Source organism: Aethalodelphis obliquidens, unplaced genomic scaffold (assembly GCF_003676395.1).
Source record: "Aethalodelphis obliquidens isolate GAN/ISIS:26980383/991018 unplaced genomic scaffold, ASM367639v1 scaffold42, whole genome shotgun sequence".
Classification (NCBI taxonomy): Eukaryota; Metazoa; Chordata; class Mammalia; order Artiodactyla; family Delphinidae; genus Aethalodelphis; species Aethalodelphis obliquidens.
The window spans coordinates 789200-1070370 of record NW_020837986.1 but is presented as its reverse complement, the minus strand read 5'-3'; the positions used below and the strand labels follow the sequence as shown (position 1 = coordinate 1070370).

Below are 281171 nucleotides of genomic sequence, written 5' to 3'. Positions count from 1 at the left end.
TATATATATAAATAAATATATATAAAATATAAAATAAGGTAAGATCCAACTAAGAAAGACCTGGTTAAACCCAGATAGCAATAGCAAGCATGCCATGCTGTGCTTTTGGTTATTATTAAACCTGTTACATTTCTGAAGTTTTTGATGTCTGGAATTTACATTAAAATAATCCAGTAGAGGGCTTCCCTGGTGGCATACTGGTTAAGAATCCACCTGCCAAGACAGGGGACATGGGTTCGCGCCCTGGTCCGGGAAGATCCCACCTGCTGCGGAGCAGCTAAGCCTGTGCACCACAACTACCGAGCCTGCACTCTAGAGCCTGCGAGCCACAACTACTGAGCCCGTGCGCCTAGAGCCTGTGCTCCGCAACGAGAGAAGCCACCACAAAGAGAAGCCCACGCACTGCAACGAAGAGTAGCCCCCGCTCACTGCAACTAGAGAAAGCCAGTGCGCAGGGATGAAGATCCAACGCAGCTAAAAAAATTAAATTAATTAATTAATTAAAAAATAATAATAATCCAGTAGAAGAAGGTGGAGGGGGAAAGTGTATGCACGTGTGCGTACGTGCGTGCATGTTAGTGGCAGGGAGGATATATATGTTGATAATTGCTGAAGCTGTGACAAGTATATACAGTCATATTATTTTCTTTACTGTTGTATGTTTTGAATATTTCCATTTTAAAAAGTGTATAAAATGATGCAACAACCAAAACCTGACAGAAATTCTACTGATATTTTTAACTCCGTGAAGTTAAAGAATTAATAGGAACTTCTGACAACAGGGATAGGGGTGCTTTAACAAGTCTATTTTTTTAAAAAGGGATTTATTCTCCTTTGGTTCCAGTGTCTTCAAAGGATGTTTTACTAAGACACTTGTTTTGACTTAACTGAGATGCGGTGGGCAGAACAGTGGCTGGGGAGGCAGAGGCCCTGGACGCGCGTTTTGGTTCCACCACTTAGGAATAATACAAAGCTAGATTATAAGAATGTGGGTATAATAATATTAGTGATACCAACAATACTTGCATAGTGCTTACTATGTAACAGACATTGTTCTAAGTCCTTTACATATATTAACCTCATTTATTCCTTAAATGGAGCAAGATGAGGAATCTGGGAATAACATCTACACACCAGTGTATATAAAACAGATAAACAATAAGGACTTACTGTATAGCACAGGGAACTATACTCAATATTTTATAATAACCTATAATGGGAAAAGAATTTGAAAAAGAATATATATATGTATAACTGAATCACTCTGTTGTACACCTGAAACTAACACAACACTGTAAATCAACTATACTTCAATAAAAAAAAATATAATAGAAAAAAACAAAGCAGAAATTAAAAATTTAACACACACCTACAAAATTGCAAGTCCATTTGTGTAAGCAATTTTCCCCAAACCTTCAAGAAAAACAATAATCTACAGAATACATGCCAGAAACAGAAAAATAAACTTCCCCAATTCAATCTGTATGGCTCCTGTACTCTTGAGGCCAATGTCAGTTTAGGATAAGTGGAGAAAAAATTAGCCACTTGTTTCCCCGTATAAACTTAGATACAAAAATCCTAACAAGGATTAACAAACTAAATAAAGCAATTCAATTAAAAAAATTTTTTAAAGAGCAAGCTGTAGGTACTATTATTATCCCATTTTATAGATGAGGAAATTGAGAAGTTAAAGTAATGCTGTAGAGCTGGGCTTTGACCCCTGGCGGTGTGGCTCCAGAAACCCTGTATTTAACCCCACGCTAATTACTTCCTCAGGCCCCCAATTGAACTCCTGAAAACTCTTCCTGTACCTGGATAAAGTCAGGGATGGGGGGCGGGGCATATCTCTAAATTCATGTGATGGTGGGCGTGGCTTGAGGGCTGTGCAAAATCCCGGAAGAGGGGCTGGAGAATTAAGGGCATCTGGGAGGAGTAGAGAGAGTGCCTCCCTAGCCCTCCTCCCAGACATGTCCTCATCAACCGTCCTCAGAATTTCCTCTTCCTGAGAAGCCTGCCTCCTGCCCATCACCCTCAGCCCAATTCCCCCTCCCTTTGAAAAGTTGGCCCACACCTCACGGACCAATGGTTCTCCACAACCTCTGGTGTGGTAGTGTTACTCAGGGCAGAAGGATCAGGAATTGCTTCCAAGCAAGCAAATAGAGAACCTGCTTGTTTCTGGGATCTCTGCCCTGCAGCTGTGGTGAGCGTGTCCGGATAGCATGAGGATCTCCCAGGTAAGAGTCCTACTCCTGGTACCCCCTCCTTCTTTCCTCACAAGAGCTGTGTGATCCAGGGAAAACTTGTACCTGGCTGGGGCGGGGGGAGGGTAAATTCTAACAACTGGAATCTTCAGCCCCAGTCCCAACTCTCTCTTGCAATGAATTCACCATCCTCTACAACAGAAGTTCTCACAGAGTGGTCCCCAACCAGCTGCATCAGTGTCACCTGGGAACTTGATAGAAATGCAAATTCTTGGGCCCCTCCCCAAACCTCCTGAACCAGAAACTCTGGGGGTGAGGCCCAACAGAGCTATTGGGTTTTAACAAGCCCTTCAGCTGTTTCTGATACATACTTTTTTGAGAACCACTCCCAGAAAATCTCCAGAGCTTCTGGAAAAGACTCAGTCCCTGTACACTCCAGGTCCTTCCCTGTGGCTCTTAGGGACGGGCCACTCTGCTTAGTCCTGTGAAGGATGTGTTGCTAGACAAAACCCAGCATGGGATTTGGAAATAAAACTGTTTGAGGTTTGTAATCCCAGCTCCTTCAATTACTGGCCTGGAGACTTCCCCACCAGAGTCTTGGTTTTCTTGTCAGTTAAAATGGGATGGGTAATACTGACTTTCCAGGGGGTCTTTGAGAACCAATAACGATCTTAATGAAAACAACAGTGATAAAGGCAATTAACATTTCCCGGGTGCTTAGTGAATGCCAGGACCGCTGCTGAGTGTTTACAGGTTCTCTTAATTCAATCCTCTAAACGACTTTGAGACAGGTTTTTGGAATAACTTCCTTTGGCAGATGGGGAAACTGAGACTTAGAGGCTCATCATTTTGTCCATGGAGACTCAGTGGCCAGGCTAGAATTTGAACTTGTCTTAGTTCAAATTCAGGCTCTTAAATCAGCCTGCACATAATAAATGTTATCAGAATTTATTCTCACCCCCGCCGGTGTCCTGGATTTGACTCGATAATGAATGGTTGGCCAGGGCACATGCAAATTCGAGGAGCTTCTGGAAACAGCTCGTTACCATTAGGATGCTTTTTCTCAGCGCACTTCGTTCTGACCTAGTAACCCGCGCTTCTCCCTTAGCCTCTTCGTGGAACCTGTAGGTCCGTAGCCAAGCTGCTCTGTCACTTGGCTTTCTTTAGCGGCAAATGCAGACCAGACTCAGGAACAAGTGCTATATAGGGTCTCAGCCTGCGTGGGATTCGCGCAAGTTTTTGCTTCCACCAGGTGTGGGCACAAAACCTACCCCAAGCTCAGCAAAAAAACCCCTCCAAACTAGGTTCTCACCTGTAGCGCACATCCTTCGTGCAGGACCCCTCACTGAGCAACGCGTAGACCCGAAGGCTCCGGAATTATCTGCCGCGCGAAGCTGGAGACCAGGGAGCGGGCGAACAATGAGGAGAAATACACATGCGCAGAAGGAGCCGTGAGGGGCCAGTTCCCTGCGCTCTCCTCCCGGTAATCCATCAAATTCGGGACTCCGTTTCCCATAAGTCTCAGCGTCCCCTTCCTTAGAGAATGTCAGAAGAGTTCCTGCTTTACTTGGTGAGTTGGATAATTTGTCCACCTCCACTCAAAACTGGATTTCAAAAGTAATACACCGAAACTGTGGCTAAAACGGCAGATACACATAAATCTAACGAAGATTTGATCAAAGGAGAGTACTCATAATCTCCTCTCCCAGAAATGACCATGTTAGGTGATACCTTTATTAAAATAGGACCCTAAAAGTGGTGTGTTATTTTGACCTTGTCATTAAACAAGTGGTTAATAATTTTCTTATTCTTTTTGCATTTTTATTTTGAAAATTTTCAAACTTAACAGAAAAGTTGCAGGAATGATTCATTACGAATGAACACCTGTAAAATGTTTACTTAGCATCAATTGTTATTATTTTGCCACATTTGCATTCTCTCAATTCCTCTCTCTCATCTTCCTCAGCATTTGAGAGTAAGTTCAAACACGAACTGTCACCCCTAAAATTAGCATATATTTTCTAAGAGTAGAACATCCTTTTACCTAACCACCACAAATCAAATTCAAGAAAGTGAACACTGATATACTATTATTATCTAATATGTAGACCATATTCAAATTTCACCCGTTGTACCAATAATGTCCTTTATAACTATTTTTTTTTTCTGATCTAGCAACTGATTCAGAGTCCTTACAGTCCTTGTCATGTCATTTAGACCTCTTTCATCTAGTTCCTCAGCCTTTTTTGTCTTTTATGACATTGGTAACTTTGAAGAGGACAGACTTGTTTTGAAGTGTTCCTTCATTTGGATTTGTCTGACTGTTTCCCCACAATTAAATTCAGGTTATACATTTCTTGGCATAACATAATGGATGTTATGTTCTTCTCAGTAAATTACACCAGATGAGTTTCACATGATGAGTTTCACATGATGTCAGTTTGTCCCACTTTTGGTAATATTAACTTTGATTCCGTGATTAAGATGATGTGCAGGTCAACGTACTTTTATATCAATTGTTTCTCTTATGCCAATAGTAGTAATAGGAAATAAGTTCCAGTCACAGTAGCAGTCAGTATCTAGGACTAGGTTAACAAGAATTGGGCAGAACTTACACAAAAGAAACTATTACACTCTAACTGTGTGACATTAAAATGTGAACGGAGATATGTACTGTCTTCCTAGATAGGGAGACAACAATCTTTAACAAAATTCCAATCAAAATCTCAATAAGTTGAGTGATGTGGTTTCTTCCTTTAATTTTAATTTTATTTTACTTTACAGAACACATCTAAATTTCATCTGGAAGAACAGAAAAAAAAAACCCTAGGAAAAAAGCCAGGACTTTAAAAAAAATCAGAATACCTGTATTTCCTATTAGATATGAATATGAATAATATTAACATAATACTCAAAAAGCTGCCTCTGGGCTTCCCTGGTGGCGCAGTGGTTGAGAGTCCGCCTGCCAATGCAGGGGACACGGGTTTGTGCCCCGGTCCGGGAAGATCCCACATGCCGCGGAGCGGCTGGGCCCGTGAGCCATGGCCACTGAGCCTGCGCCTCCGGAGCCTGTGCTCCGCAACAGGAGAGGCCACAGCAGTGAGAGGCCCGCGTACCGCAAAAAAAAAGATTTTAAGGTGGAAGCTGATTGATAGTTGTGTTCAACTATATTTGATATTGTGCTTACCTCTTGAATCAATTATTGAGAGTGGGGTATTGAAATTTCCAACTATAATTGTGAATTTATTTCTCTTTGACGTTCTTTTTGCATCATGTATTTTGAAGCTCTGTAGGTGCATAAACAATGCTCCTGATTAATTGACCTCTTTATCATTATTAAACAAACTTACATATTTAGCATGTAGTTATGATTGTGTTTTTTATTCCTTTGGTTAAATCCAAATTTTGTATGTCTGATTTTTTTCGCTTTCATTTAAAAAAATTATTTCTTTAAATTTATTTTTATTATTAATTAATTAATTAATTAATTTTTGGCTGCATTGGGTCTTCGTTGCTGTGCATGGGCTTCTCATGGTGGTGGCTTCTCTTGTTGTGGAACACGGGCTCTAGGCTCACGGGTTTCAGTAGCTGTGGCACATGGGCTCAGTAGTTGTGGCTTGTGGACTCTATAGCACAGGCTCAGTAGTTGTGGCACATGGGCTTAGTTGCTCCGTGGCATGTGGGATCTTCCTGGACCAGGGATCAAACCCATGTCCCCTGCATTGGCAGGCAGATTCTTTTTTTTTTTTTTTTTTTTTGCGGTACGCGGGCCTCTCACTGTTCTGGCCTCTCCCGTTGCGGAGTACAGGCTCTGGATGCGCAGGCTCAGCGGCCATGGCTCACGGGCCCAGCCGCTCTGCGGCATGTGGGATCTTCCCGGACCGGGGCACGAATCCATGTCCCCTGCATCGGCAGGCGGACTCTCAAGCACTGCGCTACCAGGGAAGCCCGGCAGGCAGATTCTTAACCACTGTGCCACCAGGGAAGCTCCTTTGCTTTCATTTTTGAAAGGGTTTAGCTGGGCATAGAATTCTGGTTGATAGGTTTTTGTTTTCTTTTTCTTTTAAACATTAAAGATCTTCCTTTTTTTTTTTTTTGCTTGCAGTATTCCAGTGAGAAATCTAATGTCATCCTTATCTTCATGCACAGCATTTTTTCCCCCTCTGGTTGATTTTACAGTTTTCTCTTTATTACTGACTTTGAGCAATTTGATTATGATATGCCTTGCTGTGATTCTCTTCAAGTTTCCTAGGCTTGACTTTGCTGGGCCTCTTAGATCTGTGAGTTTATAGTGTTCATTGTGTTTGGAAATTTTGGGGCTATTATTTCTTTAATAGTTTTCTTTCTGGTCCTTCCATCTCCCTTTCTCATCTCTTTCAGAGATTCCAGTTGCCCATATATTAAGCCATTTGAAGTTGGCAAATCTTCTCACATTTTTTTCCCTTATGGGACTTATATTAATGGATGGTGATACTTCTCTTTTAATCCTGACTGTTCTTACTTTTGAGTTACATATTCCATTTCTTCAGTCCTTTTTCCTCTGGGTTCTCCAACCAGGTTTCCCAGGTTACTGTGTTGTCTCTGTATAACTTGGTCTTTGGCCATACGATTTTTCTATACATGTGAACTATTAGGTTTATCTAAATATTATATCTTCAAATCAATTTTCACTTTGTTCTTTTTTATTACCACCTGATTTCATCTTATGTTGCAATGTCTTTTAGACAGTATTAGTCATGTATATCTTTTTTTTTTTTAGTCATGTATATCTTTAAACTATTCCTCTGTAGCCATACATTTTCTAATTACTTCCATAGCATTTTAAGATCTAGAATGATGAGGGTAAAAGAAACACATGCTAGTTTTCCATTGTTAATTAACCTTTTTAATTAGAAAATTTTCCTAGCAATTAACCCATTTTCATTTAGATTTCTTTATTACCCAAAAAAATAAATGCTAGAAATTATCTTTTTGTCAAACTGTGGGGTCATAAGTTTGATAGAGTCTAGGGTTATCAAGATACTAGAAAGTAAAGATGTGCTCATGCAATATAAGAATTTACTTGAGTGTGGTGTGTGTATACACAAAAAAATAGGACTCCTTTTCATTTCTAAGAATCTATGCCTAGAATACATTTCAACAAATTAAAAAAGATGTGTATATATGATTGTTCTTAGTGTTCTCGGCAACAACAAAAATAAACAGAACTCAAATATCCAAGTAGAGCACTGGCCCAATCAATAATAACCCTGTCATAAAGTAAAATATTAAATATTAGTAAAATTGATAAACCAGGTTAATATTTACTCATAGAGAAATCCCCACTTTTGTTCAAAGTATTTAAAGTATAATCACTTTCACAAATTGCTGTATCTATAGAGAGAGATTTTAAAGGACCTTAGTGAAAATAAAACTTTAATCCTTGCTTAGAATTTCATGTGGCTCTTTTTAGAGTCTTTAAATTGTTCTGTTTTGGTGATTACAATTTCAACGAGTCATTTTTCAGTTACAAATATTAAGTATTTCAAGTTGAAAGAAATTTTTCACTGGATACACGTTGCTCACTTAAATTATCCTTGTACTTGGAGAACACTCCTCTCTCATTCTTCCCCTGACAAACTCCAACTTCTCCTCCTACCCCTCCAAAGTCCTCAGTCACTGAACCCTTCTCTCCCTGCTACCCCACTAACTAGTGATCTCATTTGTTGTGATGCCTGGATTTAATTTTCTTTTTCTCATACTGTCTTCCCATTAGCATGTCAACCATCACTGGTGAATTATCATGCCCTTTATGAATCTATGAATACCTTCAGGCAAAGCTCTCACCATGCAAAGTATCAAAAACCTTCCACTTTTGTTCAGCATTATGAATGTGGTGACTGCAGCATGGCTTTTAGCTATAGGTCACAACTTACTGAACACCAGCGAATTCACAAGGTAGAGAAAGCCCACAGATACGATGAAAATACAAAGGACTTTAGGCATCCCGCATCATTTACAGTGGTCCAAAGAATTTACATTCTGGATAAACACCTTGAATGTAACCAATGTGGCAAAACCTTTAACAGGGCTTCAATGTTTATTCAACAACAGAGCACACACGGCGGACTGAAACCACACAAGTGTGATGTGTGTCCGAGGGCCTTCAGGTTTCTTTCATCCCTTATTACACATCAGAGATTTCATGCTGGCAAGAGATCACATCTGACTCAGCATCAAAGAATTCCTCCACAAAAGAAACTCTTTGTCCGTACATTTTGTGGAAGGACCTTTCACAGTTTCTCAGAAAAAATTCAACACCAAAAAACTCGTACTAGAAAGAAATATTACACATGTAATCACTGCAGAAAGGACTTCAATCCATATTCAGTTTCTCTTACATCAAAGAGTTCATACTGGAGAGAGACCCTACAAATGTAATGATTGTGAAAAATCCTTTAAAAGCCAATCGAATCTTAACAAACATCAGAAAATTCATACTGGAGAGAAGCCCTTTTCATGTAATGAATGTGAGAAGATCTTTACCCAGCTCATAGATCTTAATCGTCATCAACAAATCCACACTGGGGAGAAACTTTACATCTGTGATAACTGTAAAAAGACCTTTGTCCGTTTCTCAGATCTAACGCGACACCGAAGAACTCATACTGGAGAGAGACCCTACAAATGTAATGTTTGTGAAAAAACCTTTAAACATCAGTCAAATGTTATTAAACACCAGAAAATTCATTCTGAAGACAGGCCCTTTACATGCGACAGATGTGAAAATACCTTTCGCTATTACTCTGATCTTAACCGACATAAAAAAATTCATACTAAAGAGAAGCCCTATAAATGTAGTGAGTGTCAAAAGCTTTTTAACCACAGTTCAAACCTTAGTAAGCATATGAAAATCCATACTGGAGAGAAACCCTTCATATGTAATCAATGTGGAAAAGCTTTCCATCTAAACTCTGTATCTTGACATCTGAAAACTCATAATAAAAAGAAACCCTAAGACTATAGAAGATGCAGGAAGGCACTTAGAAATCACTTACCTTTTACTAGAAATCAAAAATCTAAACCAAAGAGATGAATGTGGAAAGGGTTTTAACCAAAGCCCATTCTTCTGCATGAATTCATCCTGTATGGAATATTTTAGAAATTTAAATACATGTTGAAGAAACGGGAAGATGTGATCAGAGATGTACTTTCTATATCATAATTGACTCAAATCTTTGAGCAAAAATAGTTAAACATGCTCAAGCAAAACGTGAAGCTGAATAAGGCAGTTCCTATGATGGGAAGTAGGCTAAAAGGCAGCTCCAAGGGTGTAGTAAAAAGAACAGATTCGTTTTGCTGTTTGTTCATAATCTATTTTCACTGGGTGAATAAAGTCATATTTTTAATAGAGGTAGCTCTCTAAAAGTGTAAACTTTTGCATGGAGAGGATGCAACCCTAACCTAAGTGTAAGTAAGGGAAAAAAAAGCCATCTCTTTGGAATTAAAACTTCAGAGAAGAAGAAACTTTGCCAGTGAACAATGAAAAACAAAAAGTGGGTCACTATTTAAAAAACTAAAGGATAAAGAGTTAAGAGGGTAGACATGAGAAATCCAAAGTTTGTGGGTCAGTGGTGAGAAGACAGTTTCTGCTCCTGTTCTAAATGAAAACAACTCAGAGACACCCAGCCTCCCCAAATTCTTGGATGTATCTGGAGAACAAAGAGGAGATGGAGAGACTGCAACAATTCTAGGACTTAGATTCAGGACTTGGAGAATTTATGACTCATAGTGTTATCTGTAATAAGTTGATTTCCTGTATTCCCTGATGACTAACTCATAAGTTTTCTAGTGCATGCTAATACTGGTGTGTAATGCTGGATACAATCAGGTCTTGTGTCAGAAATCTACACTTTCCTGAATTGGTTCCCATAATCATTGGTGGCAGCTTAACCCTGTTCGGCCAAGTGGGATGGGCGTAGTCTAACAAGTCTCTTTAGGACTGGCCTCAATCCATAGAAAGTGATGGAAAGACAACACTGTTTCTTCGAGGGTCATCTTCTCATCTTTCTGACCTCTGCTTTCCCAGATATTAGAGTATAATAGTGGCTACCACAGAGCTAAATTGTTGTAATCCCCAGATGTGGCCCCTCGTCTCAAGATCGTTCCTTGTGTGCTTTTTATCTCTAAGAAAAGGTGTGTACATAAGTTCACTTTTTGCAAATAACCTATAAAACTATAATGTGTCTGTTAAGTTACATATGAGCTGAAAATGCAACTGAAATAAGTTTTAAAATGAGTGCAAAATAAATGTTATAAATACAATTATAAAAATGTAAAATGGTTATTGGAATAAGGAGGGGAAATTTTGGCAATTACTCCTAATTTTGGTCCTTAAAATTCTGGTTTAGAGTCAAATTTAACAGGAATTATTTTATGTGCTTAAAAACATTAAGAATTTCCAACATGGCCCCTAACTGTAAAGTCTGTATTATAAGGAGAAAAGAAAGAAGCTTAATAGAACAGAACAGCTTGTACTGAAAAGTCTAGTATTCCAAATTTGCTAACACCAGACTCAATAGAAGCCTAGATTCCAATAAGCAATGTCTAACATATTCTTTTTATATCTGTTGCTATGTTTCCTGGGAACTATCACTAATTATAAGCCAAAAGTCTCTAATTATATGAAAATAAAAAGGATAAAAGGATAGTCATTATGCAAAAGTTAGGCCATTCAAGACATTCTCATTGGCAAGTTTCAGCTGAAAAATCTTAATTTCCTATCGGATTTTAATATTAAAACACATAAGATATTTCTACTGTTTAAGCAAATAATAGAGTTGTCGGTATAAGTGGAGAGAGAAGATAGAAATGCTTATATAGAGGCTTAAAATGTCATCTAAACACTAACATAGTGTGCACAACTTCCTTTTTTTGCTTTTAATAATTAATTCCTTATTTAAATCCACTGTCACATGTTTGAGGACAGAATCCAACAGGGTGTTGTAGGTTGATGTGAGTCGCTCCAAAAGATACACTGAAGTCTTAACCCCTGTGTGCAGGAAAAACTCAGTTCTCCTGTGTTTCTCCTTTATCCCACACTACCACCACATTCACACTTGTGACACCAGATGTGTGGGTTTTCTCCCACACCAAGCAATTCTGTGATACTGGTTGAGTGTCTTATAATTTAACTCATTTCTGACTATACCCACCTGGGGATAGTGTCAGATCCCACAGGGTAAGGGTACAAGTCCCGCAAGACTGCCCCTCAACCCCAACTTCAAATCCCAAGTCCAGGTTGTCACCTGTGCTTCTGACAGGTTGGCTATAAATCAGAGGTTCCCGTGACCCTCTCCTAGAGTTTGATTAACTTGCTAGAGCAACTCACAGAACTCAGGTGAACAGTTTACTTGCTGTTTACCAGTTTATTATAAAAGGATATGATAAAGGATACAGGTGAACATTTAGATGGAAGACATGCGTAGGGCAAGGTATGTGGGAAGGGGCATGCAGCTCCTGGGGAAGCCACTCTCCCAGCACCTCCATGTGGAAGCTCCAAACCCCATACTGTTGGGGTTTTTATGGAGGTTCCATCATGCAGGCAGGATGTGGAACCAGGAGGATGGAATACCACGGTTAGTCCCCTTATTACCACCTCTGCAGATGAAGGGATTTGGGTCCATTACTAGAAGGCTATGGAGACAGAGTTAGAAGACAAAACCCAACCTGTTCAATCTGAGAATTTAAAGCACCATAAATTAGGAAATTATAAGCTACTAAATTATCATAGGAACAGTTGGTTTTGATGTAGAATGAAATAAGGTTAGCTCCTCAAACATACTGTCACACAACAATGTGGAAAGGAACAGATTAACTTAAACATCATCTCTTTCATTATTTTAAAAGGGAGGCACACGTGGCATAATGTTTGAATTGTTGAACGTTTTCATGGTGCCTAGTGAATGTTACAACACACTTATTAAACACACTCTATTTTATTCTCCTGTGTGAGTTTTCTGATGTGATAATGAGGTTTGATTTATGGCTGAAAGTTTTCTCACATTAATTGTGTTTATACAATTCACTCCTCTATGCCTATCCACAGAGTTTTAGCATTGTGTAAATTACTTGATTTGTTCCTTTGTTGATCACCGCCTTCTCGGAGCTCATTCCTTTTGAGTTTTCTGATGTAGCAGGAAGTTTGATTTGTGGCAAAATGTTTTCTCACATCCGTGACACTCATAGGGTTTCTCCCTGTGTGTATTTTCTGATGTTCAGTGAGAGTCCACAGCCGATGGTAGGCTTCCCCACACTTGTTACATTCCTAGGGTTTCTCTCCCATATGAATTCTCCGATGTACTCTGAAGGCTGACTTATGGCAGGATTTCCCACGTTCAGCACATTCATACGGCTTCTACCCAGTGTGAGTTCGCTGGTGTTGAACAAGGGAGAACTTCTGGTGGAAGGTTTTCCCACATTCATTACACTCATAGGGTCTCTCTCCTGTGTGTGTCCTCTGATGGCGAGTGAGGGCCGACTTCCGGCAGTAGCCTCTCCCATACTCGCTACATTCATATGGTCTCTCCCATATAGTTCTCTGATGCTTGATGTGTGAGTTTTTGTTGATGGCGTGTCCACGTCCGTTGCACTCATAAAGATTCCCCTTTGTGTGCACTCTCTTATATTCACTGTGGTTTGACGTCACAGTGAATGTTCTACCACATTTATTAAACACACTGCGTTTCTCTCTAGTGTGAGTTCTGTGATGTATAGTGAGTGTTGACTTATGGCAGAAAAATTTCCCACATTTGTTACATAGGTAAGATTTCTCTCCTCTATGAGTTATCTAATGTGCCGTGAGGGCTGCTTTAGTACACAAATTTTTTCCACACTGACTGCATTCATAGGGTTTCTCTCCTGTGTGAGATCTCTGATGCACATTGAGGGCTGAATGACAGAAGGTTTTCCCACATTCATTTGGTTTCTCTCCTCTGTGAGTTTGCTGATGAACAGCGAGGTAAGATTCTTGTTGAAGGTGTTCCCACATTCTTTGCATTCGTAAAGTTTCTCCCGCGTGTGACCTGAAATGTTCAGTGAGGACTGACTTCCCAAAAAAGGTCTTCCCACATTCATGACACTCATAGGATTTCTCCCCTCTGAATCTTCTGATGCACAACGAGGGCCAATTTGTCAGTGAAGGTTTTTCCACATTCGCTTCATTCATAGGGTCGACCTCCAGTATGAATTCTTTGGTGTCGAGTAAGGTTCGTCTTTACACGGAAAGTTTTCCTACAGTCATTACGAACATAGGGTTTCTCCCCTGTATGAAATCTCTGTGTACAATGAGGGTGGACTTCTTAGAAAAGGTTTTCCTACATTCATTACATTAACTTGGTTTCCTTTCAGAATGTATCCTCTTCTATGTGAAGAGGACTGCCCTCTTGAAGTGGTTTTCCCACATTTTCCATAGCCAAAAGGTCGCTTCAAAGCCTGAATGTTCTGGTGCAGAATCAAATCTTCATTTTGACTTCTGGCTTTCCTAACTGGATTATATTTGTATTGTTTCATTCCAGAACGACTTTTCTCTTGCTTAGAAACGAGTTGCGTTTTCCCACATCTACTGTATTCATCAGGAACCTTTTTAAAGTAGCTTTTCTTTGCAACGATTACTTCTGAATTAGTTTTTAAATTGTTTCCACATGGATATCTGTAGGGTGTTTTTCTTGAGGGAACAATATTCATGCCCAGATTAAATGTTTTCCCAAATACAGTAGCTCTCTCTGTAATCAGTGTTTTATTGCAGAAGAATACAATTTGCCTCAAATGTTTGCCTTGGATTTCCTTGTCCTCCTTTAAGGCATCATCAGCTTCTAGGAGGGAGTACCATTAATAATAACTTGTGATCCGTGACACACTTGCTATGAAATGAGAGTTCCTTACAAATGCCTTGTTGGACTGGCCCAGCTCTTCAGGATTAAGGAAATGTCAAATACAAACATCTCCGACTGATTTGGGGGAAAGAAAAAAACAAACAATAGAAAAGAAGCCAGCCCACCCACACCAGTCTGTTTAACAGGATGAAAGGAAGAGGAAAGTAGCAAAGAATACGAGTACCTCTGCCATGGAAAAAGGAAAACAGTCACAAGGAACAGTAAGCACAAAGTATACTGCAAGTGTGTCTGACACAGTATTGAATAAGACAGATGAGACTCAAGGAAGCACTCAGAGACAGTGAGACCAGCACAACAGACTTCAGAGAGATGGTCAGAGCTACAAAGAGACACAGAGGAAGGGGTGAGTCTCAAATTTTGCCAGCGACATGGGAACTTCAGAATTTGTACAAATACAAAGAATAGAAAGAAAGATTGTGGGCTGAGCAGGGCTGGAAGTAGGGTGAGGTAGGTGTGACCTCTAGGGCACCTGCACCACCCCAAGAGTGAGTGTCTTCTTAAGTTTTGTATCTGAGGCACCTTGGTTGTCTCACCCTAGTCCCCCCGTAGTGGGGCTGAGCGTGGAGAGTGAAACTGATCTCTCAGTTAAAGGATGGAGAGAAACGTGGAATGCAACTAGATTTGCAAATAGATTGTGTAAATCAAGCAAGATTTATTTTTTTAAGACTGACCTATGAATGTCTGAATATACAGCAAGTCTATGTTAAAGGAAGGTGGGGTCAGGTAGGCAAAAGAGAATGCCACAGAACTAAATTTAAGAGTACGCTAAAAGAAGGTCTGTATACCAGGGATGGATAACTTAGCAGCAAAAATCTTTATAAATTTCGATTAAAGAAGTACATTTAGGACTTCCCTTGGTGGTGCAGTGGTTAAGAATCCGTCTGCCAATGCAGGGGACATGGGTTCGGGCCCTACTCCGGGAAGATCCCACATGCCACGGAGCAACTAAGCCCGTGTGCCACAGCTACTGAGCCTGTGCTCTAGAGCCTGCGAGCCACAACTACTGAGCCCGTGCACCACAACTACTGAAGCCCACGTGCCTAGAGCCTGTGCTCCACAACAAGAGAAGCCACCGCAATGAGAAGCCCGTGCGTGGTAACCAAGAGTAGCCCCCGCTCGCCGCAACTAGAGAAAGCCTGCACGCAGCAACAAAGACCCAACACAGCCAACAATAAATAAACAAGCAAACAAATAAATAAAAATTAAAAAAAAAAGAAGTACATTTATTTGGGGACAATGTTTTTAAGTATCTATAGCATGACAGTCATTTGCCCTCAGTTACTTCCCAAGGTCTGGGGCCTATAAAAAGAGATTCCTGAGGAACATTGCAAAGATGCCAACTACACTCACTAACCACCATAGAACTCTCATTTCCACTGGTTTCCACCTGCTTAGTTATCACTCATCTGAGTAGTTCTGACTTGAGAATTCCTCTACTGTCCATGGTTCTTCTCCTTGCTCCAGTCTGAAGATCACATCTGGTTTGCTAACGTTGATACTCTGTTAAAATGATATAGAACTTGGACCAAGCCCTTTGGACTTTGGGGACTTGAAGGATGAAGAAAGACAGCTTCAAAAGCTGTGTGATGAAGATGTCCAGCAACAGGTCATTAGAGCTAGAACATTCAGGGGAAGGGTGGAGGGAGGGCAGTGAGCCCAAGCACAAGGCTAACATTGCCTCAAAGGGTTTAATCATCTCTCTCCCCTGACACTCAAGGCTAAATAATGAAATTCAACATGTTTTTGCAACACAGAGCAAACACATCTCTTGGTAGTTACACAGGGAAGCTGTACTTACCCACCGAGATGCGGTTGTTCTCCAGCATCACATCCCTCTACAGGAGCCTCTGAGCATGGTCCAGGTGCCGCCACTCCTCCTGGGTGAAGTCCGCAGTCAGGTCCTTGAATGAAACCAATCTCTGAAAGAATACGTTTAGTCTGAGGTGAACAGAAGCCCAGTGGATCCCTGGGGTGCCCCCATCCTCCACTTTGGAGACCACTGTTGTGATCATGGAAATCCATAGAGATGTTTGTCAGCAAGGACTATTAAGATTTGTGATCAAATTTGCATTTGGGAAGCAATGCTCCAGAGCATAGGGGTCTGCACACGACAGCCTGTGAGCCTAATCCAACCCACTAAGACCCAAATCCGGCCATGCCCATTTGTTTGCACGTTATCTATACTGCTGTCACACTACAGCAGCTATGCTGAGTTGATTTGACAGAGACCATAGGGCCGGCAAAGCCAAAAGTAGTTATTATCTGGTCCTTTACAGAAAATGTCTGCTGTCCCCAACTCTAGAAAAATGGGAAATGGATTAAAGATCAGATTAGAGGGGAAGAGAACTAGGACGCCACGGTGAGACATGACCACAGGCAGCTCTGGTAGGGGTGGGAAGGAGGGAATCAATCCTCCATGATGAGGAGCCAGAGGAGTTGGCCACTAATCGGTTGTGCATGGGAGATATAATGTGCAGATTATTTTGTTCCAGATCATTTTGGTAGCATCATATGCTGAGATTAGGAATACAAAACAAAACCAAAACAAAAGAATTGAGCATAGGAAACTGACGCATTGCTGTTTCAGATGCCATGCTCGAGTCTGTGAAGGATACAAGTAGAGATGTCCAGTGGGCAGCTGGATATTTGGTTCTGAAGCTCAGAAGAGAGAGTGGTGACCAAAAGCAATATTAGAAGGCATAAATAACGGGGAAGATCTCTATGGACCAATATGGAGTGATTCCCAGGCTATATTGGTAAGTGAGAAGGAGTATCTATAGTATGCTACCTTTTATGTAAGAAAGGGGATGTAAGAAAATACACATGTATCTGCTTATGTGTACAAAAGGAAATACAGAAAGGGTAGACCAGAAACCAAAGAAACTGGTTACCTTCAGGGGACAGGTGGGAATAGTTGGAAAGAATGGGGGCGACAGGAATGGGGTAGAATGGGATGAGGGGAAAGTGACAACTCTCTAAGTGTATCTTTATCTGTGGCTTCAGAGACGTTCTCACTGATGCATTTCAAGGAAGGTGTGGTCAAACTGTCAAATGCAACAAAGAGTTTAGTAAAGGATGAACTGGAAAATACCCACTGGATTTGAAAATATTTACTAGAACAGATTCATGAGTGTGGTGGCGGCAGACACAAGACTGCATCAAGTGAGTTGAAATGACATGAGCAGGTGAGAACCGTGGTTCCAGCAACTCAGAATCAGAGAGTGGAGGGCACTTCCCTGGTGGGCCAGTGGAAGACTCCATGCTCCCAATGCAGGGGGGTCCAGGTTCAATTCCTAGCCGGGGAACTAGATCCTGCATGCATGCCGTAACTAAGACCTGGTGCAGCCAAAAATAAATAAATAAATGAAAATAAAATCTTAAAAAAAAAAAAAAAAGACAGAGTGGAGATTGCAGGGAATGACAAGTATGTGTTTAGGAAGTAATCTCCTTAGCTATGCCTGGTACCCCTTGCCTCCAACTCACAGCCTCACCAATCCTCCAATGAAGTGTCTTTTCCTGACAAATCTGTACCCTGCCCTTCCCCTTCCATTGCAACTCACATCTTTCTTCTGAAAGTTGAACTGAGGCTTTGCTGAGTCACAATAATCAATGGTCTTTGAATATAGTATGATCACCCAGATTCTGCTCACCCTGGACAGGAAAATTCTGGTCCAGTAACTCTTTTTTTTTTTTTTTGCGGTACGCGGGCCTCTCACTGTTGTGGCCTCTCCTGTTGCGGAGCACAGGCTCCAGACGCGCAGGCTCAGCGGCCATGGCTCACGGGCCCAGCCGCTCCGCGGCATGAGGGATCTTCCCGGACCGGGGCACGAACCCGTGTCCCCTGCATCGGCAGGCGGACTCCCAACCACTGCGCCAGCAGGGAAGCCCCTGGTCCAGTAACTCTTGAATATGCTCCTTTCAGGAATTCTGTCTTGGCCTTAAAATCCTAGGGAGAGATTTCACTTCAGAAACATGTTCTTCCAGGTGTGATTTCTGTCCTTGGCGCCTTCTGCTTTTTCCTTCACTGGGATGGTTTTGTTTCCACCTGGGCGTAGCGGCCACTTTTCCATTAGCTGGAATCTGCACTTGGGGTCCCAAGGTTCAAGTGCCTGGTGAGCTGGACCTTTCCTAAAATCCAATCAAGGCTGCTGAGAAGTGAGACAATACCGCAGGAGGCAGAAAGAGCCTAGAAGCCTCGATTACGCCTTGTGACCTAAGAAAAATAGGCCCAATGGTTTATCAAAATACATAGTATAACTGCTTTCTAGGGCACACAGAAGGCAAGTCATCATGCCAGAAAAAACCCAATGTGTAGGCAGAGGCGAATGCATATTACAAAGATCATGAGACTGGGAGTAAAATAGACTTCATTTTAAAATCAACTCAGTCACCAGAGAATAAATCACTTTAGCTCTCTGTAAATGAGGTTTTAAAATGTGCTCCAACAGGGGGCAGTAATGCCGACTTCACAGCCTGGTTGGGAGGACTGAGGGAGATATCTAAAAATCTTTGTAACACTGATTGCAAGGGATACGTGTCGAGGGTGTATTATATTCTGGGCTTACTTTTTACTTCAGAACAAGCCTATGGGGCAAATATTATTCCTAGGCTCATTTTAGAGATGAGAAAACAGGATGAAATAACATGCCCTGGGATGCAGTGCTGTTCTGTGGCAGCACCTGGTCTGAACACAAACATCAGGCTCTTAAAACCTCATGCAGCGCTGCAGACAACACCCCCCAGCGCCAGCCCCCTGAAAGCTTTTCCAGTCATATCTACACCCTGGCCATTCTCTTCAACTGAAGCTCACATCTTTCTTTTAATAAATGCTTAGTATAAAATAACTAATATAATGATCACCATATTTGTTTCTATAAATATTCCTTCCCTTCCCTAACGTCCTCCAGTATTCTTCAACCCAGCCCAGCAGGCTGCAGATCCAAGCGCCTCAGCGGAACTTTGGGGATCAGATTTTAGCCATTTGGATGTACAAACCTTGCACCTCCACAGAGCACCTTCTTCAGGCAATGAAGGGCTGCAGGGAGCGCCCGCCATGAGGCCTGCAGGTCAGGAGCCCGGCCCTCGCTCCCCTTCTCCGGGACCATGGGAAACCCGGCTCCGGGCCTCCCTGGAGAGGGATGCGGGGAGAGCGCGCATCCACTCTCCGAGGACCGAGGCCAGCTCCGCCCAGCCACTTCCCCTCCAGCCCCCGAGGGCTCGGAGCTCCCCGCCAGTCATTTAACTTGTGGGTGCACCCGCTTCGCTCCCAGTTCACCAGGCCCAGGTGACCACGGAACGCCGCGCCCCGTAGGCTGCAGGACCCGCCGCGGGAAAAGCCTAGAGAACAAGTAGACGCGCCCACGTAGAAAGCCGAGGCCCCACATGCGCAGAAGAGGCCGCCGGGCCGTCCTTCCCAGGTTTTCCAAAGGGCGGTCGACGCTTTTCCGGACTACATTCCCCATAAGGCACCGCGGCCACCGCCCACAACGGAGGGCTCCTTAGAGGAGCCTCTGTTGTCCTTACTCAGCTTGGTTGATTGCTAGGAACCGTTAATACAAAAAGAAAAGGTGCATATGAATTTCACCGAAGACTATAGATGAGAAGCGAAGATTACAGACTATGAGGTGTCCACCAAAATGCTAATGATTCCCAAATCCTTATCTTTCTCCTAAACTTCTCTTAGGAACACCAGAGGTGTATAGTCCCTTATTCTCCCTACTGTTTTTCCTGCTCAGCATCAGAACACACACCGGGGAGTATACCCAATGAGCATTTTAAATGTGAGAAAGCCTTCTATAGTATATATCCAGGAAGGCTGGGGGTGGAAGGCTGAAGATAAAGGCCAGTTGGGCCCAGAGAGCGCTCCTCCCACCTGCATTCTTAGAAAACCCTTGGGAGGCTGCACTGCTGGAATGAGGGGGTGGGGTGGGGGAACGAGGAGCCTGGACACATGCGTTCCTGCACGCAGTTCCCTTACAGTGTCGCCTCTGTCGCTCCCTTGTCCCCTCTAAGCCTGTATACTTGTCCATAAAAATAAGTATGAAACCTCCCAAATAGGGATACTATCAGGAACCATCAGAGAATCAGGCACACAGTAAGTGCTTAATAAATGCTGAATTTCTCTCGATCTCCCCAGAACCCATCCTCTTGGGCTTTCAGACTGTCCCGGTCCATTGGGGCAGTTTTAGCGCCAGATGGCGTAGTATAGTCTTGGGAAAGTCACTTCACCTCTCTGAGCCTCACTTTCCCCATCAGTAGAAGAAACAGAATAACAGCTACGGTGTAGGGACTCACTGAGGAAGTTTAATAACAAACCAAGATGAATTTAGCGTTTAGTTTGTGACATTGACTCTAAATGAATCATGCCATTTCTGTGCCATTACCTCATACAACAGGAGAGGCAACGGAGGCTCAGAAACGCTCAGAAGTGATGTCGCCAAAAACAAGCCGAGTAAGTGGCACCACCTGGACTTGAACTTGAGCTTGACTCTAGGAGGGCCCAAGGTTCCATCCACCAATCTGCTGCTGGCTCAGTACAGGGGTCCGAATGAGGAGGGACGTCCCTACCTGCTTTCGGGAGGAGAAGCGCCCTTGGCCAGCGGGGCCGCCCTGGTGCACAGAGCCCGATCGTCCCCAGTCACCAGGAGGCAGCGGCCCCGCGAAGAGGACGCGTGCTATGAGTGCATAGGACACGGTGGCCAGGCCCAGGGACAGCGCGTAGAAGAGCGCAAAGTCCAGGAAGTAGACGGGCGACTACAGAGCGTGACACGCGGTAGCGGCACTGCTCCTGTACGCCGTCGGCTTACGCGGTCTCGCGCGTGTCCACCAGGAAGAGCCAAAGCGCGTAGGCGCCGGTGCCCAGCCACACCAGCGCTGCAGTGCGCTTGGTTCATGCCGCGGTGGACAGAGCCTGGGCGCTCAGAGGACGGCAGATGGCGAGGTAGCGCTCCACCTTGGATGCGTTGATGCCCACGTACTGCACGTAGGTGATGCCCAGGCAGCCTGCGTGGCCGAAGACCCAAACCCGCGCGGATGCCGCCTCGGCCACGGTGGGCACTTCAGCAGCCAGGAGCACCAGCAGGTCCGCGGTGGCCAGACTCACCAGGTAACAGTTGGTGGGTGTGACCATGTGGCGGCTCCGGACCACCACCAGGACCACCGTGGCGTTGCCCGCCACACGCACGGCGCACACGAGGGGCACCAGGGTCAAGGTACAGGGCCCGTACAGCCAATGGAGGGTGGTGAATGGGGCCCAGGCCTCGCGCGCTCAGGGTGCTTGGTGGGTTTCTCCATGCGCCCCTGTCCGTGCTGTACCCCTAAGGCAGCAGCGAGTTAGGGAATTACTCCCGGGTGCGAAGGTGTCCTCGGCGAATCTCCGTGCAGGAAGCTGCAGGTCCCGCAGTTGGTCTCCAGCTGAACTGGTTTCTTCAGCTCCCTGCAGGGTCTCAATTTCACTACAGGGACGCTGGGGACTCCGAGGAATCAGGAATTAGGCTCGTGCTGCTCAGTTTCCAAGACGACTTGTAGCCGGCGTTGGCGCGATCATTGCCGGGGTGGGGTTTACTGCAGGGGCTCGTTCTGCATTGTGGGGTCGCGCTCTAGCAGTGGACCGGGCACCCGACTGCCGCTCCCTACAGGAGCGACTGCTGGAGCGCTCTCAGCTCTTACCTCCCCTCCCCAGGTTCGCGAAGCTCAGGACTCTAAATCCGGGTATCCAATGAAGCGCAGTGCGTACTGACCGATCTTCGCCTCCCTAGCGTTTTTCTTCTCTCTGCTTTTCACGACCACCCCAGACAGGCTCCTCTGCTGGAGTTGGCTTGTCCTCTCCATTGATGCCACTTGTCTGATTCTGCTTGCACACGGGGTCAGGTAGAGGATGCAGGGTGCGCTGGGGAACGGATGCCTAAAAGGGGCAGTGGGATCTGGCGCCCTGCCTGCGCGCCTTTGCCCTGGGCTTTCGTTCCCTCCCTTCCTTCTCTACAGGAGCGGCTCCACTGGGCAAGGGCGGAGGAGTCCGCGACTCGCTGGCTTCCCAACACAATCCTGGGCTCCTGTCGTGTTTTCCCTGGCAGAGACTTCAGCCCTACTGTTGACAAATGGGGAACCAAGGCCCAGAGCTGTGGGGAAGGAAAAGTATTTGCCCATCTAGACTTGAGTTGGTCCTGTGTCCTCCTTGTCACCTTTTCACTTTCTCCTGGTTACTTTTCCCAGTTGTTTTTTTTTTTTTCCTCCTGAAGAAAACCTGTAAATTCTTGGAGGGTGTGCCCCACCTTCCCACAAGAGTTTCTCCCATCTCTAAGACTGTGCCACTCACAGGGCACAAACCTGTTAGGAATCTTTAGCTCTGTTCCTGCTACAGAAAAGGTGCTTAATGGTAGTCGAAAGAAGGAAAAAACTTGTTTCTTCACTAGAGGAAGCGTCCTGAAGGTGGGACCGCACTAAGCCTCATAAAAGGCATAAAGGCTGCTTTCCAGGGAGCCTAGCTTCCTGCCTGCACATAGCAGATGCTGAGGAATTATTCACTGCTGACGAGCCATCAATTATGCTCTCTAAAAATTATTTCTTCATCTGTGAAATGGAATAATAATGATAGAACCCACCTCAGAGTGTCCTCGGGAGGCTCACATGATTGATGTGGGGAAAATCCATGTAATGCTTAGCTGTGCTTGGCTGTAGTAAGGGGTGAATATATTGGTAATTACAGTTATACACACTTCTCTGTGTGTCTGAGCAGTTTGCTCTGCCTACAGATCTGATAAATGGACAAAAAAATTAATGAGAGGGAACTTGGCAGGGGAGTATTTGGGGGGCACCAGCCAAGGTCCTATTGCCCCCCATTGTCAGTCTTTGTAACAAATCATGACTAATGTATATGAAACACCTAGTATTGCCTGGTGATACTCTGTGTGCTTCACAAGTATTATTTAATCCTATACTTACAACATCCTATAGGGAAACTATTATTAGATGCCCATTTTACAGACAAAGAAACTGAGTCCCAGAGCAGTTAAATAACATGCTCAAGGTTACATAGGTTAGTAAGGGGGCGGAGTACTAGAATTTGAGCCCAGTAGCTTGACTGTGGAGTCCATGCTCTTACCCACCATGCTATACTACCTCTCAGCAATGTTCTCTGCGATCTTCATCAGTAGCAATAGCAAAGCATCCTACTTGGAGCCGAACACCACGGCAGGTGCCTTACATTCATTATGTCTATTTCTCACAGCCCTATCTAGGCAGGTATTATTATTCCCATTTTATAGATGAGGAAATTAGGTCCAGAGAGGAATAATTTCCAATGTCATGCAGACAGTAGGGACCAAACAGAAGCAGAACCCCAACACTACCAACTTTATGCTCCCTGCCCCCACTCCAATCCCAGCTGTCCCTTGCTCAGCTCTTTCTAAGGTAGCAAAGGCCAGTTAAGTCCAGGATGCCTCCTCCCCGCTCCAGGTGTGGCAGTCCTCCCTGAATGTGGTCCAGAGCAATCCTTTTAGCCATATTAATTGCAAGTGGCTCCCGGACTTCTCTAAGCCTGCCAGCTCTCTCTCTCCTGCCTAATCGAGCTGTTCAGTTGCCAGCAGCAAGGCGTAGTACTTGGCAATGAACTAAATATGTCTAAAGTGGAATTCTTTGATTTCCCATATCCTACCTCATCCATTTCTAGTCTTCCTTATCTTAGCAAAGCCACCAGTTGCTAAAACATCCACCCAGTTGCTAAAACCAAATATTTGGGAGTTATTATCTCTCTCTCTCCCCCACCACTGACATCCAATACTTTGGCAAGTTCTTCAATTCTACCCCCAAAATGTACCTCAAATTAATCCAAATTTCACCACCATGTTCTCTACCAACACTTTCATTTATCCATAATCTTTTGTTTGGGCAACTGTAATTGTTTCCTAGCGGGTCTCTCAGCTACATTCTTGCTCCTCTCTCTACAGACAGCATCAAGGGATCCCTTAAAAAATAGAAACCATTCCCCTGCTTATACCCTTCAACAGCATCCTTTTTCACTTAAAACAAATCCAAACACTTTATACAAGCCCTAGAATTCCCTCTGTGATGTGGCCCTTTTCTACCTCTCCCTCTTACTCATGATGCTTCAACCATAGCTTCCATCTTTCTGTTTGGCTTACGTGGTATACTAGGTTGAATAGTATCCTCCCCAAATTCATGTCCACCAGAACCTCAGAATGTCACCTTATTTGGAAATTGGGTCTTTGCAGATGTAATTAAGATGAGGTCATAATGGATTAAGGTGGCCCTAAATCCAATGGATGACATTTTTATAAGAAAAAAGGAGAGGGAGATTCAGACACGGAGACACAGAGGAGACATTCACAGGGAAGAAGGCATGAAAAGACGGAGGCAGAGATTGAAGTGATGCAACTACAAGCCAAGGAAGAAGCTAAGAAGAGGCAAGGAAAGATTCCTCCCGTGAGCCTTCAGAGGGAGCGGGCTCTGCTGATACCTTGATTTCAGACGTATAGCCTCCCAAAATGAAGACAATAAACTTTTGTTTTAGACCACTCAGTGTGTGGGAATTTGTTACAGCAGTCCTGGAAAGCTAATAGATGTGGCAAGCTCCTTCCTGCCTTGGAAACTTTGTACCTGCTGTTCCCTTTACGTGGAAACCTCTTCTACTGGGTCATCACATGGCTGGTTTCATATCATCCTTTCTGGTCTCCACTGGGATCTGTCTCCTCAGAGATGCCTTCCTCAACCACCCTAAAGTCACTTCCCTTGAGTTACTGTGAACCACAACTCCTTTACTTTTCTTCATAGCACTTACCACTCTGAAATTACTTTATAGATTTCTTTGAATATTTATTTGTTATCTTTCTTATCCTAACAGATGCAGGCTACATAAGAATCACAGCTACATGCCCAACACCCAGACAAGTACCTTGTATATGAGAGGAACTCAATAAATATTTGTTAAATGAACTTATTAAATAAAGGCTCAGAACAGTCAAAGAAGAAAACTTTCCCAGTGTCACACCACCAGGAAGTGGCAAAGCTGTGACTTAAACGCAGGTGCTCTGATGCTAGAGCCCAAGCTTATAACCATTATGCAATAACATTATAGTTAACTTTGATGCAGAGGAGGAATAAATAAAATTTGGGATGGGGTCCAATAAGAAAATAAGACACAAAAGAGATTAATTTTACTCTAGTTATTGGAGTTAGAGTATGACAGCATCAGCTGGAAAAATAAGACTGGGTTTGCAGTGCAAGTCTGACCTAGAAGATTAATTTAAGGCCAGGAAGAAACCTTCTCTTAACATAAGGTTGGGGAGCTGTCCAAGGCCCCTGGTGCTGAATTCCAGGTTTGAGTTGGATGGTGTCATAGAGGCATCTTTCTCATCCATGGACACAGCTAAGACAGTGCATCCTGAGAGCCAGCTATCTGAATGGTGCTTCCGGTTTCTCACCTTCCTGATTATCCCAGAGCTGAGCTCCCCGGTTAAGGCAGTTCTGGGCTCTCATTCCTGGAGGTCCCCTCCTCCAGCGCTTCCAAATGTTTGTAGGGACTCATTCCCTGTATTAAATATCTCCTGGCTTAAAATATCTGAAGAAATTTCTTTTATCTGTAATAAAACCCTGACTGATAGGACACCCAATTCAGCCCACATTAGTTCTTTCTAAATTAGATCAACTTAGAGTTTCATATTTCTTTTTGCTTCCTTATCTACCCCTTACTCAGATTGCATGTGAAGAAAGCCCTAGAAGCTGACCCAGTGAGCAAGAAAGCTTACTTTTTGAGAAGTATAGGGGCAATGATGAAAAGATTGTAAACTCCTATTTTGTTTTTTACATCCCTATTGTTGAAAGCAACAACAAAAAAAACAACTCAGGGTTTTACAATAATTAATCAGGATTCATGGTCCCCCAGTCCACTCTAGCCAGAATTTGGAGGGGAGCAGAGGAGGGAGGTGAGTTTGGCCCCGGAGAATCCACAGACCATCTTTCTGCTACATTGCCAGCTCAGGACAGGCTGCCCACATTCCTTGGTTCAGGGCCCCTTCCTCACAATGACGTCACTCCAACCTCTGTTCTGGTCATCACATTCCCTCCTTTTGACTCTGACCTTCCTTCCTCCCTCTTATAAAGACCATTGTGATTATACTGCCTCCCCACATGCCCCAGAAAATCCAGGATAATCTCCCCATCTCAAGACCCTGGACTTAATCACATCCACAAAACCCCTTTGGTCATGTCAGGTGGCATATTCACAGGTTCTGGGGATTAGGGTATGGACAGCTTTGGGGGGCATTATTCTGTCTACCACATGCGTGGTACGAGGGAGCTGGCCTTAGGAGGCAAAGCTGATGCACTTCCTGGGGCCTGATGTGATTCTCTCAAATGTACTGGCTGTTTAAGTTGAAACTCTTTTCTTTCCTTTTTTTTTTTCTCAACATCTTTACTGGAGTATGATTGCTCTACAATGGTGCATTAGCTTCTGCTGTATAATAAAGTGAATCAACCATACATATACACATATCTCCATATCCCCTCCCTCTTGCATCTCCCTCCCACCCTCCCTAGGGGATGTATTTCTTAGTGCTTTGTATCTTTCCCTTTGGCCACAAACTTGGCCTGATGCAGGCTGCTTCCAGTGCCTGACTATTCCCTTCTGCAAGCCCAGAATCTTCAGCAAGGAGCCCAGACCAGAGAGAGCGCAATTCTACCTCCAGATATCTGGCCGTTCAACTAATTGTTCCTGAGCCCTTGCTCAGGTTCTGCTTTAGATGCTAGGAAAACTGTGGAGGACCAGACAGATAGCATGGGATTTACATGTTTGTGGGGATGACATGAAACACACCAGCAAATAAACCAAAAATAAGAATCAGCTAAACATACAAATGCATAGGGAATGAAGGATATTGATAAGGGTGCGTATAAAGATGGAAAAACAACTTAACATGATAGATCAGCAGTCAGCAAGCATTTTATTTAAAGAGCCAGATAGTAAATATTTCAGATTTTCTAGGCCACGTCTCAACTACTCAAATTTCCCATCAGAGCAAAAGAAGTCAGAGACAATACTTAAACTAATGGGTGTGGCATTGGTCCAATAAAACTCTATTCATGGAAACAGGTCCGATTTGGCCCACAGATTGGAGCTTGTTGACTCCTGTAATAGAGCAGAACTAGGTGGGATGGGACAGTTTTAGGTAGAATAGTCAGGGAAGGCTTCTCTGAGGAGGTGACATTTGAGCTAATGCCCAAGTGATGCAAAGAAGTCGGCCATGCCGAGACTTGAAGGAAGAGTGTTCCAGGATGTGGGAATAGCAAAGGCATTGCCCCGAGCTGCAAACCAGCCTCTGAGGAGCTTAAGTCCATGCGGCCAGGGCATAGGGAGGGAGGAAGAGGCTGGCTCAGTCAAGGTTTTGTGACCCAGGAAAGAGCTCTCAAAGGGATAACTACAGAGAGTTGTTGTTTTTTTTTTTCCTTTTGGCCTCACAGCATGCAGGATCTTAGTTCCCTGACCAGGGATTGAACCTGTGACCCCTGCAGTGCAAGCACGGAGTCGTAACCACTGGACCGCCAGGGAATTCCCTAAAGAGAATTTAATGAAGGCATAGAGGTGGGGACTTGGTTAAGGGAATGATAACGACACCCCCAGAGACCTGTACCTGGTAGATGGAAGCTGTGCCTCTCTGGAACGCAGGGGGAACCGTAGCAGTGGGAGCGAGGTCACCCAGAGCGTGGAACGTGGCCTTTGCCAAATAAACGCCCAGAAGGCCGCAGGGATCAACAGCCTGACCTCGTTCTCTCTTCCCACTTTAAATCACCTGCCGGTGCCTCCCATTGGCTGAGCCCAACCAGGAGTCAGAGGTCAAGGGAACCAGGGTGATAGAACCACAAATGTCAGACTCCTGGGAAAGAGAGCAGGTGAGAGAAAGGCAGAGAACGACCTGGAGGGAAAAACAGGGAATACCAAGCCCACAGGGTATGGAGTTGCGATTTTATTGTAACTTCGATAGGGATGGAGTTGCCATAAAATACGGATTACTGAACAATTTGAATTTCAGATAAACAACAAATACGGGTTTCGTATAAGTAGCCTCAGGACATACTTATACCAAACCCGTATTCATTGTTCATCTGAAATTCAAGTTGAACCAGGTGGCCTGTATTTTTATTTGCTAAACCTGGCAACCCTAGATGGGGAAACCCTGAAGGAATTTGAAGCAAAGGAATAACAATCTAATTTAGAATTTAATAAATACATTTATTTATAAAATCAGGAAAATTTTAATGACTATAAATAAGTTCAGAAGATTCAGAGACATAGAAATAAGCTCCAGGGGCGTTTAGACACCGTCAGGGTGCAAAGTCTCCACCTACGAGGTACAGCAGCCTATGCAGACGGAAGCCTGGACAGACACCTGGCACCGGCCGGAGGAACCCTGTCTTCACTTTGCGTCGTCCTTTTCTGTTTATCCAGGCCTTTCCTGCCCAGTATCTCATTCCGCCCTTAACACATTCCCGTGTGCAAAGTAGGTCACACTGATTGTTGTTACGCAGTCCTTATGCAGATATAGAAACCAAGGCTCAGAGAGGTGAAGCGACCTACCCAAGGTCACACAGGGGAGGCAGCAGAAGGGCCAAGGTCACCACTCAGGTCTGGGCAACTCCAAAGTGCTTTCCTCTCGGCACCATTGCTCTCTGTCCTTCCAGGTATCCAGCAGGTCTGTCTAGCCGTTCTAGGTGCTTGCTGCCGGCCCGGGTTTCAGGAGCAGTATGGAGTGCCCGGGGCCAGCTGCTGGCCTCGGTGCCTGTCATATCTTCGCTGGAGCCGGGCATGAAGGTGGTGGACCCTCCTTGCCTCCTGGGTCTTGAAGAAGGAGGCAGCGATGCTGTGCCTCAGGCGCCGGGCGTAGGTCTCCAGGAGGACCGTGGAGCAAGCGACGAGCTGCAGGGCGCCTGCAGCCAGGTGGGCGGCTGTGTGCGGGCGCCGGGGGGGCAGCAGCGGGCAGCCAGGGGCGATGAAGCGCAGCTCCCACTGGAAGGAGTTGTGGGCAGAGAGGAAGGGGCTCTCCAGAGGCGGCTGGTTGAAGAGGAAAGGGATGAAGCCCAGGATGGTGTATGCAGCCTTCAGAAAGGAGAAAAAGGCAAAGTCAGCAGAGAGACACCCCAGCCGTTCCCTGCCCCCCACCACATCTGGATGCTCTTGGGTCTGGACGGGTCCAGCTTTCCCTGTCCTCATCTGCAAAATGGGCGCAAAATCTGACCGTTTTGAGGAGGGTCAACTGAGATCAGGAATCTGAAACAGGCTTTTTACGGAATGAAAAGCACCATACAAATGCTATTTATATTGTTATTACTCTTTGCAGGGAACACTTTAGAGAAAACCAATTCATGCTTAAGGGCATTTACTCTTTTCTGAGCCCTTAGTGAAACTTCAGATGTTCTAGTCCATCAAGTAAGCACAATTTTATGAGGATGAGACCATGGGCAGCCTCATTTAAAAGACGGGAACCTGGGCTTCCCTGGTGGCACAGTGGTTGAGAGTCCGCCTGCCGATGCAGGGGACATGGGTTCGTGCCCCGGTCCGGGAGGATCCCACATGCCGCGGAGCGGCTGGGCCCGTGAGCCATGGCCGCTGAGCCTGTGCGTCCGGAGCCTGTGCTCCGCAACGGGAGAGGCCACAGCAGTGAGAGGCCCGCGTACCGCAAAAAAAATACAAAACAGGAAGCTGGCAGGATTGGCCCGTGGGCTGCTCCTAAGGCTTCCTCCAGTCTGTTATCCACAGATGTGAGCTATTAATAATAGTCACTATTTATTAAACATCTCCCATGCGGTATGGAGCTGCCTAGGCACTTCTAGAGACTACCACGTGTTAAGACTCCCAGTAACCTTGTAGGGTAAGGAGGATTGATCCAGTTTGTACAGGTGAGAAAAATGAGGCTGGGATATGCTGCGACGTGTGAAGAGTGGCCTTGGGGGGCAAATTATTTTAATATCTCTGGGTATCAGTATCTTCACCTGCGATAAGGGGTGAAAATAGAACCCACTGCCTCAGGCTGTCGTGAGAATTACATGGTTCTTCTGCCAAAGCCCCTGGATCCCACAGCGTATCCAAGCACCACGACTCGAAGGCAAGTAAAATTCAATTTTGAGTCAAGGGTTTAACAAACCCTATCCTCTCCCTCAAGGAAATGACTCTGTGCCCACCATCCTGTCACGACACTTACATCATATTTGATGGTGAGCGTGACGGGCACAGCGGGAAGCTGCTGAGCCCAGCCCACGGCTGCCTGCGCCAGGAGAAAGGCCACGTGGTCCACGGCCACTGTCACAGCTGTGGCCATCAGGAGCAGGGTAAGCAGCCCCAGCCTTAGGAGACAACTCAGCAGCTCCCCCTGGGACAGCCTTGGCCGGGCCGCCCACAGCAGCCAGGCTGGTGGGGAGGCCACCAGGTGCGTGGCCCCGACCTCTGTCAGCTGCTGTGCCAGCTGCCAGGTTGCATAGATGTTATCAAACTGCAGGTCAGTCAGGTATCGATGGAGGTACCAGGCTGAATCCACCAGGAGGCCCAGCATAAAGAGCCCTGTGACTGCCCGCTGGGTCCTCAGGGCCACCACCTGGGCCAAGGACTCCAGGCCGGAGAAGTCCTCCAGGACCTGCTGAGTGACCCTGAACACGTGGAGCCGGAAGGCGGAGCCATCGCCCTGGGCCTGGAGCGTCAGGCCCTGGCTGCCTGCTTGGCCGTCAGGGCCCAGAGCCCGGGAGGCTCTGTGCAGCTGGTGAGTGGTGTTGAGCAGACTCTCCAGGGAGCCCTCCGTGACACACCTCAGCACCTGCCCAGCTGCGTGCATGTTGGCCAAGATGTTGGGCACCACGACAATGGCCAGGGTGGCGGTACTCCAGGATAGGAGCAGGCGGCGGCCCTGCTCCGTGCCCAGGGTGGGCACGCTGAGTGCAAACAGACAGCGGGCGGGGGGCACCAGTCCCAGGCCCAGGAAGGCCAGGAAGCCACAGACAGTGGCCACCATGGCCGAGGGCCCTAGAGGATAAAGTAGCAGGGACACCAGCCCATAGTAGGTCAGACCCGCGGCAGCAATGGCCAGGGAACCGCACAGGAGGAGCTGGGTCAGCAGCTGGCCACAGCTGGCTGGGACAGGCTGGGAGAAGACAACCCAGGCGGCCTGCAGCAGGGCAAGGGCCTTGTGGAGCCCCAGGTACCAGAATCTCCACCTGCACACAAGGAAATAGGGGGAGCCTCTATCAGGAGGGTTGGGGCATTGTGTGTCTGCCCAATGCCCCTGCCCTACAAACTCATCAACTGCCAACAGGCTCCACCCCTTTAGCCACAGTGGCGGACACTCCTCCCAGGTGGGCCAATCAGAGTAACCCACCCCAAACCCACATGACCTAAGCTGAGCCAATCAGAGCCTTCCCCAGGATTATTCTCACTGAGTTGTCAGGGAAGAACTAGTTTCCATGCAGTTCCTGAGGATGAGAGGATGAATACCTGGGCTGCTTGTGTCTTGTGAGGGCAACTGGTGCAAGGGAATGAAAGAGTCATGGAGAGAGAAGCACAAATGAAAGAGAGAGGATGAGAGAGAGAGAAATGGGGAGAGATGCTTTTTCGCTTGAATTCATAGTCTTGGTCAGCTCAGTGTGACCCTGGACGCTCCTTCTTTATGGATCTCAGTATCTCCTCTATAATTTAGAGGATGGGAAGAGTGGACCAGTTGATCTCTGAGGAACTTTTCTCCTCTATTGTACTCTTATTTATTCATTCAACAAATATTTATTAAGCAACTACTCTGTGCTAGCCATTGGAGAAACAGGAATGGATAAAACAGAGGAGAATTCCTGGCCTCATAGAGCTTCCATGGAAGAGTGATAGCAGAGGAATAGTAAGAAGAGGTTGGGCTCTGGATACGTTTTGCTGGAAGAGCCAACACGATTGGCAGACTGATTGGTTGTGAGTGTGAGAGAAAGAGGGGGGTTCAGGATGACAATGAGGTTTTGTGTCTGAGCAGCTGAAAGCACTGAGGTGTTGTTTCCTGAGATGGGAAATCTGTGGTTGAAACAGGTTTGGGTGGAGGGGGGAGAGGAAGAATTCAGCTGGCAGTCAGAAATTTGAGCTGCGAGTTGCTGAATGTGTGATTGGAAACAATCTGGAACTCAGAGGAGAGAGCAGGCTGGAGATATAAAGCTGGGAGTTGTGGATTGATAGACGGTATTTAAAGTCATGGGGTAGATGAGATTCCTTAAGACCGTGTGCTGACGGAAAGGAAAGAGCTCCGAAGACAGAGCTTAGTGGCACTCCAGGGTTCATGGGTTGGGAGATGAGGAGGAACCAGCCCAGGAGACCAAGAAGCCAGGCACTGTGGAGCTTGGGAAGCCAAGTCAATGAAATGTTTCAAGAAGGGAGTGAGCAAACGTGTCAAGTGCTGCTGGTGGGTCAAGAAGGATGAGAGCTGAGCAATGACCATTGGATTCAGCCACGTGGAAGTCACTGGTGACCTGGACCAGGGCAGCTGGGTGGCTTGTTCACTAGAGTGGACCCAAGGGAGGCTGGATGGAGAAGAAATTGAGGCACGAGTGCAGACAACGGTTTCAGGTCATTTTTGCAGTAAAGGTGTAGAGAAATGTTGTAGTAGTTGACATGGGAAATGGAACCAAGTTCCTTTAGGATGGAGGAACTTGAGCATGTTTGCAGATGGGGGATCCAATCAAGAGGGGAGACATTGATGAAAGGGAGGCTTGCTGGTGTGACATTCTTCAGTGAGTGGCATGGGTGAGATTGAGAGCATGGAAACTGGGGCTGGTCTTAGAAAGGAGCAGGGGCTGTTCATCCTTAGTAGCAGGTGGGAAGGCACAGGAAATGGTTACAGGTGATGGTGAATGGACAGGTAAGGTGTGCGTACTAAGGTATCGGTATCAACCAGTATACACAGAACAGAGCAATAGTTAAGGGCGTGACCTCCAGACTGCTTGGGTTCAAATCCCTGCTTCATCACTCACCATCTGTGTGACCTTGGTCAAGTTTCTTAACCTCTTCGTGCCTCAGTTTTCTCATCTGTAAAATGGTGCATAAAAGTGATACCTCATAGGGTCATGGCACATAGGAAGTACCATGTCAGCTATTACCTGTCACGAGAGCCTCAATTCCACCAGGGCAGGGACTTGGTCTCTTTTGATCACTGATAAATACCAAGGACCTGGAATAGTGTCTGATGTATAGGGGGTGCTCCATAAATATTTGTGGACTATAGCATGTTTACTTCTGTTTGTTCAGGGTAGCAGGAAGGCAGATCAGCACTGACGGTGAGGATGCTAGAGGAGATGATGGAAATTTGAAGGCGAAGAAGAAGGTATAACATAGGTGGCCAGGAAAGTGGGAGAGTAAATGAACTCGGGAAGTTAGATACATGCCGGGCGGCGCTGAGGACCCACTTGAGGTTAGAGGTGATGAATTAGGGTCTTCCCAGTCCCGCTGACATTTTAATTTGGGACTAAACTCCCTTCTACTGTATAATTCATATTTGAAACATGGTAGCTGTTAAAATGATAGCTAATAATTTGAATGACATTGGAATGGAAAAGCAATTCTAAGTCATATTGGGTGCCAAGGTCTGTGCTGAATGTTGTAAATGCTAAGGAACCTGCTGCCATTCGTTGGGAGCTTTCTCTGAGCTGAGCATGACGACAAGCGCTAAGCATGCGTTTTCTCATTCAATTCTCACAACAGTCTCGTAGACATTATTATTACTCCCATTTCGCAGATGGGGAAACTGAGGCTCAAAGAGGTGAGGATTTACCCAAGGTCACACAGCCAGGGAATGGCAGAGACTGAGACCTAGCTCATACCCATCAGGCCTGACCACTGACTGTTTTCTTGCCTGTGGCCCCCAGTGTCCAGGTCCCCAGACCTACCCGGTCCTGACGAGATGCTCAGCTATCTCCTGGGGGGCCCTCATGCTCCCTGAACAGCAGTGGATCTGGGCAGGCGGGCTCAGGCAGCGAAGGTAAGTGGAGAGGAAGTGGGGGGAATTCCGTCCTCCAAAAGTGACCAGAACTGTCACTTCTGCTTTTCTGCCCTGATTTAAGTGCCTCTGGTGGCCTTGTTCCGCCCTGCCTGGGCCCACCTCCCAGGGGGGTGGGCAAGCTGACTCATCCTCTTCCGGCAGGCAGGAGCCAGTGGAAGGTGTGGGAGGAGAGAAGAGGCCTTTTCCAAGCAAAGACTCTAATCCTGATAGCAGGAAGGTAGAATTAGTCCCATTTTACAGAGGAGGAAACTGAGGCTCAGAGAAGCCATACAGCTCATTAGCGGTAGTGCTGGGGCTAGAACTCAGCTCGGCTTCATGTTCCTTCCCCCTGCGTAGTTATGTGCCCCCAGAAGAGCGTGATCTCTAACTCTTAGGGGGTGGAAACCCACAGGAGACAATTGGACCTCTGCTATGACTTTCCAATCGTCAGGGACTCTGGTCTCCCTCTCAGCTCCCTTTCTGTCTTTATCCCAACATGAACCTGGCTTCCAATCACAGTTCCGTCCCTCCCTAGCTGTGTGACCTTGGGCAGGTGACCTTGCCTCTCTGTCTCAGTTTTCTCCTCTTAAAAGAGCGTAAGGATAAGAACAGTTAACATTTATCGAGCCCTTGTTAAGTATCAGGCATGCTGCTACATAGCTTCTCTTGGCGTTCACTGAATCTTTTTTTTCCAACAACCCTTTGTGGCAGGGACTGTTATTTCCATTCTTTAGTTCAGAAAACTGAGATCCAGAGACTTAAGTCCCTTAACCCAGCCGCTCAGGTAGTAACAGGTAGAGCCACGATTTATAGTCAGCATCCTTGCTCCAGAGTTTACTGGTCAGCCACTGGGCCCTACTGGTGGGGAGGGAAGAATTCACAAGATTCACATTGACCTTGGGATGCATCTGGCACTGCCAAGAGCAGGCACTCAGTGAACGTGAATTCTCTGTTTGTGGGCTCTGCCGCAGTCACTGCCCTGCAGGTACGCTTCTGGGCTGTTCTGAAAGCCAATCCCTTCCTGGAAAGCAGACCCTCCTCCCCCCCACACTCCAGTGTCTCTGTGCCCCATCACTGCCAGCAGGACCACCTCCGCCAGGAGGCCTCTCCTGAGCCCCCAGCCCCCCACCCTACAGGATGGACTGGGGCGGGGGGCACAGTTAGGCAGTATTCCAGACTCCCTGTCGTTTCCTTTCTAAGGACATTGCCTGGGTCACTTGCTCAGGCCTGAAGGAGCGTGTTCCATGGCCCAGATAAGGGAAGTGGCATTCTCATAGTCACACCATTGGATGAGACACCTGTAGTCCTCAGAGGGCTTAACACCCTCCCTGGATCACAAGCCGCTCTAGGAAGCCAGGCCACTGTCAAGTCTGCAAAGAACTGGGCACACAGAGTAGACGAAGAGCAGGAAATGCAGGCACCTGCAGGGGCCACCTAAGGTAAGGAGCAGAGGGCCAGGTGGAAACAGCGGTGAACTGCCATGTGGAGGCCCTTCGAAAAGGGTGGCTTCCACTCCGCTCCAGCTAGGGGTTGAAGCCCCTCCAAAATGAGGCCCGACATTACCAGGGTGGCCAGTTTTTCCAAAGATGCCAGTCATTCCCAATTTTATGTAGAAGCCTCCAAGTTTCAAAAGCCAGTATTTTTAAAAAGTGAAAGACCCTTGTGCAGGCCAGTCTTGGTAGGTCTGTGGGCCAAAGCCAGCATAAAGGCCACCAGTTTACAAGTTCTGACAGAGGCCTCAGTAGGACTGATGCAGGGAGCAGTCTAGCTGTTCCTCTGATCTGCAGGGTCCCTGGGGTGGAGGTGGCAGACTTCACTCAAAGGCCAGCTATGCCACTTACTGTGCTGTGTGACCTTGGGAAAGACACTGTCCCTCTCTGAACTTGGATGTACTCTGCTATAATGAGGAGAATACTAGTACGTGCTTCTTAGGGTTGAGAATTCAATGTGATAATGTATGTTCAGTGCCCAGTAAACAATATATAAATGCTCCAGGCCAGCTCTTTCCAACCTGGACTGATAGTTTGGCCTGAGTGAGCCCCAGGCTTCTCAGATCAGATCTTACAGGCCTCTATGATGCCCACTGGACCAGATCCCGTGGCCTGGGTCCCATCACACAGGAAACTTCAGGGCATTGTGCTGGTTGGAGGGAAAAGTCCTGGAAAACACCGGCATTTGCTTAGTTACTGCACTGGCACGAGGGAGCTGATTGGTTAAGGAACATGTTGGTCATTTCCCCAGGGCCTCTAGTGGATGCATAAGATCTGGGAGGATGTGAGCATAGGGAGGGAAAGGGCAGAAGATATTTTTGGCTTTTCTCAGCACATACAGGCAGTCACTTCTGCCTATATAAGGCTGGCCTGAGCCTAAGCCCACAGCATCCGGAAGGAGTGTCTGAATCATCAAAACTAGAATGAGCTTTGTTGAGCGGAATTCTGGGTGGAGGATTCAGAGCCATAAGACAGAACATGAAGAGGAAGTGGTAAGTCTTCAGTTCTAGAATCACAATCAGAGGTCCATAGAATATTAGAGTCATTGAAGTTTACAGCTTGTGGGGGTAGAATGTTGCCACCGTCCAGTTGGCTTCAGAATGTGGAGAGGTGGCTAGAGTCTTATCGGATAGGCAGTGCTCTCTTAGAGAAATGATGTGAGTCACATAGAAAGTTTTTAAATTTCTAGTGGTCACATTTAAAAAGTGAAAATAATTTTAATAAAATATTTTATTCAACCTAATGCATCCAAAATATTATCCTTTTAACATGTAATTAATACAAAAAAATGATAAAGGAGGACCTGGATTGGCTGCATCAAAGGACTCCCTTACATTCTGGCTTCTGTTGGTATGACGGTTAATTTCATGTGTCAACTTGGTTGGGCCATGGTATCCAGATATTTGATCAAACATTATTCTGGATCTTTCTGTGAGGGTGTTTCCACATGAGATTTACATTTAAATCAATGGAGTTTTAATAAAGCAGATTGCTCTCCATAATGTGGTGGGCCTCATTTAATCAGTTGATGGCCTGAAAAGAACAAAAGGCCAACTTCACCTGAGCAAGAGGGAATTCTGCTAGCAGGCTGCCTTTGGGCTCGAACTGCAACTCTTTCCACACGTACACATCTTGTTGGTTCGGTTTCTCTGGAGAACCCTCATCAATACAGCTGTGTTTGCCCATTGGGGAGCCCCAGCAGGAGAGCTGAGAGAGAGAGAGGGAAGGAAGACCCAGGGCAGCTACTTCCCTGTGAAGTCATCAAGGGCTGGATGTGTCCCTGGACTAAAGTTGCCAGCTCCAGGTTAGCAGCTGTCCTGCAGACCCCGGGCTGAGAGGTGCTTCTCCATGACTAAGCCCTTCCTCTCACCACCAGGGTCTATGCTTTCTCTTGTGGTTTCCATAAGTGACCACCTGCCCACACCTTGTAACTAGACCCTCATCTCTCAGATGGGGAAACCAAAGTCCAAACAGTAAAGGGCCTGCTTAAGGTCATACAGATGTTATGGGTGGAGCCGGCTGTCCAATGCAGCTTACTGAACTCCTCGCTCAACGAGGAGTGAGTTTTATTCACCTTTTTCCCCCATTTACCCTCACAGCTTCCATTCCTCTGCCCACATGATCCTGCGCTTCTCTTTGACGTTCGTGCCAGAGTCTGTCCGTGTCCATGCTATCACTCCACATTTCATCGCGTCTGCTTGTGGCCATGTTTCCACGGTGTGCTTCCTCCATGTTTTATTTAAATGCCCCTCTTCCCCAGTGATGGTCACCTTGGTGGCCTCCAGCTCCTTGGTACCTCAGACAACTGTGGCATGAATATCCTCCTACATTGTCTCCTTAGGGACCCATGGGATAGTTTTGCTGGGATATAAGCCCAAGAACAGGATGGGCCATAGGAACGCAGACAATGAATCCCCAATTACTACCAAGTTGCTTGCCAGGCTGACGGTAATAGTTGTCTCGCCAACAGAAAACAAGGGTTTCTGTGTCCTCGCATTTCACCATCACTCACTGTCCACTTTTCTAGTTTTCGTCAGTCTGGTTGGCATGTTGTTGAACCGTGGCTTAACTTGCACCTACCTGATTACAAGTGGTCTGAGCATCTCTTTCTAAACCCGCTGGCCACTCACATATCCCTTTTCAGAACGGCATATTCGTAACTTTCACCCAATTTTCTCTTGGGTGTTACGGTGGAAGGCTTCCGAAGTTGGTGGCTAGCCATCTTCTGCCCTGTATGTGGATGGCACTCCTCCCATTAAGGAGCGGAGTTATTTCCCTCCCCTTGAACCAGGCTAACCCTGTGACCTGATGTGACCAATACAATGTGGCAGAATTGACGTTCGTTCTTGGACTCCCAAGCCCACGCCTTAAGGGGACTTGTAGCTTCTGCTTTTGCCTTCTGAGAAGCCCACTGCCACGTACAGAGGTCCAGGCTGGACTCCTGGAGAAGCCACGTGACCCTGGAGGGTCCACAGCCACCATGGACTTTCCAGTGCCAGCTAAACCCCCAGCTGAGTGGCCCCAGCCACACCATGTACAGCAGAGACAAAACCAGGCCTGCAGAACTCTGACCAAGTGCAGAAATGTGTTGTGTTTTAAGGCCCTGAACTTTGGGATGATTTGTTATGCAGCCTCAGGTAAGTGTTTTGTTTTTGTCTCTTCTGGCTTCTGGGTATTCCTTGTGTATTCCAGATGAGTCCTTGGTAAATTTCTAACAACTCTGTACCACCCCTGCCATCTCCTTTCCTCCCACCACCTTGAGCACATGGCTGACTCCTACTGGTCTCAGCCCAGGGCCGCCTCCTCAGAGAAGTCCTCCCTGACCACCCTGGCTAACATAGCCTTTGTAGCTAACATAGCCATAGATTTCTCACATTGGCCAGTTTCATTTTCTTCTTAGCCCACATTATGACCCAGAGTCACTTTACCTATTTGTTTACCTGCTTACTGCCTGTCTCCAGGGCTAATTTCCATGTGGCTGGGGACAGTGGACTAGCACGTAACAGATTCTACATAAATACTGTTGAATGAATAAATGGAAGAATGAGTGAATAAAGAAATGAGCCAAACAGACCCCAGATTGAAGAGTGAGTTTGCTTTCTCATAAATTCTAGTATAGATTTACTTATCAAATGTTTACTAAGCATCTACTATGTGCCAGAAACTGTTCTAGGAACTGGAGTTACAACACTGAACAAAATAAAGTTTGTATTCTCATAGGTTTATTTTCTAGAGGGAGAGAAAGTTAATAAACAAGAAAGTAAATAATACAGTGTCCTGACTAAATATTAAGGAGAAAAATATAGCAGGATAAGGGGATAAAAAGTAATGAGGGTGATATTTTAGACTTGATGGTCAGGGAGGCTTCTCTGGGGAGGTGACATTTGAGCAGAGACCTGAATAAAGTGAGGAACAAGCATAGATTTGGGAGCAAAGTGTTCTAGGTAACGGAAACAGCGTGTGCAAAGGCCCAGAGGCAGGAGAGTTTGAGTATGTGGCTGGAGTAGAGTGGAGAGGGGAGAGCAGTAAGGAAGTGAGGTCAGGGAGGTCAATTCTGTGAAGCCCCCAGTTCCAGAACTTAGGGCTTTGAAGCTCTTTTATGGCCACAAAGGCAAATAATCTCCAGGCCCAGGGTTGATTAACATTCTTTATTTTATAGAATTTTCAATCAGAAGTATCTGAAATCACGATTCATCCGGTTATAAGCCCCTTGGGTTTCTCTGTGAATGAATTTCTCCACTGCCCCATCCAATAGAAGTGCACGCCCCACCCCAAAGGGCTGTAACTGACTAAATGTTGAAGTAACCCCACGGGAAGGACAGGGAGCCCATTCTCCCTCCTCCCCACTGCTCCCAGGGGAACATCCATGACTCACTTGTGCTGTTTCAAGAACAAGTTCAGTCCCTGGGTGCTGCTTCCCAGCCCGAGCTGCTTGGGGAACCTCATCCCTCAGAGGCGTAGGAAGTCGGGGAGGTGAGCTTTCTGGGCCCCTCAGCCGGTGCCTTTTCGAGATGTTCCTACTTGAAGCAAGGAGGGATCAGATCCTCTAGGACAGGCCCCACCAGCCACTGGCTCAGGGGAAGTCTTAAGTTGTCCTCGTCTGTAGAAGAGGATTATGGTGTTTCCCTGCCTGAGACATCTGACCGCTTACAAGGCCCCAATTTATCTTTTGACTTTTCTCTCACCCCTGAAAAATGTGGCCTTTGCTAATCAAACATGCTTACCGCTTCGGGTCGGGGCAGGGAGGTAAAGACCAGCTCCTGGAAGAAGAAGCCTGCAGTCACGAAGGCCCTTGTGGGCCACGTGCGGAAGGGGCCTGGCTGGAGGGGCCATGGGTCACCTGTGAGAGGGCATGGCCCAGACTTGGCCTGACCCTGGAACTGTGGCCACACTGAATCAGACTGAACAGGAAAATCCTAATAAGCTTGGGTAGAAAGGTCTAGAACTCCTCTTGTGCGCTCGGGAGCCCGGAGAAGCAGCAAGGAGGCTTTGCACGATCTCCATGTCCTCAGGATGTCATCTGTCCCTCCCCCTGTCTCCAGGGATTGAAAATACCCCTGGCTGCTGGGTATCAGCAGGGGTGATATTTGAATAACTGGCAGAGAATTGGCCCCCACCAAGCAGAGCGCACACCAGCTGTGAACAGCTGGAACAGCTGGACTGGGACACAGCAGCCCCAGAGTCTCTTGAAGGAAGGTGATCTCTAAAGGCAAGATGGTCTCTCCAGATGGTAACCCGTGTAGTCAGCGAGGGATGCTAGCTGTGCTTCCCACCCTACCTATTCAAGACAAACGCCATTCCAGATTTGCTTCTTGTTGCTGAAATTGGGCTTTCTTGCATCCTAACCACAGAACAGCTCAGAGATAAAGGAGCTTGTTGCTCAGGCAGCAGATCTGGGAGGTAGCTGCACCCTGAACTGCATGACAGAGGAGAAGGTATCCTAGATAACGAGACTGTGGACCCAAGTGGACCCCTGGAAGTCACCCTCGCTTGCTGCGTGCTGGATCACAGAGAAGAATTGCTTGATCATCCTGTGGGGTCCTGGCAGCAGATGAGGGCCCAGCCCGAAGAGAGTACCTGAGGGGGACTCAGAGGGTCTGAAATGTGTCATTGGCCAAGGTGGATGGCAGTGCTGTGACATTGCTTAGGTGGATGTTGGCCCAGTCCGGGAAGGTGCCCAGCTGGAAGATGGTCTGTGCCCAAGTATTCATGGCCAGGCTGAGCAGCAGGACGCCCATCACGTTCATCAGGAGTCCCGTCCGCGCCTGCAATGGAGCCCAGGGTGAGGGGGGTCTGCTCGAGGCCCATTATACAGCTGGAAAAGCCCAGGCTCAGAGTCAGAAAGCCCTTCACCCAAGACTGCACAGCTGGGAAGTGATGGGGCCAGACACAAACCCAGGCTGGCCGATACCCAAGACCCTTCCGTCTTTACACGCCTTAGGCTGACCCTCAAGGAGCTGAGAATGTCCCCATTCACTGAGTGGTTTCTAGGTGCCAGGCACTGTGCCATGCAGTTGTCACAGAGCTATGTAATTTACCCTGAAAGCAACCCTGTGAGGGCTATTATCATCATCATCATTATTCCCATTTTACAGAAGAGGAAAATGAGGCTCAGAGAATTGGGCTCACCCAGGATCACACAACCTAAAAATAATCTGCTTTGATCAGTAAACATACCCTCTGCTTTTCATTTACTGTCTCCCTCATAGAAGGCAACCTCCTTAGAGGCAGGCCTGTGTCTCCCCTACACTGCTCAACCCCCTGCCCAGAACATGGAATGTGCTCAGCAAATAGCTGTGCAGTGAATGAACCCACAGTGGATGAAAGTCTGTCTGCCTGGGTCCCTGCTGTCTCTTTGCTCTGTGATCTCTTTCTGCCTCTCACTGTCTCCATCTGTCCTGGGGGAACTCTGTGCCTGGAGAGCCTGCGTGGGTTGAGGACTGGTTAAGCAGATTCCCCCATCTCAGTTGTACCAGCTTAGGACCCCGAAGCTTAGGTCCCTGAGCACCCATGGTGCAGACACCCCAGGCAGCCAGTGGAGGGGGAAGGGCAGCAGGAAGCAGGCAGAAGAGGGGACAGGAGCCGGTTTAGCAGGGGAGCCTTGGGGGGGGGGGGGCCCTGCCGAAAGCTGGAGGTCCCCCGCCACTGCCACGACCCTCGGCCTCTGTCTCCTCTCCAGCAGGCTGGGCACCGAGGCCCGGCCCTAAGTCCCAGGTGTGGTCCGCTGCTCCTCTCCTAGAGACGCTGCCACCGGGCACAGAGCGCTTGGCCAAACAAGTCAGAAGACAGGGCGCTGCCCAGAGAGAGGGGAAGCCCCTCGTCTCTGAAGCAAACTTTGGAAAGTAGTCGCCGAGGCAGTGCTTCCTGAAGTTGACTAAGAATAAGAATCATCTCAGAGTGTTTGCTAAAAGGTATATTTCTGGTCCCACTCGGAAGGACCTATTCAGAAATTGCGGGATGTTGGGGGAAGCACAGGTCCTGCCTTGCTGCCTTGCCCACCCCTGGCGTCCACCCACCTCCCTGGACCTCTGCTAGAAAATGCCCAGACTCACCATGTCTTTGACCAGCAAGTGTCCAGAGGCGAAGGCGATTGAGTTGGGGGGTGTCGAGACTGGAAGCATGAAGGCATAGGAGCAGCCGACTGTGCCGGGGATCATCAGATACAGGGGGTGCACCCTCAGACGGATGGCCTGGGCCAGCAGGGGCGGGACAGACCGAGACCGAGAAACACAGAGAAACCACACGGGAGATGGAGACAGGTGGAGACACAGAGATGCATGGAGAGAGATTGGCGAGGGAGAGAGAACGAGAGAAACAAATGGGAAGATGGATTTAAAGACACACAGAGAGAAATGAGGCCAGAACGGACACACAGGCAGACATAGAGACAGACAGACAAGAAGAGAACCAGACCGAGGGAGATATGGAGAGAACATTCCTAGGTTAGCGACATTCCAAGCACATGCAGGTTCATCAGGGAGGATGGGCTGGGGAGATTATTCTAGAACACTCCCTCTTCCAACTGGAGTGCGTATCAGAATCACCTGGAGGGCTTGTTAAACCCCAGAGCGCTCGCGCCACCTCTTGCAGAGTTGCTGGGTCAGCAGGTCTAGGGCAGAGGGGGCCCCAAGAATTTGCATTTCTAACAAGCCCCCAGGTGATGCTGATGCTTCTGGTCCAGAGACCACATCTTGAGAATCACGGCTCTAAAAAGCCTCAAGTCCCCTGCCTGGGCCTTCTCTCAGCCTAACGATCCAAACAGCTGGCCTCTGGGTACCTTTTGTTGGGGCCTCACTGGATTTCAGAGATAAAGAGAGCTCACGGTAGCACCGTCGGCACTCATTTCCAGATTTCTAAGACCGTGTGGATCAAAGGTGTCTGTGGGTTGGCTTCAGTTAGCAGACCACCGGTTCATCACCTCCCCCAAATGACACGTCCACCTGTAACTCATGTTGATCACTTCGCCAGCATTTTATTTTAAGGTAAGGATTTTTGGCCCCTCTAGGGAATTTTTGTAAACCAAAGCATATACATTTTCTCAAAAAGCACTAAGATCACCCCCTTGCATGTAAAATGTTTTGATTTTGATGATAAGCAACGTTTAGAAGAATAAATCATTTGCTAGTATCTTCTTCAGCAAAAGCTGCCCCTGCAGACATGACTGGGTCTGCTCTCCCTCCTCCCCCGCAGAGCACCCCCATCTCTCAGATCCTGGGGAAGGGTGTGATTAAATCCAATCACATTTAGCAGGGCTACGGGGACCCCTACCCCACACTGCTGGTGGGGGTGGAAATGGCACGCCCACACTTGGGAGGGCAATTTGTCCATCTCTTACAAAATTGTAAATGCACGTGCTCTTTCACCCAGGGATCTCAGTTCTGGAGATCTAGATGTATCTACGTATAAAAAGGTGCTCAGACAAGGAGAGGCCAAGGCAGCATTGCTGGGAAATAGCAGAGGCTGGAAACAACCTCTGTGTTCATCAGTAGAAGATTGCTTAAATAAAATCAGCAACTATGGATTCATAATGGAATATTCTCTAGTCATTGAGAAAGAGTAAAGTGTATCTGTGTGTGCTAATACAGTGTGATATCCATTATAAATTGATGCATAAATAAATAAAAAGCAAAAAGTGATTCAGAGAGTGTGCCTGGCATATCACTGTTTGCATACAAAGCATATACTTGCAACATCGATTTAATCTGATCACTTTGGTCTATATTGAGATAATCATATGGTTTGGTCTTCTTTAGTCTATTTAAATATAAAACTATACTGGTGGTGTCTGTTAATCAGTTTTGAAATTTCTAGTAGAATTCATATGACCTTGGATCCATTTTGTTACTCGCATCCTTGTTTACATGCGACATTGAGTTATAACTTTCTTTTCCTTTGCTCTCCTTCTGTTTTTGGTGTCAGGGTTTTGCTAACCTTGTACCTTGATTGCACAGCTTTCTCGATCTTTCTGTGCTCTGGAACACTGCGGGTAAGTGGGGACTATCTGTTCCTTGAAGGTTTGCTAGCTCTCACCTCAGACATCCCTCTGGGGCTAGTGATCTGTAGAGCAGTGATTCTCAACCGGGGATAATTTTGTCTCCCCAGGAGACATGTGGCAATGTCTAGAGACATTCTGGATTGTCACAATTTAGGGGGGATGCCTTTGGTATCCAGTACGTAGAGAACAGGGATGCTGCTAAACGTCCTACAATTCACAGGATGGCTTCACATAACAGAATTCTCTGGCCCAAAATGTCAATAGTGCTGAGAAACCCTGCTTTAGAGGGAGGCTAGAGCTTTGCCTACCGTTAGAATTTCTCCTAAGGTTATCTGTCCACTCAGATTTTCTACTTCTTCTTAATCCATATTTGGCAATTCCTATTTTCCTAGAAAACTCTCCATGTCACCATGGGTGACTTTTCCCACAGGAGGGAATTTGGTGCATTTGGAAAATATTTACTCTGTTTATGCAGTTCTTAAAGAAAAAAACAGTATTCTTTTAAAATATATATATCATGGTTCTGACGCTATCATGCATTTTGGACGAGAGCAATGACCAGCTGTGGCTCCTGGTGGAGTTCCCAGGAGCGAGAAAGAGATTTCTGAACGTGTGTTGGGGAGAGGTGTTTCCCTCCCGCCCCAGGACCCTATATGGACCCTCACCAGCTCCGCCAGGACAGGCAGGAAGATGATGATAGTGGCCGTGTTGCTGGCAAACTCCGTGAAGAAGGCGACAACCACAGTGATGAGCAGCACGGCCAGCGCCGGTGGCACCTTCTCCAGGGGGTGCAGCTGCCCACCAATCCACGCGGATAGCCCCGACTCCTGCAGAGGGGAGGAAGCAAGGACACCTCTTCACCCCTCCGCCCTCCAACAGCTGCCCCCCCCCCCCCCACCGCCGAGTCTGGGCCAAGGCGGGAGGGTTAGGGTTGGCCACAGCGATGGCAACTACACTCTTTCACATACGGGTTGACTGAGGTTCAGAGAGGGTAAGTCACCTGCTCAAGGTCACATATTCCAGCCTGGACTTCAGCCAGCTTCTCTGCTTCCTGAGCTGCTCTGTACTCCATACTCTACAGGCCCAGGGCCCAAACCCCTGGATCCTCAAATAATCCATCTGGTTCTCCAAATAATCCATTTGGTTGTGGGACCCCCTAAGCTTGAGTGGGAGAGGGGAACTGGACCCTGCATGCTAAATCTTCTCATTCCTCCAGTGATGGTTGCTAATTACAAAAATATTAACACATTTATACAAAATATTCAATATTAATTTTATAATTATTATGTATTAATACATACCAAATATATAATATATACAAGATATTATATATATCATATATAATAGGAAACGTGTCAGATATATATCAAATACAACACAATGAATGGGATTATCAATAATAAAGATATTTATAATGAGTATTACAATGGTGGTACCACAAACACTAACATTATTAACATATTATTCCTTATCATAAGAATCACCATCATTGAGGCTTTACAGGGTGCCAGGCGCCTGCCTGCATTACCTCCCTGACTCTTCCCAACCATCCAGCAAGGTAAGCATTCCTCCCTGTGTTACAGAGAAGGAACCCTAACTTGGCAAAGTTTTTGTGATTTGCTCTAGGTCCCCAAAATAGTGACTAAGATGTATTTTGCACTCAGGGCCACGTACGTCAGTAAACTAACATTCTCCTGCAAAGTTCCTTGTCACTGGGCACCCTCCACTGGATACACCAGACTGTCACTGCACCTCTTAATGAAGGGCATTGCCCAGAGCGGACCACTGCCCTCCAGGACAGAAAAAAGACAAGGTCGATTGTCTCCTCCCTGGCTCCAGACTACACCTGCCACCAACGCTACAGAATTACCTCCGAGCTCTCTCTCTGCTGAGTTCTCCAGGCATTACTGTACTTACGAGTATTTAATAATGATACTCTCCCCCACCTCTGTCCTCACCACTTCAAATGTATCCTTAACAACCCGGAATCCAATGCACCTTCATTAAAACCCCAAAGAGGAAAAACTGATGTAAAATTGTGCTCGATGCTGCCCCCTGGTGGTGCCATGCAGTAATATCTCATTAAAGCTGCAAGGGCGCTGCCTGTAGGTCGTTTTCTTAACAAAGATAACAAAGCTGTAGGCTTAGGAGCTGATCAAGGGCAGAGTTGGATTAGACCCCTAACATTTAGAATCAAGTGTATGTCTACCATAGCCCTTTTATGGTAGACATACACTTGTATGTCTACGCAGTATCTTTTGGTACCAACAAACTCCGGTTTATCGGAGACAATTTATGCTCTTTTGTATTTAATAGAAAATTTGCTGCTTATTCCAGAAATTAAGCTTTCATAGTGGATTCTAGAATGCAGTATTCTGTTTTTACATAAATAAAATAATACATCTGTCGCTACGATATGACTTAAAAGTTACCTTCAAGGAATGAATAATACATGCTAGTTTTCCCTAGAAGAGACCTTATAAAATTAAGGTGTTCTTTCATATCTGCACTGTTTGATAGCTTAGAAATTATAGTATATGGCAGAGTCGAGCCCCAGCCCCTCCTCTGGCCCAGGGAACACTGCAGGGAAAAATGGGTCCACTAGTTCTTCCCAGAGGCCACAGCTCTGGCAAAGAGACCGACAGTGTGTGTGCAATTAAATGGAGAGCGGCTGGAGAGAGGGAATATTAATGAATTGGATGAATGAGAAGCCAAGAGCTTCCCTGTAGCCGGGCCTCTGGGTGCCAGGCTTCCAGCCAGCATCCCAGCAGCCACTCAGGGCCCTGGCTCAGCTTCCGTAGCCGGAGGGAGGCCTGGCAGCTTCCAGAGAGAGGAGACCCCCCAGCTGCTCTCAAGGGGACTCGAACGGGCTTCACCTGCCCTTTCCCATTCCCTTCGAATCAGAAGCTCTGTTTCCTTGGAAACACACAGCCACATGGTTTTCCCAGGGACTCCAGGACCAACAACAGGCAAGGTCAGAGGCAGCATGCCCAGGGGGTGAGGACAAGGGCTCTGGAATCAGATTAAGTTTGTCCCCCAACCTTAATCCATTCTAGCTGTGTCATCCTGGGCAAGTAACTTAACCTCTCTGTGCCTCACTTCCTTTTCTGTAAACTGAGATGTACCAGTCCCTGTCCCAGAGGCTTATTGTTGGGATAAAAGGAGCTAATCTGTAAAGCACTTAGAAAAGTGCTTGGGCACCGGGCAAGTGCCCAAAACATGCCAGCTGCCATTGGTGGCATCAAGTCACGAGATGTCAGAGGTGGCGGAACACTCAGAAATTGCCCCAGGCTGTGGTTGTCAAACTGTGCTCCTTATAGCCCCCACAGTTGCCAAGAGGTACCTGAGGCCACATCGCAGGATGGGAGGGAGAGGCTGAGCTGCCCCCTCTTCCTCCTCCTTTCCCATTTCCAGGAGGTCCTCTCTCCCTGATCTCTCTGACATATAGTAGGGTCAGATCTTAAAGGAGGGTGTTATGGTACAAGTGGAATGTTTAAAGTTAAAATCTCTGGGATTTCCCTGGTGGCGCAGTGGATAAGAATCCGCCCGCCAATGCAGGGGCCACGGGTTCGATCACTGGTCCGGGAAGATCCCACATGCCGCGGAGCAACTTAAGTCCGTGTGCCACAGCTACTGAGCATGCGCTCTAGAGCCGCCAGCCACAACTACTGAGCCTGCGATCTAGAGCCTGTGAGCCACGACTACTGAGCCCGTGCGCCTAGAGCCCGGCTCCGCAACAAGGGAAGCCACCGCAATGAGAAGCCCGCGCACCGCAACGAAGAGTAGTAGCCCCCGCTCGCTGCGACTAGAGAAAGCCCGCACGCAGCAATGAAGACCCAACGCAGCCATGAAGACCCAACGCAGCCATAAATAAATAATAAATAATTCTTTTTTAAAAAGTTGAAATCTCAATAGAAAACCCTTGAAAATCTCTTTAAAATCCTCATAAAACACAATAGGCTCAGCTGTGTGTGTACAACTCTGTATAAGAATTCTTAGGTAGAGAGAGCCAGTCAATTTGATTAAAGGAAAGGAGGAAGACTTTATGCACATGTGTGAACATTCAAACCACTGTAATACTTACAAGCTGTGTGGCATTGGGCAAATTAATGAACGTCTCTGTTCCTTGATTTCTTCAAGGGATTGTGGTGAGGCTTAAATGAGTACAGGTAGAAATGATTCCTCTATACAGTAAGTACTGAATAGGGCTTATTATTATTTATTTAACTTAACAAACACTTAATATAGTGCTCACTCTGTGCTGGGCACTCTTCTAAGTATTTTGTTAATGTTAACTTATTAATCTTCGAAACAACTCCATGAAGTAAGTAGTATAATTATCTGTATTTTATGGTTGAAGAAACTGAGGCACAAAGAGGTTGTGATTTGCCCAGATAAGTCAATTAAGTTTGGAATTTTGAGCCCAGGATCTGGCTCTTACTTCATCAGTCTACCTTGTCAATAAAATAACAACAACAGCAACAACAATAATAATAAGATAACTCTCCAGCAGGAAATGAGGGATTCAGGAGAATACACACGTTTCTACTTGCCTATAGGGTCTGTTCCACCCTGATTTAATACCAAGCTTGTATCACTGAATATATTTGTAGATAAGTTTATTGTGGGTAGAGATTAAAAGAGATATAAGTGAAGGTGTCAGAATAAGACCTTTTTTTATGAGACAGTAAAATTATAATAACAAGGAAAGTGGTGAGGTTGACATAGGCTGCTGGTTTTAACACCTGGTCTGTATCAGCCCTCTGCTAGGTACTTGCCATCCATCATGTCATCAGTCCTCAAAACAGCCCATATTGTAGGTCTTGTCCAACAAATATTTATTACACGATCATGTTATGTACTAGGACTTTTCTAGATGCTTAGAACAGCAAGGGATAAGACAGGTATGGTCCCTGCCCTTGTGGAGCTTACATTCTAGTAACAGAGATACCAATAAACAAACAAATGAACAGGATAACTTGGGGGTAGGTATGGTGTAAAGGAAATAAGTGGGGTGATAAGAGGGAGAGTGACTGTGAAGGGCAGATGCTACTTTAGACAGGGTGGTCAGGGATGGTCTCTCTGAGGACGTGACCTTGGAGCCGAGACCTGAGGGTCAGGACACAGAGATCTCAGGCAAGAGCATTTGGCAGAGAGAAAGCAGATGCAAAGGTCCTGGGGTGCAAATGAGTCGTGTGGTTGAGGAACTTTAAGGGGCCAATGGGACTGGAGGGGAGCCCACGAGGGGATGGAGGTAAGAGCTGACATCAGGAAGGTAGGCAGGGGCTGTCGTGTGTAGGCCAAGTCAAGCCATCAGACTAGAGTCTAATTATATGGGCAGTTTTGCAGCAGGAGAAACCGGCAGTGAGGACATCAAGTGGTCAAGCTCAGAGCAAGCACTGGGATCTGCTTCCAGCCCTTCAGAACCAGCAGGTGGGAGTCCAGTCCCAGTGCAAAGGCCTCTAAGCCCCAGGAGGCCTGGCTGTGACCTGGCGAGGGCACTGGGCAGGGCTAGGAAGCAGGACATGCCCTGAGCACTCTGGTCCCTCCTGCAGCAGGCCGCCTGTGGGGGGGATGGTACGAGCAGGGGTTGGGGGAGGGAGCAGCTGTCACACAAAGTCCTTTTTGAACAGAAACCGCGGCCAGCTGCCCAAGGCTGGGCCAGGAGCCAGACTGGCCTCCCGGCATGCTCAGTGGTCCTGCAGCCAGGCCCACTGAGAGCCAGTCTTTGTCCACCACTCCCTGAGCTTGGAGAAGCCTTTGGGGTGCAGGTCAGGCTCAGCATGAGGCGAGGTTCATATCATCTCGATAAATGGCATCATTTCCACCGAGTTGCTCAGGGCAAGAACCTCCCCTTTTCCGTAATATCTAATCATAATAAACAATTATGTCTGGCTATGTTCTAAGTTCTCCACATGTATTAATTCACTTAATAAGTGTAACAACTCTATGAGATGGGCACCATTATTATGCCCATTTTACAGATTAGGAAATGGAGGCACACAGCTCAGAGGTGAAAGATTGACTCCAACCCAGATGGTCTGGGTCCACCACCCATGCTTTCTACCATTGCATTGCATGGCCTCCTCAAGGCCATGGCTAACATGCCACTTCCTCCCAGAAGCCTTCCCTGATACATCCCCAGTAGGAGGCAATAGTGAGAATAGTGAGAAGAGTCAGACAGATGCAAGTTCAAAGCCCAGCTCTGTTACCTATGAGCTGTGTTCCCTAGCATGAGTCACTTAACCTCTCTGGTCCTCAGGATTCCTAAAATGGAGACAAAAACAGTACTTTTGTTCATCCACCTTTTTGTTCCTTTTGAAGTCTGTACCTTTGTATGTGTCATTTATTGAAAAAAATGAACAAAATAAAAACACATTTCACATAAAAAGAGTAGCTATGTAGAGAAGCTGGATGTGCCCCCCGGTCCCCCTTCAGTGTGGCCTTGGTGTGGGGTCCATAGCGTGATGGTTCCGCTCTCGGGGCTCTGAAGGCCTTTTGCCCTAGCGCAGGGAGTGCGGGCAGCAGACGGACTTCACTGTCAGCCCCTGAGGGACCGGCTCAGACCGGAAGTTGTCCTGCCCGAGGTTATACCACTCCTGGGGCGGAGTCTCCCCACCTCTCCTGCTTCCTTCCCTCCCTTTCACAGGGCACAGCCTAATGCCTGCTCACTAATCCCCGCCTCAGAGTCAGCCTCCTGGAAGCTGAACCCGCAATCACCATGGAGTGAATGTTTCAAGAGAACACACAGGGAGCTCTTGGCTCCTATTAGCGGTGTATCCCTTCATTTACTCTCTTCTTTAATTACTCCCAACAACCCCATAGAGTAAGAACTTCAAGCCCATTCATAGCTGAGAAAACTGGTGCCCAGAGGAGTTAAGGAACTTGCCTAAAGGGCCCCAGCAAGGAGTAGGATAGCTCGGATTTGAATCCAGGTACTCAGATCCCAAGCCTGGGTTTCCGTAACACTATTTGAAACTGATAATTAAAACTGAATTTTATAATGCCATTTGCAGCAACATGGATGGACCTAGAGATTATCATGCTAAGTGAAGGAAGTCAGAAAGAGAAAGACAAATATCATACGATATCACTTATATTTGGAATCTAAAATATGACACACAAGGAACTTATTTACAAAACAGAAACAGACTCACAGACATAGAGAACAGACTTGTTGCCAAGGGGGAGAGGGGTGGTGGAAGGATGGATTGGGAGGTTAGGATTAGAAGATGCAAATTATTATATAGAGAATGGATAAACAACAAGGTCCTACTGTGTAGCATAGGGAACTATATTCAATATCCAGTAATAAACCATAATGGAAAGAATTTGAAAATGAATGTGTATATATATATAAAACAATCAATTTGCTGTACAGCAGAAACTAACACAGCATTGTAAATCAACTTTATTTCAATAAAATAAATTTTTTAAAAAACTGAATTTTCCTTTCTTTTTTTTTGAACTTTATTTATTTTTATACAGCAGGTTCTTATTAGTTATCTATTTTATACATATTAGTGTATATATGCCAATCCCAATCTCCCAGTTCATCCCACCACTCCCACCCTCCCACCCCACTTTACCCCCTTGGTGTCCATACGTTTGTTCTCTACATCTGTGTCTCTATTTCTGCCGTGCAAACACAAAACCGAATTTTAAAAAGTAAGCAATTTGAGAAGTAATTTCAGGTTTCCTTTACCTTAATTTCCCATTTGACCCTTAACTGGCTGTGGCCTCTCATACCTCGGCTTACATGGAGAAATTTAGGGGGGTGGGGTGGGGCCCAGCTTCATAAGCTGTGGGTTCAAATCCCAGCTCTGCCTTCTAGCTGCACAAAAGTAGGCAACTTGTTTAGCCTCGAGTTGCCTCCATTTCCTCATCTTGGAAATGAGGACAGCAACAGTATCTACTTCAACTGTGTCTTTGAAGATTAACAGAGTCAGTATTTGCAAAGTGCTTCCTGAGGTGCCTGGCACTTGGGAAGTTCTCAAGATTGAGCCGTTAGGAGGCTGGACTCTGAAATCAGACGGACTGGAGTTCGAACCCCACCCCTTAAGCAGAGGGCAACTGTATGACCTTAAGAGAATTGCTTCATTTTTCCAGGCCTCGGTTTTTCTACCTGGAAAATGGGTATAAAAATATTCCCGGGACTTCCCTGGTGGTGCAGTGGTTAAGAATCCGCCTGCCAGTGCAGGGGACATGGGTTCGAGCCCTGGTCCGGGAAGATCCCACATGCTGCAGAGCAACTAAGCCTGTGCGCCACAACTACTGAGCCTGCGCTCTAGAACCCATGAGCCACAACTACTGAGCCCACGCACCTAGATCCCGTGCTCTGCAACAAGAGAAGCTACCGCGATGAGAAGCCTGCTCACCGCAACAAAGAGTAGCCCCCGCTCGCTGCAACTAGAGAAAGCCTGCGTGCAGCAACAAAGACCCAACATGGCCAAAAATAAAAAAAAATAAAAAAATAAATATTCCCCAACCCTGAGAGCCAGTGTGAGGATTCAATGAGATAATATGTTATGACACATGTTGGACACTGAAGCTGCACTTCCTCTGAGCAGGGCTGGCTGTGCTGAGACTGTGTGCCTTCGGAAATTCTGCTCTGTCAGTGCCTCACTCGCCTCAGTCTAGTCCCAGCTCTGCCCCTGTGCTCACAGAGCCCTCTAGAATAACATTAATAGTAACACCAAGTAATTAATATTCACAACACCTAACATAGCGGTCAAGAGCATAGGCTCTAGAGCCAAACTACCTGGATTCTTATCCTGAGTACATAGCTGTGTGGCTTCAGGCAAGTTACTTTACCTCCCTGTGCCTCAGTTTCCTAATCTATAGAATGGGGATAACGATGGCATCTATCTCATAGGCTTGCTGGGAAGTTTAAATGAGATATGTGTAAAGCACGTTGAACAGTGCCTGGTACAGGGTGAGCCTGCTAGGGTGTTACTCCTCTGTGCCCACAGGACCCTCTAGTCATATTAGTAGTAGTACTAGTGTAATGCTCATTGCAAGCTCCTTGAGATTCTACATCGTACCTTTTTTCTCTCTTTCTGGGCAGCGCCAGGCACAGCAGGGAGCTGTGAGGTGTCAACCACGATGACCCTCATGTGGCAGATGGGGAATCTGTGGTGCCCACGGCGCCCGTGTAGTCTGCTGCCTCTGCTCTCGCACCTGCGGCTGCCCCGGGACCGGCACTCACCTCCCCAGGCTGCAGCCTGCCTGCTGCTCTTACCTCACAGCCTTTGGCCATGGCGAAGCCCCCTCCCAGGAGAAGGATGATGTTCCAGGGCACCGTGTCCTGAGCCTTCTTCCATGTCAACAAGGGCTCTGTCTCTGTGTTGGGAGCTGGGCAGAGAGAAGACACTTAGCCTGGGAGGGGACACCCTTCCCCTCCGGGCAGGGAGGGGACCCAACACACATTCAGGACAGTCAGCCGGAGGAGGAGATACCGGCCCCAGCAGCCCCATCTTGGTGGGGACACTCAGGGGTCTCCAGGAAGCCACAATCTGGCTCCAGCGTCTGATTTGGGGTGTCTGCTCTACTCAGAATGCAGCTTGAGAATCTTCTGGAACTGGGCAGTCCACACGCAGAACATCCTTTAAATCTCGTGACAAGCCCCTCTGGGTAAGTACTATTTTCACTCTCATTTACAAGAGAAAAGGCCCTCTTTGTAACTGAAGGTGTACAGGGAGGGAAAAAAGAGGAAGGAAATGCAGGAGAATAGAAACCAAGGGAATGTTTGGTCCACGGGAGTACAGGATGATTTGTATTTCTTCAGAAGCAGCCACGTCTGCAGGAGTTAGAACAAGGGGTCGGCAAATGTCTTCTGTAGCGAGTTGGAGGGTGACTAATTTAGGCTTTGCAGGCCTCTGTTGCAGCAAGGCTGCCACGGTAGCATGAAAGCGCCACAGACAAAACGGACACACGTGGGTGTGGCAGTGTTTCCATGAAATTCTATTGACAGAGTGGGTGGCAGCCCGATTTGGCCCACGGGCTATAGTTTGTCATCCCTGCATTGAGAGCATCCTCCTGGACCCTGGCTCCCTGTGTGCCCTTGAAACGTGACCTTGCCTCTAAGCCCCCATATCCTCAGCCAATACCCGACACAATAATCGTACCTGGGGGTTCTCGTGGGCACTGATGAAGCAACGAGGGAGCTGTGAGTGGAGGGACGTTTCTGTTGAGTTTGCAGCCGTATCCCAGCGTCCCTGACTGACACCTGGAAGTCACTCCATAAGTACTTGTCGAATAATATATTCAACTCACACAGCCCAGTGCCTGGTGCCGAATAAGCACTCCTGAACTGGCACTCTTCACCGCGGGCTGCCAGCGGCCTCTCTGGAGGAGGATGGGTCTGGCCCATTCACAGCAGTTCGCCCTCTGTCAGGACAGTTCCTGGTTTAGTACCCATTGATATTTTGTTTCCCCTTTTCAGTGTTTTTCAAAATTGTACACCGTGGTTTTCTAAAACAAAAGTTAATAATTGGATAATAAAGACAATCAAAGCTACTTAATAAAGGCCCTCCCCTAGATAATTTGCAGCCCTTGGGTGTACCCAGGCGGTTCTGATGTCACAAACCGCCAGGGGATTCTTGGGCCAAACACAATGTATGATTTAAGCCCAGAACTCGAAGAGGCAGCTGGAGATGTCAGGAGGCCCAGCCCTCTGCCTTCAGGCAATAAAATAGCATTTAATTAAAGAGACAGCCAAGGTCTGAAAAAGTAAAGTGACTCACTTTTCAGGGCCGGACAGGGGAGGCAGAAGGCCCTGAGATGAGTTTAATATAATGCAGGTGAAGTGAGTTAAGTGGTGAGTGCTTATAAGACTGCTCACCATATGGTAATGGCAATTAACGTTAGCTGCTATTGCCTTTATTATTTTCCCATCCAACCATGCCCTTGCCACTATTTCTCATACGTGCAGCCTCTAACTGTCTAAATTTCTCACTTCCACGTTATGCCAGCTGCCTTCTAGAGCAGGAGCTGAAAGCACAGGCTTTGAGGTTGAACTAGAAAGAATTCAATCCTGGCTCTGCCGTTCGGCTATGTGACTTGGGCTAGTGGCTCTGCCTCTCTGAGGCTCAGTGTCCTTATCTGCGAAAGGGAGCAGCAGTACCTTCTCAGAGACCAGCTGGGAAGATGACACGGGCCCATGTATGCAAAGGGCTCAGCCCAGGATGTGGCCCAGAGCACGTCCTCGGTCATTTATTTAACAAGTGTATATTGGGGACCTACCATGTGTCAAGCACTCTTCTAGACACTGCGGATATGGGAGTGGTGAAAACAGAGAAAACCCCGCCCACTGGAAAACTTATATTCCAATAAGTGAGGCAGGTGATAAATCAATAAATGTATAATGTTGGGACACTGTATGTGCTATGAAGAAAAAGAAAATACAGGAAAGGGACAGAGTGACAAAGGAGGGGTGCTTTTAATAGATGGTGTAGTCAGAGAAGGCTTCTCTGGAGATATCTGGAGGAAGAGCTTTTTGGGCAAAGAGGAAATGGAAGCTGTCATCATCCACATGGTGGCCATCTTCCTCCTCCTCCTCAACGACACCCTCCACCTCCTCTTCCTCCTCCTCACCGTCCACATCACCATCCACATCATTGTCATCATCATCAACAACATCGTCATCATCATCATCAACAACATCGTCATCATCATCAACATTGTCGTCATCATCAACAACATCGTCATCATCATCAACATCGTCATCATCAACAACATCGTCATCATCATCATCAACAACATCGTCATCATCATCAACATCGTTGTCATCATCAACAACATCGTCATCATCATCAACATCGTCATCATCATCATCAACATCGTCGTCATCATCATCATCGTCAACCACAAGCACAGTGCCTGGCACATAGTAGGCAGGGCATCAATACTTGCTGAGTGACCATAAAGGGAGTTGCAAGTGCAACTCAGATCCATAGAAGAATGGAAGACAGTGGGTAAGATAAGAAAATCAAGGTTGGCTTGGATGTCTGGGTTCCACCTCCTGTCTCTTTTTAACTAGCTGTGTGACCTTGATCAAGTCACTTTCTCTCCATGGAAACTGACTGACCACTCTCTAAGGCTGCCTGTAAGACATGGGTGTTGAGTACTAGAAAGCATCATTTCGGCCAAGTCTGCACGGGCCCACTGGTTGCCGAAGGATGGGCAGTGTGGGTGGAATTCCCTCTCCCCACCCACTGGGCAACACTGAAAACTCCAGTTTAAAGAACCCTCAGCTGAGGCAGGATGCTACACTCCATGGGCCAGATCCAACCTAGAGATGTGTTTTAACACTACTGGATGGGCCCACATAGTATTCGTTTTCCAGTGTTAGCTGCCAAAGTTTAAAATCAGGGAGATTTCATAAATTCCAGATTCTCTTAAAAAATCAGCAAATCTGGCAAAACTAGTCGTGCTTTCCTACACGGGGACAGTCAGGGAGACTGAGTAACAGCTGCTCCCTTTATTTGGACGTTGGCTTGGCTGTTTTCCACAGATCCCACCAGGCTCTGACACTGAAGGTCTTGCCAATTACCATCATCCTCTGCTGCTGTTTTCCTTGTAATACAGAAACTGTCCTCTGTTTCAAAAATGTGAAAGGAGAGATGGACAGGGAGGGCCAAGTTTCACCAAACACATTCTCCTGCATCCAATCAGCGGCACACAAAAATGTTATGTGGCGTTTGCGTTTGGACATGTCCTAGAGAACTGCTAAAGCCAGGGGTGAAAAGTGACTAAGGGCCCCACTCACTTCCTAACTGGGAAAGCAAGGCCCAGAGGGTACAGGAACTTTCTCAAGGTCACCCAGCAAATTCGTAACAGAGCTGGGATTCCGCACATGTATGCCATAGTGCCCTCCCCACAGTCCCAGCTGAGAGGAAGCTCTGGGCCTTATGAGCCCACCCACAGGTGACAGAACCATGGCTGGGCACCTGATCTAGAGCAGCCAGGCCACAGGCTGGCCAGGAAACTATGAGGCCACGAGGTGACACAGTAGGAAGAGATCTGCTTTTATAAGAACAAGCTGGACCAAGCAGTTTCTGACTCAGAAGCATCAGTAGGAAGTAGAGAGACAACTCGGTGAAGAGAAGTGATAACTGAAGATGCGAGAGCGGACAGAGAGAGAGGGCCGGGTGATATGGAGGCCGTGAGCGGGCTGAGTTCTGAGGAAGCAGAACGTGTGAGGAAAAAGGTACTGTGAGGGGGCAGTGGCTGGAGGGAGCAGACACACCCGGAGACGGAGCAAAGCCTTTAAGAGAGTAGCTGCTACGAGGAAGCAGAAGGTGTGTGGGACTCCATGCTTCGAGAGACAGAAACAGGAGGCAGGAAGTAGCCGGAGCAGTGGGATTAGGTACTGTGAGGGAAAGGGCACTACCCCACAAGGGAACAGCAGTTACAATGAAGCGGGAACTCGGATGAAGAAAAAGCCACCGAGATGCCACAACTCAGAAGCAGTAGAAACTCTGAACGGACCAAGAAATGATACCGAGAGTGGATGGTGAGGAAAGCTGGCTGGCCACAGACAGAGAAGCAGAGAGGAAGAGAAAAACTGAATCCCGTTCAGTGGCAGAGCCTCAGGGGCCACAGCCTAAGCCTCCTCGAGGTCCAGCTCTGCTACAGTCTGTGCGCCCCTGGGAAATCGGCTCCCTACTGGTCTGTACGCCGCACTGCACACACACAAAACCCCACTCCTCCTGGAAACCGGAGCTGTCCTGTGTAATACGCTATTGTTTTCCAACAATAGAAGATAGTTGGATTATGACCTCCTAGTTCCTGACTCCTGGTCCAGAGCTCATCCCACTACCCCAGATGGAGATGGGCCAGTCACAGCCTCTGTCACAGGTGGCAGGCGTTGGCACCTTCTTCTGCAGACACCGGCTGGAATTCCGGTGGGGTCACAGATTGGTGATCTGAAGGCCAGCCTACAGGCAGGTTGGTGTGGAGGGCTCAGTGATTCCCCGAGGCTGAATTTGAATGCCTATAGCCAGTTTTGCCTCAGTTCCCCCACCACTTGCTATCCATTTAAACCCAGCTTGAGGTTTTCATCTCCGGGCCCTTAGGCAACTGACTTGCAACTCCTGCTTTGGGCCCAGAGTTTTTCTGGGCAAAGTCGAGGCTACTGTATAGGTACTTATATGACTAAAGAAAATATTAATAGATGTCCGCAAACCTCTTATTGAAGAAATTAAAAACATTTTGTTTGTGGACACAAATTTGAATTGCATGCCACGTTCACGAGTCATGAAATATTTTTCTTTTGATTCTTTTCAACCATTTTAAGAATGTGAAAGCCATTATTCTTAGCTCACAGGCGGTATAAGCACAGCCAGCCAGCTGGATTTGGCCCATGGACTATAATTGCTAATCCCTGCCCTGGACTGTCACCTCTGGCAGCACTGAGTACCCAGACATGGTAAATGCTCAGACAGGGCAAGGGAAGAAGCAGCACCACGTGATTAGTACAATAGGGCTGTCAGTCCACCTTCAGGCCACTGATTACCACGCTCCAGGCCACCGACACCGCAGCCTTGCCCACCTTACCTTTAAAGTCAAACCACCACTTGAGAGATGGCTTTTGGGACGGGAAGAAGAACAAGACGGTGACAACGGACACGCCAGTGACAGCATCAGAAATAAACCTACAATGACAAGGCCCCAAAGCATGTGACCCTGGGCATCTCAGCAGGTCAAGGTTTGGCAGATTTGCAAATGAGGATTTGTCGAAGGGAATTAGGCCCACCGTGAAGGGAACACTGTCGGAGGCCACCGGATTCTGTTCTGCACTGCAATCAGCAGGGATGCAACCACCCATGGATGCAGAAGCTCTTTATCCACTGCTGCCTGGGGCATTTAGACTCTGCTTGGGCCAAACAAATGTTTATCCTCCCATTTCAAGGATCCTAGGAAGAGGGACTTGATCAAAGAGGGGAGAATCTGAGAGCCACAGAAGGTTGGGGTCTATGGTACCCCCATGCGTCACCATAACCGGGGCTCCTGTAACAGTCCTGTATGTATTTGTTCAGCTCCTGCTTGCATCCCTCCTGGGATGGGCAGCTTAGTACATGGAGAGGCAGCCCATTCACACCAGCAGAGCTCAGATGGAGCCCACCTCATAGCCCCTCAAAACCTCACTACCACCTTCCAAGGATCCATAACATGTCCTATGGAGACGTTAAGCCCACAGAAGTCTCAGAAACAGCCCTTGAGGGCAGGCATCTTCCATTTCAGATGAGGAATCTGAGGCTCAAAGAGCAATAGCAACTTGCTCAGGGCCAGACCATAGGCTGTAGAGGAGATGGCCTTGAACTCAGATATATCTGGCTTCAAGTTCAATGAGGCACAGAGCCAAGTGCCAACAAAAGGGCCTTCAGCCCACATATTGGGACTAAGAGTATTCAAACAGCCAGGAAACTGGAAAAGATGGTTAATATCACTGTAATAGAGAAATACAGATCAAAACACATGCTAACAGACAGGCAAAACGTGAAGAGGGCGATAATATCTAATGAGGATGTTGAGAAACACATGCTGGCAATACATTTCAAAACTTTACATGTGAATACCCCTTAATCCAGCTGTTGTACCTCTAGGAATTTATCCTCAGGAAATAATTGGGCTCTTGTACACAGATTATGTACCGGGATGTTCATTATTGATAAGATTAGAAAAAAATGGAGGATTTTTAGTAGGGACATGTTTAAATACACTGTGTATTACAATATATATAATGAAATACCCCTCAGCTGTTCAAAAAAAGGATAAAAGATATTATCAATTGTTACATTTGACATGGAAATACAACCAAGTTACCTTGTAAATTAAAAAAAAAAAGCAAGTTTTTATCTGCAGTATTGGACACGATCCAAAAAGGATTTAATTGGTTAAATTAAGATGCGCCCATTCTATAGACTACAATGCACTGTTTAAAAAGAATGACGTGGGTCAGAAATAGCAGGTTGTCTATGATCGTATTATTGTATTTTCCAATTTTTTGTTATATGTAAACATATATGTATGTGTGTATATATTAATATGGGTTGTGTGTGTGTATCTGAAATGTTATACACCAAACTGTTAATTGTGATAATCTCAGGGGAATGAAGGAAAACTAACTTTTACTTTTTCAATTTAGCATTGTTTGAGTTTTTTATAATGAGCATAATTTTGTAACTAAACAACAAAGAAAAAAGCGGATCACAAATACTATGTTTCATGTATATGTATAACTGAATCACTTTGCTGTACACCTGAAACTATCACAACATTGTTAATCAACTCTACTCCAATATACAATAAAAAGTTAAAAAAAACAACAAATACTATGTTTACTGTAATCACATTTCTGTTTAAAAAATTCTTGTGTTTGCTAGGCTTCTTTTTAGTGAGTTTGCATGTGTTTTAAAATTAGTTGTACTGAGGTATAATTAACATGCCATAAAATGCACCCATTTTAAGGATATAGTTCAATGAGTTTTGACTAATGTATACGGTCCTATAACCACCAATGCGATCACGATGTAGAACAGTTCCCAGACAGGCATTTTTTAAGTCAGAAAAAAGACATACATCAGAACTGCAGACTGAGGTTCTAAGTGATTTTCACTATTGTTGGAATGTTTATAACACCAGATTTCATTTGAAAAAAAACCCAAAGTACCTACATTTTGGAAAAATAAAAGAATGGTAATAAGAGCCACTTCTTTTGGCTCCATGATATTATATTGTTTCTTCCTCTTAAGAACCCTCATGAAATTGGAACGTGTATCCCCCATTTTACCAGGGGTCGGGGGAGTGTGAGGCTCAGAGGGTGAAGTGTGTAGGGCTGCTCTATCCAGTATGGTCACCATGAGCCACATGTGTCTATTGGACACTTGAAATGTAACAAGACTAAATGTGGCAAGTGTAAAACACACATCAGATTTTGAAGATTTAGTGTGGAAATAATGATGTAAAATAGCTCAACAATAATTTATTATATGGATTACATATTGAAATGATATAGTGTTAAATAAAATACATTATTCAAATTAATTTCATCTGTTTGGGTTTTTTTTACTTTTTTATGTGACTACTAAAAAATATAAAATCACATTTGTGGTTCACATAACATCTCTATTGGATGGTGCCAATCAAAATCATCAGAGCTCACCAAATCCAGAGGACGTATCTTCCATCTAATCGTGTTCTAACTCACACCAGAATTTGACACATTTGTCCACTCACTCTTTCCTTAAACACTCCCCTCTCTTGACCTGCGCTAGTCCGTTGCTCCAGTGTTTTCCCCCTACCTCGCGGACTGCTTCTTCTCCATTTTCTCTAATGGGATCATTCTCTACCCAGCTCCTAAACGCTGGGGTTCCTCAGAGTCTTCTCTACGCTCCTATATGCTTTCCCTGGCTGAGCCCATCAATTCCTAGGGATTTAAATTGGAAATTTATATGGTGACCCCCGGATTTATATCTTCAACCTGACTCCTCTGAGCTTCAGGTTTGCGCGTCCAACTACCCTTTGCAGTATTTGAAAGGCATTCTAGACTTGACATGTCTAAAACAACTGCAAAATGGAATTGTTGATAAGCCACCCCCAACCCCCTAAAGAAATGTTATTCTCCAACTACCCACCTGTGCAGGTACTCCTTTCCCTCATGCCCCCAAATCCCACCCAGTAGCAAGTCCTATCATTTCCAACTTTGAAATATATCTTGTCTGCTCCATCTCCATTGCCTCCACTTTCATTCAAGCCATCGAAGCTTTCATCCTCAACCAGGGTTCAGTAAACATCTCCTATAAAGGGCACGCAATACGAAAACAGCCACAGACAATACGTAAATGAATAGGTGTGGCTGTGTTCCAATAAAACTTTATTTGTAGATACTGAAATTTGAATTTCATATAATGTTCACGTGCCACAAAATGTTTCCCCTAGCCACTTAAAAACATTAAAAAAAATTCAAAAACAAGCGGTGGACCAGATTTGGTCCATGAGCCTTGGTTTGACGACCGCTGGGGTCATCTAGGTGGTGCTATAGCTCCTAACTGTTCTCCCCACCTATATTTTGCCCCCACTATCCATTCCCTAATAAATACAGCTAACATGTGATTGAGCTCTTTCTAGGTGCCAGTCTAATCACTTGACATGTATTAGCTCACTGCTCCTTAGAACAATTCAATGAGAATTGGACTATTTACAATACCATTTTACAGATGAGAACGCTGAGGCACAGAGAGATTAAGTACCTTAAAACCCTCCAATAGCTTGCTACTGATCTCCCATTAAAAAAAAAAAAAAAAACAAGACCAAAACTCTTAGCATATCCAACAAGACCCTTCATGGTCTGGTCCTCACCTGCCCTTCCAGTCACATGTCTGCCAATTTGCCTCCCTCCCACCAGGCTCTGGTTACACTGGGCTTCTTTCAGTTCTTCAAATGTTGATTTCCACCTCAGGCTTTTAGTAGATATTCCCAGTGTGTCTCTAATTTTTACTCTTCCTAAACTTTGGTTCTTTCCAGAACCTATCCAAAGTCAATGCCCCCCAGTCCATTCTTTGAGAGTATAACCCTCTCACTCCTTCTTTCACAGCACTCATTACAATTTGCAGTTATTTTGTTGTCTATTTGTTTTTATCTCTGTCCCCAGCTGCTGGCATAATGTTTAACAAAAAATAGGTGCTCGATAAAAGTTGTTTGAGTGAATGAATGAATGAATGACGTGTTCAGGGTTGCACAGTTTGTAAGTGGCGGAGCTGGCATTCGAACCCAGTTCTGTCTGATTCCAAAGGCAAAGCTCTTAACACAGGAGACGCTAAATGTTTTATCATCCAAACCTAAACACTTTTGAGGGCAAAAGAAGGAACTGTTAATAATTACATGGGATGAGAGGTGGAAACCTAGCCCAGTTCTCCCCAGCTACACTGCCTCCTCAGCTCCGGCGGCCCAGCCCCGAGTCTTCCCTGTTGGACTCCATCCCATGGGTCCCCAGAGTCTCACCCAGGGGTGAAGAGGCTGGCCCAGCCAGGGATGAACTTCGGGTCCCGGGAGAAGAGGAGGATGGCGAATATGCAGAAAAGGATGAACACGGCCTGTTCGGCAAACCTGTGGCACAGAGATGCAGACACCATTGTGACGGTGGGCTGTGGCTGGACCACAGCACAGGAAGCCCTCAGGCAGGGGCCCACTGGGTGTGACTGGGCCAGGCCCTACCTCTGAAAGCTGGAAGTAGTTCACTCCCCAGGTGGTCCCGAGAGTGAGGGGAGTGGTGTCCCAGGTGTAAGTGATTCCTTTCCTGGGGCTCCCATGCTGCCCTAGGATCCTTCCTGAGCATCAGGCACCCCTCCCCACAAACCATTCATATCACTCCCGCTGGGAATTTCCCATAGTCCTAGGGACAATCCAGAGAGAGAAAGAAGTGAAACAGAGACAGAGTCAGAAAAGCAGAGAGAAAGGAAACTGACAGAAACAGAGAGGTAGGCAAAGAGAGAGGAACAGTCATACATACAGAGGGGGACAGACACAGAGAGGGACAGACATGGAGAGAGCGGTAGACAGAGGCAGAAAGAGAGAATCCCTAAATGTTGCAGCAAATATCTACCCAATGTGCCCATTTCACAGATCAGGGAGCAGGGCCCAGAGAGGGTTAGTGCCTTGCCCAAGGCTACACAAAAAATTAGTGGCAGAGTCAGACCTTGTGTGAAGGCCTGCTAACTCTTAGTTATTTTCACTACATGAGAAATATGCGCGAAACAAGCTTCTGGAAGCCACCCAAGGCAGCATCCGGTATTCCATGAACCAGGAAGGAAAGTGTGCATTAGGCAGGAAGGTGACAGGTTCCCCCTCCAAGTTCAACCTGAGAGGCTTACTGGTCCTCAGGGTATCTACCCCAGCGACAGGGCAAGAGCTGACTGTGTAAGTCATCTCCCTACCCTCCATCTCTAGGCTCCCAGGCCGTTGGTCCTGAAATCCCCTTGGGACTCAGTCTCCAAGGGGGTCAGGGATTAAGTCAAGAGGTAGCTGTCTTGAAAGTCTAGTACCTGGCTCTCTCCCCGCCCTGAGAACCCCTGTGCCACGTACTTGATGGGCCCCAGGTTCTGGAATTCCTCCTGAATCATGGCTCGAGCCCTACTTTCTGCATCACTTCTGATCTCAGATTTCTTCTTCCTCCAGCCCCTGAAACAGAAAGTGGGGAGGTTAGGAGCGGCCACTGCAGTCTAACTGGCGTCTCATCTACCCCACCACCATCTGGCCAGGTCTCACTATCTCTGCTTTGGAGACTCTGCAACAGCCTGCTGAGTGGTCGGCCTGCCTCTATGTTCCCTTTCTAAAATCTGTTCTGCCCACCTATAGCCTGGATAGTCTTCTAAAAATGTGAAACTGATCATATGGCTCCCAGGCTTAAAATCCTTTAGGGGGTCAAACAGACTCATGAATAAACAGATAAACCAAGGAAATAAAATAGAAAGTCCAGAAATAGACAAAACCATAAATGGGGATTCAATCTATGATAAAGTTGGTATCCCAGCTTGGTGTAGAAAAGATGACCTATTCAGTCATTGATGTTAGACATACAGATCAATGGAATCGAACTGAGAGTCCAGAAATAAACCCACATTTCTACGGTCAATTGATTTTTGATAAGGGTACCAACACCATTCAATGGGGAAAGAATAGTCTTTCAACAAATGGTGTTAAGACCACTGGATAGCCACATGCAAAAAGATGAGCATGGACCCTTACCTCATACCACATACAAAATTTAACTCAAAATGGATCAAAGACCTAAATAGGAGAAGAGCTAGACCTGTAACATTTTTTCGAAGAAAACATAGGGTAAATTTTCATGGCTTCAGATTAGGCAAATATTTCTTAGACGTGATACGAAAAGCACAAGCAACCAAAAATAGATAAATTGACTTCATTAAAATTAAAAACGTTTGTGTGTCAGTAAATGGTATCAGGACAACTGGATGGCCATCTGGAACAACAAAAAAAAGTTGGATCCAAACCTGTACCCCAAGGTTGGATCCTTACACTGCACCCTAAGGATAAGCTCCAAATAGATAAAAAATTTAAACATAAAAAATATTAAAACACTAGAAGAAAACATGGGATTATTCTTTTATAACTCCTATAATGGAAAGACCTTTCTAACTATAATTGAAAATTCAGAAGACACATAAGAAAAGATTGATAAATTCATCTACATAAAATGTTTCTAAAAAATCCTGCATGGAAGAAAGCACTATAATCAAAGTAAAAAATCAGGAAAAAATATTTGCAACTCATACTCAAAATAAGCACTAACCTTTCAATATAGAAAGAGTACTCGAAATCAATAAAACCAAGACCAACAATCAATTTTTTAAATGTACAAAAGATATAAACACACAGTTTAACAATTCACAAAAAAGGAAATACCAGGGTCTCCCATGAATATATGAAAAGTTTTCATATTGCTCCTCAATATGAAAAGTTTCTCAAAATTACTTCTAAAATAAACGCAAATTATTTTTCTCTTATCAGATTGGCAAAAATCCACTTTGCTGCATGGAAACAGACACTCTCATACATTGTAAATGGGGGAACAAATTAGTGCAATTCCTATGGAGAACGACTGGACAATATCTATTCAGATAAAGTGTTTATTCTCTGAGCCAGAAATCCCTCCTATGGGGCTTCCCTGGTGGCGCAGTGGTTGAGAATCTGCCTGCCAATGCAGGGGACACGGGTTTGAGCCCTGGTCCGGGAAGATCCCACGAGCCGCGGAGCAGCTAAGCCTGTGCGCCACAACTACTGAGCCTGCGCTCTAGAGCCCGTGAGCCACAACTACTGAACCCGCGTGCCACAACTACTGAAGCTCACACACCTAGAGCCCGTGCTCCGCAACAAGAGAAGCCACCCCAATGGGAAGCCCGCACACCGCAACGAAGAGTAGCCCCTGGTCGACGCAACTAGAGGAAAGCCCGCGCTCAGCAACAAAGACCCAATGCAGCCAAAAATAAATTAATTAATTAATTAAAAAAAAAAAGAAATCCCTCCTATGGAAATCTACCTTACAAAAATACCTGTTACTATACAAAATGGTATCTGTCAGGGAGACCAGTCACCAGAAAATATATAGTATCTGCTTGTATTTGCTTATGGAAACTCTGGAAGATTACCCGAGAAACCAATAAAAGTGGATACCTGTTTGGGAGGGATGTATTGGGTGACTGGGTAATCGAAGGCATGGCTGGGAAGAATTCTCACTGCGTACCTCTTTGTATTGTTTTTGATTTTTGAACCATGTGTATGTGTTGCTTATCCAAATTAAACAAATAAATGCTTTTTAAAAAACTCACAACGGTTCTTTTTTGTGAAGATCCATGTCCCACAAGGCCCTCAGTGATCTAACCCAGGGTTTGTCAGTCTTGGAGCTCTTGACAATATTGGGGCAGGATCATTCTTTGTTGTGAGGTGGGATAATTCTTTGGTGTAGGGGGCTGACTTGTATGTTGTAGAATGTTTCGCAGCACCTCTGGCCTCTACCCCATGGACCCCAGGAGTACTTCCTTGGCTGTGACAAGCAAAATGTCTCCAGACGTTGCCAAAAGTCCCTGGGTCGGGGTGAGGTTGGGGGGAGGTAAAATCATGCCCAGTTGATCATTTTGCCTCATGGCCCACAAATCTCCCTCACACCCTGAACTCAGTCCCTTTAACCTTTTTTCATTTGCAGAAGACCCCTTGCTACCTCTGGCCTGGGGGCCTTTGCACTCATTGCTCTATCTGCCCGGAATGCTCTTCATCACCCCTATCTCCTTCTCCCCTTTACTGGGTTAATCTATTCACTCTTCCTATTCCTGTTCCAAACGCACTTTCCCAAGGAAGCTCTCCTGCCCTCCCAGTAAGGTGAGAGCCCTCTAGCGTGCACCATCAGATCTCACCATCCATTTCCCTCCCAGCACTAATCATGACTGGTATTTCTGCTTTGATTAGTTGTTCACTGTCTGTCTCCCCCAACCTAGACTGCAAGCTCCCCAAGGGCAGGAGCGCCTCAGCCTTGCCCAGGGGCTGCATCCTCAGCACCTGTGTGACAGCATCAGGCACGTAGCAGATGCTCGGTGGATACTTGCTGAAGGAAGGTGGTGTCATGGGATTAGCCGGAACCTTTCCTGCTACCCACCCAGCAACACCTCTCTCACTGGGCTTCCCTCCACCTACATTTCCTTCATCACAGCCTCCTCCGAGACCAAGTATTGCAGATGTCCAAGGAACAGGCAGACAGGAGAAAGGGGCTCTGTTTCAGGCTCAGCACTGGGCAGTTTTCGCACTCTCCCTCATTTAGACTTTATTTTAGGTGTAGCTCATTATTATCCCCCATCTACAAGTGAAGAAATTAAAGAACTAAAGGCTCAGGGAGGTGACAGAGTTGCTCAAGGTCATGCAGAACCATGATGTGAACTCTGGTTTATCTGAGTCCAATGTCTGGGCTTGCTTCTCTCGGCTAAGCTGGGCTTTGAACCCTGAGTTTCTGCTCTGAGGGATCAAGGAACACCACGATCAGAGCCTTTCTAGTCTCAAGGTGTTTTCACATCTCTTTGATCCAGAGTAGCTCTTACTGGTCCCATTTTACAGATGAGAAAAATTAAGGCCCAGAGAGGTGAGGGGACTGAATCAGAGAATGACTTTATGACATGCCTGCTACCCCAGCCCTGAGCTGCAGCTCCTATTTTAGTATTCCCCAAACTCCAGGCATTCATAACCTACTTTCACAAACGTTCGTATAGCCACATACCACGGGGCTCGTGTTTCCTTAACATTTTCCTCCAACTAGACTCAGCATTTTAATTAAAGAAATGTATTTAAATGGAAAAATTTCTATCGCTCCCATACGTAGAAAACAAGAATCACTTGTCATACATAGAAAGTACCCACAGGGCTTCCCTGGTGGCGCAGCGGTTGAGAGTCCGACTGCCGATGCAGGGGACACGGGTTCGTGCCCCAGTCCAGGAAGATCCCTCATGCCGCAGAGCAGCTGGGCCCATGAGCCATGGCCGCTGAGCCTACGCGTCCGGAGCCTGTGCTCCACAACGGGAGAGGCCACAACAGTGAGAGGCCCGCGTACCGCAAAAAAAAAAAGAGTACCCACAAAAATAAAGACATGAAAGCAAAGCAAAATGGCTAGATACCACTGCTGGCTTTAGTCTCTGGGCCTGAGGCTTGCTCTTTCTTTTTTAAAAGGCTAATTTGGAAAGGTTAGAGAGTTAAAGTTTTTCCTCACCCTACTGAGACTTTCTCCCCAGCATAAGCAGATCGATTCTACATGAGTCGATAAAGGAATATTTTTCTCACTGTCTGAGTCAATGTTATTTGATACCTTGTCCTCATGACCCCCCAGACTCTCTCCTGTACTGAGGTCCTGTGAAATGGGAAACGCTACACACCTGCTTCTCTGATACGAGTGTGTACCTTACTTAAGTAACAACACTGTTAGTAATTATTGATGGTGAGCGACATTCACTGAGGGCCTGGGCTTAGCAGGCGAGTTCCCACAGCACCTGTAATCCCCACATCCCTGGGAGGCGAGGAGGACTACAGGCGCCACATCTGACATGAAACTGTAACGACTTAGGACGGCCACTCGCTACTGAGCACGGTTCATCCCGCCGCAAAGCTCAGGTGAAACACCAGGGTACCTCAGGGTTATCCCTCCATACAGGAAGGAGATCCAGAGCCAGCCCACCAACAGGAACATCAGCATAAGAGGGAAGGCGAAGACGAACCAGGAGCCGAAATTCACCACGTCGCACTGTGGGAAGAAACTGGAGAAAAGAGGGAGGTGAGAGCCCGCCGAGGTCAGCCACGCCGACGGATGCACATCTACTTTCAGACGAAAACTAAAGGAAGTATGCTAAATATTAACAGTGGGATTGAACGTCGTCCAAATTTTTCCTGTATTTTCTGAGTGTTCTATAATGTGTCTATATCGTGCATGATCAGAATAAACTCATAAAATGTATTTGGGGAGCAAAGGCCAAGGAGAACATTCAGGGCAGCCATCTCCCTGTCTCCCCAGGTTCCCCGATGGGGATTCAGAACCCCATATTAACCCCATATTCCTTTCAAATACCCTCCTTCCTGACCACAAGGTCCTAGCTCGTGCAATTAAATGTTGTATATGGTTTGCATGTAGTTTGCGTGCACTTTACTCAAAATCCTTCATGTTTGATACTTTTACTTACAGCTCCAGCATTTTCCCCCTAATTTCTTTTCAAGTCGGAACAAAGGCTTGCTCACATCAGAGCAGACAGGCAGCCTAAAAACCCTCTGATAGCAAATGCCCTCCCATTCTCCCCAATCCCCAACTCAGGACCAGCCCCTGAGGCCCCCGGAGTCCACGTCTTTCCTGTCCAGCCCTGGGGATGTGCTCCAGCAAGAACTAATACCCAAGACTCTGCTTTGTCCTCCCAGTCAACTGCCCCTTTGCCGGCACTTCCTGCTAAGGGAGGAGACTAAAGGGTCAGCCCGGATCGTCCTTACATCTGAAGCAGGGCCATCTCGGCTTCTGGTTTTCCAGTCTCACAGCCAAGTCTTGCTCAAAGAATGGAGACGAAAAGACACCGAAGGTTTGCAGTGGGCTGAAATCAATTGGGGAAATACTGCTACCTCCTGAATCAGAATCTCTGCAACTGAGATCCAAGGATATTTTTTTCACCCATGGCTGAGAATCACTGTTTTTCATCATACTCTTAAAATCAAAGGATTTGAGAACCTGAGAATATGGTGCAGGGTTAAGGTTTTAAAATTGGTTCATGAGGTAAGACATGGGCGTACTTAAGTTTTCTCATGAAAATAACTTTGACTACCCGCAAGTATAGTACTGATTTATGTACACCAAGCCCGCTCTCAGGAAGACCAACCGAACCAGCTTTCCCTCCATCATCCCAGTAAGTCCTTGATTCTTTGGTTGAATACCAGATAAAGAAGCTGGCCAGCACATGTGGCCATGTTGAATATCAAATAGTTTTGTTGCTGTTTGTTTGTCAAATACTTACAATCATAGATTAAATGCATCTCCACTGCAATGAAATCTTAGAAACCCCGCCTCTCAGAATCCTGGAATCTGAAAATACTTAGAATCTTGAAGGATTCTAAGGATTTTTTAAATCTTCAGACTAAGAGGTTTGGAATAATGGAATCAACGACAAGCCACCTTGTCGAATCCTTCTCTGATTCTCATGCCCTGACAGATGGCCACCCAGCCTCTGCTTGAACAGTTTCAGCGATGGGGAGATTTCACTTCTTGGCAGAATCCGCTCCACTGCTGGCCCGTGTGGCTGGTTGCAAAGCTTCTCACGGCACATCACAGCCACACGCCAACACCTCCCACTGGGGTTGGTTTTAGAAGGAGATGTCATATCGTGTCACCCCTCGGCTCTCAGCTCTCCTCTGACTCCCCATCTCACTTTTAGGAAGAGCCGCGTCCTTACAGTTGTTGCCTTAGTCTGGCCTCTTCTTACCTTATCCCCTTCTGAACCCCAGCCTGGCTGGGCTTTGTGCTGTTCCCCAGGACAGTCCCACCTTTGTACAAGCTATTCCCTCTGTCTGGGTTGCTGTTCCCTCCTGTGTCCACAGAGTTCATCCCCTCACTTCTAGGTCTCTGCTCAAATGTCACCATATCAGAGAGATCACACAACCATGACCAACCTACATAAAACAGCATCACTCCTGTCACCTCTACTCCATTATCCTGCTTTATTTCATAACTTGTCACACCAACATATTATATATTCCTTTGCTTTTTCCTGTATTGCTTGTCTCTCCCACCAGAATGGAAGTGCCCCAGAGTAAGGACTTTGCTGGGGTTTGTGCATCGCTGGGTCCCCAGAGCCTGGCCAATAGAAGACATTCAACAGACACCCCTGAATGTTGGATGAAGGAGGAGGAGAAGAATAGAAGGAACAGAAACCCCCGTGCTGGGGAGTGGGTGGGGCGCTGGCTTTTACCTCTTGAGCTGGCCAAGCAGGATGAGGTTGGGGGCCGTGCCCGTGAGGGTGGCGGTGCCCCCGATGCTGGCCGAGTAGGGGATGGAGATGAGGAAGCCCTTCCAGATGTTCCTGCGATATTCCTCCTCCTTCTTAGAGTTAGCCTGGAGATCCGTTGGAGCCTCCGCCTCCTCAGGACAGTCTTTGCTTTAAACAAATCCAAAGAGAAGCCATTCAGAAGACACTCAGAATTCCTGGCCTTATGGGGAAACACACTGCCCAGGATGGGAGAGCTAAGTGAACTTTCCAGAAGGCAATTGGCACAGGCTCCAAAAACCTCTAAAAATGTGCAACCCTTCAGCTTAAGTGTTCTAAGAAGTTGTCGTAAAGTAATAATTGGTATTAAATATAATTTAAATGGAAAACAACCTAAACATCCATCAAAAAGGGATTAGCTAAAAAAGATGATCCTCTTTCTGGATGGAATACCAACGCAGCTATTAAAAATGGTGATGTAGCAAGAGGGAAGAGATATGGGAACATATGTATATGTATAACTGATTCACTTTGTTATAAAGCAGAAACTAACACACCATTGTAAAGCAATTATACCCCAATAAAAATATTAAAAAAAAAAAAAAGGTGATGTAGATGGGCGTTTATTAAAATGGAAGATGTCCATTATATAAAGTGAAAAGGTAGGAAACAGCACTACTTAGTTTTTTATTTTAAAAATATGCACATATTTCATGAATATATGAATATTAATAAAAGTCTACAATGGTATACACAAAGTTGTTTTGGTGCCTTTCTTGGGGACGGAATTATGGATTTTTTCCCTCGTTTAGTTTTTATTTGTACTATCTGGGTTATTTTCCTGGTATAGTTGAGGAGTTTGGGGAAAAAATAAAATTAAGAATTGTTAATTATATGGTTAAAAGATAATGATGTTGACACAAATTTATTGAGGTGAAAAGATGTCCACTGCACTCCATTAAGTGAGATGATGCGTTATAAAGTGGCATATGTAGTGTGATCAATTTTTTTAAATACAGAAATGCACTTATGTATATAGAGAGATATCAAGAAACAGTCTAGAATCGTATTTACTTAACTGTTCTAATCTATCTTTGGGAGTGAGATACTGAGCACATTTTTCTTTTTGTTTAAGAGTTTTTTTTCTTTTTACTTGTGCAATTATAAAATGTTTATAAGCGAATAAAACTAAGAATTGTCCCTGCGTAACAAATCAATTTCTTATAAAGAATGAGATAGTTCAAATATCTTCAGGCCTTAATTACTAACATGAGGGGCCCCTTCTCCAGAGGGCAGTGGGGATGTGATCTGGGTCTGAAAGGAAGACAACGGCTGGAAGCAGCTGGAGACGGATGCCTTGGCCTGACTTTTCAGGGTGAGAGGCCTGGTCAGGAATCTGTGGCCTCCCTCAGACCTGGGGCCCCAACCAGACTGAGCCTCACAGGAGAATGAGAGAGGGAAAGGGCCCTCACGCTCGTCTCGTTCACTCCCTCCCTCGTTTGGATGGGAAACGGAGGCCCGGAGTGGGGCTGGGGACTGCATCCAGTGGACACGGAGTTCCAGAGAGTGGGGATCAGCTCTTTTCCAAAAGACTCAGTACAAGCTCTGCATGGGGAGGTGGTTCCCAGGTTGCATGGTAGTGAGTAGCTGGGCCAACTATAGAACCCATATCTCAAAGCTGGACTCAAAGCCCCCAAACAAGGTGCCAGGAAGGAGCGCAGGCCATGGGATAAGATAAACTCAGGTAAAATCAGGTCCCTCCTCTGCTAGAACCCTCCACCAGCTCCCATCTCATTCAAAGTCAAAGCTACCTCAATGGCCGATGAGGTCCCACATGCTCTGTCCCTCTACCATTATCTTCCTGCCACACAAGCAATCTCTCTGACCCCCAGGTCCAGCCACACTGGCTTCCTGGCTGCTTTGAACTCTAAGGACTTTTGCACCTGCTGGTCCTTCTGCTGAGAACCCTGTTCCCACAGATCCTTCACCTCCCACAGCCGTTTGCTCAAGAATGACTTCCTTAGTGAGGCCTTCCCTGACCACACATTTAAAAACTGCCCTTTACCCCAACCCCATCCCTAGCCTGCTTTCCTGCTTTGTTCTCCTGCATAGCACTCACCAACCTTCTGACACACTATGGATTTTACTGTGTACTTGTTTCTCCGCAAGGGCAGGTTTTTTTTTCTGTTTGTTGCTGTATCCCTGACAGTACCTGGCTCATCGTAAGCTCTCTATAAATATTTGTTGAATGAATGAAACAGACCTGACCGATGCCCAGCAATGCCTTGAGCAAGTCACTTTACTTCCTGCTGTTTGTTTCATCACCATTAAATCGAGATAACAATGCCATTAACAACAAGCATTACCATCCGTACATGGAAGGCCCAGAAACCTGCTTTAGCTACATGTTCTCATTTAATATCAAAACAGCCCTATACGGTGGGTTCTGATATCATGTCCAGTTGGTAAGTGAAACTAACTGAGGTTCAGAGAGGTTAAGTGACTTGTCCAAATCACAGAGCCGGTAAGCGGCAAAGCCAGGCTTCAAAGCCAGGTCTGCGTGGTTCTAAGCACCCAGATCTTATCCACACTGCCATATACAAAAGACACCAAAGACTAAATGTGCTGTCAGTGTCAAGATACTTCTCAAGTCACACAAGTGCGAAGGGTGTCTCAGGATATTTTTGTCTTTGGAGCCGCTTGGCCTGGTACACCCTCTCCTCCACGACTGTCGTGTGGCTTGTGCCTCCTGTTCTTCTGGTCCCTCCTTCTAGACCCTGCACCTCAGCAGACCTTTAGGGATTTAATGTGCTCCCCTGCCCTTCCCACATTTGCTTTTTTCAAGGAGCCTGGAGCCAAAGCTATAAATGGTGGAAACTTGGGCATTAGGTCATTTGGAGAAAAACTGGGGGGTAGGCGGAGGACTGCTTGGAGCGTTGAATTCTTGTTCATCATCTCCTTGGATCAAGCACTGGCTCCTCTGTGAATTTCACCAGGAACTCACTCTTCTGTGCCGGCAATAAATTGCATCTCCGTGGGCACAGTATGCAGGCCGTTTTTCCGCACAGCAGCTAGGAGGAAAGAACACGATGTCTTTAGTGTGATGTAGTAAATGGGACAGGAGTGTCCCATTCTTGTGCAGTCAATCAGAGTGCTTCCTCAGGTCCTGACCTATACTAGTCATTGGATCCAAAAAAAAAAAAAAAAAAGATACTCAAAATTCCAAGCTCCTGTCCCACCCATCCCTTTTTGGAGAGGTCTTCAGGCCCGTGGGCAGGGAGTTCACTGCAAGGCTGCTTGACAACCCATAACTCAAGCCTAGGCTAACCTGAGCTGTCATTGTCAAAGGGATGTTTGGGAAAGACTAGCTCTGAGTGGTAATGGGTCAGCAATGGGATGGGTGACCCCAGTCTGCCATACATTCAAAAAGCATTTATTGAGCACCTACTGTGTACTATTGACTATGAGCTTGGGGTACACAGTGAATAATACAGGACAGTGTCCTTGCTCCCATGAAAGTTATATTCTAGAAAGGGAGACAGACAATAACCAAATAAAACTTCCAGTTGTGATGAAAGTGACAGAGGAAATGAAACTGGGCCATGTGATGGAAAGTGACTGCAGCGTGGGGAGGAGGAGCAGGGGGACTACTGTGATCAGGTCAACAGAGCAGACATATGAGCTGATGGCACTTGAGCTGAGACCTCAGCATAAAAAGGAGCCAATCATCTGAAGAGTTGTGGGAAGAAGGGTGGGGGCAACAGGAACAGCAAGTGCAAAGGCCTGAAGTGAGAGTGCGTCTGGTGTGTTGGGAAGCAGGAAGGAGATCAGTGGGGCTGGAGGGGCATGAAGGAGGAGGAGAGGTGGGAGAAGTGGCAGGAGTGAGGCGGCAGGAAGTGGTGTGGATCACACAGAGGTCTTGGGGCTCACAGTCAGGACTTTAGCTTCTCCTCTGAGCCAGATGGGAGTGGAGCCAGGGGAGTGTCTGAGCAGAGGAGAGTCAGGACGGGATCTGACTTCATTTTTAAAGAAGCCCTTGCTTGATAGGCCAGTCTCCCCGCAGGAGCCTTGGAGTGTCGTGGAGACAACTGAAGGGATTAAAAGTTTCGGCAGCTGAAACCATCACCAAGAGCAAAAGAATCCATCCCAGGGCATTGGAAGTGTGACTGGTAGCTGAACACCTGGGTTCAGGGTTCAAGTCCTAGCTCCATCACTTGCTCTGCGACCTTAGGTCAGTGTGGTTCCCACCTGGGGTCGATTCTGCCTCCAGGGGATATTGGACAATGTCGAGAGACATTTTTGGTTGTTGCAACTGGGATGGGGGAGTTGGGGTGCTACTGGTATCTAGTGGTCAGAGATCAGGGATGCTGCTAAACATCTTACAGGACGTAAGTCAGCCCCCACAAGAAAGAATTATCCTACCTAAAATGTCAAATAGTGCCAAAGTTAAGAAACTCTGGCTTAGATGAATCCCTTGATCCCCTTGAACATCTTTAATTCATAAAATGGAAGTAATAATTCCCCTAGGGTTATCAAGAGGATTAAAGAGTTGACTTATTTGCTACAGACAGAATGTTTTCATCACCCCCAAAATTCATATGTTGAAACCTAATCCCTAATGTGATGGTATTAACAGGTGGAGTTTTGGGGAGGTGATTAGGTCATAAGGGAGGAGCCCTCATGAATGGGATTAGTGCCCTTATAAAAGAGACCCCACAGATCTCCCTTGCCTTTTCCACCATGTGAGGACACAGTGAGAAGATGGCTGTCTACAAACCAGAAAAAGGCCCTCAACAGACACCGGATCTGCTGACGCCTTGATCTTGTACTTTGCAGACTCCAGAACTGGGAGAAATAAATACCAGTCTCTGGTATTTTTGTCATAGCAACCTGAACAACTAAAACGTCATTTAAAGCAGGGATTAGCAAACTTATTCTGTAAAAGGCCAGTAGTAAATATGAAAAGCCATATGATCTCTGTTGTAACCACTCAAATCTGCCATGATATCATGAAAGCAGCCGTAGACAATACAGAAATGACTAGTGTGACTAAACATTTATTTTTGGATACTGAAACCGAATTTCATATAATCTTCACATGTCACAAAATCTTCTTCTTCTTTTGATTTATCCAACCATTTAAAAACATTAAAACTATGCTTAGCTCACAGGCTGCATGAAAAACAGGCAGCAGGCTAGATTTAGTGGGCCCAAGTTTGCCAGCCCCTGATTTTAAAAATTTAACAGGAATCTGAGCACTAGTGGGGATTTAGAAAATGTGGGTTACTACCAAGAAAGAATAAAAGAGTGGTCCCTGAAGTCTGGAACTTGTCTGACCCAGATACGACAGACACATCGTTCTCTTGTTGGACCTAAACAATCTCACACATCACCGACTTCAGACAAAGTCACTCTGAGACTGATAAAATGAGCCAGAGCAAGGACACCTCCTAATCTCGTTTAAGTGCAAAGCCACTTGCCACCCACAAAATATCAAGCTTCCAATTCTCTTGCTAAATAAATGGTTACTTCTTGCCTAATCACAGAATCGTCACCAGTCTCTGACAGCACCCAATCTAGAGCAAACCCTACTTTCTTAGCCCCCATCCCCATCCAAAATGACCCAACCAAAGCCCAAATCCTATGAGAGGTGCTTTCTAGCACCCTCTGAGTTGACTGTAGTTGCCCGTGGTGTGTGTTCTCCCTCACTGCAGCAACGATAACAAACTCAACCTGTTTAACTACAGATGTATTCCTGGGGGGCTTTGGCCACGTGGACTGGGTGGAAGGGTCTAGACTCCAGCCTCAGTTCTTTCTCTGTCTCACCAGGGGGCTTGGGGAAGTCCCTTCCCTTCTCCACTCTGGGCTGTTCTTTTCCTGCTGGTCCCACGAGGGAGCAGCATTCCATGGTGGCTGACTGGGCCATTTTTACTGTGCCTGAGGCTGGCCCACCAGCAGGGGTCGGAAGGCTAAATTCAGATCAGCTCACCCTGGGCCGTGGGGACAAGGGCTTCAGGGCTCCCGTGATGGGAACACACGTCCACATGCAACACACGGGGCCGGAGGCCGGGGCACTGAAGCAGGAAGTGAAGGACTGTTAATAGGACACTGATGCTGGTGGGCAAAGTCGCTCCCCAGGGGATGGCCAGACAGGAAGAACCCTAACCCAGTGACTCCCTACCCCCCCGCCATCTCTAGCTCTCTCTGTATCCTTCTCACCCGGGTTGGGAATGGCTGTCACGCAGCATCAGATGTCCGCAGAGCTCACCAGCATCTCGGGTATAACAATAGGCCACCTTCCTCAGCCCCGGATGAACATTAGAATTTGCTGAGAATGCCCAGGTCCCACCCTGGAGGTTCTGGTTTAGAGGCTCTGGGGACTCAGTATTTTTAAAAGCTCTGTAGGTCATTCTTTTGGGCAGTCAGGGTTGAGAAGGCTCCCCTGAAGTTAGAGATGGGGAACTGAAGCCTTCAGTGGCTGCCCATGACCTTAGAGGGGGTGAGTGCTCCCCAGTTTGCCACAGTCCTCAGCCATGGAAGCTGGTTGCTGCCAGCATCGGAGTTGGAGAGCCCTGATACAAAACTGTACATGCTATAGACGAGGCAGAGGAAGCTATTCATACACACATGGCTATGAACAGTAATTATCTGTAGCAATTAAAATTAGGAAGGAGGGAGTTTCACTTTTTCTTTATGCAAATTAGTAATGTGAAAAAATTTGATACCAAGCATTATTTTTTCTAATGATGATGATAAAACCAATGAAGATGAAGTTGAAAAAAACTTGGAAAACCAAGGTGCTACTCAGCCCCTAGCAGCTCAGCTACTCTTAACCATTTATCCCGGGTCATCCCTGTACTTCCTGTGACCACACTGACCCAAGTGACCACACGAAAACAGGCCAAAGTCTCCAAAGGTTCTGACTTCCCTGGGTCCAGAAATCGCAGGCTGGTTAGGAGCTCGGTGTTTACGTAAGATCTTATTCAAATAAGAACAGTCCCTGAGTTTATATTGGGTGGGGGAGCTGAGAACTTTCACATTTGTAATCTTACGGCAGCCTCAGAACAGACTGGGAGAGCTGGGCAGGGGTTATTACCTTCCTCTTTACACCTCGGGAAACTGAGGCCCAGAGACACGGGGGAAGCGTGGGATAAAGATGACCCACTGGGTAAATGGCAGAGTCGGCTTGTTCCCAGGACTACTGATTCCCCACCCCTTGAATCTCACCCCACCTCCAAAGGCACCCACCTGGCTCTGACCTGGAACAGCTAACTCTAATTGAACCTCCCTGGTATGACTGAAATGTTCTTGAAGTTTGGCACACAGAAGGCTCTCAGGAAAGAGTTCTTGTATCAGATTAGGTAAATAGCACCCCAGGAGAAGTCAAAGGTCCCCAGGATAGGCAGTTTTACATCCATTAATTTACTTAGTGCCCACAACTACCTGGGTGGTAAGGATTAATATCCCCATTTTATGTATGAGGAAACAGGCATAGAACAGTTCAGTAACTGGTTTGTTTATTTATTTATTTATTTCACACACTTATTGATTATCTACTACGTGCCAAACAGTGTTCTAGGTGAACAATACTATAGTTCACAGCAATGAGAAAGACCGACACAAGCTCCCATGGAACCTGGAGTCCACGGAGGAGACGGGTAATAAATCCTTCTCAACTAGCAGTCATAGGAAACTTCAACCTGAATCAAGGTGTAGGGTCTTATTACCCACTCTTTCCAATTCCTGGAACTCTTATACTGGTTTTTATATAATAGCAATAGTATCACTGCCACGTATTAACCATGTCTATGTGCCAGGCTCTCATTTCTCATGTAAGCCTGACAACGATATGTACGAAATGGGTGGTTTTGTCCTCATTTTATAGATGAGAGAAGAGCCTCAGGAAGAGGCCCCCTCTCGCAGCCTCATGAATGAAGAGGCAAGAGGAGGACAATGCTTAACTCAGCTGACAAGACTGCTTCTGGAATGAGAGCGTCTTGGGCATTCCTAAAGGAAAGGCACGGGTGGCAGCCTAGCCTTCTCTGGGCAGAAAAAAGGAGGGGGGAGAGTGGAAGAGTTTAGATTCAAAAGCCAAATGGGCCCCTTACTGGCTGAGGGACTTTGGGCAAATACTTCACCACTCTGTGCATCAGTTTCCTCCTCTGTAAAATAGGCATGATGCCAGGGCCACCCTTGAAGGGCTGAAGTGGAGGATCTAATGAGAACATGCATGTAGAAGGAGAAGCCACCACCCATGTGGCCCTGGTCCCCCAGGCAGTGCAAGGAGCAGAGTGTGTAAAAGAACTGAAGAGAAGCAGCAGGGCTGCCCTCCAAGGCTGAGGATCCCTAGGGTGTTGTCCAGCGAGCCCCGTCCTGCCCCAGGCTCTATCTTGTTCTGGCTTGTAAGCACAGATTCCAGATTCAGACAAAGCTCAGCAACTAACTCACCATGTTGCTTTGGGCAAAGCATTTTGCCTCTCTGACCCTCAGTCTCTTCGTCTGTAATATGGGTGTCATCTACTTCATAGTACTGTTATGAAGATTAAATCAGCTAATGGGTATGAAAAGTTTAGCACAGTGTCTGGCATAGGGTGGGTCTTCAGGAAATGGTAGCTCACATCATCCTTATAGTTGTTGCTCTGGGTGTCCCTCAGGGACTTAAAGCCTCCAGGAAAGCCTCCAGGAGCCTCCTCGCCCCTATCCTGGCCCATAAACAGAGTCTCCACTCCCTCCACTCCTGTCCTTACCTCCTGCCACCAGGGCAGAGCACAGAAACTGGATGAAAGAGAACATCTCTCTTTGCACTGGAATTACCCGTTTTAGGTCTTGGGGCTGATCATTAACTAATCCCCGATCTCTGATCCTGCCACCTATGAAAGCAGAGGTCTGCCCCAGCCTCCCAGGGTCTCCTGCCTCCTGACATCCTGCAGCATAAGGGGAAAGACTCTGGATTTCGCATGACGCTGTGTGTGACCTTGGGCAAGTCCCTTCCCCTTCTCGAGTCTCAGGTTTTTCATCTTATTCATATAATGAGGGAACTGGCTTTCATACCTTTTTTTCTTTTTTTTTTTGCCACTAAACTCTTAGAAAAAACATCTTCTATGGGAGGCAGAACAACAGAGGTTAAGAGTACAGGCGCTAAAGTCAACCAACCTGGATTCAAAATACCAGAGCTGCTGTTTTGGAATTATGTGACCTTGGGGACTACTTTAACCACTTTTTAAATTTCTTCCTCCATTTCCATTGCTCTAAATGAGGTCAAAGCTAGCTCCATGTCATTCAGATGTAAGGCCCTTAGATGAGACCTTGCATAAAAGTAAGTACTCAGTACTAACATCGGTGATTGTTACTTGGAAGCTCAGGGTATAAAGTAGGTAAAGTGGGGGCAGCTGGCAGCCCCAAGACTCAGGATGCGGCAGCCATTTTGCAACCACGAGGGAAAGACCAAGGGAATCACAGAGATACCAGTGAACAGCCCTGACATCCTTGTGCCTCTGAAATGACCCTGGAACTGCCCTTCTCTGACTTTTTGACATTTGAGGAAAATAAACCCTTGTTCTTTAAGTCACTGGCAGACAGGCATCCTTTTACCTGCAGCCAAAAGAATTCTCACTGATGCAGCTGATTTCATGCGGAAGAGAGTGGGCTCTGCAGCCAGGCTGCCTGGGTGCAAAGTTGGGCTCTACCATTTGCTCGCTGTGTGACCTGGAGAAGTCAGTTCCCCTCTCTGAGCTCTCATTTAGTCACTTAAAAACATGGCAGCTACTTGTGTTTTGTTTTCTTTAGAACACAGTTTCAGAGATTTAAGTGAATCCAATCCCTCATTTCATGGCACATTCTCACTATCTGTTGCACAAGGCCACTCTTTTTGTTTTATTTATTAATTTGGTCCCTTTTATCCCCATTTCCCAATCCCATCCTTCCCAGAGCAACCACTGGGATGCGTTTAATGTGTAGCTTTTCCTTTGTTTATGTTCTTGCAAACGTTTTGTCTTTTGTGAGTGTTTTTAATTTACATAACGATATTGTGTTCTATATCTCCTTCTGGCTTTTCCAATCACAACTAGGTTTTATGAGATTTATTTCTATAACTATATGTCCCTCTAATTCTTTGTTCCTAAAAGCAGCATAGTGCTCGGTGACGTGCACCCACCACACTCAATCTCCTCCTTTACTGGCGATGGTGGTCATACCACAACCCTAAACCTAACCCGAACCTGAACCCTAACCAGCATACCACAGGGAATGCTGCACTAAACATGGTCACATGTGTCTCCTCATGAACCCGTGTCAGAATGCCTTTAGCACTTGCATTCAGGGCCAAACTTCTGGGTTCCAGGGTATACGCACTCTTAATTTGATCAAATATTTGTAGAATGCCCTTAAGAAAGGCTGACTGTCCACACTGTCTAGCAGCGCACAGAGTTCCAATGGCTCCCATTCCTGCCAACACTGGGCACTATCCAGCTTTCTTATTTTTGCCAATCTCATTGAAATAAATCTCATCATTGTTTCAAGTTGCATAGTACCTACTTCATGAGGCTGTTTTGAGAGGTCAAGGAGTTAATGTATGTAAAGTGTTTAACTCATTGCTTAGTACACAGTAAATGCTCAATAAATGTAAATTTTTTAAAAAGGTACCATGGTTTGACTTAGTGAATTCTCAGTTACTATTATTAAACTTGGCACGTAGTAGGTGCTCAATAAGTGCATTCCCTTGGCCTTCCCCAACACCCTCTGGATTTCCCCACTCCCACTCTTCCACCTTGGTGGAGTTCCTCCCAGTCCCTTCCCACAGACTCACCTGCTTTCTCTTCACTCTCCCAGCTGAGGTCTTTACGAACCTCCTGGCCAAAGAGACTCTTCAGGATGGCGCTGGCGATGGGCAGCATCATGGCAGTGGAGGCCGTGTTGCTCAGCCACATGGACAGAAAGGACGTGGTCACCATCATCCCTAGGATGAGCCTGGGAACAGAGGGAGTCAGAGGCCGATCTAGAACTGGGGCCTCTGCTTTGTATCCCACTTGTTTACACATGGAAAGTTAAGGCCCAGAGAGGACAAGCTAGTGACCAAGTGGGAACCAAATCCATTCACCACGCTTATTCTAGATCTAAGGAAACTGACTCAGTGTATGTAAGTGAACTGACCTCAGGTGCCCAAGGTAAATTAGTTCTAAAGACACACCAACCCTGACATTTTCTCTCCTTTGCCCACAAATTCTGGATAGCTCCCGTTGCAGAATAAAGGTGTCTTGGTTTGGCACCAAGACTCTCCACTGTTTCACCCTAAGTGGCCTTCCCAGCCTCCTCTCTCCCCCTTCCCTTCCCACTCCTCCCAGGCACCCCTGCTCCGGCTCTGCTGAGTTTCTCGCCAGCTCCCAAACACGCCTTGATGTCCTGCCTGCCTGCCATTGCTTGGTCCCTCCCACCAACAGGAATCTAAGTTTAGTGATTTGCTTTTCTTTACATTGAACTCTTAATCCACCTGGAATTTATTTAGTTGTATAGAGCAAAGTCGGATCTAAGTAGAATTTTTTCCTAAAGAATACACAAATTATTCCAACACCCACCACTTCTTGAATCCTTCCCTTTCCCACGGATTTCAATTTCTTCCAGATTATTTATTCTGTGTTTTAAAAATCTATTTCTGAGCTAGTGTCATACCGTTTTCATTGTTGTAACTTTAAAACATGTTTGACAGCAGCCTCATCCATTCTTCAAGGCCAAATGTAACCTCCTCCAAGAAGTCACCCTATATCTCTCATGTGGGCTCATATTGCACCATGTGTCCCTTAGGTATTAAATTCTGTTCTGTGTTGGGATCAGTTCTATAGATGGAATCTCTCCCATAGGACTGACAGTTCCTCCATGAGGAAACAGCTACAGAGCCTAGCAGAATGCCTGGCCCAGAGCAAACGCTAGAAAACCATGAGTTATTCAGAACCTCCTTCTCCCTCATCGCCACCCCCATCCCCACCACAAAAAGAGCTCTCAAACCTATCCATTCAGCCCATCTCCACTGCCACCACCCTAGTCCAAGGTGGCACCATCTCTCGTCTGGATCCCCAGAACAGTCTCTTACCTGGGCCGCATCCGTCTTCTCACCTTCATCTGATCCCCTCATGGCAGCCAAGAGGAATTTTTAAAAAAATGCAAATCTGGTCATGTCACTCCCCAGCTTAGAATTCTTTAAAGCAGAGATTGATAACCAGGGGGGCCATAGATATAATTCAGAACGAACATGATAGGGGAAAATATACCTCTATTTTACTAACATCTAATAGAAATTAAATATTTCCTTCAGTGATAAACATAGGCAAAAAAGTTCAGTATTATTAGAAGGGGAGGACTTCCCTGGTGGTGCAGTGGTTAAGAATCCACCTGCCAATGCAGGGGACACGGGTTCGAGCCCTGGTCCAGGAAGATCCCACATGTTGAGGAGCAACTAAGCCCGTGAGCCACAACTACTGAGCCTGTACTCTAGAGCCCATGAGCCACAACTACTGAGCCTGCATGCCACAACTACTGAAGCCCGTGCACCTAGAGCCTGTGCTCCACAACAAGAGAAGCCACCACAGTGAGAAGCCCGCACACCACAATGAAGAGTAGCCCCTGCTCGCCACAACTAGAGAAAGCCCGCGTGCAGCAACGAAGACCCAATGCAGCCAAAATTAATAAATAAATTAATTAATTAAAAACTTTTTTTCTCTGTTAGAAGGGTTGTTGGTTACCAGTAAAGATCACAGACATTTCCATATCACATTATAATAGTTGAGACATCTTGCAATATCATTGACACTCAGAACTGCCTCAAAACTACAGTTATGAGGCTGTTGCTAGATCTCATCATTTATTGTGTTAATAAAGAAGTACATATAGTATTCTATCACAAATTTGTGTGGTTTTAAAAAATTGTTTGGATAAGTGCATTTTGCTGTAATTGTTGTGGTTGTTGTTTTAAATCCTATGTGTTGTGCTTTATGAATTTAAAAACATTACTGGGAAGGAATCCTTAAGATTCAACAAATTGCAAAAAAAAAGATTAAAAGAACAACAATGACCTTATTTTAAAGGCCATTCAATCATCTTAAAATAAAAGTTGGAATCCTAGCTAGGGGGCCCAAGGCCCTTAGGAATGGACCCTACCTACCTGCCTCTCCAAGGCCATCTTTCCATCCACTCCACACCCACCATGTCACCTTGGCTGGTAAATAGAAAACCAGGATGATAACAGCCAGCATTTACTGTGCAGGTCCAAGCTACTGTATCATAATTTTACAGGCAAAGAGAGCCTAAGTCACCTCCCAGAGCAGGAAAGGTGGGATTCAGCCCCAAGTAGTCTGAGTCAAACTGCTAATATGGCCCCCTCTAGAACTACTGGACAGGAATCCCTGGGGGTGAGGTCTGGGAATCAGCATTTCAACTGATTCCCATGTGATTCTTACATACTTTCGAGGACTGCCCAAGGGCCTAGCACTGTGTCTGGCACACAGAGCGGCTCACTAAATATTTGAGAAATGAATAGACAAGTGGATGGTGGGACATGATGAGTTTGTTGCCCTGGATGACCAGAGCAGGAAGAGTGGGTTTAGGCTCCAAGAGATGTGGTCCCTCTGCCTCGCCACCTCTGGGCTGGACCCATTACCTGGCCTTACCTGGCCGGCTGGACCCCAGTGAGCATCAGGACCTTGAGGGCAATTCTCCGGTGCAGGTTCCACTCCTCGATGGCGCTGGCCATGATCAGACCGCTGAGGAAGAGGAAGTTGGTGTCCAGGAAGTACTGGGCGCAGACCTTGTTGGAGGGCAGGATGCCCAAGAAGGGGAAGAGGATGATGGGCAGCAAGGCTGTCACCGAGAGGGGCAGGGCCTCTGTGCACCAGTACACCGCCATGAGCAGGATGACGAACAGGCAGCGACCTTCCTGCAGGGGGGAGATGCAGGCCCAGAGGGTCAGCAGAGCTTTGGGTGGCAGAGGGAGAAGAGGTCCTGGAGCAGGGCCCATCAGGGCCCATTCCTTGGGGAGGCAGTGGAGAGGGTAAGTGCCCAAGGCTCAGACTTTGAGCCGGTGGTGTCACCTATCTGAGCCTCATTTTGCTCAACTATAAAATGGGGAAGCTATATCTGTCCATTTTATAGGATTGTTTGACGATAAAATGAAATACCCCATTGTCTAAGAAGTAGACCCTGAGATGAGCATGAGAGGGAAAAGTAGTTTGCTCGACAGGGAATCTCAGAAAGTTCTGGAAGGGCAGTGAGGAAGTGAAACAGAGAAGGACGCCAAGACAGTGTATTAACAAGAAGGTTACTACGGAGGGCAGTTGGGGCTCAATCATGATGGGGACCCTCGAAGACAGTGGAGATCGTGCCTCAGAGCAGTCCCCCTGGGAGGCAAGGGAGCTGCTATCTATCTGCCAGCTCTTGCTCCTCACTGGTGGAGGGCTGCTCACGGGAGCGTTAACTCTCCAGCACTTCGGCCTGCCCTATGCAGCAGCCAAATTAACGAGTTCACGCAGAGCGTCCAGGGTTCTGCGAGAAGCTATTGGCACGTGCAGAACGGTAACCGCCCACAGGGGTGTGGGCAGAGCACCAGCAGCAACTGCCGCATCCATACGTGGCATTTAGCACAACGTCCAACACTTGGTACCCACGCTATAAATAGCAATAATAATTACTGATATTTATTGGGCTAGTAGGTACCTGCTATTGTTTATTCATCACAGAATCCCAGTGAAGTACGTATAATTATTATGACCATTTGGTGGATTGGGAAACTGAGATTCCAGGAGGTCAGTAGCGAGGCAATGGCTGTGCAAACAAGACAGTCTACCTCCAGAGCCAGCTCTCTTAACCAAGTACCCCACAGCTGCTATCAGCTGAATGCTAGAATCTATGCATTCAGGTTGACAATGCAATTCCAAAGATTCAAAACAAAACGGATCTGTGGTTGCCAAGGCTGGGGTTAGGATGTTTGTGTTTTGCGGGGGCGGGGGGAGCTGCAAAGAAGCACAAAGGAAACTACTGAGGTGACAGAAATGTTCTAGACCTCGATTGGGGTGGTGGTTGCATGGGTTTGTACAATTGTCAAAACTTGTGAAACTATTCACCTGCTGATGAAACAAGAGCGCAGTAATGGTAACATCTTCTGATACATCAGTGTCCCACAGGATCCATAACAAAGTGTCTTATTATTCCCATAGTCACTATTTAAATAAAACTGCCTACTGCCCTGACCTTGCTTTCTTATATTCTCTCAAGGCAATGATCTTGCATGGACAGACTATTTCTTGGATTTGGTGCTGTCTGGTGCCATTTATTCTTCTTACTTCTTACTCATAGTAGGTTTTGTTGACTTTATTCAGTGTCCACAGCACACTGAACTGAATTCCATCCTAACAAGCACCATCCTAATAGAACATATCCTCAGCTACACAGGACAGGCATCAAACTATGTGCAGACACTACAATTAGTTAATCCATCTAAAGGGGCAAGGTCCAATGGTCCAGGGAGACCAATGAGATGGCTTTGGCAATAATCCAAGCAACAGATACTGGCAGCTAGGGTCTGATGGGAGCAGTGGAGGTAATGAGAAGTCGTCAAATTCTGGATCTATTTCTAAGATAGCTTTGCCAAGGATCTGCTATGATGTGTAAGGCAAAGAGAGAAGCCCAGGGTAATTCTAGTTGTTGGCCTCAATGGAAGAATGAGGTTGTCCCTTACTGAGAGAGGGAAGACTGTAAGACACACCTACATCCATTTCCAAACCTTGAAAACACATCCTGAGACTCTGCTTAACACGACCAACATAGGAGAATTTCCATTTCCCAAGTGCCTTAGCTTTTGTACCAGTGTTTACATTCTCTCATGCAATTTACAGACCTACAAAAAGTCTCTTGCAGAGGGAATTTTTGTAAAACAAATCCTCTTTTCCCATTTGTCTATTTTTTCTTTTGTTGCCTGTGCCTTTGGTGTCATATCCAAGAAATCATTGCCAAATCCAATGTCCTGAAGTTTTTGTCTTATGTTTTCTTCTTAGATTTTTATAGTTTTAGGTCTTATGTTTGGATCATGAGCACATTTTGAGTTCATTTTTGTATGCGATGTTAGATAAAGGTCTAACTTCATTCTTTTGCGTATGAATATCCAGTTTTCCCAGCACAATTTGGTGAAAAGATTGTCCTTTCCCCATTGAATGGTCTTGGGACCCTCTCCAAAAATCATTTGACCATACACGTGAGGGTTTATTTCTGGGCTTTCTATTCTGTTCCATTGGTTTATATCTGTCTTTTTGCCAGTACCACACTGTTCTGGTTACTGCAGCTTTGTAGTAAGTTTTGAAATCAGGAAAACTTCTGAGTCTTCCAGCTTTGTTCTTTTTCAAGATTGTTTTGGCTATTTGGGGTCCCTTGAGATTCCACATGAATTGTAGGATGGGTTTTCTATTTCCACACAAAAAACCACTGGGGTTTTGATAGGGATTGCACTGACTCTTTAGATCACTTTGGGTAGTATTGATATCTTAACAATATTAAGTTGTCCAACCCATGAACACAAGATATGTTTCCACTTACAGTCAGTCCCCTATTTCTGATGGTTCAACTTAACAATTTTTTAAACTTTATGATGGTGCAAAAGTGATATGCATTCAGTAGAATTTTGAAGTTTGATCTTTTTCCAGGCTAGCAATATGCAGTCTGATCCTCTCTCCTGATGCTGGGCAGTGGCAGCGAGCCCCAGCTCCCAGCCAACCACACCATCGTGAGGGTAAACAACCGATATACTTATAAGCATTCTGCACCCAGGCAACCATTCCGCTCTTCACTTTCAGTACAGCATTCAATAAATTACATGAGATATTCAACACTTTATTATAAAATAGGCTTTGTGTTAGATGATTTTTGCCCAACTGTAGGCTAATGTAAGTGAGCACATTTAAGGTAGGCTAGGCTAAACTATGATGTTGAGTAGGTTAGGTGTATCAAATGCATTTTTGACTTATGATATTTTTAATTTACAATGTGTTTATTGGGATGTAACCCCATTGCAAGTTGAGGAAGATCTGTATTTATGTCTTTCATTTCTTTCAGCCATGTTTTGTAGTTTTCATTGTACATGTCTTTCACCTCCTTGGTTAATTCCTAAGTATCTTATCCTTTTTGATGCTATTGTAAATGAATTATTTTCTTAATTTCCTTTTTAGATTGTATAGAAATGCAACTGATTTTTGTGTGTTGACTTTGTAGCCTGCTACTTTGCTGACTTCATTTATTAGTTCTCACAGTTTTGAGTTGTTGGGGTCAGGGAAGAATAATTGTAAAACAAATCAAAACCGCTTGAAACGAATATTTTAAGAGGTCAGACTATTGGACACACATTTTAAAGATCAAAAGCAAAAGCAATAATATGGAATCAAATACCACGACTAAAAATTGCCTAAGTTTTGATTTCCTAACATCTTTTTGGTTCCTATACCAGGCAGATTCCTACATATCAGGGATGAGAGATCTTAGATAATCACAGATTTATAAGTATTTATAACTTCCAGCCCTTTGTCCAAGCAAAATTGTATATTGAATCACAATATGAAACAGACAAACCTTGAGAGTAAAATTTAGTTAAAAGGAGTTTTTCTGGGAGAAGTGGGATGAGGAGCTCCCTACTGGGCCCCCTGTTCACTCCCTCCCTCCCACCTACCCTGGCAAACCTAATACCTCCCTGATCCAGGAATTCAATGGAGGACAGTCAGACCATCGCCAAGCCCCCTGCTTTATGGATATGAACACTGAGACCAGAGAGGCAACAGATAGGTGTCAGGCATGTTTCTAGAACCTCAAACTGGGGTTTCCCAGGCAGCTGAGATCCTGCGCTGCATCTGTTATAGAAAAGGACCTCTTTGTCTCAATGGGTGCTTGGAGCCAAAAGGCATCGTTCCAGGGTTCCACAGAGGCAAACAAAGGGGCAGACCCAACCCAGGTACTCCTAGTACAGCAAACAAAGATGCAGGAAAGTGGCAGCACAATAAACAGCACCCCATTTACAGAAGCTTCTGGAATGCCCACATTCTGCCAGGGGAGTTTCAGGGACCACCCTGGAAGCCAATGGATCCAAAGGTTCAGGCCACAAAAAAGCAAATGTGGCCAACAAGGTCTTCTTAGGTCTTGGAACCTGTGAGTCCACAAATGGACCCGAATATCAGCTAGAGACAGTTTTCATAGCTCAGAGAGGTCAAGTGACTACTCTGAAGACACACAGCTTCCTAGAGATGGAGCCAGGTTTTAAGTAGAAGGCCATGTCCTGGCTCCTTGTGTGGCAGAAGCGTGATACCACTTGTCTCCATCCCCTTATCCTGCTTCATTTCTCTTCATATAACCAATTGCTGCCACCTGTATTAGTCAGTGTCCCCCAGAGAAAGAGAATGGATAGGACATATCTAGATACATGTAAGAGGAGATTTGTGATAGGATTTGGCTCCCACAGTTATGGAGGCCAGGAAGTCTCATGATTTTCCATCTGCGAGCAGGAGAACCAGGAGAGCTGGTGGTGTAATTCAGTCCAGGGTCAAAGCCCTGAGAAGCAGGGGACTGCTGGTGTAGGTTCCAATCTGAGTCCAAAAGCCCAAGAACCGGAAGCACCGATGTCCGAGGGCAGGAGAAGATGGATGGCTCAGATAGACCAGAAGGGAATTTGCCCTCCCTCCACCCTTCTGTTCTATTCAAGTCCTCAGCTGATTGGATGATGCCCAACACATTGGTGAGGGCAGGTCTCAGTCTACTGATTTAAATTCAATCTCTTCCAGAGACATCCTCACAGATACACTAAGAAATAATGTTTCACCAACTAACTAGGCATCTCTTAGCCTAGTCAAGGTGACATAAAATTAACCTGAAAGCAGAGTTTGTACTTTACTGGTTTTCTCTTCCACTAGAATGTAAGCTCTAGGAGGGCAGGGATTGTGTCCCTGAAGCCAAGAACAGTGCCTGGCACATAGTAGGAACCCAAAATATTTATTGAATAACTAATACGTGCTTCTGCAACTCAGACAGTGCTCACAACATGTTCACTATCATCCATTCAGCAAACATTATTCCTGACCACGTGCTGAGCACCAGACTGGGAGTTGAGACTACGAAAATGACTGAGACATAGTCATGGCACTTTTACCAGGAGATCTGACAGTGCCAATCATAGGACCATTCTCCATGGCTAGTTCTCCTCAAACTCAAATGACCTTATCAGACTCTACCCACCAAATATCCCTCAAGTGGTGTGCTGGTAAATGTTTAACAACTGGCTCTCTGAAAAAACTGTGGGTGTATATGTTTGTGTGTGTGTGTAAAAGTTCTTGATTATTATTCAGTTCAGCTAAGAAGCCACTCATGTCATTGACCACTGAGTTTAGTTCCACTATGAATGTCGGTTATGTTTTAATTTACATTAATTAAGACAAAACAGACACAATGAAGGAACATGTCAGGACGCCACTTGCTTACCAATGGTGTGTCTTCTTTACTGAATCAAATAATGGTTTTCAAATACCAGAAGAATAGTTCCCCATTTTTTGTGCTAGTCACAATATTACAGCTATAGACAACACATTTTAAGTGTGATCTGTATTACTAACTTTTCCCATTACCTTCTTAAGTCTAGACAAGCAACCAAACAATGAGCTAAGCCCTGATTTGTAGTGTTTACTGATTTCTATGGTGTAAATATGCCCACATGGCTGATTTCAAGCCACCAAGTTACATCACTGAGCACAGTGTTGGAAAGAGATGGACTGTATCACAACACTCCACAGTACTTCCTCCGCACATATAGATGTAAATAACAGTAGATGTAAATAACCTCAAGACCATAGATAATAGTAAAACAATTAGGAAGTGATGAGTTTTGACTATCTATTACCTTTGTTTTGATATAATTTTTAAACCCCAATTAATAAAATTTCATTTTAAATAGTATCTATGTTTAACAACTAGCTAGCAAAATTCATGAAAATGTAACCATTAGGTCTCGTGAGCCAGTACATGGGCTACAAGCAAATACCAGAGACTGGGTGGCTTAAACAGCAGACATTTATTTCTCACAGTTCTGGAGACTGGAGGATCTAAGATCCAGGTGTCAGCAGATTTGGGTTGTGCAGAGAGCTCTCTTCCTGGCTTACAGACGGCTGTCTTTTCCTTATGTCCCCACGTGGTCCTTCCTTGGTGCCAGGCATGCAGAGACAAGCTCTCTTCTTATAAGGGCTATAATTCCATCATGGGCCCCCCCACCCCGCCCTCATGAACCAATCTAATCTTACAGCTTTGAAAGGATACTAAATGGGTAGTATGAACTACTTTATACCAATAAATTTGATAACTCAAGGAAACAGAAAAACTTCTTGAAAAACATAACTTATTCAACTATCAGAAAAAGAAAAACTGAATATTTCATTGTCTATTAAAGAGAATCAATCATTTAAAAACTCCCCTCAAAAAAACAACAACAAAAAAACCCCTCTAAGCCCTGCTGACCTCCATGGTAATTCTACTAAACATTTAAGGACTAAGTAATACCCATCTTACACAAACCCTTCCAGAGAACAGAGAAAAGAGGAGCATTTCCCAATTCATTTTGTGAGGCCACGGTAACCCTGCTACCTGAGTTATCCTTACAAGGGCATGAAAAGAAAAGAAAAGAAAAGAAAAGAGAATATTATAATGGTCGAGGTCAGTGGCATGAAAAGCCACCTGGTAAATCTGAACCCTAAGAAGCTCTGTTCAGAGCTGCCTTTTCTATCCTGCCTCACATCACCATGTAGGAGAATAATTATGATAATAATGACAACCAAAACCACCAACATGTTTTGAGTACTTATTAAGTTCCAGGTATTTTACATGTATTAATTCATTTAATGAGAGGTCCTATTATTTTTCAGAGGAGATTATAAATGACATCGATTTAGTCATGCATGTAAAGCTATGACCCAGGTAATTCGGTCCCAGGGTAGTGTTGCTGCTCATGAACTGCATATCTAAACAGAAATTCTAATCTTTAAACTCTCTTCCCCTAAACATTTAAAGGGCTCCGAGTATAATGAGAGTTAATGAACAAGTGCTTACAACCGGCCAGGTTCTTTTCCTAGTAATTTACATGCATTAACTCATTCCGTTCCACAGCCACGCTTGGAGGCAGATATTATTGTCTCCATTTTAGCGAGGGGACAACTGAGGCAAAGAGGGTAAGTCAGGTAACCTGCCCGAGGATGCGGAGGCAGAGCCAGGATTTGAACCCAAGGCGATCTGACTACAGAGTTTGCACTCCGTACCACTCTGCATCTCTGCATGATCCATGGGTGCCCTTGCCACATTCCTGCAGCCTCTAACTCTCTAGCATCCCTGGAACCTCTCGCATTCCTAGACCAAAAGAAACCCTCTCAAGCCTGGCCTTGCCATCTACGTCCCTCCATCACCTCTCGTCTGGGCCCCCACTGCCTCCAAAGGGCATGCTTTTAATAATCACCATGTCCCCTCCCAATTCTCCCATCCAGGAGCCTCATCCTTCTTTCCATTTTGGCTCCTTTTCTCTAGAAAATAATCTAACTGGAAGCTATAGTCCTCGCTCTCTTCATAGGATAGCAACCACAACCACAATAAGACTACTAAGACCCAACATTTACTGAGAATGTACTATGTGCCGGACACCATTCCAACTACTGTCCCTGCGTTATCTCAGTTTAGTTGTGATTGTCACAACAGCCTTATGAAGTAGGTCCCGTGATTATCTCCATTTAACAGATAAGGAAACTAATACACAGAGTGATTAAGTAACCTGGCCAAGGTCACAAGGGCAGCCTACTGGATAAAACAGGCAGGTTCCCGGGCCTCCACTTAGCATTACGTCAGTACAGAAGTAGGAGGTGGGGAGAAGCTAAGCAGGTTACTTCCAAATGTCCAATCAGCATCTGGATGAATAGCAATGAATGAATTTTTTAGCATAAATATAACCCATGTAACATTTGGGACATACTTATACTAAAAAAATTATTCACTGTTCATCTGAAACTGAAAGTGAACTGGGCACCCTGTATTTTATCTGGCTGGACAAATACTCCAAAGATGTGAGGAGGAAAATCCCGAGTGTTCCTTGAGGACCAGAGGTGGGTCACCAGGGCCACTTTAAATCCTAAGAAGTCTGCTTCTATCTAGGACCCCCCCAAAAGTTCATACACAGCAAACCAATGGAAAACCAGGCACTGGAAGGGCGCAGCCTATCAGATAAAATGTATCCCACAAGGAAAGTGTTCCTGGAGTGGGGACGCTCTACTCCCCCACCTCCTGCGATGCTCGCAAGACAATGTGTCAGAGGACGGACGTACCAGGCCCCCAGTGGGGGAAGCCAGCTGAACAGAGGAGCCAGCAAGCACTCACTTGCTCCCCAGGCGCCTCCTGCCCTTCTGGCTTCTCTCACACTGGGTGTCAGAGACCTCTCTCTAGAACACGAGGAAGAGGAAAAACTTAAGGGGGAGTCCGGGAGAGAAGGATCTCTCTCTCAGTGGCTCCCAGCCCGTGGAGCACCCAGGTAGGGGAGGGAAAAAGACTTCTTCGAACCAAGTTCCACATTTCGATCCTTGCCTGGAACTGAACATTGACTTTCTGAATAGAGATCATGTTTGTATATTCAAGTAACTGGAGGATTTTAATTACTTCTCAAGAGTGATGGGGAAAGTCATGGTCTGCAGGAGTTTTAGTCCAGGTTATAGGGGAAGAACGTCCCCTACTGAATACATTTTAGAGCAATAGCTGGAGAGAAAAATAAACGTGACCTAAAAAAAAATTAGCTTTATGAGCTATAGTTTACGTACAATAAACTGTGTCCATTGTAAGTGTACAGTTTGCATTTCAACAAATGTATGTACCCACACAACCACCATCCCAATCAAGACATAGAACATTTCCAATAAAGAAATATACATGCAAAGGAACATTACTCAGCCACAAAAAAAGAATGAAATAATGCCATATGCAGCAACATGAATGGATGTACAGATTATTATACTATATGAAGTAAGTCAGAGAAAGACAAATATATGATATCACTTGTATGTGGAATCTAAAAAAATGATACAAATGAACTTAGTTACAAAACAGAAACAGACTCACAGACATAGAAAACAAACTTATCAAAGGGGAAAGGTTGGGGGGATAAATTAGCAGTTTGGGATTAGCAGATACAAACTACCATATATAAAATAGAGGACCTACTGCATAGCCCAGGGAACTATATTCAATATCTTATAATAAACTATAATGGAAAAGAACCTGAGAAAGAATATTTATATGTATATACGTATAACTGAATCACTTTGCTGTACACCAGAAACTAACAGAACATTGTAAATCAACTATAGTTTAAAAAAAAGGTATAGAATATTTCCATCCCCCAGAAAGTTCCCCTTAGCCCCTTTCAGGTCAATCCTCACACCTCCTCCAAAACACTGCTGTGCTTTCCATTGCTAGAGATTGGTTTCTCCTGTTCTTGGACTTTACTTAAATGAAATGATGTACTTTTGTATTTTCTGCTCAGTATAATGCCTGTGGATTCATCCATGAAGTTGCATGTATCAGCAGTTAATTCTTTTTTACTACTGCATAGTATTTCATCCTGTAAATATACCACTCTTTCTTTGTACATCTTCTTGCTGGTGGAAAGTGGAGTGTTTCCATTTTGGCATTATTATGAATAAAGCTGTTGTAAATATTCAAGGACTTCTGCTTCAGGGGTGACATCCTGCCAGTTCTTTAGTGCAATGTATTAATTCTGCACATTATAGAATGGGGGGGAGGGGGAGAAGTGCTGGTAAATTCTGGGTGCAAGTGTTGCCTTTCAAAGGCCTTGAGTCCCAGGCATGCAGTCTCCCTTTCCCTCTTTCCCCTCTTTTCTCTCTCTCTCTGTTTCTCTCGCTCCCTCCTGTTCCCTCCTCGCTCTCTGGGTGCTCTTGCCGGGATGTCAACATCAATCCTTTGTGGAGGAATGATTCCAGATACAGCATGTGTCAGCCAGGGAGGTGATGTGAGGGAATTGGCAAGAGTTGGGAAGTCGATCCTTGGCCCACACGGGGCTTGGGCAGTGAGTGGGTCAAGAGTGTTTCATTACCTTGCTGGTTAGGGATTGCAGCAGGGCCGAGGTGACCCCAAATAGCTTCCCTGCCCCAGCTGAGCTTCCTGTGGGTAAACTGGATTCAGAACTGCCATCTGGATGCCAGACATCTGATGAGGAATTAATAAGTACTACTGCCCCTCACCCCCACCCCTCCACCCCGGCGGGCCTCAAGGACAAAAACTGGCTTCCGGAGAGCAAAAGTCTCCCGGGAGGCATGGAGGCAGGGACCAGAGAGCTGGCCTGTGGACAGTAAGCGGTGGGCTCTCAGAGATCCAGCGGGCCAAGCCCGTTCCCACCTCCAGGTCTTTGCACCTGCTGTCTCCTCTGCCTGGCCCGCCTGGCCCTCACTCCTTGATCTCTGGCCCCTGATCTCTGCCCAGCTCACTCCTTCTTGTTGTTTGGCCTCATCTCAAAGGTCTCCTCTTCACAGACCACGCTATTGTCTGTGGTCTGATCTCCACCATCCAGCCTTCTTGTCAAGCACTTACCAATGGCCGAAGTATTTCTTGTTTGTTCACTTATCATTGGCTCTCTTCCCACCAGACTGTAAGCTCCACACAAACAGGGCCCTTGTCTGTGTTTGTTCACCTCTATCTTCAGGGCCTTGATGGACGTTTGTTAAATGAATGATTAAGTACTCTAAATCAGGCATCACAAACTCAAATGCAAGGGACAATTTCATGAACGAAGTGGGCTGGCATAAGAAATATCACCTTGTTTTCTCAAGTCTGATTTGCAATTCTGACAGTGTTGTGGGTACAGAAAACCATCCTTTTAGCAGGGAAAAAAATGCCCAAGTTTAATGATAAATTACAGCTGGCATTGGGCTTTAGTGTCATGGGTGCAACAGGGAGGAGTGGGGACTGTGGTGAAGTGGGGAACATAGGCCCCTTGGAAACAGCAACTGCTGCTCAGCTCCTGACTGTTGCCATGGGGAAACGTGGGGCCCATGATGCCAGAGCTCCTGTTTTTTCAAGAGAAGCTTGAAATTGTGCTCTTATGTGAAATCTCACCATTTTAAATGATTTGCCTATTAAAAGGAAAGTGTGGGCCAAAAAACACATCTGCAAAATGCATCAGACCCATGGTCACCACTTTATGACCTCTCGTCTAAGTGGTTTTAATTAGTGGAAAATCCCAGAAAAGGGCTCACACATACACAACTTAGAATCTAATGTCAAGTTGTTCACAGATTACTAGGAATCAGGATGCTCTGTGAAAAATCCCTGCTCCGTCTTAAAATCCCCATTTTACAGGTACAGAAACTGAGGTCACAGGAGGAGTGATCTCTTCAGGACCACACAGAGCACAAGAGAAGACCTCATGGCTCCCGGTCCAAATAGTGGATCAGGGAGTGGGGTCCAGTGAATCCATGATTTTACTCCAGTGCACAGCACGTCTGACCCACCTCTACCTCTGGGCCCCCTGTTTGGTGAACTCAGAGCAGCCACATGGACACAGGGAGAGTCAGTCTGCGTGTCTGCAGAATGGAATCTTCCTTTGATCCTTCAAGGGCAGATTAGGGTAGAAGGAGGGTAGAAGGCTAGAGTCACATGATCCCGAGACCCTGTTCCTTTGAATTTTAACTTCTGGAGTCCAGAGGTGGGGGAAAGTGTCTGATCTTGCAGGCTCACTTTCTGGGTCATCTCAAGAGTCAGCAGTCTGCCACTTTGTTCTGTCCAGAGGCTCAGCTTCAGGAAGGGGAATCTTGCTGAGGTGGCCCAGGGTAGACGGAGTCGTGGCTCCAGGTGAAATATCTCTCACATCCCCAGCCTGTCCCCTCTGCCGGCAGAAGCTGGAGTGACTCAGCTAAAACCTCCAGGGGTGGACAAGCCTGAAGGAGACTGCAGCCCGAGAAGACAGGGGCCAGAAGCCAGAAGGCTGGTCCTCCCTATGAAGGCTGATTGATCCCAGAGGCCAGGATTTGGAAGAACTTGATGTGGATGTGCTTGGGAGATGGCTGAAATGGAAAGTGGTCAGCTTTCTTTTTCAGAAGGGAAAAGAATGCCAAGGAAATCTCTAGAGCTGGGCCGTCCAAATATAGTAGCTTCGGGCCACGTGTGGCTATGTAAGTTTGAATTAATTCAAGTTAAATGATATTTAGAATTCCAGTTTCTCGGTCACACGAGTCACATTTCAAGTGTCCCACAGCTATGTGAGACTAGTGTCTACCTTTCTCAATGGAGCAGATCTAGAACATCCCCATCACCACAGAAAGTTCTGTTGGACAGAGTTACTCTAGAGAATTTGGGACTGAGGGCCAGGACGTCTGGGTGTAGTGGTTTGGCCACTGAATTCTTGTGTCAAGTCACTGAGTTCATTCATCTGCAAATTGGAAATAATAATTTTGCGATGTCTACGTCACAGAGGATCCCATTAGAATGAATGCACGTGAAAGCATTTTGAAATATGTACTTGAAAGGCAGACTATTTTAGGAGTGAGATTATGAATAAATGTGTTCATTATATGCTCCGCTTTTCCAAATTTCAACAATAAATATGTATTTTTTTAAAGTAGACGTTCCCTGAATACACAGTTAATATATCTGTAAAATTCTGGGGTTTTGCTTTCTTTTTCTGAGAATTAGGAGATATTTCACTGTGCAGAAATTTGAGGCCAGCCTGATTTCTTCCCTCTTACAGCTCATCATATTTTTTGCCTGGATAGCCATAAGATTTTTTGGTTGAATCCTCAAGTTCATTCATGTTACCATGATATAGCTCAGTGTCGATGAGTATAAGTTTTTTTCTAGGAGACAGAAAATTTGCATAAGTTTTAAGTTTGTTTGGTTTCAGAGACGTTTTCTACTATTAAAGATTCCAATATTGTTTTCTGTTTTACTTGTTTGATTTCTTTTTCTTTCTTCTTCAGCAATACCAATTATGCAGAAGTTGGATTTCCTTTGTCCCCCCATTGATCATTTTTCTTTCATCCTTTCTTACTCTTTCTTTCCCACTTCATTTTATTCAATCTTCTTTAGCCTGTGTAACATGTCCTTGATTATGTTTTTAATATTTTCCATTTTGCTGTTTCTAAAAGAGCTTTTATAATAGAGTGGCTTCACTTTTCTCCTCCCTCCACTTCCAGAAGACTGCTGTTTTCATCTCCGTCTACTTTTTATTATGTCTTCTTTGACCCTTTTTTTTTTTTTTTTTGTGGTATGAGGGCCTCTCACTGTTGTGACCTCTCCCGTCGTGGAGCACAGGCTCCGGACACTCAGGCTCAGCGGCCATGGCTCACGGGCCCAGCCGCTCCACGGCATGTGGGATCTTCCTGGACCGGGGCACGAACCCGTGTCCCCTGCATCGGCAGGCGGACTCTCAACCACTGTGCCACCGGGGAAGCCCTTCTTTGACCCTTTTATTTCTCGTCTTGAGATTTATTTTAGGAAAGCCATCATTTCTTTAATTTTTTGTGTATTTCACAGAGAAATGTCTGTTCAGTAGTTTCTCTTCATTACACAACTCTTCCAGTATTTATTCTTTGTCTACTATTCATTTGATGTTCCCTTTCTTCTTATTTCTCACACAGTCTTTTTGTAGGTCCCATGCTGGCTACTTATCACAGTTCTTTGTTAAAAGAAAGTGTGGGGAGAGGGGCTAGGAGGAAGCTGGGGCAGCAGGTGTCTATGCAGTAGCCCTGTGGATTATCTCAGAACCCTTTCTCACCACCACTGCCCTGAAATATATCTCTACTCTAAGCAATAGACTTAGTGTGGAGATTAAGTGTAAAGACCCAAGAATGTCACAGTTCTTCAGTATCTCCTTGAGTAAGTCTCTTCGACTTACTTAGAGAGAAAATTAGAACCCTCACAACCATATGGTTGATCGTTATCCATCCTTCTCTCACCTGCCACTTTAACATCCTGCTTCTTACCAATGGTCTTCAAGCCTCTTCATCCAGTTCATCTGAACTCTGAACTGTCACATGCATTTCAGCGACTCTCCATTCCCGTGTGCATGCTTCAGGCTTTGCTGGGATTAGGAAGGGCTCATAGAGTTGAAAAATACTTCTGGAGAATTCTGCCTCCTGCCCAGGGGCTGCAGAAGCTCTTGGTTCCCTCCTGCAATTTGGTCCAAATCCCACCACCATTGTCAGCTCGTCTTCACAAACCAAGGGTGGGATTGTGGTCTGCCCTTCTTTCATCAGAGATGGCATTTTCTTCTCCATTTGTTGCTTTTTGTTGCTGTTTTCAGACTGCTTCAGAAAGGTGAATGGAATAGAAAAGTCTGGACTCCAGCAACTTAAACCAGAAGTGCCTTCCACCTAATGATTTTGTCATCAGAATGTACTATATTTCCTTTTATTTATCTGTATTTTCTAATCTTCCTTCAATAAACATGCACTGTAGAAGCAGTATGGGCTTTGGAATCAGACAATCCCGAGCTGTAAACTCAATCCTTCCGCACTCTAGCTGTGCGGCCTAGTTATTTAACTGCCCTCCCCCTCCGTCTCCCTGTGTGCTGTAGGCACATAGTAATAGTACTTACCTCGTAGAGTGATTTATTTCATATAACATAACCACTGACCCAGTGATGGACACGTGGGAATGCTCAACAAACATGACCTATTGTTACGTTGTAATAATTATTAAAAATCATATATTAATGTTACTTTATTCTTAATAATACAAGTTTAATTCCTTAAATGCTGAGCTTCAAATACATTGTTCTTAAATCTTTAAATAAATCCTAAAATATCAGAGCCAGAATGAACCTGAGATTACTTAATCTAGTGGTTCTCAATAGGGATGATTTTGACCTCCAGGGGACAAAGGGACATTTTTGGGTGATTGGAGGGGATGATGCTAGTGGCATCTAGTGGGTAGAGGCAAGGGATGCTACTAAACATCCTACAGTGCCCCACAACAGAAAATCATTTGTTCCCAGTAGGATCAATGTCACCAGTGCTGAGGCTGAGAAACCCTGGTCTAATTTAACCCCTAATACAATGACTGCCCAGAGAAGGAAAGTGGCTTGCCTGAGGTCACACAGCAAGTCGGAAGTAAGGACTTGTTTTATCTTGTTTCATGGAAAGACCATTGCGCCCTGAGGTTTATCAGACAGCAGGAGCTGGGAGCTGGGCTGGGACCAGGGTGAGGCAGGTGCATGACCCTGACAGTGAGTCCCTCCTTAAACTTTGTTCCCAGGGTGCCTCGCCTGGCCCTCCCTAGTCCTGACCCTGGTTGGGAGCAAGAATTGGGCCAGGGGTCCCCTTAGTCCCTGACCAGCCTGATTCATGCCAACCCAATCCAGACATTTCTTACAGGAAGCTTTATAATCCCCCCACCAAAGAAATCCCAGCTTCTCAGGCTCAGCCAATCCATAACCACGGGGATTAAAGTCTGCAGGCAAAACACGCAGAGGTGGCAGGGGAGAAAGAAGAAAGTGCCGTGTCAGGCGGTTAACTTTTGAGCTGGGGAATGATTTCCAGGCAGACACACGGCAACCTTCCCCCATTGCCCCTAAGTCTGCCCCCCTCACTCAGGAAAAGAAAGAAAGAGAAATGGTGTGTTCTCTGAGCCCAGGGCAGGAGCTGTCCGGAAACTGCATCCACCACCACCTTCCCTCCTGTGCCCCATCTCCCTGCTGGGTTGAGGTTTTGTCAAGGCACTGGGCTGTGACCAGGCTCTCAGCAGGCACTGGAGGCTCCATGCCAGGCCCTTCGGGGAGCAGGAGCAGGGCCAGCTGCCCACAGTGGTGCCCTCCTGCTGCCCACTAGAGGCCCATTCCCCAGGAGTGTCCAGGGCCAGGGCTGTGGGAAGCCCTGAACATTGAACTCTAGAAAGGCCAAAGCCATGCCTTAACCCTCTCAGTATCCCCTCATCACCCCCAGCCCAAGGCTGGGCCTACACAGTGGTCAAAACCCCTGGGGCCACTCAGGGCTTGAAACACGGTGGCTCAGGCATCCATGACTGGTGTGAGTGGCCTTGGGCAGGCTCGGAGCTGTTTGCTCACAGATAACCCAGGAACGACGGCATCTCAGAGTCACAGTGGTACAGCACCTGGAAAATGACCAGTTCCCGAGAAGCTGGAGCTGTTGGGATCAGCAGAAAGAGCAGTGGACAGGGAGCTAGGAGACGGGGGCTGAAATCAGGACCTGATGCCAAGAAGCAGAGGAGCCTGAGTCACGAGCTTGGCTTTCAGTGCCAGGGCGCCTGGGCTTGAATCCTGCCTCTACCGCTTCCTAGAAAAGTGACTTAACTCTGTGCCTCAGTTTTCTCATCTGTAAAATGGGGATGATGATAATGATGATAAGAATTTCAACCTCATAGAGTTATTGCTATGGGGATTAAATAAAGTGAATGTAGGTTGAGTGCTGCGAGCAGAGTGCTGGTAGAGTAAGGAATATATATAAAATGTTACCTCCTACTGATGGAATCTGTTACTTTTGCACATTTCTTGCCCTCTTTATATCAGAAGTTTCATCTCAGTGATCCCTAAAGCACTTCCAGTCTGCCATGTGGGGATGAAGGCAATGATGCTAGGTAGATATTGACCCCAAAAGGAAAGGAGTTTGGAGCACACACAGCAGGCCCAGGTAAAGGACCCAGCAAGACGAGACAACCCAGGAGAAACCCTCTCCGCTGAGGCCAAGAGGCATGAGCCTCCACTTGCAAAAAGGGAGTTAAGTAAGGCCAGCTGAGGCTCTGGGTGCACGGCCACTAGGAGTCACAGAGTTGCCGGTGCAAATCCTGGTCTACCACCTACAAGCTTCAAGCTTTGGAAGGACCGGTGGCCTTTTTGAGCCTCTGCGTCCTCATCCGTAAATCAGGGTGCTTATTACGCCATCCTGAGAGAGCTGGGAAGGAGATCAAAGAGAGCATGGATGGATGTGGCCGTTCTTTGGAAGCCCTGCAACGCTGGCAGCAGCTCTCTCCGTGGTCTTCCGAGCAGCTGTCCCTCATGGGCTCAGAACAGCAGCACTGTTATTCAGGACGGCTGCCCACACTGAGCACTTACTATGTGCCAGGCACGGTGCGTGGATTCCCTCATTCAACTCTACCCACAGCCCCACGAGGCAGCCACGACCGCTGTTCCGTTTGGCTCAGAGAGCTTGAGTGACTGGCCCAAGTTCACACTGCCTCAGTGTGAATGACAGGTGAGAATAGTAAAGCTACCGTTCATTGAGGGCTTACTATGACCAGGCGCCAAGCCTTGCCTGCGTTAGCTCACCTGCTCGTCTCACAACCCTGTTTAGAAATGAGAAACTGGAGGCACACACAGGTCCAGCAAATTCTTCATCCATGTGTGCATCTCTAGCAAAGGATGAAGCCGTGATTTCCGCATAGTGGTCCGAGCTCAGGGCCGTGGTCCTGATCCCCTGGGCCCTGGTCCTGGGCTCAGTGAGGAGAGTAACAGTAGTGATGGTAACAGCCAGCATTTACTGAGACTCACCAGGTACAGGTGCTGAGCTAAGCCTTTTACACTTATTGTGACTTTTGCTCCTCCCACACTCTGGTAGTTTCTGGAAATGGAAGGACAGATATTCCACAGCAAAGCACTTTACAGGCCCTTTCCCATCCTCTCTGGATCTGTTCAGTCTTGAGGATAAGCCCGGCTGATCTTAGTGCCCACCTTCTGGAGGAGGAGACAGGCATGGAGGGTTAAGACTGAAACTAGCCCAGGGTGACCCAGAGGGAAATAGTTGAGACAGCACAGATGTCTAGTCTCTGATTTCCAGGCAGGGCTCCCTCCTACCCTCTCTTCTGAGAAAGCAGTTAGGAGCCACCTGTGTCTATCTGGGCTCAAGACTCAATGGGGGAAAGAGGAGAAAGTGGAGGGGGTGACTTGTCCCCGGAGACCTCTGAGGCAGCCACTCTATCCTCCTACCCTTTCCTCTGGAACGGACTGTGTTAGACCCCTGGACTTACTAGCAGGTGTTGTCACAAGGTAAAGTTCTTCGAGCCATTCATTAAAAGCGTTCCTGGAGCAGCTCACACCCCACTGCTGCCCAGGCCTCGCTAATCATTCATGAGCCAGACAGGCAGCTGGGGGCAGGGTGGCAGCTGCATGGGACCCTGGAGTCCCCAGCGGCCTGGCTCTGCCAGAGGAGGACAGAACATGTTCTTCTGAAAAAGAGGCCAACTGACTGTGTGACCTTGGAGGGCAGCTTCTTCTTCTCTGTGGGCCTCAGTCTCCCCATCCATGCAAAGGGCCCTTCAGTTCCCAACACGGGTGGCGGGTGTGCTTAAAGCCCGCTCAGGGCTTCTCCACCTCTCGCCGCTCCTGACCCACACCTTTGGAGGCCTGGTGTGGGAAGGAAGCCTTTCTCTGCTTGAAGTAAAATCCAGCCTGAAGGCATTATGGTGGGATCTGCCTTTAAATCCCATCTAAGATCTTCAACTTAGCTTCCCTATGTTCAGGGGTTCAGGGGTCAGTCTCCTGGAAGGGCTGTCACGAGGACCCAGGAAGACCATTTGATATTTCTTGAACACTCTCCATGCTCCCACCTCAGGACCTTTGACTTGCTGTCCCCTCACCTGGAATGCTCTTCCTCTATATGTGCTCAGGGCTCCTTCCTTCACCTCCTTCAAGTCTTTGCTCCAATGTCATCTCCCTCAGGTATTTGTTCAAATGTTCCCTTCTCGAAATCTTCCCGACTCTAAAATTGCACTTAGCCCCATTCCAGGCTCCCTGCCTTCTCTGATTTTATTCTCCACAGCACTTATCAACATCTGACATACTATAGATCTTACTTATCTGCTTGCTTTTGTTTGTTTGTTTTTAATGTTTACCCCTCTAAAATGTCAGCTCCTTAAGTATAAGGATTTGTGACTATCTGGTTCATTGCCATGTTCCTCTAGAATAGTAGCTGGCATGTAGTAGGTGCTCAATTAATACTTTTAAACTCAATGTAATAATCACTTATGGACAGTGTCTGGCACACAGGAAACACTAAAGAAATATTGTTTTGATTCCGTATTCATTCTGGACATACTTATTAAGCACCCCGTTTGCCTAGTGCTAGGGGTATATTAGTGAACAAGATGGGCAGGATCCCTAATTGTACTTTACTATTTGCAGGGTACCTCACTGTTTACAAAGTGCTTGGTTTCCCTGGCTCCTCCCCACAGCCCCATGAGGCAAGCGGGTGCATGAGACAGATGAGGAAACTGAGGCTGGCAAGGGAAGTGTCTTGCTTCCCCCCACAGAGCAAGTTCTTGGCAGGGATCCAGCCTGGATCATCTGAGGCTGCATCCTGTGTGCCCACCACTTAGCCTAACTTCTCCTGGGCCCTGAGGTCTTCCCTGTCCACAACATTTTCAATTCTCTACCGTTTACCATCATCCCACCTCCACTCTGGTCCAGCTGGCCCTGCCCCAGACATCCTGGGAGCTGATGCAATGGGGGATGGGAAAGCTGACCCCTGCTGTTAAGGCCTGACCTGTGGAGTTTCCAAGCCGTTCTTGACAATGACCTTCCACTGCCCACAATCCCTCACTTCTTAGGCCTTTGGGGCTCTGGGCTTCAGGGCAAGAAGAAGAATGGCAAGGGAGGGCTTCCCTGGTGGCGCAGTGGTTGTCCTGGAGTCCAGGAAATCTGGTGCTAGAGTTCATACTCTCATGATCTTGCCCCCTCCCCCTCAGAAAGTGATTCTGGGGGACAAACCAGCCCAGTGATTCTGGGCAGACCCCTTGTCCAGAGGAGGAAAGCCAAGGTCTGAAGGAGGTCCAGATCCCGTAGAAGATCAGGAGCAGGAAAGGAAGCCAGGCCTCCCAGGTAGATGGCCAGTTTAGTGGAGGTAGGAAGAGCCTCTCAGGACAGCCTCAGTTTCCCCAACAAGAGGTGGGAGCTGGGTCGTGGGCATGGCCCTGCATCAGGCCTCTGCCAGCTCCCCCAGGCCTGGAGACCCCACATTCTAGTCCCAGATGTCGGCACAGCAGACCACGTTCCCAGGACTCATGTCTCAGGAAACTGCCTACACTTCTGTTTTTTGGACTCTGTGCTGTAAAATGCCCTGCTCAGGCACCAGGAGAAGTTTTGCTGAGTCCCAGCCCTTTCCAGAGAAATCCAAGGGGGCTCCAGACAGGGGCAGGAAATGGCTAAAAGGAGCAGGAAGACTTTCCCTTCCTTCTCCCACTCTCCAGGCCTCCCAAGCCAGCCAGCGAAGTGGATTGTCATGAGAGTAAGGTGCAAGCGGCATGTAAATCGAGGGGACAATCCGGGCTGTGGGTGGCAGCAAACAAGGGCCTCTCTTGTTATTTCTCCCAACCAAGGGAAAGGAGGCTGTTCCCGCCTGCTGACAGCCCAGAGGGCAGAGGGAACGGGTCAGCTCCATGCAGCAGAGCCCGGAACGGGGCTGGAGGGCCAGGGGGTGTTTTGTCTTGCCTGGAACGCCCTCCATTTCCAAATCCCCTCCACCCTGGGAGGCCTTCTGTGGCCAGGCTGTGTGTCCACAGGCAAGCACTTCCCCTCTCTGGGACACAGTGTCCCTGACAGAAAACTGGACTTGACTGTGCCTGCCTCACAGCCTGCTGGGGGATGAAACGAACTAATGCACTGAAGGCAGAGGTTCTCAACCTCAGCACCACTAACATTTGCGGCCCGAGAATTCTTTGTTGTGGGGACCATCCTGTGTACTGTAGGATGTTTAGCAGCATCCCTAGATGCCGGTAGCAGCTCCTTCCAGCTGAGACCATCAAAAATGTCTCCAGGCACTGCCAAATGTCCCCTGGGGAGCAAAATGCTTAAGAACCCTGATTTAAAGGATTTCCCAGAGCCTAGGACACAGGCAGTGGTTTATGCATGAAGGCAGGCAACATCTGTTGAGCCCTTTACAAGCATCATTAATTATTATCATACCCATTCACAGATGAGGAAACTGAGCACAGAGAAGTTAAGTAACTGGCCCAAGGTCACACAGCATATTAAAAAGCCAGGATTTGAACCCAAGCACCCAAATCCAAGCTCCTACCTATCATGTTTGACCAGCCACATTAGTTCCTATCTTCAGGTCCCTCTGAGACCTCCAAACTCCCGCCCCAGTGTCAGAGTGACAGGTCTCTCCTCTGGGAAGCCTTTCTTAATGTCCCCCACCGCACCCAGCACAATCACTCCTTTCCCCGTTGCCTCCACTGAACCATGAAGGAGTGTGGGCTTTCAACAAGGCAGGCGTAGGCTCGACTGGCAGCCTCACTACTCATTCAATGGCCGTGAGGTGGCCGGTGACTTCACCTCTCTGAGCCTCAGCCTTCTCATTTGTAAAATGGGTCCATCACCCTTGCGTCACACAGCAACTAAAAGCACAGACTCTGGGGCTTGAATGCCAGAGTCGGAATCCCAGCTCTGCCACATCCAAAACGTGGGAGCTTGGGCAAGTGACTGAACCGTTCTGTGACCCGGTTTCCTCATCTATGAATGTGGATAACAGCAGCACCTGCGCCAGAGCCAGGGCGAGCATAAACGGCTAGCAGGCATATCTTGAGTGCTTTGAACCGTGCCTGGCACTTCATAAGTGCTAGAGAGGTGTTGACTATGGCTCTTAGGAGGCCTCTTGGGGGACAGAGGAGAGAGTATGAATAAGGCATGTGGCCCAGGACATCAACAAACTTGAATTCACTTCCTGAGCCTCCCAGGGACCAGAACATTCCTGTAAGAGAGCTTAATACAGCTGAAATCAAATCCCTTTCTCAGCCCAGACTGAGAGAGGACCCCACAGGACAGTAGAGCAAAAGGAACTGGGCAGGGGGACCATGGGCTGGCCAGGAGGGGCATGCTGGCCTCACCAGACCTTTTCCAATGTCTTCATCGGACTGGGGATCACTGTTCTGTCCTGTGTATCAGTCCTCCTGCCTTCCTCCGGCCCCGACCCAGCACAGGCTCCTTCCCATTGGCTGCCCCTCCCCCTATGAATTTCAGGGACAAGTACATAGAGCTGAGAGCCTGGTACCCCTATTTTGCAGATAATAGAAAGAGCTGCAATTCTTTATCAAGTACCTACTATGTCAGGCACTGTCAAGTCTTCCAAGCAGGTGGGTTTCATTATGCCCATTTTTGAGATGAGGAAATGGAGGCTTGCCAGAGATGGCGTGGCCTTGTGTATCTCTCTCGTCCCTAGTGCATCTCCGCTGGAGAGAGCAGTTTGGGCACACCTGTGTCACTTGTTCCAGGCCCTGGCCAGGTCCAGCCTAGCTAGGATGCTGACTTTGTGTCTTCAAGGTCTGAGGGTGTCTGAAATCCTGCTCATCAGTACAGAGGGCATTGTCCTGCCGAGTTAGGTCAGGAAACACAATCTTGCTCCCCGCCGCATCACCAGGAATCGCACTGGCCTGTTTACACACCTGGCAGGAGCTCCGGGAAAGTGGAAAGTTGGCTGGACCTCAGAGGAGCGTTTCCGAGGCCAAGGGGTCTGTGTGGGCAACGGGTGAAACCTGGCAGGAGAGCACGGATGGGGAACAGATGAGGGTTCTGGGACCACCTGGCTGGGAGGGGCTGGGAAAGTCCCTCCATGTGCCCTCTGGGCCTCAGTCTTCCCAACTGAAAGACGAAAGGGCTGGAAACACCGATTCCAGCTCAAATCTTCCACAAATGAGTAGCAGTCTGGGGTTTTAGAAAGTGCATGTCTTCTGAAATCAGAGATACCTGAGTTCAAATGCAAATTCATTCATTCACTTGTTTACCGAGTACCTACTATGTGTGAGACACTGTCCTAGGCACTGGGGATGCTGCAGGGAACAAGACAGACACGGGTCTTGCCCTTACATCACTCACAGCCTAGTGGTGGAGGCAGACAGTGAACAGATGATGAACACTTCAGATTGGGATGAATGCCATGAAAGAAAAAAAACAGGAAGCTGTTTAAGAGAGTGCTTTGTATGGTGAGGAGAGTAAGTGTTCTTGAGAAAAGGTACGGGGAGGAGAGTAAGTGTTCTTGAGAAAAGGAGAGTAAGTGTTCTTGAGAAAAGGCACCTCCTTGGAGGAGGTGCCTTTGGAGCTAAGACCCAAATGACCAGACAGATCCAGCTGTGGAAGATCAGGGGCAAGAGCATCCCAGGCAGAGAACAGCAAGTGCAAAGGCCCTGAGGCAGCAACAAGCTTGGCAGGTTTAAAGAACCAAAAGAAGGCCTATGAGGCTGGACCATAGTGAGAGAAGAGGAGTATGGGAGATTGTAACAACCATGTTTGCAAGTTTCTGAATTTGATGCTCTGGCATCTTGGGACCTTGCTATACCTGGAGTGTCTGCCTCTCCCAGGGCTAGCTAATTCCTAGAGATAATAAACAACTCACCTGTGCATCAGTTTTTCAAATGTAAACCAGCCAATCCAGAGCCCACACCCCCAACCACCTCCTTTATTGGGCTCTCTCACTCCAGGCCACAATTCGCCTGCTGTAATCATCCAGGGCCAGCGACCAAACAACTAGGGACAGTCTCTATGTCCCAAAGCCCACTGAAATTATTTGAACTAGCCAGTCCTAAGTCTGCTTACTCTGACTTGTCCGTTCCTTAAGTACATAATATATTGGCAGATAGTGATGAAGACCATGAAGTAAGATAAGGCAAAGAAAGTGTAAAGGATTTTTTGTATTCTATGTTAGATAGGGTGGCCAGGGAAGGCCTTTGTGGAGGTTCATCTTTGAACTAAGATGAATGAAGTGAGGGAGAAAGGCTTGCAGACACCTGGGGGGAAGAACAGTTCAGACAGAGGGAACAGTAAGTGCAAAGGCCCTGGGGTGAGAGCAATCTTGGATATTTAAGGAACACCAAGAAGGCCAGTGTGGCTGGTGCAGAGGGAAAGAGGGGGCCTGAGCTTCTAGTAAGTAATCAATAAATATTAGCTGTTCCTATCCCTTCTTGAGGGCTTACTATAATCTGAACGGAAATAAGGGAGCTTGACCTCTGCTTCCCCACATCCCTAATCTAGAAGTTAGGCTTCAGAGATTAATTGAAATGTCGGTAGAATAAAACAGTGATGACTGGGAGCCTGAGATGGGGGAAATCACTGGACAAGAAGAGGGAGATGGAGGCACTCATCCCCGCCCTGCCACTCACAGCTCACTGTGAGGCTTCAGGCAACTTCCTTCCTTCTCTGGGCCTCACTTTCCTCATCTGTAAAAATGGGGATAATCATTATTCCCACTTCTTAAGGCTGACGTGAAGAGTAAATGAACTAAAATGTGAAAGGCATGTAAAACAGTGTGGGGCAAATAGAAAAAATTTTTATCAATTATTAGTATTATAAACTCCCACCACGTTTGACACGGCACTGGACGATTTCTGTATCATCTCTTAATTAAGTCCCATAGCAGCCCTATGGGAAGCACGTGAGTTCTCCCCACTTCACAGGTGAGGAAACCGAGGGTCAGAAATGTGAAATCTCCAACCCAAGCTCCCTGACTCACAGTTTCAGAACCAAGACCCAAACCCAGGTCTTCCCAGCTCCGAGGACCATGCTATTTTGATCATCTTACTTGAGTCTCAGTTTCCTCATCTGCAAAATAGGAGAGTTAAAACATGTCTTGAGTGTTGAATAAAAAAGTAAGAAGTTATGGTGCAAGTATAATATACGATTTCATTGGGCCCAACTAATAACCAGGGAGGAAGGTGATGTTATGGGCATGGTATCAACGAAGAAACTGAGGCCCAGAGAAGCCAAATGACTTGCCCAAGGTCACTGAGCAATGATGTGGAATGAGAATCCAGTTCTGATTCCAAAGACTCAAAACTGGGAATGAAATAACCATTCTCCTGGTCACCCACCTGAATTTCCCCCACCCAAGAATTAAGCATATGCAAAAAAAAGTGGGCCTCTGACTTTACAGATGTACTACCACCCCAGAACAAGCGTGCTGCTAGCCAGACTTGATGCCTTTGTGCAAACTGGGAAAAGGGGCTCTTCCTCAGGTGGATCCAGCACTGCACCAGAGTACACAGCTCGGCATGTGCAGTGCAGGTTGGTTCAGTCTCATTTTGCCTCCTCAGGTCTCCTTGTGCAGTGCACAGCCTGTAGAACACTCTGCAGCAGTCCTGCCCAGAGCACCCCCTCCCCCAAACTCCTCCTCCTCAAAGCATCCTTAGAAAGAGTCACCTGTGAGTACCCACTGTAAGAACTCATCTTGGCCAGATGGTCAGTCCAGCTAAATTTGCTTTCAGTGGGTGTAGGAAGAGAAAGGAGGCAAGATTTCTCTGCAAACACAAGGGACTGGTGCAGATTTGCAAGCCTGATTTAATAGTCTCATCCATCCCCTCTAGCTGCCCAAGGCCAGTCCTCTAATATCCACCTCCCAAGATGCCCATTCCTGGAAAACTTTGAGGTGGTCCCTCTGGCAGTGTCCTGACTTCCTTAGTCTCTGGCACTCTTTGTGGCAAGAGCCATGATCCCCAGTGGCCCTGGAATTGCAGCCACTGCATTCCAGAAGGGCATCCCACTCCTTTTCACCCCTGCTGACAGGGTTCCAAGCCAGGAGGACATAATGTAAGAATTGTTCCCATCCCCTGCCATCCCCACCCCTTGGCTCTACCCTTCAGATTAACCCCAGCCTCCCTGCAGCCTCCCTCACCAGTCGCCAGGGGACAGGTGTATGAGAACCAACACTTTCGATCACACAGACTTCTAGAACATCAGAGCAGCGATGGCCTGTAGACCTTATGAAGCTGGAAAAACAGAACCCAGCAAGGGGCAAATGATCAGTGCCAAGGATCTCAAACTTCTTTCCCGATACCTACAATTTTGCAAAAGTTTTTGGGAACCCAGGTGTACCCTATGCCCGGCACTGGTGGCTCCAGAGCTTCCAGGTGAGAGCGGCTTAGAAGCAGCACTCTGATGTTGGGGGTGGGGTAGACACGGAGGACACTTGCCTTGAAGCTTCATTTGCACAGAAAGTGCAATGTTTTTTTAGACTGCCAGCCTTTGTTTGGGGAGGTTATCACGGGATTAAAACTGGTTACGATTACGGGAATTGTCTTGAAACTATGTGTGCAGAGCACACCCACTCTGTTTGCTTTAAATGTATGTCACAGATCAATAAAAACAGCGATTTTCTCTGTTCATTATTCTCTAAGGATGCTTTTATTCACACTGTACATTAAGAGACATGTCAGTTATTAATATCCAAGGATAGAATAATAATATAATATGATAAATACATGCATATTACACGGAGGAGGGGGCTTTGAGTGTGCCGACAGAGATTTTGAGGGAGGCTAATAAGATCTCCCAAGAAGTCAGACCTGCCTCCTGGGAGGAGGCCCTGGCTTATCAGCCACTTTAAAAGGTAGTGACATCTAGGGCCACACCAAGAGTACCCACCAGGGATCTGTAGGGAAACAGGAGAGGTTCTTAGTCAATTATAACGAAAGAAAGAGTATAAAATGCAGCTGTTAGAAGTACAGACACTGCATTCTGGCTTTGTACTGGCTGTGTGGCCTTGGGCAAGTCACCTAACCCTGCTGAGCTTCCATTTCCTCACCTGTACTATAGGGATGCTAACAGCAGCTGCCTCCCCAATTATGTGGACATTATATAGGACAAGGCCTGAGAAGCTCTTAGCATGGAGCCTGGCACATGAGAAGAGCGAAGCAGTCAGTGAAACACTTTATGTATTAGGCTCACCACCATCGCAGAGGGTCAGGCATTCGCTGTTACCTGTGCACACTGGGGACCATATGGAAGTGGATTCTCTGTGAAGCTAATGAAGTTTAAGCTTCAGAGCCACTCCCAAACCCTGTACTGAATTTTGTATCTGTAAATCTATGCTTTTTCTTAAAGAGAGCCCCTTAAATAGTACATGCTTCAGGCCCCGTAACACTTGGACCTGCCCCTGGGTTCACAAATCTTGCTAGAGGGCAGAGCGGAGAGAAGCTTTCAGAACCCCCTGCTGAGGAGAGAGACTCTGTGTTTCATCACTTCTTCCCCAGAGCTCCGCCTGGGACCTCCCAGACCCATCCAGCCTTCCACGGCTGATGCTTCACACAGCGAGGCAACTTCCTTACTCAGCCCCTCACGTCAAATCTCAGAAGCTAGCATGGAGATCGCTCCATTTTATAGACAAAGAAAGGGAGACCCGAAGAAGAAAGGAGATTGGTCCAAGGTCCTGAAGTCAGCGAGTGGTCTGGGGTGGGCTAGTTTTTGAATAAGCAACCTAATCCTTACACCAGGATTTATTGTTTTTCTCTTGCATGTCAAGAAAGTCTAATTGCTTGGATAATTCCACACCAAAGAACTTGCCCTGGATCTCCTGACACCATCTCCTTCGTATCACTCCCTCACCCCCTGGGCCCAAGGAGGGCTCCTTCCTCCAGGCATCCCTCTCTGAACACCTCTCCCAGCTCCCCTGGTCTCTGCTGGTGGTGCTGGGTAATCCGCCACTAAGTTACACACTCTCTTTACTTTTACTTTTATGAACATTTACTATCTCATTGAGGGATAGTGAAACAACTTCCTGGAGGTAGAAGCCTTGTCTAATGAGCCCAGTGCCCTCCCATGATGCTGCAAATGGGCTGAGCAGAGGTGAGGGACCCAACAGGGACCTGCAGTACCATCTCCTTCCAGCTCCCATTGGTGGTGACTTTTATCATGACACTCCTGGCCTCAGTCTGCAGCCTTTGATCTTCTAGGGATTACTTTCTTGGAGAGTCTAGAAACAGGTCATGTTCTGGATTCTGATAAGCCAGGGATTGAATCCCACTCAGCTGTCTGCTGTGTGACTGTAAGCAAGTCACTTCTCTCCGAGCCTCAGTTTTCTCCTCTGGAAAATGGGGCAAATGATCCTCCCCCTCTGAGGGGCACTCTCAGTCTGGATTAAATAAGATGATGCACATAAAGCAAATTTTAGCACTGCACCTTGCTCCCGGCGAGCGTTTACTAAATCTTGGCCGTCCCCATCACATGAGGCGCGTGGAAATAAGACCAGCCTGTGCGTTCTTAGGCACTGACTGTGTATCAGGCTCAGTTCGAAGAGATTTACAGAGCTTGCCTCATTTAATATTCACCACAACCCAGTGGATTGGCATTATCCTTTCCCCTATGTTTACAAATGAGTAAACTGAAGTTCAGAGAGGTTAAATGACTTGCCCCAGGTTACACAGCTTGGCATTCATCAAGTGTTCCTTGTGATTATCAAGTGAAATGTGCAACACAGCGCCAAGCACATAGTTAGAGCTCAATAAAAAGAAATCATGCCTGTAGAAGTGAGAAGATCCAGAAGGCTAGGTGGGACCCAGGCTCCAAGGAGCAGCTAGAAAAGGGGAACTGCGGCAAGAGGTGTTCACAGCAGGCCAAGGCAGGGTAAAGGGGGGACGGTCGAGGGGGTCTGGTGAAATCTGTCTAGACTGGGACCTCAGCGGTGTTCCGCCTCAGAGGCTCGGGAGGAGAGGGTCCTGCCTGTTGCACGGCCGCCCAGGGCGCGGAACGGGGGGCCCACAGGCAAAGGAGGCGTTACCTTGGGCGGGAGGGCGAAGACCACCGGCAGCAGCGCGAGCGGCGTGAACAGCAGCACCAGCAGCCGCCGCGCGCTCCACACCTTCTTAGCCACTGTCGCCAGCGCCGCCATCTGCGCGATCGCCCCGCGGAGCGGGCCAGTCCGGGACTGCCCGCGCCTGGCCCCCCGGCTCCGGCTTATAGCCTGGGGGAGGGTTTGGGGAGGGGACTGCGCTTGGGGGCCCGCCCTCTCCCTGCGCCTCCCGGAGGAAAAGGGTGGTGCCTGCTCCCCTGGGACTGGGCGAAAGAGACCCGGGAAAGTTAGGAAAAGTTCGACCCTAGAACTAAGGAACAGGACTCCAGCCCAGAAGGCAGAGTAGCCTCCGGTTTAAACCTCCTGACTTTCCAGCTATGTGGCCTGGGGCAACTGGCTGAACCCTTCCTTACTCTCCCGTGAAAAGGGCCATAACAACTGGAAGATTAAATCACTTACTAGTAATAAGTGGGTTCAGGTACTGGCTCTGCCACATACTAGCTGCGTGGCCTTGACAACTGCCTCTGCGCCTCAGTTTTCTCAACCACACAGTGGGGGCGATGCCAGTGATGGTCTCTACTAGACAAGAGGTCTGTTAGCAGCTATTGCTGTTGAGATTGTTTTTCTTATTTTCTCCCACGGTGGGTCAGTCATCTGTGGGTTGGAGCCCGGAGGAGTCTTTTTGCTCCTCTTGGATAAATGCACAGGAGTACAATCCTGGATTGTATGGTAGTTGCACCCTTGGTTTTTGAAGAAACCGCCATGCAATTTTCCAGAGTGTTAGCACTGTTTTACATTTCTGTTAGCCACGTATGAGTGAGCCAGTTTCCCCACGTCCTTGCCAGCACTGGGGTGGTATTTTTTATTTTAGCCATTCTGATAGGGGTGTAGAGGTATCTCACTGTGGTTTTTTGTTTTTGGTTTTGGTTTTTTTGCGGTGCTCGGGCCTCTCACTGTTGTGGCCTCTCCCGCTGCGGAGCACAGGCTCTGGACGCGCAGGCCCAGCGGCCATGACCCACGGGCCCAACCGCTCCGCGGCATGCAGGATCCTCCCGGACTGGGGCATGAACCCACGTCCCCTGCATCCGCAGGTGGACTCCCAACCACTGTGCCACCAGGGAAGCCCTCACTGTGGTTTTAATCTGCATTTTCTTAACGGCTAATGATGTTTAACATCTTTTCACGTGCTTCTTTGCCATCTGTATATCCTCTTTGGGGGAAATTATTTCCTCCTGTTGTTTGCCATTTTCTCAGTGGACCGTTTTTTCTGCTGTTGAGTTTTGAGAGTACTTTATACAGTCTAGATACCAGTCCTTTGACAAATACGTTGTCTGCAAAAATTTTCTCCCAGTCTATAGCTTGGCTTTTCATCCTCTTAACAGACTTTTCAAAGAGCAAACATTTGTAATTCTGGTGGAGTCAAATTTATCAAATTTTCCCTTTTTTGGATCACGCTTTTGGTGTCAAACTCTTTGCACAGCCCTAGATCCTGAAGATTTTTCTCACATTTTTTTTCTAGAAGTTTGATAGTTTATAGTTTTATGTTTATATTTAAGTCCATGAGTTAATTTTTATATCAGGTATGAGGCTTAGATTGAGGTTCTTTTTTTTTGTCTATCAATTTGCCTACCAATTGCTGCAGCTTCACTTGTTTAAGAAGTTATCTTTATTCCACTGAATTGCTTTTGCACTTTTGTCAAAAATCAGTTGGGCATATTTGGTGGACCTGTTTCTGGTTTCCCTATTTGGTTCCATTGATCTAATTGTCTATCCCTCCCTCTACCAATACCACACTGTCTTAATGACTGTAACTGTATAATAAGTCCTGAAAATAGGGACAGTGATTCCTCCCACTTTATCCTTCTTTTTCAAAATTGATTCAGATATTCTGGTTTCTTTGCATTTCTATGTAAATTCTTAGAATATTATCGATATCTACAAAAATTAAACCTGCATATCGATTTGGAGATAATTGACATCTTTACTCTGTTGGCTCTTCTAATCCATGAACGTGGTATGTCTCTCCATTTATTTAGATCTTCTTTGATTTCTTTGATCAGCATTTTATAATTTTCAGCCTAAAAGTCCTATACATGTTTTGTTAGATTTGCACATAAGTACTGCATTTTTGAGCAATGTAAATGGTATTCTATTTTTTTCAGGATCCATATATTCACTGCTAGTATATAGAAATAAAATTGAATTTTGTATGTTTATCTTATATCCTAAAATCTTGCTCAATTCATTAATTAGTTCTAGGAGGTTTTTTTTTTTTCTCAAATCCTTCAGACTTCTATATAGACAATCATGTCATCTACAAATAAGAACTGGTTTATTTCTTCCTTTCAGATCTGTATGTCTTGTATTTACTTTTCTTGCCTTACTGCACTGGCTAGAACTTCAGGCACTATGGTTGAATAAGAGTTTGAGAAAGGACATTCTTACATGATTCACAATCTCAGGGAGAAAGCATTCAATCTTTCACTATTAACTATAATGTTAGCTGTAGGTGTTTTGTAAATGCTCCTTTTCAAATTGAGAAAGTTCCCATCTATTTTTATTTTTCTGAGAATTCTTATCATGGATGAGTGTTGAATTTTATCAAATGCTTTGGGAGGGGGCATCAATTAATATGATCAAATTATTTTTCTTCTTTAGCCTATTAATATGATGGATGACAGTGATTGGTATTCACGTAGTGAACCAGCTTTGTATCCCTGGGGAATATGCCACTTGATCATGATGTATAATTATTTTTATATTTTGTTGAATTCTATTTGCTAATATTTTATTAAAGATTTTTACATCTATAATCATGAGGGATATTGTCTGTAGTTTTCCTTTTTTTATTGCCTTTGTCTGGTTTTGGTATCTGGATAATACCAGCCTCATAAATGAATTGGGAATTGTTCCCTTCTCTTCTATTTTCTAGAAGAGACTGCATGGAATTTGTGTTAATTCTTGTTTAAGTGTTTGGTATTATTTCCCAGTGAAACCATCTAGGCCTATAGATTTTTTTATTTTTTGCAAAATTTTATATTTAATTTTCTTAATAGTTATAGGGCTATTTGAATTATCTACTTCATATTGAGTACATTGTGGTAGTTTTTATTTTCTGAGGAGTTGGTCTGTTTCATCTAAATTGTTAAATGTTTGCATGTAGAGTTTCTAGTACTCCCTTTTGATGTCTGCAGGTTCTATAGTGATATCCTTGATTCATTCATCCATTCCTGATTCATTCATTTGGTAAGTTGCATCTTTTCTCTCTCTTTTTGTCAGTCTTACTAGAGATTTTTAAATGTAATCCTCTTTTCAAAGAACCAATGCTTGGAGGTTGTTTTTCTGTTTTCAATTTCATTGATTTCTAGGCCTATCTTTCTTTTTTCCATGCTTCTCTTTCTTTTTTTCTACTCTTCTTTTTCTAGGACATTGAAATGGGAGCTTAGATTATTGATTTGAGATCTTTTTCACCTTTTCAAATGTATACATTTAATGATAAAAATTCCCCTTCTCTGCACTGGTTTAACTGTGTCTCACAAATCTTATGTGGTGTATTTTAATTATCATTCAGTTCAATGTATTTTTTACTTCCCCTTGAGATGTCTTCTTTAACCCGTGGATTATTTAGAAGTGAGGTGTTTAGTTTCTAAGTGTTTGGAGATTTTCCTATGATCTTTCTGTTATTGATTTTTAATTTGATTCCACTATGGTCAAAGAACCATAACCTTGTATAATTTCAATTCTTTTAACTTTCTTGAGGTTTGTATTACGGTCCAGCATAACTATCTTTCTATATGTTCTATAGTCACTTGAAAGAATGTGTATTTTGCTGTTGCTGGGGGGACTGTTCTATAAACGTCAACTAGATTCTGTTGTTTAATGGTATTGTCAAGTTCTTCTATAGCCTTGCTGATTCTCTATTTACTTATTCTATCAATTATTGAGTCAAGGGTGTTGAAGTCTCTATAAATGTAGATTTGTCTATTTCTCTTTTCAGTTCTATCAGTTTTTGCTTCACATATTTTGTAGCTCTGTTGCTTGGCATATACACATTTAAGATTGCTAAATTTTTTAGTGTATTGACTCCTTCATTATTATATAATGTCCCCCTATGTCTCTGGGAACTTTCTTTGTTCTGAAGTCTACCTTCTTTGATATTAATATAGACACTTATGATTTCTTTTGACTACCGTTTACCATATATATTTTTTTATCCTTTTACTTTCAATACGCATATATCATATTTTTTTTTGCGGTACGCGGGCCTCTCACTGTTGTGGCCTCTCCCATTGCAGAGCACAGGCTCTGGACGCACAGGCTCAGCGGCCATGGCTCACGGGCCCAGCCGCTCCGCGGCATGTGGGATCTTCCCTGACCAGGGCACGAACCTGTGTCCCCTGCATCAGCAGGCGGACTCTCAACCACTGCGCCACCAGGGAAGCCCTATATTTGAAGTGAGTTTCTTACAGACAGCATACAGTTGGGTCATGCTTTTAAAAACTCCACTCTGCTAGGCTCTGTCTTTTAATTAGTGTTTTTAAACCATTTACATTTAACATAATTGTTGATATATTAGGGCTTAAATCTGCCATTCTGTTTTCTATATGTTCTCTATCTATTCTCTATCTCTCTTATTTCTCTGTTTTCTTTTTCCTGCCTTCCTGTGGATTACTTGAACATGATTTAGAATTCCATTTTGATTTTTACATAGTGATTTTGAGTGCATTTATTAGTATGGATTTTTTTAGTGCTTATTCTAGTTACTACATTGTATGTACATAACTCAGCACAGTCTACTGGTACCAATTTCAGTAAAGTATAGATACCTTATCTCCCTTTATGTCCCTTTACTTTACCTGTTATAGTATTATTATCTTGTATTTCCTCCTCATACATTTAGAACCACATCAGACAATGTCATAATTTTGGCCTCAACCATTAAACATAATTTAGAAAACCCAAGAGGAAAACAGTTTATTGCAGTTACCTATATTTTTGCTTGCTATGTTCTTTCTTCCTTCCTGATATTCAAATATTCCTTTATCATTTCCTTTTGGTTTAGAGAACTTCCTTTAGTCATTCTTTTAGAGTAGGTCCAATGGCAACAAACTCTCTTAGGTTTTCTTCATCTGAGAAGGTCTTGACTTCCCCCTTGTTCCTAAAGGATATTTTCACTGGATATAGGATTCTGAGTTGACAGTTTCTTCTTTCAGCACTTGACAAACGTTATGCCACTTTTTTCTGGACTTCATGAATTTTGGTGAGAAATTCACTGTCATCTGAATTGCTTTTCCTCTAGAGGTAAGATGTCATTTCTCTCTCACTGCTTGCAAGGTGTTTTTCTTTGTCTTTAGTTTTCAGAAGTTTGACTATATGCCTTGGTGTAGTTTTAGTTATCTTGTTTGGAGTTAATTCAGCCTCTTGAGTCCGTACATTTATTCTTTTGCCAAATTTGAGAAGTTTTCAGCCATTATTTCTTTGAATACTTTTATGCTCCTTCCTCTTTTTCCTCTCTTTTCAGAACTCCAATGACACAAATGTTAGGCCATTTGTTATAATCCCACAGATTCTTGAGGCTCTGTTCATTTTTTCAGTCTATTTTCTCTCTGGTGTTCAGATTATGTAATTTCTATAGTTCTATCTATAAATTTTTTAAAACTATGATTTTCTAAAAATATGAATAAGAAATAAACTAAATTCCATGGGGTCAGCACTTTTGTAACCTGTCTTGGTGTAAGAGTATGCATGAGTTTCATCCACAATGAATCTGTATATACTCGGTCTACTAGTTTTTATATATATATATTTATTTATTTAATTTATTTATTTTCCTTATTTTTTTTTTGGCTGTGTCGGGTCTTAGTCGCAGCACACGGGATCTTTGTTGAGGCACGCGGGATCTTTGCGTCATGGCTCACGGTCTGCTCGGGCTTCTCTCTAGTTGCAGCGCGCGGACTTCTCTCTAGTTGTGGCATGCGGGTTTTCTCTCTCTAGTTGTGGCGCGCGGGCTCCAGGGCGCATGAGCTCTGTAGTTTGCGGCACTCGGGCTCTCTCATTGAGGCATGTGAGCTCAATAGTTGAGGCACATGAGCTCAATAGTTGTGGCACGCAGGCTTAGTTGCCCCGCGGCACGTGGGATCTTAGTTCCCCTACCAGGGATCAAACACACGTCCCCTGCATTCCCCTGTACCACCAAGGAAGTCCCTGGTCTACTGTTTAATATGCTTGAACCATTCAAAAGAATCAGATTTACTAAAATGTATAATTGCAGTTTATACTGTTCAAGAGAATTTAATCAAATTAGTGATCTATGTCAAATGCTCAAGGAATGTTGTCTTCATACCTTACTTATTAATGAATAATAACAGCCAACATTCACTGAGTACTTACTCTGTGCCAGGCCCTGTTCTAAGAGCTTTATATGATTTAACTCACTGAACACAAAAATGACCTTGTGCAGTAGATGCTAATATATTCCCATTTTGCAGAGGAGGAAACTGAGGTACAGAGAGCTTGAGTAGCTTATCCAAGGACACACAGCTATTAAGGAGGATTCAAATCCCAGTAGTCTAGCTCCAGAGTCCCCATGCCTAACCACGACATAGTAATGACTCAGAGTATATGTTTTATTAGATATGTTTCATTAGATGTGTTTATTAGATACGAGAAATATGACTTTTACGGTGAACATTAAAGTAAAATAACACCTCATCCCCTCAAATATTTGAGAGTTGTCAACAATTTGAGCGTATGCACTCAAGAAGCTGTTTCCTAATACTCAGTACCATCAGATAACAAGGGTCATCAACACTCCTCTAACCATCTAACACAGTGGTTCTCAACCCTGGCTGCACTTGGAATCACCTGGGAAGCTTTAAAAATGCTGACGCCCAGGCACTGCCCTTAGAGAGTCTGATTTAATTTTCTGGGATGTGGTCTGAACATCAGGATTTTTAAGAGCCCCCAGCAGATTCTAATGTGCAGCTGGGGTTGAGAGCCACTTTTGGAACAACTCCACTACTTTCCAACTCCCCACACCCCTAAAAGCTAATCCATCTTTTGTCAGATTCTGGTGGAATCATTTCCCTGATGCAAAATCTGAGTTGGCTTCTACAACTTCATATCTAGAGACTTCAATCCGGTTCTCCTGGCCCTCCTGAGTTCTACCAAAAATTTGCCACTTAATACCTCCAGGGCCTGGGCGTGGTCTGTGGTAGGTGCTCTATCAATGTTTACTAAATGAATATTTAAACACCAGACTTGGTTTTCCTCACCAGTAAACTTGGGGCTAATCATACATACCTTTCATTGTTCCTTTTATTCAATAAATATTGACTGCATAGCAGCTATATACCAGGCTATGAATACAATCATGAATAAGACCAAAAATTTAAAATCTCTGCCTACCTGGAACTTTCATTTAGTTGGCGGGGGATGGAGTTGGAGGAGACAAATGATAAACAAATGAGTAAAATGTATTATGGCATAAAGATAAGAAGATGACAAGTGCTACGGAGGAAAATGAGGCAGGAGAGGGAGATGGCTTGTGATGGGGGGCGGGGGTACCATTTCAGATAAGGTGGTCAGGGAAGCCCTGGATGACTAGGTGACTAAGGGCCTTAAGCTAAGCAGAGACCTAAGGAAAGTGGGCGAGTGGACCCTCTGAGTATGTGAAGGAAGCATTCCAAGAGGAAGGAAAAGCCAAGTGCAATGGCTCTGAGGCAAGAGCAAGCAGGACCTGGCTTAGAGTCATCAAGGAACTGGGTACAGAGGTGTGATCAGAAGGGCAGCCAGCGACTAGAAGACACAGGATCTTGAAAGGCTGAGTAAGGATTCTGCATTCTACCCTGAATGACAAGGGCAGCCACTGCAGGGATTTAAGCAGAGTGACAGATGCTGCTTTCATTATGTTAGTAACAGATTTACTTAGATATAACTGACATAGCATACAATTCATCCATTTAAAGCCAAGAGGTCCAGAGTTTTTAGTATACTCACAAAGTTGTGCAGCCATTACTATAATCGATTATAGAAATCTTTCATCATCCTAGAAAGAAACCCCACACCCATTAACAGTCTCAACCAACGCCCAATCTCCCCCCAATCTCCAAAGCCCTAGATAACCACTGATCTACTTTCTGTCTCTCTAGATTTGCCTATTCTGGACATTTTGTATTAATGGAATCATACAATATGTGGTCCTTTGTGTCTGGCTTCTTTCACTTAGCATGATTTTGTTCAAGGTTCACCCATGCTGTAGCATGTGTAAGTACGTCTCTCATTTTTATGGCCAAATAATGTTCCATTGTATAAATATACCACATTTTATTTATCCATGTGTCACTTGATGGATATTTGAGTTGTTTCCACTTTGGGGCTATTATGGTAACGCTGCTATGAACATTTGTGCGCAGGTTTTTCTGTGGACATGTCTTCAGATCTCTGAGGGAGGGACAGAAAGGAGCTGTCATTGAGACCGAATTAGATGGTGGAATGTTTCTCAACACCTGAGAGGCAGACGCGTAAGGAAACACAGATCATTTTATGTTGTACTAGACGGTATTTAAATAACATTTAATCCCACAGGGTGAAAGTTATTCCCTGTGTCAATTTTCTTTAACTCTTCATTACACCACGGAGAGGGTCTCGGCTGGGTGTTAGTGTTCCTTTAACATCTCATCACTTGGTAACTCTCTTTGTAACAGCCAAAGAAGATTTCAAGGCCAGAGACTTGGACATCTTGCTGCGACTGGACAGCACTGGTTTCTTTTTATTTTATTCATTCTTCTAATTACTTTTGACTTAGGACAAGTGATTTCTTTCTTTCTTTCTTTTTTTTAAACTAAAGCCCATGATTTTAAAACAATCCTCCTTTTAAGTTAAATCTATTGAAGTTTACCATGTGAAGCAACTCAAAGAAAAACACTAAGTAACTCTTAGTATGGGAAGTGCATGGTTATGGCAAAATTCCAAAAACTGGATGCAAAGATCTGAAATTTGGGAAACCAAGAGATGGCAAGAGAAAGGCCATGGAAGAGATGCAGTGCTCACTTCCTATCCAGGTCATGCTGCCATGATTCCCGTAAACCCCTAGGGCAAGTTATTTCCCAATGGACCCTTTGCAGGCTGTGATGAAACCCTCTCCCATGTCCTTTCAAGTTGGAGACCTGACCTTGAGCCAGCCCAATAGTCGGCTTCATCAAAGGTTCTAGCCAGGTTAGTGTCAGACAGCCTGGGATGGTCAGCGAGGCCCTGCAGAGAGCACTTTGGACATGTGAGGCCTGGGTGTGGGAGGATGGGGTGCTCCAAACCGGAAAAACGAGTCCCGGGGATTTGGACCAGCTGACATCATAGATACGCAAGTCCATTCCCCAAAGCCCGGAGGCAACTGGGACCAGGGTATATTGCACCCAGTGCCCCTGGACTGGCTCCCTGTTTCTGGAACCAGCTGAGAGATTCAGAGTACAAATATCTTCTATTAGAGCAGAGGTTTCAATCTGGTGACTCAAATGTAGTAATAATAATAATGATAGCATTAATAATAGCAAGCACATATACTGCACTTAACTATGTGTGAGGCACTGTTTGCAGCACTTTACATGTATTAATTTATTTAATCCTTATAATAATCCATTTTCATTACCTTATTGAGCCTGTCACACCGCACTGGATGAAGCAACACTCAAATTCTGGCTGTACCACTTGCTTGTTATGCAACCCATTAGGCCTCAGTTTCCTTATCTGAAAAGAGAACAAAAATTGTATGTAACTCATAGGGATGTTGGGAGGATTAACAGGCGAGCGTAGAGCACAGTACTTGCATACGGTAAGTGTGCAACAATTGGCCATTGTTACTCTGCTTGTGGCAGATTTTCCAAGGACAGCACCAATATATATCTTCCATCCTACGTGTGCATCCCATATGCTCCTCTTACAATGTGATTAACACTTCGCACTGAGAATTGAGGGTCTATGTACCCACCTCTGGAAAGTGGGTGGGGGCTTGTGATGCACCAACCAATAGAACATGGCAGAATGGATGCGATGTGATTTCCAAGGTTGAGCCATAAAGTGGGTACAGCTTCTGCCTGGTTCCCTCACTCTTTGAGACTCTCGCCCTTGAAACCCAGCTGTCATATCTGGAGTTCAAACTAAACCAGGCAGTAAAACCACATGGAGAGAAACCCAAGAAGCCACTAGCAATAACTAACTGGCATATGAGTGAATGAGCCTTCAGATAATTCCAGCCCTTTGCCTTTCAACTAAGGCCCCAGATGTGGTAGATCAAAGACATTCCTCGGTTAAAAAAAAAAAAAAACACGACATCCCTGAGTTGCCCTGTCCAAAGTTCTGACCCACATAATCTGCAAACACAATAAATGGTTGTTTTATGCCATTATGTTGTGGAGCAGTTTGTCACACAGCAATAGGTAAATGTTACCACCACTATTACTTTTCTCACCTGGAGAAGAGCTTCTTATAGGAAGGAGAGTGCAGACATGAGGCCTCTAGCTGGATGACTTAGAACTCTACAGGGGACAAGGGGGCTCCAAGGCTGGACCCACTAATTAGCTCCCTGCCTTTGTTTCTTCCCCCCCTTTACACTGAAAAGAAAGTAGAGTGTGGGAGGGAATTCTTTCTTTTCCTTTTTTTGGTGTGTTTTATCTTTTGTGTGTGTCGGGGGAGGGAATTCTTAAAGAACTTCCACAGTCAGAGGATGGTTTGACTACCATTTATTTTCATTCCCATTGGTATGCCCATTGGACAGATGGTACGCGGGCCTCTCACTGTTGTGGCCTCTCCCGTTGCGGAGCACAGGCTCCGGACGCACAGGCTCAGCGGCCATGGCTCACGGGCCCAGCTGCTCTGCGGCATGTGGGATCTTCCCGGACCATGGCATGAACCCATGTCCCCTGCATCGGCAGGTGGACTCTCAACCACTGCGCCACCAGGGAAGCCCACTACCCGCCTTTTTAATACGCAAATTACAACCTCTGTAAAGTGTGTGTGTGTATGTGTGTGTATATATATATATATATATATATATATATATATATATATATATACACGCACACTAATTATACACATCAGCTCAGCTACTAAGGGGCTTGCTATGTGCCAAGCACTGTGCTGGTCACTTACATGAATGACTGAATCCTGCCTAATACTTCAACACCATGTCCCACCTGCCTTCCCCTCAACCATTGGGTGCCACCCTCTTTGTGACCTTCTTCCTGCTCCTTGAACATGCCAAGTTCTTGCACTGACTGCTCCCTCTGCCTGGATCTCTCCTCCCCACTCCTTCCCCACCATCCCTTCATAGTGGCTGGTTCCTTCTCCTCACTCAGGTCTCAATTCAGACGTCACCTCCTCAGAAGGGCCTCCGTGACTACCTAATTTAATGAAACATAGCCTTCCTCAACTCTACAACACTCCCTCTGTATAAAATCCCCTCAGTTGTTCCTTCACAGCATGACTCACCATTTGAAATTATTCCCTCCTAGATGAAGCCCCATGAGAATATGGAGTCCAGATTGTACCGTGCTACAGTCCCAGTGCCTGGGACATAGCAGGGGTTCAATCAACTATTGAATAGTTGAACATGCTTTAAATAAAGTGTATTTTATTACTATGAACATCGACCAGAATCATGCATATCATTCGTTCAACAAATATGAATTGAGCGCATACTATGTACCAGGCATCTTTCTGGGTGCTGGGCTCTGGCAGTGATCGAATGAAGCAAAAGCCTCTGCTCTCATAGAGGTTTTATTTTGGCAGCTCTGTAACGAGATGCATGAGTGACATATATAGCATATCACACGGTGCTTAGTGCCATGAAGAAACATAAAGCAGGGAGAGGGGAGAGGGCCTGAGGGGAGAGTATGGGCACCAGTTTCCACTTCACCTGCACGGAAGGGACTCTCAGTGCCTCCCCCACTCCCTTCACTGAGCCCCGTACCACGGTCAGCATCTTTCAGCGTGACATCTTGGTCAAGGCCTCTACGGCTCCAAGAGCAATACTGGCTTTGAAGCAAGTCTCAGCAGGTGGGCTGAGGCTGGGGCGGGGATAAGTCACCCCTTGAGATACCCTGGAGGGAAGGAGTCAAGCAACTTGACCTCTCAGGGCCTTCTCTCTCTACGGGGAAAGGGGCAGGGCCCGGACTCCCCTGGCCTGGAGCTACAACTAACTCTGGATTCTGGGCCATCCCCTAACCCCCTCTATCCCGGGCAGAGAGCAAAGGTTTACAAACATCAGGAGGCCTTTGATCGGCACCAAACCCCCAGGCTTCTGACTGTTTTTTGTTCCAAGCTGCAGGCCAGGACCCTACTCTGCTTTGCCTCCAGCAGGGAAGACTGTGGGTAGGTGGGGTGTGTGTGTGTGTTTGCGTGTGTGTGTGTGTGTGTGTGTGTGTGTGTGTGTGTGTGTGTGTGTGTTTGGCATAGGGGAGGAAGGCTCACGTAGCTCCTTGGTTTTTTTTCCAACAAGCAGGCTGGGCTTGTATAAGGGAATCCAACTCAATTCAGTAAATGTTTACTGAGCACCCACTACCTTCCAGGCACCAACAGAGAAACAAGGGCTGAGACAGTGTAGCAAACAGGACCCTCTGCCCCCCAGAGCATACAAGAAGCAAATGAGCAAGTGAATATAAATGGTAGCAGGTGCTCGTGAATGGGATGGAGACAAAGCTGGGGAGGTGATGGGGAGGGCTGAGGCTGGGGGTGTTAGCTTCTATACAGGGTACTCATGGAAGACAAAGTGGTGTTTGACAGAGAATTGAAGGAAGTGAAGGCGGTAGCCATGTGAGGATGTGTGAGGAACAGTGTGACAGGCAAAGGGAACAGCAAGTACAATGGCCCTGAGATGGGAGCATGACTGCCTATTGGAAGAACCGTGTGGCTGACCCAAAGTGAGAAGAGGGGGTCAGAAAGATACCCCATGCTCTTGGATTGGAATTCTCTCACCTTCTGTAAGAAGCAAAATCTTCCCCAAAAGCAAACTTTGCAATTTTCTCTTGTATCTTACTGGCCAGAAAAAGGTCACATGCCCACCCCTATATCAGGGACCAATCTGGGCTTCTCTGAGATAAAGCCATCTGCACCTAATACATACCTGGACAAATCCAGGCTCTGTCCAAAAGGAATAAGGGGGCTGGCTTTTAGTAGGCAACAGACAATGTCTAGCACAGTCTCTACCATACAGGCTGATGACTCTAGGCAAGGTGCTTAGCATCTGTGAGCCTCAGCTTCCTCTTCTGTAAAAGGGGTAGAGCAAAGAACTATTCTTTCTGCCCTACCAGCATCCATTTCCTGATCTTCCCGTGAAACACCTTGATTTCCCTTAGGGCAGTGGTCTCAGAACAGCAGCCTCAGCATCACCTGGGAACTTGTTAGAAATGAAAATTCTCAGCCCAGCCTGAGACCTTTTGATTCAGATAGATTAGGGTTGGGGCCAGGCAATGTGCACCTGTGTATTCTTGGCTTATAAAGTGAAGCAAATGATGCTGTATTATAATTGCCTGTTTGTTGGTCTCTAAAAATAGTAGCAATATAAATTATATAATAATAACAACAACAGCTAATTGTTACCATGTGCCAAGCACTGCAGTAGTGCTCTACGTACATTATTTCATTAATGCTTATGGGGGCGCTGATGTGAGACCCAGTTCCTCTACAAGGAAGGACTGCTTGCCCCAGATGCAGATGGAGTCAGCAGGCAGCCTTCATCTGTCTCCCCTTCAGGAATCGAGTCACAAGCAGAGTGGCCTCATCCAAGCCCACACCCTTCCAGGGGTGGCCCGCTCATGTCTGGGTGATGTGAGAGTATGAAGGCCTGGCCATCTCTGCCCAACTTGGGACATCTCTGCAGGGCCATTGTAGCTGCAGACACCCCCCTCCACCGGGCGGGGAAGCTGGCCGAGGCTGTTGTTGGGTCTGCCTCTCAGCCCCACTTCTGCCCCCGCTCTCCCTTGCTTCCTTCCCTCCCTTCCCTTCTCTGGAGGCTGACACCTTAATAAACATCCTACATGCTAAACTGCATCGCTGAGTGTGCTTCCTGGGAATTCCGACCCAGCAGAGTGCTCACAGCAGCTCCACGAGGTAGACACCACTGTTAGCCCATTTTACAGATGAGGACACTGTGGCTCAGAGGTACAGTGAGGGGGTCCCAAGCCATGCAGCTGGTGAGCAAGGAGGCATGGGATGGAAGCCATCACACTTCTGAGAGGGAAGTGGCATCCTCTGGCTTTACAAGGGTGTCTCTGGCTGCTGAGGAAGGATGCAGGGGGGTCCAGGGCAGAAGTGGGGCAGGGTGGGGGGGACAGGGAGCAGTGGGGAAACCACTGATTGCAGCGGCACTGGGATGGTGGTAGGGGGACTTCCTCGTCACTGTAGCTTCTGCGGGATCTGGCACTGAGCTGGACACAGCCAACATGCTTGCTAAATGCCTAGTGAGTGAGCGAGCGAGTGAGAGAACGCATGACAAAATCAAGGCGGGAGGGAACTAGACGTCCCCATGTGTGGTCTGTCTTGCTCACTAGGATCCTGAGTGATAAGCATGGTGCCCACCACATCTGGACACTCAGCTAAGGTGTTGAGTGAATAAATGAACAAGTCAAGGGAGAGAGGGAGAGAGGGAGAGAGGGAGGGAGGGAGGGAGGGAGGGAGGGAGGGAGGGAGACAGCAAGAGGAGAGGGAAGGAGAGGAAAGAGAACAAGGGAGGCGGAGGGGAGGAGGACAGAGGAGGAAGAGGAGGGGAGGAGAGAAGGAAGTGAAAGAGGATGGAAGGGGAGGGAAGTTTCTTTTTGACTTCTTTGCACAGAGAATGACGGTAAATTGCGACCTCTGGTGGCGAAGGAGAGCCACTCCACTGGGTTCGGGGAAAGGGGAATTCAGTCCTTTGGAGTTGCAGGGCCCTGAATTCAAGACAAAAGAGGAGATACCCAGTTCCAGAAAGAGGGTTGGGGCAGGGCCTTGTAAGGACGTGGGCACTCACTGTCAGGGGCTATGTCAGTTGGTGATGGCAGGGTCAGGGCTCTGGCGAGGCAAGAGAAGCACCTGCCTAGGGCACAAACTTAAGGGGGCCCCTAAAACTCAGTTAACTGAGACAAATATGTTAATGTAATATTTTAAAACATCAAAGTGTGGCCCACAAACCAGCTGCCTGTTTTTGTAAATAAGATTGTATTGGAACCAGGATCAGGATTCAGGCTAACGTCCTCAGTTATGGCAGAGATTACAGCCCACGTGCCTCATGAGTGCAGGTGGTCCCATCTCCTCTCGGCCAGCTCAGATCATTTAATAAGAGCATGCCTATACGGGGCACTCAGTAGGCCAGGCTTGGGTAACTGCATTCTGTGGCCAGTGGACTGGCCACAATTTCCCAGGAGGTGTGGGCCTGTGTCCTTTTCAGTGTTGGACACATCTGTGCCACATCACATTTCCCTGGCTCTGCCATTCATTAGCAGTGTGACCTTGGGCAAGACTGAATTTCTCTGTGCCTCAGTTGTCTCCTCTGTAAGATGGGTTAATGCACACAAAGAACTTAGTGACTGCTCAATAAAGTTAACTGTTGTTAAAAATGTGGGCTTGAATCCCAGCTCTGTTACTTATTGTGACCCTAGGACGTCCTACTTCTCACTGCTAAGAGTGTTTCCTCATCCGTTATAACCCTTGTTATAACCGGTGGGAATTCACATGCTGCTGCTGGTGCCATTGGCTCATCGGTGCAAAGCACAGGCTGTCTGTCCCCTGTGGACTGTGAGGGATCTGGGATTGCAGAGGGTTCCTTAGCCCTCTGTGAGACACTGAACTAGGAGAAGAATCCACTGCTCCCCTAGGAAGGCTTGTTAATCCTTATTTCCCTGCCCTGGCCACAGGCTGAGTATGAAGACAGGAAATACTCCTGCTGGGAACACGTGTGAAGTGTCTCCAGCCTCCGGGCGTCTCCCTCTCCCTCTTAATGCCTGCAGAGGTCATTTTTGCTTCCCTGCTGCTGCTGCCGCCACTCCCACAGCCCCTGGCCACCGTGTCACATACCCCAGTGACCGCCACATGGCTTGCGGCATGCTTGCCGACACCTCCACCCTGGTCTATCCTCATCACAGGCTAACCTTCTCACTGTTTTCTTGCCTCCACTCTGGCCCCTTGCAGTTTTTTTTTTCCTACCAATGTCATCCTTTCACAATGTACATCAGATGTTCCTGGTTTAAAACCTCCTGAGCTGCATTAAGAATAAAAACCCAGCCTTGTTACTCGGCCCTGCGTGACCCAGCACTTACCCACCTCTCCGATCTCACTTCCTGCTCCTCCTCCTTGCTCGGTGGCAAACCAGCCCCACCAGCCTTGCTGTCCCTCAGGGATGCTCCTCCTTCACCAACTCGGTACCTGGAGTCCCACGCCCCATCTCCTGGTTCTCCGTCACGTCTTACTCCCAAGGTCACCTCATCGAGGCTTTCCCTGACCACTCCTCCCTCTCCCTCCACTCGAGGTCACTCAGAATCTCAGCATCCTTTACAGCAGGGGTCCCCGACCCCCGGGCCTCGGATCGGGACCAAGTACCGGTCCGTAGCCTGCTAGGAACCAGGCCACACAGCAGGAGGTAAGCGGCGGGCGAGCGAGCGAAGCTTCATCTGCTGCCCCCCATTCCTCCCCATCGCTGGCAGGACCGCCTCAACCAGCGTCCCCAGCCCCCGGGTAAAACTGTCTTCCACGAAACCAGTCCCTGGCGGCAGAAAGATTGGGGGCCACTGCTTTACAGCCCTCATCACTGTCTGAAATTGTCTTAGGGACTCAGTTTGTTTCCAGAGACATTCGTGTCCCCTCTGTATCTCCAGTGCCTGGCACACAGCGAGCGCTAGGTATCCGCTGACTTAACAGCTGCACGCGTGGCTCAACCATTCTCCCCACGAGGTAGAGATTAGCCATATTAGCTGTACACTATATAAGGAAACTGGGGAATAAGCCCTCAGTCACGTTGAGAATATTCATTGAAAAAAATTATGGCCAGCTCCTGTGGCCTTGGAATTATTTGAAAATAGTGTAACATAATGCCAACACATATTATAATAATATGTGTCATATATTGAAATGCATCTCATTTCTTAAAGGATCAGTGGAGAGCATACGGGCTTTGGAGCCAGGGAAAAGTACCCCTTGCTACCTGTGACATCTTGGACAAGCTCCCCCCCTTCTGAGCCCGTTTCTCTATCGAATGGTGACAATACCTAATTTAGCGTTGTTTTAGATTCAATGCCTGACGTGTAGTAACCAAACAATGATGTCAGTTCTCTCAACCAGTCACCACTACCCAGAAAGGGAAGTTTTCTTTCATTCCTGGGCATCTGCCGTGTGCAGAGTGATAACTGTGGTGAACAAAACTGCCACAGTCCAAGTTGCTCCAGAATGTTCACTCCATGAGAACATGCTTGTCCATCTTGCTCATCATCGCACCTGGTACCCAGTACAGTGCCCACACTCAAAATATTGACTTGCTAGTTAGAGCTTACAGGAGGAAAGTGTTTTATTATACCCACCTCCCTCCCAACACACACACAAATTCTTTGGGGGAAGAAACTGGGCAAGGATAAGTGTGAGCTAATTCGCGGTACTTTGCATCTTAATACAGTTTTCCTGCACCTTCTCTTAAACCAGGTTTTATCAAACTTCAGTCATTTCCAAGCTACTTCACTATCTTTGCTCAATCTACTTACTGTCTTTGATATAAACTGGCTTTTTTACCTATAGAAATTAAAAGGAACTTTATACCAATCACTTCTTAATTAGAAGATAGCCATAAAAACACAGAGCAACAAAAATAAAAAGTCTTGTACAGGGGCTTCCCTGGTGGCGTAGTGGTTGAGAGTCCGCCTGCTGATGCAGGGGACACGGGTTTGAGCCAGGTCCGGGAAGATCCCACATGCCGTGGAGCGGCTGGGCCCGTGAGCCATGGCCGCTGAGCCTGCGTGTCCGGAGCCTGTGCTCCGCAACGGGAGAGGCCGCAACAGTGAGAGGCCCGTGTACCACAAAAAAAAAAAAGTCTTGTACAGAAATACAAATTTCAGTTGCCTGAAAGCTATGAGCCTGCTTTTTTTAAAAAGGAGAAATTGGAGTTAAGCGGCATTTTTCATCATTTTTTTTTACCATGACTCTCAAAAAGAACTGTATTTTACATCAAAACCTAGTACATACCATTGTCTATATACACATTTCAAACAAGTTTCATAAAACAATACTTACAATACTACATGTAATGTGCTCTGATATTTTCTAATCTCTGATTCCATTTCTTTCTTAAAATGCTGGTTGTAACCCACTGTACTGGTTTCAAAGAGGAGTCTGTCATGAACACAACAACAAAAAAGGCTGGGTTAGAGGGCTGATAAAGACATACTGTCACCAACTGAGACTGTCCTTGCCTCACCAGGACTGAAAACAGAATAACGTTCTCAGTATGTGGTTCAATGTTTTGTAACGCCATGCCCTTGATCTGAGGTGTACACGGCACAATTGCAGAGAAAGCCTGAGATTTGTTCTGAATGCCCAGTTCTGCCAGACATGTCTTATGTACAGAGGAAGCTCTTGAGAACAGTCAACCGCAGATGATAATGCCTAAGAAGCATGATCACAGACGGCACCTAAAAATATCCCACCACCTTTATTTAGGTCGAATCTCATATTCATAGCATTCCTTCAAAGTTACTGTGAACAGCTTAACCGTCTGTGGTCGTCACAGAATTCTTCTACCCCACCATGGACCTCTTTCTCCCTCTCAGGCGCACCTCATCTAATTTTTTAAGCACTGGCCTGGCCTTTTTGGAGGCAGCGGAGTAGCTCTTCAGAAAGGCTTCAAACACAGTCTCGGTGTTGGGATGGGTACTAAGGAAGGCTTTCTCTAGCACGTACAGGTCAACTCCCTTATCTTCCGGAAGTGCTGAAATGAAACTCAGCCCAAAGTCTATGAGCACGATGTTCAGCTGTTCCAGGGGAGGTTTCAGGAGCATGTTGGACGTGGTGAGATCACCATGAATGACGTCTTCATCGTGCATTCGAGCCAAAACCTGTCCGATTGCCTTGGCTAAGCCAAAGAGACTTTGGGGAGATTTTTCAGTCTCCATAGTGGATTCGATATAATCTCGAACAGTCACTGAGTCTTCAATTTCTTCCATGAATAAGCAGTTGGAAGCATGGTCCACAAAAAAGACAACCGGGGCACATATTCCTGCAACCAAGACACAAGGGGTCATTGAATTAGATACTTCTTTTTTTTTTTTAAATAGTAAGCTTAATTTTCAAAGACTGAGCCAATTTTTAACAGTGTGTATCTGCGTATTTCGGGAAAAAGATTTAGGAATGCTGCAGAATGGTAAAGCTTAACTTCTCTGGAAGTTTCCCCTGCAGGACTGTGCTAAGACCACCCCATAGCTAAGGTGAGCAGAGCCAAAGCTCCCTCCTCCCTTCCACCCTTTATGATTGGACTTCATTTGTCATACTTATTCGCTAAAATACAAAACAAAATAAAGAGCCAGAAGGGTAAGCACAGCCCAGTCAGAGCCGTTTCTACCTGACAAAGACACCAGCAGGAGACCAAGCCATGTGCCGGCTTAGAGATTCATCTTTATAGAGAGGAAGGACAAGTTTAAATCCCTGCTCCCTTCCTTATTAGCCGTATAACTTTAAAGTCACATTAATTTCTCTAAGCTGCCATTTCTGCTTCTATAACATGCGATCAATACTTCCAATAATTCAATGACTTCTCTGAATTTGAAGATTCAATGAATCTTCATTGAATGTCAATCACCCTCAAGACACTTCTAGATACTGGAGACAAATCTGTTGGGATACAGCAGAAAACAAAGCAGGCATGATCCCAGCTTAACAGAACTTAGATCTTGGAGAGGGTGAAAATAGAAAATACGAACACGTGAATGATGTCGTTAAATATGATCAAGGGCAGAGGTGCATCTGCTTGTCCGCTACTGAATTTCCTCCAGATCTCCCTGCACCTAACAGTGTCTGGGAGTACAGCAGACACCTAAAAAATACCAATGACAGAAACAAAGGTAGGAAGTGTAAAAGTGAAAAGCCAGTGTTTCTGGGTCAGAGGGATATGGGCTGAGAGCCTGGCTGGGTCGCTTGGGCAAGTTACTCCTCTGAGCCTACGTTTCTCATCTGAGGACAAGGTTTACGGTCATGGTGCAATGATGTTTTAATGAAAAAATAAACAGTTGAATGAAATCTAATGTTTACTGAGCGCCACAAGTCAGTCCTATGTTCAAACATAATACATGGCATACACATCTCGTCTAATGGCCACAACATCCCTATGAGATGGATATAGCTACAATGACTTCCCTTTACATGTGAGGAGACTGAGGCTGAGGTTATATAACTTTGCTGAAAGGCTATATATGAAGCAGCGGAGTATCTGAACCAAGAGAGCCTGGCTCCTGGGCAAGTACCTGTAATTACGTCTGCTTCTTAAAAGGAAAAAAAGATAATGATCGAAAATTGAGACGGTACAAATGGGGAAACCGAGGTTCAGGGCAGTTAAATGACATGCGCAACGTTGAGCAAGAGTGGCAGAGCCAGAACTGAACCAGGCGCCAATGGCTCCGGGACAAATGCTAGTCGCTGCAAGGCCAAGCGGCTTCTGAAGAGTTAATGAACGAAAAGAAGGATAAAAGGATCACATTTCTTAACGGAAAGCCATGCAGAAGGTACAAACAGAGAAACAGGCAAATCGCGGCCCGCAGCGCAGGGGAGCCCCTTACCCGCGTCCCCCACGCCCCCAAGCCGGGCCGCCTCACCTGCGCGGCGACAGCGGAGCAGCGCCCGGGCCTCCTGCACCGTCCGTCGCCGGCCGAGCCGCGCCTCCAGCGCCGGGTGTCGGTAGCCCTTGGGGAAGCGGTACTTCACCACGGCCGCGCGGCCCTGGAAGCGGCCGCGGAACACGCGCGCCTCGGCGCCCTGCTTCACCAGCTCTAGGCCGCTTAAGAAGCGTCTGCACCGCTCCCGGGCCGCTACCAGTGCTTCGGCCGCGGGCGCCAGCCCCTCGTTCAGCTCACTGTCAACACGACTTTCCTCCGCCATGTTTGCGCCTCCACATAGCCGCTTGGAGACCCTCGGCCCTCTCCGGAAACTGTCGGAGCTTCTTCGGCTAGCTCCGGAAATCCTCGGAGCTCTTCGGCCACTCGAACGTCGACACTTCCGCCTTGTGGAACTGGTTCCTCCTCCCAACCTTTCGGCTCTTTTCGAAGCCTAGTGTCCCCGCCTCCCTGCTCTTCGGCTATCTCCGTAAACTCTCGGTAAACCGCTCTTTCCACTCCTCGGCTCTTTCCGGAAGCCCTTGGTGACTCGCGGTCGGCTTTGTTGGCCCCTGCATCCCAGCTCTTCGGCTATTTTCGGAAAGCTTCGGTGCTTCTCGAGGAAAAACTTTTTCGGAATCTGCTCTCTCCTCAGGAGTCTTTATGGATCCCGGGAAGCTGCACCCCCAGGAGTTCTCTTCTTGGAACTCCTCGTCCCTGGGCTCCTGAATTGCCCCCCAATAGGGGCTTACACTAGTGTTTATTGAGTGCATTCAGGAGGAATAAAGTTAAATGATGAAAGCCCATCTTACAGAAAAATAATAATAATAATAGAGAGTCAGAGAGGGTGGTGGGGATAATCAGGCTGCGGAGTTTTTCAAAGGAGACAGAACCCAAGCCGAACTGGGAGTGATTAGCAAATAAAATTTTACTGTTTATTTTATTTGCAAACCTAATACAGGCTATAACAAATTCTTACAATACACAGTTTTGTCCACAAGAAAAATTGAAGAACCCCTATCCCTGTCATCAATCCGCGCCCCACCCCCCGTCAACTATTGTATAACGTTTCTTCCCAGATTTTTTTTTTTAATGTATATGTGTTCACTCTCACACATAGTGGAGGCAGCCTCAAGTGCCTGTCACACTGTGTGATGCAGCAACAAACATTATTTCTCTGAGTTTCAGATCCATCATCTTCAGAAAGAAGATAATTAGTTTTACTTTAGCAATAGCTTATTAAAATTAAATAAGATATTGCTCATGAGGGTACCTGGTGGATTGCATACACTTCACGTGTGCATTTTCCTTCCCTCATCACTGAGACCCTGTTTGAAATATTGAAGAAAGGCCCTTGGGTCTGAGGGTTGCTACGACTGACACCAACCCTCAGCTCCACAGTCCCTGCGTTCATTCATGCACAGGGTAGGTCACCTTTTCCATCATCAGACCCTTTGTGTTGATATAATGTGGTTTCCAGCACCTTTCATCAGCCAGCATATTTAAAGCTCACCCAGAAACAATTCTATTTATAGTGCCCAGTTTCCCAGGTTTGTAGTTTCATTATCATAATTGTTAGTGTCCACATGATCATCTCCACGGTTACCAAATCTGTCTGAACCCCTCTGTATGACTGTTAGCATAACTGATGCCATCTTGAGTCCGTACAGTCCCTGCTGTCCTTCCACTGACCCTACCTACACCTGTTCTGCATAGTAAATCTTTTCTCTGTCATCAAGGGCTTTGTAGTTAATAGATGTTGTTTAATGATCTTTAAGTCCAGGTGGCCTCTATGCTCCGTTAGCCTCCAAACAATGATGAAGACCTTTGCTGACGTACTCCTAGTACCTACAGAACTAGTTACCCATTCATAAATCTTGACTTAGGAATACACTTCCTGTTTCCAAGCATGTGCCCCCATACCCTAGGTTAACTATAAAGTTGTCCCAATGGCCCCTTGAAGGCTCAGAGTGCAGCTGCAAATGCACTGGGTGGATTGCTGTCCACCAGTTCCTACCCTGTAAGTTACCCTATAATAAACTGATCTATTGATTATATGGAGCTGCCTACCTCGTTTTTTATTCTCCAGAAACCTTCTCAGTTTGGTGGGCACTTTTCGTTCCTTCCAACCTCCAACACCCTCCTTGGAAAATCCATTGTGCAAACATATTTACAAGTCCCAGGCTTGCTATGGTCAGACTGGTTCTGGCTTCTGTGGTAGGAAACCTATTTAAAACCTTTCAGTGGCTCCTTGTTGTGCTTCAGATAAAGATCCATGAGGTCCTGCATGCGGCCCTATGTCCCTCTTTCAGACTCATCTCCCACCAAACTCCCCTCTGCAAGTCCCAGGGCACACATTTGCTTTCTCTCAGTCTCATTCTTGCCAGGCTCCCTCCTGCCATGGGGTCTTTGCACCTGCTATTTCCCATGTCAGAAGTGCTCTTCCCTCTCTTTGTTGCCTAGACCCATCTAGGCATCCTTCCATTCTCAGCTCAAATGCCACTTCCTCAGGGAAGCCCTCCCTGACTTCTCATAGGAGGGAAAAAAACAACCTTGAAAATTCCTGGTGCCCCTGTGAATCTCTCCTCTTTTGCTTTGCCTTTTTGTTTGTTTGTATGACTATTTGATTAGTGGCAGGATTTAGTTCCTCACAGACTGTTAATATGAGGGCCTTAGTTCCTTCCTGGCTATTGCCTGGAGGCCACCCTCAATTCTTGCCACGTGGGACTCTCCACTGGGCAGCTCACAGCACACAGGTGGCTTCATCAGAGTGAGTGAGTAAGAAGAGATCAGGAGAGGGTGAGCAAGATGGAAATCGCTTTTATAACCTGATCTCTAGAATAACAATCATCATTTTTTCTGTATTGTATTTGTTAGAAGTGGGTCACTAGGTCCTGCCTACCCTCAAGGGAAGCCATTTTTGAAGATGCCTACGAAAATACCCAATTAGAACATTTCCTTTCTCATTTGGGACAACCAGTGAAGAGGGATTTTCTATTCTCTAGGAGAGATAGAACCTGACAGCAGGCATGCAAACATCTTCCTGACTTAATGCAAGCCATAGAAATCAAAGATCAATGACTTCATGCCCTTTTTCATCATATGATAACCTTCTATAGGTTATCTCAGGAATGGAATAGCCCAGACTTTTCTGTACCAGGTCTCCTGGTGACAATTCCAGATACTCATATGAAGGAGGAATTGTCACATGGCAATGGCCAAGGGGCCTCCTTGGGCTCTTCTCCATGCCAGAAAGGCAGTAGAGTGTGATGGATAAGAGCCCAGTTTTCCCCATAAGTTTGACTTCCGGATCAGATGTATGCTAGTGTGTGTCCTTAAGCACTATTGATTTTTTTTTAAGATTATTTTTGATGTGGACCATTTTTCAAGTCTTTATTGAATTTGTTATTGTATTGCTTCTGTTTTATGTTTTGGGTTTTTGGCCACAAGGCATGTGGGATCTTAGCTCCCCGACCAGGGATCAAACCCTCACCCTCTGCACTGGAAGGCAAAGTCTTAACCACTGGACCTCCAGGGAAGTCCCAGCCCTATTGCTTTCATTTATTTGTTTATTATGCAAGCAAGTTACTTCACTTCCCTTTGCCTCACTCATAAAATGGGGGTACATTTTAATAATCCCTACTCATTAGGCAGTTGTAAATACACATAAGATGCTTAAATCAATTATCCCTCAATAGTTTAAACTGTTGTTTCTGGTTATCGTTGCTGCATAACAATTTACTCCAAAACTTCAAATTCAAATCGACCATTTTATTATACTCATGGAATCTGTGGGTCAGAAATCCAGACTGGGAACAACAGGGATGGCTTGTCTCTGCTCCACCACGTCTGGGGCCTAGCTGGAAAGATTTGAGGGTTGGGAGTCAGAATCATCGAAGGCTGGCTCTGGAGCCCATGCTGGGAAGACTCAAAGGCTAGGACCATCACAGGAGGATCCACACGTGGCCTCTCTGTGTGCCTTGGGCTTCTTCACAGCATGGCAGGCTCAGAGTAGTCAGACTTCTCAGAGGCTCAGAGCTCCAGGTCTGTGTCCAGTGTCACAGTGACCCAGCCTCAGAAATCACACGATGCCACTCTGTGCAACCTACCGGCCAAAACAGTTACAAGCACACCCGGATTTCAAGGGAAGGAACAAAGAATTTTGAAGCCATATTTTCCAACTGTCCCAGCTATTACTATTTTCAGAACTGTACACAGGTCCCTTGGCTCGGAAGGTCATGTCGATGCTGTCTTCTTTGCCGAGATGCTTGTCTGTGTCAGTGGCACCCGATTCCTGCTGGGTGAGGGTGTGGCTACTGACGCATGTGAACAAAAGTGTTTACATGTGAACACACATGTTTACGTGTGAACATGCAGTGAGAGGCCGGAGAAGCCTCTGACCATCTGAGTGCTGAGCCTGCATTTGTGCTTTCGCCTGATGGTGAGAATTAGTGGGCGTGTCCCCAGCCTGGCTCCTTTCCAGAACTCCAGGCTCTTATATGGAACTGCCCATCTATTTCCACTTGGATGCCTAATGAGCATCTTAAACATCACACAGCCCAAACAGAACTTCACATCTCCTTTCCCACCCCAGACTGCTCCTCCCTCAGTCTGTCAGCCCTTATCAAGTCTATCTGCTATCTGCCAACTTTTCTCCAGCCCCACTGCTATCACCTTAGTCCAAATCAACTTCACCTCTCACCTTGCAATAGCCTCCCAAGTGGTCCCCTGTTTCTACCCTTACTCCCTATAACCTGCTAGAACTCCCCAATTATTTCTGTGTCAGTTAGAATAAAATCCCATCCTAACCCTGGCCTCCCAAGGACTTAAATGGTCTGCGCTTCGCCAACCACTGCCTCGGGCCCCATCTCCCTCCACCCTCCCTGTCAACCCCTGTGCTCCAGACACTATGACTTCATTTCTGTTTTTATGCTCCCCAAGCTCCTTCCTGCAGGGCCTTTGCCTTTGGTCTCCCTTCTGTCTGGAGCCTGAGGTCTCAGCTCAGAAATCCCCTCCCCAGAGCAGCCTTCCCAGAGATCCCCTCCCAAGCCCACCCCCAGCGAAAGCAGCCACTGTGCTTGCCTAACCCAGCATCCTAGCTTAATTCTCTGCTTGGCCTTCGTCACTACTAGCTGGTATTTCTCTGGTTCCTTTGGTTATTTTTCTTTCTTCTTCCTCCACCAGAAAGTAAATTCCAGAGGAACAAAATTAACTGTCTGTCTGGTTCTCCCAGCCCATCCTCCAGGCCTAGGACCCTGCCTGAGCGCAGGTGGGACGTGTCCAAACCTAAGTGTCCAGTGAATGGAAGATGAGTGTGGGAGAGTGAGTGGCTGAAGTGGGTATGTGTGAGTCAGTGTAGATGCATGAGTGTGTGTGTGTACACATGCTGGCTGAAGAGGCCAGACTAGTGGCCTAGTCTGAGGCCGGACTAGAGGACCACAGTGATTGGGAAGTCTCCTTCCCGCGGGGAGGACAGGGAAAGACAACTTGTGGGGTCCTCCCCACAGTGGGGATGACGGTGGGTGGGGTCCCAGCCAGGCCGGGCCAGACTGGGGACGTCCAGGGCGCACCTCTGTCCCGCCTCCAGGCACAGGGGCCCAGGGCTGGCCGACGTGGCAGCTGCGCTGCCGGCGGGCAGGCGGGGAGGGAGGGACGGAGGCTGGAGGCGGGCCGGAAAGTTTGGCGGCGGAGGCGGGGACTCGGCCGGGGGATGCGCGCCAGGGTCCCCAGAGGCCCCAGCTCGCCTCGGAGTCCTGCTCAGCATGGGTAAGTCGCGATCGGCGCTGCGGGCAGGGAAGGCCGGCGACCCCATCCCTGCGCGCGCACTCTTTGCCCTGAGCTGCAGCTCCCCGACCAGATACAGCCCACTCGGGTGGCAGCCGGGACAGCAGGCCTTGGCTGGTGGCTGGGAAGGGACGTGGGCCCACTTCCTTCCATGCTCCTTTCTGCCCAGAAAAAAAGTGACCTGAGAGGGCTCCTTACTTGATACTGGGCGCTTACTCGGGGCCAGACCCTTTCCTGACCGCTTTAAGCCTTACAGCGTCCAACAGGCGAGTGAAATTGTTCCTATTCTGCAGATGAAGAAGTGGAGGGTCCGAAGGGAGCAAATTTATTCATCCACTCGCGGAGCGCTTCCCACCAGGCACCGTTCTAGGCCCGGGGATGCTGGCCTACACAAAACAGACAAAACCTCTACTCTCCAGATACTCAGTAGAGGGGAGATGGGGTGGGGGGAGGCGGGGAGGGAATTTCTTTGTTGCTCCAGGGGACTAAGGTTTCTGTTTTTCTCTCTGGATTCGGAAGCATCAAAGGGTCAATATTCATCCACCTACTACATGGCAGACATTGGTTTAGGGCTCGGGGACTCAGTGGCCCTGTGTATAGATTTTGGGGTCAGAAAGACCAGGGTACCAGCCCTCCTTCCCCCACTTCCCAGGTGCATCGTGACCTGGGACAGTGTAGTTAAGCTCTCTGACCTTCAGTTTCCTCATCTACAAAACGGTCCCCATAAAACACCCTATCACAGGGAAGCCATGTGAATGACATGAGAATATGAACTTAATTACTCCATATACCACTTGCCCACGGTAAATGGTCAGTTAACATGAGCTTTTATTTTTTTATCACACCCAACATTGGGATTCTGGAGTCAGACTGCCCGAGTTCAGAGCCTGCTCTGTCACTCTGTGCTCTGTCACAACCATAGACAAACATCTTTACCTCTCTGTGACTCAGTTGCCTCGTCTGTAAAATGGGAATGGCACCAGTGCCTGTGTTACAGGGTTGCTGTAGGAATGAAGGCAGCTGACACAGGTATGGCTTCTGGAAAAGGATGTGAGGTTGGCTATAGTGGCTGCTCTGTAAGTATCACCTGTTGCTGGGACATTTGGAAGCCAGCCTTCTGGGTGAGCATATTTGCACGGTTCAGTTTCAAACCTGGTCTTTCCCTGGAGTTTCAGGGGTAGACATGTCAGGTCTCTGGTGGGGGAGGGACCCAATACATTGTGACTCTGGTTGAAATGCTGCTCTAGTGTCACCAACTGAGGGTGCCCTGGGACTTGCAGCTGGTGATATGGGCACCCAAAACCTGGGTTCTTTCCGCTTCGCCTGCCCCTTGATTCTCTCCCTGGGCAGCTCTGCCTGCCACAGTGAGAGGCTTAGAGAACTGAGGGGTTTCCTCCAGTGTGGGACAGCTTCATATACTATATTTAGACAGACAACCCATAGAAAGGAAGAGTGGTTCCGAAATCCAGGCTAGGCCACTCTAATTTGGAGGCCAGGATTTACTTCCCTTCCAGCTTCTGGACCCTACTGCCCCCCCACCCCAGGATGCTCAAAAGCCAAGATCCTTTCTCTCTGGATTCCCTGCGTCCTGAGTTCATTCATTCATTCAGTCATCTGTTTACTCAACCAGTACTTACTGAGTGCCTACTGTATGCCAGGAACTGTCCCCAGCATCAGGAGACAACTGAGAACAAACAAACAATTCCTGTTCCTTTGGGGCTGACATTCTGCTTGGGGAGCCCAATAAACATGTAAAACATACAGTTATTTCAGATGATGAAAAGTACCACGGAGAAAAACAAGTAGAGAAGGGAATACGAAGTGTTGGGTGCCACGGGAGTTTGCATTTCTAAGTAGAGGGCCGGGGAAGGTCTCATAAGAAGGCGACGTTTGAGCAGAGACCAGAGGGAAGGGGGATTGGGGCCTCTGAGATGGAGGGAAAGGGCTTTCCCAGCAGAGGTGACACCTGATAAAAAGCCTTGAGATGAGACAGGCTTGGAGTGAGGCGGAACGGGAAGGAGGCTGGTGTGGCTGGAGCCCAGTGAAGGGAGGCGGGTCCTACAGGGCCTTGAAGGCCACTCTCAGGACATTGGCTTTTTTTCAGAGTGAAGTGGGAGCCTTGGAGGGCTCTGAGCAGAATGATGTGGTCTGACTTGGACTATCGTAGGATTCCTCCAGCTGCTCTAGAGCAGTAGATTAAGTTCAAATGTATCTGACACAGTCCTGGAATGGGACGTGGAGATACCGCCCTGGACCCTGACTCAGTCATTTGTTCACTCAGTAGAAGCTTTATTGAGCCCATCTTGGGTGTCAGGGTGGGGCTGGAGCCCTGGAGGCACAGAGACAGTAAGTCTCCGTCCCCATCCTGCTCAGTTCAATAAGGTAAACATCACTTATTCAATTACTTGGTGTGAGCAAATGCAGGAGAGAGCAGAGTTGGTTGGAAGTGAAAAATATGACTTGGAAAGTTGAGGAAGACGTACAGGAATTAGAGATTCCCTCAAAGTAGCTTAACCAAAAAAAAAAAAAAAAAAGGTGGGGTGTTATTTATTGGTCACTGAAAAGTCCACAGCTTCAGGCATGGTTGGATCTAGGGGCTCAGGCAGGGTTGTCAGGAATCCCTCCCAAGGGGAGATGGCCCCCACCTGCTCTAGGCAGGTAAACTACCAGCTCAGTACCCCAAGTAAGCAAACACCCTGGACTGGACTGGCTCTCACTGGCTCAGGTTCAGCCACGTGACGTTCACCACTGTCCAAGGCCGGGGAACCTGCTGGCTGATCAGATCTGGGTCATGGACACACCTCTGGAGCTGGATGGTGGGGGTGGAGTAGGGAGGTCATCTCTACCCCAGATCCGGGGGCAGAGGTGAAGACGGGACAGGGAAGGGCAGCTCCCCACAGAGCCGGCGAGACTCATGCCAAATAACAGACGTGTATTATCAGAGGCCCCCCGGGATGAGGATGAGTGGGCATTTGGGAAACACGGGTGGAGCAGGAGAGGGAGAGGAGGCACATGCGGAGGCAGAGCGGCATGAAAATCTATGGTGTGTGCCGGGAACCAGTGTTTGCAGGGTGTGTTGGAGAGGTGGGGACAGGGGTGGGGAGGAGAGGTGACCAAGGAGTTGGGCTGGGGCCACCAGCTCGTGAAGGGCCTGGGAGGTCATGCTAAGGAGTTAGGACTTAATGGAGCACGTGGTGGGAGTCTTGGAAAGCTTAAGGAAGAGAATCCTCTTCCCCCATCTTTCTAGCGGCCCTGACTCATCTGAGGCTGTCCTTCACAGCTCCATGGGTCAGTAGCACTTCACCATGCTTTGTGACTTGGGATTTTCCTGAGAACTTTATTTCCCCTCCACATCTGCCCCCTACGCCCCTGCTCTCTCTCACACCCCACCTATCTCTGATCGGCCCTTCTTGCTTGAAGTCAATCCAGCAAAGCTCTTAAGTGCATGGGTTTGGGAATCAGATGGGTCAGCGTCTGAGTTCTGATCCTGTTGCTTCCCAGCTGTGAGAACACCCTGAGCCTTCGTTTTCCCATCTGTCAAATGGGGATAATTGTAGCAGTACCACCTAGAGTTGTTACGAAGATAAATTGAGAGAAGGCACCTAAAGTCTTGGCGGGGAGGAAATACTCCATCAATGACACTTGTTATTATTACAGTTTGATCTCACTTTTATTTTTGCTGTCCTGCTCTTACCACTGTGACCTGAACCTGTCCTGCTGCATTTTCCAGCAGAACCCGTGGACAGTCAGCTTTGCCTGTGAGCCCTTTGGCTGGGTTCCCGTTCACCTCAAGAAGAGCCCAGGAAATGGCAGGAAAATTCTGTGTTTTCACTCGATTGCCTCATATGGCCTGGAAGAACCTTCCCTTCTGGCAGTAAACTCCAGAAACCGAGGGAGGTGGGGCAGAGGGAGGTGAAGAAGGGGCAGGACCTGGGCAGCATAATCTCCCCAGAGTATTTACTGATGGTCATGAAGAGGAAGGGCAAGGCCAGCCAGGGAATGGTAGGAGGCTATTCCCTGGGGGGCAGAGGTGATGGGGAGAAAGGTGAGCAGAAAGTGGGGAGTGATTCCTCTACCCGTGAAACTCCTCCCCCCAGCACAAAAATTGCCTAACACAGATGGAGCGAGGCAGAAGTAAGAGAACAGGGGGAAATCTTATTATGCCAAGGTATAATAATGGAGCGGTTAGGGGCAGGGATTGTGGAGCCAGACCACCTGGCTTTGAATCTAGACACAGCTACTCACTACTCTTGACCTTAGGCAAGTCTCTGATGATCAGTTTACTCATTCATAAATAATACAAAAGCCCACCTCATAAAGTTGTGGTGAGAATTAAATGAGCTATTACACTAAAAGTGCTCAAAGCAGTGCCTGGTCCAGATCAAACACTGCATAAATCTGGCTATAATGTTATGAATGTTCTTGTCAGGTCCAGGGGGGGATGGGTGAGACAGATACATCTGGATTACTCCTGACGCTTCCAGAAATATTTGTTTATGTATGTGAATTAAAAATTAAGAGCAACCCGTTTAACTGCTCTGCCCATATGGTAGCTGCTGGCCACATGTGGCTATTTTCACACTTAATTAAAATTAAATATAAATTAAAAACACAGTTCCTTAATCACATTGGCCACATTTTATTTTACTTTTTTTAAACGTGGCTTCCATCATTCATAATATATTTCTTCATTTACTTAATCCAAGAATACACAGAAAGTAGTTTTATTTTTTTAATATTTATTTATTTGGTTGCACGGGTCTTAGTTGTAGCACACAGGCTCCTTAGTTGCAGCAGGTGGGCTCCTTAGTTGCGGCTCCAGGGCTCTTTAGTTGCAGCTCACCGCCTCCTCAGTTGTAGCATGTGGGCTCCTTAGTTGCAGCTCAGGGGCTCCTCAGCTGTGGCAGGCGAACTCTTAGTTGCGGCATGTATGGGAGATCTAGTTCCCTGACCAGGGATCGAACCCGGGCCCCTTGCAATGGGAGCGTGGAATCTTAAACACTGGACTGCCAGGGAATTCCCTTCTCTGCCTTTTTTTTTTTTAAACGACACCCATCACCACCTGAAATTATATTATATATTAATTCATTTATCATTTGCCTTTTTCTACTAGAATGTCAGATCTTTGAAAACACCATTGTATTGCCAGCCCCAAGAACACTGCCTGGTGTGTTGTAGATGCCAGATAAATTTTGGAATGATTGGACGGATGCATGAATGTATGGGTGTGTGTCTGGGTAAATAAGGGATGGAATACAAAGATGGGTGGATAGATGGATCAAAAAATGGATGGATGTTTGGGTGAATTAAGGGGAAGATAAATGGGCCAATGAATGGATGAAAATGTGGTGGATGGAGTAGATAGATGGATGGAGGAGTGAATGATGAAGGGCTGGGTGGATAGATTGATTAGTAAATAGATGGGTGAATGAATGGAGTGGATGGATGAAGAAAGAAGTGGATGGGTAGATGGATGGATGGATGGATGAATGGGTGAAGTAGATGGACAGAAGGAAGGATGGAGGGAGAAATGGATGAAGGAAGAAGTGGATGAATGGATGGATGGATGGAGAGATGGATGGAATGAAGGAAGAAGTGAACGCATGGGTGGATGCATGCATGCGTGGGTATGTGGATAAATGGGTGAATGGATGGATTAGATAGTTGGAAGGATGGACGGACAAAGCAAGAAGTGGTTGAATGGATGGATGAATAAATGAATAGATGGATGGATGTAGTAGAAGGATGCACGAATGGATGAGCGAATAGATGGAGAGATGGACGGGTGGACAGAGGGAGAGGAGGTTGGGTGGATGCTCTGGCAGGAAACATTCTGGACTCTGTCCCTGTTACTTTTGTTTTCCAGGCCAACCCTCACTCTTCCTGGCACTGTGTGCCTCTGTGTCTTTGCTGGGCGGCCTGACCTTTGGCTATGAACTGGCAGTCATATCGGGTGCCCTACTGCCACTTCAGCTTGACTTTGGGCTAAGCTGCTCGGAACAGGAGCTCCTGGTGGGCAGTCTGCTCCTGGGGGCTCTCCTGGCCTCCCTGGTAGGGGGCTTCCTCATCGACCGCTATGGCAGGAAGCAAGCCATCCTCGGGAGCAACTTGGTGCTGTTGGCAGGCAGCCTGAGCCTGAGCCTGGCCAGCTCCCTGGCCTGGCTGGTCCTGGGCCGCTCAGTGGCTGGCTTTGCCATCTCCCTCTCCTCCATGGCCTGCTGTATCTACATGTCAGAGCTGGTTGGGCCACGGCAGCGGGGAGTGCTGGTGTCCCTCTACGAGGCAGGCATCACCGTGGGCATCCTGCTCTCCTATGCGCTCAACTACGCGCTGGCCGGTGCCCTCTGGGGCTGGAGGCATATGTTCGGCTGGGCCACTGCGCCTGCTCTCCTGCAGTCCCTCAGCCTCCTCCTCCTCCCCCCTGGTACAGTTGATGCTGCAGCCCACAGGGACCTCATCCCCCTCCAGGGAGGCGAGGCCACGAAGCTGGGCCTGGGGAGGCCAAGATACTCCTTCCTGGACCTCTTCAGGACCAGGGATAACATGAGAGGCCGGACCATGGTGGGGCTGGGGCTGGTGCTTTGCCAGCAGCTAACAGGGCAGCCCAACGTGCTGTGCTACGCCTCCACCATCTTCCATTCAGTCGGCTTCCGTGGGGCCTCCTCGGCTGTGCTGGCCTCCGTGGGGCTTGGCGCCGTGAAGGTGGCAGCCACCCTGACCGCCATGGGGCTGGTGGACCGAGTGGGCCGCAGGGCCCTGTTAATCGCTGGCTGTGCGCTCATGGCCCTGTCGGTCAGCGGCATAGGCCTTGTCAGCTTTGCTGTGCCCATGGACTCAGGCCCGAGCTGCCTGGCCGTGCCCAATGCCACTCGGCTGTCAGGCTTCCCCGGAGACTCTGGCCTGCCCAGTGGCTTGGCTCCGCCTCTGCGGCCAATGACCGACCAGAGCCCAGGGTGGCCAGTCTTGTCAACCTCTGAGAAAACCAAGCCTCATCCGGGAGCTGGGGACCCCACTGCCCTTCCTCTGCCAGCCTTAAGCATCATGCCCGCTGCACGCCCTTCTCCTGCCCCTGAGCATGCCCTGCTGCACTGGACCGCACTGGTCTGCATGATGCTGTTTGTGAGCGCCTTCTCCTTTAGCTTTGGACCAGGTAAGTGGAAGTTCTCTTGCAGGTAACTCTGGAGCCTTCTACCTCTCCTAGCGGGAAGGCTGGGGACCGAATCCATCAGGGTCTCAGAGGGACTAGAGGTGGCTTGACCATGAGAACAATGAACTCAGATTTCAGGGCTCCTTGCTTCTCTGAAGGTACTTCTTCCGAGGGCAGAGGCCTAAGTTATGTTTGTAATATTTTCTTTCTTATAAAGGCCCCAAATAAAGGCCCCTAAGCTTCAGGCCTCATAAAACCAGAATGTGCCCCTGGATAGCTCACTCGGAAGGGTTTTAGCTGGAAAGGAATTTAATGAATAGGGTGACCAACCATCCCGGTTTGCCCAGGACACTGAAAGTCTGATGTCCCGGGAAACCCCTCAGTTTTCTGGGCAGACCCAGCTGCAGCCTAAGAGTCCTCCCTGCTCTCCTGTCCTAGTGACCTGGCTTGTCCTCAGCGAGGTTTACCCCGTGGAGATCCGAGGGCGAGCCTTTGCCTTCTGCAACAGCTTCAACTGGGCCGCCAACCTCTTCATCAGCCTCTCCTTCCTCGACCTCATTGGTGAGTCCTCTGACCTAATCCCTTGGCCCGGTTCCTTTGAGATCCAGAAACAACTGCCTCCAGACAGAGCCTGGGCCTCCATATCGTCCAGGTATAAGTCACAGAAAACCCCAGAGCACCAGGGAAGGGTCTCTGAGATGCTGAGGAGGCTCCTGACCCAACGCCAGGGGTCATCGAGGCCAAGGTGGGCGGGGCTCCTTCCCTGCAGGGCCCCAAGGCACAGTTCTTAGGGTTTAGTTGTTTTCCCATTTCCTGCACCCAAGTGTTTCCTCTTCAAAGGAGGAGCCCTGGGGGACTGTGAGAAATACTGGCAGAAGAACCCACCCACCATGCCTGTCTCCCATACACAGTCTCTGGGAATCCAAGCTTCTCCCTGGTGCCTCAGTCTTCAAGCATCCCCTTTATGTGGCATGAATGAGTGAGAAAGAGAGAGGAAGGAGGGAAGGAAGGAAGGGAGGGAAAGAGGGAGGGAGGGAGGGAGAGAGGGAGGGAGGGAGGGAGGGAGGGAGAGAGGGGAGGAGGGAGGGAGGGAGGGAGAGAGGGGAGGAGGGAGGGAGGGAGGGAGGGCTTATTAGAACTGTATCATATCCCTATCATCCCCATCTCACAGACTGGGAAATACGTCCTTCCCAAGTCTAGCCAGGCAGTTAGTTAGAAGACTAGAACCCAGTCTTCCTCCTCCCAGCCCAGCACTCTCCCTGCTGGAATAAGGATTAAGTGGAGGTCAAGCTGGTGAAGGGTGGCTGCTCGGAGGCGGTGTGGCCCTGGCTGTTGGAGGTGAGAATGGTGTCTGAAACGTCATTAGTGCTTCCGCCTCCACAGCCTTCTGGGTGGGGCTGAGGCTTCTGCCTTCTCTCGCAAACCAGTCACACGCCAAATTGGCCAAATGCTTGATTCATTGAAAAACCGATTCATGGAGTTCCTGAGGATGGTTTTTCGGAGCTGAGCTTTGCCAAGGCTGCCCCCGCAGCTGTTGTGCTGCTGAGGTGGATGTCATTTTCCCTCCATGCACATTTTCAGGGGCCAAGTGTGCACCTCTGGTTAGTGTATGGCCAAGATGTTGGTGGATTTGGGCCCCGGCCCTTTGCCTGCCTCTGGGACAACCAGTCCTACTCCTGCTTTAAGATACTTTTATCTCACAGCGTGTTAGGCATACTGCAAATCTACCATCTAGAGGATCTGCTTTGGGTGAACTGATTTTCAGTGTTGGAGTAGTTGGCCCAGGCTGTGCCCTGCCCACACTCCCACCCCGTTTTTCCCAGGTGCCATTGGCTTGTCCTGGACCTTCCTGCTCTACGGGCTGACTGCTGTCTTCGGCCTGGGCTTCATCTATTTATTTGTCCCTGAAACAAAAGGCCAGTCGTTGACAGAGATAGACCAGCAATTCCAGAAGAGACGGTAAGGGGGCCAGGGCTAGCCTGGGGGGAAAAGTGGCATCAGACCCTGAGCACTTTGCTTCAGGATTTTAGCCATTACACTTTCCCTTTGCAAAAGAGTGTTTTTCTTCTCTTCCTGGTGTTCTTACTGCCTGGATACAGTGAGTTTTGTCCTGTCTTCAAACATGAACTCTTTTCCCTGAGTTGTTTTGTGTCTTCCTACAGCAGAGTTTTATTTGACTTTGAGCTCAGCTCATAGGAATTTAAAAATCATGCCGTTATGGACTCATAGGAGGTTAGAATAGTTAGATCCTAAAACCACAGAATCTTAGAGTCATGGAAGCTCAGAGAAACAAAAAATTATAATCATGGCCTTTTGAATCACACACGAAGAACTCTGAGCACAATCTACTCATTCAGTGGGTGTTAATATGCCACACAGTGTTCGGGGCGTAGGAAGTGTGTCTGAAAATAAGATGGAGAAGGTCCTTGTCCTCACGGAACTTCCATTCTAGTAGGGGAGGGGAACAGAAAATAAATAAGCCAGTGAATGCAGAAACAAAAGCATTTCAGTTAGTGATGAGTAGCTGGAAGAAAAGGAAACTGAGCAAAATATATTGAGAGGGTCTGGCTGGTGGAGAGGGAGACAGAGGGGCACAGGGTTGTGGCTAAATCGGAGTGGGTGTCAGAGAGGGACGCCCTGAGTAGGTACCATTTAAATGAATGAGAAGGAGGCAGCCACGTAAAGATGAGGCAGGGCGAGGCTTCCAGGTAGAGGGAGCAGCAGGTGCAAAGACCCTGAGGTTGGGAGTGTATCTGGCATATGCAAGGAACAACAAGGAAGCCAGGGTAGCTGGATCAGAGAGAGCAAGGAGGGAGGGGAGGAGGAGAGAAGATCAGATTGGCCAAGTGGGTAGGAGCTAGATCACATAAGGTCTGTAGGTCCTAGACAGGGGTTCAAAACCTTAGCATCAGGGACCTCGGGCTGTTGAAATAAAGAGTACTGGGGGGGGGGGGTGTCAGAAGGGACCTGAAACCACCATAGTCCTAAGCATCCTTGGCAAGTGCCCCAGGTTGCCTGTTGTCGTAAAGGGAGTCACCAGCGTCTGACTGCCCGTTCTATTCCTGGGAGGCCCTAACAAATTAAAACGGTAAATCATTCTAATGGTGAGTTGGAACTTGCCTCCCTGCAGCTTCCTGCCAAGCCCCAACCTGGCCCCCAAAGGGATGCAGAACGAGTCCATGTAAAACTTCAAACCTGGTCCACCCCCGCCCAGAGTGTTCTCTGCCAGTCGCACACTCCCAGTTTGTTGCATGACACCTGCGGGGCCCTCAGCAGTCCAGCCATATTAGTTAGGAGACAGATTTGGCTGCTTGGAATAGGCTGAATATAGGGGGTCCGGGGCTGGCGTTGAAGCTGTGCTTCAAGGGGTCATCCAGGGTCCCAGGCTCCTTCTCTCTTGTTGCTCTGCCTTCTCTTCAGTATAAACTTTTCCGCATGGCCCGTGGGAGCAACCACCTCCCTGAAAGCGGGAAGGGGAAGAGAAGGACACACAACCTAAAAGATCCACACGTCACTTCCACCTACAGCCCTTTGGATGGAACTTGGCCACATCCACCTGCAGGGGCGGCTGAAAAACATGGTCTTTAATCTGGGTGCCATGTGCTCACCTAAACATCGAGGGTGCTGTTACTAGACATAAAGGAGGGACAGATACTAGGAGCCACCTGGAATCTCTGCTATACCGGCTTTCTTGGGAGAAGATTCCAGACCCCTCCTCTGGAATAAGAAGCTAAGGAGGCAGAAAGGCAGGCAGAAGCCAGCTTTAGGGTGAGGCAGGAGGGAATTGCAGCTCAGGGGAACGCTGAGCTGGACCTGGGGACTCAGGAGTCTGGGCCAGACCTTGGGGAAAGCAGGCTGGATCTTCTCCAGCCTCAGGAAAAGACAGGAAGTTAGGGGCTTTGGCTGGGTCCGGAGCCAACTTTGGCTGGGTGAGTCATCAGTCCTTACCGTTCAGGGGGCCCCTGATATCACAGGCCACAGAGAGAGAAAGAAACTCACCCGTGGGGAGCATGGGGACACGGGAAGCTCCAGAGATCTTGCAAGCAAGCACTAATGGGACCCTCCTTCCAGCACCAACTGTTCTCAGTGCTGTGTTGCTCCCTAATCCCTGTGATTATGCCCAGGAGAAAGTCTGATTGGCTAAGCCTGGTTTATGTGCCCACCCCCCTAACCCCCAAATTGGCCAGGATAGGGCAAGCCGCCTCTATTGACAGTCCTACGAAGATCACATGCAACAGAGGAGACCTAGAGCCCCAAGGAGACGAGAGGATGGAGGCTGGATGGAGCGACCACCCGCTGCTGTGGGGTTTACTTCTAATCGTGTCGTCATGCCGCAGATGTGCTTGTTGGAAATGGGGACCTGCAGCTTAACGGTCTATTTCCTCTGCTCCTTTAGAGAGGCATTAGCAACCGAGGGGCTCAGACGCCCTTGCCATCAGTGGCCACTGAGTGCCATAAGCATGTTCCTTTCCCTTTCACATCAGGGTACTTGGGTTCAGAAGAGACCTTTCCGTTCCCAGGGTGATATGATCACCAAAAGAGCTTTCAAAAATCTTTTATCCCAATTTCTCAGGAATCCGTTCATTCACTTTCAGCAAATATTTTCCAAGTGCCAGCTAGGAGCCAGGCACTGTACTAGGCTCACGGGACAGACCTGTGACCAAGAGACACCGTGTCTCTGGAATGAGGAGGAAGTTACATTTTAATGCAAAGGGGAGAGATGGATTACAGAACACCCAAATGCAGGAATAAGATAAATGAGAGTGGGGTTTATATCATGAGGAAAATAAGGCAGGTTAACTGTCAGAGGGCGAACAGTGGATTTGGCGGCAGTGTGGAGCTTTCCATCTCTTCAGCTAGGGTCCAAGTGTACCATGGGTACATTAATGACGCAAGTTGATCATGAGCTCTTCATGACATTGAAGGACATTTTTGTGTACCTGTTGTGTTCACTGGTCTATTCCCAGGGCCTAGAACAGTGCTTGGCCCATGACAGGCCAGCAGTGACTCTAGCTCTAGTGAATGAATGAAAGGATGCTCAACGAAGGCCTCTGCGAAGAGGTGGCAATTGAGCTGAGACCTGAATAATGAGAAAAAGCCATCTTTTCCAAGAGCTGGAAGAGAGTGTCCTAGGCAGAGGGAACAGCCAGAGCAAAGGCCCCGAGGTGGGAACAAGCTGGGGGTTTTGAAGAGCAAGAAGGAGACCCATGTGGCCGGGGTGGAATGGGAAGATGGGACTGGAGGGCGGTGACACGGGAGAGGCCAGCTGCAGAGAGGGGCTTGGACATGAGGCTGAGAGTGACGTCACTTCTCAGCAGGAGTGACAGGAGTTGGTCTTCGTGCTTAGAAAGGTCAGTCCTGTGATTAGGAGAACCGGCTGTAGGAGGCGTGGGTGGACACAGGAAGAAGGTTGGGGTGGGGAGCGGCTGGGTGGTCCAGAAGATGGAAATGCGCATTAAGGCAGGAAGCAGGGAGGGTCAGGTAGGAGTGGGGTGGGGATGGGATGGGGATCCCAGGTATGGTCCACTCCCATCACCCCCCGGGGAAGGCCACCAGGCCCCGTCACCCTCTGACGCCACTTACTCTCTGCTCTCCAGGTTCGCCCTGAGCTTTGGCCACAGGCAGAGCCCGGCTGGCATCCAGTACAGCCGAATTGAGGTCTCTGCGGCCTGCTGAGGAGTCCATCTGGAAAATGCTGGGACCATGGCTTTAGCAGACAGCCTTCAGCTTCCTGCTTGCCTGGGTGCCAGAGCATAAGTCCTAGCTGGTCCTTCAAGAGGCACCCCTGCTCCGGAAGAGGTCTGTTTTGCTGGGGCAAAAGGGATGAAAATCTGAGAACTCAGAAGTCTTCAGGCGGAGTCTCAGGCTCTGAGGGTTCCTGAGGCTCTGCCTTCCTGCCTCAGTTTCCCCACTGACTCTGCGCATCTCTGCAGTAATGAACTTATGATGAGAACATCTTATGGAGACTTCGTTGCTCTATGGGCTTTCTCAAAGGATCTCGAGGGTACCACCCTGGCAGGAAGTCTCTCCTGGAATCACCCCTAAACCCAGCTGAGGATACCATATTCTCTGCTCTCTTTTTCCATCTGGTTGGGACTTTCTGGGGAGGCGGAAGCCGGCTTTTTGGCTCTCAGATCTCGTTTTGTTCAACCCCTCTGATTCTCTTACCTGGAATATTTGTCATTCACCAGCAACTCAGATGGTTGGTCGGAGCTCTAGTCCTGAGTTCAAGGCCTGAGGCTGCTGGTGTTCTTGCTGTCGGACTGGGGATCTCAGCTTTCCCTGTATGTGCAATGGGAGCTCTGACCCAGGGGGTTCTTAAGATCTCTTCTGATGCCAATGAGCTGGAATTCTAAGTGCCGGCAATACCACAGATATTCAGCATGGGTCCTGCTCTCAAGTTGCTAGTCATCTCTTTCAGGGACATAGGTTTTAATTAGGGGAATGGTGAACAGAATTCCAGAGTTGTGTGCACTAAAATCCGAGGACCGTCCTAGTGCAGGTCACGAGCTCCAGGAGCTGTTTCCAGGATGGCGCTGGCGGACTCTGCAGAAAGGAGGTGGGTCGGAAGCTAACAAACCTGGCTGTCGGTGTGGCCTCCACCTCTCGGCAGCTAGTGACCCTGGATAAGTAACAACTCCCTGAAGCCTCAGTTTCCACATCTACAGAATGGGTATGACTATGCCCCCAGGGGTGTATTTAACCTCTGTCTCCCATCAGGAGGGTCTTCATTTGGTCCCATTCAGCTGGTCAGGATGGACGGGATTTCTGCTCACCCTCAATACCCAGGTCCCCACCTTTGGGATGTTGTCAAGGGCCGCCCCCTCCACCCCCGCCAAGGGGTGAGTCAGACGGAGACTGAGCAAGTAGCTCCTCTCCCACAGGACTCTGGCCTCCCCTGAGTCCTTGTCTCTCATTTCTAGCTACTTCCCTTAGATCCAGTGGTGTGTTGGAGCCGGCTTGTGCTGGCTTGTGATAGCTGATTGTTAAATTTTCAGGAGTTTTGCAAGCTCGCTGTTAAACACAGCTGCTAAAAAATTAAATTATTTAAATGTATACTTAAATAAATTATATTAAAACCGAGGTAATACATACTAAAAACTCATCACTTCCTTATTTTACTCCATTTTGCTCTCATCTGTGCTCTTAAGGTAATTTACACCTATTGCCTCGCATGAGGAACGTGGGGTAAGGGCACTGCCCATCCCTTGCCGGGTCTGCCTTCAGTGACCCACGGGGAGTGCATTTGCACCGCAGGGACTGGGGAACACCACAGATCAGGGCTTGATTTGTCGTTTTGTTGATTGTCCAGTCTTAAGAATGTGATGGATACAATGTTAATGATGTAAATTAAACTTAACAGTGTGTTCTGCCTGTAGTTGATACGTTTGTGAACGGCACAAAAAATGGAGGGGATTATTATCCAGTGCAGCCAACAGGTGACTCATGTCACTGGTGAAGGAGTTTGGACACAAGTCTTTGTTGTTTTACTTTTGTCTTATTCATTAACAGGAACAAACATTTCAACTAGCATTCATGTCAGAACTGCATTCATGCGTCAGTGACGTCAGCAACTTCTTTGCTGAGTCATATTGTTGTCAAGCATTTCTTCGTGGTCTAATTTTGTTAAATCGTGGCTAAATTGCAGTGACAGTTGGCTTTGGAATCAAGAGGTTGGCAGAAAAATCAACAAAAACATTTCTGTGAGAATTAATTGGCTAGATGGCATTTACAATAAAGAGTATTTACAATAAAGTATTATTATTTGTAAATTTTCAATTTTTTTTTTTTTTTTTTTGCGGTACGCGGGCCTCTCACTGTTGTGGCCTCTCCTGTCGTGGAGCACAGGCTCTGGACGCGCAGGCTCAGTGGCCATGGCTCACGGGCCCAGCCGCTCCGCGGCATGTGGGATCTTCCCGGACTGGGGCACAAACCCACGTCCCCTGCATCGGCAGGCGGACTCCCAGGCACTGTGCCACCAGGGAAGCCCAAATTGTCAATTTTGTGCAACAAACACATCCTTTATTCCAGTAAAATTTACACACACACACACACACACACACACACACATACACACACACACACACATTTTTTCCCTGGAGAGCAGTTATTAAACATTTACCAGCCCATCACTGCTTACAGCTGTCCTTTTGGCCCCTTCAGATCTAATTCTCTACCCAGGGATCCCCAAACCTTCTCAGTTCTCCTTTCCTATCAGCCTAGGAGAATGCTCTTCTGGTCTTAGGGTGGTTTCTCCTCTTTTTTGTTCAGGGTCATAAACTCATAGATCAGGTGGGGGATGTAGGTGAGTGAAGTCTACTGTGGTAAGACAATAGGAAGTAGTGAGGTCTGTGGAAACAGGTGAACACAGGCCTCTCTATCAGGGATGACTGACACTCAAGTGCAGCTGGTGCCTGCCATGAAGGAATGTGAGCCCATTGTGGCCTGACCATCTGAATTAAAAAAAAAAAAAAACCAGTAATTCAGACTTTGGTGTAAAATTTCCTGATTTTTTAATAGTGGCAACTGATTCTTAATTGAAAAAATCATTTTTTAAGCTCAACTCAGCACACCTGTGGCTAAATCACAGCCTTTAGTTCGTCCCTCCGTCCTTGATGTCCTGTGAGATATTTTTTGCTTCTGGGTTTTTGAGGATCCCAGCTTAAATCAGAGCAAGGCAAGTAGCCAAGTAGCCGAGTAGCCAAGCAGCTTGAATTGAATAGGTGGGAGGGGTGTTACTGAACATGAAGGGAAAGAGACATGAAGGGGAAAATGGTTGAAATCGCAAACATATTACCCTGGGACAACTAGGTGTGTGACTTGAGTAACTGCTCATCTGTATAATGGGGACGATACTACTCACTATACAGAGATGATACCTATCAATCACTAGTTCAGGGCTGGGCTCATCGCAGGTGCTCAAAAATGGCTGAGTAAGTGCCCCAGCAGCCTCCAGGGGCATCTGGCCCTGGGTGGGGAGAACAGTGAGGGCAGTTCAGAAAGGGGAAGAGCATCAGAGAAATCTACAATTTGAGGGTACCTACTAGGTGGTCAGAAATTGTGAGCACCAACCAGAAAAGTGATGTGATCTGTTCGTTGATCTGCAGGGTGGGGACTGGGTAGCTCTCCTTCTCCCAGATAATCCCAGAATCACTTCAGGGAAGCATTTCCCAAATCCTACTCTCATGCAGAGCCTTTCACGTGTGTGCCCATCACCTAGCACCTTCCTGTAGTTTCTTACACTGCACTACACAGACTACTTACTGAACGCTCTAAAGTGATTTGCTTTTCAACTTAAATAGATGGATTTTAAAAGGAAACTATATTAATTTATTTTTTCACTCAAATGCATATTTATTGTGCTTCTACTGTGTGCTGGACACTGTTCTAGACCCTGAGGGCACAGCAGGGAACAAGACGAAGAGTGGTCATGTTAGTGGGGGAGATAGATTGGAAACAAGAGCTAGAAATGGGGTGGGTGGAGAGAGATGGGGAGGAAGGGGAGGGAAGGAGGGAGGGAACGAGGAAAGAAGGAAAGGAGGGAGGGGGGAGGGGGGAAGGAAGGAAGGAGAGAAAAAGAGAGAGAGAGATGCGCGTCAGTTAGCGATGCTTATCAGAGAGAACCCCGTTGAGGTGGTGGCGCCTGAGCACAGATCTATATGATCTAGAGGAAGCCATGGAAGGATCTGGGGCAAGAGTATCCCGGGCAGCTGGCCCAACATGTGCAAAGGCCCTGAGGTAAGACTGAGATTCCATCTTGGAGGAATGCCAAGGAGGAGCGAGTGGAGGGTAGAGTGATGGCAGAAGACAAGGGGGAAGTCAGCAGGGGTCAGGTCATGAAAAGCTTCCAGAAAACAGAAGCATTTCAGACTTTCTTCTAAGCATACCAGGAAGCCACCACAGAACTTTGAACAGTGGACTGACACGATCAGACTTAATGCTGTCAAATACCCTTTGTTGGTGATGTTGGTGAGTACCAAAAAATAAATGAATGTCAATAACAGAAGTAGAAAGAAACCCAGTTTCACTGAATTCTTACGAAATACTGTCATCTACTGAGGGCTCTGAACTTAAGGCCTCCTCTGTGGTGAAAAAGGGGGCTTAGCAAGTGTGAGAGAGGTGTAGCACCGACCTAAGATTGTGTCTGGATTGAAAGAACAGTGATGTGATTCAGCACATTTATATGATGTTTGTGAACCATCTAAAGTCATTTCCAGTGCCATGGGCGATATGCTTCTCAGTCTTTGGTTAATGCAGTGCTACGGTGAGATGATCAAGGAAGTCATAAGCACCAAGAAAGAGACAGGGGGCCTCAGTTACTCTCACATCAGACCCTCCTGGAGAGGAGCGCTGGCAGTGTCAGCCTGGAACCAGTGAGACACCAGCGAGGTCCCCACAACAAGTGTCCTTCAAGGAGGAGTGAAGGGATGGGGGGATGGGTTCCTGCAGGAGAGGAGCAGGCTGTGTACACCCACTTAGCATCTGCCTGCTGCTTCCACGGGGCTGGCCTTTCATGGGACGAGATGTGAAACCAAACACAGCCTGTGCCTGAGGTCATGGGTCATCAGACCTGGAAAGGAAATCTCCACCCCTACTTTGCAGGTTAGGAAACCAAGGCTTATAAGGCTGATGACTGACCCTCTCCTCTCCAGCTCCCGCATCTGCTTGGCTGACCCCTCATCAGCACAGCTCTGCCAGGCTCTGTACCTGCCATCCCAGCGGCCTCCTGCTGCACTTTACCTGCTCCGTCCTGAACATGGTCAACCTCAAACACTACTCACCCTTAATATTTTATATCAAACATCCCACTTCCTGGTCACCACGTAATAACTTTTCTCCTAATACGCGAATGCTCCCCAAGGCAATAATTCTCTGACCTCACTGAGATCTTTCACCTCTAAATGCAGATCCCTGACCCCAGGGATTTTGCTTTTCCAAAATCCGTCAAGAAGCTCATGGGCTTCATTCTCCTTCTTGTCCAATCTAGATCCCATATCCCAACCTTAGAATCAATCCCTGCAAACACCGTCTTGTAGATTAGTCACACTAATGCTGGATTAATGTACACACCTGCTTCACGTAGGCAGAAAGGTCAGAGAGCCTGACAAACAGGTTTCACTTGGAACCCAGGAACTCGAACCTCATACTCACCCTCCAAATGCTCCTTCTTCACAGCAAAGGAAATACTCAATAAGTTGAAAAGACAACCTACAGAATGGAAGAAAATATTTGTAAACCATAAATCTGATAAGGAGTTAATCTCCAAAATATATAAAGAACTCAAACAACTCTATAGCAAGAAAGCAAATAATCCAATTAAAAAATGGGTGATGAGCTTCCCTGGTGGTGCAGTGGTTGAGAGTCCACCTGCCGATGCAGGGGACACGGGTTCGTGCCCCGGTCCGGGAGGATCCCATATGCCGCGGAGCAACTAAGCCCGTGCGCCACAACTGCTGAGCCTGCGTGCCACAACTACTGAGCCCACACACTTAGAGCCTGTGTTCCACAACAAGAAAAGCCACCACAGTGAGAAGCCCACGCACCACAACGAAGAGTAGCTCCCGCTCGCCGCAACTAGGAAAAGCCCGCGCGTAACAACGAAGACCCGCACAGCCAAAAGTAAATAAATAAAATAAATTTATTAAAAAGAAAAACCTAAGTCAGTCCACGTCACTCTTCTGATCTGATCTCCCCGTAATTCCCCCTCTTACTCAGTGGAGCACTTACCACCACCTCTCAGGCCCTCTGTGGGGTGCCCACCCTTTCCTCTCAGACCTCATCTTTTCTCAATCACTTCTAACACATGTACACTCAGACTCCCGTCCTCGGCTCTTCCTGTGCCCTGTGGTAGGAATGTGCCCATGACAGATACTTGTACGGCCCAGTTCCTTTCCATGTGTTATTCTAAAGCCATTTTCTCTGGAAGGCCTTCCCTGGCTACCACAGCTAAAATTCCACTCTTACATGTGCACGCACACATGCACACACACGCATATACACACATGCATACGTACATGTACACGCACACACTGACACTTCGCATTCTCCCTTCCCTGCTTCCTTATTTCCCCTTGGCCCTTGTCACTCTCCAGCAGACTGTGTAGCTCACTTATTTGTTAATTTATTATCCATGTCCCCTGCAAGAATAGAAGTTCCACAAAGGCAAGGCATTTTGCCTGTTTTGTTTACCTCTGCATTTCCTGTGTCTAGAACAGCACATAAGTAGACACTCAATATTTACTGAATGAATGAATGGACTGAATGAATGAAGGAGTGAATGGACAAGTGAATGTAAAGTGCCTGGAATGTTGCAGATACAGAATAAAGGATGTTTCTTAGCACCAGAGACTTAAAGAACAATGCTTTTTTCCTTACATTATAGATGCTGTAAAAAGTTGATACAATTTTTTTAACGGAGCATAATATATAAAGTCATAAATGTCACTGATAGAATAATAATATAAGCCATAATATACTAATAAAAACAAGCAAATGAAAGGAAGAAGGTGCAGCAGAGGGAATGCAGATGAACAAAATTCCTCGTCTCTCTCATCACTAGACATCGTTTAGGGGTAATAATTTAAGAAAAGCACTCTGTGTTTATTTCTTAGAACAGAGACCTCAATGCTCTAAAAATTGGTCCTCACATGTACTCTATTTGGCCCAGACATTGCTTTTAAATTTTTTGAGATAGTGCCAACTTTTGAAATTTGGGTTGTTTCACATATAACTCCATACTTCTGCCTTTTCTTGAAAGAGATCTGGCCACAATGGGCCTGCATTCTGAAGTCCAGCCACCAGGTGGCACAGAACAGCAGCCATTCTCTTTAGATGTGGCTTTGAACCCGCAGTTGGCTACACACCCCATCCAGGTTTTCATTCCTGGTATAAATATTTCATGGTAACAACGTAAAAGAAAAAAAAATTAACAGTAGTTATCTCAAGGAAGTGGGGCTTGGGAGTGTTGGGAGAGGAGAGTATCTCCCTGTTTTCAACCTTTTATGCTTTATGTATATTCATGTGAGTTCAGGTACATGTGTCTTGTTTCAATAATGAAGGGACTAGTTAGGTTAAAAAAATCATTAAAAAAATTTTTTTACGTTAGAAAAATCGCAAAGCACTGAAACATCTAGAGATCAAAAATAAAAACTGCCCATGCCCTGCTAGTAACTAACAATATTTTGGCATATGTTCATCGAATCTTTTGCCTATGATGAGAGCTCAAGCTAGTTAAAAATGGAGACAGACATCTCGATAGGTATTTTCACATCACTGAGATCATACTGTATGTCAATGTGGTGGCATGTACCTTTTTAGATTATCAGGCATTTGACATGGGGCTGAGTTCATGTACATATTGCCTTTGCCAATGTTAAACATTTTATCAGCAATTTCTCCCAATGTCTCGCTTTTTCTTTACTTCTGAACATGTAGAAAATTGAATTATGTGCGTACCAAGTCAGCATTCCAGTTTTCCTGGCAAAGACTGATTTCTGCCAGTGGAAACAGAGTGTTTTCATTTTCTTTCTTTCTCCCCATCATCCTATGTTTTTCTGGTTTCTCTGTGTGCATATTTTCTCCCTGGATCTGGCACTGTGAAGTTGCTAAGTTCTTCCAGATTTGGGGTCCGATGCCATCCTAAGTCTCTGGGTTTGACAGGCAGGGTCGGTGGTTACCGAGATACAATCCAAAAAGCTCGTTCTGAGGTCATCTCTCAATCAGATGTCAACTCACGAGGTGGGAGAATTTGGCAGTGCCACTGCGTTTGGATGCCAGCTTTCACTGCCTTCTCCCTGAAATGCTTCTGGCACGACGCTGGGCACAAAATAAGTTCTCACTATATCCTTGACAGTTGGAACCAGATCAGGTAACTCTTGGCAGGAGATTCAAAATTTTTGCTCCAAATCAACACTTCTTTGCCCTTCACTGATATCTTCAGATCTGAATGGCATTTAAAGTACCAATAGCCATACTAACTTCTCTAATGCCACCGTGGGTTCATATTTTGAGGACATTTACAATGTGACCCCCATGGTAGCACCTGAGATTTCCAGGCTTCCGGGGTCACCCTTTCTCACACCGGATCTGAAGCCTCATTCCGTACAATGATCCCACCTGCCACCACTGTCTCTTTGAACTCACTTGTGGGGCGGACACGTTCAGGTACATTGAAAATGGGGAAGTCAGCAAGTGCAACCATCAACTCTATTTCCCCTCCCACCCCGCACTTAAACCGCGCACTGTTAGTGGGAGGGTTCTTTACCTGGGCGGATCCCACAGCTTTTCTGCTCACTCTTAGATAATGATAAATAACAATATGATGAGAACAATGAAATGTCTTTTAGTCATTTCCAAGTGTAACAACAGTCTAAATTCAGTAATTAAAATGTCCAGGGTTTCCCTGGTGGTGCAGTGGTTAAGAATCCGCCTGCCAATGCAGGGGACGTAGGTTCAAGGCCTGGTCCGGGAAGATCTCACAGCCTGCAGGGTAACTAAGCCCGTGCGCCACACCTGCTGAAGCCCGTGCGCCTAGAACCCATGCTCCACCACATGAGAAGCCCGCGCACCGCAACGAAGAGTGGCCCGCTCTGGCCGCAACTAGAGAAAGCCCACGCGCAGCCACGAAGACCCAACACAGACAAAAATAGATAAATTTACTAAAAAAAACGTCGAGTCGTGTCAAAATTCCCAATTTCATTCACATTACATCTCTCCCCTCCCCGACTCTTCCTTCACCTCAAGAAGGTGGTTATTTTTTGGCCACACCGCGCGGCACGTGGGATCATAGCTCCCCGACCAGGAATTGAACCCACGCCCCCTTTAACCACTGGACCACCAGGCGTGGTGTGGGAAAACATCTTGGGCGTCTCCTATAAGTGACAAGGGCGATTCTTGACTCCATCTTGGTCCAGTCTACCAGCCTTGTCAATGGAATATAAGGGCTCATTTCCTGAGTGCTTTCCTGATGGAAATCAGGGTGAGAGTCCATTCTCCGTAGGTGGTGGGGAGGAGAGCAGGCGAAGCTGGAGCTGCACGCGGGAGCTCTTCCTACCCCTGGACCTCAGTGTTCTCATCTGTGCAATGGGGACAGTAAATCCCACCTTGCAGGGCTGTTGAGAGGATCAAGCAGGGACTCTCAGAGATCAAAAGAAGCCTGAACTAGTTCTCTCTATAGTGAAAAATTAGAAAGAAAAAAGAGAAAGAAAAGGAAAAAAGTCCGAAATGGAGTTACCAAAATTGAAGTTACAAGGTTAGATTTTAAAACTCAAGCCTCTAACGTGCGTGCACACACACAGCAACCTAACGGGAGTGGGAAGAGACAGAGAGGATGGGATTTATTTTAAAATAGTAATTCACGTGGTCTGATAGTGGGACCCAAGTCTGATGATTTTCTATGATCGCTTCTGGGATCAGTTCTGGCAGTACTTCTCTGTGACTTGGGTATAACGTTATATGAAGATCACATATAAACGCTGATGCTGGGACCTGCAGCAGACAGACTGTCGTTCTCCCTTCTTCCTGGCTGAGCGAACGTCCACTTTGTTCCAGCACAGAGCAGATGGCAGTGTGCTGAAGGGAGAGATGCTCTATCCCCAGTCCCAGGGGGACAATTGTTATTGATCTAAATCATTCCCTTTTGCAGCCATTGGTTTATAGGTGGGAAGATGCCCTGGTTCTGGCCAATGAAATGTAAGTGCACGTCTCACAGAGGCTTCTGGGAGAGGTTTTTCCTGTGTGATAAGAGAGAGACCCTTGAGAAACGTCTCTTCATCTGTCCTACGTTTGAACATAGAATGTCTGGATTTGTGGCCGCCATCTTGTGACCACAAGGAAAAGCCCCGGGGGAGTGCAGGAGCCCCCATCCTCCTGTCTGACAAAACTGAGGCTGAATTAACTGAACTTGGGACCATCTAATTCAGGACTAGTTGTTATGTGACACACTTTCTATAAAATACAGTTCACACCTCTTCTAGATGATAGGTTACTTGCAGCCAAAAGTACATGTGAAGATACAAGCCTTATGTGAAGCGACTGAGGCACATGCCAGATGCTTCCTTGGCGGAGCCCAAGAACTGCATTTCCAACAAGCTCAGAGCACCCTATTGTGAGTTGCTTTCGGTCTCAGCTATTTCTTAGTCTAGAGCAGAAGGCTGCAGACTGGCCAAAGGTCAGGATATGCCAGTTTATTTATCCATTCCCCAGGTGAGGGACATTTGGGTTGTTTCCAGTTTTGGGTGATTATGAATAAGCTGTTCCAAATGTTCACGTACAGGTTTTTGCAAGAACATAGGTTTTCATTTCTCAGGTGAAACTCCCAGGAGTGGGATTGCTGGGCTGTATGGTAAGAGTATGTTTAGCTATAAGAGACTATCAGACTTTTCCCAGAGTGGCTGCACAATTTTGCATTCCCACCAGCAGTGTGGGAGACAAAACAGGTGCTCTGCATCCCTACATCTGTTTTCTTCTCACTATTGTATCTCTACTTCCAAGCATAGAACCCAGCACACAGTAGGTGCTCAACCAATATTTGCCGAATGAATAAATGGATGACTAGAGGCAATCACACCAAGGGGTTTTGAGGATTGAATGGGATCATTTTGTAAAGCACTTGGCACAGCCCCGGGCCCTTTAATCTGCACTCAGGACCTGAGAGTCATTGTTAATTGTTAACATCCGAGGCCATCCTCCCTGGGGCCAGGGTCCCTGCACCCCTCCACCCACAGCAGGAGGCTGCTCCAGTGAGAACGCTCCTCTATTCGAATCTCTGGTTCCAGGCTTTGAGAATAGAAAGATCTCGCCCCAGGAACTGCGGAGGTAAGAATCCCACTCCCCCGACCCCTAGCGGGACCCCCAACCCTGCGAGCACTCTCTGAGCCCATCTCCTGGCTTTCTCTGCTCCAGCCTGGGAGGAACCCAGGGAGACTTGGATCCCACTGTATTTTTCTTGCCTCCACACTCGAAGATGGGAGGCCCACAGGCCAGGAAATGGAGCAAGTCTTTGTTTTCCTAGCTGTCCCTGTCCCCTGGAGGGGGACACCAATGCCTCCGCACCTCTGAGGGCTCTCCCAGTTTAGTCAAGCTGTTTGGCCTCTCTTATCCACCCACGCCCACCGGGGACCTGTTCGCCAGAATCTTTTCACCACTTTTCCTTTTTCACAATAACTCTGACCCTTTCTGCTATTGTTTTTCTAGGTTAATTGAATACGTTCTCCTTGCTGTGGAGGCCCGCGGATGGCGCCAAGCACAACAGGCCCGGCGCGAAGTGGGTCTGGGAGGCCCAGCCCACCTCTGCAGCCTGGGGCCGGCTCAGGCAGGGGCAGGGGACATCTCTGGGGGACCAGGAATGTGAGCTCACCTTGCATGCATGCAGCAGCCAGCTGGGGTGGGTGGGGATACAGGCAGGGAGGAGGGAGTCTTAGATGCTTTCTTCCCTCTTTTTCTTATTAGAGCAGATAATCCCCAAATTATTCTTTAGTAACTCATGTTGGTATTTTCTGAGCCCCTTCTACCAGCAGAGAACTGTAGCAAGGTGTTGGGTGTAATAATAGAAACCAAGAGTGCAGTGGTTCTCAACCAGGGGAAACTGTGGCCCCAGGAGACATTTGTTACTATCTGGAACCCCTTTGGGTTGCTGTGACTAAGGGGTGGGGTGCCGCTGGCATCTAGTGAGTAGAGGCCAGGGATGTTGCTAAACTTCCTCCAGCGCACAGGACAGCGCCCGCAAGAGAGAATTATCTGGCCCAGAATGTCAATAGTGCTGAGGCCAAGAAACCCTGACTTATCACTGTCCCATTGTATGGATGAGACTGAGGTCCAGAGCGGTTAATTAATATGTCCAGTGACACACAGGAACGACGGGTCACGTCAAGATTTCAGCCCAGAAAGCCTGATCCTGCTACCCTCCTGTGCCTCCCGCCATTGGACTCATCAGGGGATGGAAGGTGGAGGAGATTGGAGGAAGGGGCTCATTCAGGTTGAAGGAGGGGTGAGAGGTGGGGGGTGGAGTCCTGGGGACCTTGCACAGACGGTGAGGGCACCAGGGAATTTGGAGAGATTCCCAGGGGATGGCCGAGTCTGTCACGATCCCTCTTCTCATCCACTTCTACCTGCTTCCGAACTTCGGTGGAGCACCCCCAAATGCGCCACTTCGGGCAGAACCCGCGAGCTGCACGGCAGTATCCAATGATGAGCAGCAGAGGGCGCAAGAGGTCCTTTGCTGCCTCTCCACTAACAGCTTTTTCCTGATAAAGGAAATAGGCGTGCCTTAAAGAAAATGCGGCCAAAACAAAAAAGAACAAAGAGATCTAAACTATCCATAGTCCCACCTCCAGCAGCAGCTAAAATTTCAATAGTGAGTACTTTCTTCTTTTTCTCGAGCAAAGTTGTTTACGTTTTTTGTTTTGTTTTGTTAGTTTTCCAACACAGGTGTAATTACCCCAGAGGCATGATCCTGTGGCCTGGATTTTCACCTAAGGTCATATCAGAAGGTTTTTCCACTAACAAGCTCCCATACCACCTGTAGGCACTGAGTGGCGGCGTTGGGGTGGATGTAGGCGTCCACTCAACCATCGGGTTTTAAGCGCCTACTGTGTGCCAGGCTGTGTTGTGCACAGTGGGGGGAATGGAGGCCAAGGTCTGGGAAGATAGACGATACCCAGGGTCCCTTCATATCCGGAGCAGTGCGGGAGGGGGAGGGGAACAACCAGGGCGATGTCCGGGGACGGCGTCTCCGAGAATGGGACCTTGAGCTGGATGTCCACAAGCAGTCAGCTGGCGAAGAAGGAGCAGTGAGATGAGTGCTTCCGCCAGGAACACGCCTGGCACCTTTGGAGACCGGGCTGGGAAGGGGCAGTGGGCTGGAGGCCCGTTGGCGAGAAGAGAGCCGGCGGCAGCCAGACCAGGGGAGCCCCGGGGGACCGCAGAGGGGAGGCCCGGCTTCATTCTAAGAGCAGGGGGATGTCTCTGGGGGTCTTCGCACAGCGGTGACGTGCTCTTTACGTTTTTTCCTTGGAGCTTTGTGGAGACAGGAGGAGACCAGCCAGAAGGCTGCTGCAGACGCCCAGCAAGAGACGACCATGGTCAGGGGAGCGGACAGATCTCAGCTTTATCCAGAGCAGGACTTTTCTTTCTCTGTAAACATTTTCTTATAAACCCAAGCAAAGTAGAGAGAACAGTAAGATCGACCCCACATACCCACCTCTGAGCCCCAACTCCTGGTCCAGCTGCCTTCATTGATGGCCCACCTCACCTACCCCACTGGGTGATTTTGAAGCAAACCACAGACATCATGTCATTTCACCCATAAACTTTTTGTAAATATCACCAAAATGAGAATTTTTTAAAATATCACCTCGAGACCATCAACATGACTTCAAACATTACGAATAATTCCGTAGTGTCACCAAAAATCCAGTGTTCAAATATTCCTGATAGTCTAAATTAGTTTTACAGTTTATTTGTTCAAAGGAGTATTCAAAAAAGTACAAATATTGTGAATGGCTAATCTGCCCCTTAAATCTTTTAATCTACAGGTTCCCCCTTCTTTTTTGTGTGTGCTTGTTTTTTTCTCTTGAAGAAAATGGGCTGTTTGTCCTTTAGTGTTTCCCACATTCATAGCATTTTTCTCCTCCTTACATCGTAATATTATACTTTAATTCTTTTTAAAAATTGCCCTCTCTCCCACTAGAAAGTGGGATTTCAAGGGCAGCTATATTTGTCTGTCTCGCTCAGTGCCGTGTGCCCAGCACCCTGCCTGCCCCAGAGTAGATGCTCTATAACAGGATGATTAACACAGAAAATAGCTCTTATTATAACAGGATGATTAACACAGAAAATAGCTCTTATTGCCTTTCTTTACAGATGAGGAAACTGAGGCTCATAGAGATAAAGTAACCTTCCTAAGGTCACACAACCAGGAAGTGTGAGCATCGGGATTCTTTGAACTCTATCTTTTAGGCTTAAGGATCAACTTAACCACCGTATGTGACCCTGTCTCCCATGACCCACCTCTCTTCTTCTTCCAAGGATGGCGACCATCTGCGAAAGGGCCCAGCTCCAGAGACAGTTCCAGGCTAGCGGCCTGCTAGAAGCTGCACCTCCGTGGAGGAACGAGGCTCTGCTGGGCCACCAAGGATGCTTGTCCTCCACGAGACCTTCTTAGCAGCCTTATGTGTCTCAAACTCCCTTGAATCAGCAGGAACCCAAGTGGCCCCAGAGGGAGTGGTTCCCAGCCCTGGAGGGCAGTTGGTACTGTTCACGGTAAAGAAACAAGAAAGTGCCGGCAGAGGAGGGACCCAGCAAAATGGCCGAGGCATCCGGGCCGGGCCTTGTCTGAGCCTGCCCGGTTCTCTCCCCTGTGCTCGGGAACAGGCCCTGCCTCGATTCATCCATCCTCCAGGCCAGTGTTGCTCCAAGTCAGGTCCCGAGACGGCAGCTTTAGCATCAACCGGGGCCCCTGTTGGCAAGGTGAGTTCTTGGGCCCCAGTGAACTCTAAGCTCTGGGGCAGAGCCCAGCCATCTGTGATGTTCCAGGCCCTCCAGCCAGTCTGTCTGCAGAGATGCCTCGGTTCCCTGTGCTGTTGGCTGGGCCTCCCGCTAGTGCTGAGGCCAGGAGGGCCGACTCCTTGGTTTGCTGATTAGCAAGGACCATTAAGCCCTTCTCAAATGGGCTTAACCATTTCTCTGGACGCAGGGAAGTGGGATTACAGGCAGCTGAATCATCAGCCTGAGCCCTGCGCTGGGATCTGCTGGGCTCCCGAGGTCTAGGCTGAGTCCAAGCGTGCACTTTGGAGACGCTGTGTGTGCCAGACCAGGCTGAGAGCCTTAGCGCCTCTGTCCTCAAGTCACTGAGACAGCTTGAAGTTCACAGCTGAGTTGGCTCCTCTGCCTATTGGCTGTATGACCACACAAATCACAACATCTCTCTGAGCCTCTGTTTCCTCCTCGTCTGAGAGCTCTTCCCTTCCTTCCGCATATTTTTATTGAGCGCATACTACGTGCCAGGCACAGCTTAGGCACTGGGTCTCCATTCTAACGAGGGTAAGCACACGTGATAAACAAATACATAGATTGTGTCTGATAAGGGCAAGAAAATAAAACTGGGGGAGGCAGATGGTGTGGGAAGGCAGCAGACAATGTTAGGCAGTCAAGGAAGGCTTTCTGGAGGAGGTGATCCTTGAGCTGGGATTCAAAGGCTGAGGAGGAGCTGGCCATGGGAAGAATCGGGTTTAACTATTTTATCTACAACTACAAGCATTCCCCTTTCCATGCTTGCTGCATTTCTTACCTTCTAACATAGATTTTGATTTCCCTATTAATTTAATTTATTGTTTATGTCTTTTCGTTGGAATGCCAGCTCCACGAGGACTGTTTTGTTTGCCAGGGAACACTCAATGCTTAAAACAGGGTCTGGCACACAGTAGGGGCCTAACAATCTTTCTTGAGTGAATGAATGTTGCACTCAGGGGCAGCTTCCCATTTCTTGTCAACAGTGAGCTTCCAGCAACCACGAGGAATTGATCAGAACAGGCAAAGGAGATAAACCCAACAGGCACAGGGGTTCAATAAGAGGAGACTAAGGATTTGTCAACCAGCAACTAGGTTCCAGCTGAAACCTATTCTGTGGGCTTCTAAATCAGGCTGAATTGGCTTCCACCCCAGTTCCACCACCATATAAACTGTATAATCTTGGGCAAATCAAATGTCTTCTCTGAGCCTCAGTTTCTACATCTGGAAAATGGGGATAAATAAGAGCTGCCTCCCAGGGTCATTGAGAGGATTAACAAGATAACATATATTAAGAGTCCCAAAGGCCGTGGGATGGAGAGGGATCAGGGCCATTGAGTTCCATCTTTCAAATGACTCACCATGGATCTAGTCTAGGCAGAAAGGCAGATGAAGTCGGTACAAAGCTACCGGGAAGTCAGGGAGCCAGGTGGGAGAAGTGGGGGTTGCTTCACGGCCTTTGCACTCTGTGTCCCCTCTCTCTGTTGCACTGTCCCTCTCCCCTGACTCCGTCTGGTCATTCAAGTCTCAAGTCAAATATCATCTCCCTAAGGAGGTCTTCCCTGGTCACCCTGTCAGAAGTGGCCTCCCCTCCCCTCCTGTCACCCTTGCCTCCATCATCTTGTTGATTTCTATCATAGCTCCTGAAGGGCGTCGTTGATTTGCTGTCCTGATTATTGTCTGTCTCACCCTCCACCGGCCACACCCACCACCAAACCCAACCATAAACCCCATGAGAATGGGATCTCATCGTTCTGTTCCCCACCTGAATCGCCAGCACCTAAAACGGTGTGTGGCCCGTAGCAGCACTCAAGAAACGGGAGTTCAGTGGCCGAATGAATGAGTGTGTGAGTGAGTGAATGAATGAATTAGGACAATGGAAAGAACGCATCTGGAGAGAAAGCATGAGAGGAAGGGAGGCTGAGAGGCTGTACCCCCGAGAGAGGGATTTCAGAGTTTCAGACCGTGGTGGGTGGAAGTGCAGGAACAGATCCCCAGGAAATACCAAGCCTCCTGCAATATTCCTGGTTTTTAAATGCAGCCTTAATGTGATTTTTGCATATTGGGAGTAATAAAAGTGTAGGCGATGTCTGCTCAGAACACACTCCCCGATTCAATTTCCACTCTGCTCGTGAGCATGTTGTTAAATTGTCTAGTCCCCTGGGTTAAGAACGCTGGATTCGTAGTCTGCTAGAATCAGAAGGCCAGGAGAGGTGATCTAGTGCAGAACTTTCCAAATTCTTTGACGGCGGCCCACAACAAGAGCTAAAATTTACATGGTGACCCAGTACCTGCTCCAGCACATGGGCACACGAAAGTTATAGGAAACTATACTCATCCTTCTCCATGCTCTGCTATTCACACTCTGCTATTTTCTATTTCCTTTTTTTAAATGATGGTCACAACCCCCAACTTTATCGTGTGACTCATTCAATGGATCTCAGCTCACAGTTTGAAAGTCAGCAGGTCTAACGCCTTCAACTTACAGACTGGGAAACTCAGGGGGACCCAAGGAGGGCCAGTGACCTTGCTAAGGTAACAGCAAGTTAGTGGTAGAGTTCAGGGGAAAGGAACTTCCACTTTCCTTCCAGAGTGGATGTCTGGGAGCCTGGGAGTCCAGGGGACAGCAGGGAGCCTTTAAGTGGAGGAAATCCAGCATCAAGGACAGCGATTTTGCTATAGTGTCCTATGTGCTCCACTAAGTACTCTCTCCACCCCTGCCCTGCCAAGCCAGTTCCTACGTCATCAGGCTGCCCGTCTTCAAGATGCTTATCGCCAGCTGACAAGAGGATATTCATTTGTAGGTTTCCTTGCTGTCTATACCACCCCTGCAGTACCAAAAATGTGATCTGCATGAGAGCAAGGACTTAACTGTATGGTTCTCTGCCATGTCTCCAACACCTAGAAAGGTGTCTGGCACATAGTAGATGTTCAATAAATCTTTACTGAATGAATACAAGAATAAATGGAGCAGCTGGCAACTGGCATCCAGGTTTTGATAAAAGTAAATCTCAGACCACAGCCAGTTTACACAAATTATTGTGTATTAACAGGCAGCAGAAAATAGTCGTACAAGCCAGTCTGGAAGCTTAATGGACTGCCGGATCCTTGTCCTTTTTGAGGCTCAGAAAATGCTTTGCACAAAAGGCTCACAGGGGCAAAGGCAACAATATTCCAGCAGCAGGTTTGTCTAACATCCATGGGGGTCAGAACCAAAGCCATTTAGGGATCAGACTTAGGATGGTAAAGGGTACCACCCCCTAGATCAACTCTGTCCAATAGTACTCTCTGCAGCAAAGGAATCTTCTATTCTGTGCTGTCCAATACACTAGTCCCCAGCCACATGGCTGAGCACTTGAAATTCAGCTGGTGTAACTGAACTGAACTGAATTTTCGATTTTGTTTAAACTTTGGTTAGTTCGCAATGAAATTGAAATAGTCACAGTGTGGCTTGTAGCTTTTGTATCAGCACAGCCCTGGATTCTTAAACCCTGTTCATACAAGCTCAGGGAGCTACTGTAAAATATTTTTTCCAATCCGCTTACCTTGAGTAGCACTGAAGTCACTGAAGAGCACACATTCTAACATCCACTTTGCTAATCATCAGCCAGACTTTCACCAATGACCACTTACGTCTAACATTCATGGTGTCAATTAGCAAAGACTCTGGTATTGATCAAAGTCATTGCCTCTGGAGTGTGGTCTCTGATTCCTTGATAGGGGATCACCTGTGGAGAATAAATTCTTGATGAGAACAACCGACCACCACTAAAGTGGAGACTGAAATTAACTAATACAGTCAGCCCTCGGTATCTACGGTTCCGCATTCGCAGATTCAACCAACCGCCGATAGCAAACTTAATACCGGATCCAAGGTTGGTTGAATCTGCGGATGCGAAACCGTGAATCTGGAGGGCTCACTATGGGACTTGAGCATCTGGGGATTTTGGTATCCACAGCGGATCCTGGAACCAAATCCACACTCCCCCACTCCCAGCCCACCCAGGATACTGAGGGATGGCTATACATTTATGTGCCCCGACTCTGCAGAAGTAGCAGAAACATTTAACACATTTTAATGTAATTATGGTTGGTGATACATCATGAAGGACCTGAGAGGGTGAACAATGGGAGAAGGTTGTGGTTAAGTCCAGCTTCCCTGAGTAGGTGATTTTTGAAGTTGAAGATTTTTGAAATTCAAGACTGAGAAGGAGAAAGCCAGAGGAGGGCAATTGGAGAAGGCATCGCACACAGAGGTAACTGCAAGTGCAAAGGTCCAAGGGTTGCCCTAGTTCGGTTTAAGGAACAGAACAGAGGCCAATGTGGAAAACTAGTGAGAGGCCAGAACTTCCTGGCTGTGCAGCGATGACAAGGATTTTGAATTTTGTTTCCCATCCTTTGCTTGAGACATTGGCCGGTACTGGGTTAAGCAAAGCACAGAAGAAGCCAGAGATTTCCAGTTGAAATGAAATCCTTTGTATGTGCTTTCTGCTATGGGATCCAATTCAGTATCGATCTTCTCATTTAAAAAATAATAATTTCCATCAGGTTGAGGCCAGAATGCCCCAGGAAGCCTCATGTGGTTTGCCAACTGATTCACAGAATGAAATCTTATCTAAAATCTTTTTATTTTACGCTATTAAGGACACGGGAGGGAGCAGCAGAGTAAAAAATTTCCCTGCCAGGATAATGCACAGGGTCAGCTGGAAGTGGCCCCAGGGCTGCGTTAAAAAGATTGTCATTTGTGATTTCCCACTATTTTGTTTTCTGCTACCAGTAATTGAAAACAATTTTTCTTCCCTTCGGGTGAAGTTTACGGATTAACCCTCCTTTATCAGCACCTTAGATCTTTTTTTTTTTTTTTTGCGGTTCGCGGGCCTCTCACTGCTGTGGCCTCTCCCGTTGCGGAGCACAGGCTCCGGATGCGCAGGCTCAGCGGCCATGGCTCACGGGCCCAGCCGCTCCGCGGCATGTGGGGTCTTCCCGGACCGGGACATGAACCCGTGTCCCCTGCATCGGCAAGTGGACTCTCAACCACTACGCCACCAGGGAAGCCCAGCGCCTTAGATCTTTATTGGTGATTTCTTCCCAGGGTTGGCATCACCCCCAGGTGCCCTTGGAGGGTGTGAGGTGCTCACATTCGTCTCTGCTGCTCCTCCTGGCGACGGGCTGAGAGAAGGAGGGGGTGCAGCCCGCAGTCCTGAGCCCGGAGGCATCTCCCACACTGACCACGTGATAACCCAGGGAAGGGCCGACTCGAAGGGATGCTCAAGTCTCGCGGCAAGTGGTCCACTGTGCAGATGCAGAACTGATCAGGAAGAGAAAACCATCAGCTGTCCGTGGGCCAGAAAAGAGGTGTCTTCCCTCCCTCTCTCCCTCCCTCTCTCTTTTTCACTTCCTGTAAAGATAATAAAGGGCTTTTATTTCCATGGTACAAGTTCTATACTCTCATTAGAGAGAACATAGGAAGTGCAGCAAGCCACTTGATTTTTGAAATTCAAGACTGAGAAGGAGAAAGCCAGAGGAGGGCAATTGGAGAAGGCATCGCACACAGAGGTAACTGCAAGTGCAAAGGTCCAAGAAATGAGCTTTGATGCTCTCTGCTCCAGTCCCACTGGCCCCTGGCAGGTTTTTACACATGTGAGCACTTGCTGCTCCTTCTACCTGGAACCTTCCTTCCCCAAATATCCTCACTCCCTCCTCTCCTCCCCATCAGCGGTCACCTTCTCAATGAGGCTTCTCATCACCCTACCTGAATTCAAACCCCCCACCCCAAACCTAGCACTTCCTGTCCCCCTGTCTGGCTCTGTTTGGTTCTCCCAAGCACGTGCCAAGCCCCAACCTGCTCTATATTTTACTTAACTTAGGTGTTCGTTGACTGTCTCTACCCATCAAGGATTTTTGCAATTTTTTATGCACTGCTTTTTTTTCAGTGCATGGAATAGGGTCTGGCACTCAGTAGATGCTCAGTAAATATTTGTCAATGAATGAAAGAAGGAGGTAGAAAAAAATCACCCACACTTCTCCTTCATAGTCAACCACTGATAGTATTTTGGTGTACTTGCTTAAATTTTTTTGGTATATATTGGCTTTTGTTTTCATTTCTGCAGTGGAGTCATCCTGTACACAGGGGTTAGGTTATCAAGAAAAATGCCTCTGGAGAGAAACTGCAAAAATGCCCATGAAACCTGCTAAATTGCTCCCAAATGGTTTTGTCTACACAGGGAGTAGCTGGCTTGCTTTTAAAACGCATGTTGCCTGGAAATTACATATCTTGAGCTGCCAGACTGTGATGCTAATTCAGGGGGAGATGCTCTCAGGAGAAATGGGACCGAAAGCTGTCCCCCCAGAGTTTCACCTCTCACTCCACACTCAGTTAATGGCAAATTGTCATTAAATTAGAGGAATTGCCTGCACTCTTTAAATAAGTTTTTTCTCTTTCCTTTTTATTTATTTATTTATTGAAGTATAGTTGATTTAGAGTATTGTGTTAGTTTCAGGTATACAACACAGTGATTCAGTTATCTATATGTGTGTGTATATGTATATATATACTCTTTTTCATATTCTTTCCAGGTTATTACAGAATATTGCATATAGTTCCCTGTGCTATACAGTAGGTCCTCGTTGGTTATTTTATATGAAGTAGTGTATATATGTTAATCTCAACCCCCTAGTTTATCCCTCCCCCGCTTTCCCTTGGTAACCAAAAGTTTGTTTTCTATGTCTGTGAGTCTCTTTCTGATACATGCACCCCAATGCTGATGGCAGCACTATTACAATAGCCAAGACGTGGAAGCAACCTAAATGTCCATTGACAGATGAATGGATAAAGAAGGTGTGGTGTATTTATACAATGGAATATTACTCAGCCATAAAAAAGGATGAAATAATGCCATTTGCAGCAACATGGATGGACCTAGAGATTATCATACTAAGTGAAGTCAGACAGAGAAAGACAAATATCATACGATATTGCTTATATGTAGAATCTAAAAAAGATAAGATACATATGAACTTATTTGCAAAGCAGAAAGAGACCCCTTCTTAAGAGAATATAGGTGACTTTACTTGCATATAATGGGCGCACATGCAGCTCCTTCACATACAACTCCAATTTCAAATTATGCTTTTTCACTTCATTATATTGCATTCATTTTCTGTGTTATTACAAACACTTCATGAATATTACCTCTAAAGGCTAAATAGTCTGCCACCAAGATATGCCCTCATCCTGTATCCTGCTCAGCCCATCCCATATGCCTGTACATTGCGACTGTTTCTAATTTTTCAGAATGATGAATAACACAGAAATGAACAGCTTCACGTACTATACTCTTGCTGGATTTCAGATTCTTTCCTTGGGTCAAAATCAGGGAGATTTCTGCAAGTGAGAGAATTGATGTCAGTAATCTGACTAAGTGAGTAATTGCAAGAAAGAAAATTTTGTCCTAGAAGTGGGATTCGAGATTGCAGCTCGGAACCATGCCCTCTAGTTGGGAGGGCATTCCAGGGAGAAAGGAGCCCAGGATGAATTGGAAGGAAAGGTAACCTGAGCACTGGGGAGGAGCCAGGTAGAAGTATAGGTCACAGAGAGATGATATTAACCAAGATATACATTGGAGCAAATAAAGAGGAGTAATAGTAATGTTAAAAATAATAGCATCTAAATTGACTGAGTTCCTGTGAAGTTGCAGGCACTGTACTAGTACCATCTGACCATCATCTCTAAGCCTTTAATGACCAGTAAGGAAGGGAGCCTTCTCTTCCCTTAGCATCATTACAGAAGTCAGATTGAGGCTCAGAGAAGCTGGCTGATTCACTTAGCATCACACAGCTGGTAAGCAGCAGAGCCAATGTTTGAACTCGGGATGTTGGACATCAAAGCTCATTTCTATTGCTGTAGCACCTTAAAAATCAGAGTCCAGGTCAAAAGGATCCAAGGTGGCAGCTGGGAAGACACAGAATGGGCCGTATCTGAAGGTCAAGAATAGGCTGGCAACACAAGCCTAAATGATACAGAAATGCTGAGAGGTGACATTGACACAGAGGCCTCTATTCCTCTGGTCAAAGGGCATGGCCTTGGCTATGGTAATTGCCAGGTATGACCATGACATGGGGTCTTAAGATGACGTCACCTTGGTCCACCCTACTCTCTGCCCAAGAGGCCCACCTGCATGGATTCTGCCAATGGGCTCCCACAGCTGGGTGGGATCCGGTTGGATTTGGCCAACAGGGAGGCTTAGCAGGGTGGGAGGGAGACGTGAGAGTGAGGTCAGGAGCTCTACTCTGCCTCCGCCTACCCAAGGTCATGGCCCTGGGAAGTGTCCTCTGCACACGGCTCTCCAACCAGGTTCCCGTCCCTTCTCTTCCCCTCATGTCTCCAGGCCTTTGGGTGACAAGAGAACCTCTATGTCAGGGGCACTATGCCTTCCGGTTTCCCTCCACCCTGCCCAGCTTTGTATAATAAATAGAAACCTCCCTTCAAAGGACCCTCTTTAATTATGTCCCCATTTCTTCCTCAGACCCTGACTGACACAGATCTCTCTTAGCTTCCATATCCTCAGCTTTCTAAGCCCAGACTGCAAACTGGTGGGCCTCGTGGGTTGAACTTGGGTGTCACGCCTGCTGACTTGACCCCTGCAAACTTTAAACATCGGGAGAGCTCCTGTGAGTATGTGTTCACACAGAAGTTTAGATCTGGCCACACAGGGCTTCCCCTCACGTGGAGCTGTGGCCTCCGCTGCCTTTTTAGAAGCTTGACCCGAGCTCTCCCAGGACCACCGTCCCACCTAACCCACCTTTGCTATTTACATTACCTGCCTGGCTCCATTAGGCATTGAGTTTATGACCTCTCAAATCTTCCAGACTTCACCTGCCTTTAACCACGGGCCTGCTCGTGAGAGAAACCAGAACCAGGATCCTGTTCTCGGGTTTGGGGGGAGAGCTCGGCTGGCGTCGATGTTGGAGGGAATGGAAAAGCAGTGATGGCCCAGGAGTTCGCGGCTGGGGTGGGTCCCAGGGCGGGAGGCGGGCTGTGGTACAGATCTGACCGAACGAGAGAGACGGTGCTTTGATCATGGGTGAAGCTAATTAGATTTGGGAATCAGCGGCCTCGGGAATCAGCCGGCGGTAAGAGCTGAGCGAGAATGTGAGAGCGTCTCATTGAAAAGTCTCTACGATATTGAGTTTAGACAGCATGAAAGCATCAGAAGGCTCTGCACTAGAAGTCACCTTTGCCTTTCTCTCCGGGGTTTCCGATGGAGCTCTGGGAACCAGTAAAAGGGAGAAGATCAGGGCCCTTGACCTTCTGATGAGATGATGCTGCAAGTTCCCCCCTCCTCCCCAATTTGCTTATCAAGTTTACCACCTTACACTCAACCAAGTGCAAGGTTAGGCCTGCAGAGAGCTCCCTTCATGATCAATAAGCCAAGAAAGTTCTCTGGAAGGTTCCCAACACACACACACACACACACACACCCCAAATCCCAGCACAAGTGAGAGCTTACAGAGAGCATGGAGAGAGAGCAAAGTATCCCAGTTCAGGCTGGGGGTCACACCACGTGACAGGCCTCACTGTGCTGGTCCTGAGTTGGTACCCACAATATTCTCACGTGCAATGTTCAGGGAAAGTTCAGTTTTGCAAGCACCTGGGGGACACTTTTCCACCTTGGGGTCTGCAGTATGATAGGGTGATCCATTAACATCTGGGAGTCAGACAGACTTCAAACCCAGCCTACCTCTCAAAGCTGGGCGCCTTTAGCGTTGTAATTAACCTCTCTGAGCTGGTTTTACTCATCTATAGCATAGATGCCGGTCATCGTAGCTGAGTCCTCGATGCTCACAATGTGGCAGAGGGCCAGCAGCAGAGCACTGCCTGGGAGACTGAAGAAATGCAGGACCTTGGACCCCAGCCCAGACCCACTGATCCAGAATCTGTGTTTTCACAAGATCTCCAAGTGATTTGTATGCCTGTTAAATTTTAAGAAGTATTGATTGAACTCCTAGGGCCTTTGTGAAGACGACATGCAATTCATTGATTAGACACATTTCCTGAGCACTTACTAGGTGCCAGGCTTTGTGGCAAATGCTGGGAGTACATCAGGGAACGTGATCCGTAAATCCCGGCTCTTCTGGAATCTAATCTCTACAGGGAGAGACCAACAGACAAGATACACACATAAATACATAAAACATGGGATATGATAGAGAGGGTTGAGCAGAAAGCAGTGCTCCCAGACAGGAATTGGCAAGAAGGATTATGATGGTGGATAGAATGACAAGAAGGTGACGATTGAGCACCTCACCTGATGGAGGTGAGGAAAGGGGCGACCTGAAACGTACGTGCAGAGACACTGCAGCAGAAGTATGCTTCACGTGTTCGAAAGATCAGCAAGTGATTTTTTGAAAGAGCAGAGTGACCGAAAAGAAAGTGCTAGAAGATGAGTTAGGAGAAACTCGAGGTCAGCGGCAGATGACGTACGACTTTAGAAGTCGCCAAGGACCCTGGCTTCTCCTCCAGCGAGCAGGGACCCACTGGAAGGTGGAAGAAGAAGTGGCAGCAGATGGTAAGTAGTCAACCAAGGGTGACACCATTGTCGTTATAATTGTCGCCGTTATTCAGAGGGTGTGGAAGCAGGTTGGACTCACACCAGAGATGTCAGGTTCAACGTCCCTTCTCTAGAATTCCTTCCCTGACTGCCCAAGTTGGATGGGATGCAGCCTTCCGAGCACCGACAGGCTTCTGAAATCTCTTGGGTGGGGCTGGGGTGGGGAGCTGGCCGGTCTTATTCACGATCATATCTCAGAGCTGAGCACCGTACTTGGCACCTAAGAGGTGCTTAATAAACACTTGTCGGTTAAAGGAATGAATGTATATTTACAAAGGCCTGGGGGTGTGGAAGGGCAGGTGTGCTCAGAAAGGGTGAGAAAGTGGCTGGTGAGGAGTGGCGGGTATTGTTAGAAGGAAACACCTGAGCTTTGTCCATTCAAGGCGCCCTCTGGAGCCTGACACCCAGGAACAGGAAGAGGGCCCTGGCCGGCCCTGGTCACACGGCTGGGAAAGGTGACCCAGAGGCCACAGGGACTCTGTGCCAAGAAGTCCAGGCTTTTTGTGCCCAACTTGATGAGGCTTCTGCCCTCCAGCCTCGGGGCCACCATACGCCTTGGCCAGCCTCCTCTGCAAAGCTTTCTCCCCAACAGCGATGCTCGGCTCTGCTGGCCGCAGGATGGTCACTCGGAGAGCCACGTGGCGGCACTCCGAGAACGTAAGTGTGTACATGCTCTCGGACAGGGCAACCTGCCCCATGGCGAAAGCCCAGAGCAGGGATCCTCAACCAGGACAGTCTTGTACCCTAGTGGACACGTGGCAATGTCTGGAGATGTTTTTGGCTCTGATAATTGTGGGCAGGGGGCTGCTACTGGCATCTAATGGGTAGAGGCCAGGGACGCTGCTAAACATCCTACAATGCATAGGACAGTCATCCACGTCAGAGAATTATCTGGTCCAAATGTCAATAGTCATTATTATTCCCTAAGGAGCCTTTTGGGGCATTTTTCCTAAGTGCCCACCCCCGTGAAATTTTAATACCATGGGGATACTATATATACTATATGAGTTTATGTGCTGTAGGTATAGCTGTGCTTTATACATAAAAAGAGTTAAGACTTTTAAGCATCCATTGACAGATGAATGGATAAACAAAATGTGGTCTAGACCTACAATGGAATGTTACTCAACCTTAAAGAGGAAGGGAATTCGGACACAGGCTACAACATGGATGAACCTCGAGGACATTATGCTAAGTGAAATAAACCAGTCACAAAAAATCAAATGCTGTATGATTCCATTTATAGGAGGTACCTAGATCTATCAAACTCATAGAGACAGGAAGTAGAAGGGTAGGTGCCAGGGAGCAGCTGGGGAGTTATTGTTTAATGGGATAGAGTTCCAGGGTTGTTGGTTTTTTTTGGCTGTGCCGTGCAACTTGCTGTATCTTTGTTCCCCAACCAGGGATCGAACCCGTGTTCCCTTGCAGTGGAAGTGCGGAGTTCTAACCACTGGACCACCAGGGAATTCAGTTTCAGTTTTACCAAATAAAGAGGGTTCTGGAGATGGTGATGGTAGGGCAATAATGTGATGTACTTAATGCCACTGAACTGTATGCTTAAAAATGGTTAAGATGGGGGCTTCCCTGGTGGCGCAGTGGTTGAGCGTCTGCCTGCCGATGCAGGGGACGTGGGTTCGTGCCCTGGTCCGGGAGGATCCCACATGCCGCGGAGCGGCTGGGCCCGTGAGCGGATGTGTATACAGCAGCACAGGGAGGTCTGAAATCACGCTGCAATACCGTTTACAGAAGTTGGAAATAGATGCACACGAAGCAATCACACATGTTTTGCAAAATCACGCATACAAACAGGGTACATTCAAACATGCTAAAGGGAGGAAAGGGAGTGGGGAGTGGAGATGAGAGGCACTAAATGGATTTCTAGAACATGACCTGGACCTTGCATAACCAAGGATGATAATGTGACGAGCTGAGGAGGATGACTGATCCAGCGTTCTGAGCCTGGGGTGAAAAACAAAACGAACGAAAAGAGGGAAAGTAGTCGATCCCATAATGCCACATATATAATTTTAAAATTCATACCCACAAAGCAATGCTTGCATATTTTAGGCACAATAAATACAGAATAAAAGACAAAAGCACAGCTGACAGCTGACAGTGGTAGGAGGTGAAAGTGGAGGATGGACTAAAAGTGAATAGACACAAAAATGAACAAGTCAGTCAAGGGCTGGGACTGGTCTGGACCAATTATGATAACATGTCATTAACTGAGGAGTTGGCTAATCCCACTCTCACCACCCAAGGAACAAACGAGCCCCAAATAGTCATAAAGCATCAGGCCTAATTCACCTGCATTAGTTAAGACTCTGTTACAACCAATTGGTACCCACTGAGTTGTCTTAAACCCAGACAGGGCCACTTTCTCATAAAGAAGCTGTGGGGTCTCCCGGATCTGAAGGCTCGTGGCAGGTCGGGTCTATGCCAGCCCAGACGCGGAAGGCATCTGTCTTGCTGTTTCTCTCTGAGTCCCTGCTTCCTTCTCTGTCTTTAGATCCACTTTCTCTGTTTCTACTCAGAGAATAATAGCCATTCCTTATGGTGTATCCTCAAACCAGACCAACATGCCTCCATTTGCAAGAATGAAGAGCTTCATCAGTTGACCTGGACAGATTTCTATGAGATATTCTTAAATAAGAGAAAAAGAACAAGGTGCAGAAAAGAGTGTGCAGATCCCATTTTTGTAAAGCAAAGAATAGTTGGAAAAAATCCCAACCACTTGCATATATTTGCATGTATTACATAAATATAAACATAGATAAAAATATAAGGACAAATCAGGGTATTTTGAAATGATACATTAAGGGGTGTTAACCTGGGTTAACCTCATGTTTGGTTACAGGGGTGATGCAGGTGAAAGTGGGAGGAAATAGGAACAAGGGAACCAAGCACTGTACTAAAAACTGCACACTAACACATGTAAAATTATGTATAAAGAGGAAATTAAGCAAAAGGATAAAGAAAGAAAAAGAGGGTGCAAAAGAGAAAGACATAAAAATGTATCCAGGCTGAGACTGAAATCCTTAGGTCACATTCCAAATCCTTAGGTCACATTCCAAATTCCCAGGGAAGAACTCTGATTAGTCCAGTTTGGATCCAAGGCCACCTTTGGACCAATCAGCTGTGACCAGGAAGCAGAATCATTGTATATAAACATGTCTGTTCCCATTTCTGTATGTAGAGGGGATGAGAGGAAAGGTCCAGTAACCTGGGGGGTGCTTGGGTAGCTAATCACATAAAACAAGTTTTCCACTAATTCTTTTTCTCTGAATTTCTAGGAACTTTAAGGAGAAGAGGGGCATGAACCAAGTAAACTCTGCGTACAGTTTAGGAATTAACCAGGTGAGTGAGGCAGGGACGACATAGGCAAAGGTTCCGGGGCACAGCAGAGCATGGGACCATCAGCGATCTTTCAGTAATTCTGGGTGGCTGAGTGGGAGGAAAAACAGTAAGAGACAAGATGAGAGTAGAGACATAGGCAGGGGCCAGTGAAGGACCTTGGTCACCCTGGTGAGAGAGGAGGTCAGCAAGTTTACAGGACGGATCACATGGAGTCTGGCATGCCATTGTAAGGACTAAGCTTTTCCTGGAATGAGATGAAAGCCACTGGTGGGCTTTGAGCAGAGGTAGCACATAGTCAGACTTAGGTTCTAACAGGAAGGAGGTGCCACTGATATCTGCTCCCCAAACTCAGTCAGGCCATACAACAGACTGATGTATGTTACTTCTTCTCTGGAGCAGTTTCTAAGGTAAGAATTCAGCCCAGTCACCCCGAAATACAGCAGGCCATTAGCCTCCTATCTTAATCAGATCTTTCCTATGCTATTAAGCAATTTGGGGCCATTTCTAGAGAAGATTTTGTTATTTCCCTAAATCTCTGGCTGCTTCATTTAGACCTGGTGTTTAGGCGGAATGCAATTAACACATTCCAAACCTGGTTTCCCCTGAAATCCAATCAATTGTAACTCGTTTTTAAATCATGCCGCTTTCTCTAATTGTGAGCTGCAGCCTCCACAGAATAGCGATTTAAGTCAATTATTGCCTCGCCTGCATGAAAATTGTGCTATTTATGTTGGCAGTTCCCCCACATTACTGATGAGCTTCCTCCAGCTAATGGAATAATGAAAACACAAAACAGATTTACCGTTCTTAATAAGAAAGAGAGATAATGAAGGCAAATTAAAATGGAAGTTCAGATCTGCGTGGTGAACAGGTAATGCAGTTTCTCCTTTTAAATTAACACTCGAATTCTCAAATGCTGACGGCAGGGGGTGGGGAGAAACTCAAAATTCTATTAGACACAAGTGTGCCCCTTGGGTTTGGTTTGGGAGATTGCGGTCTTCCTTTGCACGTCCTGGAGTTTAGTTTACGGGACGCTGTCAGGAGCCAACCCCACTGCTGCACGGTTCCTCCATCCCCACCCCTGCACCCCCATTTATTAGAGTAAACTCATTTTCCACCAACCACCAGGTTTGGCTCATTACATGCATTAGGTCATTTAACCCTCCCCAAATTCTACAAGCTTGGTGGTGTTATTATCACCATTTTACATTAGAGGAACTTGGGGTTAAATCACGGGTGCAAGGTTCAAAGCTGCATGTGAATCTAGACCAGAGTTTCTCAGCTTTGGCATTATAGTCATTTGGGGCTGAATAACTCTTTGTAGGGGGAGGGGCGCCCCTGTCCCCCAGGTGTGACAACCAAAACCACTCCAGACATTGCCAGATGTTCTCTGAAGGGCAATGTCATCAGTGAGGCACACTGGTCTAGACTCTGGGCGTTCACCCAACACCCAGGCAGCCTCTCTTGCCAGAAAGGGCAAGCAATGTGGGCTTGGGATGTGGGAGACTGGAGTCTGCATCCTGCCCCTGCCTCACTGTGGGATCCAGGACAAATCATGGCCCCTCGTGTGGGCCTGGGTTTCCTGACCTGTCAAATGGGTGTAATAACACCAGAACCTGGAATCTGGTTTGGCTCGAGAGCTTTGGCCAAGGTCATAGACAATCTGGTCAAGTGAGAAGCAACAGTGCAAGGGGAGGGTAGAGAGAAGAGGATCAGATAGATACCAGGGGCCAGGCAAGCCAGCTGGGGGTCCAGTCTGGCAAGAGGTAAGGCCTCAGGGAGGGCCAGTAGCTGGCAAAGGCAGGGCCAGACTCTGGGAGGCCAGGAGAGTTAGACCCTCCCCCACCCGCTCCCCTGCCTCCCACCCCTCCCTCCCTACCCTCTTCCACCTCCTCTGCGCCAGCCATTCAGTGTCATATACCCAGTTACCCCTGTACTTCTGCTGTGCACTTTCTCCTGTACTGGGGCAGGTGCTTCTGAGTGCCGCTGTGGAGGTTACCAGAATCACAACAGTGATCATAATAAATATGAAAATGGTAGCAATGCACATGAAGGGCCATGCTGAACCCTCCACGTGCCTCATGCCATGAGGTCCTCCCAGTGGCTCTGTATTCTTATCCATATCAGCCCAGTGGGACCGCCCATCGCTAAGTACCCCAGAGGATGAGGAGAGAGAACAGAGTCCTCTGAGGCCAAGGCAAAAGAAAGAGAAAAGGGGCATTTGCTAGTACGAGCTGCCATTTATTGAGTGCATACTCTATGCCAGGCCTTATCCTAAGTACCTTAAATGGTTTCACTCATTCACATTCACTGCTCACCATAACCTTTTTTTTTTTTTTTTTTTTTTTTTTGCAGTACACGGGCCTCTCACTGTTGTGGCCTCTCCCATTGCAGAGCACAGGCTCCGGACGCGCAGGCTCAGCGGCCATGGCTCACAGGCCCAGCCGCTCCGCGGCATGTGGGATCTTCCCAGACTGGGGCACGAACCCGCATCCCCTGCATTGGCAGGTGGACTCTCAACCACTGCGCCACCAGAGAAGCCCTCACCATAACTTTTTATCTCTATTTCATAGAGAGGCACAGAGAGGTTAAGCCAGTTGCCAAGTTTGCACAGCTAATAAGTGGTAGAGCTATGATTTGAACCCAGGTGACCTGGCTCCAGAGTCTGTGCCCTTGACCTCTGCCCCTCAGAGCTGATGGCTGCGAAGTCCACCTGGGGAATTTAGGCCCTAATCTTACCTTAACCTTCACGTGAGTGGTTGGAGCTTCCTATCCCGAAGGGACCGTATGGGAACAGGAAGCCTCATCAGGTGGGGACTGTGGATGGGTAAGAATGGCCTCCCATGACTCAAGCTATCCCAGACCACAGGATATTTGCACAGGACTTGGATGGGTGCACCAAGAAGGACTGAGTTTGGCTTTCCCTGCAGTTCTCTGGAGACCAAAGGCAAGTTGCTTAATAAAAAAAAGCAAAAAATTACCTGAGTTTGTGGACCAAGAATAATTGAAGGACAGCACTCCATCAATAAGAAGGGGCCCAGCGTGGAGGTTGGCACGGACCAGGTGCTTCGTAATTGTTAGCTCCTGCCCTCGTTCCTTACCACTCCACCCCAACCCCCAGCTTGGCTGACCCTGCGGCTGGGGGTCTGTTTGGAGTAGTTTTGCGGTCTTCTGACCACCCCCATCTCTCACGTGCCACAGACCACTCTCCCTTGGTGACTTTCTTTTCGGAGGCCAATGCTGAGCTGTGTGACCTTGGGCAGGCTGCTCGACCTCTCTGAGCATCCACTTCCTGGGGGGTTGGGCAGGATCTGTGGACTCCCTTCCAGCTCTAAAGCTCTAGGAATCTCCACTCTGCTCCCTCTGGCCACCCTCTTCTCTCCTCTTCTCCTCCCCCCTCCTCCACCTCTATCTGTCCCTCTCCTCTGTCTGCACTATTCTCCACATACCTCTGCCCACAGCTCCAAGCCTCTTATCTGGATCATGATTTCCCAGGCATGGGGGGCAGGACAGCAAAGAGAAGACCCCTTTCTTTTCTGACAGGTTCAGGCTAGATACCAGGGCACTCGGCTTGCATTTTCCAGAACTTTCTAGCACAGGTAGAGCTCTGCTGACATCTGGTTGGCAAGCTAAATATTTACGGAGCTCCTAAGATTTCCCGCCACATTAAGCCCATTGCTTTATCTCCCGTCTGCACACAGCCCTTCTCTGTTCACCTTGGGTCAGGCATTTCCCAGAATCCTCTGGGTTTCAGGCAGCATCTCTCAGGAGGGTGATGAAACCACGTCCGCCTCTAATCACTTCCAGTAATAATAATAGTTCCTGACGTTGTATAGGATTTCTCAAAGCCCGCTTGTACACGTTATCTCACTCGCTTCTCACAATAACCCCGAGACTTAGACTTTCTTTTGAGTCCCTTTTTAGAGAGCGCTGCTAAGCCACCTGCTGCCCGGCCCCCAGCCAGAGCCATGAGCAGCCTTTCTCGGGCCATCCTCAGTGGCCAAGGGCCGGCTCATCCAGTTTCAGCTCATCTGTGGGCCCCAGGACAAGAGTATAAATGGAGGCCCACATACCCCATGCCTAATATGGAAAAGGTATAAACAAAGCTAAGCATTTTTTTTTTTCCTCCTACCTTGACAAATATGTCTGGAAGGCCAGGTTTGAATGTAGAGATCTCAGACTCCTCACAGTTTCATGCTGGAATGTGCTAGAAGCCATATTATACATGGCCTTTTTAGTTTCATGAGCCAATAAATTTTCTTTATGCTTCAGTCACTTACGTTTTTGTCACTTATGACTAGAAGTCCTGATAATACATCGCTGTGGAAGATAGACCAGAGGCCAGGAAGGTGGCTCAGTTGTCCCCTTGTGAACTGTGAAGGTCAGAGGCCCACAGTAATTTATGACCAGACCTTTTAGATAAAGAAATAGTGATAGGAAGTTGATCAAAGAAGGGCACCAAGAAAATGTATAAATCCCTGCAGAACACGCACACACACGACACTTTTTTAAGATAAGAAAATAATGCAGAAATACCGTGGGTTTACTCTCATAGACTATCACAACTCACCTGGTACAACCTCTTTGTTCTACAAATGAGGAAATGGAGACTCAGAAAGAGGCAGTGACTTGCTCAAGGTCTCACAGCTCCTGAACAGCAAGACTCATTCATCAAATCAGCAAATATTTATTGATCACAAATACTTACTGATCACATACCGTGCCCCAGATCTTTTGGGAAGCATAGGGATACCACAGGGCAGAGGTCAGCAAACTGTGGGCCCTCTGTTTTTACAAATAAAGTTTTATCGTCACACAGCCCTGTTGATTGGTTTCTGTATTGTCTGTGACTGTGTTGCAGGGGCACCGCTGAATAGCTACAACAGAGACTACGTATCATGAGAGGGTTGGGCTCAGTCTTGGGTTCTGACCACCTACAAGGTGATATACCACATCTCGAAGCTTCCACCATCCTCATTGGAAGACCCAAGGACCCTTGGGTCAGCAGGGCAGGCTTTCCGGCTCCTCTCCCCCCCTTAGAAGAGGCCAGGGCAGCAATCTTGACTTCAGAATCTTTATTGGAAAATAAACACTGTTAATGTACAAGAAATCCATCCAAGGGTCCAGTCAAAACATCCCCGTGTGGGATTGATGCCATTCTAATGGACTCCAGATGTCCCCTGGCCTCGGGGTCCCGGTGACCTGAAGGAGGGAGGAAGGTCCTGGGGGAAGAGACATGGTGGATTTGGAACCCAAAGAGGCATCTTTATCACCCCAATTTCTTTCTGGTGGAGAAGTTTGGGGGACTCCTTCACCCTGCCCTGCTCACAAGACCCCGTTGATCTCTTCCCTCAGTGGTCTCTACAGCCCCCTTCTCTTGAGTTTATTCATCCAACCAAAGGAAATACCCAGCCCCAGGGGTTAGGATTCTACTCAGAATCAGAGCCGAGGGTGACTTCCTGCTGACCAGGCTGAGCTGGAGGTCTGAGTCTCTGCCAAAGCCAGCCAGTGTGGGAGAGAGAATTGTGGAAGGAGCTGGGGGTGAGGGGCAGGGGGCTAGTTATGGGTGGAGGGGGCCAGAGAGAAGTATCAGAGCCCAGAAAGGAAGACACCATACTGGGGGTTGGAAAGGCGGCCCCAGAAATGGCTCTATTGGTAATGATTTTAAAGATTACTGTTCAAAATCACCATTTAAATACCTCTTCACTCACTCTTCCATTTAAATACCTGAGCTGGCCCCAACTCTTTCTCTCCCAGGCCTCATTTCCTGCCACACTGCCCATCACCCACTGAGCTCCAGCGACACTCGGTCTGCTTGCCGTTCCTCCAACGGGACAGGGATTGCCCTGCCTCCAGGCCTTTGCAGCTGCTGGTTCCACCGCCTGGAGAGCCCTTTCCTTAACCGGCTCCAAGGCTGGCTTGCTTTATTTGGATAAATAAATGTCATAAATGGGGAATGGATGTCATTCCCCAGCGATGCTTTCCCTGTCCTGCGTAGAACGCCTGCCTCTTCCCCATCTTATTCTTCTATCTCTTAAATTGTTTCATCTTTTTTTCATAGCACTTCTCTACCTGCTATTAGATGGTGTATTTCATTGTCTGTGTATTCATTTATTTTTCCACGTCTCCTCTCCGAGCTAGGCTGTAGGTGCCACACAGGGACTGCGTCTTGTTCGCTGCTTTGTCTCCAGCACTTAGATCGGGGCCTGGCACTCACAAGGTGCTCAATCTTTCTTGAACAACCACTGTGCTAATACATTCCTTTTTTTTTTTTTTTTTACAATTTTACAATATGTATTGATTCATGCTTTCCAGAACGTTTTTTTCAAACAATTCACCAAAGGCCAATACTCCCCTCTGCTCTCAATGCTAAGCAATTTTTTCCACCCAAAATGATGAAATAATGTATATTTTTATACCTAATCAGTTTGTGACAGCTGTGATTCTCAAACACTTTTTAAAAATAGAAGTAAGGGGGCTTCCCTGGTGGCGCAGTGGTTGAGAGTCCGCCTGCTGATGCAGGGGATGCGGGTTCAGGCCCCGGTCGGGGAAGATCCCACATGCCGCGGAGCGGCTGGACCCGTGAGCCATGGCTGCTGAGCCTGTGCGTCCAGAGCCTGTGCTCCGCAACAGGAGAGGCCACAGTAGTGAGAGGCCCACATACCGCAAAAAAAAAAAAAAAAAAAAAAGAAGATCAAAGTTGCAAACAGACCATAGGTAGTGATTTTAAAAACTGAATAGACAAAGCCTGACTCCAACTGACCAAATCACCCATCAGCTGGATTCGGCCTTTTCAGGCTACATGAGGACTTTGCTCAAGAGACCTGCACATATCAGACGGATTCCCATAGATGTCCTTAATACCACAAGCGCAGCTCCTGACCCCCGATGCTGCCAACAACAGCAGGGGCACAGAGAGGAGGCCCTGCTGACTGATTCAGTTTTATTCGTCAACACAGTTCTCTTCTCCACTCTCTTCATCAGCTTCACCTGTTTCCTTGTAAGAATCTTGGCTGTTGGTATCAGTAAGATAATTTTCTTCCCCATTCTCTCTCTCTTCTATTTTTTCTTCTTCATTAAAGCTTTCTTTATTTTCAGTGAAACTTTTCATCTTCTGATGGCTGAAGTACTCAAATATTTTTCCACTTTGGCCTTTCTCTGAAACAAACTCATCAGATATTCCTAGCGCTTTTAAGGTGTTAGAATAATGCTTTTCTGCTGTCATTCTTGCATTTTTTCTGAGCAACTCTTTCAAACGGCAGCGGCCTGTTTTTTAATTTTTCTTTTCTTTCTTCTAGTTCTCGTCGGTAGTCTCTCATCCTTTCCTTTTCACTCTTTCTTGTGGCTTGTTCTCTTCCCCTGGAGGACACCGTGGGCATGGGAGGGTTGAAGCTACAAGGCACAGACTTTGCAATTGTACTTCTTAAGGGTGACCTGCACCTTGGAGACAGATAAGGCCAACATGTTTCTTTTAAATTTTCTTCACCTGCTTCAATATCTGACAAGATTTTCTCTCTTTTAGTGGATGCACGTGAGGCTGCATGAAGGTCAGATGGTTCACAGACTGTCAGGAGTTTTGGACGCTTCTGTTCTGAATGATGTTTCTGATATCTCTCAGGACGGTCTTCAGAATCAGCAGCCTGGCACCTAACGTTGTGTTTACACTTGGACGTTTCAGCCTGTTCAGGACACTTTGGGCTTCCTTGTAGCATAACTTCTGCGAGCTGGACTACAAGGCAGAGGGGATGAATTCTGTAAAAAGTCTTGGGTTCTCTGCTGCGTCCTAACGTTTCTACAGAGCTCTTCTTCTGTTAACTTGCCATTGATAGTTGAACCATAAGTAGATCGAGGTATAGGTCTGGCTTTGAATCGGTTTGTTTTCTTTTTAGACTTAAAAAAGTCTTTCAGCTGCTTTTCCCAAATTTGCTTCTGTTCCTCCCTTGCAATAAACTTAAACGGCTTTTGCGAGGCCAAAAGAGCTTCTTCGTTTTTCTCCTTCGTACACCTCCTCCGTTCTTCATTTTGCTTGACTTTATCGTGATAAAGGGGGAGAAACACGAACGCAGGAACTGGGTTGGCTCGGAAGTGTTTCTTACTCTCTGATTCTTCTTGTTTCTTGAGCAGTTTGCGTGCCATTTCAATATCTGATTTAGATTTCATGTTCTCTTTTCTTCTGCTCTCTAATCATCATTTGAAAAGGCTCAGGTACTGTCATCTTTGGCACCCATTCTTTTGGCTTCTCTTTTTTTTTTCAAGTGCTGGCAAGTCGGCATCTTCAAACTGAGTATAATCTTCAACAGAGAAGTTTGTCCACATGTTGTTGATGAGCTCCTTAGCATAGGTCATTAGCTAATACTTTCTTGATGTAAAAATATTTAAATAACCCATCAGATCAGACTCGCACCTTGGGAGAGTTGACCGCCCCCAACGCCGCTCCTGGACTGCCCCAATGCCTGCCCTCCCCCACCCTACGTCCCTAGAGTCAGGAGCAGGTGACCGTCTCTCTGCGATGCCGCATGTCTGATACAAAGGGCCTGAGAGCTGGGAGCATGTCTCATGCGCTCTGGTTGTCCTTCCTCACATCCCCTCACTGCCAGAGGATGACCACTAGAGAGGGCTCAACAACAACAAAGGCAGGAATAGTCATTCAGCTTAACAACACGGAGCCCTAGTTAAGCCTCACAACAACCCTGGACAAGAGGCTGCAACCATCACTACCCCATTAGCAGAAAAGGAAACTGACGTACAGAGAGGTTAAATACCCAGGGTCGTGTACCCAGCAAGTAGGGGAGCTGAACGCTGAACCACAGCTATCCTGGTTGGGGATTTGGCTCCAGGCCCGCTTGAGGCCAAAGCCAGCATCCTTGTCTTTATACAAGGGATTCTCAGTGTGCTCTGGGGTCCAGGAGAATTAAGTACTTTCCATCCTTAAATGTGACTCGGAAGGGAAAGAAGCCAGAGAGGAGAATTACCTTTGGGGACAAAGAGCAATAGAGGATCCCCTCTCACTGCATGATCCAGCCTGAGGTCTGGTCCAGCCATAGATGTCACCTTTTAGGCTGACCTTCTGCCCTCCTCCCTTATTACTGCCCAGATGTTGGAATCGTGTTTTGTGCGGGCTACAAGAAAGAGCCCTGTGCACTCTCGCCAGTCCTACCTCCCTGAGAGAAGCCAAACTTACAAATTCCCTGTAATTTGTGTGAATTTCCCATGACATACACATTCCAGGTTGGGCTATATCAGCCAGGTGGAAACAAAGGCTTCTAGAAACCTAGCCCTGGAAGGGGAATTAGAAAGCATTTAGCCACTTTCCCTTGCTTTCACTCTGTTCTACCCTCACTACTGTTTCTTGAGCACAGAGGGCTTGCTCCTGCCCCAGGGCCTTTGCATTTACTATGCTTTCCATCTGGAACACAGTTTATCAGTAAGGCCTTTCTTTTTTTCTTTTTTTTTTGCGGTACGCGAGCCTCTCACTGTTGTGGCCTCTCCCATTGAGGAGCACAGGCTCCGGACGCGCAGGCTCAGCGGCCATGGCTCACGGGCCCAGCCGCTCCGCGGCATGTGGGATCTTCCTGGACCGGGGCACGAACCCGCGTCCCCTGCATCGGCAGGTGGACTCTCAACCACTGCGCCACTGGGGAAGCCCCGATAAGGCCTTTCTTGACAATACAGACCCCCACCTTCCACCAGCGCTTCTGCTCCCCTTCCTCACTTTATGTTTTCCCAGAGGATTTTGCACGTCCTGACATACACAGTACTTTACTTATTATCACGTATGTTACCTTCCTCCCACCCTCTGGGATGTCAGCTTCGTGGGGGCAGGGGTTCCTCTCTATTTGGCTTCCTGCAATATATCCAATGTCGGGCACCTAAGAGATGCCCAACGCACATTTGTTGAATAGATCGAGTTCAAGGGCATCCCACTTTACAGATGAGCTGATTGAGGACCAGCAGAGCGAGGGACCTGATCAAGCCATGAGATCAATTAAAGTCTATACAGTGTCCTTCGGCTGCTGGAACAAGTCAGAGACTTGGTGGCGTAAAACAAAGAAATTGATTCTCTCACGGTTCTGGAGGCCAGAATATGAAATCACAGTGTCGGCAGGGGCTGTGCTCCCTCCGAAGGCTCTCGGGGAGGATCCTCCTTGCCTCTTCAGCTTCTGGGGGCCCCAGCATTCCCTGGCTTGTAGCTGCATCCCTCCAAGCTCTGCCTGTCTTCACGTGGCTCCAGGGTGAGTTTATCTCGAGACCCTTAAATACTCACATCCGTAAAGACTCTATTTCTAAATTGGACCACATTCTGAGGGTCCGGTGGACACAAATGTGGAGGAACACTGTTCAACCGCTACACTGGCAGAGCTGACAAGAACCCAGGTCTCCCCCAGCCACAGCCCCTAGGGGGCTTCACCAGGGACTCCGCTTCGAGAGGCCGGGTTGGCAGCCGTCAGCTGTGGCTGTCAGTCTCCCGTGAACTTGTCAAGAAGGAGAGGGAAAAAATAAACTCTGGGGTTAATGAAAGCGCTGAGATGATCTGGTCTGATCCCCGTAATCCCCCACTCTGAGCTCGCCTTTCCATCATCAGTCGAGGGTTCTTTTTTTCCTTTCTATTTCAGAGTTTCCCCAGAGAAGCAACTCTTCCAAATTTAATAAACTTCCCCCGCCCCCAGCTTTCCCTGACATAATGTAACAGCAGGATGATTTTCAAATGTCTGTCTTGACCCCATGATTGATGAATCCCAATGAGCGAAAAATGAGGGGTTGGGGGAGATGGTGGCGAGGGGATGAGACTGAGGCCGCTGGTGTGTTTGCATCTGTGCAGGATGCCTGTGAGTGACCGCGTGAGCGGTCAGCAGGGAGATGTGTACGGGAGTGTCAGGCGGGCGTGAGGGGGATCAGGGCTGTGTGTGAGTGGAGACGTGTGTGGGTAGGCTGCTGCTGGTGAGCGTGTAGATGTGAGTAGAAATGAGCACACGTGAGTGCACATGCATGTTTGCGATTGGGTGTGCGTGCTTGTGTGCATGAGTGCATGTCAGAATGTGGGTGTGTTGGAGTACGTGTGTCCAGGCAAAGGATGTACGTGTGCATGTGGGAGTGTGTGTGCTTAAGTGTCCATAGGTCAATGTGGGTGCAGGTCTGAAGGGTGTATGTGGGCCTGTGGGAGTTTGGGTGTGTGAGTGTGTGATGGAGGATGTGTTTGAAGGTTACAACATGGGGACTGGGGTCAACACCAGTGTATTGCATCCTTGAAAGCTGCTAAGAGAGTAGAGCTTGAACGTTCTCACCATAAAACAACAACAAAATGGGAATTACGTAGGATGAAAGATGTGTTAATTAACCTTATTTTGGTAAGCATGTCACAACACATACGTGATCAAATCATCAGATTGTACACCTTAAACTTACACAATGTTATATGTCAATTATATTCCAATAAAGGTAGAAAAAAATTGGTGAGACCAAAAACAGAACCCTGAACATCATGTTAATATTAAAAATAATATCCAGCTTCCCACACAGTCTGCCCTCTCCCTCGTTTTCTCTCTGAACTCACCTTGTACCACTCTACCCGCTCATTCTCTCTCCTCCATCCACACCAGGCTTCTTGAACACAGCGGGCTCATGCTTGCCTCAGGACCTTTGCACTTGCTGTTTTTTCTCCCTGGAATACTCGTCCTCCAGAATCCCACATGGCTCCCTCCCTCACCTTTTCCTGGCTTTGGTCAAATGTCACCTTATCACAGTCTCCAGCTGTGACCACCACTGTCATCCCCCAGCACTCCCAATCCTCCCTCCCTAGGGTGGGGCAGAAGGACAGACCAGGAAGAGGGAGAAGAGGGGCAGCCAAAGGTGAACAGTGAGTTGGTGACTATAGGAAAATTTCACGGGCTTGACAAGCTATCCCAGATCGCGTAAAATTCTTTGTTGTCAAATTTTGGAAAGGAAGTTTTTTAGAAGGTTTGGCTGGAGGGGAGTTTAACAATCATCTAACTTCATGCTTCTTAAATGATTTGTGGTCATGAACTAGCATTAATCGTCTCTGGATAACAAGTAACAAAAATATAAGACTTCAAACTGGCTTAAGCCAAAAAAGCAGATTTGTTGCTCACGTAACTATAACATCCAGAACCAGAACTGGCTTTAAGCTTGGCTGGGCCCAGGGACATACTTGTGTTGTCAGGAACAGCCCCTCTCCGTCCCTCAGCTTTGTTTTCCTTTGTGTTGGCTTCAGACCCAGGTGGCCCTCTTGGTCTGGTGGCCTCGAGTGGTCTTGGGCTTTCAGTTAGCTTAGCAACCCAAGTTCATATTCACGCAGCAAGAATCCTGGGATGGCACTCACTGCCCTGGCTTGAGTCATCTGCTCAGGCCAGAAGGATGGCTTGATGCACAGGGTGTAGCGAGCATCTATGATTTTTGCCGACCAGCATGCTTTCCCCGAATAACATAACCCTGATTTTCCTCCGGGAAGACACCTTCTCCCCAACTGGAAGTCGACAAGCCAACCAAGCAATCAGTGCTCCTGGCCACAGTGATTGGTTCAGGGCGATCACATGTGTCTTAGTTTGCTCGGGCTGCTATAACAAGAAGCCATAGACAGGGTGGCTGAAACAACAAGCATTTATTTGTCACAGCTGTGGAAGTAGGGAAGTCCAAGATCAAGGTGCCAACAGATCCAGTGTCTAGTAAGAGCCCTCTTCCTAGTTTGCTGACAGCTGTCTTCTCATCATGTCCTCACATGGCAGAGAGCAGTAAGAGAGGAAGCAAGCTCTCTTGTGTCTCTTCTTATAAGAGCACTAATCCCATCCATGAGGGCTCCACCCTCATGACCTAATTACCTCCCCAAAGGCCCCACCTCCTAATAACATCCCATTGGAGACCAGGGCTTTAACATATAAATTTAAGCAAGGCACAAATACGCAATTCATAGCAACATGACTTCAGCCAAGCTAGACAGGCCAATACAAGTGAATCCTACGGCTTTTTCTTGAGCAACTGTCAGAGGAATTTGTTTCTCTCTGTCTCGGGACTTGGCATCATGAGGGTGTCAGACTTGAGCTTGACTTCCCAAAGGGAAATTCCATCTCGGAATCAACCCAGGGGAGGCAGCATGGAGACTGAAGTCATTTGGGCACTTGCTGTGCCTGAAGCCAGCACCCCCCTCCCCGGGTTTTTTAGTTATAAAACTCAATACATTCTTGGGGGAAATGGGAAGCTATTGTTGAAGGGGTACAGAGTTTCTCCTTTGGAATGATAAAAAGGTTCTGGAAATAAATAGTGATGGTTGCACAACCCTGTGAAAGGGTACTGAAAGCCACTGAATTGTACACTTTAAAAATCATTAAAAAGGTTAAATTTATGTTATGTGTACTTTACCACAATAATAAAACCCCTCCAAGTACCAATACATTCCTTATTTGTTTAAGTCCGTTTGAATCACATTCTTCCTCTTACAACAAGTTTGTGGCGCCACTAGTTACCTGCCTTTGACATATCAAGATATACCTGTCCCGGGGCTCCTCCCCTCATGGGTTCCACTGGCAACTGACCAAGCATCTGGATGAAGATTTTAGCAGGTGCCAATGTGCTTAGCTCTTCTGGGTATCACGGGTTGTGTATTCATCCGGACTCTGTAGCGAGTTCAAGTCCAAAGGCGGGGCTCCAGTAGTGGGCGTTCAGTGGTGGGAGTGAGCTGGCTTCCCCACAAATCCACAACAGCTTCATTCAACAAGCGGCACTTCCTGAGATCCACCCCCTGCCTCTGGGAGCGGCGAGCCCCCAGCACACAGGGCTGCAGGAGCCTCCAGGGAGTCTCCCTCCCAGGGGAGCGGCCTCTCTCCCCCGCCTACAAGGAAGCGGACCATGACAGGCCAGACGTCCGTCCCACTCACCCCTCTGCTCGGCCCTAAGTGCTTCCCCAACCGGATTTTTATCCCTTGGGGTAATTACATGTGATTTCCTGGTGACAGATGCTGTCAGATTCCGAGGCCCTGCAGTTGCGCGCCCCCTCCCTCCCTCCTTACCTTGTCTGGCTCCCTTCCTTCGCCTCCCGACCTCCAAGTGGTTATTAAAGTAATAAGCAGCATTTCTGGTCCAGCTGCAACATTTCTGACGGTTCCTGCCACCGTCCTAGACAGGGGACTTCCCCTCTCCCTTCAGGGGCTGGATAGATCTGCCCCAGACGGCCTCCTCTCCAATTTCTCTAGCTCTAGGTCATCCGCTCATTCATTCATTCATTCGTGCATTCATTTTGGCCACTGCAACCTCACTGACCTAATTTCTTACCTCTTTTGCTTGATCGTGGGCCCCATCACACTCACTCCTTTCTGCTCCTCCAACGTGCCCATCTTTCCCTTCTCCCCTTCCCATGCCAACCCCAGCCTTTGCATTAGTTGTGTTCTGTGCCCAGAACACCTCTCCTTCAGAGCTTCCCGTGGCTGGCTTCTCCTCATTCTCCAGCTCTACCCCAGATGTCATCTCGGAAAAACCTTGCTTGACCACCGGGTCTAAGACAGCCTTCCCCCTCCAGACACTTTCTAAATCATGGCTCTGTTTAACCCTTCGTGGCATCAGCATTACCTGATGATCTACTGATGTGCTTGTTCATGGTCTGCGGTCCATTCCGATCAGAGGAAACGGTCATTTTGACAGAACCCGGTCATTCTGTTCCTGGAGACCAGAGCCAGCTCTGGCCCCAAGTTGGTGCTTGGAATCTCTGAGTGTCTTTGGTTGGGTCTCCACAGAAGCAGACACTGAGACAGGGATTCAAGTGCGAGAAGAGTATTTGGGAAGAATGGGAAACACCACTAAGGGAGTGGGGAGGTGACACGGGAAGGAAGACAGACCCCGTGGCGGGTGGTATCAAGCAGGTTTCCACGGTGGGCAATTGGAGCTTAATCCCATTAGGATGCTTGGGGTAACCATGGAGAACGCACACCTTAGTTACCCTCCCCCAGGGAGTGAGCAAGCTGGAGTCATTCCCAAACTCCAATCAGTCATTAGTTGAGGGTTGCTCCCAGGAGAGGAGGGGGCGTTAATTCCTTGGTACCTCCTACCTACCACCTGCAGGGCAGAACTCATCATAGGGGCTCGTGAAAGCCCTCAGGCAAAGAATGCAGGTGTTGGCACCTGGAAAGTCATTCTGGGGTGCACTGAATAAAGACCAAATGGACACAGGTGGAAGGTGGGGGGGCTGATAGTGTCTGCTAGGTGAGTAAATGAATGAATAGAAAAATGTAGTCATTCCTTAATTTCATAAGCCTGAATACCTACAATATATAAAACCTTGGCGATAGAGTGATGATATAAACAGACACAGTTCTTGGCCTGATGGAGCTGGTAGTCTGGGAAGGGAACTGAGAAAGAAACAGATCATCCCAAACTTCATTGTTTAATTTCAACTGTGGCACAGGCTCTAAGGAGACTAAGGGTCTCTGAGTGTCAAGTGGAGACCTGGGATGGGGCGGGGGCGGGGGCGAGATGCAGGGATCTCCCTGAATAGGTCACACTGAAGCTGAACCCTATGCAATAGCTTGAAGGGACAGCATTTTAGGCAGAGGGAAAAAGTTTTTTGTTTTGTTTGTTTGTTTTGTTTTGTAATGATTTTATTGGACAGCTTTGTCAAATACAGCCTTTCATGAAGGTTTTTGTGTGTGTGTGTGGTACGCGGGCCTCCCACTGTTGTGGCCTCTCCTGTTGAGGAGCACAGGCTCCGGACGCGCAGGCTCAGCGGCCATGGCTCACAGGCCCAGCCGCTCCGCAGCATGTGGGATCTTCCCGGACCGGGGCACGAACCCGTGTCCCCTGCATCGGCAGGCGAACCCTCAACCACTGCGCCACCAGGGAAGCCCCTCATGAAGTATTTTAAGGGAGCGGCAGAGAGGAGGAGGGGCATGGAATAAAGCTCACTTGTCTTCTGACTAGCACACGCTCAGCAGGACCAGTGTTTTGTTTTTTTCACATTCATTTAAATGATATATTTGAAACTGGAAGTGCTATCACAAGATAAGCGTTTGCCTTTGCATCTCCCAAACAAATCTTGACAGTGGGGCTTTTTGGGGTCCACGTGGCGAAGTTTTCCTGGGCAGGATAAAGTTTTTCTAGTATTATGAAGCCTCTGAGAGAGACGAATGATTTGTTTGAGAATTACTTCATTGGATCCATCTGACTGTCAGTACGAACATGAAGCAGCATCGCCTCCATGGCGCCTTCCACGTCTCCACCCCACTTTGTTTCTTCATCGCTGATATCACCACTTGCCCAATTGTTCATGCTCTGTTTATCATCTGCCTCACTGGAACGTCAGATTCTTGAGAGCTCAAACGTGGCTCTGTTCCCTGCAATATCCCCGCCCCTAGAACAGTGCATGGAGCATAGTTGGTGCTCAGTTAATATCTGTCTAAATAAATAAACACATGAACAAAAACATGAATGAATGAATGATTCTGTCTCCACTACCAGACTGTGTGCTACATGAAAACAAGGACTGTGTCTGATTTGCAGTCTAGGCTGCAAGAACCAAAATTCCCAATCAGCAATGGCTTAAGTACTCAAGACATATAATTTTAACAAGATTTCAGGAGCAGTCATGCTCAATCAGACTTTTTTTTATTGTCACGATAGAGATGTGGGTGCTACTGGCATCTAGTTGATGGAGACCAGGAATGCTGCTAAACATTCTCTAAGGCACAGGACAGCTCTCCACAACAAAGAATTATCTGCTGCAAAATGGGTATTGAGCACTGAGGTTGAGAAACTCTGGTCTAAATGGAAGTTTCAGAGTCTAAATGGTTTCAGAGTTTGTTCAACAGTTCAACAATGGCAGCACTTTGAATCTGTGCCTCTGTGATTCTCCAGGGTTTCCCGTCCTGGTTATAATATGATTGCCATGGCTCCGAGCATCACACTCATCATTCCAAAGAGAAACAAATCTCTCTTCTCTCTCTCTCTCTCTCTCTCTGGAAAATCTTTCATTATATAGCCAGTGACACACCCTGGGTCACATGTCCACACCTAGTCCAACTGTCCAAGGAAGACTGAGTTGCTGTGATTGGCTTGGATCAATTGACTCACCTTCTGGGACTGGACCCTGTGCCTGGGAAAAAGAATCAGGGTATATGAGTAAAAAAGAAGGGGGAATGGCTGTTGGATAGTCAAGTCAATCAGAAGTATCCATCACTGAAAATAATTTCATTTTTGACTTCTTATTGTTCCTATCGACAAACAAGTAAAAAATGCCTTGCTCTTCTTCCAGTTATTGCCCACCCAGAACTCCACCTCTGCCAACTTCACCCCACTTCCTCTGCTTGCTGGAGAAAGGAAGCTTACTGTCCCCCATCAGATCGCATCGGATCCTAGGTTCGCCTTTGAACCCAGATCACTCAGACACCTCTTCCAATGTCGCCTCAATGAAACTCCCCTTCTTCCCGCCAGAAGTCTCTTACTGGCTGGACAGATCTAAGCTGCTGGCAGCAGTGGCACAAACATCCAAGTTCACCAAAGAGGCCTGACCTCAGGAAAGTGGGAGTTAAGCAGCCTGAGCCCATGCACAAATGCCAGACAGCTGTGCACATCTTTGGGGGTGGAGACGAAAAACAGATACTTAATGTATCTTGTTAGAAATGAGGATTTTCTGGTTTGGTTATGCCTGTCATTCCGAATGTGTCTCTTCTATTATTTACAGCATTTGTGCACCTGACCTTGTCAGTTTCACCCCCAGAAGCAACTTGGTGAACCATCTTCAAAATCCAAAAAGAGGCTCAGGGGAGCTCTCTGTCCAGACTCAACCTCTCAAGGCTTTGTTGGAAGATAAGTCTGGGTGAAGATGCTCATGTAGGAAAAGATTTGGGAAGCTGTAGACAACGCTTCTCAACTCGGGGCAGAGGCAAAGCAAGCTGATTTCTTGATTTCACCCTCTTTTGCCTACACCCCCAAATCTGTGGATGGCCCCAACATCCAACCCATTCTGAGTCCCCCAATCGCAAGTTTATCCTTTCCTTCTCTCATCCTTTCCATCAGTAAACCCTATTGGCTCTTAATAAAGCTTATTTCCCAAACCCATCCAATTCCCAGCACCTCCATAGCCATCACTCTGGTCCAAACCACCATCATCTCTAAATTACTGCAGTTACCACCTCATTGGTCTTCTTGCTTCTATTCTTGCCCCCCGTTCTAAGCCAGTCTCCGTACAGCAGCCAGAAAGATCTTTTTAAAAAGAAATCAGGTCAGCTCCCTACCTTTCCTCAAATCCACCAATGACTAATTATTGCATTTAGAATAAAACCCAACTTCCTGGCAATGACTTGCAAGCCCTGCATGATTGGTTCCCTGGGGGCCTCTGCTCCAGCCACGTGAGCTCTGGTCTGCTCCCTAATCACTGCAAACCGAGTCCTACCTCACAACCATAGAGGATGTCCTTCCTCACCCAGGAATGCTCTGTCCTCAGACTTTTCTTGCCATGGCTCACTCCATGTCATTCATATCTTTGCTCCAATGCCACATCCTGAAAGACTTCCTGAGCATCCCAGTCTACACAGCCAGCCTACTCCATCAGTTACCATGACATCATCCCATTCTATTTCCTTCATAACTTCCCCTCTGTTGATTTCTTTACTTGGTGACTACTTCCCTCCCTTCAGTAGACTGTCCCTTCTGTGAGAACAAAAGCCATTTCTAACTCTTTTGACACTGTTTTCCCAAGTGCTTAGAATGGTACCTGGCACATAGTAGATGCTCAGTAAATTATTGTTGAATTGATTAACGAAGCCCATTAGTGGCCCTTTCACCAGAGAGTTCTCCCGATGTCCCCAGCCCCCAGAACTCCTGCCCTCTCTGAATCCCCCCAGTCCTGGCTGTCTGGGAGCCTGCTCAGAAGGGAAGATGATGCCCTGGGAATGCCCTACGCTCTCAACTAGACTCCAAGCTCATCAAGGACAAAGCCTGGACTAGATACAGCTCTGTCCTCCCCTGAGTAAACGCTGGATACTCAGTGGATGGAGAATTCTGTCTCTGCCTCAAAACAGTACTGAGCACCAAGAAAAGACCAGTTCTTTTTCTTTGTGAACTCAAAACTGCACGGCATCTGCCCCAAAGCGCAACCTCTCTGATGCTATGCTTCCGAAATTGTCACACAAGTGTGAGGCAAACTGCAATGGGAGGGGTGTTTCCTGTTGTATTGTCAGTCCTGGGGAAAAACTGGAACTTACCTAAAAACTGCTTGTTAAGGGAATGGCTACGTGTACCATAGTTCTCCCAGTATGACGGAATACTCTGCACCAGTTTAAAAGACACAGAAGTGCTTGGACGCTTTGCTATTTCTTGAGGCACTTGTCAGGCACTGTGCTAAATATTTGGGATATAATGGGGAGCAAAGAGGACAAAAATATGTGCACGAGTTGAGGAAGACAAACAAAAAACTAAGTCAAAGAAAGAATACGGCAGATGGGGACAAGTGCTATGAGGAAAAATAAAACAGGAAGGGGTCAGGGATCTGCCTCGTCTACAAAGTCACGTGGGGATAAGGGTCCTGGGAAGAGAGGGTGATCAGGGTCTGGGCTTCCTGGGGTAACTGATGGAGATGGGAGTCAAAGATTAGTTTTGATGGTCTCGAGGCAGATAAAGGTGAGCAGTGGGTGTGTAGGGGAGGGGAGGAGGGGGTCTTGCTGAGAAATTGCAGAGCCCATGGCCACCTCCCGTGCAAGCTGACAGAAGGAGGAGGTCTGTGGAGGCAGGTCACGTGGGCCTCCTTTGTTGCCCCTGCAGGATGCTTCTCACGTGCTACCCATGGAGGATGACCCTTGGGGGTGAATCCGGGGGCTCCCCTCTCCCCTGGCTTCCTCTGGGTTCAACCAGAGGGAAGCCCCAGCAGGAGATGAGAGCACAGAAGCAGAGTGAGGGCAGGGTCTTTATCCCCTTTTGCTCCCTGCCAGGCATTACAGTCTCTCTCCACACATCACATCATGGTTCTGGTGGCTCCTCCCTCCCTGCATCCCTTCTGGCCTGAAGAGGTAAAGGTTCCCCACGGCTGGTACCCCAGGTGCACAGCATCGTTCTACATGGCTTTCCCTGCCCCCCACAACTTTGTAAATATCTCATTCATTGCGCTCCCCTCTATGACCCAGACTGAATGTGCCGTCTGTTTCCTGCAGGATCCTGCAGACACACAGGGTATGATCTCCTTAGTTATAAAAACTAAAATTACCCAGAGAATTATTTTGGAAGTGACCACTAAGCCATCAATAGTCACTACCCGCACGAGGTAAGATAAGGGTGTTTGCTTGTTTTCATAAGGAATATGTATTGGTTTTGTAAGTTAGAAAGTACAGGACTGGAAACAAAGCCCCACTGGACCCACGGAAGCCTGGACAGAGCCCACACTCTCCAGACTGGCAGAACTGACGAACGTCCTTCTTGGGGTATCCGGGTGGACTTCAGGGATGGTCTGACTTGAGACAAGGCCAGGGTGCATTGAACACCAGCTTCTAGAACTTGCTTGGAAAAGTAGCACATGAGAAGCATCCTCTGCCAGGTTGCCTGTCCTTCCCCAACACATGACGCATCACTGAATAGACAAGATGGAAGAGACCAGCCATACACTGGAAGCTTCGGAGCTCGCTCTTTTTGAATTTTCCAATAATCATGATGCAAGAAAACTGGCATTGACAAAAATCACAGCTATTTGACACTCATTTTCTAAAATTCCGCTTTAATCCACTTCTGGTTAAAGTTCACGACGTCCCTTTGGTCTGCATGTGCTCATCTACTAATTGTCGTATTTTGGGTACTTATATGATTTTACCTTCTGTAAGGGGTAAGTGCTGTGTACCTCTTAATTCTTGCACTGCACACTAGGACTAGCTTCTTAGAATCCATTCACGGTGTAGTGCACATGCCTCGTCCATTGCTCAGAACTGCAAGAGTACCTCCACCTTTTATCCATCTACTTCCCCGGTAATGAACGCCCAGGTAATCTCTCCTCACCACCACCACTAATGCTGGAATGATGTCCTTTAATGACCTTCGTGAGCATTTGTCTTGGATTGATACCTGGGAGAAGAACACCTGGGTCCTGTATTTTTGCATATACTCAACTGGACTCGGCAGCACCTGTCAGCTCTTTAGAAAGGCTGGATCAGACTACCCTCCCACCAGAACATTTTTGCTTTACCCATTTTTTATTACCTTTTTTATTTTGAGTTTCCACTGTTAGGTACACCAAAATTCAAGGTTCTTTTTTGGTGGGTTTTTCCCTCTTGTTCACATGCAATTTCCCCCTTTGTCCTCTTCAAAGCTCTTCACCTTGAATTCCGTTTTGTTGGGCCCCAGGGCCGGAGTGCTTCCTAGTTTTTCCATGCTGCCTTTCTGACGCAAAACTCGCGCCTGCTAATCCCATGTGATCAGGATTTATGTCAATGCTCATAGCTCATGCATGCCCATTGTCAAGATGGGATAATTCCTCCTGATGGATTCTTCAAAGCAACAGACTTTTGCCGGCAAAGAAAAAGCGACTGACTAAGAAATGTAGTGGACCTCTGTTGGTTATGTCTGCCCAGAATCCATTCCTTCTTCTGGCTCTAGAACCCCAGTTATCATCTGGGAAATCCATCCCTCCCCTGCTTCTAGTCTATGAGGATGCATCTCTCGCCTGATCCAAGTCCTGGCCAATCAGAGTATTCTACTCTCCTGGCCACAATGATTGGTTGAGCAACAGCCAGTTGACCCATGCCATTTCATAAAATTTTAACCCAGGATATTAGATGGAAATTTTTAGGAAGAGGTGCTCTGTTTCTTCTGAGGTTTCTAAGCTTGGGGATTAAAATGTGGAACTGCTGGAAGCCACTTTTGCCATGACATGGGGAAAGCCTGCTTGAAAAGAGAAACAGCTGACAGAGAGACAAAGAATCAAAAATTCATTATATCATCATCTTCTGGGCTACTGGATTCAGCCATGCCTGAAACCCACTTTCCCCTGTTTTTTGTTTTTTTTTTCAGATAGATGATCCAGTAAAGTCTCCTGTTTCTAATAAGATAACTTGAGCTGGATTTCTATCACATACAGCTGAAAAGTGCCCTAAGACAGTGAGTGGTAGAGAGTTTACCCCAGCGCCTATTGGAAAAAAAAAATCCTCGTCCATCAATTATCTATTAGGCCCCTGCCCACTCTTGAAGCTCATACCTTCCCTGGCTTTCCCACACACACTCTGTTCCAGCTACTCCAGCGTCCTGGCTGTTCCTGGAGCACACCAGCTTGTCCTACCTCAGGGCCTTTGCACTTCCTGTTCCTTATGCCTGAAGTGTTCTATTGCCCAATCGTCACCTCACCATTTCCTTGTCATGCTTCAGGACTCAGCTCAGATAGTGACTCCTCAGAGGGTCCTCCTTGACAAGCCTAACCAGATGCTCTCCCATCACCCTGCTTTCCAGCTTGGCTCAGCCATCCCACCTATGGGATGCCTTCCTGCTTATTGATTCCTTTACTTGGTTACTATTCGTCTCCCCCAGTACAATGAAGCTGTTTTTTCACCACCATAGCCCCGATGTTTAGAACAATGGCTCATGGCAGATGTTCAATAAATACAATCAAACTAGTGAAGGAAGGAAAAGCTGGGAGGGAGGGAGGGAGGAGGCAGAAAAAAAAAGGAAGGACAGATGAAAGGAAGAGAGGAAATGAGGGGAGGGGGTGTGTGGGGGGGATGGATTCACACAAATGTTCCAGGTTTAAGAGCCAGTCCCTGTTTCTTCACACACTCAGACTTGGTCCAGAACCAAACTCAGAAAATATAAGCGCCTTTGAAATCCCATCTTGGAATGTCCCTCTGGCCCGCCACTTAATTAAATGACCCCATAATGAAATTTCTCCCCACCGGGTCTATATTTAATAATTAATTGACCTCTTTAGCCCAGCCATGCTTGGAATCTCATCCATTATACATCTTTCCCTTCTGCACTCAGCACTCACCTCCCGGGAAAGCAGGGCCCAAATGGGAGAGACTTGGAGCAGTTGAAGGCTACAAGGGCCCCTCTGAGGGGCCCTAAAATATTGACCCACTGGGGCTGAATGGGGAGGGGAGGGATTGGGACAGATAAAGTCTTGGGCCTGAAACTTATACTATCTGAGGGGCCCTCTTTAAGGAGAAGACAAAACTACTAATACAAAATCTTGAACAAAAAAATATTTAGAAAAAAAGAAATGACAATTACTTTTTAAAAAGCTGACACAAACCACAAAATCCAGGGGGGGGAAAATCGATATTTTTATTAATTAACTTCCTGGCACACTTTGAGAATTATCAATCAGCGACCATTAAGATTAGTCACTTCACAAGAAAACTTGAAATGTTCTAGCTCATGTAGGAGAAAAAGTTGATCACTATTTCCCCTTTTTGACCACAGACCTCTTGATCATCTCGTCTTATAAATAGCACTTTCTACAGAGAGAAGAGAAAGGTAACTCATCCTTTCCTCCAGAAAAGTTGATCAGAAAAAAAAAAAAATCAATGGACAGTTTTTAGAAAAGTTTCTTTTGGCTTGGTAAGCTGTGATCGGTAATGTCACATACTGGGTTAATTTTCTAGGGCTGTCATAACAAAGTAGCAGAGACTAGGTGATTAAACAACAGAAATTAATTTTCTCGCAGCTCTGAAGGCTGGAAGTCTGAGATCAAGGTGTCGGCAGGGCTGGTTTCTTCTGAGGCCTATCTCCTTGCCTTGCAGATGGCCGTCTTCTCCCTGTATCTGCACATGGTCTTTCCTCTGTGCCTGTCAGTGTCCTAACCTCCACCTCTTATAAGGACACCAGTCATATTGGATTAGGACCCACCCTAATGACTACATTTTAACTTAATTACCTCCTTAAAGACCCTATCTCCAAATACAGTCACATTCTGAGGTACTGGGGGTTAGAACTTTAACACAGGAATTTGCGGAGGACATAACTCAGCCCATGACACATACCTTTGTAGGATGGTTGTCAAATTTGGAGAAAACACTATCAAGTTTCTTTCCTACGTGAGTTAAAACATTTCAAGGCATTTCAAGTTTTCCAAGCACAGTGACTAACCTCAAATACCCTCTAACTGATGACTCCCATCAACCAGTCTGTCAATGCCATCCATCCTTGCGTTGTGACGATGTCTCTGGGGCCACCGTGAGCGAGAGGATTTTTCTGGGAAGCCATTCTCACACCTGGTGGACAAGCAATGACTTAAACAAGCACAAAGATATCTGTGAGCCACATAAAATATCTCATGGGGCCAACTGAATGCAATCCCAACCAAACTTCCCTTTGGTCAGACCACTAGCATGCTGCCCCAACAAGGTGGTCTTAAGGGGTAGTAGCTAAAGTAGCATACTTTTGCAGATTTCACAAAAACGTGGCTCCGTGAACACGGTGTTAGGGTTCTTCCCAGGGTTTTAGAAGGTGCCCAGGTGAGTGACGGGCCCTGAAGTGTAAGCTTCATTAACTTCACTGGAAATCTGCCTCCAAGGGGGTCCATGTTCTGAGCTTCCCCTCTCTAAGCCCCACAGAGTCCTGGCCAAGGCCAGAGTTCCAAAGAGAGAGAGAAAGCAAATGGGGCTTTTTGTGTGTGATGAGGCGTGTATTTGTTTCCTAGGGTCACTGTAACAAATTACCACAAGCTTCGTGGCTTAAAACAATAAAAATGTATTCAGCCACAGTCCTGGAAGCCAGAAATCCGAAATCAAGGAGTTGGCAGGTCCACACTTGGTCCGAAGACTCTAGGGGAGAGTCCTTCACTGCCTCTCCCAGCTTCCGGTGGCTCCCGGCATGCACTGGCTTTGGGCAGCAACCCTTCAATCTCTGCCTCTGTCTTCACCTGCTCTTCCCTGAGTCTCTGTGTGTCTTCTGTTCTGCCTCTTATAAGGACACCTGTCTTTGGATTTAGGACCAAACCTAATCCAGGATGACCTCATCTTGAGTTCTTTACAGTAACGACACCTGCAAAGACCTTTATCCCAAATAAGATCCCATTCATAGGTACCATGGTTAGGATTTGGACATATCTTTTGGGGGAGTCGCTACTCAACCTACTACATGCTAGTCCTCACCAATATCCTCACCAGCCATGGCCTTAGGAGAACAGGCCTAGGCCTCAGGGATTTCGCTGAAAAGGAAAGACCACCTGCTCAGGACTGAAACCCCACCATCACCACCCTGCTTCTGGCTCAGCTTGATTTCAGCATGTTCGTCCATCACCCACTGGTGAAGCCTCTGAAAGCAAATGCTCGGGAGACAGGTTTTTCTCCAACACAGCAGAGTTGCCCCAACTTCAATCATATTCTCAGCTTCTGTGAAGATTTTTGTGTCCACAAACCACTTAAGTAATGTTTTACTATTCACTTAATATTTTTTCTTCAAATGGATTTATTTTTTAAAATTCATATCCATGAAGGGGTTTGACATGCCTCTTCTGTTTTTTTCTTAATACACACTCAACTTATTAGAACTCACAGGTAGGGAACTCTAGCTTTGTACCAGGGGGTCTCTAAGCCCAGGTTAATGAATCCTCACAGCAACTCTGCAAGGAAGGAATTTTTATTATCATCCCATTTTACAGTTGAGAAAACCGAGGTATGGACAAGGGAGGTAACTTGGGCCAGGTAATACAGGGGAAAATGGGGTGTGTGTTTGTTTTGCTCACTGTTGTCTCCCAAGAGCCCAGAGCAGTGCCTGGCACATAGTAGGCACTTTATTGTGGAATGCTGCCCCAACGCTGCAGGATCAGCGCATAGAGGGAAACAGAATATGAAATGAGGGCAGAGAGGTGTCCTGGAGCAAGACCACTTGGGCCCGTAGGCCATGGTAGGGATCAAAATCATATTCTTGTTCACTAGGAAATTAATGGAGGGCTTTCAGCCACAAGAAACAAGCTCTGATTTTGAAAAGATGTCTCTGGCTGCCACAGGGTGATGCTACTGCAGGTGAAAACTTGGCAGAGTGTCTGACGCTGAGAATGTGGGTTCCAATCAACTGGCTTTGGGGCAGCTGAGTGAGGAGGTGTCAGAGAGGTGGGGGATGGGACCAGGAGGACGCCCTTATTGGCCAGGCCAGTTGCACTGCTAAGGAGGGCCTTGCCTTGGGCCTTTAGAAATTACATCTAAATGAGCTCTCCTCTGAGTCCCAAGGACCAAGGAGCAAGCAGCTGATGGGAAGCAGAGGCTCACCTCCTATAGAGGAGAGGTTCACCATCCAATTGGACCCTTGACCACATTACTGGCCACCCTGTCTGCAGGGCCCTAAGTAACTATAAATGTACAAATCAGTCCCATAAGCATCTTAGGAAAAGCCCAGTTTGATTGTACCTTGATTGGTATTTGGCTGGGGGGGTGGGGCATGGGGGTTGGGATGGGGGTTGCATGTGCTGGGTGGTCAATAGCTACTTAAAATAGGATGGAATTTCAAAACCATGCTTCAGCCTGTCGGGGACATACCTGGTGTAGCAATAAAAATGGAAGTGGAGGGGGTCACTCAACATCACTGAGGGTCCCTTGTGGACAGCACTGGACTAGGAGTCCCTGGGGAGCTACCACTTGCTGGGTGTCGTTGGGTGCGAGGCTAGTCCCACCTGGCTTCAGTCTCCTACAGTGAGCGAGGTCACAGAGCTAAGGAGGAGACTCTGGGTGCGACAAAGCAGTTGCGGTTCTCCTCCCCGCCCCCGAGCCCACCACCTTTCCCCCTGCGCGCTCTCTCTCCACCCGCACCCCGCCCCCAGGCTGGAACACCCGGGGGAGACCGCCACGGTAATGACCCTCGACAGCTGCGCTCCCACTAAGCAGCCGCCCCTCCCCAGGCCCCGGCCCTCCGCCCCGCCGCCTCCGGAGACAGGTTCGCACCTGCTCGGGACCATTTCTCATCAATTAGGCCTTGGCAACGCTTGAATGGGGCCCGGCGAGGGCGCGTCCCGACGGCCCCTCCGCGCGCCGCCCCCGGCCTCTCCCGGCGGCCCGGCGCACACAGATGGCAGCCCGGGCGCAGCTGCCCGCCGGGCTCGCGGGGGCCCACAATCGGCCCAGTGTTCGCAGCCCCCAGGTTGGGCAGGGGGCCGGGCACACCTGCGCGGCGCAGATGGTGCCGCCCGCGGCAACAGGCACCAGAGGACCCTCCAGGGACCGGGAGGCGGGACGAAAGCGGGGGTGAGGGCCCTCCTCGCACGGTGATTCCTCGCAAAGCTTGGAATCTGGGGAAGGGGCCACCGAGAAAATGGCATTGAGCTGTGGGACGAAGCCAAGCCCTCGTCCCTTCACGTCGCCACGCCTTCCGCCCCTCGCCCGAGTGGCCTCCCCAGCCCCCTCGCTGCAAAGAGTGAGTCCCTGTTGGTAACCTAAACGCCCAACAATAGGGGATTGATTCGAAAATGTGCTGTGGTTTCTGCAAAGCACTGACATACAGCCGTGAAAAAGTATGCTAGAGAAGAAACGCAGGTCACACAGCAATATGTTCAGTGTAATCCTGCTTTGGGGATCCAAGGCTGGATCCTGTCTCCGTCGCTCTGGAGCTCTGCAAGCTTAGTGAGATCACTTCACCTTTTCCAACATCAGTTTTCTCATCAGTAGAATGGAATAATAACAGGACTATTGCAAGCGTTAAATGAGACAGTGGATTGAAAGTGTCCAGCATAAGACACAATAAGTACTTAATATTTTTTCTTATTTCTTATTATAAATATAACACATACTTATTGTTAAGAATTCACACTTTATCAAACTATATAAGGTTCAAAGCTAAAGTATCCTATCCTTTCACCTCTATCTGAAATAACCAGTAGTAACAGTTTTCTGTTTGGGTCCATGATTTTTTTCTACATTATCTGTACATAGACTCTGAAATCAAATGAGATTTGATTTAACTTAGTGGTTAAAATCTGGGACTCTGGGGGCAGACTGCATTCAAAAAACCTGACTCTGTTGTTCCCTTGCTGTATGTCCCTAGGAAAATTACTTAACTTCTCTGGGCCCGTTTCTTCATCTATAACCTTGTAGGAAGGCTGTGACATTAATTAAGTTAATGCACACAAAACATTTCAAACAGTGCAAATAGAAGTATTAGCTTTATTGTAGATACTGTTTGGTAAGTTTTTATCTTAATAGTTCTTAGATGTTTTTCTCTTCCACAAAAGTCAAAGCAATCATATTCTTTTAACAGCTGTAGAATATGCCATCCTATGATGGACCATCACGGATTGAAGCAGTCCTGTGGGAGGGGCTTTGGGGCTGGTTCCCCAGTGTTACAGCAAACACCACTGAATGCACATCTTTGTGCCCTGCGGTGAGATTTCCTGTAGTTTCAGGTCCTGGAGGTGGTGTTGCAGGAATAGGCTCTACCCAGGCTGGGACTAGGGTGAGGCCATCAAGCCACTCAACTCAGGCACAAAATTTAAGAGGACGCCAAAAAGAGCTCAGTAACCAAGAGAAATCATATTTTAATGCAGTAGTTCTAAATTTCCAAATTAATGCTAAAAACAGTTCATGATGAACAAAATATCAATTTTACAGACAGGATCTGGCAGTGCCACACTGAACTATATTGGAGCCTGTGGCCAAAGAGAAGGTATGCCTCTGTATATAGAATTTTATGTATTCTTTAATGGTCATTTTTTTCCAGAATATTTTAAAAATTTATTTTACTGAAGTATAGTTGATTTATATGTTGTGTTAATTTCTGCTGTACAGCAAAATGATTGTTATACATATAAATGCATTATTTTCATATTCTTTTCCATTATGGTTTATCACAGGATATTAAATATAGTTCCTTGTGCTATACAGTAGGACCTTGTTAGTTATCCATTCTATATATAATAGTTTCATCTGCTAATCCCAAACTCCCAATCCATCCCTCCCCCACCCCCTCCCCCTTGGCAACCACAAGTGGGTTCTCTATGTCTGTGAGTCTGTTTCTGTTTCATAGATAAGTTCATTTGTGTCATATTTTAGATTCCACATATAGGTGATGTTGTATGGTATTTGTCTTTTTCTGACTTAGTATGATAATCTCTAGGTCCATACATGTTGCTGCAAACGACATTATTTCGTTCTTTTTTGTGGCTGAGTAATATTCCATCGTATATATGCACCACATCTTTATCCATTCATCTGTCGATGGACATTTAGGTTTCTTGCATGTCTTGGCTATTGTTAATAATGCTGCTATGAACATAGGGCTGCATGTATCTTTTCGAATTGTAGTTTTCTCCTGATACATGCCCAGGAGTGGGATGGCTTTTTTCCAGAATACTGAAGTAAATAGTTGGAAAAAATATTGAAAACTAGGCATATTAAACAAACAGCATTATTTTATGTTTAAATATTTTATTTATATCCGAGACTGAATTTGTATCAATTTTACTTTCCTGGCTTTAGTGGAAGCAAACTCATCACTAATATTTTCAAAATCCACTTCTGGAAAGAAATTAACGATGAAAACAATTACATAAAAACATATTTATCAGGGATGCACATTTTCCTCTGGCCTCAGGCTCCAACATGGGTCAGGAAGGCCCTGGATATTGTCAGTTTGCCTTTGCAAAAGGTTATAACTATTGATACTCCCACTGACAGGGGACTCGGTTTTTCCGGGGATTAAGCTGCTTTCAGCAGAGGGTCATTATCTCCACCTTTGGCCCGTGTCTGAGAGGAGCCAGGAGCTGGCGTGCCTACCTGGGCTGGCTTTCTGTCCTCACTCACTGGTGAGGAAAACCCAGACAGCGCTGCCAAACCCTGGGCCGGGTCAGGTTACCGCAGGATCTGAGAGCTGCCTTATCACAGATCTGCAAAGCCCCTGCACAGCACTTCATTCTCAGAAAGACCTTTCAACTCTGAGGCAGACAAACTCTAAAAACCCTGGAGCTGTCTTGGGGGCAATGAACGCAGCTCCTGAATTGACTAGATCCAGGACCCTTGCTGAAATGATCTCATTAATGTTCCCTTACCTGTGGCCAGCAAGAGCGGCTCTGTTCCTTTGATTCTTTATTCCCTCCATGGGCACCCTGGGCCCCTGCTCTGAACAGCCTGGAGTCAAGCCCTGGGACCAAGGCGAGTTAGTCACGGTCTCTGGAGCTCAGAGGGGAAGACAGCAGGGTAAACAAAGAGTTTCTAAGACCTATTCATGTCTGTTATTATCTCACCACTTTGTCCCGGGAGAGTTGGGAGCACTTGGGCCAGATACAATTGGATGTCAATGGGCATCTCAATCTTATATCCAAAGCAGTAACAGTAGTAGTTGTAATAATAGTAATAATGTTGATGATGATGGTGGTGATGACAGAGTGTTTACTGCAACCAGGGCTGTTCTAGGTGCTTTACATGTATTAACTCATTCGGTTCTCATCAGGACCAAATACTTATTTGTACTGTCTAGTTCCATCTTACAGATGAAGAAACTGAGGCATAGTGGGGCTTAGTCGCTTGCCTGTGTTCCTGAAGATGGTGACAAAGCTGGAAAATGAACCCAGGAGCCTGGCTCCAGACTCTGAGCTCTTATCTGCTACACTGTGATCTTCGATTCCTCCTTATTCTCCCTTAGTTTTCCACATCTCAGAAGAATGGCACAACCCAAAAGAAAAAAGAAAGAAGGAAAGGGAGGGAGGGAGGGAGGGAGGGAGGGAGGGAGGGAAGAAAGAGATCCAGGTAGTACTTTTATTTCCACTCTTACCCAGTCGTTTTCAAAACCGACTTCTCATCACTCAGATATCAGAGACACCTGACATTTGGGTTTGCCCAGAAGCAGTCATGGGCATGTAGTTTATTTGAGAAGCATGAGTCAAAGGGAAGCAGGGAAGAAGACACGGGAGAAAGCAGCCCATACAGCGTCCCTTATCAAGCCAGCAGCCACCTGGGTGACCACAGCTTCATCCCTCGACAAACCCTGGGAAATAGTGCAGAGTACAGGCCTCAGAGTTCCTCTGCCCCACAAGCAAGGCAGCTGGAATGCTTATACACTAACTCCTGGGAGTCATTGGTTCAGAGGTGTTGCAGTGTTAGATCGTGGACACTTCTTCCTGTTGGCAGCAAAGCTGTCCAGTTTCAGGGAAAGGAGTTCCCAGGCACAGATGCCCATACTGACAGTTAAAGGTTATTAGAGCCTCCAGGGACCATTTTCCTTGTCCATCCTCTACTCCTCCTCCCTTCTCTCCATACAAGGTTATGGACTGAAGGTTTGCACCCCTCCACCCAAATTCATATGTTGAAATCTAACCTCCAATATGATGGTATTTGGAGGTGGAGCATTTGGGAGGTGATTAGGTCATGAGGGAATGGGATTAGTGCCCTTATAAAAGGGGACCCAGAGGTTTCTCTCTCTCTCTCTCTCTCTCTAACAGGTGAGGATACAACAAGAAGTTGGCAGTCTGCCCCCCAGACAGGGGTTCTTACCAGAACCCTGATCTCAGACTTCTAACCTTCAGGACTGTGAGAAATCCACTTCTGTTTTTTGTAAGCCACCCAGTCTGTGGTGCTTTCTTATAGCAGCCCAAACAGACTAAGACAGAAGAGAAGACAGAGAAGAGAAGGAAGCCAGTACAGAGTGTGTAACCAAGGAGGTTACCACCGCAGGCAGCCAGAGCTTCGGCCCACTGGGGTGCTCTGGGGGGGGTGGGGGCGGGGTGAGGGAGTTGCAGCACCAAACACACACTTCCTGCCGGGAGAGATGGAGCACAGGCATTTATCCTGCAGTCCCCATCTGTCATTGGGCGAGGGCTGCTTCTGCGGGCATTAACTCATCCGCACTCTGGCTTGCCCTACATATGGGCCAACAAGCATGCACCTGGAACCAGAAAAAGAGCCTCAGGTGGAGAATGGCAGGTGTTCGCAGCAAGCATTGTTTGGTGAGAGGAGGTCAGGGCAAGAGAATATAGATGGGGCGCCACAGTGGCTGTTCCAGGTTGCTTACCTATCAGGAGGAGAACGAGGTGATGGCCCTACTGTTTGCCTGGCATCATGCTGAGTGATTTCCTTGTGTAATTTCACCGCAGAACTTGCTCGTATAGTCCCATATGGAGACGAGGAAGGCAAACCTTAGAGAAGGTAGGATTTTGCCTGACGCCACATACCCAGTTAAACATGGCGGATTCAGGATTCAAACCAGGTTTGTTTGATTGACAGACCCAATATTTCCCCGCTCATTCCATTTCTCTGGCTTTTTCTGCATCTCTGAGATTCATGGTCCTCACCAGTCTGGCCCATGGGGGTAACATGTACCAAAGCCATTATGAGTGCTGGAGTGAATAAAATGCTAATACTCATCAATAGGTTAAACTGAGAAATGCTTAAACCAGAGATCTGCCTGCAATAAAAGCAATTGGGTTGTTTCTTTGTAATTTGACTGCTCACATGAGCCCAGGAACCTACCTTACAGCTTTACAAATCTGTGATAATTTCCTTCAACTTTTCCATTTTATTGCTGCCATTAAAATCCCGTTGTGTTCTTAAAACAGGGGAAAAAAATGATTAAAACAGATGTGGCTCTTTACAACCCCGGGTTTTATGGTACTGAGAGAAATTTCAGCCACCAGGGTCAGAGGCAAGAAAAATGGGACCGGATTTCTGAAATGGGTTTGGGGAGGGGGAAAGACTGGGGGCGAGGGGTTCAGAATGACAAAGACGCCGACAGAGCTAATTTCCTGACGTTTACTTCTCTCTGCACACTCTCGGGGCCAACTGCAGGATGTCACGTTTGCAGCCTGCACCCCGAGTTTAGTCCCCGCAGCTACCAAGGTTTGATTAAACCACTTTCCCTCACTCCAACCTCCCTGCCAACCCCCTCTCCCCAAATCATACTTTCCACTTAAGTAGTCTGCAGTGATCTTTGTTTTGTTTATGGAGACAGCATTTTGTCATAAAAAGAGCATTGGGATCCAAGTTCTAGACCCAGCTCTTTAACTAATTCACTGTGTGACTTGGGCAAATCACTGAACTCTGTGCTTTAGTTTCTTTGTCCACAAAACCAAGGACTTGTACCAGATCTCCAGTCTCTGTCGTAGCTCTGCAGTTCCCTGACCTCCTCTGCAGGAACGTGACGCCCGGCACAAAGAACGCTCTGAATATTTGTTGCCTGAAGAAATAAATGAATTCCTAAATTCTCCCCTATTTCTCCTTTTAGAAAAATGAAGGGGTTATTGAATTCCTTTAACATCAAAAATAGAATTAAAACCACCATGAGATTGGTTTTCCTTTCTTAAAAAAAGTAAGTAATCAGCCTGGCAAAGAGATATAGAGAAATGGGGATTCTTCTCTACTGCTGGGTGGGAATGGAAAATGGTATAATGCTCATTATCAAAATGTTAAATGGTCATATCCTTTGAATCAGCAATTTCACTCTCAGGAGTTTATCCTAAGGAAATCATCAGAAAAACATATTTCGGGCATGAGGAAATGCCCACAGTATAAAGTCTGGGTAAAGAGGGAAAAAAAAAGAACATAAACACCTATGTGCCGTAATAACCTATAATGGAAAATAGTCTGAAAAAGATTACATATATATAACTGAATGTCTTTGCTGTACACCTGAAACATTGTAAATCAACCGTACTTCAATAAAAAAAAGCCCTCTGTGCTCTATCATTCCAATTTTATGTTTAAACAAAATAACTACATAGAAAATAACTGAAGAAAACCCCAAAATGTTAAATAGAATTATCTATGGTTGATAAGACTACAGATTATTTCCCTTTTCTTCTTTATATATTTGAATGCAGATTTCACTCCATCTCTTCCTTCAGGTCTCCTCAAATGTCCCTGCATCATCAAGACCTTCCCAGACTAGCTTACCTAAAGCAGCAGACCTCTGCCCCGGATCTTCCATCATTCTCTTTCCCTTACCCTGTTTTATTTTTCTTCACTGCCAAACATTGTATTTCACATGTGTTTAGTTACGTATTCACTTTTTGTGCCGCACAACTTCAATGTCAAGTCCACGAGGGCTGTTTCCCCAGTACCTAAACCGTGCCCGGTATACAGGAGGCACAAGAAACACGAATAGTCATCTGAATGGATGAATGACATATGCAAATATGTAAATATAAGAATAATCTATTGCAGTGTTGTTTATAATAGTGAAAATTTAGTTAGATAATACAGTATATTTTCATGTATATTTGTCATCCTGTAAATACCCTTTGTCCAGTTTGCTATTGAAATGTTTTACTTTTTTCTTGTCAATTTCTAGGAGCTCTTTGTAGATTAGGAATATTATATCTTTGCCTGTTATTTTCATTGTAAATCTCTCCCCACACTATCCTGAGTGTATATAAACATTCTCAAGTATTATCCAAATGTTATTGTTACTTTCTTACATTGAGATATTTGATCCACCTAGAATTGATTTGTGTATAGTATGAGATAGAGTCTAACCTACCTCCTTACAAATGGAAAGTCCCTTACGGCAGCACCAGTTTAAAATGAAACACCCTATTTCTACTGAACTGAAATGCCACCAAAAAATATATTTTTTTTCCATATATACTTAGATTAATTTCTGGAGTTTCTACAGTTTCCTACAAATCTATTTGCTTATCCTTATGTTTTTCTTTCACTAGCTTTCTAGTAACATAGGAGCCAGGGTCTCAAGAGGAAGCAGATGGCCCCCTCAAGCAAGAGAACACGGAAGGCTTTAATACACTATCTGCTAAGGGATGGTCAGGGTTTATGGAAGCCAACAAGGGGTAAAGCAGTACAGGGCTAGTGTCAGGGGAGCTGATACTATCTCAAGTCCTGAAAGTGAAATGGGAGGAGGCAGAGGAATGCTGGAGCTAGCTTGCACCGGCTGGCAAGAACCAGTTGTTAGCATCTCTCTTGAGCTACACGTGACTCCACATGGGTAACTTGAAATCAGCCATGGTGGGAATATTTTACATCAAGGAAATTGGCAAATGCTATAAATCAGAGCTCCTTGTCCCCAGAGCCTGTTGTTCAGTGCTTACCAGCACACCCCTGGGAGATGTGTTGTCTGGAATCGGGAGAGTAGAGTCATCTGGAGAAGGCCGTCTGCAAGGAACTGTGGTCTCGAGTAGGACACAACCCACCCACCACAGCCCAGCAGGGAAGGAGGGGGAGCAAGTGAGCTGACTTCGATCTCTTCACACCTCCCTACCCTCACGGTGCCTCCCACTCCCAAAACCCCAGCAGATGTCAGAGGACACGGGAGCTGGGGACACAGTCCAAGAGATCAGCTTCCAGGGGCACCAAGCAAAGTAGAGAAGGGTAGACCCAGATGGAAATATCCTCCCAAGACAATCTGGTAGGACAGCATTGTCTAGCTCCACCCCCACCCTGAGTCTTCATTTTCAAAAACGTCTTGGAGATTCTTATCAACATCCCCCAAAGACCTTGTTGAGATAAGGATTCGAATTTTCTACAACTTAAAGATTAATTTGGGGAGGATTGAAGCTTTGTGAAATTAACTTCCCATGAAGGAACGTGGGATGTCTTTCCTTGGATGCCATTTATTTAGGATTTTGTTTCTTATTCTTTAATTAAATCTTAAAGTCCTTTCAATATGGGCCTTGTATTTTTACTGTTAAATTTCACCGTATTTTATAGTTTTGATCACTGATATGAATGAAATCATTTTCTACGTTCCTTTCTCACTAAATTCATTCCTAATAAAAAGAAAAGCTATTGATTTATTCATTTTAGAACATATCCAAGCAGTTTATAAATTACCATTTGCAAATATCAAATATTCATATGAATACTATTTTTAAAATAGCCTCTTTTGAATTTTCTAAGCTTACAATTACATCATCTGCCCCCCAAGAGAGACAATTTTGCCCCTTTACTTTGAATATTTACACTACTTATTCCATTTCCTTGTATAATTGCATTAGTTTTAGCTAAGTAACTAACTCTTAAATAACAGTGGAGACAGTGGCCATCCTGCTGTATGTCTTATTTTGCTGGGCCTGATTTCATGTTTCACGGTCTCTTAATATACCAACTGTTAGTTTGTAGTAATTATTTTTATTCTATTCACGTAGTTTCTTTCTATCCTTGGTTTTACTTAGAGTTTTTCCTAGAAACAGCTGTAGAATTTTATCAAATGCCATTCCAGCATTTTTTAAATATAAAAACGGTTTTCCTCACTTAATTTGCTGATGTAATGATGTAATCAATTATATTGCCAGATCTTCTAATGAGCCATTCCTGCTCCTGGAAAGGACGTTACTTCTCAGGATATATTATTCTTTTTAATATGCTGCTGAATTCTATTTGCTGACAGTTTATTCAGATTTTTAGCATCTCTATTCACAAGTGAATATGATCTAGGGTTTTCCTAATTGTACTAGGAATGACAAATCTTGGCATTAAGGCTGTTCTTTGCTTTGATAAATGATTTGGGGAAACTTTGCATCAATTTCCACTGAAACATTTTGAATAACATTTTGGTAAATTTTTAACAACTTCACTTTTTCCTATGGTTAGTTGCCTTTTAGCATTTCTGACCACTTTTTGAGTCAGTTTTGGGCATTCATATTTTGACTAAAAATCGCTTATTTCCTCTGGATTTTCCATGTTTTTGCCACGGAGTTCCCACACTGTTTTCTTAAACTTATTTTGCTTTCTTCTTCATTTGTAATTATATTTCTCTCTCACACCTGAGGCATATTATTTTCTTCAAGAAGGCTCACAGGGGACTTATGTAGTTCTCCCCCGCAACCCACCACCCTCCTCCCTGCTCCAAAGAGCCAGTGTTAGGCTTTGTTTTCTGAGTAGTGATGGGAAGGGACTTTGGGTGCAAATGCCAGTTCTGCCACTTACAGCTGGGGGACCTCGGCACATCATTTCACCTTGGTGAGCCTCAGGTTCCTTATCTGTGAAGAGGACTATGCCTCGCTCCCAGGGGGGTGATGTAGATAAAACAGGAAAAAGCCTATAAAGCATCCAGCACAATTCCTAACACACAGGAAGACCTTAGCAGTAATAGTAGTAGTCAGGGTTCTCCAGAGAAACAGAACCAACAGCAGAGAGATACAGATGATACAGATGTAGATGATACGATGCAGATGTCTGTTTCTCCAGGGAAACAGAATAAATAGGAGAGGTATCTATCTACCTATCATCTATCTATCTACCTATCCATCTATCTATCAGACAAATCTCTATCCCTAACTGTATATCTGTATAGTTATCTGTATATCTATATAGACATATAGAACCAACAGATTAGATTATATCAATACATATAGATATACATATCTCCTATTGGTTCTGCTTCTCTGGAAAAACAGATATATATATATAGAGAGAGAGAGAGAGAGAGAGAGGATAAGGAAGGGGCTCCTGGTGACTTTGGAGGCTGACAAGTCCCAAGATCTGGAGGATGAGTCGGCAAGCTGGAGGCCCAGAAGAGTTGATGGTTTCGTTCCCAGTCCAAGTCTGAAGACCTGGGAACCAGGACAGCCAACAGTGTGCTTCTAGTCTGACAGCCACCAAGGTTGAGACCCAGGAAAACCTGATGCTTTAGTTTGAGTCCAAATATAGGGAAGAGTCCCAATTCAAAGGCCATCAGGCAGGAGGAATTTCTCTCTTACTTGGAAAAGGGGCAGGCTTTTTGTTCAAATTCAGGCCTTCAACTGATTGGATGAGGCCCACCTACATCAGGAAGGGCAAACTCAGTCCACCAATTTAAATGTCATTTGAAAACACCCTCACAGAAACCCTCAGGATAATGTCTGGCCAAATATCTGGGCATGCCACGGCCCAGTCAAATGGACACACAAATTTAACCATCCCATTAGTCATCACACACAACACTCTGCCCAGACTGTACACACTGATAGCACACTGAGCCTTTCTACCTGAACACTGATCATAGTTTATTTTTATTTCATTGTATTTTATGTTGTAATTTATTGGCTAGTTTGCTGTTAGTTTTCTCTCCTATATTATGCATACCACTGGGACAGGAAACGTGTCCACCTTGCTCACCATTATGGCCTTACCAGTTAGTCCAACACGTGTACATAGTACATGGTTCACAAAAGCCTTGAGCAAACTGGAATTCTACCCCTTATCACAATCTGGTGTTTGCCATGATAAGCTGTGGACGTGTCTCCATGAGGGCAGAGGATCATGTGTTATTCATATCCGTATTGATAGTCTACCTCTGAGACTGGGACACAGTCGGGACTCAAAAGATGCTTGTTAAAGTGAATTTATCCAAAGTCAAGCACTGAGTTGGATTGAGAGTCATCGTCTGCATGGTGGCATGTGAGAGACGAGACTGACGATGATCTTTACACTGAGCAGAATATTTTTAGTTGCAAGGGACAGAAACTCATCTCAGAAAAGATTTAATTTTTTAACAAAGAGAGGCGTATATTATGGACTCAAGTAACCACACACACTAAAAATCTAGATATGGAGTTTAGGCAAAGCTGAATCCAGGTATTCAAATGATATCACGGGAACTCTTTCTACCTTGGAGGAGGATCCCCACGCATCTGCACTGGCAGCTCTAGGCTTCCATTCTGAAAGCTCAGCACATTCTGTAGAAACAATGTCATTTGCCCAAGAGTCATCCTGGAGATGCCTCCCACTGGCCCATCCCTGAAACTTGGCCAAGAGGGTGGAGTGTCCCAAATGGCCAGGCCTGAGTTATGTGCCCATTTCTGGAAGCTGGGAAAAGGGTTACCCTTTCTTGATCGGGGAGGGCATTTTACTGGCCGTAACCACGTGGCATAGGATAAGAAACCAAGAGAAGAGTTCTAAATGTATGTGTAACCCATATACATTCATGAATCCCTGTAGTTAAGAACTAGTGTCCCATTTAAAGAAACATGACCCAGGCAGAAATTTCAATCTTCCTTCATGACTCTAACAAATATTTGGAAGCGGGGGATGGGATCTGGCGAATGATAAGCCTTATTGCAAGCTTTGCATTCTCCCATTTTCTAGCATCTTGAAACTCTACCTCTCAGTTGCTTTGTGCTGCACATGCTATCGCGGCATGTACCCACCCTCTTCTCTGCCTTGAGAAATCACCCAAGCAGAAGAGGACAAAGAGCAGGTGCATTTTGCCACCTTTTGGCGACACAGCGTATTTGAGAATAAAACTAACAGAGGAGAGCAGAGCCATGTGTTCTCGTGGAACTGAGCCCTGCCCAGACACCCTCCTGCCCTGGCTCCAAGGCTGAGCACGTGACTCAGGTGGAGACAATCAGCATCGTTTATTCCCCTGGCCCCAGTGATTGGTTCAGGGATGGATACATGACTTGAGCCAATGGAATGAGACTCAGTCCTCAGAATCTGTTTGGAATTATAGGAGGGGAAAAGTGTTCTTTCCACTGGAGTCATTAACCTGGCAGGAAATAAGCCTGGAGCTACTGGAAGCCATCTTATCACCACAAGCCTGACTGAGAATGAAGCCAATAGAAAGAAAAGTAGGTCAAAAAGAGTGAGAACAAATCCTTAGAACACCCACTGAGCACCTGGATCCAGCCAGGCCTGAAGCCTTTCTCCCTGTACTTATCCATTGTATGAACTAATAAAGCCAGTTTTAGTTGAGTTTCTGTCCCTTGCAACTAAGAGAGCTAAGTAAGTCTGAGGGGTACCCTATGAATTAAATGGAAGTTCATTTTTTTGACCCAAAGGATCCCCTCTGTCTGCTTCCACAGCCTCCAATGCTTCCACTGTTGTGTCTCTAATCCCAGGATATGGTAATTGCTTCTCCTTTTGTCAGTATACAAGACTACTTGAGACCAGACTGCAGCCACTTGAGACCAGAAGGCTTTTTCATTTGTGTCCTCTAAGCCCAGTCTAGAGTCCAGAACCACCAGTTTCCGGAGCCTACAATGTAAGCCCATTCCAACAGTAATGCCTACCACCCTCTTAGGAAGTAGGCATTGCCATCCCCAAGTTACAGGTAAGGAAACTGAGGCACAGAGTAAACACTTTCTTAGGAATTTAATAAGTGACAGACTCCAGGGTTCAACTCAGGCCTTTCTGATTTCAAAGCTTGGTTTGATGGATGTTTGTTGAAGGAATGAATGAACCCACAGGTTGACCTTGACATCATTGGTCCTAATGAAATTTTACCTTGTTAGTTCTCACCCATAGATCCTCACCTTGGGGAACCTTCGAAATGTTGTCAGAATGTGACACGGGGTCTGTAGTTTCTTGGACAGATGGTCCACAGCTGACTCGAGGTCTCCTTCTTGTTGCTTTTCCTGGGACCCCAATCTGTAGTTCCCCAGACTGTTGTTCTGAACAGCTGCCTATCACCCCTCCCTTCCCTAACCCCTGGCACGCCTTCCTTCCCAAGAAGCTCTCCAGTTTTGTTTTTAATTTTTACTTTTTGGCCATGCCACGTGGCATGCAGAATCCTAGTTCCCCGACCAGGGATTGAACCCACGACCCCTGCAGTGGAAGTGCAGAGTCTTAACCACTGGACCTCCAGAGAAGTCCCTGGTTTTTTTTGTTTGTTTCTGTTTTTGTTTTTTGTAGAGTTATTGGTTTGGGTATTGTTGGGATTTGATTTTTTTTTTTTAATTTTTAAAATATTTATTTATTTTTGCCTGTGTTGGGTCTTCATTGTTGCACGCAGGCTTCCGCTAGTGGCGGCGAGCGGGGGCTACTCTTTGTCGCAGTGCGGGCTGCTTATCGCGGTGGCTTTTCTTGTTGCGGAGCACGGGCTCTAGGCACGCGGGCTTCAGTAGTTGTGGCACACAGGTTCAGTAGTTGTGGTTCTCAGGCTGTAGAGCGCAGGCTCAGTAGTTGTGGCGCCCGGGCTTAGTTGCTCCACGGCATGTGGGATCTTCCCGGACCAGGGATCGAACCCATGTCCCCTGCATTGGCAGGTGGATTCTTAACCACTGCGCCACCAAAGAAGTCCCTTGTTTTGCTTTTTGAGGGGAGATCTACCTTCCCAAATCCCCAAGACCTCAAGGCTACTTCCCCCACACCTAGGACTCCAGAAAACGTCAGCCTCTCTTTTCTGCGGCCACTTTCAACAGCCCTGTCCTGAGTTCCGTGCTCCCTGCCTCCTATTTGATGCCTCCCTCCTTCGGGCTCTTCATGACACGCTGAATTTGCTTCAGTCCCCACACAAGGCCATCCCGTCTCTCACACCAAGGTCTTTGCAGATCCCCTGCTATTCACCTAAAGTTCTCCACCTCACCCCAAAACCCTTGACCTTGCTTGCTTCCACTCATCTCACAGATAGCTGACCATATACACCTCCACCGGGAATTCCCCTGTGGCCAAGCCCCCACACATCAGAGTCCCCCATTTTACCTGCCCTTAACAGTCTGTACGTTTCCTTAACACCAACCAACACACCTGTGATTACCTACCTGTCTAGTGCCTGCACACCATGTGAACGAGGACACTGTCTCCTGGTTCTCGGCTGTGTCCGCATCCCTGAGACAGGACCTGACCCACGTTAAGGACTCCATAAATACTTACTGATTGGATGGATGAATGAGGGCAACTGATTTGTGCTCGAATTTGGAGGATTCTGATGGGTTAATGATTGGCCCCCCTCAGATTACAAACTTATTTACGTGTCATCACGTAATAAGGTACCTCCCAAACATTCACTTGGAGCTGGAATTCTGAGCACCAGAGCAAGGTGACCTCTCACCTGGTCTGGATTAACACAAGAACAGCTCCCACAGCCATCCCACCCGGGACTGCCTGCCCTCCTCTGAGCTGAGGCCACGTTTCCTGTCTATACAAAAATCCCTGTCTAACCTCTGCTCTTTCTCCCCTGAAAATCTCACCCCCTCTCTGCCTTTAAAGGCATAATAAAGGTAATACAAACAAAGATGATAGGAATTCCTTGGAGGTCCAGTGGTTAGGACTACACGCTTTCACTGCCGAGGGCCCGGGTTCAATCCCTGATCAGTCAACTAAGATCCCGCAAGCCACGTGGCGTGGCCAAAAAAAAAAAGAAAAAAAAATGATGATGACAACAAGTGCTTATCAAATTTGCCAAGCACTTAGCACATTTCAGCTCCCCTGATCCTCCCACAAATCCTGTAAGGTGAGGGTACAATTATTACCCCCATTTTAGAGACAAGGAAACTGAGGCCCAGAGAGATTATCAGTTATTCAAGGTCACACAGCTGGTAAAGGATGGAGCCAGACAGTCTGACCCCAGAAAAACCTCACATAACCACTAAACTATATAATAATAACTTCCCTACATTTTTTACTGTGACTCACAGTAAAAAATACTTTTTATATCATGACCCAGTTCACACATATGCTCTCAACCACAAAAAGGCTGAAACAAAAGTTTCACAAAGCAATACTTACTTTTATTATGTGCTATGCATTCTCTCTCCTTAAAAATAAATGATGGTCTTGATCTAGGGCAATTAATAGGTTGTACCTTTTCAGTAGGTTAAAAATTAGGTATATACTACATTTGAATGGGCAACACTGCTTTTTATTGTTTTCGATGAAAATACATGTCACTTTGATTTTAGCCAATAAGACCTGTGTCAGACTTCCAACTTAGTGAACTAAAAGATCATAAATTTGTGTTGTTTTCAGCCACTAAATGTGTGGCAATCTGTTACAGCAGCAACAGGACACTAATACAAGTACCCAGGAAAACTTGGGTTTCATAGTTGCATCCGGGAAAGGGGAATAGTTCATCGAAGGGCAGGAGTGAAGAGGTGTAGAATGAAAAGAGTACGGTGTTTGAAGTTTGAACTGTGTGAAGGTATGATTTTGACATAAATAAAATGTTTTGACTATTTGGGAATTCCCTTTGCGTCTCCCCTGAAACCAGACTAGGAAGCCATTGGTCCACTCCAATCCTCCTGGCAGACATCAGGTAATTTTGGCTTCTCAGCATGAATCCTCTTTCCTCCAGCTCATTCAGTCTGACTTTCCTTTGGGAAAAGCTTTCGCACTCCTACCCTCTGTCCACGTGGTTTAGGTAGGTCCAATCTCATGCCCTAGTGCCAGGGATGGTCATGTGACCCAGGCTCAGCCAATCACAGCGTTGTTCGCCCAGCCACAGTGATTGGTTCAAGCATGGCAGGTGGCTCCAGAGACATTCTTCTTCACCACTGAACTGCACCTTGCTAGGTGGTCGTGAGAATTAAATGAGAGAAAACATGTCCAGTGCTCAGGACAGGGCACGGCACAATAAATGCCAAGCCCAATAAACGGTGCTTTTCTGATTTTGCACACGCTCTTCTGCTGCCTCTACATCCGTGCATTACTTTACCTGTAACACATCTGGCTACATGCTTCTAGATGCCTGGCGTCCATTGATCTAACTCCAGAGAAAGACTGAAGTCAGTTTACTTGTCACAACGGCTCTGGATGAGAATTTCTCTGAGGTCTCACCCCACAGGTGGCTGGACCACGTCTCTGAAAACCCAGGCAGGGCCAGAGAACAGTGCCCCAGCCCCAGGCAGACAACCCAGGGAACTCAAGTTCAGAGTTGAAGAGTTCAAACCCAGGGCAGTTCATGAATGTTCCTGGACCCCAAAGAGTAACCCGAGAAATTGTTTGTATCAGCAAGGAATGACTTAACTCTTGGCAAATCCTAGAAAACAGCCTCTCTTCCTGTTTCTAGAGGCCTTCCAAAGAAAAGAAACAGTTTAGGTTTTGCTCTGCTCTGTGGTTGACTGGAGACTCCCTCCCCATGCAGTGTGGGGCACCCGTGGGTGAGGTCTCGGCTCCCAGGAGCAGCGGGAGGGAACACTTATGGAGTGTAAACCAGACTGTTTGGTTTTCTCTGGCCACGGGAGCCTCTGAGTCAGCTCCAGAGACCACCAAGGGGTGGAAGGGTCTTCAACACTGATCCCAAGATCTCAACTCTAAACTGCACCTTCTAACCAAACAAGGCAGATCTCCTCACCACCCAGATCCACCCCTTTCCCTTTCTCACCATCTTACCTTTGCACATACGGATCCAGCTTCCTGGGATGCCCACCCTCCCGTGACTAAACAAACCCATTTCTACTTTCAATACCCAAGTGGAGCTCTACCTCCATCACGTGGAGCCTGCCCTGAACACCACAGTTCAACACAAACTTTTATTTCTTTCCCTCAGCCCACGACACAACATCATTCTTCATTCATTAATCCAACAGATCATTTTAAAGGAAGCAGTTCTCAAGGCTGTTGGCTTCATGAACCCTGTACACTCTTAAGAACGATAGAGGACCCCAAAGAATGTTTGTTTATGTGGGTTCTATCTATTGATTTTTACCGTATTAGAAATTAAAACTGAGAAAGTTTAAAAATACGTATTAATTTACGTGCAAAGAACAGTAAGAAGCCCAGTCCATGTTTATATCAGGGGATGACATCATCATACATCACGTGACCTCTGGAAAACTCCACTGGGCACTTGTGAGAGAATGAGAGTGGAAAAGACAAATAGCATCTTATTATCGTTATATCAAAACAAAAATAAGTTTTGATCTTGCGGATTCCCTGAAGGCTCTGGGGGAGCCCAGGACCCCTGAAGCACAGTTTAAGTATTAGAATACTTAGAAGCACTGAGATCTCCCTCCCGCTCTCTCTTTCTCTCTCTCTCTCTCTCTCTGTCTACCGAAAACTTCTTATCCTTTATCTATCATTGCCTTTTTGATGTAACTTCAGTATTATATTACTGGTTCTGGTTAGCATTTTTAAAAATTAAATAGATAAGGATTGAAAAGGAAAAGAAAGGGACGGGAATGAAATATCCATGCGTAAAAATGGATAAAAGTGACGGTTTTTGTTACTTCCCACAAGGGTGTGTATCTGGAATGAGAACCGTGAAAGTAATCTAGAGTAGGACATGTGCATATATCATAGGTACTTCGTTATGCCTTGTTCCAGATACAGCCAAGGCTGTATACAGATATAGATATTCATATAGATAGAGATATGAATAAGAATACAGATATGGTGATGAATGTGGGTATGTATTTGTTACCATCAGTGGTGGTTGTAGAATTTTGAAAAATAGGCTACTACAAGACCTCTTATAGAGGTTCCTCAGTGTAAGGCAGTGTTTAGCAAAGTGTGAGGCATTTTCCTGTGGCAGTATGGGAAATGATGTTTCGGCCGCAAACTGCATATGTATATGATATTAAATAACACTTTATCACATAGTGATAGCATTAATAATCCCTGTTCAATTATCTTTCAAATATTCTGATACATCCAGGAAAAAGTCTCACTTGGGGACGAGGATGCTTTTAACACTAATATTCGTTAATCTCCCTTTGTCATTGAGGCAGACGCACTTTCAGGCTCAGAGCTCTCAGCAGATCACAGCATCTAGATGGGATTGAACAGCATTGTTTTGGTTTCATTAAAAAAATATGTACATGTAAGTACATGCATATAAAATATAAGAGTTACTGTCTATGTGTTACAGTGATGCTGGTTTTCCATTCTGAGTAGAGATGTCACGTTTCATATTTAAATAAATTTATTGCAGTAATAAAATGAATTGATTTAAAGAAATCCTTTAAGAAAATAATATTGCAGGTGGTGTGCATATCTGGTGAAAAGTGTGAGATGAAGGTGGTTACTGAGCAGTTGAAGTTCCAGAAAAACTCATGGACTTGGAAAGAGCGCTAGATGGAGTCAGACATACGTGGGTTCAAATACCTTCTCTACCATTCCCTGGCTTTGGGACCTTGAGCAAGTGATCCGACCAGTCTGGGACTCATTGCTCCTTTGGGCTCTGAATGTTTTCAAGGATCAAAGAAATCCCGAGGTGAATTAGACGACTTCAGAAAGAGCCTAACAATTAATTCTGGGCCACACCCTGTGCTAAGTAAACAGTTCACAGGCATCATCTCATTTCAGACCCATAACCACCTTGATACAAGGACATTATTTCTACAGTTGAGGAGAGAAAGGCAGAGAGGAAGTACAACGATCTGCCTAAGGTCACAAGGCTGGAAAAGGCAGGAGCAGGGACTTGAACTCAAGTCCATCTGGTGCAATATCCGTTGTGTTCCCCGAAAACTTGGGTTTAGTTACAGAAGCAGGAGTGGCCGTCAGGCCCCTCCATCACCCACCTCTTTCTGCCTTTTCCACTACTGATGCCACTGAACACAGTGGGGAAGGTGGAGATCATTTTAATTCCTTCTGCTGTAACCATAATTTATTTTTACTTGCTTTGTAATTTACACCCGGAAGAAAATAGGTTTTATTTTCCCCTAAGTTCAAGAGATTAAGAAGATCAATGAAGTCATTGCCATTGAGTTAAATATTAAGAGGTTGGTTTGTAAATTCAAACTCAAGGTTACATTAAAAAACATACAGTTGAATTAAATTTTATGAGGACAAGTTATAGGATATGCATAAATCTGATAGAAAAGAACCTTCCCATCCACCCTGCTTATATTAACATTTTTGAAGTCTTCAAGGTCTGACTAACAAGCTTCCAACAGTTTTCACCTTAATGTAGATAACCAAATGGAATGGCTGGCTCAAGGCTTTGTATTTTGAAGGACTTGCATTCATAGTTCAAAATTTCCCCTTTTCTTAAGTTGCAATTAAAAATGTGTGGCTTCTGATTAGAAATTTAATTTTATTCATGACTAAATAAAAGAATTTTGGAATCATCATTTTAATTGCTCCCAAGAAACCAATGAGCTTAGTTTCAAATTCAAATTCCCCCAGGGAAAGATAATTGCTGGTCACAGCTTTTCCATCAGGCCATCTTATGGGGGTGGAGCATTCGGGCACAGGCAATAGCAAGGACCAAGATCTTGAGATCCCTACAGTTTCCAAGGAGTAGCTTCAGGGTTGCTAGAGCCGAGGGAGTGGGATAAGATGCGTCAGAGAAGTGATGGGAATTGGGAAGGAAAGACCATTCAGGGCTTGTGCACCATTATGAGGACTTTGGCTTTTACTCTGAATGGGATGGGAAGCAGCTGGAGGGTTCTGTGCAGAGAAACAGGAAGTTCTGTTTTAGGTTTTAATAGGACTACTCAGGAAACTGTATTGAAAATAGATCATGGAGTGGGGACTAGTTGAGGATTCTATATACGGTGAGCCATGTGAGAGGTGATGTTGGCTTGGGTCAGACCAGGAGTTAGGTCGGACCATGAAGTTTGAAATGCCCATTAGACACACAATAGCAGGTGTTGAGTAGATGGTAGGGGACTGAGTCTGGAATGCAGGGAAAAGTCTGGGCTGGAGGTAAACAGAGGGAGCTGTCACCATGAAGATTGTATTCGAAGCCCCCAGAGTGTTTACTGAATGACTGAAGGTTGTCGAGGGAAGAAGTTTTCATTGAAAAGGTAATTCGAAGGCTAAAAAATTAGAGCTTCTCAAGAAATAGAAGGAGTGTTCTCAGCCCAGACAGAGAAAGTAGAACCCACAGAATATCACCCAACAGGGACCCCAGCTTGAGGGTAGAGACTGCACACAGGCATGGCTATGGACTGAATGTTTCTATCCCCCCCAAATTTGTATGTTGAAATCCTAGTCCCCAAGGTAATGGTATTAGGATGTGGGCCTTTGGGAGTGGATTGGGATTAGTGCCCTTATAAAAAAGGCCCTATGGGGACTTCCCTGGTGGTGCAGTGGTTAAGAATCCACCTGCCAATGCAGGGGACACGGGTTCAAGCCCTGGTCCGGGAAGATCCCACAGGCCGCGGAGCAACTAAACCCGTGCGCCACAACTACTGAGCCTGTGCTCTAAAGCCCGTGAGCCACAACTACTGAGCCCACGTGCCGCAACTACTGAAGCCCGCACGCCTAGAGCCCGTGCTCTGCAACAAGAGAAGCCACTGCACTGAGAAGCCCGCGTACCGCAACGAAGAGTAGCCCCCGCTTGCTGCAACTAGAGAAAACCAGTGCGCAGCAACGAAAACCCAATGCAACCAAAAATAAATAAATAAAAATTAAATTAAATTAAATTATTTAAAATAAGGCCCCACGGAGCTCCCTCACCCCTCTGCCACGTGAGGTCACATCAAAAAGGCACTAGCTAAGAACAAGGAAGCGGGTGCTCACCAGACACGGCATCTGCTGGCACCATGATCTTGGACTTCCAGCCTCCACAACCATGAGAAATCAATTTCTGTTGTTTGTAAGCCTCCCGGTTTCTGGTAGTTTGTTATAGCAGCCCGAACAGACTAACACGGGCATCCATGCCAGAGCAAACCACAGGCCCTGGCTACAAATGACACCAGACGTGTCTCGGAATTGTAACTGAATTACAGGCCGCTGCCTCTTCTTTAAAATATTTTCCCTGAGACTGCCTGCTTCTGTCTTTCCCAGCCCTCTCCTGATTAACTGTGTAATGGCCAGAGATTCCTCCCATCCAGCATACACAGCCCTTTAGAGCATGACTGCTGCTTCTCCCGTCCAGAGGAGCGATCTAATTCTCCACCCCTTTGAATTTGAGCTTGACTTTGTGACTTGCTTCAACCAATATGATGTGGGGTTCCAGAGCTTGTTCTTAAGAGACCTTGAAGTTTCTGCCTTCACCTTCTTGGAACTTTGAGACCGTCACGTAAGGTGGTGTGTCTAGCCTCCTGGGGGATGAGACATTCTGTGGAGGAGGATCAAGGTGTCCCAGTCAACAGCCATCCAGACATGGAAGAGTCTATTTGGGCCCTTTAAGCCTCAACCCATCTCCCAGCTATGCAGCCACATTGGTAAGCCCTGGTCAATCAGCAGAGAAACTGCCTATCCAACCAGAACCATGAGAAAGAAGAAATCATTGTTGTTTTATCCCACTAAGTGTTGGAGTGATTTGTCACACAGCGATAGATAACTGACATACCTCTCTTAGCCTCATTTTTCTCATCTGTGAAATGGGGAGATAGCAATCCCCATCTAGCAGAGTTATTTTGTACATTAGCCCATTTACTGAATGTGAAAATGCTTACAATCTGTAAAAAAAAAAAAAATCGAGTATGTGTTTATTGTCAATAGACCTAAACATGTTGGTAAAATAATATCGAGGGTCCCCTGGAAAGGTGACATGAAAGTATTTTGGCACAAAAGATAAAAATAATAGCACAAATAGAGTGGTTGGGCACGTGCCAGGCACTCTTCTAAGCCCTTTACATGTATTAACTCATTTAATGCTCATAATAAGCCAGTTGGTAAAGTTGGAGCCATATTTTACAGATAAGGAAACTTAAGTTCCGGGGAGTTTAAACTTCCCCAGTGTCACTCAGCTAACACATGATCTAACTCAGGTGAGCTGGCTCCCAATCTCTTGGGATAAAGGGAGGCAGCATCCCTAAGACAGGCACATCTAGAGAGACACTCCATGCTGGACTTGGGCAAAAAAGCTGTGGCGTGCTTCGACATGATGGGGAGTTTCCGTTCTGGTTGTTTGGTGGTGGCTTCTAATTGCCTTTGGAAGGCTGGCTGTTTCAGATATTTGCATTATGAATTTTCACGCATTCCATCCTGTTTCTTCTCCCCCATTCATATGGCTCTGTGAGACCTTGTTTCAGGAGGTTTTTTTGGCAAGTCTTCCTGGATTTTATTTCCAAAAACCGGAGCCCATTTATAGAGAACTGGGATTTTTCTAGACTAAGAAGAGATTTTCCCCAAGCTGGGTAAAAGAAGAGAGAGAGAATTCTGTGGGTTCCAGAGCCCCAGGGATGGCTCCCTGGCAGTGCCCTGAGGATATGGTAGGTTTCCAAGGAGGCTGCCACCACCCTCCACATCTGTCGCTTTAGCTCCGCGTTTCAGCCAAACCTGGAAGGGGGCATCAGAGCCACTGTATCTAAAGGGGCCCTATGGGCTGGAACAGTGAACCCCTCATGTGCAACCAGTGTGTACCAGTGACTGGTACTACCTCAAACTCCAGAACCTCAAATCTTCCTACAATCCAGGGGTGTGGGTCCAATTCCAGGCTCAGGACAGACTGGAAATGAGATAGATTTAGAGCTGCATTTCTAAAATTTTAATCATGAGCAAACCACCTGTATGCAGAGTTGCCAGATAACTATAGGATGTGCAGTTAAATATGAATTTCAGATAAATAGCAAATAATTTCTCAGTATTAGTATGCCCCAAATATTGCTTAGAAGATATTAGCTGAGCAAGCTTTCGGGAGCTGTTACTTCTGTCTCTCTCCTGAGCACTCTCTCCCCACCCTCCCCTCAATATTTGGGACCTACTTATACTACACAGTTATCCGTTTATCTAAAATTCTCATTTAACAGAGCATCTTGTATTCTTGCAAAATCTGGCAACACTACCTCCCAACCAAGGTTTTTACCATAATAACCACAACCACCTCATATACGTTATAAGAACAAACCAATTGTTCGAACACTTAGTTAATATTTTCTTTAAATCCATATTACATTTTCCTTTGACAAAGTTATTCTTAAAAAGAATGCCATGTCACTAACCAAAACAGAGCTATCACTTTAAGATATCACCTGTCTTAAGCAGAGGTAACTGACAAATGATATGCAATTAGGGTCAAGCTATGTTAATAAATTCTATGTAAGTATTTTTGCCTTCCTGAGCCCTTTCCTCTGTTACCAAAAAACACGGGTCAGTGTTATAGGTTAAGACAGACTAGCACCCCAAGGACGGAGAATGGACGAGGGGATACATTTCTCTCCATGGGAGTAAATGTTATCTAAAGCCAGGTCCGTACATCAAAACCTGCTCTCACCTAAGTCATTGGAATTTTTTCATACACTTTGTGAAATATTGATGTATAGAACATAAAGGAATGTGGCCTCTGTTGCTGACCTGAGTTTGTGGCCTGAGATTGGTATCCATCCATGAATGACAGAGTTCAAAAATAATAAAAAGAAATGTCTGCACCAGACCCCTGTTCTGGGCATTTTACAAGCATGATCCCACTTACTCCTCCCAACTAACCCTAACCCTATTATTTTCCCCATTTTTCAAATGCAACAATAGAGATGTCACATCCAGAGTTACCCAGCTCATCAGTGGCAGAATCTGTGTTCCCAACGACGTTGCCTATGTTTTCTTTCCAAGCTACAGCAAAACGGGCTAAGAAGAAAGTAGTTGAACAAGACTGGGCAGTTTCATCACCCATTTCTTCTCCTGACCACCCACCCCCCAGCCCTGCTCCCAGGTTATCCTTGGAAAACTCAAAATGTCCAATTCCAAGACAATAAAAATTTCAAATTTCCCCAGCAGACTGGAGCCCTTGATCTCAGTGTTTCCCACATTTTGCAATGATTTGCCTTTTGAGATGTCCCCGAATTCTCTCTCCTGACAAGTTAGCAAGAGCCAGATCATCTCGCAGGAGGGCTGAGTTTTAACCGGAGGAGACTACACTTGTGTGTTTCGCACCATCCAACTCAAGCAGAGATGTTCCAATTTCTGTTTCAGTTTTTTAAAAAATCCAATCAACTGGCTTCTTAATTTGAATTTTTATTTATTATTAGAACAACTTTAAGCCTTCCCACCCCTCAGGGGGAAAAAAACACATCTTTAATCCATTTGCTTAAACATATATACACGTTTATTTTTCCTGGCCTTGTTTAACCATTATCCATGTATTGCGTTTGGGGGGGAGCCATACAGTTACAGTTTGTGGTTTGCTTTTTTACACTTGATAAAATATTGTATACACCAGGGGTCAGCAAACTTTCTCTGTAAAGGGCCTGATAGTAAATATTTTAGACTTTGCAGGCCAGACAGTCTCTTTCCAATTACTTGAGTCTGCCATTGTTAAAATCGCAAAAACAGCCACAGGCAATACATAAGGGAATGGGTGTGGCCGTGTTCCAATGAAAACTATTTGCAAAAACGGGTGGCCCGCAGGCCACACTTTGCGACCTCTGGTGTATACTTTATGCAGCGTAGCCACATGCTAAGGAGCTGAGGGTTTGGTACCAAACCTGTGTTCCAATTTGAGCTCTTCCAGCGCAAGTTAAAGGATCAGGTTGTGCAAATCATATAACCCCTTTCTGCCCTGGTTTCCTCATCTATATAATGAGAATAGTAATAGCTAGATCCCATGTTGATGGTATTAAATGGGCTAAAGTGTGTCACAAACTCAGCTCAGTCCCCGGCACACAGCAGCATCTGAAGAAACGATGGCTGCCATGATGATTTGCTACCTTGAGCCAGACTTTTTGTTTGTCTTCCATCTGTCTGCATGTGAGTCTGTTGAGTAAATACACTTTAATCTTTTTCATTATTTCTCCCAGACTGTCTACTTTAAAAATCATTCAACACCCCTGAAGAGTTGAGGATGAAGGGGAGAAACTGATTTTAATTCGGGACCAAGTGTCTGAGTAACTATGTCTGCTGGGATGGGAGGGTGGTGTTTAAAGACATCATCAACAGTGAAATATTAGTGCTTAGGAAGAACTTTCCTCGCCTCCCCTCATCAAGGACATGTCTACTAAAAGATGTGACTGCATTACAGAATTCTTTGAGAGGTGGGTTGGGTTAGGTCGGCTCTTTACTGAAAGTAAGAGAAAATTAAAGTTGCAATGGGGCCCTTCTAAACCAAACAAAGGAATTTGTTATAAGGAATCAGAGATGTTCTATGGACTCCAAAGTCCGAACATGCAGGCCACCTCAGCAAGTCCAAGACAAGAATGAAAAGCTAGGGGCTTCCCTGGTGGCGCAGTGGTTGAGAGTCCGCCTGCCGATTCAGGGGACGCAGGTTCGTGCCCTGGTCCGGGAAGATCCCACATGCCGCAGAGCGGCTGGGCCCGTGAGCCACGGCCACTGAGCCTGCGCATCCAGAGCCTGTGCTCCGCAACGGGAGAGGCCACAACAGTGACAGGCCCGTGTACCGCAAAAAAAAAAAAAAAAAGAATGAAAAGCTATCGGGGCGAAGACAATGGCATCTCTCCTTCTGGGACAACATGGTGTCTCCTCTCTGCAATTATTTGCAGCAAAAGGTACACCTGGATATTGTCCTTTAAATCTCGCTCTACGTGCAGCTTCCTTCCTCGGATCCAAGCCTGGAGACTTATTATCACCAGGTGGGGCAAGGAACGACTTGACCGAGAGAAGAAGAGAAAAGAGGATGTTTGCGTCTTCATTTTCCGCCATGGACTTGGGCTAGGAGACAGGGGCCTTGCATCAGACAGGTGTGGACGAGTCTGAGGGAAGAGGCTCAGAAGTCGAGGCTCCGGAGCCTCCATTTCCACGTACAACTCTGAAAAACTCTCCGGCTTCCTCCTGCTCACTTGTCTATACCCAGGGATGTCACAGTGGAAGTGAACTTGGAGCAGCAAGTTGGTGAGGCCAAGGGCAGCCTTGGCTTTTTGCTTCCCCCTGCTATTCCTGGTTCCTACATAGTAAGGATGAGACCTGGCAGTCCCTGTGGCTTCATAGATTGGGACTCAGAAGGCAGCTAAGTCGAAATCTAGCACACGTGTTATGGTACCCGGGATGGTGAGGGCAGCGTGACTCACTGCAGAGCCTGGGGTGGAAGGTGGACTGCCCCGACCAGAAGGCCAATGAGGGTTGGGGGTAAAGGGGAGGCACAGCAGCCACTCAGAGGGGGAGGGGCTTGGCTCAAAGGGTCCCAAAGCTAAGCAGAGAACAAGTTAATGGTCAGGTTCTGGCCAAGCTGAGGAAGAACAGATGTCCTGCTACATCAGCCATCAGCTTCCACTGTGGAGACCCCCAGGGCCTCTAGGGACCCAAGGAGCCATGACAGCAGGACAAGCTGTGGATGCAAGGACATCTTCCCTTCGGGGCGCCTGCACTCACCCTGCCCCCCAAGCACCTGGAGATCATCTCGGCAGAGCAGACACAGAAATAGGGGACCTGATAAACCCAACAGCTGAGCATTACCTAGAAGAAGTATTTGAATCACTAGATTAGACTCTTTTTATAAAATGGTTTAAAATTTTTTTTCTTGGGACTTCCCTTGTGGCACAGTGGTTAAGAATCCGCCTGCCAATGCAGGGTACACGGGTTCAAGCCCTGGTCTGGGAAGATCCCACGTGCGGCAGAGCAACTAAGCCCCTGCACCACAACTACCAAAGCCTGCACACCTAGAGCCTGTAAAAAATAAATAAATTTATTTTAAAAATATTTTTCTTCTTTAAGGTAATATTTAAGGGGTCAGCAAACTTTTTCTATAAAGGGCCAGAAAGTAAATATTTTAAGTTTTCCAAGCTATACGGTCTTCATCATGAATACTCAATTCTGCTGTTGTACTCAGTAAACAGCCTTAGGCATTTGTAAACAAATGGACGTGGCTGTGTTCCAATAAGACTTTATGGACACTGAAATTTGTTGTTGTTTTTTAATTAATTTATTTATTATTTTATTTTATTTTGGGCTGTGTTGGGTCTTTGTTGCTGCATGTGGGCTTTCTCTAGTTGCGGCGAGAGGGGGCTACTCTTCATTGCGGTGCATTGCAGTGGCTTCTCTTGTTGCGGAGCACGGGTTCTAGGCCTGCAGGCTTCAGTAGTTGTGGCTGGCAGGCTCTAGAGCGCAGGCTCAGTAGTTGTGGCCACGGGCTTAGTTGTTCCGCGGCATGTGGGATCTTCCCAGACCAGGGCTCGAACCCGCGTCCCCTGCATTGGCAGGTGGATTCTTAACCACTGCGCCACCAAGGAAGTCCATGAAATTTGAATTTCATATAATTTTCAAGGGTCATGAAATATATTTTTGATTTTCCTTAACCATTTCAAAATCATAAAAAACAAAACTAGCCTGAAGTTCTTACAAAAACAGGCCACAGGCAGATTTGGCCAGTGGGCCAGAGTTCCCTGACCCCTGTAATATTTGATTCATTCAAAAATTATATGTAAAAATATACATTATAAAGCATAAGAATAAACCAAAAGTCTGTGAACCCAGTATCCAAGTTAACCCTCAAAATATTACTAACACCACTGACCCTATACTCTCCCTTCTCCCATCGGTCACCCTGCCTCCCTCCACCCTGCCCCAAGGGGACCACGTTCTCAATTTTGTGTTTACTTTTCAACTTTTTTTTTTTTTTGCGGTACGTGGGCTTCTCACTGTTGTGGCCCCTCCCGTTGCGGAGCACAGGCTCCGGACGCGCAGGCTCAGCGGCCATGGCTCACGGGCCCAGCCGCTCTGCGGCATGTGGGATCTTCCCGGACCGGGGCACGAACCCGCATCCCCTGAATCGGCAGGCGAACTCTCAACCACTGTGCCACCAGGGAAGCCGCCTACCGTTCAACTTTTTATGTCATAGTTTTATCAAATATGTATGTCTCCCTAGGCAACATTTGTAAAAAATTCGCTTGGCAGGAGCTTTATAAAACTAATATTATATTGTCAGTAATTTAAAGGGTCTGGCTTTTCAAATGTGACATTTTATTGCTGAGATTTATCCATGTTGTTTCATGAAGCTGTGGTTCATTCATTCTCACTAGACAACATTTTAACCAAATAGAGATGAGTAAATTTCTTTCAGTGGAAGAGGGCTCATGAGGAATCAGTTAATCAGAGAATACAATTTCCCTGTATATCCACCACCTGGATGTGTCTGCATTGTTTCCTCCTTCACTTGCCGCTACTTTTTTTTTCCCAGCAGGCATGTGGGCAAGCATGGCCGCCTCCAAGCCTCCAGCTTCTGCGTCATTGCTATTGACATCTGGGGCTGGCTCATTCTTTGTGGTGGAGGTTGTCCTGTGCATTGCCGGACGTTTAGCAGCATCCCTGGCCTCCAGCCACTAGATGGCAGTAGGACCTCCCAAGTTGTGACAACCAAAAAAACGTCTCCAGACATTGCCATAGTGGATAGTGTCACCCCAGGTGAGACCTGCTGCACTGAGCATATGGACCTGTTTTAAATTTGAGCAATAGCAGAGACCACTCAGTGATTGAGGGTCACATGTTCTAATTCCCTGGAGGACAAATCTGACCGTTCGTCTTCAATCAGGTGAGTCAACAATGGCCAAAGAGGGGGGTGGGGGGAGCCACATGGTGAACACTTGGCTTCCGGGATTCCTTCCATGGGTCACTGGAGGATGTTCTCAGCGAAGCGGACCATGGGCTAGGGTAGATAACCCCAAAGTGTGTATTACACCAGTTCATTTTATCAGTAAGTATCCAATCTCGTATTTCACTGAGGGAATTTAATGCAGGGAATTGATTATTAAGGTGTTGACCGGGCTGGAGGAACGAAACAGAGGATGTGAGGTTACCGGAGTCCACAGGCATGGTGCCTCTGAGTCTGCTGCTGATGGGAACCGGCTGCCTGGGCAGGGTCAGAAGCCACATGTCACTCTGCCACCACAGCTGGTGCTGCCACTGTCACCTGTTAAAGGTATCACCAGGAGCTGGGAAAATGGCCTCTTTTCTCTCCCTCCTTCCATTAACTCCACAACGCCTCCTGTCGGTAGAATCTAGAGGAAGCCGTCTAAAGGCGGATGGGGTAGGGGCTGGAAAATGTAGTTTGCAGCTTTCTAGACCCTGCAGTGGAGAAGAAAGGGGAGTGTGGGTATGTCAATCTACATTGTCCAGCTCACTCAGGGATTTCATTCCTAGGAAGCTGTTGTTTATTTCATTCTTAAGAATTATTGCAAATCTTGGATTGGTACAATAGCTTGTACTTGTAAATGCTGTGAAGTAGCAGGCTCTTACAGGGCTCCAGAGAAACAGAACCAGTAAGAGATATGTATGTATGTATATATTTATATATATATATATATATATATATGCCAGGCGCAGGTCCTATTCCACTTCCGTAGTGTGATCACAGCTACCCAAGTTATGTAGACAGATCTGGGGGAGGGTGGGTTCCCAAGGAGACTGAGATGCTATTACCAGAAGAAGCAATCATGCTGAGTCAGCAAAAAAAAAAAACCTGATTCTGGGAGAAGAAGGAAGGAAAGGAGAGCTCCAGGCAAAGGCTGTGAAGACCAAAGAGAACTTGTGATGCTTTGGAGGACCTGGGGAACATTCAGGACTCGAGGTGCTGCATCAGAGCTGACAATGTGAGAGGTGACCCTGGGAGATCAGGCCAGCAGAAGCAGGTCCCGCAGGGTGTCTGAACCACCTGAGGCTTTCTCCCAAGGGCCGCGAGAAGCCACTGCAGGATTTGAAGGAGACTGGAGATTCTGAATTGCCTTCAAATTTGATGAGTTAACAGCTTTGCAGAGAGTGGGGAGAGAGGGGAGAAGCATTGCCTTCAAGGTCAGATCTAGAAAACAACCCTATGAAAGCAATTTGGTAATCACGTTTTCCAGCAAAACCCATTCAAGTGATATATGCTCCTCTAATTCGTGTAAGGACCCAGAGATGCTTTTCCAGGACAAGATGGCCCCTCTGGTCATCATGCCCTTTGCTGCGATTCATTCAAATGATTTCATTCCTCAGCTGAGATAAGAGGTTGCTTGTACCAAGGGCCACTGCACACCATGCCCTGCATTTTTTTTTTAAAAAAAACTGTGCTTCTTGTAGCAAACGGCCCAAGTGCTTCTAGCAAATGGGCAGAGTTAACCCTTCAGCAACCTCAGTCGTCACCCTGCAGGCGGGCCATGGCCATCCCCCATAGGAGGACAAATCCCACCTTGGAAAGAATCATATGGGGCAAGTTCCGCACATAAGACAGTGTCTGCAAGTCTGCTTCTACGGGTAGGTAAATTCCATGGAAAATACAACTGGATTTGTCCCCGGTTTTCCCATTAGAGATCATATAAAGTAGAGGCGGAAGTTAATTGAGTTCCGAGTTCACTGTGTAATGTCGGGGAATTGGGGCTCTGGCAAGCAGGTCACGTGTAACGTGTTCTGGGGGGGTAGCGTTTTCACACGAGCTCCCTGGGAGAGGAGAAGTTTTCTTTCACCAGGAGTGCAACCTTCAGAAAGCAGGCTTCTGGGGTTCCAAAGGGGCTTTCACCTACATTACAGGATAAAGGTCTCATTTTGCTTAGAGAGACTTTCTTGCAATGGGGCATGCTCATGATATTCAAGAAAAGGTCATAAAAACCCCTGCCTTTCAACAAGAGCCATAAAGTCCAAGTGGTTAAGAGCCGGGACCCTGGAGCCAGATTGCCAGATCACTCACAAGTTGGGAGACGTGGCACAGATCACTTAACCCTCGGGGCCTCGATTTTCTCATCTGTAAAATGGAGTAGTCAATTGCAACTCCCCAGTAAATCCACTGTGAGGATTAAACAAGTTAGTTTCTATTAAGTGCTTAGAGCATTGTCTGGCTCACGGAAAGTGCTATTTAATTGTTAGCTGTTTGTAACGAGCATTTCTGCGCTGGGACACGGCACTGAGTTCTTTACGTGCCTTATTTCATTTCATCATAAAAAAATAAAGATAAAAACGCTGCAGGTAAGCAAAAGTGGGTTTACCTTGAGGCTATTAAAGTTAAAGAGAGGCCCCTGGAGAAAGCTCATAAGGGCCTGTGTGGTAACCCTGGCAACAGTCAGACCTATATCTATCCTTATTCTCAAAAAGGATCCCCCAAAGTTATATAATCTTCAGGCTCTACCACACAGCTTCCTGCCCTGGAGGTAGGGATTCTTATTCTCATTTCACAGAGGAGAAAACAGACTCAGAGCAGTGAGTGGACCTGTCCAAAGTCACCAGAGAGGAGCAGAGCTGAGATGCCAACCCAAGTCTATCCGGCATCCACTGGACCCCACTGCCTGCTCGGGGTGTGGACAAAGTTAGCCACAGATCCCTGCCAGCCAGAATTTGTCTCTTCTTACCTTTCCTACCTGGGTCTGGTCCAGGTGGCCATCCTAGAGCTTGGTCCCCATAGGCACAAATTAAACATTTTCTGGATGAATGAATGAATGAATGATTTTCTAATCTCTCCTTCCATATCCAGTCCAAGGACTATGACTTCTCTTCCCCCATTGTATGTGTCTTAGGGACCACATCAGTGTTGTTGATCAGGTAAGACCTACCTCTGGCCTAGGAGAGGGCGTAGGAGGGACCCAAGCTAGGACAACAGGGGCTCCCTCTCTGGAATTTGAGCTCAGAGTGACTAAAAGACACAGCTGAGTTCATTCCTGCCTCCTTCTGCAGTGTCCTTGGTCCTGCCTGTTCCTCTCCTGTGTTTTGCAACCTTTCCAACAATTCCATGAGCTCCTGATAGCCTTACCATAAAGTCTCTTTTACTCAAGATTGCCAAGAGCAGGGTTCCAGGATTCACAATCAAGAGCTGCAATCAAAATAAATAAATAAATACATAATTAAAAAAATTTTTTAAAACAGCTGCAATCAAAATAAATAAATAAATACATTAATTTAATTTAATTTTTAAATTTTTTTTAAAAAGAGCTGCAATCAAATGATGCAAGGTCCTTCCCAACACTTGGCCCCTCCCTCTGGCCACACATCTGTAAAAGTAATGATTCCAATATTTGAGGGGTGCAAGATATAAATAAGACATTTTGAGGTTTGAATCTCTCCCACAAGCTCCCCCCACCCAGTGGCCACCCAGCTTCCGTGTAAACCCTTAGAGGGAATTCACTTCACCTTTGAATAGTTAACTTAGAATATTTCTTCATGTTAGACTAAAACAGGAATGAGAATACTCATAAGTAGACTTTATATTATGGATGGTGTGCTTAGGAGCATGGGCACTGGAAGCAGACAGTTCAGCTGTTTCCTACTGTATAACACACATCCATTCTTTTAAGTTGTGCTTTTCAAGTCATTTGCTCATTTCATCTAGTTGTCAAATTTATGTCATAAAGGTGTTCATACTATTCTCTTCCTTACCCTTTTATTATTTTTAGGATCTGTAGTGATGTTCCCTCTTCCATGACTTATACTGGAAATTAGTCTTTTATCCTTTTTTTCTTTCTTGATCAGTCTAGCTAAATATTTATCAATTTTATTGACCTTTGCGTAGAACCAGCTTTTAGTTTCATTGATTTCTCTATTGTTTGTTTTAGTTCATTGATTTTTGTTTATTGTTTCCTTCCTTTTAATTTGGTTTTCTTAATTTCTTAAAGTGGAATCTTAGATAATTAAGATATAAATCTTTTTTATATTCTAACATAAACTTTTAAAGATACAAATTTTCCTCTAAGTACTGCTTTAACTGCATCCCATAAATGTTTACATGTTTTATTATCATTATTATTCAGTTTAAAACATTTTCTAATTTATTTCATGGCTTCTTCTTTGAAATGTGTTCTGTTTAATCCCCAAATATTTGGGAACTTTCCTAGATATCTTAGTGTTATTGATATTTAATTCCATGTGATTAGGGAACATAACCTGTATGATTTCAATCTTTGTAAATAGACTGAAGTTGGGTTCATTATGGTGCTCTTGAGAAGAATTTTATATTCTGCAGTTGAATATAATTTTCTATAAATACAAATTAAGTCATTGTGATTGATAGTGTTGCTCAAATCTTCTATGGCTTTGCTAATTGTTTGTTTTCTCAATTGTTGAGAGAGGAATATTAAAGTCTACAATATAATTGTAGAATCTTTTATATCTCCCTTTAATTTTGTCAATTTTTGCTTCGTTTATTTGGAAGCTCTATTATTAGCCACATACACATTTACAATTATTATGTCTGCCTGTTGAAATTACCCTTTTATCATTTTGAAATTTTCCCTTTTTTTTAAACTTTAAACCTATTTTATTTCCTATTAGTATAGTCATTCCTGCCTTCTTACACTGACTGTTGGCAGATTTTGTATATATTTTTCCACCCTTTTATATTTGACTTATCTGTGTCTTTATATGTGAAGAGTGTCTCTTGTAGAAGGGACATTATTGGGTCTTGCTTTTTTATCTGAAAGTCTCTGCCTTTTAATTAGAATGTTCATACCATTACTATTTAATATAATTTTTTATGATTGGGCTTCGATCTGTCATTTTATTGTTTATTTTCAATTAATTTCCTCTGATTTTTTTGTTCCTCTATTCCTCCTCTTCTCCCTTTTAAAAAGTATTAACTAGTGTATTAGTTTGCTTGGGCTGCCATAACAAAGTACCACAGACTGGGTGGCTTAGATGACAGAAATTAATTTTTTCACAGTTCTGGAGGCTAAACGTCTGAAGAGATCAAAGTGTTGGTTTCTTCTGCAGCCTCACTCCTGGGCCTCTAGTTAGCTATCTTCTGCCTGTTTCTTCATATAGTCTTTTCCTCTATGCCCATCTGTGTCCAGATTTCCTCTTCTTATGCAGACATCAGTGATATTGGATTAAGGTCCACCCTAATGATCTCATTTTAACTTCACTACCTCTTTAAAGACCCCCATCTTCAAATACAGTCACATTCTGAGGTTCTGAAGACTAGGACTTCAACATATGAATTTGGGGGAGGGGGAACACAATTCAGTCCATAACAATTTGTTTTATAATTCTATTTAATTTTTGCATTAACTTTTAACTATACATCTTTGCATTATTTTTTAATGGTTGCTTTACAATGTATATTCTCAACTTTTCATAATCCACTTACAGTTAGCCTTGTGCCACTTCATGTAAAATGTAGAAATACTGTAATTGTATAGGTCCACATTCCCCCATCTTTCATGCTATAATTGTTATCTGTATTAAGTCAGCATACATTATACCCAAGACAGTGTTATAATATTTTTTTAAACAGAGATATGTATTATGAAGAAATTAAAAGGGAAATAGCAAAAACATAGACTTTTTTGGTATTCATACTATTTAACATTTGCAATGGTCTTCATTCTTTTCTAAGGCAAGAAGTTTCCATTTGGTAGCATTTCCCTTTGGCCTGAAGAACTTCCATTAGCATTTCTTACAAGCAGAACTGCTGGCAAAACAAATACTTTTAGTTTTCTTTTATCTGATAATATCCTTCATTCTTGATGAATGTAGAATACATTCATACTGGATGTAGAATTCTAAGTTGACAATTATTTTTCTCTCTTTCAACATTTTAATTATGTGGCTTCACTCTTCTGCTCTGTGTTTTCCAATGGGACGTCAAACATTAATCCAATCTTTACCCATGTTTGTAATATGTTGTTTTTCTCTTGCTGCTTTCATGACTTGCTCTTCAGGTTGACTTCAGCATGAACTTTCATATCTGTATTCTTCTTGGTGTTCATTAAGCACGCTGAATCTGGGAGTTTGTGTCTTTCAGCAAATTTTCATCACATTTTCAGCATTATTTCTTCGAATTTTTTTCTGCCTCATTGTTGCTCTTCTCTCCTTCTCTCCTACTAGATCAGTTTCAAAGTGGGGTCTGAATCACCTGCAAGATGAAGGGTGGGGAAAACTTGAAAAAAATGCAGATTCTTGATCCCTACCCCAGACCTAATAAATCAGTCTCTGGGACTGAGACCCAGAGAACTAGGGATAAGTTCCCCAGGTGATATTTATTTATGCACAAAGTTTAAGAATGACTGCACAGCATTTTACAGGCTTCAAGGGCTGGACCATGTCTTATTCATCTTTAAGATGTTCCTTACTTGTCCCATAGTGTCTCACACCATGCCTTGTACCTAGAAGGTATTCAGTATACAGGTCGACTTGAATATAATATTTGTACAGATATATGGGATGGATTATTCTTCAAAGTTCAAGACATTTCTTATGCCACTCTTTACCTCATCTTAAAGTTGAGGTGGTTGTAATTCACACTGAGTTAATCAGGACTCCTCTGGTTCCAGTTACAGAAACACAACCCTAACTGACTTAAACAGAACAAAGGAAATTCGTTAGCCCAGGCAACTGAAAGTCTAATCATTGTGTCAACTTCAGTCGTGGCCAAACTCAGGACACTAACAACACATCACTAGTCCCTTTTCTCTCCTTTAGGTTGGTTTGTTTACAGGTAGGTCTTTTCTCACTTTGAGATAAACACTGTTGTCAAATTCTGGGCTCACATGGTCCTTACTTGTATAAGTAAATGGAGCAACACTTCCCAGACATCTCCAAACAAAGTCCCAAAAGGACTTCTATGGCGTGACTTGAGTCAGGTACCCATTCTTGAACCAATCACAATAGCCAAGAGATGGATGACTCTGATTTGCTCTCCTGAGTAACATGGTCAGCCCTGAAGTAGGAGAGGCAGGGCCGTGAAATTGATGGCCCTTAGGTGGGAGGAAGGAAAGGATGCTGAGCGTACAGTGTAACAGATGTCCCCTACCACAGTCTCCAACATAATGGATGTGAACTCCTGTCAATGCCTTTTAGCTGAGAAACTTTAGAATCACATTTGTGAAATGGGCCCCCTTCTTATTCCAGGGAGGTTAGAGCAAATTCCATAAACCAGTCATTCCCAATCTTGGCTGTAAATCAAAATGCCCTTGGCATTCTTCCTAAAAATACAAATGCTTGGACCCCTCCCCAGACCTAAAGAAGCAGAATCCCAGTGGGTGTGACCAGGGAGGGTATATAACATTTGACATACAGAAGGGTTATGTTTTCTCCCAGCCAGCATATATTCCACTTTCCTTTAGAAACCCCAGTTTTCCTTCTGAAGCCCGCTTCTCCAAGTTTCAGTCCTGGCAGTTGTTGGAGGGGATGATTCAGCCCCAGTACCAAGAGTGAGCATACGACCTAGGCCTGGCCAGCCAGAGAATTTGGTCCCTCTGTCCACAGTGATTGGTTCAGGGATGGGCACTGAATGCAACCTGAGCCTGTGAGCCCCAGTACCAGAATTTTATTGGAAAGCTTATGAAAAAGAAGTCCTCTCTTTCCATTGGAAGCACTGATGTGAGGGTGATGTGAGCCTGCAGTGGCCAGGGGCCACCACCTGGTGAAGCCCACTGGAGAGTGAAGCCTTCAGTCGTCAAAATGCAGCTGAATTAATTAGGGAAAAAGATGATTCTAGAGATTCCTGGCAGAGCTGCACATGCAGCAGACCCAGGGAGCTGAGAATGTCACAGAGAAGTAAGACCAGAGTTCTGAAAGCATCCTTCTGGAGCCTTCTCCATCCCTAGTCTTGCACTCAGGAGAACCTCTGACCTCCCTTTAGAGAAAAGTCAGTTTGAGTTGTGTTTTTCTGCTACCTGTAAATAGAATATCCCTGAGTCCTTCATTCACGTTCCAAAGCTTATTCATTCATTCAACAGTCGTTTATTGAATGTCTTCTATGTGCTCAGCACTAACCTAGACGCTGGGGACACAGCAGTAATCCAAACACACAAACTCCCTGGCCTCATGGAGAATCCAGCTAGGAGGGCTGACAGGCAATCAATAACACCTATTTGCATACACACACAAAACATCAGTAAAAATAGCATATTGGGTGGAGAGAAAGAAAGCAGGGAAGGAAGATATACAGTGCCAGGGTTGTGGGTGGGATAGATAGGGTCGTCAGAGAACTGAGAAGGTGATATTTGAGCAAAGACTCAAGGAAGTGAAGAAGTGCACACAGCAGATATTGGGGGAAGGGAGTGTTACAGGCTGTGGTAACAGCCAGTGCAAAGGTCCAGAAGTGGGAGTATTTTCTAGGAGAGCAAGGAAGCCAGTGTGGCCCAGGGGAAGTGGGTGACAGGGAGAATGGCTATGAATAAAGTCAGGGAGATCATGGGGGCCAGATTGTGGGGGGTCTTCAGGACTGTTGTCAGGACTTTGGCTCTTCCCCTGCCTGACGTGGAGGCCATGGCAGGATTCTGAGCAGAAGAGGGTCATGGGTTTTGTGGCCTTGGGCAAGTGGCTTCAGTTCTGTAAGCCTCATTTGCTTCATGTATGAAATGAGAGTGAATCCCATTAGGCAAACGCCACAGTAATAATTATTGCAGGCAAGATCTACCCACAAATGCTAAAGTCAGTGGGAGGAAGTTTGCAGAGAAACAGGATACTCACAGAGCCTCAAAGTATCACCCCCCAATATATTTATTAATTACACAGGGAAACCGTATAACTTTACAGTGGAGAAACCCAACAGGCACAACACTGACCAAGTGATCAAAGTTAACATCACCAGTAATAAGACATTTGGACATCATGTAGCGCCTGATAAGATGCCCTGAGGATACAGCATCACTTCTGCAGCATTCTTGCCAAAGATGAACAACCTCAAACTAATCCTGAGAAAACACCAGACTAACCCAAATGGAAAGACATAACTGACCACTACTTATCAATCAAAGGCAATGAAAAACAAGGAAGGTGGAGAAATTGTCACAGAGTGGAGGAGACTAAGAGACAAAATGTCTAAACGCAATGTTGGTTCTTGGAGTGGATTTGGGGGCAGAAGAAGGACGTGAGTGGGAAAACTGGTGAAATTTGAATAAGGTCTGTAGTTTAGTTAAGAGAATTGCTCCCATGTGAATTTCCTGGGATTGGAAATTGATACTTGTACTATGGTATGTAAATTGCTAACATTAGGGGAAGCTGGATGAAGGGCATACGGGAACTCTGTACTATTTCTGCAATTTTTCTGAAAGTCTAAAATTATTTCAAAATGCAAAATTGAAAATTGGGTGAATTATCGTTCTTACCGTATAGGGATGTTGTGTGGATTGAACACACATAAAGCCCGCGGCACAGCGCTGGATAAGCATTCTATAACTGATGGTGATTATTACTGTTAGTTTTTTTACATCTGTTATCGAACACTTACTCACAGAGCGCCAGCATGTTCACTACTGCTTGGTGGCTTTTGCTGTCTCTTGCCCTCAGCAGTGACTTCTCTCTTTGGGACTAAGTAAACAGGATTCCTCAGATCAGTCCTAAAAACCAAGAGTTTAAACAAAAGCAAACTGTGACTCTGGCTGCCTGCATCACTCCACTTATGAAATCGAAACCAGAGGCTCCTGAGTGCTGAATGCAATAGACTAACAAACAACCCCGGCCCCACCCTCCCCCAGAACCAGATGGTATAATTTATTTGCAAAGATTTAAGAAGAGTAAGAAGAAAGCAACCACTCTCAGATAGACCTGCCAGTGTCGATGGCAAAGGGGCCACTTGTGGTTTCATCCTGGATCACATTCTATCCTAAACCAGTGCTCTTCAAACTCCTGATCAGGTACAACATTTTGAAACAACCACCCCAATATTTATTTATTTATTTATTTACAAATTATATACATATTCTACTCTATTAACGTATTCTGTGAATGGTGAAGTAGATGCAAGAAAAAGTGTAAGAGGAAGTGATAAGGAAGAAAAAAATAATATTTTGAAAAAAATGACTCAATGACATTAAAATATCTTTTTACTCTCATTAAACCATTATTACTATTTGAATATTGAAAACAGTGTGACTTAATAGCCTTCATTATTTTTAAATTCTTGGTTTATAATTATATGTTAGATTTTAAAATCAATACTTGATTTTAATGGCTGTCAAAAATGGAAAAATAACCTCATAAAGATGTCTTCCAACTGGAAGAAGGGTTTTACTTGCTACAGTCATTTTTAAAAATGCTTTCCGTCTTTTCCATTCCATATACCAATTTTGCAAAGGTTTTGGTTGAAATCCGTCTGGTTACTTCTGTCTTCCATGAGGTTAAGCTATTGTTCTTCAAAACAAATTGAAAAGTGTTGAATTTTTACGCTTGTAACACATGAGTTTAAAATCCACTGAAATGTTAGGTTGGGATGATTTTATTTTTTGTTTTGTTTTGTTATATACAATGGGATGATTTTAAATTATATCAGAAAAAGCCATTTCCAGGTCCTTAAATTGGGTACAGTTTCCAGCATTTATATAGGTAATTTACATACTTTTGGATAATGTAAATATATCAACAGTAATCCCTGAACAAGAATATTTCCAAACATTTGTTTTCAAAGTGTTCTCTCTGTAGTCCAATTTTCTTTCAGAAAGCAATCCTTTTCTCTCTCATTTTTAAGTGCCACCCTTACCCTGAAGGCCCTGAGTAAGCGTGTGCTGACCAAACGGCAGGAGTAGGAGGAATATGAGCTTTGCCCTCTTTCTCTGCCTGCATGATTCTTATCATCCTCTCCCCAAGGAATCTCTTTGGCCACTTGTTCATTGCCTTTTGGGAAGGGTTGGTTCAATTACAGCTAGAGTGGCCACAGAGCCCCCATCTGGTCCTCCTCCAGCTGTGCCCTCTCCGTGGGGGAGAAGTCAGCGAGGCGAAGGGGATGTGCACACCCAGAGGCCACGCATCATCTCCCCGACCCCCCCACCCTGGATCCTGGAATTTCATTCCAGGGCTGTTTGAGCTTCTTCCCCAGGGCCGTTTGAGCTTCTTCCCCAGGGCCATCCTTCCAAGAACAGATTGCATCAGCAAGGTCCACGCCCTGCAGCCCCAGAGGAGGCCAAGGGCAGGGGGTCAGAGCTAGCACATATGGGCTGGCACGTGCAAATGTGTGCACAGAGCTGCTTGTGGTAGGATGGAGCTGGAGGTATAGGAGGAAAAGGGAGGTGAGCTGGGTGACATCCCAGCCAGAACATGGAGAAGTTCAAGAATTCTACATCTGAACCTGGCTTTCCAGGTCATCGTAAGGTATATTTGTAAAAGTAGGAGGCTAGAAAATGCTTTATTTAATATTTTTATATTTAGACATATGGCAAGTGGGCCTCCATTTATACAATTGCCCTGGGTCCTGTAAACTGATGAGGGCAGTTGACTGGGGCACACTGGTGTCACTCAGCTGTCTCCTCTACATGGGCAGCCACTTCAGAAGGCCATTCAGTGGGGCTCTTCGTCAAATGCCATCCATGTATCGGGCACTCTCAGTTGAGCTCTTATTGCCAGAGGGCTCTAGGAGGCTGCTAGCCTGCAACAGGACAGTGCACCAGGATTTGTATTCTCCCAGTTAAAGACCACAGTGTCCACCAAATCAGTGAATGGTGGACTGGCGTAGATCTGAAAGTCTGAACCTACCAATATGAGATGATTCGCTCTGGGGGACTGGGAAAGAGAAAATTTCTCAGTTCCTCCCCAAACCTAAAAACCCATTTCAAGGGCTGCTATAATCACTTCCACTGTCAACGTGAAAGATATTCCAAAAACTATAGGGTGAAGATGCATAGTTTTCCGAGAATGGAGAGGGTACACAAATGATTTCTGAGTAGCATTTGTTAATTTCTAAGTAGCATAAGTTAATCAACTTACCTTCAACACGTGACAAATAAGTGAATGAATGAAAGTGTGTTGCTTCCAGCCCCTCAACATTGGAAAACTCCAGCTCTTCCCTCTGAAGGTCCCAAACCCCCTAAAGGACCCAACACTATCTAACTCACAGTCAAAGGGGGCATCACTGCCAAATGGAATATTAAATATTAATAGAGCTGAATATCTTTCTTATTATTTTAGTTTAAAAGTGTGCTTTAAAAAAAAAGTGTGCTTAGAAGTTCTTACGTTGTTTTCCTTGATCCCAGTGGATAATCTGACCTACTCCACCTTGGAGACACAGCCCTAAATTATGAATTCCAATGAGAGGAGTCAAAAGCCTTAGAGCAGGATTTCTGCTAAAATAGGTGCCAACCAACCAAGTCTTCTCCAATAAAAAAGGAGAAAATTCAATAACATTGAAGTTTAGGCAACATTTTAGTTGCCTAGTTGGAGAGAAAGCTTGAGAATTTCAACTCCTAATGATGAATGTGGAGAAATAGAACAGGGCCACAGCAGAGGAAGAAGTCGCTTAGAGAAGTCAGAACACCAGGACCTAGTCCAGCCTTTACCTAACTGTGTGATTGCCTCAGTTTCCCCATTTGTAAAATCAAAGGGTCAGCCTTGATGTTCGCCAAGTTAAAACGCTTAGATATGCATCAAACGAAGGGCTGCAAGTTCAAATGACTGTAAGGCTCAAGGAGAAAAGATATATGAATGAAGAAGTCCAGGAGCGACAACACAGGGAGTGGTGGAGACTGTGGTGACCTGGTGAGAAAAAACCACTACTCAGCTCCATCAGCTGCTGCCCGTTAGGCAGGAATAGAAGCTGACTATTGATAGATGTTCCAGTTATTTCAGGAGAAACCAGGAATCCAGATGTTATAGAATTTTGTATTATTATTCATGACGCCATCTAATTTTTTAAAACAATTTTTTGTAACACTGGACAAACAAAATCCACCCTGAAGTCAGCTGCTTTAGAATACTGTCACTCATAACTACATATCGACTTCACTGGCAACATTGGTTGGAAAGTACTTTATGTTTCCCTGTCCTCACACCCTTAATGTTTACTTCTGCTGAAGATGTTTATTCGCCTGGAAAGTGGCTCCCTAACAGAAACATTTGTCTTAACTGTTGGGGCAAATCATCCATTTGCTGGGAGACTAAGAACGAGAGAGGCCAGCTTCTGAAAGCATTTGCGGATTTGTTTGTTTCTCTCTTTACGAGAGGCCAAAGTTGTCTTGGCGTGGGATGGTGCCCTCCTGTACAGTTGGGATGCAAGTTTACAATCCAGCACTGCAAATCCAGCACCCGATAGGGAGACCTTGGTAACCACAGTGGAATTTCCACGCAATCCTAACATGCAACTGTCAGTGGGAAGATCCTTTCTTCCTTCCTCTTTCTCCTGTCCGTCTTTATTATCTGAGCCTGCTTCTTTGCTGATATTGTCATATTTTTTGAAAGAATATCAGGTTAATTCCTATCCTCCTATCCTCCTTGCTTCACACAATTTCATGCAAATGATCACTGCCTAAATGCACATTTCAAAGGGGACTCGTTTTATTCAGTCCTTCAGTCTTAACTTTGCCCTCCAAGCATGCCAGAGATACCTAGAGCCTTGATTTTTAATATAACTGTACAAAAAATTATGGGAAAAATGGGATCCAAATGATGGACTAGATTTTTTAAATAATCAGGCAAGAATTAATTTTTCAGAGTAATTGTCTAGAGGTGATTCAATTTCACATGCTCTTTAAATATGTATTTTTCAGTGTTCTATGGCTTGAAGGGACAATTTTAAATTAGTGTATAGAGTAGGCTCTGAATCATAAAATAAAAACTCTAGCAGTTAAACTTTGTCATCTTGGCTGCAAAACTCTATTTTGTCTAAACAAAATTCTGCCTTCCTGATAAATCCACTTTCCTCCCCCTATTCCACTGTCTAAATAATTTTGTCAGTGGAAAGATAGAGGATTGTTGTTTTAATAATTGCAACTTAGAGATGTTGTGGCCAGAGGAATTCTAAGATGATCCCCGTGGTCTCCTCCCTGATGTTAACGCCCTGTAGAATTCCCTCCCCTCGTGCGGGGGCCCTTGTGACTCGCTCCTAGCCAGTAGAATTTGGCAAAGGTGATGGGATGTCTCTCCCTTAATTAGGTTACATTATATGGCAAAGGTGAAGGTGGTCACTCCTGTGATTTTTATATATATACATATATTATTGAATTAATATAAATATTATATATATATAAAACTTCACAGGAATTTTATATATAAAATATGTATATAAAGATTTTATGTGTGTGTGTGTGTGTGTGTGTGTGAGAGAGAGAGAGAGAGAGAGAGAGAGAGAGAGAGAACCCTGTTGCTAGCACGCACTAGCGTAAGAGAGATTCTGGCCTTGAAGCAAACAGCTACGTGTGAGCTCTCTGTGGTGAGTGTGAGTGTTACTGACCCAGATCCTTGAACTCTTTAATCTATAGAAATTGATGAGTCCAGATGAGAAATTCAGGAAGGCTTTATTGGGACTCAAGATGCAGCACAAGGTAGGAAGAGCTGGTAGAAGGTGCCCTTGCTAGCTCCGGAAGAGGGTGGGCTGGTCCCTTAAATGGGGTGAGGGGGTGGGGCAGATCGGTGGGTGGGGTTGGGGGCGTGGCTCAGGTGGCCCGGCCACCCCCTTGCTGGTTCTGCGTGCAGGGATCATGTACAGGACCCTGCTTTTGCTCCAGGCAGCTCAGAAGTGGCAGTTGGTTTGTGGCCTTTTTGTATCTTACTGTTCGTATTTTGCCCCAGCTGTGCATGCGTGCGGTTATTTTTAGTCCTGTTAGTTTCTTTGTACGCCGTCGCTGGAGGAGATGTTTGTCCAGGTGCAAGCACTGCAGCAAAGGGTCCAGGTGCCAGGTCCCAGCCTGTCTCATGATCTCCCTAGGTGAGTGTGAACTCTCTAGGGTGAGTGTGAGCTTTCTGTGATGAATTGAACTGCCTATGGTGAGGACCATGCGGCAGGAAACTGCAGGTAGCCTCTGGGATCTGAGGGTGGCCTCCAGCTGATGGCCTTTCAGGAGCTGGGCCCTCAGTCATTGCAGCCACAAGGAAGTGAATTGTGCCACCAACTTGAATGAGATTGGGAGTAGGTCCTTCCCGAGTTGTTAAGCCTCCAGGTGAAAACGTAGCCTGGCTAGACCCTGACTGTGGCCTGGTGAGACATTGCGCAGAGGACCAAGTGAAGCTGTGCCTGGACTCCTGACCCACAGAAACTGTGAGCTAGTAAATGCATGTTGTTTTAAGCCACTTAGTTTATGATAATTGGCTGCACAGCAATAGAAAACTAATACAGAATTCATTTATGAGGACTTTTGCAAATGTGTCTAATTATAGAACTTCTTTAATGCTGAGAAAGACTGTAGTCCCACCCTTTCATTTTTCAGAGGAGCCCCTGGAATCAGAAATGGGAGCAGTGATAAAGCCAGGAACCAGGAATCCTGCCTCCTGGGAAATGGGTTTTGTCCAAAAATCACATACCTCAAGATAGAATAATGATAGCTAGCATTTTATTATGTACCAAGTCTGTGCTATGTGATTTGCATAGATTATTATTTTAACCTAAAATAATTTCTCTTTTTGAAATGATCATTTTACAATTTATTTTTAATTACCCCAATAATACACTAATACATTATCATCATTTTAAAAATCATTTCAAAAAGAATACAAATAAAGTGAAGTTTTCCCTTGACCCATCTTCTACCCTTCCTCTAAAACCAATCCCCTTCCCTTTAAGGAACCACTGGTATTAGCTTTATATGTACATTTTCAGAGTATATGTTGGGGGAGACAGAGGAGGGAGGGAGCAAAAGAGAGAGAGGAGAAAGAGAGTTGTGTATTGTGGGATTTTTATTTTTACATAAATGGGACCATATTTTACATATTTGTTTTGTAATTCCCTTTCACTTAATAATATATCCTGTTATGTGTTTATGAATATACACCTCTACTTCATTCTTTTTAACTGCTGCATATAATTTCTATACTCTAATTTATTTAACCAATTCCCTATCGGTTTAACTGCTTTCCAATTTTTTGCTATTATAATACTTTGATGAAGATCCTTGTATATGCTTTCCTGTGCCCCTACATGATTCTTTTTCTAAGATAGATAAATAGAAGTTGACTTTCTGAGCTAAAAGATAGGCACACCTTAAATTTATATGAATATATAAAAATTTAAAACAAAAGAATATAAATACATAAATTTTAAAGTATATATAAATATATACATACATATATTATTATTGTTGAATTTTCCTCTATAAAGGCTGAATAATATATACATATCCCAATACTTTATGAGCATATCCATTTGCTTACGACTGTAGCCAAACCGGTTATTATTCATCTTTTTGTGTGTTTACCAACCTGCAGGTACAAAAGGATACTTCAGTGTGGTTCATTTTGGGTAGTCCTGACTTTTAATGAGGTTGAGCATCTTTTAAAGTGCTTATTGGCCATTTCCCCTTTGTGGCTTATTAACTGCATATTCATACTCTTTATTCACTAGTCTGCTGGGTTGTTTGTTTTTTTCTTACCGATTTGTAGGAACCCTTGATAGATGTATTCTGTTTTATATTTAGCAAATCTTTCTTCTAAACTGTCCCTTGTCTTTTAAGTTGATCTCTTTTGCTATACAAAGTTTTAAACTTTTTGTAGTCAAATTCATCAATCTTCTTCATTATAGCTTTTGCCTTTTTGTTTATTTTGTTTTGTTTTAGTTGTTGTTGTTTGATTTTGCTCAAGGAAGGCCTCCCTGCCGTAATGTTGCAGAAGTAGTGCCATGTTATTTTTCTAATATCTTTCTTATTTTTTAATATGTATTTTATTTTATTACACATGGAATTTGTTTTAATGACTGAAGAGAGGTAAGAATTAGCCTTTCCCAATGGAAAACTGATTGTTCCAACAGCATTGAGTGATCCATACTTTCCCACTGAGCAAAACAAATTTGCATTAATATGTGTTTGTTCCTAGACTCCATATTCTATTACATTGATCTGTTTGTGTCTTTATGCCAACACTTTTCAGTTTTAATCACTATAACTCCTTTATCTGTTCTGATATCTGGTCAGGCAATTTGTTACTCATTTTTAAGATGTTTTTGTCACACGTTTCCTCTTTTGTCAGATGAATTATGGAATCAGCTTATCACAGTCCTAAATATTGATATATCGGTATGTGTATATGCATCTGTATGTATACATATATATGTACATGCATCTGTGTGTATACGAGTCTGTCTGTATATGTGTATATAGCTCTGTCTACTGAGGGGGCCTGAAAGCAGAGACACAACAGTAGCGATGGACACACTTAGCGCCCAGATGTTGGTTTCTAAAAATTATTTTCCACTGTAAGGAACTGAAGATTTTTGGAGAAATGGCTAATTCCAGGACCGAATCAAGACAAGTAGAAGATGAACCTGAGCATCTTGTGCCAGAAGAGAAGGAAGTACTCAAAGAATGATGGGGACATGTCACATGGACACAGAAGCCAGAATGAAGAGGCTCCCACTGGCCGCATCTGGGACAGTCTGGTCATGAAAATAAATAGATAGTAACAGATGATACCCATCAAAGAAAAGAGTATGAATAAATAAGTTAATGCATTGAAAGTTTGATGAGAAACAGAATATGTACATAGTCTCAAAGTTTATCCCCACAAAATACCTATTAATTACAAAGGAAAAAAAGAGTAACTGGACAGTGGAGAAGCCTGGCAGATACCACTTTAATTAAGCATCAGAGTTAATATCACCAGACAAATTGAAAATGTGTGTTATGATCCTACTGCTGGGCATATACCCTGAGAAAACCATAATTCAAAAAGAGTCATGTACCACAGTGTTCATTGCAGCTCTATTTACAATATCCAGGACATGGAAGCAACCTAAGTGTCCATCGACAGATGAATGGATAAAGAAGATGTGGCACATATATACAATGGAATATTAGCCATAAAAAGAAATGAAATTGAGTTATTTGTAGTGAGGTGGATGGACCTAGAGACTGTCATACAGAGTGAAGTAAGTCAGAAAGAGAAAAACGAATACCGTATCCTAACACATATATATGGAATCTAAAAAAAAAAAAAAGGTTCTGAAGAACCTAGGGGCAGGACAGGGATAAAGACACAGATGTAGAGAATGGACTTGAGGACACTGGGAGGGGGAAGGGTAAGCTGGGACCAAGTGAGAGAGTAGCATGGACATATATACACTACCGAATGTAAAGTAGATAGCTAGTGGGAAGCAGCCACATAGCACAGGGAGATCAGCTCGGTGCTTTGTGACCATCTAGAGGGGTGAGATAGGGAGGGCGGGAGGGAGATGCAAGAGGCAGGAGATATGGGGATATATGTATATGTATAGCTGATTCACTTTGTTATAAAGCAAAAACTAACACACCATTGTAAAGCAATTATACTCCAATAAAGATGTGGAAAAAAAAAAGAAAATGTGTGCTATGAAGAACACATCATCATTCTGTGGTATTCTTGCCAAAGATACATAACCTGAATCTAATCATGAGACAACACCAGATTAATCTAAATGAGAGACATTCTGCAAACAACTGGCATTTTATCAATAATAGCATATTCTGTAATGTGTAATACCATATTATAGTATATCATATAGTGTATTATAATATATGGTATTATATATTATATGTTTTATGTATGTTACAATATATAGTATATACATTACATATTGAAATACTATGTCATTGCTTTCTTTTAAAATATACATTTAAAATATACATTATATTTTAAAATATATACGTGTTTTCTTTTTTTTTTTTTAATTTCATTTATTTATTTATTTAGGCTGTGCTGGGTCTTTTCTGTGCGTGGGCTTTTTCTAGTTGCGGCGAGCAGGGGCCACTCTTCATCGCGGTGCACGGGCCTCTCACTGTCGCGGTCTCTCTTGTTGCGGAGCACAGGCTCCAGACGCGCAGGCTCAGTAGTTGTGGCTCACGGGCCTAGTCGCTCCGCGGCATGTGGGATCTTCCCAGACCAGGGCTCGAACCCGTGTCCCCTGCATTGGCAGGCAGACTCTCAACCACTGCGCCACCAGGGAAGCCCTACGTGTTTTCTTTTTTAAGATATAAATCTTTCCAGATCTTTCTAATATACAAATTCTTCTGGACAGTTCTCTGGATATTTATAAGTACTTGTGTATTCACACATATTCTTTTTGTTTTTTTCTTTTTTATTTCTTTTACTTTTTTGCATTGGTCTTCCTGGAATCTCATTTCTGCCTTTCAACTCAAGGAGTCAGCTGGGCTCTGCCTGTGTTTTCCGTCCCTGTTCTGGAAACTCTCTCAAGGTAGTGAGCTGGGACAATGGTAGGGCTCACCTTGTTTGTTTCCCATCTATTAAGGAATACAGTTCTTCGTTATCTGATCTCCAGTGTCTTTTAAACGCTTGTCATTCCGTTTTGTCTAGGTTTTTGACTGTTTAAAACAGGAGGGTAACTCTGGTCCCTGTTATCCCATCTTAGTTAGAAAGGAGGTCAGTATTTTCATGTTGCAATTCTTGGTTACAGAGATGGTTGCAGAGAGTTAATAATTGGTCAGTTCCTTAAAAGAAATAGAAGACAAAGTTGTGACTGCAAAAATGTTTATTACAATAACTGAATGTCACAAGAGTTAAGGATGACAGACTTCAGCACACTCAACTAAGCAAGGTCACTCTGACCCTGAAATTCTATTGAAATTCTATTAAATGCCCATCCAAGATTTAGTACCATTCCCCAAGATTCTTTCTCTCTCTGTTTTTAAAAATTTCTGGATATTTCTGGTTCACCTAGTAACTTCTGATTAGATTTCCAGCTTCTGCAGAATTCTCATTACTTAATTTACAACATACTACTCTAGGTTTACCTAGAGTAGTTTACCATGCCCTAGGTGTGGCCTATCCATGGACTATGGCTCTGTTCATTACTCTGATTCACTCCCTCTCCCCATAAAAATAATAATAATAATAATAATAGGTCAGTTCCTTTATCATCACTTGTTAGATCTTTGGGATTTAACTGTTTATTTTTTCCCACAATTCCCAAACACCACTTCACCCCCATACCTATCACTTGGTTGATAATGCTGTGACTTTTAAAGTTCAATTTATTTAAATTAAAAAAAAAAAGACAGTTCACCCATTTCTCCCACCTACCCGCATCCCTAGCACCCCCCTCTTGCAACCATCAATCTGTTCTCTGTATCTATGAGCTTGGGTTTTCTTTGGGTTTTTGTTTGTTTGTTTGTTTTGTTTTTAGAGTCCATGTTAGAGAGATGATACAGTATTTGTCTTTCTCTATCTGACTTATTTCACTTAGCATAATGCCATTGAGGTCCATCCATGTTGTTGCAAATGGCAGAATTTTCTTCTTTTTATGGCTGAATAATATTCCACTGTATATATACGTATATCACAATTTCTTTATCCATCAATGGACACTTAGATTGTTTCCATACCTTGGCTACTGTAAATCATGCTGCAACAAACATGGGAGTGCATATATCTTTTCAAATGTTTTCATTTCCTTCAGATAAATATCCAGAAGTGGAATTGCTGGATCATACGGTTGTTCTGTTTTTAATTTTTTGAGGAACCAACAAACTGTTTTCCATAGTGCTTGCACCAATTTACATTCCCACCAACAGTGCGCAAGGGTTCCCTCCCTTTTCTCTACATCCTCACCAACACTTGTTGTTTCTTGTCTTTTTGATAATAGCCATTCTAACACGGATGAGGTAATATCTCATTTCGTTTTGATTTGCATTTCTCTGATGATTAGTGATGTTGAGCATCTTTTCATGTGCCTGCTGGCCATCTGATGTCTTCTTTGCAAAAATGTCTGTTCAGATCTTCTTTCCATTTTTTAATCAAATTGTTTGATTTTTGCTATTGAGTTATATGTGTTCTTTATATATTTTGGTTATTAGATATATGATTTACAATTATTTTTCTCCCATTCAGTATGTTGCCTTTTCAGTAGGAGTACAGTTTCATTTGCTTTGCCTGTGGCTGTGCAATTTTCCCAACACCATTTATCAAAAGAGACGAACCTTTCCCCATTGTATATTCTTGTCTCCTTTGTTGTAAATTAACTGATCATATATGCATGGGTTTATTTCTGGGCTTTCTATATTCTCTCCTATTGATTTATGCCTAATTGCTTTGGCTATGACCTCCAATACCATATTGGATAAAATTGGTAAAAGTGGGCATCCTTGTCTTGTTCCGATTTTAAACAGATAGCTTTCACCTTTTCACCACTGAGAATAATGTTAGCTGTGGGCTTGTCATATATGTATGGCCTTTATCATGTTGAATTACATTTCCTCTATATCCACAGTGTTGAGAGGTTTCTTTTAATCATAAATGGATGTTGAATTTTGTCAAATGCTTTTTTGCATCTACTGAGTGATCGTATGATTTTTATCCTTTATTATGTTAATGTGGTGTATCACATTGACTGATTTGTAGGTGTTAAACCATCCTTGCATCCCTGGAAAAAATCCCACTTGATCATGGCATATGATGCTTTTAATGTATTGTTGGATTCCGTTTGCTAATATTTTGTTGAATATTTCACATCTAACTTCATCAGGAATATTGGCCTGTAAATTGCTTTTTCTGTAGCATCCTTGTCTGGTTTTGGTATCAGGGTAATGCTGGACTCTTAAAATGTGTTTGGAAGAGTTCTCTCCTCTTCTATATTTTGGAAGAGTTTGAGGAGGATTGGTATTAATTCTTCTTTGACTGTTTAGTGGAATTCACCATCTGGTCCTCGACTTTTGTTTGTTCAGAGGTTTTTGATTATAGTTTCAATCTCCTTGTTAGCAATCAGTCTGTTCAGATTTTCTATTTCATCGTGATTCAGTCTTGGTAGGTTGTATGTTTCTAGGAATTTATCCATTTCTTCTAGGTTGTTCAATTGGTTGGCATCATGGTCTCCTATGATTGTTCATAATAGTACCCTATGATCTTTTGTGTTTCTGTGGTATCAGGTGTACATTTATCATTACTGATTTTATTTATTTGAGCCCTCTCTCTCTGTTTTTTCTTGGTAAGTCTGCCTAAAGGTTTGTCAGTTTTGTTTATCTTCTGTTTATTCTTTTTATAATACTTAAACACTGTCATACTGTTTATGACATCCTACAAATTGCATTTCCCACACATATAGATTCACCTCCTTTTTAAATACTGTCAAATATGGATACACCAGGGCACTTATCCATTTCTCTTTAGTTGTCTTTTGTTTCCATCTGCTTACTCTTTTTTTTTTTTTTTTTTTTTTTTTGGCGGTGCCACATGGCATGTAGGATCTTAGTTCTCCAACCAGGGATCGAACCTACGCCCCCTGCATTGGAAGCCCAGAGTCTTAACCACTGGACCACCAGGGAAGTCCCTCCATCTGCTTACTCTTAGAAACAAGATTTGATGAAATCTTCTTGTATATGCTCACTGTAGGCTACTTTACCTGTTTCTCTAGAGAGGAGTTGGATTATAGAGTTCCTGGGTTACTCTTTACATTTTAATTGGTATTCCCAAATTTCTCTCTTCAGTGGTCACACCAATTTGAACTTACAAGGAATATTTCACAAGAGAAATCATTATGCACACAAAACCCAATAACCTGTAGAGTTTAATGTTGAATGTGGCAGAGACTCAGTATGTATTCTCCCTTCCTACCTTAGGAATAGAATACAGCTGACACTTGAGCAACATGGATTTTTATATACACGGATTTTTTCAATAAATACATAGTATAGTACTACACAACCAGCAGTTGGTTGGATCTACAGATGTGGAACCACAGATACAGAGGACCCACTGTAAAGTTATACTCAGATTTTTGACTGCAGGTCGGTCGGCACGTCTAACCCCTGCATTGTTCAAGGGTCAACTGTATTTAACTTGGCACTGTCTGTCTGCCTAAATAAAAATAAAATCCACATTTCCCAAACTCCCATGCAGCTAGACACAGTAGAGCACTAAATTCTGGTCAGTAGAACGTGATTGAGGTGATGCGTTCAATTTCTGGGCAGATCCGTTAGGAGAAAAGAGTGAGTCCTACAGCTCTTTTCCCCCTTCCTGCAGGCTGGAATGCAGATGTGATTACTGGAGTTAGGGCAGCCATCTTGGACTATGAAATGGAAGCCACTAGTTGATGGCAGAGCAACAAAACAGAAGGACCCTGGGTCCCAGATGATTGTGGAGCCTCCAAACCAGCCATCAACTACCAACCCAGACTTTTAAGGGGGAAAAAGGAAAGTGCATCAAATAAAAGCCACTTTTGGGGAATGTCTTTCTGTCACAGCAGCCAAACTGATAACCTAAATAATGCAATTACTAAATGCTGAAAGATAATTATCTGGTAAAAAGTCATCATTCCAACTGGGGGGATTATAAAAAATTATTTTATTTGATCTTCCCAGTAATTCTATGAGGAGGGAAGTTTGTATATAGGTATTTAACTGCCATTAATGTTGCAGATTGTTAAAAATGCTTATAGTACAACTATTTTATTCCCCTTGGGATTTTTCTACACTGTTGGAGAGAGAAGGCCAAGCGATTCAGCTCTGTTGAAGCAACCAGGAAGAAATGCTGTCCAAACCAACTGGGGTTTTGGCAATGAATCCGCATTTGTTCACCAGTGTAGCTATTGTTTAGATTCCACTGTTCTGAAAAATTAAGTGGTTCACGATTTTAAATTTTTTCCTAATCCAAGTGTAACGAATGACCTTTCTTCTCCTTAGGTCACTAAAAAGAATTTTCTTGTGTTTGTGGCTAATTTCTTAATGGCAGAGGTCCAAATAAGGGGACGGGGGGACGCTTAGGTCAAAACTAAACATGGGATGAGAGAAGGATCCTGGATTTCCTGTGGCTTATTCCATTTTCAGTCATCCATACTGCTTGCTCTACATGTGTCTGAGTGGTTTTTGTGTACAGAATAAGCTGTACACAAGTTCTAGGAAACAATTTTCAATTACTAAAGTTACCATTTACCAAACCTAGCTTCTCCCCCTTGGGTTTTTAAGTTTCCTTTTTGAAATCTATTGTTCCATTTCTAAGAGCACAGTAACAAATTCAGCTGTTGTTTTTAAGGAAGTCATGGATTCATGTTTGGTCCCACTTATAAACTTAGCTAAGTAAATGCCTTAAGCCACTTGAAACTGCATTTCTAAATTTGATAATCTGGATTTTCTTTGCAAGTACTTTAATTATTCAATGTTTCTACTTCTCAATCAATCTTATAAATCTATCAGGTCACATAGAGTAAATCTTAAATTCTCTTAAGTGTTCCAAATGATTGCATATAAACTTAGTAAGACTTTGGTGGGGGCAGTGGTGGTGGGATGAACTGGGAGATTGGGATTGACATGTATACACTAATATGTATAAAATAGATAACTCATAAGAACCTGCTGTATAAAAAATAAAATTAAAAAAAACTTAGACATTGAGGTAAAAATTGCACATTTAAGCAATGCTTCAGTTACATTCAAAATGATAATTAACAAGTCTGACCAATATGCTACTCTGAAAGGTCTAAGTCTCTTAAACATAAGTCTCTTAAAGTATGTAAATTACTAAATATGAACACTTTCCTTCTTAACAAAACATATTCATGTGATGATTTTGACCTTGTTGAGTATTTCCACATTTATTTCTGAATCTTATCTCATTTAAAATATGCTTCCTGATAAAATTGCTTTCCCATTTAGGCTATTTCTATAGTTAACTCTAAATGTTCCTGGGGTTTAAAGATTCTTATCTTCTAGGGGGATTATTACCCTCAGGTAGCGAGGCTGTTTCCAACTAGACTTCTTAACTTGGGGTGTGTGGATAGAATTCAGGGAGTCTGTAAAGTTGGATGTAAAAAATGTATCTTTATTTTCACCAACTTCTAAGTGAAATTTAGCATTCCCTTCAAATGTGAATGTGGCAATAAACCATAGTATATGAGCAGGACCTTGATTGACTCTGTTGCCAGTAGAAATCACAGGTATTTCCATATCACATTATGGCTGTTGCAAACACCTTGAAATATCTTTATATTCAGCAGTACTTCAACATTACGGAACTTATAGGCCTGCTGCTAGATCTCACTATTTAATGTACTAATAAAGGAACTCACATGACTCCATCATAATATTTCAATATTTTTATTGAGGTATAATTGAAGTATAATAAACTGGAAATATTTTAAGGGTTAAATGTTATCATTTTTGATACACATACATATATATATATACCATGAAACCATCAACACAATTCACACATTGGACTTTTCCATCACATCCCCAGCAGTTTCTCTGAGCCCCTCTGTAATCCATCCTTCCCTCCACACCCACCCACAGGTGACAATTGCTTTGCTTTCTGTCACTGTAAATTAGTTTGCATTTTTGAGAAATTTATATAATTAGAATCATGTGTTGGGTCTTTTTGGGGAGAGTGAGGCTTCTGGCATTTTCACTCAACATAAAGATTTTGATATTCATCTATGTTGTGTGTGTATCATACGTTCTTTTATTGCTGAGTAGTAATCCGTTGCATGGATATACCACAATCTGTTTATTCATTTACCTGCTAATGGATAGTTTCACTGTTTCCAATTCTTAGCAGTTACAAATAGACTTACTATTAACATTCGTATACAGTTCTTTGCGTGGATTTGTGTTTTCCTTCCTCTTGGGTGTCAGATGGCTGGGTCATATGGTGGGGGGATGTTTAACTTTTTGAGAAACTGCCAAATTGTTTTCCAAAGCGGTTGCACCATTTTACATCCCAGCCAGCAGTGTATGAGAGTTTAGCTGCCCCATATCCTTGTCAGCACTTGGTACAGTCAGTCTTTTTAATTTTAGCCAATCTAATGGCTACGTAGTGGTATTTCTTTATATATATATATATATATATATATATATATATATATATATATTTGGGGTTTTTTTTTGCGGTACGCGGGCCTCTCACTGTTGTGGCCTCTCCCGTTGTGGAGCACAGGCTCCGGACGTGCAGCCTCAGCGGCCATGGCTCACGGGCCCAGCCACTCCACGGCATGTGGGATCTTCCCGGACCGGGGCACGAACCCGTGTCCCCTGCATCGGCAGGCAGACTCTCAACCACTGCGCCACCAGGGAAGCCCATCATTATATTTTAATGTACATTTCCGTGATGATTGATGATGTTGAGCATCTATCTTTGTGCCTATTGGCAATTTGTATATCTTCTCCTATGAAGTGTTGGTTCTAAAGTTTTCCCAGTTTTTAATTGAGTTATTTGTTTTGTAAAAGTTATTGAGTTGTTAAGGTTCTTCGTGTATCGTTATATATCCCTTATATTTTTTATATCTGTATGATAGAAGTATTATATTCTAGTCTATAGCTTGCTCTTTATTTTCTCAGTTTTGTCTTTTGAAGAACGAAAGTTTTATATTTTGACAAAGCTCAGTTTACCAATGTTCATGGTTTGTACTTTCAGTGTTCTTAGAAATGTTTGACTACTGCAAAGTTGCAATGATTTTCTCCCTATGTTGTCTTCTGGAAGGTTTATGGTTCTAGGCTTTCCATTTAGGGCTGTGATCCATTCGGAGTTAATTTTTGTGAATAATGTGAGGTAAATTTTTTTCTTATCAGTAAGAAATAAGACATTAAATTGTTTCTTATCAGCATTCAGTTTCCCAGCACCCTATGTGCATTATAAGCGTTTTTGTTTATATAGAAGCATTTTTCTGAGAAGATGTCCTTAGACTTAAGCAGATTGCCAAAGAGGTCCTTGGCATATGTTCTAGAGATTCCAGCAGAGTAAGAGATAAGAACCTGCAGACATCAAGGGAAAGCGCTCTCGATATGCATGTTAGGAATCCATCATGTCAGCCCACCTGGTTTGGGGAGACCCTTTTTTAGGACGATGACGTTGCATAACAACCAGAGATTTGGGCAAGAGGGCTGACTGGAGTCTTGTCAGAAATGTGGATGGGATGCCCCGAACCACACCACGAATTGTTATGCTGATGATTTTATAATTTTAAGAAGGATTGCTCACAGCCCCTGGTCTACTCATGGATGTCTGTTACCGCCTCCCGTGTGATTACTTGCTGGAATTTCACACGTCTTTTGTCCTCAGGACATATCTAAATCATCCTGTTTAGGCAGGGTGGCCATCTGTCCCAGTTTGCCTGGAACAGTCCTGGTTTATGCTTTATTTGATTTGATTTTTTGCTTTTTTTATTGAAATATAATTGATTTACAATTTGTGTTAGTTTCTGGTGTACAGCAAAGTGACTCAGTTATACATATATATACTTTTTCATATTCTTTTCCATTATGGTTTATCACAGGATATTGAACATAGTTCCTGTACTACACAGTAGGACCTTGTTGTTTATCCTTTCTCTATATACTAGTTCACATCTGCTAACCCCAAACATGCTTTATTATTAATAGTGCCCATTTCACTCTCAAAAGTTCCACTGTCTCCTGTACCAATATCAGGAAGCGTTCTGATTTGTTCAAGTAGTTCTGTTGGTTTCTATCTTATAGGCTTTGAGAATCACAAACACAGTGAAGCACTTTGAAATCCATGACTTTCAAGCTTGACTCTGCAGAGCTCTGGGTGCTCCTGCAAGACCCTTTATAAGTACCTGCAGGAGAAAGGTGCAAGCCACGAGGCTGAGATTTATTTTTTTTTTTTCGATCTCTGGTGTTTATTCACTACCAGGCAGGTGACAACACAGTTTTATTTCACTTTTCCCCTCTGATGCTAAAGCATAAGCTATCTTTTAATTCTGACACATTTATCCATTCCAGAGACAGTATGAAAAACAGTCATCTAGCCATTTATTACCTTGGACTTTTCAGGCCAAACTGGGGTTGCTGTCTCATTTATAAGCCAGGGCAACAAGGGTGATTCCAGGTGGATGGGTTAAAAATGGAAAATATGAGCTCTTCAACAGAGCCTGGGACTTTTCGCCTCTGTTTTCCATATGGTGATTCTATATATGCTTGCCTTTTTTTTTTTTTTTTTTTTTGGCCATGCAGCAAGGCTTGTGGGATCCTAGTTCCCCAGCCAGGCATTGAACCCGGGCCCTCCGCAGCAAAAGTGCAGAGTCCTAACCACTGGATTGCTAGGGAATTCCCTATGCTTCCTTTTTAGTCTTTTTAATGGATCTGTATAGAAACGTGAAATGCTTCATAAATTTGCATGTCATCCTTGCTCAGGGGCCACGCTAATCTCCATATCATTCCAATTTGAGTATATGTGCTGCCAAAGCAAGTACAATATGCTTACTTTTGAATACAAGAAAGTTTGAAAGCCACTGATGTAATTGATCACATTTTCCTCTTTGCATTGGCTGCCAGGAAGCTCAGCATCTAATTCTCAGTCCACCACTAACAGTGCTCAGGGCCTCCTAGCCTACATATTTATGAGACTCTCACCCTTGACTTTCTTTTCTTTCCCTCCCCATGTTTCCCCTTCACCTGCTTTTCTTGTTTTCTCATTCTGCTGCCACATGTATGTTTTTGCATGCAAACTCAAATCCTTTTTGGAAAGAGCCAAGGTTTAAATGAGTGCATTAAAACAAAAAGGAATACTTTTTCTGTAGAGGAGGTTTTTGCAGATGGGAAAGGAATGTGTATAGAAATAAGGCATAATTTGGCATGGAGAGTACACATGTGTGTTTGTAGGATATGTATATACATGTTGGAAATGTTGTGAAGTTTGTCGTTTTCAAAGTTAAGCTGGTCTTCTGGCTTCAGGGGACATTTATACTTGGAAGACTCCAGGGGGAAAAAACAGTGTTTTACTCCAGGGTAGACGTGCCTGTGGTCTACACTCTAAAGAATTTGCTTTATGGTTTAGCATTTTCAGATTTTGTCTGGGGTTATTTTTCTGGTCATTATAAAATGAGGACAAATACTATTAAGAAGAAATCAAGGGAATGAGGGACAGGAAGGGGGTGCTCCTGCACAGGAAGGGGGCTGGATTTTAAGTGGTCTTGAGTAAGAAGTGGGAGCCTTAAGTCTTATCTGAGTTTCTATCTCATCTGCTGCAAATCTGTGGTCAAGTCCTTTTTCTCCCAAACATGGGGACTCTCACCCTCCGCTGCACACTTGGAATCACCGGGAGCTTTAAAAAATCCTGATGCCGCAGTCCCTTCCCCAGAGAGTCTGGTTTAATTGGTCTGGGGTAGGGCTTCCGCATGGGGATTTTTAAAAGCTCCCCTGGAGATTCTAATGTGCAAGCCAGGGTTGAGACCACTGCCCTAAGAGAAAGAAAAAAATAAAATTAATAAGCACCTGCCTCCTGTTTATCTCTCAGGGGGCCGTGGGGTGTGGCTGCGATTTATGAGATAATGGGCCATATTCTGGTGAAGGAGTGAGAAGGCTTGAAGGAAACAGATTAACCCTTCGTATTCCATAGAGTACTCTTGGTTAATAAGTGTTCGTCAACGTTTTGCACATGATCTGCAAGAAGAAACACATTTCACATCCTGACCCAGTACACACACACACACACACACACAGAGTCTTACTCTGATTTCATGCAGTTCACTTGGTGTTTTCTATTCCAGTCTATTCCATTATTTTCCTTTAGAAAAAAAAAGCCTGCTTACTGCCACTGTTTAAACAATATTCTATGAAGGCTCATGGGCCCAGATAAATTCAACACCTCTGGAGAGCATTAAGATGGTCAGTTTATAATGACTGAGAGCTTTCTGCAAAGCTGCTATGAGAAGTGAAGTTTGTACAGTTGAGCAATTGCTTATGCCAGCTACAGTCACAGTAGTAAGTGTTTCAGGAGCATGATCTCAGCAAACTGTCCCAATAATAATACAAGATGGGTACTGTTATCTCCAGTTTAGAGATGAGAAAGTCAACGCTAAGTACGTACATATGTCCTGCAGCTAGGAAGCAGAAGAGTTATCTTCATCCGGGAACTGCAGATCTAACCTCACCCTCCTTGTGGGAGGAGAATAACTGTGCTCACTGAATACATTTGCTTGCCTGAAGTTTGGGGAGCAAAAGGGGATAGAATAAGCTTTGACCAGAGGTGGCTCCCAGTAGAGCGGGGCCTGCTGTTTATACAACTTGGGGGCCTTATTTAAGAAAAAGAATACGAAATTATGAGTACGAAATTAGGTACAAAATGAATAGTTCTTTGAATTAAGAAATCACAACAAATGCATATTTTAAGAAGCTGAAAAATACCACAAATTCCCAACTCAACTTCCCCTCGGCTGGATCCCCCAAATGCCAATGACCACTTCCATACCACCCTACTCAAGGTCAAGTGCTCCAGTGGGGAATCAGAGTGGAGAGTGATGGTGGTCTCTGCTGGTTGCCGCTAACTATGAAAAGCAAATGACTTTTGTAAATTTTACATGAACAAGTGACCCCGTGAATGGATTTCTAGGTCCCTGTCAGGGCCTTAGAAAGAGACGCGTCAAGTGAGGGGCCCAGGAGCTTAAGTTTCACTGGCTTCCCAGTAACCCCACAAGTGGAGTTGAAGGCTCTATATTATATCTCTAGAGCAAGGGCTTTGGAGTCAGCTGGACCTGAACTTCAGCTCTGGCTCAGACACTTTCTGCCTTCTTTGAGCTAAGACTTGATCATTTGTAAAAATGGGCATGCTAGCAGCATCTACCTTCCAGTCTCTTTGGGGGACCAGAGGAGATAAGAAGGGTCCCGCAAACTGGATGGGCTTAGAGCAGCCAGATTTAGCAAAGAAAAATATAGGACATCCAGTGAAACTGAAATTTCAGAGAAAAGTGAATACTTTTTTAGTATAAGTATGTATCACCTAGGACATACTTATTCTGAAAGTTATTCCTTGTTTTTCTGTAATTCACATTTATATGGGTACCCTGTATTTCTTGAGCTTAACAAATGGCAGTGGTTGACACTGTTTTCGGACTGAGTGTTCCATAACAGGGCTTCATAAATATTAGAAAGTGCGTGAGAGGGAGAAAACTGCTGCATAGACTCTGTTCATAACAGTTTATTATGGGGAATATTGAAACAGGTGGCCAGGAGAGGATGAAGCAAGTGGGGTGCCTTAATTTGAGGGTATGTGTGGAGGGGCTTATACCACTGACTTTGGGTAAGCCAATTAAGTTCTTGGGACTTCAGTTTCCCCTACCTGTAAAATGGGTAAAAGGAGATTCTTGAACTCTCCTCCTGCAGATATAACCAAAAATGGGACTTTCTCATCATACAGATGTCGCCTCCTCAGAGAGGTCTTCCCTGACTACTCCAGCCAAGATTACGGTTCCCTCGCTCCAGAACATAATTTTTCCCCCTCCATAATAATGATAACTTTCTGAAGTTGTCTTGATTCTTTACTTGATTGTTTGTTTACGGTCTGTCTCCCCATGTGAGAATAAGTTCCGGGAAGGCACAAAACTAGTCTGTCTTGTTCTAGCTGAATCTCCGAGGAGCTGTACCTGGCGCAGTAGATATTCCATATATGTTGAATGAATGAATGAATGAATAGGTGGCTGAATGAATGAATTCAGTGTCACCCTTGAGGTCCCTTCCAAGCAGTCTTTCTCTTCTCGGGGGCCATGCCTGGGTTGCAGAGGGAGGAGGTGTGGGTGTCGGTGGGTGGGGAGGAGGCTGGGCCCTCGCCTCCTCTAGGACCGGCTGCAGCTAGCGCGTCCGGCTGGGCGGCAGGCGCAGAGAACAGCGCGGAGGCAGCTGCAGGGCCGAAGCGCCGCGCCGCGCGTCCAGCCGCCGGGGGTGTGCGCCCGCGGAGCCCGGCGTCGCGCCTCGGCGCCCCCACGCGCCCACGCCGCGGCGCGGGGACCCGGGCGGGGGCAGAGGGAGGGCCCGGCCGAGGGAGGGGAAGGGGCCGGTCCTCCCAGCGCAGGCAGCTGCCGCGGCAGCCCAGGAGGCGGAGGCAACGGCGGCAGCGGAGGTAGCAACGTGCCCGCCGCAGTCAGCCCGGCCGCGTCCGACCCGCGCCCGCCCGGCCGCCGGCACCGCACCGCACCGGGGCGCCCTCTCCACTGCGCGCGGTGAGTACCAACCGCTGCGCCCAGCCCGGGCCGCCCGCCGCGATTCGCCGGGCCGGGGTTGACCCGGACCCCCTGGCCTGGGGCGTCTCTCCCGCACTCGGCCAGCCGGGGCCTCCGCAGCTGTCGGGGCGCCCGGGGCTCCCAGGGCGCCTCAGGCACAAGGGCAGCGGGGACAGTGGGCAGATCCTGTCTCGGGAAAGTCTGTCCTGGGCTCCAGGCCTCAGTTTCTCCGTGCGCCCGGGAGGCGACGACCCTGAAGTTTGCACTACCGCACGCGGGACAAGTGCATAGAGCGCAGGCGGTGTAGACTCGCCTGGGTCCTCCGCGTTTGGTTCGTTTTACGGCCCGGGTGGCTCGCGATGAGGGGCGCTCCCCTAACCGGACCAAGAGGCGCCGGGAGCCAAACTCACGCCCTCGGGCGCTGGTTATGGGGCAACGGTGGAGCAAATGGCTGGAATTCCCGGGATGGGGCTGGAATGGCCCACCGAGCCTTTTTTCTGGCTGCATTTCTTTTTTTAAAGTCCGTTTGCGCTTGGCCCGCGCTGGTCCAGCTCTCCCGGCTTTGTACCGGAACCCGCGTCCTGGCGCTGGCTGAAGTTGGAGTTGAAACTTGGAATATCAAAAGGATGTGTAGAAGGAAGCGAGGGTTTTGTTGTAATGGGACAAAGCGGAGAATGGAATGGTTTTTTAGCCTTGCAGCCTGGAGGTTAAACGGCCGTACTGGCCCTTAAGTATATTCCCTGCCCCCAAGCAAATAGGTTATAAACTCAAGGAATATTAGGACAGCTTGACAGGGAGAAACATTCGCATCACAAAATCCTCAGTGCGCAAAATCCTCAGCTGCTGAAAGTGAAGCGCTTTGACGGGTGCGAGTTTCCTACTTCCCCTAAACGAAGCCTCGCCTGGGCTAAGAGTTGACAGCGAGCGTACGTGTTGCTGCGTTGCGAATGCTCTTTAAGAAGCAAGACTGATGCCGCGGTTTTGATGATACCGTTTTCTTTTCTCCCCCCTTTCCTCGAAATGCAACGTAATCTTCAGAATTACTTTTATGTATGTATATATAACGTTGAGGTAGATATAAATCACCCCTGGTGGAGGTACTTTTTAATTACGAGGTGCAGTGAAATGAGTGAACATCGGAGTTGGGTGTTGTGGGCAAGGCAGAGCGGAGGTATAATGATTTACAAACATCAGGTGAGAATCTGAGTGCTGAATTGGGTTTGAGTTAGGGAGCTCCCTTCCAAAGGAAATTATAACCAGCGGACAATTGTGTTTCAAACCGAATCTATTTCGCGAGCTCTGTTTTGCTTGAGTAAAATTTCTACTAGCAGAGTATGAGCTAGTAGCCGCTTTACTAGCCTATGGCCCTTTTGGGGGCGGGGGGAGAGAAGGAGGACCTCCTTTTTAAAATAATGTTTGTGAAAAAAATCTTTCAGGCAACTCTACCCAAGAAAGTTTCTTTTTTTTTTTTTTGCTTTTCTCTCCCCATCACCTTAAGCCCCTTAAACTTTATACTTCTTTGAATTTAGACATCCTCAGACTAGGAAAAGTTAATAAGTAATTTATGTAACAAATGGTGACGGTTTGAATCTTGCTTTAGACTAAAATCACGTTTGTATTCCAGGTCTCCTCGCCTTTTGAGGAAATTCTAAATTTTGCGATTTCGACCCAGGTGGCTAGATTTGAAAGGACTTGAACTTTTAAAAAAGAAGTTCATGTGTCCCATATAGCTCCATTCTTATAACTTTAGCTTCACGATATGATTAACTATTTTATCTGAAAGGTCTTGGCATTTTTCCTGTCTTGAAATAGCTTACCTAGTGTAGTGGCCGCGTGTATGAGAATATTCTATAAACACATACATCTTTCCTAATATGAAATAACTAAAGGAAATACAACAAAATGTCGTTATCCCAATATTTTGAGATTTTTTTTTTAAAAAGATGATTTAATCACTGGAGTTTTAGAATCTTCTTTTTATGCCTTTTGTGTTATATTAAACACATCATACAGAAATATGATTTGTTGACTTGTTATGGGATTACCATTTGGCAAAAACACCCAAGACATGCTGTTTCAAATAGGCGGTATTACTTCTGGTTTAAATTGTATGTAAGGGATCACAAGCCTTGTTCCAGACGGATAAATTGATAAAATGCTAGCTGCTGTTGGGAAAGCAAAATAGTCGTCGGCAAAAAAAAAAAAAAAAAAAAAGGCGATGTAGCTAAGTATATTTTGAATTAGGTTGAGCTGGCTCCTGAGACCCCGGGCAGTTTGAAAAAAGGTATCCACAATCCAGGCACGTCCACTTGAAGACATTTTGGGTTCCCCCAGGACAAGACGACTCCTTTCCCTTTCCTTCTTTTTTCAGTTACTTTTCCAAAGATAACTTGTGTCAGGCGCAGGAGACCAGAGTTCTGCCGAAAGCCAACCTAACCAGCTCTGAAACGAGGACTCATTCTTACTCCTTCCACCAGATGTTTTTTAGGTGTCCTCAGCTGGAATGCCCAGTTTGAAACTAATTAGGCCAGCAATAAACTTCTTGTACAATACAATCGCAGGCCATGATGGTGCATAAGTGGGGTTCCTAGCAGCTCATGACAGATGCCTCTCTCTCTCTCGGCAGAAAGAGCCCATGGCTGTCAGGAAAAAATGAAGGGAGTGGAGATATCTTGCTTAGATTTTTGCCTGGTCCTCAATATCCAAGCACACCACACACAGCGCATTATCTTCTCCAAGGAGATGCCTTGCAACAGGCGTTGAGTTTTGTCTTTGTGGGACAGGCCTGCTTAGCATAAAAATGCTTGGGGAAGAAGTAAAACCGTAAGTATTAGGCAGTGGCCACAGGTCTGAGGTGTAGTGTTGAGTGTTGGAATGTTGAGTGTGTGTGGGTGTAGACTGGGTGGAAAGGCTTCCTCTCCACTAGGCACAGGTAAAATGCAGGGCTGTCCGGTCTGACATCAGTTCCTTCTGGGAGAGGATAACTTTCTCCCCCAGAGATTTTTTACCTCGTTCTCCTGATGTAGTTCTCCTTATCTGGGGGGGTTTGTGGAGGTGAAGTGGCTGGTTATTCAGTTACCTCCAAAGGCTGAACCTTCTGACTCTTGCCAAGACTGGGCTTTGTTGATGGAAGGAAACTTTTTTTCCTAGCTATCTGCTCTGAAAAAGGAGTCGGTGGACTTGGATCAAAAGGAATCTCTTTACAGAGAATTAACCCCAGAGCTGAGAAAACACGGCCTGTTGACAGAAAACACACACATACACTCACTCTCCCCACAAGGCCTTGCTCACTCCCCATCTTTCTCCCTGACCCCCCCATCCCCCAATATCATAACAGACTTCGGAAGGGCCCACTTTTTGTCCCCCTACCGTTTGTGGCTGTTCAAACAGTCCCAACCATACAAAACAAAAAGGAGGCTCCGGTAGGGAAACAATTAGCAGAGAATTAGCTGGAGACAATGCTTCATCTTCCTATTTGAAGATCGTAACAGGCCTAATGGTGTTTAACTAACATCTCTTCTAATCCAAGGATAAACCCCCTCAATCAGGTGACAAATACTTGAAATGACTGTCTCAGACCCACTGTCTTGCTGTAAAGGAATCAGGGGCCAGGACTAGTTCTTTGTTGTGTGTGATTTAAAATCAGTTTCAAGATATGAGAGTACCTGCCAGGTAGATTGAGAGGAAGTGAACGAAGAAAGCCACAGGCTTTAAATTTTTTTTTGCTGCTTTTTTTTCTTTCTTTATGCTCACTTTCATTCTGTTGGTGCCTTTGCCATGCCTCTCTGCTTAAATTATATCCGTGTATTTAATAATGATGAAAAATAGCTGAGCATTTACATGCCAGGCCTGAAATCAGCTCTTGACATGTATTTTCAGGATGGCTCTCACAACAATATTTTGAGTTAGGTATTGCTATTATTTTTTTTTACTATTATTATTTTGCCAACTTTGTTAACAAAGAAACTGAGTCACAAGTCAAATGACTTACGAGAGGCTGAAGAGTGAGTGAGGCCAGAATCTAGGCCTTCAGCCCTCTGCCGACGGGGCTCTGAAAACCTTGCCTCAGAGAACATTTCTGCTCTCGTTTCCCTTGGAGAGAGATGCTGAGTTTGGATAGTTTTAAATGCGCTGAACACGATTATTTTCTGACTCTACCCTGATGTTTTTTGCTGTTGTCTTAGATGGCAGAAAAATCATATTAAGTATTTAGAAAACACAAATCTGGACTCTGGTGAGTCATGATATTTAGAAGGTTGTACACGGTCGTGTAAAGGGAAAGAATACGACTATTTACAAGGGCTAATTTGATTTGTTCCTTCAATACTATAACGCCACCCATTTTAGTTCCTAAAAAGAGTCAATAAATTTACCGGCAGTGGCAAGGCCCTAAAATGTTACGGTAGGCTGTCCAAATCCAGTTTACCGGAAGGTGCTGGATCGCTATGGGTGGGTTGTTGCTTGGGGGTTAGATTATAAACATTTGGAGAGCAAAGAATAATTTGGAACAGGTGGTCCCAAGAGTCAGGTAACCGGAACGATTTATCTTTGCCACTTTGAAGGTTAGGGGAGGCTGGAGGTTGCCTGAATCTGGGACAGGCGGCCTGAGGGTCGGGGAGGGCTGGGAGGGCCCCCACTTTGGGATGAAGCCTAGAGGGATGGTTGAGGGGGTCTCTGCGCACAGACCCAGGTCTGTAGAAAGCAGGGCTTCGTCATCCCTGTCATCACCCATCTGATGATACTAGTGAGGGCGCAGATGTGGCTGCTGGTGCTTTTTTGCAAAAGCTGCCTCTGCTTTCGTATATATGCAGAAATTTAAAACAGGAGCTCAGAGAAACAGACAGCCAAGGGAGACAGGTTTACTTCTCACCGGTTTTGAGAATGTGCACGTGGCCGATTGTCTTTGCCCCATAATGTCCATTTAGACATATTTTTAAATGAACCAAGGATTTAAAAGAGGCCAGAAATTATTTTGTCACTTAGTCTCCGCAGTAGTGTGTCAATAACATGAAAACGGGTTGTGATTTCAATGGCACTGGATTTTTTTCCCCTCTAGTTTCCTTTTGAAGATCTAGTAAAGTTAGATTTTAAAAATCTGTGCGTTCCCAGATTTAACATATCCGTACATATCTACTCATAATCATTCTGAGGAGAACTGTCAGCTCTCTGTGATTTTAACTAAAGGAAAAAATGATAAAATCGACATTTTTCCCCCCAAAGGATGAGGAACTGGAGGGTTTGACCACTGTCTGAAGACAGCAACTTACTTTTGTCTCGCATCAGCTGAATCTGTTAGCTCCCCTTTCTTTTCTGTTCATCTCCCAAGAATGGTCTTTCATAACTGAAATGTACAGTATATTAGCCAAAAGATGTTTTAATTTTGCAAAGAAAAATCATGCCAGAGACGGCCGAGTCTGTTTCAACCATTATTGTTTCTGTAGCATGCATACTTTGGGTTTCATGGTAAGATGTGGTTTGCCAAGAAAGAAAATTACAGCAAGAAACTATGTTGAAAACATATACACTTCTGATTGAGAAATGGGAAAAACACGGAAAAATTCCGCACGGTAATTGCTTTAACGTGAGTTTTAAATGTCATTGTTTGACTTATGTCAAAAAGTCCCTCTTAGCTAATTCTCACATATGCTGTTACCAAATATCTCACCTTAAAGATGGCAAATGTGGGGCTTAACTCTGATGATCTTGAGGCTTTCAGAGATAGCCGTAGTCGTAGTGGAAACATTCCAAATTTTTAGATTGTGCAGGCTGAGTTTTTTTTTTTAAGGTTACTTAGATATCGATTTTATTTTCTTGACCCAAAATAAGAAAACACGGGGAATTCTCAAAAGCTTTTTACAGGCTGCTATTATGAGAAGAGAAGCCAAACCAACATGTATTAGGTCATGAGTTTGAAGTGCATAAATAAGCCCTTGAAGGTCACCAAAACAGGGCGAAAACCACCAGTTCTCCTCACCTCGGCCAAGTCAAATTCCTGCCTGTTTGACGTGTTTGATTCAAGTGGACGCAGAAGGGGGGTTTCTGAGTCCACGGTCGAAAGATCTCGATTTGATTTGGGTTCCGAAGATGTTCTTGGGGTAAAGCGAGAGGGGAGGGCTGGAATTCCCATCTCCTTTGGATCACTCCCTCTCACGGCTCCACTGAGAAAGCAGGTTCCGGGGCACCCCTTCCTCCAAAGGAGATCTTTCTTTCCTGTTGTTTGGATATGCAGAAGCCAAAGGTCAAAAATGGCTTGCATTCCTTCTGGTCAATTTCTTCACCTCCCATCCCCTTCCTGTAGTAACTTAGTGGTTAAGGTGTTAGTAGTTTCCAGAACAATTTTTTTGTTGCTGGGAACACATACATGTTTTTTTGGCATGTGGGGTGCAACGTGTAAGTACAAACCTTTAGGTCTTCGTTGATGGGCAGCTCCCCGAAATGCGGAGCACGTCCGCTGCATCCCTGAGTTTGGTATCAGCACCAGTGCTGATGGAAATTCCACGCAGGGAGAAAACCTCCTCATAGGAAAGACAGAAAGGGTATCGCTGCAAAAAAGGTTGTTTTCTTTTGTGGATGTGTATTATTTGCACGTATGGAGACTTTTGTTTCACCGTGTTCTAGAAACACTTGTCTCCCCAGCAAAGGTCTGAATGCCCTTCCCAGTTGGGAAGGGGGTGGGGGGGGAGGAGCACAGGGGGCAGATTCCTGCACCTCTGGCCTTTTGTGCGACTGGTACAGTAGAGGGAAGCGGTGACTCGCGGCTTGGAGGGTGTCATGTGGCATAACAAGTTGTGACTTGCCGCTTGTGTTGTAAACAAAGTTTTGGCCCCATCCAGCCGTGAAAAAGAATGGAGCCGGGAAGATTATTCACCTCCGGTCTGTGACGGGCCACCGGGGCTCTCTAGTGTTCTCCTCTTGCTAAAGAGACCATACTCCCCGGAGACTTTAATTTTGGAGTGTGGAGGAAAGGGGGGTGGGAGGGGAGAAAGAATGTCTTAAACACAGCAAATGTCTGAAACGCTCCGAATGTCTTCAGCGTTGCTCTGGCACCCACAAGAAAGACAAAGTGATAAAAGGACACAGAAGCAGGCTTTTGGGGGGATGGGGGGTGAGCAGAGAGATTAGGGGACTTGCTAGTGGTTTGATCTAGAGTGGAGAGTTTTCTGACACCTCGGGAGCTCTGGAATGCCTTGCTGTGTCTTTAGGAAACTGATTTGGAAATGTCTTTCCCTGCAGCTTTGCTGCCGTTTCTTTGTGCCTATTTTTAGTGAATTGTTTTTTTTGTTTTGTTTTTTAAAAAGACAGAAGGTTTGTTTGAGAATAACGAGTGGCCCATAGTTATTGAACACTTATTATGTGCCAGGCACTGTGCAAAGCAAGCACTTGTATCTCTGACTCCAAATAACCTTAGATGGAATGTGCTATTATTATCACCCCTATTTTACAGATGCGAAAATTGAGTCTCATGGAGAAGTAACTCGTCCAAGGTTATATGGCTCATGTCAGAACCAGGATTGAACCCAGTTTTGATTCCTAACCACTAGGATATCCAGCCTCCACGTCCACCCCACCCCACGCGTGCTCATGTAATGAGAGCTACGTTCTCTCTACATGTCTGCCCTGGAGAGCTAGCTTTTAAAGTCAGTCTCCAATCGTTTTGCTTGGAGGATATTAAGTGATGGTCAGGTATAAAAGTTGGGTTCAAAATAAGAGACATCACCTGATTCTCACAGAATCTTGAGCCTGTCCTTGTAGAATAACTGAAGTTTAGCATTGAAATCTGTTGAAATGATGGCTGCATCACTGCAGTTAGCTGGTCTAAGCTATTGTCTGTGGCCCCTTCTGTGCCAGCAGTGTTGAGTAGTTACTATAGGGACTGCATGGCCTTCTACAGAATGTTTGCTGACCCCTGAGCTATTGCAATCTGACAAGACAGATTTTGTTGACAAGGAAGATCGTGCACTTGGGACATTACATATACCATTTCACTGATTTATTATTTATTGAGTGCCTCCTACGTGCCTCACGCGTTGCATGGTGATGGGGGAAAGTTCCAAATGCATTCATTCTTTCCCTCATTTATTCAGCATTATTTACTGAGCTGTGTTCTAGGCATTGGGCTAATTACTGGCGACCCAAAGGCAAGAAGGACCCAATCTGGCACCTCTGATGGCAGGATCCCAGGGTGTTTTCACCAATATCACCCTGCCTCTTCTTTCCCTTTGAGGTTTCAGGGGGCAGAGATATGACTTCTTGAGCTTTCTAATATTCAAGCAGAAGGATGGAGAGAAAGACCCAACTTTGCAGACTCTTATTCAAAGAAGCCATGCCCAACTTGTTAAGAGCAGTACACTGGCTTCTGTGCCTAGAACTGTGTCAGACAATGCCCGTGGCTTACTCCCTGCCTCAGACAGACAATGACCTTCTGCTACCCTTAAGAGGTGGTGGGGAGAACAGGTAGGAAAAGGGAGAATCTTTCCAAATTCAAGCCTTGGCTCTGACTTACAGCCTAGAGATTAAGAGCATGAATCTCTTAAGATTTGTGAGCCAGGAGCCAGGCTGCTTGGGTTCAAATCCTTGCTCAGCATTAACCAACTATAGTTTGGGGCAAGTTACCTAACTTTTATGTGCCTCGGTTTCTTCACCTGTAACACAGGGTGGTTATCATGGAGATCGAGCTAATATAAAGTGTTTGCAGTAGTACATGGCAGAGAGTACGAGCTATATCGGAGTCGGCTACTGTATTATTGTTGTTATTATTATTATTATTTAAGCTTAAATGTATTATTTACAAGCTTACATGACCCTAAGCTCTCTGAGTCTCAGTTTCCCCTCTGTAAAATGGGGATGATGATAATAATGACAATAATAACTGCTTCAGAAGGCCATTGTGACAGTTTAAATGAGGCAGTACATGTAAAACACTTTGCTTTGCTACAGTGCCTGCCCACATTGAGTAAGCCAGCTATTATGCTCAAGCCAGCTGTCATTACCTTTGAGGTTATAGGGAATTACATACTGGGCCAATGATGTGCCTTTTAGCTCTTGGTCAGTGCAGTCCTTTTTCAGCATCAAGAGAATGTAGGGCAGTGGTTAATAACACAGACCCTGAACTCAGACAGTTTGGTCTGAACCTTAAGTCCATCACTCAACTATGCTGTCTCGGGTTGGGGACTGAGCCCCACTCAACTTCCCAAACAGTGGAGGCAACGGTCGCTGTACGTTAGGAGGTTGGGAGGCTTAAAAGAGGTAGCAGGGTGTCTGGCACATAGTAAGCCCTCAATAAATGGTAGCTTGTATTATTATCACACCCACTCCTTGCCTCCCTCCTGCCCCCAGGAAAGCACTGAACATTAGTAAATTTTAATTTGAAAATAAAATAACACATTTTAAAACTGCCAAACAGATTTAAAATTATATTCATTAAACAAAATTAAAATATTCTATTAAAGCCAGACTTTGGGCCCAGACCAAATTTTTATAACCCAAGCTTAAAGGCCAAGGAGTCCCCCGGCCACAATGGGGACATTGTGATTGAACTTGAGACTTCAGCACTGCTATTGAGTGGTCTTTGAAATGCACGCACGTTTCCCCTTTAAAATGAAAGGGAAGTCGTGGGGAAAAAAAAATGAGGTTCTTGCTCACCCCAACGAACCTTAATGAATTGAAAAAGAAAAGCAAAAGATTACTCATTTTTCTTCTGCTACCTTATCCTGCCAAAGACACGTGGCCCACTCCTAACCCCAGCTTTGAAAGGTACCTGCTCAGAACGTTCCAGATCTGATATGCTCTACCAGCTAAGCTACTATAAATTCTGGTCTTCGTCAGGTTTTATAGGTGGTGGTATATCAGTGAAAGCTGAGATCTGAGAGCTCAGCTGTTGGTTCAAATCCCAGCTCTGTCTCCCCTAACTATGCCTCAGTTTGCATATCATAGAACAGAGATAAAATATCTACTGCATAGGGTTGTAGTGAGAGGATGTAAGAGTTAGCTATCCCTATTGATGGTTTTTTAAAATCATTTTTTTAAATTGAAGTTATTATACAATAATAATATAGTTAATATAGTGATATATTTAACTATATATTATAATAATAATTAGTTAATTTACAATGTTGAATTAGTTTCAGGTGTACAGCAAAGTGATTCAGTTATACATATATATACATATATATATATGTGTGTGTATATATATATATATTCTTTTTCAGATTCTTTTCCATTATATGTTATTATAAGATATTGACTGTAGTTCCCTGTGCTACCTTGTGCTGTTATCTAATGAATGAAACTTCCCCAAACTTTTGGGACTTTGAAGAATTAAAGGCATTCAGGTATGCCTTTATCTGAGAATTTTGAATCAAAATTATCTCAATATTCAGGGAGGGGAATTGGAGAGGGAAGAAGTGGATTTTAAAATCTCTCACAGGAGTTATGATATGCCAGACACTTTCACCAAGCTCATTTAATCCTCTCCAAAAAAAAAAAAAAAAAATCCCATGACATTTGTGTTTCGATTAACAAATGGGAAAACTGAGGCTTGCACATGTCAAGTGGCTGCCCGATGACATTCCAGGTCTCTCTGACCCAAAGCACAGGATGGTTCTACCACGTGACCTGCAGCCCTCCTAGGACAAGGGCGCAGACAATCCCAGAGACTTCTTTGTGACCCACTGACCTTTACTGACGGTCTCTTCTTACCTTTCAATAGCATCCTTCATCCCCAGTGAGCCCGTTTTTGTGGCCTTTCCATTGAGAATGAATGGACATCTTCTAAAACAACAAATGGAAAAAGGAATGGCAGTGGATCATGACATCCTTCTCTAGGTGACATTTCTTAAGAACCTCTGGCATTTCTTGCCAACTTGGGGGGG

General features: G+C 45.9%; 5 protein-coding genes, 1 non-coding gene and 1 pseudogene across 11 annotated transcripts; 1 reads left to right on the top strand and 6 right to left on the bottom strand.

Moving 5' to 3' along the window:
• Positions 1 to 12033: 12033 nt before the first annotated feature.
• ZNF334 (zinc finger protein 334) lies at positions 12034 to 15960 on the bottom strand. Its single transcript, XM_027078036.1, is given in 9 exon segments — positions 12034 to 12435; positions 12438 to 13208; positions 13211 to 13245; positions 13247 to 13339; positions 13341 to 13518; positions 13521 to 13631; positions 13634 to 14050; positions 15526 to 15634; positions 15937 to 15960. Coding segments are annotated over 9 exon segments (1824 nt in total). The 3' UTR covers positions 12034 to 12349.
• Positions 15961 to 28417: 12457 nt separating this feature from the next.
• OCSTAMP (osteoclast stimulatory transmembrane protein) lies at positions 28418 to 34083 on the bottom strand. Its single transcript, XM_027078035.1, is given in 4 exon segments — positions 28418 to 28737; positions 28740 to 29240; positions 30343 to 31345; positions 34040 to 34083. Coding segments are annotated over 4 exon segments (1701 nt in total). The 3' UTR covers positions 28418 to 28584.
• A 3640-nt stretch (positions 34084 to 37723) lies between these two features.
• SLC13A3 (solute carrier family 13 member 3) lies at positions 37724 to 132427 on the bottom strand. 2 transcript variants are annotated; one of them, XM_027078145.1, is made up of 14 exons: positions 132401 to 132427; positions 123807 to 123904; positions 85283 to 85548; positions 82432 to 82592; positions 74632 to 74698; positions 71613 to 71798; positions 69303 to 69428; positions 64702 to 64797; positions 63622 to 63726; positions 59176 to 59273; positions 53858 to 53970; positions 45282 to 45443; positions 42674 to 42811; positions 39756 to 41386 (listed from the first exon to the last, which is right to left on the bottom strand). In XM_027078145.1, the coding sequence occupies exons 3-14, from the start codon at positions 85516 to 85518 to the stop codon at positions 41210 to 41212; spliced, it is 1665 nt and encodes a 554-aa protein (XP_026933946.1). In that variant the 5' UTR covers positions 85519 to 85548; positions 123807 to 123904; positions 132401 to 132427; the 3' UTR covers positions 39756 to 41209. The 2 variants fall into 2 exon arrangements, with proteins under 2 accessions (XP_026933947.1, XP_026933946.1); XM_027078146.1 differs by lacking the exons at positions 74632 to 74698; positions 123807 to 123904; positions 132401 to 132427 and having other exon boundaries at positions 37724 to 41386; positions 69303 to 69347; positions 71615 to 71798.
• A 243-nt stretch (positions 132428 to 132670) lies between these two features.
• On the bottom strand, positions 132671 to 135273 carry TP53RK (TP53 regulating kinase). Its single transcript, XM_027078147.1, has 2 exons — positions 134971 to 135273; positions 132671 to 133382 (listed from the first exon to the last, which is right to left on the bottom strand). The coding sequence occupies exons 1-2, from the start codon at positions 135251 to 135253 to the stop codon at positions 132904 to 132906; spliced, it is 762 nt and encodes a 253-aa protein (XP_026933948.1). The 5' UTR covers positions 135254 to 135273; the 3' UTR covers positions 132671 to 132903.
• A 5365-nt stretch (positions 135274 to 140638) lies between these two features.
• SLC2A10 (solute carrier family 2 member 10) lies at positions 140639 to 155661 on the top strand. 5 transcript variants are annotated; one of them, XM_027078141.1, is made up of 6 exons: positions 141247 to 141780; positions 145865 to 145918; positions 146618 to 147901; positions 148337 to 148459; positions 149722 to 149857; positions 153496 to 155661. In XM_027078141.1, the coding sequence occupies exons 1-6, from the start codon at positions 141762 to 141764 to the stop codon at positions 153572 to 153574; spliced, it is 1695 nt and encodes a 564-aa protein (XP_026933942.1). In that variant the 5' UTR covers positions 141247 to 141761; the 3' UTR covers positions 153575 to 155661. The 5 variants fall into 5 exon arrangements, with proteins under 5 accessions (XP_026933945.1, XP_026933942.1, XP_026933943.1 ...); XM_027078142.1 differs by having other exon boundaries at positions 145865 to 145988; XM_027078144.1 differs by lacking the exons at positions 141247 to 141780; positions 145865 to 145918 and adding an exon at positions 140639 to 140733.
• Positions 155662 to 189558: 33897 nt separating this feature from the next.
• Positions 189559 to 190716, bottom strand: LOC113605062 (protein FAM161A pseudogene; annotated as a pseudogene).
• Positions 190717 to 266455: 75739 nt separating this feature from the next.
• Positions 266456 to 266559, bottom strand: LOC113605485 (U6 spliceosomal RNA). Its single transcript, XR_003427250.1, has one exon. It is a non-coding gene; the product is annotated as a U6 spliceosomal RNA (small nuclear RNA).
• Positions 266560 to 281171: the final 14612 nt, after the last annotated feature.

Excerpts from the sequence above, each read along its gene's own strand:
- SLC13A3 (XM_027078145.1), bottom strand. The coding sequence starts at position 85,518 with ATGGCGGTGTACTGGTGCACAGAGGCCCTGCCCCTCTCGGTGACAGCC. Across the intron at positions 82,593-85,282 it reads ACTGGGGTCCAGCCGGCCAG|GCTCATCCTAGGGATGATGG; the intron begins GTAAGGCCAGGT and ends CTCTGTTCCCAG. Across the intron at positions 64,798-69,302 it reads TATGGAGGGATAACCCTGAG|GGGCTGGAGGAAGAAGAAAT; the intron begins GTACCCTGGTGT and ends TTTCTGTTTCAG.
- TP53RK (XM_027078147.1), bottom strand. The coding sequence starts at position 135,253 with ATGGCGGAGGAAAGTCGTGTTGACAGTGAGCTGAACGAGGGGCTGGCG. Across the intron at positions 133,383-134,970 it reads GCTCCGCTGTCGCCGCGCAG|GAATATGTGCCCCGGTTGTC; the intron begins GTGAGGCGGCCC and ends TCTTGGTTGCAG.
- SLC2A10 (XM_027078140.1), top strand. The coding sequence starts at position 146,521 with ATGGAGAGATGGACGGGTGGACAGAGGGAGAGGAGGTTGGGTGGATGC. Across the intron at positions 147,902-148,336 it reads CTCCTTTAGCTTTGGACCAG|TGACCTGGCTTGTCCTCAGC; the intron begins GTAAGTGGAAGT and ends CTCCTGTCCTAG. Across the intron at positions 148,460-149,721 it reads CTCCTTCCTCGACCTCATTG|GTGCCATTGGCTTGTCCTGG; the intron begins GTGAGTCCTCTG and ends CGTTTTTCCCAG.